Genomic DNA, 288,358 nt, shown 5'->3' on the forward strand with positions numbered 1-288,358 from the left:
CTCTCCTCCTTCCATCCTCTCCTTCCTCCATCCCTCTCCCCTCCCTCCATCCCTTTCTCCTCCCTCCATCCCTCTCCCCTCCCTCCATCCCTCTCCCCTCCCTCCATCCCTCTCTCCTCCCTCCATCCCTCTCCCCTCCCTCCATCCCTCTCTCCTTCCTCCATCCCTCTCTCCTTCCTCCATCCCTCTCCCCTCCCTCCATCCCTCTCTCCTTCCTCCATCCCTCTCTCCTCCTTCCATCCCTCTCTCCTTCCTCCATCCCTCTCCCCTCCCTCCATCCCTCTCTCCTCCCTCCATCCCTCTCCCCTCCCTCCATCCCTCTCTCCTTCCTCCATCCCTCTCTCCTCCCTCCATCCCTCTCCCCTCCCTCCATCCCTCTCTCCTCCCTCCATCCCTCTCCCCTCCCTCCATCCCTCTCTCCTTCCTCCATCCCTCTCTCCTCCTTCCATCCCTCTCTCCTTCCTCCATCCCTCTCCCCTCCCTCCATCCCTCTCCCCTCCCTCCATCCCTCTCTCCTTCCTCCATCCCTCTCTCCTCCTTCCATCCCTCTCCCCTCCCTCCATCCCTCTCCCCTCCCTCCATCACTCTCTCCTGCCACGTTGCCACCATTTTCCTCTCCAAACATTCCCCTTCCTTGATCCATCTCTCCTCTTCCTTCATTTCAAAGGGACCCGAGAGGCAACTTTTTCACGCGGAGGGTGGTGAGTATGTGGAACGAGCTGCCAGAGGAAGTGGGTGAGGCAGGTACACTGTATCATTTAAGAAGCAGTTGGATAGGTACATGGAGGGGAGGGGCTTGGAGGGATATGGGCCAAATGCAGGAGATTGGGACTAGCTGGATGGGCACCGTGGTTCGCATGGATTTGTTGGGCCAAAGGGCCTGTATCCGTGCTGTATTGTTCTGTGATGTGGATGAAAATGTAGATGGGTGGATTAGCAAATTTGTGGATGACGCCAAGATTGGTGAAGCTGTGGACGGTGTAAAGAACTATCAAAGAATACAGCGGGATATAGATCAGTTACAGATATGGGGAGAGAAGTGGCAGATGGCGTTTAATCTGGGCAAGTGTGAGATGTTGCACTTTGGGAGGTCAAATGAAAGGAGTAAGTATATTGGTAACAGTAGGCTCCTTAATAGAGAGGGATCTTGGGGTCCAAGTCCATGGTTCATTGAAAATGGCTATGCAGATGGATAAGGTGGTAAAGAAGGTGTTTGGCATGCCTGCATTAATTGTTAGGAGTGTTGAGTACAAGAGTAAGGAAGTCATGCTGCAGCTTGTATTGTGGAGGGCCGTGGCTGTCACGTGACAGCACTGCCCATTACCTGGTCGAAAGACACGCCACTGCCAATCAAGGTCTGGCTCCACCCAACCCATCAGTGCACACCTGGCCATTGGCCCCTTTAAACACCTTTGTACTTGGCCTCGGGTCATTGGCCTCTTGTGATTGATCAGCCCCTGCTGGGTCCGGGCCATTGGCCTTTTTGAACTACCTGGGCTGGATCCCCCAGCCCTCCAGCACTATAAAGAGTGCCACATGTGCCCATTTTTTTCTCTTTGGTTGCTCCGAGGAACTGCGGAACGGCGCTGGAGTGACCATTGGTTAGGTGTGCACTTCAACAGGGTTAGGAACATTCTAAGTTAGTATCCCCGGTAGCGTACAGCCGTGCCTGCACTGAGTGAAGGGGTGGCAGGTATCGTATTGCTTTTCCTTGATTGTCTGTACCCAGTTCGTTGTGTGTGCGTGTGCGTATTTTACCCTTGTTGCGATTTTCCCACGCTCGCTATCACCGGAACGTGTGCGTGTGTGTGTGTCGCCCCCGTTACCTTGTCCCTGTGTTTGTCTTTGTAAAGAAATCATTTATCTCTAAGACTGTGTTCAGAGTCCTTGTCCTTCAAGATCTTGAATCTGTTTCATGAAAATTGGTGCAGTGAACAGGGTCTCAAAGGTCTTGGCTGAACACAGATACGGAGAGGAATGTTCTGGAATGGGGCAAGAAAGCCAGTGCAGGCACCGAGGATAGGATCCCCAGGTGGACCGATGAGAGCGAGGGATTTGGGAGCTTGGCCAGCATGCTGGCAGACTACAGTAAACCAGTGGACTGGGCCAAGCAGTTAGACCCCCATGGTGAGAAACTGGGGCACCATGTGGTTGCCCTCCTCCAGAGGTCAGGGTTCCCCAAGGCCGAAGGGAGTCAAAGGGGTGCCTTCTGGCTGTTTGTGTCCCTCCTGAGACGCAAGGTCAGGATTACCGGCCAGATACAGGATATGTGTCTCCAGAAGGACAAGAAGATAGAGGTGCTCCAGCAGTGGTGCTGAAGGAGGCAGTCCAGGCTGCCCAGACCCAAGCCAATGACCTTGAGGCCAGAGGTACCAAGGTCACCTGCAGGCTGATCCAAATGCAACAGGTGCAGGCAGCCCACTGGTCTGGCTGGCAGCTGGACCCACTTAAAATTCGAGCCCCGGTCCAGTGCGGCGACAAGCTGGCCGTATGACTGGGGGATAGGGATATATGGATAGACAATGACAAGGAGGGGGTGCCCAAGGAGCCTTGGTCTCATCACACCCACCCTCCCCCCTACGCTCCCGAACCCCTGCATGCTTGAACCGTCATCACGTGGTCCCAGGTCTGCCACGGAAGGGAGGGGAAAGGGGATGCCACCGCAGGGAGAAGTGCCCGTGGTCCCTCTGAAACGACAGAGACCCGGGATTTCTCCGTCAAGGAGCTGACCCAGCTGGCGGATCGGTACTGTCAGTGGCCAGGCGAGCACCTGGCCGCATGGCTGCTCTGACTGTGGGATGAGGGGGCCCCCAACATGAGCCTCTCTCACCAGCAAGCGAGTGCCCTGGGGAGCTTGTCTGACCAAAAGACCGTTAACAATACCCTGCAGGTGCCACTGGGAGAGACCAGTGATTATGCTACCCTGTGGGTTCGGGTAGTAACCGGCATGATGGTCCGGTACCCTACCCTCCTTGAACGGGATTTACACGGGTGACCACAGTGGAGCATGGTCAGTGAGGGCACCAGGGTCATTAGGGAATGGGCGCTGGTGACTGGCATTTATGAGAGGGCCCGCAATTGTGAGTTTTTAGAAGATACCAGGGTTGCCACTGCGTGCCCCGAGTTGAGGCCTGTGGTCCTGCCCCTCATGGGACCAGCTAATGGGAAGACCGTACGGGAAGCCATCACCCTCCTGGAAGGGCTGGAGTACATGCAGCGGGTGAAGCCCACCCAGGTCCTTAGAGCGGAGACAAAGGCTGGAGACACACCCCCTTGTTTCACACGCATTTATACCTGGACCTGCTGCGCGCAGGGGCGGACCACGCCAGCACAGATGGGGCCCCGACCTCCACAGTGGTGGTGTTAGGTACCAGCAACAAAAGAAACACACCGATTCATACATTAGTGTTAGAAACTATTTTATTAATCACTACTTATGATAATAAGAAAAATAAAAGTAAAAATGTTAGATATTAAACATTAACCCCCAAAACTAAACTTGAAGTGTGTGAACTCTTTTGGTGGCACTAGATGGAGCAGGTCACGTCTTGGCTCTTCTCCACCCACCTTTTAATCTCTCGTACACCACCCCTTGATAAGACTCTTATAATACTTTTATAAGATTGATTTTGATTTTTAATTGCCAGAAATGAACACCAGAGCTAAAGCTGCAGCTGACAGCAAGGGGAATGGAGACCCCCAACTTACTTTGGAAGCTATTTGTAAATTGGATAAAAAACTTGGTCAGAGATTTTCCACTTTGGAAACACTGTTGAAGGAGATTGAAGACAGACAAAAAACACTTATACAGGAAAATGTTAAACAACAGCAATTAATTGCTGAATTGGATGAAGCTGGCAAAGAGAGAGATCGTAGACTGAGCTCACTGGAAAAAGATTTAAATGTGACCACCCAAATACCGGAACAGCAAAGACAGAAGATTATTGATTTAGAAAGCCGCAGTTGGAGAAACAATTTGAGGATTATTGGCCTTCCCTAAGACACTGAATCTGGTAATCCTATTGAATTCTTTTCCAAACTTCTGATAGATGTGTTTGGCACCGAATTTTTCTCTGTACCTCCCATACTCGATCGTGCTCATTGAGCGTTAAGAGCAAAACCCCCGGCCGGGCAAAATCCACGGCCAGTAATATTGAGATTTCACTATGTGTTACTAAAGAGCATTTGATTTGAATCACTCATCGTCAAGGAATGATCCAATATAAAGATTGGAAGTTTCGTCTGGTTGAAGATTACAGCCCAGAAGTTATGAGAGAGAGACTGAGTTATAAACCGATTACATTGCGACTTTATCAAGGGAAGTATCAACCTGCATTATTGTTCCCAACTCACCCGAGGATTGTACTCCCTGACAAATCATATAAATGGTTTAATTCAGTGAATGAAGCTGAAGAATTTCTCCAAGATTAACTTTTGACTTCAGATGGTTAAGAAATGTGCTATTCTTTGATTTTTATACCTATTTGGTCTACGAGGTAATAATTAATTTACAGATTTGAATGTTTTTTTGAGTCGAGAGATATTTTTCTGCCCTTTGTTAACACTTTTGTGCCTGGTTCTGGAACATAGATACTTATCATGTTTCTATTTAACAATTCTTTTTTTCTCTCATATCATTTTACTTTATTATTTTTAATTGTTTGTTTTGGTAATAATTAAGAATTAATGACTGAGTGACTGATCGCTTTTTTCTTTTGAAATAATAGTAAGATCGTATTTTTTAAATGTCGACTGTCAGTATTTTTGACTGTGTGGAACCTTCTCAGCAAGCACGTTTACATTTTGAAATCCTGTGCTGGGTACTTGGACTTTCATGTTTTGACTATTGGCGGTGTCTTGCATTCCTTTTAACTGGGAGATTTGCCACCAAAAGAGGTGGGGTTAAGGGATTTAGTGGGTAGCATTCTGGCTGTCTATTGGCCAGTTTTTGGGCTTTTGTGGGCAGGGGTGGGCTGCTTTTAGGTTAGTTTTATTCCTCTTCTGGACTGATAAACTACAAATATGCCTGAACTGTTGTCATATCCGGCTCCTCTTTGAACTCTTTTTCCTCTTCCTGTTAATGAGTCTCCTGTGCAGTAAGGTTAACCCTTTACATACCATATGTTTTTAGTCTATTAAAATGGATAAGATGATTAATTTTGTTACATGGAATACAAACGGCTTGAATAATCCAATTAAGCCGAAGATCTTTAAAGTTTTTCATAGATTGAATGCTCAGATGATTTTTGCACAGGAGACTCATATTAGGAGAGAGGATAATCAGCACTTTTTTAGATTTTGGAGGGGTCAACAGTTTCATTCTAACTCACAAGCAAAGGTGAAAGGAGTCTCTATTTTTATAGACTTCTCGATTTCATTTGTTCATCATGAAACAATTTCAGACCTGAATGGTAGATTTTTATTAATTACTGGCTTACTTCATAACAAAAAAGTTGTTATGGTTAATGTTTATGCACCCAATGTGGATCATCCTGAGTTCTTCAAACATTTATTTGCATCTTTTCCTAATTTAAATGAATATACATTGATTATGGGTGGAGATTTCAATTGTTGTTTAAACCCTTCGATGGATTGATCTGTGCCAAATCACATACTTCCAAACAAATCCGCTGTCTTTATTAATTCCTTCTTAGTTGATTCTGGAATTTTAGAAGTTTGGAGATTTCTACACCCAAGTGATAAAGAGTTTTCATTCTTTTCTCATGTCTATCACAACTACTCTAGGATTGATTATTTTTTATCAATTCTTGATTAGCTCCTTTTGTTACTGACTGTAAGTACGATGCAATTGCTGGTTCTGATCACGCGCCAATGAAACTATCAATTAAATTAGCGGACGTACCCTCTGGTGCCAGACAATGGCGACTCAATCCTTCTTTACTGCAGGATTTAGACTTCGTTCATTTTATTAAAGAACAGATTTCCTTTTTCTTCTCAACTAATTTTACAGAAGAAATATCCAGTGGGACATTATGGGATACTTTTAAAGCTAATATCCGCAGTCAAATTATTTCATACTCTGCTGGATTGAAAAATCAAACTAACAATGAATTACATATATTGGCTGATAAGATTAAATAAATCGATAACAACTACTCTGATGCTCCTAGTTTGGGGCTCTATAAAAGGAGAACAGAACTTCAATTACAACACAGTTTATTATTAACATCTCCAATTGAAAATCAATTACTCAAAACTAGGAGTCAGTTTTATATACATGGTGATAAATTTGGTAAATTGTTGACCAACCAACTGAAAGTTGTTTCAACTAAACGTCAGATTATTAAAGTTTGTAAACGAGATGGTAATTACACGGTGGACCATGATCATATTAATAAATCTTCTCAAGAATTTTATACTTCTTTATATCAATCAGAATTTCCTGAGGATTCTACATTAATGCATGAATTTCTAAGGAATTTGAAGATTCTGAAATTATCACTTAATGAGGAAGAACTAAAGAAAGTAATTTCTTCAATGAATTCGGGTAAAACACCCGGTCCCGATGGGTATACAGTTGAATTTTTAAAATCCTTTTCTGATCTTCTCACTCCCTGGTTAGGTAAAAATTTTAAAGATGACCTATCAGTAGGTAAATTACCACAATCCTTTTATGAAGCAATTATCTCTTTAATTCTTAAAAAGGATAAAGATCCCACTGAATGTGCATCTTACAGACCTATTTCTTTATTGAATGTGGATTCCAAATTTTTTTCCAGAATATTGGCTTCTAGACTGGAAAAGGTACTTCCACAAATTATTTCTGATGACCAGACAGGATTTATTAAGAATCGTTATCTGAATTTTAATATTAGGAGGTTAATGAATATTGTATATACCCCTTCATCTACAATTCCAGAATGTGTTATCTCGCCAGATGCTGAGAAGGTGTTTAATAGAGTCAAATGGGAATATTTATTCAACACACTTGGGAAATTTAATTTTAGCCCAAATTTTATATCCACGATTAAATTGATATACCATACACCTTTGGCTTCAATACCTACTAATAATCAGAGATCCCCCTTTGTCAGGCTTTTACGAGGCACTAGACAGGGCTGCCCTTTAAGTCCTTTATTATTTGATATTGCCTTGGAACCCTTGGCAATTGACTTTCCGGACTCTTTTAACATATTGGGTATCACTCGTGGAAAGAGGACCCATAAGATATCACTATATGCAGATGACCTCTTACTCTATATCTCTAACCTGGTGAAATCTATCCCTGCAGCACTATCACTGCTTCCTCAGTGTAGTGTTTTCTCTGGTTATAGATTAAATCTGAATAAGAGTGAACTTTTCTCATTAAATATGCAAGTCTCAATTTATAGGCAATTACCATTTAGATTAGTGACTGATTATTTTACGTATCTGGGTGTTAAAATTACCAAAAAGCACAAGGACTTATTCAAAGTTAACTTTTTACCTTTAATCGAGCATGTTAAACAATTGTTTACTAAGTGGTCTCCATTGTCTCTGTCATTGATTGGTCAAATTAATGTGGTTAAGATGAATATTTTACCAAAATTCTTGTATTTATTTAAGGTGGTTCTAACTTTCATCTCGAAATCCCAAGGTTAAGTAAGAATTATTTACAAAATTTAAAAAATGGATGGCGGTATGGCTTTGCCTAACTTTAGATTTTACTATTGGGCAATTAATATTAGATATTTAATTTTCTGGGCACAAGATTTAGATGTAATTCAATGTCCCCGATGGGTGCATCTCGAGTATGAGTCTGTGCAAGGATTTTCATTAGCTTCTATTTTAGGAGCCTCACTCCCCTTTGCACTTAATAAACTGAGTAAACAAATGATTAACCCAATAGTTAAACATACGATATGAATATGGTTTCAATTTTGTAAATATTTTGGATTGAATAAATTCATTTTATCAAGCCCTATCCAATCCAATTTTGTCTTTCAACCATCCAGAATTGATTTAGCTTTTTCTTTATGGAGAATGAAGGGAGTAACACGCTTTCATGATTTATTCATTGATAACTGTTTTTTGTCTTTTGAACAGTTGTCTAATAAATACAATTTGCCTGGATCACATTTTTTTTGATATTTACAGATCAGAAATTTTTAAAAAGTTATTTTACCTACTTTTCCAATACCACATAAAATTGAAATTACAGAAAAAAAATTTAGGTCCTAATCCTTATCAGAAGGGCTTGATAGCAATAATTTATGATCTGATTATGAAAGTACATCTAGAGACACTTGATAAAATTAAGAATGAATGGGAAAGAGAACTCCAGATACTTTTACCCACAGAGACATGGAAGAAAATTCTCTAATTAGTTAATACATCTTCAATGTGTGCCAGACACTCTTTGATACCATTTAAGGTGGTTCACAGGACCCATATGTCTAAGGACAAGTTAGCCTGTTTTTATCACCATATAAATCCTGTATGTGACAGATGTAATTCGGAGGTGGCCTCCTTGACACATATGTTTTGGTCCTGCCCTCTTTTGGTAAAATATTGGAAAGACATTTTTAATATTATTCCAATTGTATTGAATATTGATTTACAACCCCATCCTATTACTGCAATTTTTGGGTTACCAATGATGGATTCTGGCCATTTATCCGCTTCTGCTTGTCATATGATTGCTTTTGTTACATTAATGGCCAAGAGATCCATTCTATTTAAATGGAAGGATCCTATACCTCCTACCACATTTCAATGGTTTTCTCAAACTATAACATGTTTAAACTTAGAAAAAATTAGGAGCGGTACTGTTGATCCTTCGCTTAAATTTGAGGCAGTTTGGAGTCCATTTATTCAGTATTTCCAGATGATATAAGCAGACCTTTTTCGAATCCCTTTCAATAACCTTTGAATACAGAGGAGCGGAGCTAATGACATAATAATGTCTTTTTTAACCGAAGAAATATCAGTCCAGTTTTGTTTTGAAGTTTTTGGTTTGCTGGTGTTTTTTTTGATTTGGGGTTCTCTTTTCATATAATTAAATTTCTTTTCAAATTTTTATTTGTATCATGCTCACTTAGTAAGAGATTGGGAGGTCCAGGTTATATATTTTACTCCCTGTGAGGGTATATATTAACTGCTATTACTGTTTCCTGATCTCTTCGCACCATGTATGTATTAATTTGAAATTAATTTGAAATTCAATAAAAGATTGAAAAAGAAAGAAAAGGAAGAAGTGTGTGTGTGTGGCAAATTCCCAACCTCCAAGTCCAGGAATAGTTCAGCAAGCCATAAGGTGAAACGTGAGCAAAGGGTTTTGCAAAACCACCGTTGACTGAAGAGAAAATGTGGAGAGAATAGAGAGAAATTATGAAATCCAAATGTTCCATGATGGAACCCATACGACACCTCCGTCACTGATGATCTCCACTGCTTTGTTCCGAAGTACCTGCCACCCCGAAAAGCATCCGAGACGTGGCCGGTTACACAAATACCTGTTTCCCTCTACAGGTTAACGACAAAGTGGACTCCACTGGATTTTTCCAAAAATCCATACGTGGATTGTAGCGACAGACACGGTTACTGTTTTTCATCCATCAATACAGAGACCAGCAGGCAGTGTCTCTATCTCTCTCTTCCTCTCTCGCCTTTTGACTGAACAAAAACGTCAGCATGTCATTATCTCCTGTTGTTGTCGTAATAACGCCACAGACACGCGCGCACACACGCACGCACGCACACGCACACACACACCACCACACCACTGTACTATGTCTTAAGGGGACATTCACCAAATAGCAACCTAATCCGTAATAATGGAAAGAGCTGTGTGGGGGGAAATCCAGTCAGGGGAAGATCCAGAACCACCCTGGGACCAAGCCTGACACAGGGGGCACCCCCAACTGCCAGACCACGTGGGTTGCCCTCACTGACACTGGCACTGCCTCCGCCTCTCCCCCGCTCGAAACAGTCTCTCCTGCCCTCAAGGCTGAGCTCCGGGACCTGCTGAGACAGGAAATGTCCCATCTCCGCCAGCAGGAACCTTCACCCACAGGGTGGCAGACCTGCACCCCCATTCCACAGGATGAAGGCCAGGGGTCCCGGCACATTTGTTCCAACGCCCTTCCCTGCCCGGGGGACCTGAGGCCACATATACCTGTAGCTGTATGTTGGGGAAAGGGGAATGTACAGAGGTGGATGGCACTCGTCGACACAGATGCCTAACACACCATCATCCCGGGCAACCCTGCTGGATGGAAGGGGGCGCAGATGCAGATAGAGGGGTTGAGGGGGTTCCCTTTTGCCTGCGAGGGAAGTCGCAATCTGCATGGCCATCGGGAACCAACATCCTCGACCCGTAACTGTTTTAATAGCGGCCTCGCCTGAGTGCATCTGAGGGATCAATGTCTTAAAGGGACAGTCCCTTCATACTAACTGGGGCAAGATTACGCTGGGGGTCGCGGGGCTACAGTGGTAGTTGGGGCAGCCAAATGGGAACCAGTTGTTGTTCACCCCCCCACCTCCAAAGTTGTCTGTAGCCGACAGTACAGAGTGCCGGGGGGACACCGAGACATCACTGAGGCTGTCCAAGCCCTGCTGCGGGAGGGCATCGTCAGACCCGCAGCCTCTCCCTTCAACAGTCCCGTCTGGCCCGTCTGCTAAAAGACTGGGATGTGGCGCATGATGGTAGACTACATACACCTTAATAAGATTGCCCCACCCCTCGCTGCCGCTGTGCCCGACATAGTCACTCTAGTCAAGGATATGGCAGGTGCCCAGCCAAGCCTTGGTATGCAGTGGTGGATTTGGCCAGGATCAATTCGCATTCACCTGGGACGGGAGACAACACACATTCTGCCGTCTGCCCCAAGGCTACATTCACAGCCCTACAATTTGTCACGGTTTAATCTCTCGGGATATGCAAGGCATTCAACTCCCCCCCAGAGGTGTCAACTGCCCATTACATTGACCACATCCTCTTATAAGGGCCATCTGAGACCATTGTCTCAGAGGCTCTTTATATGCTAATCTCCTCCCTCAGAGAACGGGGCTGGGCCATTAATATGGCTAAGGCACAGGGCTCCAGCCAGAATGTCCTGTTCCTCGGGATACAATGGCACTCAGGCCAGCGACATATCCCCGAGGCTGCCAGGAATAAAATTTTGAATTTCCCCTAAAATAAAACTGACACCCAGAGCTTCATGGGCCTCCTAGGCCATTGGTGGCATCATATACCCCACCTCACCATGCTCCTTAGACCACTCCATAGGGTCTCTCGGAAGAAAGCCACATTCTCATGGGGACCCAAACAACAGGCTGCCTTTGAAACAGCAAAGCAAGCTGTTGAGGAAGCACTTTGACTTGCTCCCCGCCAGGCAGGGGTCCCTTTTTAGTTACAGGTCTCCGCCAGTGAGACGGTCGCCGAATGGAGCTTCTGGCAGAAGGTCCAAGGGCACAGAGTCCCGCTCGGCTTTTGGACCAAATCTCTGCCTGAAGCCACTGCTCGCTACAGTCCTTTCGCACGCCAGCTGCTCGCCTGCAACCTGGCACTCCTCGCCACTGAACACCAAACTGGCACTGACCCTGTTGTCCTTCGCTCACACCTGCCCATAATTCATTGGGTCAAGTCTCCCGATTCCACCAATCGGGCCGGGCCCACAGGTCCTCTATAGTGAAATGGAAATGGTAGATTGCCGACCGAGCCGAACCCAGTCCAGAAGGGCTCAGCTGCCTCCACAAGCAGGTCACATCCTTCCCACAGTCCCAGGACCCAGACCCAGACAAACCCAAAATCCAGCCCTCCCGTGTCCTGGGGCCAACCCTTCGACTCCCTCGCCCCCGAACAAAAATTGCACGCCTGGTTCACAGACGGCTTCAGCCGCTGGAAAGGGGGAAGCAATATTGGAAAGTGGCGGCACTTCATCCCGCACGGGGAAAACGTTGACCAAAGAGGGAGCGGGTGGGTCCAGTCAACTTGTCCAGCTGGCAGCAGTAGCGCATACCCTACAGGACACCACCGGGCCAGTCCACATTTATCCGATTCTTGGGCAGTGGCCAACGGTTTGGTGGTGTGGATGGCCCGGTAGCATGAAATGGGGTGGGAAATTCATGGACGACCCCTCTGGGGACAGGGGCACTGACATTTTATCTGGGATCAAGCAACCTACAGACAGATTTCAGTCCACCATGTGGATGCTCATACCCACAAAAATACAGAAGAGGCTATACATAATGCCACTGCGGACCAGGCTGCCCAGATATGCTGCGCCACTGCCTCCCCAGGGAAACTTGACCTCAGTGCGTTAGCTGCGTGGGCACACCACAAGAGCGGTCACCTAGGGGCCGACGGTACGCGGCGTTGGGCAGAGCAATTCGGGGTCGCACTGACATTGGACCAATGTAAGACCACTGTTGCTAACTGCCCCATCTGCCAGCAAGTGAGGCCACGAGGCTGGCCAGCAGGGCCGCCGGGTCACATCCACCGCGGCATGGGAGCGGGTCATGTATGGCAGATAGACTATATTGGACCGATCCCGCACCAAAACAAAAAGCAGTACGCCCTGACGATGGTGGACACATACTCCGGTGTCCCGGTGACGGTGCCCTGTGAGAGGGCCGACCAGAACAGCACCATCAAAGGATCGCAGCACCTCTCCTCCAGCTATGGAGTCCCATGGGAGGTGCAATCCGATCAGGGCTCACACTTTGCTGGGGCTAAAGTCCAGAACTGGGCGGTTGAGGCGGGGACCTCGTGGCTGTTCCATATACCCTATCGCCCACAGGTATCAGGCCTGATCGAGAGAATGAACGGCCTGCTTAAAGAGAAAGTACGTACGCTAACACCCTCCCGCACACTGCAGGGGTGGTTGAGTGTGCTGTAGCAGGCCATCGACCAGCTGAATACATGGCCCACTGGCCGAGGGGGGTCCCCGCTGTCCCGTCATCTGGCTCACCCCCCCACCTCCTGACTTGCAAGACACTGGACCCCCCGAGACCGAGGACTCAGGGAGAGTGTGAGTGCCCCTCGGAAGGGAGAAGTTGTCACGCGCAGTCCTGGAGACACCCGTTGGGTCGCGAACCCGGGTCACACTAACCTGGCCTGTCTTCATACCCAACACCTGACCTGACGAGAATGAGCCTGTTCCTCAACAGCTCTCCCCCCTCCCCCCCACCCCCTACTGGACAATGGCACTACAGCAGTCATCCCTTCTGTTCACTGCGATGATCGGCATTGGGACGCCTACCAACACCTTCCTCAGAGTCGCCTACGAATTCGCCAGCACCACTAATAGATCCGACTGCTGGATTTGCGTGTGAACCCCAGCACACGCCGATGAAGCTCTGCCACTCACACGGATCCCGCCGGATGACTTTCAAATGAACTGTTTACATAGACTTTTCGCTCCAGTGGGGTTTGGCAGATTTGTTTGGGGGGGGGGGGGCAGATGGCAGTCCCCCACCACTCCCCTCACCACCACGTAACATCTCTTGCAGCGATCCCCGATGGGGTGGGTGTTTCAGGAACTGGTATTTCTCTCCCTGCAATTTGACCTCCACCCAAGTCCCGACTCTCAGGGACGTTCCACAGCCGGTGAGCAAGCCTAAGGAAGGCTGGTGCAGGCTCCCGAATGAGCATGGTTCCACCCTTTCTGTCAGCCACAGCGACTATGAGCAAAACTTGTATCCGGGTGCCTCAGTGACCACTGCCGATGATGTCTCTAAGCTGGGGGCTCCCTGGACTTTGAATGGGACCCACTGGATTTGCGGCCACTGCGCCTACCCCGGCTCCCCACGAGCTGGTACGGTTGCTGCTTTCCAGTGTTTCTGGTGCACTATATCCACGCCCCAGATGATCTTGCAGAGCACCCGACATACAGCGGCCATCAGGACAAGAGGGCCATCACGGAGGCAGAGAGGTTTTGGATGATAGCCTTTCCCATGTATGGCACAGCCCGATTTTCCTGTCAGCTAATCCAGATGGCCAGTGTGCTCGAGACGCCGGCCAATGAAATGGCAGTGGCACTGAAACATACCGAAGACGCCCTGACTCGAACGGCAGCAACTGAGCTGACGGCTGTCCGGATGGTCGCCCTGCAGAATCGAATGGCCCTGGATTACCTACTCGCTGTGGATGGTGGTACCTGTGCATGTTTATCCCTGATGAGTCACAGAACATCACCCACTTGGCTGCTCACATTCAGGACTCAGTGGCTAAAATTCAAAAAGAGAGGGACCAGCTCCTCCAACATGACATCTCATGGGGAAACTGGTGGCCGTTTGGGTCTCTGGGGGGATGGTGGGCTACTATCGTCCACTGGGCGACTGCTCTCATTCTCATTGCTATCTGTATATTATGCTGTGATTGCTAGGTTATTAAGAGAACGTCTGCCCTTCATTAATACTGTACACTGACACATAGTTCTAGGTTTAGTAATAGTTATCACCATGATTGGCGGGTGGTGTGACTTTCGAGGGGTGGATTGTATTGTGGAGGGCCGTGGCTATCACGTGACAGCACTGCCCATTACCTGGTCGAAAGACACACCACTGTCAATCAATGTCTGGCTCCACCCCACCCATCAGTGCACACCTGACCATTGGCCCCTTTAAGTACCTTTGTACTTGGCTTCAGGTCACTGGCCTCTTGTGATCGATTAGCCCCTGCTGGCACCGGGCCATTGGCCTTTTTGAACTACCTGGGCTGGATCCTCCAGCACTATAAAGAGTGCCACATGCGCCCGGTTTGTTCTCTTTGATTGCTCCGAGGAACGGCGCTGGAGAGACCGTTGGTAAGGTGTGCACTTCTACAGGGTTAGGAGCATTCTAAGTTAGTATCCCCAGTAGCGTACAGCTATGCTTGCACTGATTTAAGGAGTGGCAGGTATCGTATTGCTTTTCCTTGATTGTTTGTACCCAGTTCGTTGTGTGTGCGTGTGTGTATTTTACCCTTGTTGAGATTTTCCCACGCTCGCTATCACCGGTGTGTGTGTGCGTGTGTTGCCCCCGTTACCTTGTCCCTGTGTTTGTCTTTGTCAATAAATCATTTATCTAATAAGACTGTGTTCAGAGTCCTTGTGCTTCGAGATCTCGAATCTGTTTCACAACACAGCTATATAAAACTTCAGTCAGACCACACTTGGAGTATTGTGTGCAGTTCTGGTCACCCCATTATTGGAAGAATGTGGAGACTGTGTATTGGTATTTGTATATTATTGTCACTTGTACCGAGGTACAGTGAAAAACTTGTCTTGCATACCAATCGTACAGATCAATTCATTACACAGTGTAGTTACATTGGATTAGTCCAGAGTGCATTGAGGTAGTACAGGTAAAAACAGTAACAGTGCAGAGTAAAGTGTCACAGCTACAGAGAAAGTGCAGTGCAATAAGGTGCAAGGTCACAACAAGGTAGATCGTGAGGTCAGAGTCCATCTTGTTGTGTAAGGGAACCGTTCAATAGTCTTATCACAGTGGGGTGGAAGCTATCCTGAAGTCTGGTAGTACGTGCCTTCAGGCTCCCGTACCTTCTACCCCATGGAAGAGGAGAGTAGAGAAAATGAGCCAGGTGGGGTCTTTGATTATGCTGGCTGCTTCACCACGACAGCGAGAGGTAAAGACAGAGTCCAAGGAGGGGAGGCTGGTGTCCGTAATGCGCTGGGCTGTGTCCACAATTCTCTGCAGTTTCTTGCGGTCCTGGGCAGAGCAGTTGCCGTACCAAGCTGTGATACATCCAGATAGGATGCTTTCTATGGTGCATCGATAAAAGTTGGTGAGAGTCAAATGGGACAAACCGAATTTCTTTAGCTTCCTGAGGAAGTAGAGGTGCTGGTGAGCTTTCTTGGCCGTGGCATCTCCGTGATTTGACCAGGACAGGCTGTTGGTAATGTTCACTCCCAGGAACTTGAAGCTCTCAACCCTGTCGACCTCAGCACCATTGATGTAGACAGGTGCATGTACACTGCCCCCTTTCCTGAAGTCAATGACCAGCTCTTTCATTTTGTTGACATTGAGGGAAAGGTTGTTGTCATGACACCATTCCACTAAGCTCCCTATCTCCTTCCTGTACTCTGACTCATTGCCGTTTGAAATAAGGCCTACAACAGTGGTATCATCTACTTTACTCCCTGAACACATCTGCAGTACATAGGGAGTAGAAGGCTGAGGACGCAGCCTTGTGGGGCACCAGTGTTGAGAATAATCGTGCTGGAGGTATTGCTGCCTATCCTCACTGATTGCGGTACCCAGTTACAGAGGGAGGTGTTGAGTCCTAGGTCTCGGAGTTTGGTGACAAGTTTGCTTGGGATTATTGTATTGAAGGCAGAGCTGTAGTCAATAAACAATAGTCTAACGTGTCTTTACTGTCCAGAAGCTCCAGAGATGAGTGTGGGGCCAGGGAGATGGTGTCTGCTGTGGACCAGGCTGCTGCCTGGATTAGAGGGTATAAGCTGTAAGGAAAGGATGGACAACCTTGGGTTGTTCTCCCTAGACCATCAGAGGCTAAGGGGAGACCTGATGGAGGTTTTTAAAGTTATGAGAGACATAGGTAGGGTAGACAGGATCTTTTCTCCAGGGTGTTAATGTCAAATACCAGAGGACATGATTTTAAGATTGGAGGGAGGAAGTGTAAAGGCGATGTGGGGGCCAAGTTTTTTTATGCAGAGAGTGGTGGATACCTGGATTGGGTTACCAGGGGTAGTAGTGGAAGCAGGTAGTTTGGTGGAATTTAAGAGGGTTTTAAATATACACATGAGTATGAAGGGAATGGAGGGATATGGATGATACACAAGAAGAGGACATTTAGTATGATTCAGCATCAAGATCAGCACAACATCGTGGGCCAAATGGCCTGTCCTGTACCGTTCGATGGTTTTCCATCCATCATCTCCACCATCTTCCACTCTTGCTTCTCACCTCCCCTCCCTCATCTTTCCAACCTCTCTCCTTTATCCCCCTTGTTCACTACCCTTCCCACTCTCATCCTTCCCCCTTCCCACTCTCATCCTTCCCCCTTCCCACTCTCATCCTTCCCCCTTCCCACTCTCATCCTTCCCCCTTCCCACTCTCTTCTCCAAATACACCTCTTTCCTTAACTCCCACATCTCATCATCTCTACACTCCCCCTTATCACATCCCCCTCCTCCCCATACCCCCTTCCCTCCCTCCCTCCCCCTTTCCTCCCTCTGCATGCCCCACATCTCCCTCATTTGCGTCCCACACCCCCACCTCATGCTTTGCCTCCCCTCCTCCCTTGCACCTCCTTCTCTCTCTCTTCCCATCCCCATTCTCAGAGTGTATAGCAGTACAGCGGAGACAGGTCTTTTGGCCCAACCTGTCCATGCCAATCAAGGTGCCCACCTTAGCTGGTCCCATTTATTCACGTTTTGCCCATATCCCTCTAAACCTTTCCTATCCATATACTTATTCAAATGTCTTTTAAATGTCATTATTGTACCTGCCTCAACCACTTTCTCTGGCCGCTCGTTCCATATACTCACCACCCTTTGTGAAGAAGTTGCTGCTCAGGTCCCTTTTAAGTCTTTCCCCTCTCACTTTAAACCTATGCCCTCTAGTTTATGATTCCCCTTCCCTGGGAAAAAGACTGAGTGCATTCACCCTATCTATGCCCCTCACGCTTTTTTACATCTCTATAAGGTCACCCCTCAGTCTCCTTCCAAGGAATAAAGTCCTAGCCTGCCCAACCTCCCCCTCTAATTCAGGCCCTCGAGTCCTGGCAACGTTCTTGTAAATCTTCTTTGAACTCTTTCCAGCTTAATAACATCCTTCCGATAACAGGGCGACCAAAACTGTACACAATACTCCAAGTGCGGCCTCACCAGTGTCTTGTACAACTGAAACATAATGTTGCAAGTCTTATACTCAATGTGCAGACCAATAAAAGCCAGTGTGCCAAATGCCTCCTTCACCACCCTGTCTACCTGTGATGCCACTTTCAGCAACTATGTATCTGTACTTCTCGGACCTTCTGTTCCGCAATACTCCCCAGACCCCGACCATTCATTATATATCTTACCCTTGTTTGACTTCCCAAAATGCAAAACATTGCACTTATCAGAATTGAAAGCCATTTGCCAATCCTCAGCTCACTTACTTAGCTGATCAAGATCCCCCTGTAATTTTTGATAATTTCACTGTCATCCACAAACTTACTAACCATGCCCTGTACTTTCTTATCCAAATCCTTAATATAGATAATGAACAACAAAGGTCCCAGCACTGATCCATGGCGCAGCACTAATCATAGGCCTCCAGTTCGAGAAACAACCTTCCATCACCACCCTCTGCTTCCTACCATCAAGCCAATTATGAATCCAGTTTGTCAGGTCTCCCTGGATCCCTTGCCATCTAACCTTCCAGACTGTCCTACCACATGGGTCCTTGTCAGAGACCTTCCTGAAGTCCATGTTGACAACATCAACCACTCTGCCCTCATTCATCCTCTTGGCTACCTCTTTGAAAAGCTCTAACAGATTTGTCTGACACAATGTACAAAGCCATGATGACTCTCCCCAGTCCTGACCCGAAATGTTGACTGCCTGTTTTTCTCCACGGATGTTGCCTGGCCTGCCAAGTTCCTCCAGCATCGTAGTGTTTTTCATCTAGATTCCAGCATCTGTAGTCCTTTGTTTCCCATGACTCTCCCTAATCAGTCCTCGTCTATCCAAATGCTGGTAGGTCCTGTCCATCAGAATCCCTTCCAGTAACTTCCCTGGCTTGTCTTGGCTGCTCATTAGCCACCATTCCGTCTTCCGGAACTTCACCAGTCGCTAAAGATGGTGCAAATATCTCTGCAAGGGCATCTGCAATTTCTTCCCTTGCTTCCCACAAGGTCCAAGGATGCACTTGGTCAGGGCCTGGGGGTTCGTTCACATGAATGTGCTCTCAGGCTATCAACACCTCCTCCTGGGTAATTCGTATGTGGTCTAAGACATCACAAATCATTTCGTTCAACTCCTTAGCATCCCTGATCTTTTCCAGGATAAAAACGGATGAGTACTATTCATTAAAAACCTCGCCCATCTCCGGCTCTACACGTGGCTCCATGCTGATGTTTAACGGGACTCATTCTCTCCCTAGCCATCATTTTACTCTTTAACTTTTACCCCCATTACCACCGCCGTCCTCTGCCTCACCCCCCCACCGTTCTGCTCCCATCCTTTCCATTCCCCTCTACTATCCTAACCTCTCCCCCACCACACCCACTCCTCCCCTGACACTACCCCATCCCCCTCACTCCCCCGCTATCCCCACCCACGGACGCTCACTCCCCCCCCCGATCCCCCTCACCCTCCCCCTCACCCTCACTCCCCCCTCACCCCCCCCCACAGACACTCACTCCCCCTCCCCTCATTCGCCTGATCCCTCACCCCCTCCCACCCTGATGGACCCTCACTCCCCCCCGGTGGCCCTCTCTCCTCCCCCCCCCCCGGTGGCCCTCTCTCCTCCCCCCCCCCCCCGGTGGCCCTCTCTCCCCCCCCCCCCCCCCGGTGGCCCTCTCTCTCTCCCCCCCCCCCCCCCCCCCGGTGGCCCTCTCTCTCTCCCCCCCCCCCCCCCGGTGGCCCTCTCTCTCTCCCCCCCCCCCCCCCCGGTGGCCCTCTCTCTCTCCCCCCCCCCCCCCCGGTGGCCCTCTCTCTCTCCCCCCCCCCCCCCCCGGTGGCCCTCTCTCTCTCCCCCCCACCCCCCCGGTGGCCCTCTCTCTCCCCCCCCCCCCCGGTGGCCCTCTCTCCCCCCCCCCCCCGGTGGCCCTCTCTCTCTCCCCCCCCCCGGTGGCCCTCTCTCTCTCCCCCCCGGTGGCCCTCCCTCTCTCTCCGCCCCCGGTGGCCCTCCCTCTCTCCCCCCCCCCCCCCGGTGGCCCTCCCTCTCTCCCCCCCCCCCCGGTGGCCCTCCCTCTCTCCCCCCCCCCCCGGTGGCCCTCCCTCTCTCCCCCCCCCCCCCGGTGGCCCTCCCTCTCTCCCCCCCCCCCCCCGGTGGCCCTCCCTCTCTCCCCCCCCCCCCCCGGTGGCCCTCCCTCTCTCCCCCCCCCCCCGGTGGCCCTCCCTCTCTGCCCCTCTCTCCCTCTCTCCCCCCCCCCCCGGTGGCCCTCCCTCTCTCCCCCCCCCCCCCCCCGGTGGCCCTCCCTCTCTCCCCCCCCCCCCGGTGGCCCGCTCTGAGCCCGCGCGGGGCGGCAGCCAATGGCAGCGCGCGGCGGGCGGGCGGCTTTATGCTAATGCGGGCGGCGCTGCTCCATTCTCCCTTCCGAGGTGAGCACCGACCGCTATTTACCTGGTGCGGGGAGGCTCCTGGGCGGCGGGCGGGGGTCCCGGGTGTGCCGGCGCCGTGCTGTGTGTGCGGTAAGTGCGGGCGGGGCCCCCGGGCGGCCGCCCCCCCGCCCGCTCCCCTCACCGCCGCTCCCGGCTTCTTGTTGTTTTAGTCGCTCCCAAAATGGCGGCGGCTGCGGCCCGTCCGCGCTCCGCCCGCCGGCCCGGGATGGCGGCGGCCCCGGGCTCCCAGCCGCCGCCCGCCCGCCCGGAGGGGGGGGGCGGGGCCGCGGGCACGGCCTGGCGGCGGCGGGCGACCGCCCCCCATCCCGCCGCTGCCCCCGGGCCCGGCCTCGGCCCCGCCGCCCCGTGCTGGTGGTACGGTCCGGCTGGGCTGGAACACTGCACCTCCGGGTCAGCGCGGGGGGAGCCGGCGTCCGCCCGCCCGGCCGGGCCCCCCCCCGTCCCCCGGCCGCCCGGGCCCCCCCCGCCCGCCAGCTGTGCGGCGCCCCGCCACCCGCTGGGGGACGGCCGCCGGCCTCTGCGGCCGGTGCCACCCGGAGCTCGGCTGCTGCCCGAGTCCCCGCCCGCAGCTGGAGGTGGATTGTTCCGCCCTGACCGTTTAACGCGCCTCGTTATTGGGGTTCGGGGGGGGGGGGACAGTGGCTGTGGGGGGGACAGTGGCTATGTGTGGGGGGGGGGGGGGGACAGGGGGGTGGGTCTGGGGGGGACAGTGGCTGTGGGGGGGACAGTGGCTATGTGTGGGGGGGGGTGGGGGACAGGGGGGTGGGTCTGGGGGGGACGGTGGCTGTGGGGGGGACAGTGGCTATGTGTGGGGGGGGGGTGGGGGACAGGGGGGTGGGTCTGGGGGGGACAGTGGCTGTGGGGGGGACAGTGGCTATGTGTGGGGGGGGTGGGGGACAGGGGGGTGGGTCTGGGGGGGACGGTGGCTGTGGGGGGGACAGTGGCTATGTGTGGGGGGGGTGGGGGACGGGGGTGGGTCTGGGGGGGACAGTGGCTGTGGGGGGGACAGTGGCTATGTGTGGGGGGGGGTGGGGGACAGGGGGGTGGGTCTGGGGGGGACGGTGGCTGTGGGGGGGACAGTGGCTATGTGTGGGGGGGGTGGGGGACAGGGGGGTGGGTCTGGGGGGGACAGTGGCTGTGGGGGGGACAGTGGCTATGTGTGGGGGGGGGTGGGGGACAGGGGGGTGGGTCTGGGGGGGATGGTGGCTGTGGGGGGATGCGGGGGACTGGGGTGGGTGTGGGGGATGGTGGGGGACAGTAGGGTGGGTGTGGGGGATGTGGGACTGGGGGCACATGGGGGGATCTGTGATATGTGTGGGGAGCAGTGGGGGGGTGGGTGTAGGGGGGACAGTGGCTGTGGGGGGGATAGTGGCTATGTGTGGGGGGGACAGTGGGGTGGGTCTGGGGGGGACGGTGGGTGGAGGGGGGACAGTGGCTGTGGGGGGGACTGGGGTGGGTCTGGGGGGGACGGTGGCTGTGGGGGGATGCGGGGGACTGGGGTGGGTGTGGGGGATGGTGGGGGACAGTAGGGTGGGTGTGGGGGATGTGGGACTGGGCACATGGGGGGGTGAGGGATGAGTGTGGGGAGCAGTGGGGGGGGTGAGGGATGAGTGTGGGGGGTTGGGGTGAGGGATGAGTGTGGGGGGTTGGGGTGTGGGGAAGTGGGGGTATGTGTGGGGGTAACAATGGGGGGCTGATGGTGGGGGGAGACTGGGGTAGGGGTGTGGGGGGAGTAGGGATGGGGGTGCAGGGGATGGGTGTGGTGGGGTATGGAGATATTGATTGTGCAGGGGGTTGCTGGTGGGGGTTGGGTGGTTACACGCGGGGTAATGGGGCTTGTGTAGGGGGCAGTAGGTGTGGTGGTCGTGGAGCAGAGTTTGGGGGATGCTGGCAATGGGACGGGGCTGTTGATGGTGGAGGTGAGTGTTTGGTGGTCATGGGGTTGCTGGTGGGGTAAGTAGGGGGGGTTGGCGTGAGGGTGTGGGTAGCTCACAGGTGACAGGAAGGGGCAGTCAGGTTGGTGGTGATGGCAGTGGATAGGTGCAGTGGTGTGAGGAGGTGTATGGAGTGGGTGAGGTGGAGAGTTGGGGATTTTAGGTGTCAGGTAGTCTGTGCAGGCGGAGGGGAATGGGGAGGTGGGAGGAGGTGTGAGCTGGGGGGGTGATGGGGGCAAGAAGTGATGGGGTTGTTGGAGGAAAGTTAAACAAATGCACTCTGACTGGCTGATATTCCAGCCTTCACAAACAAGCTTGTTCAAAAGTGCTATCTTCCTCTTGTACCAATCCCTGTTTGCTTATTTGTGGGTGTGTTTGTGTGGAGAATCTGATCGGTTACGTCAAGGAAGGCCATTCAGCCTCTGCGCTGGTTTTGTTTAAGAGCAGTACAGACCCTCTTCCCAAAGCCTTGCAACCTTTCTTTTCAGATACTTATCCATCTCCCTTTTGAATGCTACAGTTGAATCTGGCTCCACTAATAGTGCATTCTCGCCAGCTGCTGTGTGTTAAAGAAACTTATTACTTTTGTTTTTTTTTTGCCATTTGTGCATTCTTTGACCCCTTCTCCTTAACCTCTCTGACAGTGGGTTTCTCTGCTCCTCCTGTCTGCACCCTTCATTTCAAATACCTCTAACGGATCCCCTCACAACCTTCTTTGTGCCAAGGGGAATAATGCCAGTGTTTCCAGCCATTTACATAACTGACCCTGAAATCCTCCACGTTGGCTGAAACAATGTTTCATAAAAGTTCATCAAAACTTCCTTGCTTTTGCATTGTATCCCCCTATTTCTAAAACATAGGCTCCTATGATTGCAGTTCCTCCAACAATCTGCTGGAGAAACTCAATGGGTCAAACAGCATCTGTGGGGGGGGGGGGGGGGGGGGGAGTTGTCAATGGTTTGTTGCTTTGGGATGTTGCTTGACCTGCTGAGTTCCTCTAGCAGATTGTTTGTTGCTATTGGTTCTTGTGTACTTTTTAATCACTTAGTGCCATTTTCAGTGTATAATGCACAGTTGCTTCTTAGAATTGTGTTTTAAAGTTTGTATTGCTTCATTCTTCCCGTTGGAATGTAAGACTTCACATTGCTCAGTATTAAATTTAACTTGCCACTGATCCAGCCTGTTGCTATCTCCTACACTATCCTCAGAATTCAGTTTGCCCCCTAAATTAATTATTTACTGACAATTTGGAACTTGTGCCCTGTACACCTGTGTATTACAAACACAAGTGAGTGGTTCTCATACCAACCCCTGGGGTGTTCCACCGTATACTCCACTTTCCTAAAGCTCGAGAGAATGCTTTTCAGTATACGTGCTGCTATGTCTCCTTTTATTTAGTCTTGATAGCAAGCTTATTATGTGGCATTTTACTAAACACTGCTTTCAACTCCATATATTGCACGTCAACTGTGTCTTCCTCAACAGAATTATGTCATCTTTGTCAAAGATGTGTCCAGCATCTCTCATTTAAGCTTGGACTCCTTCTGTTGCCTTGCATCCATAGATCTTGCACACATTATTTTTGTGTGGAGTCTTTCACTTGTGTTCATTCCTGACCAGTGCAGGTTCATAAATTTCTCCAAATTGCCATTCTGTCCCAGAGTCACAGAGATAGACAGTGCTGAAACAGGGCCTTTGGTCCTACTTGTCCATACTGATCAAGATGCTTTCCTGAGCTAGTCCCATTTGCCTGCATTTGGCCAATATCCCTCTAAACTTTTCCTATACGTGGACCTGTCCAACTGTGTTTTCAATGTTGTAATTGCACCTGCCCCTACTACCTCCTCTGGCAGCTCATTCCATGTAGACACCACACTCTGTGTGGGAAAAACTTGCCCCTCAGGTCCCCTTCAAATCTTTCCACCTCTCTAGAATTCTCTACCCAGGTTGGTCGGAGAGAGAACTGTGACTATCTACCCTATTTGTGCCCTTCATGATTTTATAAACCTCTGAAAGGTCACTCTTCGGCTGCCTTCATTCTGGGGAGATAAATCCCACCTATCCAATCTTTCCTTAAAACTCACGCCCTCCAATCCTGGCAACATCCTTGAGACTTTATTGCACCCTTTCTAGTTTAATCATGTCATTTCTATAGTGTGGAGAGCAGAACTGCACACACTATTCCAGGTATAGTCTCGCCAACGTCTTGTACAGCTGTAACTTTAATGCTTAGTGGTCTGTCAGATGAAGGCAAGCATGCCATGTACCACTTCACCACTTTGGCTTCCTTTGCTCTCACTTTCAGTGAACTATGTAGTTTTACCCATCATTCTTCCTTTTCTACAACACTCCCCAGTGCCCTGTCATTCACTCTTTGTCCTGCCCTTGTTTTACTTCCTAAAATGCATCTCTTCACACTTATCAGAGTTAAGTTCCATCAGCCACTCTTTTGCCCACTTTCCCAGTTGATCTAGATCCCGTTGTGACATTAGACAATCTTTTTCACTACCACGCCATCCATCTTCATGTCAAACTTACTTAACCACGCCATCTACATTCTTAATCAAATTGATAATGTATATGACAATTGACAGTGGACCCAGCACTGATCCCGACAGCACACCACTGGTCACAGGCCTCCAATCTGCAAAAACTACCACCCTGTGACTTCTTCCACCAAGCCAATTTTGGATCCCATTTTATTTGGATCACATATTATTTAACCTTCCAGACCAGCCTACTGTGTGGGACCTTGTCAAAAGTCTTGCTGAAGTCCATGTAGACAACATTTACTGCCCTGCCCTTGTCAATCCTCATGTCACCTCTTCAAAAATAAATGCAATTAAATTTGTGAGATGTGATTTCCCACACACAGGCCCATGCTGACTATCGCTAATCATTCATTGGTGTGACAAATGTTGGTAGATCCTCTCTCTCAGAATCCCCTCCAGTAACTTCCCACCACTGGTATTAGGCTCACCGGCCTGCAGTTCCCTGGCTTGTCCTTTATAAATAAAGGCACAATGTTAGCCATCCTCCTGTCTTCTGATATCTCAGCTGTGGCTGAGGAGAATGCAGAAATCTCTGCCAGGGTCCCTGCGATTTCTTCCCTTTCATCCCACAATGTCGCAGGAAACGTTTGGTCAGGCCCTGGAGATTTTTCCACCTTTGTGTGCCTCAAGACCGCCAACATAGCTTCTTTTGTAATGCCAAAATGTTTCAGGATATCATTGTTCTCTTCCCTGAATTCCCTTGCATCCATGACTTTCTCCGTAATAAATGCAGATGAGAGGTATTTAAGACCTTACCTAAGTCCCATGGTGTCACATGACGACCTCTGATCCTTAAGGGGACCTATTCTCTCCCAAGTTATCCTTTTGCTCTTCATATACTGAGACTCTCTTAAGATTCTCTTACCTTGTCTGCCTGTGTCCCCTTTTTAGCTCTCTTGATATTTCTTAAGTGCACTCTTACGTCCCTTAACTTTCTCATGGGATTTGCTTGATCCCAACTGCCTGTACCTGACATGCGCCTCCTTTTTCCAGACCAGGGCCTCAATATCTCTTGACAGCCAGGGTTCCCCAATTCTGCCAGCCTTGTCCTTCAGTCTAACAGGAACATGTTGACCCCAACCTCTCCCTATCTTGCTTTTAAAAACCTCCCATTTGCCAGACATCCCTCTACTTGCTAGCAGCCTCTCCCAATCAACCTTTGCAAATTCCTGCCTAATGCCATCAAAATTTGACTTGCCCCAATTTAAGACTTTAATTTGTGGACCAGTCCTATCTTTTTCCATGAGTACTGGCCCCAAAAAGCTCCCCTGCTGACCCTTCTGCCACTTGTCCAGCCTCATTTTCCAATAGGAGGCGGAGTGTTGACCCCTGTCAAGCAGGGCTGTCTAAATATTGCTTGAGGAAACTTTGCTGGGCACATTAGACAAATCTTGTCATATCCCTTGGCACTATAGCAATCCCAGTCAAGGTTAGGGAAGTTAAAATCACCCACTGTTACAGACCTTTCATTCTTCCAACTAACTGTGATTTTGCTACAGTTTTGCTCCTCAAATTCCCACTATTGGGGGTGGGTGGGTGGGTTTCTCTGGTATATTCCCATCAGTGTGATTACCCCTTCTTATTTCTGCATTCTACCCATATAGCCTTGCTGGTGTTGCCCCAGGAATATCCTCTAAGTACCACTACGATGTTCTCCCTTAATGAAAACTCAACTCCCCCCTCCTCTCCTACCTCCACCTCTGTCAAGCCAGAAGCATCTGTACCCCAGAACATTGAGCTGCCAGTTCTGCCCATTTCTCAATCATGTTTCTGTAATCGCGATAATATCACAGTCCCATGTGCTGATCTATGCCCTGAGCTCATTTGCCTTGCCTGTCAGGCTTCTTGCATTAAAATAAATGTAGTTTAGCCGATCAAACTCCCACACTCTGTCTTGCCCCTGTCTGTCCTGTCCACTGAACTTGCTTTAATTTTTAAACATCTCCACGTTGAGATGTGAGTGTTGTAGCAATTTTCTCCTTAGATTTTAATTCCACACTGAAGAGAAATCCCTCAAGTACTGCATGTTGGATTTATGGGCAGTGACTGTGGGAACTCCTGCTGCTTCTCTGACTGTTCTGTAGACAAACTGCATGTAATTCTTGCAGTGTAGTTAAAGCAACGTGCCTTCATCAATAGCTTTGCTATGGGCATATGCATTTGCTTGAACTAGATTAGAAATAGATTGCAGATAGCATGACACAATATGTCTGTGATGTACATTTGTTTACCTACTAGCCAGTGAATCTGTTTGTTGTATTTCTTAAGTTGTATGTTCTTTGGAGCGTGATGGAGATCTTTTCATCACAATCACTTTAAGGGTCTGTGATCAGTGTGTATGGCTCTGGGTGTGTATTATTGGTGGTATCTATCAAAGCCAAATGTCACAACCATTAATCTCCAATTTGAGCACAGCATGTCTCGGCATCTGTTAGAACTCTGCTTGATTATGCTATCAGTTGACTGTTGTATGACTTGTGCTGAACTTTTAAATTATACTTTTCTGAATTTGCTTGTATTGTCAACTCTATTCTGTCATCTAAGTAGCTGTTTAGTGTAACCATTTCCTTAGACTTGTTGGATTGCTTGCTCATGCATTGGTGCTCAGCATCTCAATGAGATGGAGCAGGAAATAGTTGACAAATCTTGGGCAACATTGGGCCATAACAACATCTGTCACTCTTGGTTTTGCTGGATCTGGTTTGAGCCCTTCTCCGGTGACGATTTTCATGAACAAAATCTAGAGAAACGAAGGACTGCAGATGCTAGAATCTAGATGAAAAACACGACAATGCTGGAGGAACTCAACGGGCCAGGCAGCATCTGTGGAGAAAAGCAGGTGCAAACTGGAGGGACAGGACCTCGTTTTCTGTCTTGGAACCTTGCAGCTTAACGGCATGAATATTGAATTCTCCTACTTTAGGTAATCCCCACCCCCCCTTCCCCACAAACACCCCCCCCCCCCCCCCAACCATGCTGATTCTCTTCCCTTTCCTAGCCTTTTTTCCTCTCTTCTTACCTTTTACCCATCCCCTGGTGGATCTGCTCTCCCCTCCACCTGCCTATCTCTTTCCAGCATCTACCTATCACCTCCCAGTGCCCACCTCGCCTGCTCCCCCACCCTCCCCCCCCCCCCCCCCCCCCCCTTTTATTCACCTATCACTGCTCTGCTTTTCCCTCCTATATATTGGGTTTCCCCTTTTCCTATCTTCACTCCTGAAGGAGGGTCCTGACCTGAAACATTGACCGCCTGCTTTTCTCCACGGATGCTGCCTTGCGTGCTGAGTTCCTCCAGCATCACCGTGTTTTTCATCATGAACAAAATCCCCTGTTTTATCATTCAGGTTTTGTACGTTGCACTTCAGCTGCTGCTTCTGCATTAAAGCTCTTTTCTGCATTGCATTGGTCTGGTCCTGCCTCTGCACTCGTCTTATCGTTTTTCAGAGACAAGAATATCATCTGCCATGTCTGCATGCCAACAAATTTGATCGCGTCTGCCCTGAAGTTTGCACAATGGCATCCTCAGCAACTTGTATCTTCCGGGATGTTTATTGATGGTTGGTGATGATGAGCTTCCATCTTTTGAGATCTGTGTTCTGCAATTCATTCATATCTTTTAGCACTCTGAAGATTTTTGCACTGTTCAGATTTGTGAGATGTTGTCAGTTGTTTTCATCAGATGATGCTTCCTCTTTTGTACCTATGTGAATTCAAATTGATCTCCTTGTGTATATATACACACACACATATTTGATACCCAAGAAGCTAGAATGTCAACTGACGTGATGATGGGCTTCAGTCTTTCAAACTTGGCTTTCAGCTTCGCTTTCATAGCTACTTGAACATGTCATGTCACGTGTTGCATGATGAGGGAGCAGGTGGACACCATTGTGGTTCTTGGTGACCACATCTGTGGCAAGTATTGGTTGCTTAAGGAACTCTGGCTCAAAGTCAGTGAGCTGGAATCGAAGGTTCAAACACTGCAGCACATCAGGGAGGGGGAAAATTACCTAGATGCTGTGTTTCAAAAGGCAGTTGCGCCCCTGGGATTAACTATATCAAATTTGGTCAGTGGTCAGGGACAGTGAGGCAGGTGGAAGGATCCAGCAGGTAGTATTGAAGGAACCTCAGCCTCTGAGTTTGTTTAACAGGTTTGAGGTTCTGGCTCTCTATGTGGATGGGAGTGGGGGCTGTAGGAAGGACAAGCAACCTAACATGGCACCATGGTTCAGGGAGCTACTTAGGAGGGGAGAGAGAAGAGAAATGTGGTTGTAATTGGAGATGAAATAGGGGAATAGACACTTCTGTATTGGCAAGATCGAGAGTCCCGACAGCTGCCTGCCTGGTCCCTGGGTTCAGTACATCTTGTCCGGCATGCAGAGGAATTTAGAGTGGGAGGGGAAAGATCCAGTTGTCATGGTCCACATGGGTACCGATGACTTAGGTAGAGCAAAGAAAGAGGTTCTGCTGAGGGAATTAAAGCGGAACCAAAAAGGTGGTAACCTCTGGATAACTACCTGAGTCATGCATTACTTGGCACAGGTTCAACAAGATTAGAGTTAAACATGTGGATCAGAGATTGGTGTGGGAGAAATGGGTTTGAATTCATAGGATATTGGCACCAGTACTAGGGAAGGAGGGAGCTGTTTTTGATGAAACTGACTCCACTTGAATCATGCTGGGACCAGAGTCCTGGTGAATCACATAACAAGGGCTTTAAGCTCAATAGTGGGGGAGTGGATTAACTGACATGGAAAATTGAGGAAAAGGTTGAAGGAAAGGAGAGTGCAGGAGAGGACATTGAAGTTTCCAGAAGAAAAAAGGAGAGTTTAGAAAGGGATAACTTCAGGCAACATGGGGACAACTTTGAGAAGGGGGGCAGTGAATACAGGACTGATGGTGTTTTATTTGAATGTGTGCAGTATATGAAACAAGGTAAATGAGTTTATCATGTAGATTGAAATCAGCAGGTACAATGTGGGCATCATGGAGACGTAGCTGAAAGAGGATCAGAGCTGGGAGCTCATCACCCAAGGATACGCATCCTATCGAAAAGACTGGTGGGGGGATGGGTGGCCTTCTTGGTCAAAAAAAAATTAAATCGATAGCAAAAGGCGATTAGAGGATCAGAGAATGTAGAATCTTTGTGGGTAAGGTTAAGGAGCCACAAAGGTTAAAGAAAGTCCCTGATGGGAGTTGTGTACAGGAGATGGAAAAGGCGCATGAGAAAGGCAATGTTACAGTGATCATGGGGGACTTCAATATGCAGGGAGACTGTGAAAATCAGGTTGATAGGGGAGCGCAAGGAAAGGAATTCGTGGAATGTCCACGAGGTGGCTTTTTAGAGCAGCTTGTGGTAGAGCCTACTGGGGAACAGGCAATTCTGGATTTGGTGTTGTGTAATGAGGCAGAGTTGATTAGAGAGAAGGTGAAGGAACCCTTTGAAGGCAGTGAATATAATATGATTGATTAAATTCACCCTGCAATTTGAGAGAGAAGCTGAAATCTGATATAGTGGTTTTACAGTTGAGTAAATGTAATGACGGGTATGAGAGAAGAGCTGCCCAGAGGTGATTGGAAAGAGACCCAGGCAGGGAAGGTGGTGGAGCTGCAATGGCAGGAGTTTCTAGGAGTAATTCAGGAGTCACTGCAGAAGTTTTTTCAAGGAAGGGGAGGACAAGGCAACCCCGGCGAACAAGGGTAGTCGGGGACAGCATAAAAGCAAAAGGGAAGGCATGCAATATGGTGAAGATTAGTTGGAAACCAGAGGATTGGGAAGCCTTCAAAAGCCAAATGAGGACAACTTAAAAACACTAAGGGAGGAGAACATGAAATATGAGAGTAAGCTAGCCAATAATACAAAAGATGATTGCAAGAATATTTTTTTACAGATACATCAAGGGTGAGAGAAAGGTAGAGATGGGCATTGGACTGCTGGGAAATGATGCTGGAGAAGTAGTGATGGGAAACAGGGAAATGGTGGAGGAGGCAAATAAGTATTTTGTCAGTTTTCACAGTAGAAGACACCAGTAATGTGCCAGAAAGTTGAGAGAGTCAGGGGCAGAGGTGAGTGTAGTGGCCACTACTAAGGAGAAGGTGCTGGGGAAGCTGAACGGTCTGAAAGTAGATAAGTCACCTGGACCGGATGGACTACACTCCAGGGTTCTGAAAGAAGTAGCTGAAGAGATTGTGGATGCATCAGTCGTGATCTCTCAAGAATCACCAGAGTCAGGGAGAGTCCCAGAGGACTGGAAAATGACAATTGTGACACCCCTGTTAAAGAAGGGAGGCAGGCAAAAGACAGGAAATTGTCGGCCAGTTAACCTGACCTCTGGTTGGTAGGGTTTTAGAGTCCATTATTAAAGATGAAATTTTGGAATACTCACAAGTATGTAATAAAATAAGGCAAAGTCAGCACAGTTTCTTTACGGGGGAGGTCTTGCCTGACAAATCTGTTGGAATTCTGAGGAAGTAACAAGCAGGTTAGACAAAGAAGAATCAGTGGATGTTATTGACTTGGATTTTCAAAAGGCCTTTGACAAGGTGCTGCACGAGGCTGCTAAACAGAATCCGAGCCCATGGTGTTCGAGGCAAGATACTGGCATGGATTGAAGAATGGCTGACTGGCAGAAGTCAGAGAGTCCTTTTCAGGATCACTGCCGTGGACTGGTGGAGTTCTATGGGGTCAGCTTTGGGACCCCAGCTTTTCACTTCATACATTCATGATCTGGATGAAGGATCCAATCCAATCTGATGGCAATCTGCCATTACAATACCCATCTGATGGCATTGTGGCCAAGTTTGCAGATGACACCAAGATAGGTGGAGGGTTAGGTAGTGTCACGGAGGCAGGGAGTCTGCAGAAGGACTCAGATAGGGTAGGAGAGTAGGTAAAGTAGTGGCAGATGGAACACAGTGTCGGGATGTGTACGGTCATGCACTTTGGTAGGAAGAATGAAGGCGTAGACTATTTTCTAAATGGGGAGAGAATTAAGAAATCAGAAATGCAAAGGGACTTGGGAGTCCTAGTTCAGGATGCCCTGAAGGTTAACTTGCAGGTTGAGTTGATAGTAAAGAAGGCAAATGCAATGTTAACATTCATTTCTAGAATATAAAAGCAAGGATGTAATGCTGAGGCTTCGTAAGGCATTGATCAGATCCAGAGGAGGTTCACGAGGGATTCTGGGAACGAACGGCTTCATCTCTGAGGAGCATTTGATGTCTCTGGGCCTGTACTTGATGATGTTCAGAAGGATGAGGGAGGGGATCTCATTGACACTTACCCAATATTGAAAGGCCTGGATAGTGGATGTGGAGAGGATGTTTCCATTAGTAGGAGAGTCAAGGATCTGAGGGCACGGCCTCAGAATAAAGGGACATCCCTTCAAAACTGAGATGAGGAATTTCTTCAGCCAGAGAGTGGTGACATTTTATTGTGCATTCTGTATTGTTTACCTTGTGCTACCTCAATGCACTGTGCAATGAATTGTGTATGAACGGTATGCAAGACAAGTTTTTCACTGTACCTTGGTGCATGTGACAATAATAAACCAATTCCAATTGTGTTCGGGTCATCATATCTTGCATGTTATACTTTGGACTCTGGCCACTTCTCCCTAACAGTTTCAGGAAAGATGTACTTGCAGTTGAGGGAGTCCAGTGAAGGTTCACCCAAATGAATCCTGAGATGGCACGTTTGTCATATGATGGGAGATTAAGCAGATTGCTGTCTCAAGTTCAGAAGAATGAGAGGTAATCTGATTGAAACAGGAATTCCCTTGGCTGAAAGCCAGGAGGTAACGTCGCAAAAGAAATGCTCAGCCATTCTGGACAGGGGTGAAGTTTTTCCTCACCCTCATGGTAATGGATCCTTTCATTTCTCCACCCAAAAGTACTGTGTGGAGGCTCAGTCACTCAGTAATTTCAGGACAGGTGCAAAGGTAATGTTGTTTGGTTGGAGGAATGAGAAAAGGCATGCTGGAAAATAAATCAATGTGATCAATGAGAGTGCGTGTAGAAATCTTTGAAAGTGACAGGAAAGGTTGAGAAAGCAGTTAATGATGCAAATAATTTTGGGTTTGATCAGTAGGAAGGATGTGAGGGCGTAACGGAGGGTCTGGAAAAGGGAAGAATGGCTCTGGAGATGAGGGACTGCAGTTATAGGGGTAAGTTCTGGAGCCTGATTATTTCATTCAGAGAAAAGAAGGCTGAGGGGAGATTTGAAGGAAGTGCATTAAAAAAAAGAGGTCAGGACAGGAGACAGTGGGAGGTTTTCCTTTTTGGAGGGCAGAGGTCACAGGTGAAAGAATCAGGAGTGACATGAGGAAGAACTGTTTTTGCACAGTGTGGTTGCAGTTGGGGAAAGCATAGCCTGCAGGTGTGGTGGAGGCGGCCTCCATTGTGGCCTTCAAGATGCAACTGGATAAATGCATGATGAAGAAAAAGTTGCAAGGTTTCAGAGCCTGGGTTACCCAGGTTTGATCCTGATCTCCGGTGCTGTCTGTGTGGAGTTTGCACATTCTCCCTGTGACTGTGTGGGTTCTCTCCAGGTGGTCCAGTTTTATCCCACATCTCAGACCTGGGGTAGTAGATTAATTGGGCACTGTAAATTGCAGGTAGTGTGTAAGTGACTAGTAGAATCTGGTGGTGTGGGGGTGGGGAACTTGATGAGAACATGGGGAGAATAATATGGGATCTTGGTGGTTGGCACTGACTTGGTCTGCTGAAGGACCTGTTACATGCTCCAATTACTCTCTAACAGAAAAGGCTGTGATGGGGTTGAATCTCCAGAATTGCTCTGATAGAGAGCTGATGTGGCTACAATAGGCCAAGCGACCTCATGCTGGAACCATTCTTGGATTCTATGATGGATGTTGAGGGACTTGGGTAAGTCCTCTTTCAGGGAAATGTCTTCCAAGAAAGTGAATCACAATTTGTAACTTTTCAGTTATTTGGCGTAACTGTTTCAGTCACTGTTTCTAGTCTGATGAGGAAAGATGCATTGCTTGATTTGATTACTGAAAATAACAGCAGGAAAACAATTGGGAGATGGCAATCAAAACCAAGTTAGAACTGATGTAATGAATAACAAAAGCTCAGCAACAAGAGTGCAGGATTTGAACAAGGCAAAGTTCAAGAAGAAACGAAGGCCTAAAGTATTTGGGCAGAAAATTCAACTGATGGCATTGAGAAATTGAAATGGGAAAGAGGGAGTGCAAGATTATGTCTATTTAAGTGAAACTTTAAGCCAAGATATACAATAGATGTGCATGCCATATGCCTAGATAAATTGGGAAAATTGAGACAAACTGTAATTTAAAAAGGCAGAACATGTTAAACCTAACGGCAGTGCTGAAATGAGACGCCTGTACTGAGACAGTGAAAGCAGATGTGAGATGGTCAAAATGAGAATTTGAAAAATGGTGAGTAGAAGATATAGAAGGAAATGATAGCAACTTGCTGAACATAAAGAGCAAAGCATAAAGATAACTTGCTGTGAGGCAACTGGGGTGAGAATATGGGAGAATGAAAATAAATTTCTCAGAAATGAGAACAGGACACATGGGGTGGAAGCTGGATGAGGTATTAAAATTTGGTTTAAGCCAACAGATTTCAGGGTTAATGGGTGTCAGTTTTTTTTGATTCTGTTGATCTTAAGTACATTCAGACTAAAAGAACATAAAACAGTACAGCACAGGACAGGCTCTTCAGCCCATGATGTTGTACTGAACGAATTAAACTAATGACTCCTAATTTATCTAATCCCTCTTCCCTGCATATTGGCCATATCCCTCACTTCTCTGCATATTTATATGGTTCTATAGGAAGGGGTAAGGTAGTGTGAGGGTGGTTTGATGGACGGCACAACATGGTGGGCCGAAGGGCCTGTTTTGTGCTGTATGGTTCTATAGGAAGGGGTTAAGTAGTGTGAGAGTGGTTTGATGGACAGCACAACATGGTGGGCCGAAGGGCCTGTTTTGTGCTGTATGGTTCTATATTCATGTGTCAAGTCTTGTAAATGCTCCTATGCTGTCTGCCTCCACCACCACCCTGGCAGCACATTCCAGGCTCCCACTACTCTGTGTATATAGAAGTTGGGATGTTGTGACGCAGTTGTACAAGGTGTTGGTGAGGCCGCATTTGTAATATTATGTTCAGTTTTGGTCATCCTGCGATAGGAAAGATGCCATTATGCTGGAAAGAGTGCAGAGGAGATTTACGAGGATGTTGCCGGGATTCGAGGGACTGAGTTATGGAGAGTGGTTGAGCAGATTGGGACTTTTTTCATTGGAGTGCAGGAGAATGAGGGGTGATCTTATAGAGGTGTTTAAAATTATGAGGGGCATAGATAAGGTGAATGAGCACAGTCTTTTTCCCAGGGTTGGGGAATAAAGGACTAGAGGGCACAGGCTTAAGGTGAGAGGGGTGAGGTTTGATAGGAACCTGAGGGCAACCTTTTCACCCAGAGTGTGTTCAGGACATGGAATGAGCTGCTGGAGGAAGTGGTTGAGGCTGGTACATTTCCAATCAGCTACCTTTTAAATGTTGTTAAGGTTGAGAGGGCTATGGGCCAAATGTAGGCAAATGGGGCTAGCTTAGTTGGGAATCTTGGTCGGCATAGACCAGTTGGGCTGAAGGGCCTGTTCCCATGCTCTCTGACTCTGATAATGCACAATGCATCCACATTTTCCATTATCTTGCAGTGTTCCATCGATTCCAGGACTGTATCATAGACGTAGGCGTAGATAGCAAATGTAATCGTACTGTTTTAAAATGGAGCATAATAACATGGAGCTACAGATCTGGTAGCCTGTGATCAGAAGTAGGATCTATTGTTCAGAAAATGGTAACAAACATTCTGATAACAACAATAGGATTGGGCAGAGTCAAAATAGGTTTATGGAAGGGAAATCATGTCTGACAAATCCATTGGAGTTTCTTGAGGTCATATTTAGAAAAATAAATGAAAACCCAGTTGATGTGTATATTTGGCCTTTCAGAAAGTGTTTGGAAAAGGTGCCTCAAAAGATTTTAACCAAATTTAGAGCACATGGGATTGAGGCTAATATTGTGGTGTGGTGGTCTGGGTTGAAGAATGATTAATGGACAGAAAACAATTGGACTAAATGTCAATTTTGGGTTGGAAGGCTGAAACCAATGGGGTGCCATAGGAGTTGGTGGTGGAGCTGCAAGTGTCCACGATCCATATCCAGCATTTGGATGAGAGGACAATGTATTTCCAAATTTTGCTGATGATTCTAAGCTGGGTGGCATTGTGGAGAAGATGTAGAGAGGCATTGGGGAAATGAGTGGGCAGGGACATGGCAGATAAAATGTAATGTAGAAAAAAATGCGAGTTCAGCCACTTTGGTGGAATAAAAATAGAAAGGGCAGAAGCTAGAGCATGTTTTAAATGTGAGAGATTAACAAAGGGACATGCACAGATTGCTGAATATTAATGTGCAGGTACAGCAAGTAATTTGGAAGGCAACAGTATATTACCTTTACTGCAAGGGAATTTGAGTTGTAACCCCTTCCATTGAAAACTTATTCATCATCTTGACTGTCTCTCTCTGCGAAATCTTCAAATGTGTGATGACCTCACAAATTTATAATCATGTTTCATGTTTGGATCCTTCCACCTGATTTTGCCCCCCTATTGAAATCTCCTTTTTAAAAGTTAAGTTCGATGTGACTGCAAGCAGTCAACTGCTGCTCCTCAGCCACCTTGAATTTTGATGGCGAGATTCAGTCAAATATAGAAGTAAAACTAAGTCGGTCCAGTGGGCAGAGCACTCGTGGGCATGATGACTCATATGCGTGGACTGGAAGGATAAATTGCATCTATTTTAATGCAAGGAACCTGATTGGTAAGGCAGCTGAACTTAGAGCTTTGATCAGCATGTGAGAATACAATATTGTTGTAATCATTGAAACATAGTTGAAAGAATGGCAGGACTGGCAGATCAACAGTCCTGGGTACAGAAGTTTCAGGTGTCGTAGGGAGAAATGTAAGTGAGGAGGGGGCATTGCATTATTTATCAAGGAGACCACCACTGCAGTAATGAGGGAGGATGTCTGAGAAGTCTCCTCCAAGAAGGATATACGGAAAGAGCTCAGAAGTGAAGAAGGGGTGATCACTTTGCTGGAATTATACTACGTTGTGGTAGATGACTGTAACATCCCCAATATTGACTGGGATTCCCTTGGAGCGGAATTTGTTAGGTACATCCAGGAGGGTTTCTTGAAACAATATGCAGACAGTCCAAATAGAGATGGGGCCATACTAGACCTTGTATTGGGGAATGGACCTGGCCTATTGATCTAAGTTTCAGTGGGGGACCATTTTGGGAACATTTTTCCTCCATCTGTGGTCTGTAAATTGCTGCTCCATTGGCAACCTTGCTTCAGCTACATCACAAATTCACGGACTCATCGCTGCACCTGGGTAAAGAGGATATTATGGAGATCTTGGAGATGATAATCATGAAGATTATAACCATCTTCAAGAAAGGAGACAAGTCTGATGATGGTAACTCCAGACAAGTCTTCCTGCTGTCCACCATAGGGAAAGTTGTCATCACTGCCTCCTCCCTGTGGATAAAGAGCTGCTCCCCATGACAATGTGGGTTATCTTCATCCACAGACACAAGGAACATGATCTTTATCCTCCAATAATTCCCCAGAAAGATGCAGAGAATAACACCAGCCACCATCCTACACCTTTTCTGACCTCGCCAAAGCCTTTGACACCACCAGTCAAGAGGGGCCCTGGAAATCTTCTTCAAATCAGGTTTCCACAGAAATTTATCTGCATCTTGCACTTGATCCACAATGATTTGCAAGTCAGGAAATGGATCAATTCTCACTGAAGACTGGTGTCAGAACAAGGTTGTGTGGTAGTCCCAACAATTTTCTCAATCTCTTGATGTAGTGTTGAATCTCATCTCCAACAAAATTCTCATGGGAATGGAGCAAATCTTCAGAACCTAATGAGAAGTTGTTCAACCTACAGTGTCCACCCTGCAGCACCAAGGTTGCTAAAACTTCACTAATTGAGCTGAAGTATGAAGATGGCACCTGGGTTGATGCTTGCCCAAAGGCTGAGGTCCACCATCATTGACATTTTCACTGAGAGAAGATGGGCACGACTCCAACCATCTGCAAGACAAAGGCCCGAGTTACCCCATTCTGCTCTTGGACAATAAAGGCTCATGGTGAGATGCTGGAAGGTGTAAACCACTTCCCATATTTCAGGAGCCACCTCTCAGCAAAAGACATTGATTAGAAAATTCACAACCATCTTTAAAGTGCCTACAAAGTTGTCTTCAATGAAGAAGGGTGCTTGAAGATCAAGGCCTGACACTTTCACTGAACTCATGTTCTGTCACACGGTAGTGATCCCTGCCCTGCTGTGCTTCTGAGACCTGGGCTACTTTCAGCAGGCACCTATTGGGGGGAAAAAAGTCAATACTCTCTCACATCTTTTAAATTCACTGGAAAGATGAGCAAGCCAACACGGGTATCCTGTCCTGGAACAATGTTCCCAGCTTTGAGACCCAGTCAGTTATGTTGGATAGACCAAGTTTGATGCCCGACACCAGACTCCTGAAAGAGCCACACCATTTCAAGTTTTGTCATGGAAAAAGATGAACAAGCAGACAGAAAAGATTCAAGGATGTGCTCAAAGCTGCCTTGAAGTGCAACATCCCCAGTGACTCCTGGGAATATCTGGCCCGTGATTGCTCAGGGTGGAGAAGGAGCATTGCAGATGGTATTGAGAGCCTCAAGGCCACGCATTGGGAGCACACAGAAGCTACTGAGTTCTCTTGAAGTGGCTGACAGCCTCTGCTTGGCTCCACATGTAGAAGAGCCACCAGTTGCCACGTTAGCCAACTCAAAACCCACAAAACCATTGGAAGCAGGTCATCCTCAATCCCAAGGGACTGCACAAGAAGAGTCTGAAGCCTCTGGATTTATTTTTTCCAAAAGTTGCTGCAGGTCTTTTCCCCTTTGATCCATCTTTTGCCCAAAGGTTTGGAGCATCTGCCCCAATGCCTTGTTCTGTGGTTTGATGTCAATAGTCCATTGGAGCATCCGATATGTTTAACTTGAGCCGAAGGTGCTAAATAATGGGAGATTTTGTTGCCGTGTTATTTGGGTCTTGCTTGTAATTCTAGCCCACAAATCACCTGAATTTAACTTTGCAGCTTTTCTCAGTGAGGTTTAAAATTGTGACCTGTGTATTACAAGTCCAGTATTTACACGATATAAACACATTATCCATGTGTTTAAAGGAGTCAAGCTGGTATTATCTGAGCCTTATGAGCCTTTCACTACATGTGACAATTTTACCAAGTACTTGCACTGAAACTGGAGCAGGTTTCATGCTTGGGAAAATTGTATTGATGATTGACAGCAGTGATAACAATAATGTGTTCACCAGGAACATGATGTTACAGAATTTAATTCAGCAACTGAAACTGTTTCAATCACATGAAGAGTAATCAATTGTACAGAATACTGTAAATCTGCCAGTAAATAGTATCTTTTGTCCTAGTGTACCATATCGAAGGAAAGGAATAAGAAAACAAGGGAGAAGTGTGCATCTGGTATTACTCGGAAAACTGTCAACAGTGGCATGCTGCAGTCAGCTGATAGTCAAGCTTTAGAATTATCAACTAGAGTGAAGGTGATGTTGATTAGAGATTATTCATTGAGTTAACTACTGACTTGTACAAAAGGACTGTGGACTAGAATTTTCAGAGTAGCCAAGTGGTAACGTGTTCACCTTTTCATGTACGTTGGTGCAGAACCAGAAGGTACAAATCTCTTTTTAAATGTGGAAATATTTCCTGGCACAGAAATTTCATTTATCATAAATTTCAAAATCATTTTGATTTTAAGTGCCATGTGATTAGAAAAATAAGCATGAAATAACTTTCTTCCCTTGGCGAGACGGGATGTGTTGCAAACCTTTGAGTATGTCCATGTGGGTGATGTGTCAGCACAGTCACATGGTCCTGAACAAGCAGAAGTTGGAGTCCAAATCATGCAGTCTTCTTACTTGGAAGGAGGAAATCAATTCCTGTGTTAGCAGAATGCCTATGTTGAGGCACTGCCAATGAATAAAGAAATATAATTCCCACACTAACTGACACTACAGTCACATGTTGACTTCTCCTTATGGGCGACCACTTTAATCTCCCCTTCATCACATGCCATGTGTTTATTCATGAAATCAAAGTATTCATTCTGCAGATATGTAATTAACAGCTTCATCATGCTAATGCTACAAATTCACACTTGTGCTCCCCTTTTGCGTCTGACTTCCCGATTATGTTTGCATGGTCTACTGCTTTTACACAGTGCTCCCCATCTTGGGCTGCAGCTTGGCTGGTGAATGGTTTCATTGACGTCTTGACAATTTACTAAATGGGTGGAAGCCATTTGGCTGATGTGTGCCAATTTGGAGAACGAGTTCTTGAACCGATCCAGTAGTTGGGCTGTTGCCCTGCAGGTCACAGCTCTTCAAGTATATGTCTGCATATTGTTCACATATAATGAGTTTCTTCTACCACCCTTTCAGGCAGTGAGTTCCAGACCCCCATCACCCTGTGTGGGAAAAATATATTTTCATTTCCCTTTTAATCTTTGCATCAGTTGCTTCAAACCTGTGCTCCTCGTTTTTGACCCCTCTGCTAAGGGAAATAACTCCCTTCGTCTTTACTTTGTCTCTGACTTCTTAATTGTGAACACTCAGCTAAATCTTCCCCCATCCTCTTCTGTTCCAAACAGCCTGAGCTTAGTTGGTCTTTCCTCTCTGTAGCTCACTTTTCAGTGTAGCCACAGCTCTCCTATGTGCTGACCAGAACTCTATACAGTACTCCCTGCTCTTGCGTTCTATGCCTTGGCTGATGAAGCATTGCATCCCATACATCCTTCCAGCCACCTTATGTTAAAGGTAGCGAACATAGGCCAATGATATACTCCAAGTTTCCTTTTGTTCCTCCACCTTCACCAGGATGTTGCCAGGGATGGAAGGTTTCAGTTATGGGGTGAGGCTGAATAGGTTCGGGGTGTTTTCTTTGGAGTAAGGAGGTAAAAGGGGGGACCTGACAGATGTATACAAAATTATGGGAGACTTGGATGGGAAGAAACTTCTCCCTGTGGAAGTTTTCTAGGACCGGAGGGCATAGATTTAAGGTGGTGATTAAGGGGGTTAGAGGGGATCCAAGGAAGAGTATTTTCACCCAGAGGGTGATTGCAATCTGGAATGCACTGACTGAGAAAGTGGTGGATGTGGGTACTCTCAGAACATTTAAGTAGCAGGTGGACAAACACTTGAATTGCCAAGGCATTGTAGGTCATGGACTAAGTCCTGATAAATAGGATCAGTAGAGATAGGTACTTCATGGTTGGCATAGACATGACGGGTTGAAGGGCCTGCTTTTGCATGGTGTGACTTCATGACTTGTCACTCAATATCTACCTATTTATTGCAAATTTCCTTGCTTTTTTTCCCCCAAGTACATCATCTTGCACTAATGTGGATGACATTCTATTTGTCATTTTTCTGCCTAACTGTTAAGGCCATATATTCATCTCATCTAAGACTACTTTTGTCAAATCTAGCCCAAAACTCGTGATCTCAGCACCCTTATGTGCATTTGAGACCTGCGCTGCCAATGCCAGGCATCGCAAGGCAGTGAAAAGATAACACCACCGATGTCTGTGTTAAATCCTCCAACTCTGCAGGAAGGATAAGCATATGAATGCCACCATCCCCATCACTGAAGTCTGAATTGCATTCATTCAGCTCCCTTGAAACAGGCCATGTTCTAAATAAGACGCTCTATTCTGAGCTCATTCACGCAAAGAGATTACTATGTGGGCAAAGGAAAAGATTCAAGGATGCTTTTGGAGCCATCTTGGAGAAAAATGCAACAAATGGAAATCCTTGGTTCATTCCCTCAAGTTGGAAAAGGAACATTCCAGATGATGGGGAGTCTATGTGTCACGGCATTGTCAGAACCCAAAGCAAACGGTGGAAGAAGCACATCACCTTAAACTATCCATTTTCCCATTCTTTCGGGCGTCTCCTGCCCCATCTGAGGTACAAGTGCCATGTTAGTGTCATCATTTGCTTTCAAAATCCATAGAAGCAAGTCATCCTTGAGACTGTGGCACCACCAAAGAAGCAACAAGGACTGCACTTCCAATAGTGTGATGTTCCCTCTTTTGTTGTATGATTTAACCCATATAGCTTCATTTGATAATCCTTCAAATATATCATTCTTCCTCACGTCTGTGACTTTTAAGCAACATTGCCACCCTGCTATCCCCATCAAGCCCTGCCCCATCTGGAAACACTGCAGTCAGTAATATTCAGCTGCCACCCTCCGTCATGGCTGCCATCTGTGATTGAGTGGTCAGTTCCTCTAAATGGGATCAATGTCGATGGGCAAAAAGGTCACAGGGACGTGGTGGGCCGAAGGGTCTGTTTCTGTGCTCTACGACTGACTCAACGACACTAGTTTCCATTGTGCAGTGCAAGAGGCACCAAATGATTTACCGACCACAAGGAGCCCTTGTTTCCTAATGTCATGTTCCATTTACTTTTGACACAGGAACCACCCATTTGGCCTAAAACCAATCAGTTCTGGCGCTCAGAACAATCCCATTTCTGCATTTATTTCTCCATAATCTCTTGTACATCTCCATTAACACCCCTTGATTCTCCCACCTACGTCAGGGGTAATTTACAGTATCCAGTTAATCTAATCATCTTTGTAATGTGGGTGGAAACCCAGGTGGTCACAGGGAATGTGCAAACTCCACACAGCACTGGAGTTCAGGATCAAACCTTGGTTAATGGAGCTGGGATATTGCTGCATTACCTGCAATGCCACTGTGTCATTCTCTGACTTGGTATAGTGGCATTCTGGGCTGGCTGGTCAAGGGGCAAGTGAGAGCTTGTTGGTGTAATTGCTGGGAGTGCAAATACTTTAATCTTGTGAGAAAACAGCTGAGCCACTGCTCCTCCTTGGGTCAGGTAATCAGGTGGCCTTGTCTGCTGGAGGACGGACTGAATCACTGCCATCACTGTTTGCAGTGGAATCCACTGATGACTTTGTCAGACTGACTGCTTGCACAGTATTTGTAAAGCTTCAACAGTCATGTGATTGACTGATCAGTTTTTCTTTAAGAACTGGAGCCCTGATGTCATTAGTACTGTTGATTTTCCAGAGATCTGTGTAATTGAAAAAAATTATATAGATTTAATATATGCTGATTGCCAATGCACTCAGGCTGTGGTGTAAGGTGTGTGGTAGTAAACCATGAAATAACAGCACTGAGACAAAGAGCTGCAGGCTCCCTGCTTAGTGTTATTGGCGCTTTTTTTAACACAAGGACAGTAGAATTTCAAGCCCACTGTCTGGTTGTTAATAGGTTTGTCTTTTAGGCCATGAACATCACTTTACAATTTACCTGGTGGTCAATTTTTATGTGATGGCTGGATTTAAAATATGATAGTTATCTGGGCAGCTTGTACATCAGTATGCATTGGTCCTAACCTAAATCCTTGCATAGATTTTTAAAAGTTGAGTTTGCTCTCTGAATTGACAGATATAAACAACAATCCACAATAATAAGGCTGACAGAGCATTCTGATCTTTGGCTTTTGCTATTCAGCGGCAGTAGAACAAGTTTTGCACGTCTGTGAAATTATTAAAACTTCCTCAGGTGGAGAAGTGTCCTGAAGCCTTTGTGACTTGATGACGTAAGCCAAATACCGAAACTTTGCACTTGTCTTAAGCCTATTCAACTTTGCTTACCTCTTTGTTAAAAGTCTGTATATTTGCCTTTTTCCAGGATTGAGTTATATTTATGTTCATGATGTAAATATGTGACTGCAATAAGAGACGTACTGAGGCTGCATGAGGCTTCTCAGGGGATCAGGTATGGAGTCTAAGACTGACAGTCCTCCTGTCTGGGGCACATCATCTGAACAAGATCAGACTCCGACCCAGGTGAGTAGAACCTATGACTGAAATGGGGAATTACTTTGTATATCTGGTGATCAGTGGTGTTCCTTAGGTTAGGCCTCAGGCAGATCACTTGGACAGACCACAAGGGAACCAGTGGTATTGTATGAATAGAGAGAAACGCAAGAACATAAGAAATAGGAGCAGGAGTTGGCCATCTGGCCCGTCACACCTACTCCGCCTTTCAATAAGATCATGGCTGATTTGGTCATGGATAGGTCAACCTAACATTGAGTTGCATAAAAAATGTGAGGAATGGGATTAGAAAGGAAAAATTATGATGACTTACCAAGTTAGCCAGTTGCCTTCCTCTTAGTTCAAGTAGCCCTCTTTGGGATATATATTCACTGCAGCCTATCCAGTGGTCAGGGCCATGCTGTGTCTTATAGAGTATGGAATTTTAGAACTGTAATCTAGTTCCCAAAACTCCAGTTCGAGCAACTGGAAGATGTGCTGGGACTCTGTTGAAGGTTCTCAACTTGACCTTAAGATTGAATCTGGTTCAGACCATGCTTTACAAAAATAAATGTTTCCTCATTCGAGCTGGAGATGCAGCTTCAAACACTGCAGAGCATCAGGGAGGGAGAGAGTTATGTAGATACTGTACATCGGGAGACAGTCACCTCCCCCCCTTAGAGCAGGTACTTCTGGGGTCCAGGAAGTAGATAGAAGGGTGACTGTCAGGGGAGGGAAAAGGAAAAAGAAAACGAACAGGCAGATAGAGCAGAGGACCCCGGAGGCTGTTCCCCTCAGTAACAGGTTTTCGGCTTTGGAAGCTGTTGAGGGGGATGACCTGCAGGGCTCAAGCAGCAGTAGCCAGGTCTCTGGCACTGGGACCGGTCCTGCTGCTCAGAGGGAAGGGAGGAGAAGAGGAGGGCAATAGTGATAGGGGACTCAATAGTCAGGGAAACACATAGGAGGTTCTGTGGCAGTGAGTATGAATCCCAGATGGTATGTTGCCTCCCAGGTGCCAGGGTCCGGGATGTCTCTGATCGGGTCCACAGGATTCTTGAGCGGGAGGGAGAACAGCCAGAAGTCATGGTTCAAGTTGGTACCAACGACATAGGTAGGAAGAGGGATGAGGACCTGAAAAGTGAGTTCAGGGAGCTAGGCAGAAGGCTGAAGAACAGGACCTCAAGGGTAGCAATCTCAGGATTGCTGCCAGTGCCACACGATAGTGAAGGTAGGAATAGGAGGAGATGGCAAAGAAATGCATGGCTGAGAAGTTGGTGCAGGAGGGAAGGCTTTAGATTTTTGGATCTTCGGGATTTCTTCTGAGGAAGGTGGGATGTGTATAGAGAGGACGGGTTACACCTGAACCCGAGGGGGGCCAATATCCTTGCAATCAGGTTTGCTAAGGTGGTTCGGGAGGGTTTAAACTAGATTGCAAGGGGGATGGGAACCAGAGGGGTAGGTCAGAGGAAGAAGGGGATGGGGAAAAGTCGGATCTAACGTAGAGAGGTTTTGAGGAAGGAGAAGCAGAGTACAGGCTATAAAAGTAGTAAGGTGGATGGGCTAAAGTGCATTTGCTTAAATGTGAGAAGCATCAGGAATAAGGGAGATGAACTGAGAGCTTGGATAAGTACGTGGGACTACGATATTGCGGCTTTTGCAGAGAAATGTCTGACACCAGGGCAGGAATGGATATTGAATATTCCTGGATTTCAGTGTTTTAAAAGGGATGGGGGGGGAGAAGAGGAGGAGGGGTGGCGATACTGGTCAGGGATACTATTACAGCTGCAGAAAGGGTGGATAATGTAGAAGGATCCTCTCTAGAGTCAATATGGGTGGAAGTTAGGAACAAGAAAGGAGCAATTAATCTACTGGGAGTATTCTGTAGGCCGCCTGGTCGCAGCAGGGATCCCGAGGAGCAGATTTTGGAAAGATGCGAAAATAACAGGGTTATTATAATGGGAGACTTCAACTTCCCAAATATTGATTGGCACCTGCTTAGTGCCAAAGGCTTAGATGGGGTGGAGTTCAAGTGTGTCCAGGACGGATTCCTGTTACAGTATGTTGACAGGCTGACTAGAGGGAATGCCATATTAGATCTAACTTTAGGTAATGAACTGGGTCAAGTGACAGATCTCTCAGTGGGTGAGCATTTGGGGGACAGGGACCACTGCTCCATAACCTTTGGCATTGTCATGGACAGGGATAGGAGCAAAGAGGATGGGAAGATATTTAATTGGGGAAGGGCAAACTATGAGGCTATAAGGCGAGAACTTGGGAGTGTAAATTGGGATCACATTTTTGGAGGGAAATGTACTATGAAGACGTGGTCAATGTTAAGGGATCTCTTGCAGGATGTTAGGGATAAATTTGTCCCGGTGAGGCAGAGAAGGAATGGCAGGGTGAAGGAACCATCGGTGACAAGGGAGGTAGAACAACTAGTTAGAAAGAAGGTGGCAGCATACATAAGATGTAAGCAGCAAGGATCAGATAGGGCTCGTGAGGAATATAGCGTAGCAAGGAAGGAACTTAAGAAGGGGCTGAGGAGAGCAAGAAGGGGACATGAAAAGGCTTTGGCAAGTAGGGTTAAGGAGAATCCCAAGGCTTTTTTCTTGTGAAGAGCAGAATGATGGCTAGAGTAAAGGTAGGTCTGATTAAAGACAAAGGTGGGAAGATGTGCCTGGAAGATGTGAAAGTGGGTGAGGTTCTCAATGAATACTTCTCTTCAGTATTCACCAAGGAAAGGGGTCTTGATGATGCTGAGGACAGTGTTGGTAAGGGTAATGTTCTAGAGTATGTTGATATCAAGAGAGAGGATGTGTTGGAGCTGTTAGAAATTATTAGAACAAATAAGTCCCCGGGGCCTGACAGAATATTCCTCAGGCTGCTTCGCGAGGCGAGGGAGGAGATTGCTGAACCGTTGGCTAGGATCTTTGAGTCCTCGTTGTCCACGGGAATGGTACCGGAGGATTGGAGGGTGGCGAATGTTGTCCCCTTATTCAAAAAAGGTAGTAGGGATAGTCCAGGGAATTACAGACCAGTGAGCCTTACGTCTGTGGTGGGCAAGCTGTTGGAAAGGATTCTAAGAGATAGGATCTATGAGCATTTAGAGAATCATGGACTGATTAGGGACAGCCAGCATGGCTTTGTGAAGGGAAGATCTTGCCTCACAAGCCTGATAGGGTTCTTTGAGGAGGTGACCAGGAAGATTGATGTGGTCTACATGGATTTTAGTAAGGCGTTTGACAAGGTTCTGCATGGTAGGCTTCTTCAGAAGGTCAGAGGCCAAGGGATCCAGGGAGGCTTGGCTGTGTGGATTCAGAATTGGCTTGCCTGTAGAAAGCAGAGGGTTGTGGTGGAGGGAGTGCATTCGGATTGGAGGGCTGTGACTAGTGGTGTCCCACAGGGATTGGTTCTGGGAGCTCTACTTTTTGTGATATTTATTAATGACAGATGAGGGGGTGGAAGGGTGGGTTAGCAAGTCTGCAGATGACACAAAGGTCGGTGGGGTTGTGGATAGTGTGGAGGGCTGTTGAAGCTTACAGAGGGATATTGATAGGATGCAGAGCTGGGCTGAGAGGTGGCAGATGGAGTTCAATCCAGAGAAGTGTGAGGTGGTACACTTTGGAAGGACAAACTCCAAGGTGGAGTACAAGGTTAATGGCAGGATTCTGGGCAGTGTGGAGGAGCAGAGGGATCTGGGGGTTCATATCCACAGATCCCTGAAAGTTGCCTCACAGGTGGATAGGGTAGTTAAGAAAGCTTATGGGATGTTAGCTTTCATAAGTCGTGGGATCGAGTTTAAGAGTCGCAAAGTAATGATGCAGCTTTACAAAACTCTGGTTAGACCACATTTAGAGTACTGTGTCCAGTTCTGGTCGCCTCATTATAGGAAGGATGTGGAGGCGTTGGAGAGGGTGCAGAGGAGATTTACCAGGATGCTGCCTGGATTAGAGAGTATGGATTATGAGGAGAGACTAAAGGAGCTAGGGCTTTACTCATTGGAGAGGAGGAGGATGAGTGGAGACATGATAGAGGTATACAAAATATTAAGAGGAATAGATAGAGTGGACAGCCAGCATCGCTTCCCCAGGGCACCAATGCTCAATACAAGAGGGCATGGCTTTAAGGTAATGGGTGGGAGGTTCAAGGGAGACGTCAGAGGGAGGTTTTTCACCCACAGAGTGGTTGGTGCATGGAATGTGCTGCCTGGGGTGGTGGTGGAGGCTGATACGTTGGTCAAGCTCAAGAGATTGTTAGATAAGCATATGGAGGAATTTAAGATAGAGGGATATGTGGGAGGAAGGGGTTAGATAGTCTTAGGAGTGGTTTGAAGGTTGGCACAACATGGTGGACTGAAGGGCCTGTATTGTGCTGGATTGTTCTGTGGTTCACCATCCCAATATAAATTTGAGGTGTGCATTGGGGACAGCGGCTGGGGTGGAAATAAAAGATGACAATGATTATTGACTAATTAACAAGTCACAATTCTTTCCACTTCTGTTTAGCAGTGAGCAATCCTATCTGGTTTATGCACTACTCATTTGGTGGAAGGTGAATTTAAAAAAAAATTAGCAAGACAAGCTTTAACCATGAATGAGTAGTAATAATGATGATTGAGGGAACCAGGAGTGAATTACTGCTTTTGTCAGAGCACAGGAATGGGAATAGGTTATTCAGTCTTTAATTGTCCCTTGTGTCTCCAGAGTTTCTGTGAAGCCTGGGTGTTCTTGTGGACCAATTACTGAAACCAAGCGTGTGGCTGCAGTAGCTGGTTAAGAGGTTAAGATGTATGTGGGCCCTTATAACAGGATCTGGAATGTCTGGCAATTGTATCTCGAGTACTGTGTTCAGTTTTGTTTTTTTTATCTGAGGAAAGGTGTTCTTGCTGTGGAGGGAGTTCAGGGACGATTTCTCAGACTGCTCTTCGGGCTAGAGGGGTAAAGGGATATGGGGAGAAAGCTGGAGCAGGGTTCGGAGGATTAGCTGTGATCGCATTGAATGGCAGAGCAGGCTCAAAGAGCTGGATGGCCTGTTCCTGGTCCTATTTTCCTGTTTCTATAAAACACACAAACTAACTTACTGTAGAAAAGCTACAGACACATAGTGACAGATAATTCAGGACGAATTGGGACCAAAGTTCCCAGCACAAGTCAATCTAATTAATGATATTGATGTTATATCCTCCACCCCTTCCCCTCACTTCTATATATTGGCCATCCTCCCCTCTATCTTTCAGTCCAGTGAAGGGTCTCGACCTGAAGCATTGACTGCCCATTTCCCTCCACAGATGCTGCCTGACCCGATGAGTCCCTCCAGCAGTTTGTTTATTGTTGTTATACGTTCTTTCTTTGGCATAAAAAAGATTTTAAAAATAAGATTTTAAAACACAAACATGGCTCAATCAAAAGCTTGAGCAGGTCATCGAGTGTAGGAGTGATGTATATTTAGTTGCTGTGTTTGGTTTATGACGGATTTGGCTTTGAATTGCCTTTTCCAGTGATGCATGATTTCACCGCCGTCTGTCATTCCAGAGAAGGGTTATTGTAAACAGGTTCTTTTGGAGGATGATGTTGAATTTCTATTCCCATGACGCCACACCGCTAACTTCCACGTAACTTTCCTGTCATTTTCCTCTTTGGAAATGCTAATCATTATTGTGGGAATGTGGGAGAAAATGTGAATAAATAATGCATTCAGGTGGTAAAAGCTGAACCAAAAAAGTGAGCTTCAGGATTTTAACTGCTCTCATATTTGGATATCCAAAGTTTATTAAATAATTGTTTCATCTCCCTGCTTTCCATTATCAGAGACAGACAGTATGACAGACAGTATGCTTCCTGCAGCTTCTACTTTCTGGGGATTGTTACACCTAATGATTTTTTTTTCTCTTTTAATGCTAACTTTGTGTTATCACTTTGAAACAAACAGCTTGTAGGTCCTCAAAAGGAGGAGATTTGGGGTGGAGCTTTGAGTAAGTGGTTTTAGTTGTGTGATAATTGAGGGTTTCCTTTGGTGTCTTAAGATTTCTTGACTTGGCATTTTCTTCCTCAGGTACATTTTGTTCCAGAGAGTAGTGCTGTTGCTCAGATTGTTTACACAGATGAACAGGATCGACCATCACAACAAGTGGTTTATGCAGCAGATGGAACGTCTTACACATCTGTGGATGGGGCGGAACATACCCTAGTGTACATTCACCAGGCTGATGGGACACAGGTAAGCTGGGAAATGACAGTCATTTTAGAGCCTGGGGTTCTGTGAATGTTCCTTGAGGCTATAGGACAAAACTGGCTCACAAGGTTGGTACAAACCACATTGAGCCATTGGATGGGGGTGCCCATCAGTGATTGGGATCCTCACCTGGCTGCTCATTTACCTGGACAAAGCATCCACCTTTTGGATTGGTTGTAAAATGGGAAAACTCGAATTGCATCTCTATGGAGGTGCCAGTGATTAGTCATTTTATTGAATTGTGAGGAGATGTAAATATTTGATCCAAATGGACAATGTGTATAAGGCTGTCTCTTCAGTGTGTGATATCTTTAAACTAATGTCTGTGATGGCAGTTAATGGCATTTCTAGAAGGTCTGGGATCACACTTTATTTCCTGCAGCTCATCACATCCTTGTGTGTTGTTGTGTAGCTCTGTGTCAAAAGTTGGGTGATAATGTTCCTGTGAAACATCTTGAAAGTCATTACTACGTTAACAGAGCTCAAGAAATGTGTGGTTTTGTTACCCTGTGACTATTTCCTCTGGGGGTGGGTTCAGGGAACTTTGGGGAGTAAGACTTGTGATCAGTGACAATAAATAGTTTGGTGTAAATCCCTCTCTTTTTTTTTGAAGGCTGTTTTCACTGATCAGTCCCAGGTAGCGTACATCCAACAGGACACAACCACTCAGCAGGTACGAAGGCTATTCTGGTCATTGCTCTGAATTAAAGTAATTGAACCTCTCTTCTGATGGAGAGCTTTTTGTGTACTGTATGTTAAGAAGGGATGGTGGAAGTATCCATCTGCAATTTTGCATTAGCTTGTACAGACATCTTTATGTGTGTTATTTTAGGGTAGACTGGTGAAGAGATCCCTCCATACCGTGTATGAGGGCAGGTCAACAGAGCTGTGTCTCCACTGTACATTAGAACGTGGTGGTAGCTGATGCTTTCGTCTCCACTCTTAGTACAGGATGGTGGAGTGATCTTTCTGTACTGTACATGGTGACAGGCTAGCGAAGGTTTCCTTCAAATCGTCTCCTCATTTGAAATAAAAAAACAAAATATTGGGATTATAGGTCAGTCAATGTGTTCACTGACATTAGTTCAGGACTTAGAAAAATCTACACGTTTTTGATTTCCACAGATTGCTTCAACATTGTCTTGTTTGAATCGCAGCCATGACTTTTATTTTGGCCCCTTCACATTGACATTTGGGAGTCCATGAGAATGTTTGGCATAAAGTGGCATATATGTGAGAACCCAATGTCATCAGCAAATCGAGGAGCAAGCTGCCTTAGTATTTTGATACCACACAACATTGCCAGTTCACAGCCTTTTTATTTTATTCTTATTTTATGTATTGTGCAGCAGTTTACACTTGTCACTGTCAATGTCTTTAAGTAATGTTTATTTATATCCTTCGTTTGGCTGTTCAGTCTAGTTCCAGCCAAAGCAAATTTGAAAATGTACTGATGGTTTCAGAACTTGACTGAGGCCCAAATCCTCAGCACCCACCGCCCCCCACCGCCACTGCTGTCCAACTCCCATCCTTAATATCCAGTCCCACTCTTAACTTTGCCAGAGGAAGATGTTTTAAGTTTTTGGAGGAAAATTCTTTTAGCTCCAGGACATTGCAGTTATTTATGAGGATGAGTTTTTTTTTGAAGAGGTGACTAAGAGGATTGATGAGGGCAGGGAGGGAGATCTTGTCTACATAGACTTCTGTAAGGCTTTTGACAAGGTGCCACATGATAGGCTGGTCCAGAAGGTGATATCACATAGGATCCAGGGTGGGAGTGGAAGGTTGTCACCAGTGGTGTGCCACAGTGCTGTTTGTCATACATATTAATGATGCGGATGAGAATGTGGGTGGTATGATTAGTTAATTAGCAAATGACACCAAAATTAGTCGTGTGGTGGACAGTGAAGAAAGTTGTCCAAGGTTACAACAGGATCTAGGTCAACTGGGAAAGTGGGCAAAGAAATGGCATGTGGAATTGAACATGGACAAGTGTGAAGTGTTGAGAAGTTAAACTGAGGCAGGACTTGCACAGTAAATGACAAGGAGTGTCGTAGAACAGACCTAGGTACAAGTACCTAATTCTCTGAAAGTGGTGACACAGGTTGACAAAGTGGTGAAGGAGGTGTATGGCACACTTCCCATCATCAGATGGGGCACCAAGTACAAGAGTTGGGATGTCATGTTACAGCTGTATAGGACATTGGTAAGACTGTCCCTGGAACATTATGTGTAGTTCTGGTCACCACACTACAGGAAGGATGTTATTAAGCTAGAGAGGGTGCAGAAAAGAATCAGTAATACAGCATGGAAACAGGCCCTTTGGCCCCACTGGTCCATGCCAACCAAGATGCCCATCTGAGGTAGTCCCATTTGTCTGCATTTGGCCCATATCCTTTCTTATTCATTTCCTTATTCAAATATCTTTTAAATGTTGTTGTTGTTGTACCTGCCTCAACCACTTTCTCAGGCAGCACATTCCATGCACACAACACCCTCTGTGTGAAGAAGTTGCCCCTCAGGTCTGTTTTTAAGTCTTTCCCCTTTCACCTTAAACCTATGCCCCCTAGTTTTTGAATCCCTTTCCCTGGGAAAAAGATAGGGTGAATGCACAGTCTATGCCCCTCATTTTGTACACCTCTGTAAGGTCACCCCTCAGTCTCTTGTGCACCAAGAATAAAGTCCTAGCCTGCCCATACCTCTCCTATAACTCAGGTCCTTGAGTCCTGGCAACATTCTTGTAAATCTTCTTTGCACTCTTTCCAGCTTAATGGCATCTTTCCTATAATGGGATGATAAAAACTGAACACAATACTCCAAGTGTGGCCTCTACAACTGTAGCATAACGTCCCAACTCCTATACTTGGTGTCCTGACTGATGAAAGCCAGCATGCCAGACACCGCCTTCACCACCCCGTTTACCTGTGATTGCACAAAGATGTGGCTGGGACTCAAGGGCTTGTGTTACTGGCAGAGACAGGATAAGCTGGGACTGTATATGTGGAGTGAAGGAGGCTGAGGGGTGACCTTATTTGAGGTTTACAAAATCATGAGGGGCATAGATAGGGTGAATGGTCACTATCTTTTTCCCAGGGTAGGGGAGTCTAAAAGAAGAGGACACAGGTTTAAGGTGAGTGGGGAATGATTTAAAGGAGACCTGAGGGGTATGTTTTTTTTACAGGGTGGGTGGTGGATATATGGAACGAGCTGCCAGAGGAAGTGGTAGAGGAGTACAATTACAACATTTAAAAGACATTTAGACAGGTGCATTGATAGGAAAGGTTTTGAAGGATTTGGGTCAAACACAGGCAAATGGGACTGGCTCAGGAAGGTACCTTGGCCGGCATGGACGAGTTGGGCTGAAGGGCCTGTTTCTGTGCTGCAGAGCTCTGAATCTATGTTGTGTTTGGCCCAACCATTTCAGCTACTGTGTCAACAACCCACCCTCGATCCTAAGGTGAGAAGTGGGGATGGTTGCTGATGACTGCAGTGTTCTCGTCCCTTGGGTCTGTATCCCCATGCAGCAAGATTGGAGCAGCAGTCAGCTTGGCTCGATAAATGACAAGTAACAATTGCATAACAATCGCATAACAAGATGCGAGGGAATGAGCATCCCTGAAAAACAGTGTTCCTCCACATTGTCAACCAGCAACACGATCACCCCAGTCCCCCACCAGCATCAGCTTCCTTCTGGGTGGGCTGTGGGGATCACTTTGAACCATAAAACTTAAATGGACTAGCCAGATACATAATAGGGCTTTGAGAGCAGGTTAGACCCTCTTTCTGTGGTGAGTGACTTGCCTTTTGATTCACGAAAGTCCTTCTGCATCTAGAAAGCATATTAAGGGTATGTTGGAATACTTTGTCCTTGTGTTAGTAACTAAAGCTCCAGAAATTCAACACATTCCAGATAAATCCAGTTCATGTGATGGGGACCTGATCCATCAGCCTGAGCGTTCCCTCCCCTGCAGTTGTGGAGTGTGTAACATCCGCAAAGTGCACAGCAGCGGCACAACAGACCTCCTTTTGACAGCGCCATCCAAATGTAGGGGAGGACCACACAATAAGACATATGCCTTTATTGTACGAGGTTACAAATCAAGAGTGGAAGATCACTAGAACTGCTTGAAAGATTAGTGAGACCACAGATAGAGGACTGCATCCCGTTCTGGTCACCACACTGCTGGAGAGGTGTGACAGCACTTGAGCAGGCCGAGGGCACACTTCCAAGGATGCAGCCAGACGTGGAGAGTTACAGTTATGATGCGAGACTCGCTGGGTTGGAGCTATTTTCTTTGGAACAAAGAAGATTGTGAGGAGATTTAATTTAAATAAGTAAAATTGAAGATTAGACATGGTAAGCAGACAAGACCAAGTTCCACTAGCAAGGAGATCAGTAATGAAGGAGCACAGATTTAAATTCATCGTAGATGGATTAGAGGGGAGTTGAGAGAAAGAAAATCACTGAACAAGGGAGTCTGGAATTTGCTGCTTGGAAGGGTGGGGGAAGCAGAAGACCACTGCCATAATTATAAAGTACCTGGATAAGCATGTTGAATTGCCTTCACCTGCAGGACTATAAATGTTTCCTGGTCCATTTTTTGTCATTGCCCGACTGTGACAGTTGAACAGCAGCTTGTGAAGGGCAGGCGGTGTGTGGAGAGAGTGCCACCTGCAGGTTCCCCACCAAATAACACCCCAAAAGCAACACTGCAGCTGCTGGAACACCCAAAAAAAGTGCTGGAGGCAGCCTTTTTGTGCAGAGAGAACCAGGATTCTAGTTTTAGTTTGATGATCTTCAGAATGAAAGATTGTCAACCTAATACTGCACCCCTCTCACCCCCTTCCCCCAACGATGTTCCATCAGTCTGAATAGATTGCCATTCTTTATTTATTGCTGAATTAGAAGTGAATCAAGAAAGTGTATCACCACCACTTCCTCAAGTGCAGTGAGGGATGGCATTACATTTGGTGTTTCTCGTGGCGCCTATATTCCTTGCATGAATTTTCTTTTTTACATCTTTTTCTTGAGATATTTTTTGTAACAGTACAATTACGAATGCATTTATTAACTGTAAAGTACTTTGAGGCAACCTGAAATAGTGAAAGTTTCAGCAGGAGGATCTGAAATTTTAATTTTGTTTTTCTTTGCTGACTGCTAAGTGTTTCCACAACTGTGTTCATTTTGTATTCCCAGCACCTTCAGTTGTTTTGCTTTTCATTGATAAGTATTGACATCTATTTTCTTCTGAAAGGTTGAGTTTTAGTAGCTAAAGCTATTAACATCTACAAGCATTTGGAACTTTATAAATAGGAAAGTGGACTAATAACAAGTAAATAAATTGAGGTAAATTTGTGCTTGTTGGCTGGTCAGAGATGTGTGTGTGATTTGTTGGTAATGGATTGGATGTTAAACCTGAGGAGATGTAACCTATGGCTTAGTCACCAGAGCTAATAGACTATTGTTATGATAGATTTTAAATACTAAAATCTATCTTCACTGGAGCAGGGAATGTTAAAAAGAGATCTTAAACCCTTTTATACAGTGAATTGAAATGTTGGGGAGTCAGATGAAGGGTTAACTATTTAACTATTTCAAATTTTCTATATATCCTGTGAAACTCTGATAATCCACAATCCAATGGAAGCCCTGATGGTTGGGCATCTGGCTCACCAGGAGATGCTTCCTGTGCTTCCCACCCACCCACTAGGGCCCCAGTTCCCACACTCCATCTGTTCACCAGGGTCCTGCTCCCATGTGCCTCACCTGTTCTGTCGGCCATCCTCCCCTGAAACTATCTGGTTCTGTTTCCAGACATCTCTTTAAATTTACCAGCTTCACTGAAATGTTAGTAAGTGTGTTGGAGTATTAATGAAATAACATCCGATAGTCTGGAAGATCTGCTGGTCAGGCACGTGCAAAAACCCCAAGTGTGTCAGATTAATGGAGGTTGTAGCTAACACAGTTTGGTGGGTTGTGGAATGTGGAGGGTGGTGAGGAAGTCATTACTTCTTTCTCGGGAAAATGTAATGATTATTTGGAACCCAGGAGCAAGTTTATCTTAGAAAGGAATGGGAAAAACTGCATATGAAGATGGAGAGAAAGTTGGGTTTGAGGGTGACGTTGCTTCATTAAAGAGCTGAGTTAGGGAAAATACACTTAATGATCTGAAGTAACAAATGAAATGTAATGCAGACACAAGCAAAGTTCTTGATATCGGAAGGAAAAGTCACACTCTTCAGCCTGTCTTGGCTGCCTTTTAATTTATGTTCCTTTTTGTTTTTGTAATTTCTGTCCTGGCTGCAAAAGAAGGAATATCATTGGCTGCCTCAACCACCTTATTTAAATGTCCTGCTTCCTTCTGGAATCAGTAGTGTACCCTCCAAAATCCTCCTGTTCCTCTGCAATTGTCAATGCCATACTGTTCGTAATCTACTCATTTACCTTGTTTTCCTTTTCCCAAATACTTTTCTGTACAGAAGAAACAGATTTGTCTTCTTACTGTACCTTAGACTAAATCGTTGACATTGAACTAACCACAGCCACGCTTTTCAATGGAGTTGGTTGGAATTACCTCTTATGAACTGTTAGCATCTGGTAACAAATATGAAAGGCATATGTGCTGTGGCATGGCGGGTTGAGAGTGTGTCTTTGCAGACACAATGTTTGTGCAAAATTAAGGAGCTTTCTTGCAATAGATACTTTTGTACAGAAGCAAACAATAGTTCATTTCCTGAGATCCTCTGGAAGCACAGTTGGTAAGAGTTGGCAACAGAATACAGAAGCTGTGGTCTGTGCCAAATACTCGGAGCAGACAAAAGCGAACAGTTGGACTTGTGAAACAGTCAAGAAGCTTAAAACATTGATACATTTTGCAACGTAACACTGAGCCTCCAGACACCCAATGCAAACCATATTGCAATCATTAAAATACACTATGCTTCTGCCACTGAGCCAATTTTGGATTCAGCTTGCTATTTACCCTTTTAGTCCAAATGCAATGACTTTTCTGGTCTGTTGGCCACGTGGGAGTGTCTTGCCTGGATCCCTGTCAGCTGTGCTGCCCTCCTCAACCCTCCCTGCTACCTTCTCAAAGGAGTCAACAAGTTCTTGCTGACCCTCCTTGATTAATCATACAATTTCAAATTATTTGCACTTTCTCTCAAAAAACTGTTTACCCATCATCAGTGTGAAGCTAACTGCCCTGTAATTGTGTGGCCCACTCCTTTCTCCCTTTCTCAGCAACTGTTGGTTGCCTTCCAGTCCTTTGGCACCATGCCTGAAGTAAGTGAGGATTGGGAAAGTATGGTCAAACCTCGCAGAACTGTTCACTTGTGCTTTTCTTAATGGCTTGGGGTACACTTCATTTCATCTCAGCGTTTTGTCTCCCATTGAACATACTAAAGCTCTGAATATTTTCTTTACCCCTCTTATAGTCCGACCTGAAACGTAATTCGCTTCGCTCCATAACCACGTCTGTATTGTTGTCCCCCACTTTTTTATCCAATGACACAAAGTCTTTGCTCAAAACTGCTTTCTGCCTTTGCACAGTTATCTTTTTAATCTACATAAAAGGGCAGGATAACAACAGCCGACTTAATTTATTGAAGCCCTGGGATTTTCCTTAGTTTTATTTCATTATACATTTCATGCATTCTGTCTGAATTTTGCATTTTACACTTACTGACATTCTACAGTTTGAGTTCTTGGTATCAAACACAAACTTGCTTATTTTTGTGTTCTCCTGCCCTGATTAAGAATTGGAATAAGGAATGTATGTTTGTTTTGAGCAGGGGAAGTGCTTAAACGGTATTATTTAACTTCCAAGAACAGAAGATGAAAGCAGTCACGAAGTATAAATAAAATCTATTTTGGTTTCAATAAACATGCAGCAGTAAATAAGCAAAGTGCTGAAACTGTTGTGTTACTTCACTCCTTGAGCTTAAGATGTAGAAGAGATGGTCAAGCTGCTTTACTGAGGGTAGGGGATTGAAGCTGATGATTTAAAAAACAGCCTTGAAGGCAAGATGAAGGGTGATTGTTATGGAGAGATTTAAGCTATGTGGGTCAGTTTAATCAGGAACATTAATTACATTAGAACCTTAACTAGGGGCAAAGGTATGGAGGTAAAAACTGGTAAAAGAGCAGATGTTATGAGGTCCTTTCTAACAACAGGCAACACTTGGCCATAGAATGGGCTTCAAAGTATGGCATTGGTAAACCTGACGTTTGGAATTTATAGGTTTCCTTGAAAGTGTGAGCCAAATGGCCTTCACATCTGTCTTGCCTTTTGTGACTTCAAGCATCTATTCTGACTGTTTCTAACTTGTGGTACTTGTACTGCTCTTCTCCTTATTACTGCTTTGTGTTTATTTATTATGCTTGGCTTCCTCATCTTTGTTTTTCTTCATTATCACCCTGCAAGCTCTATATTAAACAACAACTGGAATACTTTCCCTCCCATATCTGGATTGAAGGAGCTCAAATCTCCTAAAACCAGCCTGGTTTCTTTCTAACCAAAGAAAACAGGAAAATGCTGGAAAAAGTTCTGTTGAAGAGTCTTTGATCTGAAATGTTAATTCTATTTATATTTCCTTAGATACTGCCCAGCCTACTCTGTGGTTGCTGCATTTTCTATTTTTATTTCAGATTTCAACATATGCATTTTTTTGATTTTTCTCCTGAGCCAATTCAGATGGTTGATGTGGGTAGCTGTTTTGCCTCCATGAAGAATTTGGAGTAAACCAAAAGAAACATTTACAGATGTTTATATTTCATCTCATTGACAATGGATCCATCCTTCTGAACAGGGAACAATATAGTTTGCAGTTGAGGGCAAACTTCAAAACGGTGATATTTAGTGCTTTCTGAGAGTGATGTCTCATATTTTGAGGGATCTCTTTGAGTTGATGGTGAAGTATTTTCTTAATAATGGGTAAATTGAATAAATTAAGCTCCTTAATCTGACAAGTGAGTTTCTTTACATCCAGGTAACAGTTCTTTTGCCTGCCAGCCAGAACGTGTCTGGTGCCAATTTGGCAGTCCTTGGCAGTGTGACAGAGACCCAGCAGCCAATACCAGTGGAAAACAATTCTCAGGTAAAATCATCTTCAGTTCAGCACAAGTTCAATAATTGTCAGATATAATGATAACCATATTACTGACCATCTATGTGTAGAAAACCTGTATCCCAATACCAAGAGCGTTGGGGAGTAAGAAGTTGAAGTAGTATCCAGAGCAGAGTACTGTGTGGAATTGGATGATGAGCAATAGAGATAATTTTTCAACTGGGACTGAAGATAAACAAGGCGCCAATTAAGGGAAGGACGATGACAGGGAGGGGAAATCTAGAATGGTAGAGAGGAGCAACTAGGAAGCAGAGCAGAAATTATATGAGGAAGGGACAGAATATTCCAGAGGGTGAATTAACAAATAGGGTCCAGGCAAGCTATAGGTGCCAGTTAAACAAATAGGTTTATTAGCACAAAATAAAATTGTTTAGATATCTTAAAAATAATTAAAAAGATAAATCTGAAGGTTTTGTTTCTGAGTTCACAAAGCATTTGTAACAAGATGAACAAATTAACAGCACAAACAGGTGTAATCAGATACAAAGAGGTAACAACTACAGAGACAAAGCTGCAAAGTGATGAAGAATGGAAGTTGTATATCCAATGGTATTTGATATTTTGGAAGATACCAATGTCTGCAGACCTCCAAATAGTAGTGGTAGAGGATGGCGTCAAATTGGTAATTAAAGATACATGTAGCAAAAGAATTGAACTTGGGTGACTTAAATCTAGATACTGACTGGCCAAACCAAACTGGCAATAATATTGTGGGGGAAGAATTCCTGGAGTGTGCACAGGGTGGTTTGTTGGACCATTGTGTGAACAATTAACTTGGGAACAGGTTATGCTGGACTGGATATTGTGTAACGAGAAAGAGTTATTTCATAATCTTGTCATGTTGGGGTCTTTCAGGCAAGAGTGACTGTAAAATGATAGAATTGTTCATTGAGATGCAAAGTCCTTCCTGAAACTAGGGTCCCAAGTCTAAATGAAGGAAACAATGAAAGATGAGGAGTGAATTGGCTATGAAGGATCAAGAAGTTTCCTTAAAAGGAAGGTAGGGAGTAGCTAACATTCAAGGAATGAATGCAGTTCTCCATTCCTGCCTAGATCAAAAATACCAAAGGAAAAGCAATCCAACTGTGGCTAACAGAAGTATTTAAGAGTATTATTAGACTCAAAGGAGAGTTATACAAGTTTGCCCAAGTAACAGACTTGAGGATTGGGAGCAATTTAGATTTCCACTTTGGTGTCCAGAATGAGAGGTTACAGTTTCAAGTTACGGTACGAGATCCAGGACTGAGGTGAGAAATTTGTTTACTAAGTTGGTGAAGCTGAAGCTGTGGAAATGGCTACCTTAGAGGGTCATAAAGGCCAAGCCTCTGAACATATTTAAGAAGCGGATGGGTAAAGTTCTAGATGCAGAAGGCATCATGGGGTATAGAGACGATGGTATTGAGGTAGATGATGAGCCTTGATTGCTCTGCCGTTTAAGACGGGCTTGAAGACTGAATGGCCTACTCTTGCTTCCTAACAAGTATACCATGTTGGATGGGGGGGGGGGGGGGGGGGAGGGTGGTCACCTCCCAGGGGAGAACTCCAGCAGTCATTCAGTTTATGGCACCACAGTGGGTGTTGCTGTGCTTCAGGGGGGGGTGGGTGCAGGGAACAAGACTGGAAGAGCAAAAGTGGTGGGGAATTCTATTGTAAGGGGGGAATCTAGGCATATCTGTGGGCACAAGAGAGACTTAAGGTTAGTATATTCCCTCCCTGGTGGTAGGGTCAGGGATGCCTCGGAGTGGCTACAGGACAGTCTGAAAGGAAAAGGTGAACAGCCAGAGGTCATGGTGTATGTTGGTTCCAATGACGCAGGGAGGAGATGGGACGAGGTCCTGCAACATGTTTAGGGAACTGGGTAACTGTTTAAGGAGCAGGACCTCAAAGGCTGTAATCTGTAGATTGCTTCTGGTGCCCTGAGCTGGTGAGTCTAGGAACAGAAGGATAGGTCAGATAAATGCATTGGCTGAAGGGATGGTCCAGGAGGATGTGCTTTAGGTTCCCTAATCATTGGGATTGTTTCCGGGGAAGGTGGGATCTGTACAAGCAGACACATTGCACCTTTAGTTAAGTGCAACCAACATCCTTGTTGGGAGGTATGCTGACGCTGTTAAGGAAGTTTCCTGTACTCCGACTCATTGTTATTTGAGGTTTGGCCCACTTCGGTGGTGTCATCTGCATACCTGTAGATGGAGTTAGAGCAGAATCTGGCCATGCAGTGTGAGTGAACAGGGAGTAAAGTAGGGACCTGAGGACGTATCCTTGTGAGGAACCAGTGTTGAGGATAATCATGGTGGAGGTGTTGCTGCAAATCTTTACTGGTTGCAGTCTGTTGGTCAGGAAGTCAAGGATCCAATTGCAAAGGGAGGTGTTGAGTCCCAGGTGATAGGGTCTTGGCGAGTATTGAGGAACAGAGGGACCTTGGAGTACGAGGACAAGTCCATAGACACAGGTAGTGAATGAGGTTAGGAAGGCATATGGGATATTGGCCATCATTATTTAGGGCATTGAGTGCAGATGTAAGGAGGTTATGCTCCAACTTCATAAAACCTTGGTCAGACTTCAGCTAGAATCTGGTCACCAAGGTATAGGAAGGATTTGATTGCACTGGAGAGGGTGCAAAGGAGATTCACTGGGACGTTGGCTGGGATGGGCCGTTTCAGTTACGAAGAGAGAATGGAGAGGCTATGTTAGTTCTCCCTGGATCTGAGGAAGTAAAGAGAAGATATGACTGAGGTATAAAGTCACAGTCAAAGTTGAGTTTATTGTCATGTGCACAAGTACGTGTACGCACAGACGCAATGAAAAACTTACTTGCAGCAGCATCACAGGCAAACAGCATTATATTAGCAGCATTCACTAGAAAAACAAATTAAACCTAAATTGTACACATTTTTTACGAGGAAGAACACAAAACAAAAAAAAAATGAAGTCCATTTTAAGGTAAAATAATAATATAATTATGAGGGGTATAGATAGGGTAGAATCCAGGAAACTTTTCCCCATATCAGAGACAGATAACACGAGAGGACATAGATATAGGGTAGGGGACTTCTACAGCCAGAGAGTGGTGAGTACCTGGAATACACTGCCTGAGAGAGTGGTTGAAGCAGGGTCTCTGGCAGCATGTAAGAAGTGTCCAGATGAGCACTTGAATTGCTCAGGCATAGAGGGTTATGGGCCAAGTGCTGGACAATGGGGTTAATATGGATGTATGCCCACTGGTCAGTGTGGATGAATTGGGTCAACTGGCCTGTTTCTCCACCGTATGGTTCTATGCTCCTGTTTTCTATTTCTATGTGATTGATGTACAGCAGAAAGAAGATGTTGGTTTGTTGCTGACATAAAATCTATTAAATTGAACCTGTTTTGTTTTCTTAGTCACATTTGCCCGCACCAAATCATGGTATTCCTCAGATAACTGAGGTCAGCAACTCTGTGCAGCAGGTGCCAGATGCACTGGACACAGCTGAACATGACCTGGACACAGAGGAGGATGAGGATGAAGAGGAGGAAGAGGAGGATGTGGACTCATCTGATATGGATGATTGGGAGCCAGGTCCTCTGAGGCCCTTTAATCCATGTGATTTGTGTAAGTGGAGCCACGTAGTCACGCATTCGTATGGAGATGAAGCACAGAAATGGGCCCTTCGGCCCACTGCGTCTGGACTGACCATCAGTCCCTCCTTCATTTAGACTAATTCTACATTAATTTTTATTCTCCCCACATTCTACCACTCACCTCCCCATTAGGGCAATTTACAGTGGCCTGTTAATCCACCAACCTGCATGTCTTTGGGATGTGGAAGGAAACCAGTGCACCCGGGGGAAACCCAAGTAGACATGGGGTGAATGGGCCAACTCCACCCAGACAGCGCCTGAGGTCAGGATTGAACCCGGATCTTTGGCGCTGTGAGATGGTGAATCTACTAGCTACACCACTGTGGAAGAACATTTGTTGCCCTCTAGAAGTGTAGTGGAAGAAACTCTATCATTAGTATTTTGTTGTTTTTCTAGTGATACAGTTCTTACTGAATGTTATTTATTGGATGGCAGCACCACTGAGAGCAACTTCACTTTTTAAAAGAAAAACATAAATGGACGTGTCTGTTATTTTCTGATGTTCTTTACTGCAGGGTGTGAGGATTGTAACACCGCACATCCCGGTGCATGCCCCAAACATGGAACTCTGCACTGTATTCCCAATCGGCCTGTCCTGAGCAGGGCCAGGGCCAGCCTGCCGCTTATTCTCTACATCAATCGATTTGCTGGTGGAATTTTCTCTAAGAGGCGCATTCCAAAACGCACACAGTTCGGTCCTGTCGAAGGACCATTAATTAAGCAGTCTGAGCTCACAGATGATTACATTCATTTAAAGGTAGGTCTTATGACATTTCCTGCTTCCCTCGGTGGTTGCGTTAAGGTTTTTCTGAGCTGAGATTGTCAAATTGTGTTGAAGTAACAACAGTTGAGGAGTGAAGCACACTGTGGAAACTTAGCAGCACTTTTCACCTTGCTGAGAGTAGTTGGAGATGACTTTGTCATTCTGTCCTGGGTCTGAGATCCCGTCACCAAAGTATGAGGGAGTTTGTAACTGACTGTCACAGCCTGAAAGGCACATACAGGTGTCTGTGCTGTGGTGGTTGCTGAGAGCTTCCTGAAATGGAAAATTCAGCAACTTGTGTTGATAAAGATAGTGGAAGATCAATTCCTGTGCTTTACCTTAGTTGTAGAAGGGAGGAGATTGTGCTTGTAGCATGCACACCTCGTGATCCTACTTCACCTTTACAGGCCTAGGATGGATTTGCACAAAGTGACCAACTCATGAATATAAAACAACACACAAAGGAGTAGGAGGAACTCAGCGGGTCAGGCAGCAAGACAGGACTTCCCCAGCCCTGATGAAGGGTCTCCACCTGAAACATTTCCCTCTATCGATGCTGCCTGACCCATTGAGTTCCTCCAGCTCTTTTGTGTGTTGCTCCAGATTTTGAGCATCTGCAGTCTCTTGTGTTTTCATGAATGTAAGATCATGGTTGCTAAACTGATGATCACTGGATCTTTGATTCAGCTGCTGACTGTCATCTGCAGCTAGTTGTGGGTATGAAGCCTATTCTCTAGTTTTCTGACTGTGGTGCAATTCCCAGTCCCACATTTGTGGCAACAAGGTGCATTATAGTTAATTCTTGAGCTTTCATGAAGTGATTTGGAGAAGAAGGATTTCTGCCTTGGGGCAGCAGTCCACCCCTCAACAAAACCTTGGGTGTTTATCCATATGGGGAACTGCATCAGATTTTTCTAAGCTTTGCCTTTACAGAGCAACCAAAGATATCAATAGCTGAATTGGTCATTCGTCAGAGTGGATGTGGAGTGGAGCTTCTGGAGTATAACTTCAAAACATTAATTGTGTGAAGCAAGTGATGACGAGGTGCTACATGAAAGCATCTTTTTCTTTTAACAGGTCGCTATGGGGGTAGGAAGGGAGGATTTGAAAGACGGAGAGAAACCTGGGGATTTATGGTTTGATTTGTCTGATGAGAACTTGTGCAACTGGATGATGTTTGTCCGTCAAGCTCAGAATCACTTGGAGCAGAACCTGGTGGTATACCAGTACGGCAAAAACATCTACTTTACCACCATCAAACATATTGAACCAAAACAGGAACTCAAGGTAAAAGAGAACATGGGTGAATATTGGATGGATGCTGCTGATCTGTCCCTTATTTAAACTAAAAAGAGATGCTGGAAATACTCAACAGGTCAGACAATATTTTGGGGAGAGAAACAGCTAAAGTTCAGATTGGTGATCTTTACTCAGAACAGGGAAAAGGTGACAATGACAAAAGGTGACAAGCTTTAAATTGCAGAGAAAGGGGGCACTGATATGGAGAAGTGGGTGTTGTAGGATAGAGACTAGAAGAGACGATGACACAAAAGGTAGTGGTGCCAGCTATTGTGGTGGCCAAGATAATCTAGAGCAGTTCTAAGTAGAACCATAGAACACTACAGCACAGAAAACAGGCCATTTGGTCCTTCTAGTCTGTACCAAAACTTTATTCCGCTAGTCCCATTGACCTGCACCCAGTCCATAACCCTCCAGACCTCTCCCATCCATGTATCCATCCAATTAGGAGGAAGCAAATGAAATTTGAAATACCAGAAGAGGAGATGGGGAAAAGCAGCTGAATACTGGAAATAAGCGATAAAAAGACCGGCTGATGATCTGAAATTGTTAAATTCATTGTTGAGGCCTGAAGGCTGTGATGTGCCACGTTGGAAGATGAAGTGCTTTTCCTTGAACCTGCAGTGAACAGGGTGGTGGCAGATGGAAGTTAATCCAGGCAAGTGTGAAGTATGCCTTTTGGGATGTCAAATGCTGGCAGGGCATTTACAGTAAATGGCAGAGACATTGGGAGTGATGATATGCAGAGAGATCTTGGGGTGCGTGTTCATAGTTTCCTGAAAATGGCAAGATGGGTGGATAGTGCAGTGAAGTGCATTTGGTATGCTTGCCTTCATAGGCCAAGGCATTGAGTGTAAGAATTGGGACACGTTGCAGCTGTTCAAAAGGTTTGTTTGGCCACACTTGGAGTATTGTCCTTTGGAGTGCTGATCAGCACGTTACAGGAAGGATGAAACAGCAATAGAGAGAGTGCGGAAGAGATTCACCTACATCTCTGTGATCTTTCACCTGGAGGGCTTCAGTTACAAGGAGAGTTTGGATAGGCTGGGTTTGTTCTCAGTGGAGCACAGGAGGCTGATGGGTGACCTTATAGTGGTTTATAAAATTATGAAGGGCATAGATGGGGTAGATAGAGCTTTTTCCCAGGGTAGCGGAGTCTAGAACTAGAGGTCATAGGTTTAATGTGAGAGGAGAGAAGTTTAAAGGAGATATGAGGGACAAGTTTTTCCACACGGAAGGTGGTGGTAAAATGGAATGAGCTGCCAGAGGATGTGGTAGAAACAGACACAACTGTAGTATTTAAAAGGCATTTGTTCAGGTACTTGGATAGAAAAGGAATAGATGGATACAGGCCTAATGCAGGCAAATGAGGTTAGTGTAGACGGGCATCACAGTCACCATGGGTTGGTCTGTGCTGTACAGCTGTATGACTCTGTAGGAGGCCAAGGACAGAGGTCAGACTGAGACGGAGAATTGCAGAGAGAGCCAATTGGAAATTCAGGGCCAGTCTTGTGGACTAAACAGGAGGTGTTCTGCAAAGCAGTTAGTCAACCTACATTTGGTTTCCCCAGTGTAGGGAAGACTACATTATGAACACTGAAATGCAGCACCCTAACTTGACAGAAGTACAAGCAAGTTAATGCTTCATCAGGAAGGAAAGTTTGGAGGGTGGGGTGGGTGTTCCCTGAGAATGGGAAGAAGTGATATAAAAGGTACCTTGCACCTCCTTCACTTGTATGGCAAGGTGTTGTGGGAAGGCATTAGTGGGTATTGGTGGAGATGCAATCGTAGACTTTGTGAGAGAATGGTCCCTTGTTTCCTCTGGTGCGTCGGAGCCTGAGAGGAGACCAAAGAGAAGTTTGTACAATTGCTGTCTGTAAGGAGTTTGTACGTTCTCCCTGTGTTTGCATGGGTTTCCTCCAGGTGCTCTGGTTTCCTCCCAAATTCCAAAGACATACGGGTAGATTAATTTGGGTTTAAAATGGGTGGCGCGGACTCGTTGGCTGGAAGGGCCTGTTACCACACTGTAAATAAAAAAAAATGAGAGGCATAGATAGGGTAAACAGTCAGAATCTTTTTCCCAGGGTCGAAATGTCAAATACCTAGAGGACGTGCATCCCAAGTGAGGGGGGGTGGAGTTTAAAGGAGATGTCCGGGGCAGGTTTTTTTACACAGAGAGTGGTGGGTACCTGGAACAGGCTGTCAAGGGTGGTGGTGAAGGCAGATATGATGGTGTATTTAAGAGGCTGTTAGACACACGAGTATGCAGAGAATGGAGGGATCTGGATCACGTACAGGCAGAAGTGAATTGGTTTAATTTGACATCATGTTTGGCGCAGACATCGTGGGCCGAAGGGCCTGTTCCTGTGCTGTACTGTTTGATGATACTGCTGAAAGGAGTGGAAAGTGGAAGAAGTGCCTGGTGGTGGCATCACTTTGGATGTGGCAAAGATTTACTAAGTTATTATCACAAAGAAGGTGGCTCTTAGGAACAGATATAGTTAAGGAGCTTGACAGCTGTGGTGGAGGGAAAAGCAAGACAGCTCACAAGTCTGTGTAGATAATGGTACATTCATATCAGATGTGATGGACACCAAGAAACCAGGAGAATCGATTGCTGATAGGAAGTAGAGCAGGCTTAGTGTGGTTAAAGTAGTTGTGGTGGTCTGTAGGATTGTAGTGGACTGGTCAACAACCTATTCTCTGTATTGGAGGCAGAGAAATAGACCCCAGAGAGACCTGCGCTGAGTTTAAATTTTTGGAACTTCAGTTCTGTTACAAAGCTTACTTCACCAAGACCATGTGTCTTTTTTTTAAACAGAAAAGCAAATGGCATTCAGTAAGGTCCCACATAAAAGGCCACTACACAGGATAACTGTGTGGAGGTTCACATGCAGGACTGGTTAAGTTGGGGAAAGCAGAGTTGGGCTATTTTCTGTAATTAGTGGGATGCCAACAGGGATCAGTGCTGTGACCACAACTATTTACAATCAATGTTAATTATTTGAATGAAAGGACTGAGAGTATTGGAGCTGAATCTGATGATAGAAAGATGAGGCGTTTAACATCAGAGGTTTAAGGTGAGGTGTGAGAGAGTTGGAGGGAATCTGAGGAATTTTTTTTCACCCAGCAGGTGGTTGCAATCTGAAACGCACTGCCTGAGAAGGTGCTGGAGGTAGGTACTCACACTGCATTTCTGAAGCATCTGGATGAGCACCTAAACTGCCAAGGCATGAAAGGCTGTGGACCATGTGCTGGTGAACGGGATGAGTAGAGATAGGTACTTGATGACGTGGTAAATGTGGGCTCACTCTTAAGTTTTAAGAATAAATTGGATAGATACATGGATGGGAGAGGTCTGGAGGGTTAGGGACTGGGTGCAGGTCAATGGGACTAGCAGAATAAAGTTTCGGCACAGACTAGAAGGGCCTGTGCTGTAGTGTTCTATGGATGGCCAGAATGGATGCAGTGGGCCGAAGGTCCTGTTTCTGTGCTGTGTGACTCCTTGAATCAATGGGGGAACATACTTTGTGAAAAGGACACAAAGTCCACAGAGTGATTATAGATGTGTTAAATGAGTGGACACAGCTATATATGGCCAGTGGAGTCTCATGTAGGCAAGTGTGAGATTATCCATTTGCTTTAAGAAAATTGCTTAAATAGAGATTACATTCTGCTGCTGTACAGAGCAATTTGGTGTCCTCAGACATGGAACTCAGATTGCTCTGAAGGTGCAACTAATAAGTAAATACTTCCTTACAACACCAAGTTATGCTGTTCCACAGAGCAATCCCATTCCCTGCACAATTTCCCTATAACCTATTCCCATCAACTCCTTCATGCACCCACCCCCCACCAAAGAATCTACTGCTTGTTTACACACTCGGGGCAATTTACAGTGGCTGAGCAAACTGCATGTCTTTGGGATTTGGGAGCAAACAGGAGCACAGGGATAATGTGCCAGCTCTGCACAGGAGATCAGGACTGAACATGTGTAGCTAAGAAGCAGCAGCTTTGCGAGCTGTGCCACCACTGATGAGGGGTAGGAGGAAACTTCTGGAGGATAAACAGCAGCGTGGATCTGTTGGGGTGTTTGTGCGGTTCACAGCTTGTAATTGGCTGATTCACCTTGTGCATTAGTACATCTTAACCTCCTGTGTTCGAGTCTCTGGAGTGGGACTTGAACCCACAACCCTTTGGCTTAAAGGCAAAGGATTACTCATTGAACCACATCCGAAATCACCAAATGGCCTTTGATGAAAGGGGTTTGGCCTTGCTACAGCTGCGCACGGCTCAGATGAGATCACACCTTGAATGTTGTGTATGGTTTAGGTCTCCTTAAATATGTGCTTTCATTGGAGGACGTTCAGGGAGGGTAGACCAGGTTGATTCCTGGGATGAAAGGTGTGCTTTTTGAGGAGTGATTGACCAGGTTGGGCAAACAGTCATTAGAGTTTAGAAGAAGGAAAGGTGGCTTTATTGAAACGTAGACTCTGAGGGATCATCAGGATAGATGCTGAGAGAATGTTTCCCCTTGTGAGAGCTTTAGTTTCAGAATAGAGTCACCCATTCAAGAGAGATAAGAAGGAATTTTTTTCTCTGAGCATCATCAATCTTTGGAACTGAAGTAGAAATGCTGGAGGAACTTGCCAGTCAGGCAGCATCTGTAGAAAGAGAAACCAGTTAATATTTTGGGTTGGAGACCCTTTCTCACAACTGAATCTTTGGAGTTCTCTACCCCAGAGACCTATGGAAATTAAACTTTTGAGCCAAGACAGACATATTTTTGGACTCTAAGGGTGTCCAGGGTTTGGGGAACAGGTAAAGTGAATTGAAGCCAAGATCAAATCAGCCATGATCTTATTTAATGGTAGATCATGTTCAAGGGACACGTGGCCTCTCTTTGATCTCTAGCAGGATTCCTGCTCCTTGAGGAAGTGGGTTAGGGAGTTACTGCCATTTGAAAGTGTTATTCTGCTTGAGAGCCTTGGGTCGCTGTCCCAAGAACATGTAGGGCTGTGACCTTGGGCTGGAAAGGAAAGTGTGTGGGACTGGCTGAGGTGTCCTGCTGTCACTTGTCATCTTGGCTCAGTTATGAGTCGAGGTCACTTTGCTCCCATGGAACTGAACTTCTGCAGAGCTGATACCTTCAGGACAGGAGAACTGGAAGTTGACAAGATAATATTTAGTGATGTTTGTGAAATCCACGACTCTAAAGGTGAAAACAATAGAGGATTTAATCCAAAAACAAAACATGCCATAAAGACTCAGCAGGTCAGACAGCAGCTGTGGAAAGAGAAGCAGAGTGATGTTTCAGGTTGAAGTCAGTTCTGACCTCCTGACTGTTTCCAGCACTTTCAATTTTTGTTTCAGATTTCAGCATCCACAAGTTTTTTGATTTTTTCATTGCATTTATTTCAATGGATTGTCACATAGCTATCGTAATGAAATACTTTTATTTTGGTACCAACAGAAAGATGAATTTGAGAAAGAGACTTGTTTGAAACTCCTCAGGCCATGGTAGCCATTAAGGCAGACAGTGTTTCTCTGAGCATTGCTCTGTGTGTACTTGCAGGTGTGGTATGCAGCATCATATGCAGATTTTGTGGAGCAGAAGATCCATGATATATCAGAAGAGGAACGGAAAGGTGAGTGACTGCTTCTGCATGAGAAGCCTTTGCATTCCGTGCCAGAACATTCATCAGACTGCTGTAGTTGAAGGAAAGAAATGGTAATCCACCTTTATCTACGCAACCAGTAGATTACTTTGGACAAATGTGGCAGTCATTTTGTGCATGGCAACTATGATGTTGATTGAGGGATAAATATTGGCTCCAACCTGGAGAGATGTCTCTGCTCTTTGTACAGAATCAGAGGAGACAGACAAGACTTGAGTTCAATGTATTATCTGCAGAATGGCACACCACATAATGCACTCCTGCTTTCAAGTAACTGCCTAGATTATCAACAGAGAATCTTGAACCTATGATTTGATTTGGGGTATATTGCTTCCGTACCCACTTCACATACACCTGGGTTTCTATTTATCCTTTGTGGGAAGAAAGAAAGACTGGGAAATACTGAACACTTTGTTTCTCCTTTCACTTCGATGATGATGGAGAAGCCAGGGAATCACTGACTAGTCAGGTTTTTCTTAGTTTGTGATAAATTTAGGCTCTCTGATGCAAGAGAAACATGAGCTAATAAGGGCCATATTAGACATGGCCCTTTTTTAGTTTGCAAAAAACAAGCTGCTGACGAACTCAGCGGGTCAGGCAGCATCTGTGGAGGGAAATGGACAGATGACGTTTTGGTTGAGACCCTTCAGGACTGAAAGATAGAGGTGGGCGAAAGGTTGCAGCAAGGGCTGGCTGGCAATAGGTGGATCCAGGTGAGGAGGGATGATGGGCAGATGGAGGAGGGAAGAGTGGAAATATTGGAGGCAACCCTATCCAAACCTCCCAGCCTCCATCACTGATGCCCTATTCATGACATATTAATTGATGGATCAAGTGTTGAAATCTGTTAACAGTGTCAAATTGTGGGGTGAGGTGAATTGTGATTTTGGTTTTTGAAAGATTGCGGGAGACCTTAGAGAAGCTAGTAGCAGATGAAACTGAATATGCGTCTTGAATGTAAGGATATGAAAGGAAATAAAAGAGAATCTGAACTAATATCATTCTGTATTCTGTCCTTCAGATTTCTGACATCTATAGCATTTGCATTTAACATAGCACATCGAACATGTTTTGTTTTAATTCAGTCACAGGTATCAATAGCAAGGTAGAATTTGTTGTTTATCCCTAATTGCCCTTGAATTGCTCAGCCCTCTTTGGTCAAAGACTTTTGAGTCTACCACACGGATGATGTCTGGAGTTGCAAGTTGGCCAGATGAGGATTATAGATTTCAATCTCTAAAGAACAGGGGTTTCATCGTCTCTGTAATTGACACTATTTCTTTTATTCTAAAATACATTTAATTAACTGTATTCTTATTTCCCAGCTGCTGTGATGGAATTTGGATGAATGTTCAAAATATTTGTTCAAGAAGCACAGAAAAAACCTGAACAGGAATGGGACAGTTCAAATTATGCAATGATTTAAGGGCTAATTTTATTGAGCTGGGTAAAATTATATTGGCAGAGTCACGAGGTACCTTCAACCAACTCTCTCCATTGCAAGGGAGATGAGCCCAGCCTGTCAACCACTGCATCCCAGACAACAATGGTGCATCCCTCAAATGCTTTCTTAACCACCTTGTCTATCTGTGCTGCTGCCTTCAGGGATCCATAGATTTGTGCACCACGGTCCCTCTGTACCTCAGAACTATAAAACTTTAATACAGCACTCTCAGGAATTGGTAGTTCCTATCTAGCAAATGTTACTTACTATAAATAATAACTCAACAAACTTTTATTTCATTTTTTGTTTAAATATGCACTTGAAAAGGAGTGAGAAATAGAACCTGGTGACCTCCAACTTGTTAGCCTCACCTTGTCAAAACGAGCTAAAATTTTAAAGCACTCTGGACTTAGGCTTGGTGCAAACCTATGCATGTTCAATTTCTATCAGAGCCCCAGCAACCTCCTCCCTGGCCTACAATAGCAGACTAGGAATATATCTCATCCAGCCCTGGAGATTTATCCACCTTTAAGCCTGTTAAGCATCTAATGTCGCTTCCTGTTTGATGGTAAATTGTTCTGGACTTCCAAAGTCCCTCTGCGTGATCTCTCCGACAACAAGTCCTTTTCCACAGTGAATACGGATTCACATAAGAACTTGCCAATGGCCTCCGGCTCCATGCATAGATTGCCATTTTAGTCCTTTAATATAACCTTTTATAGAGTCATACAGCACAGAAGTAAATCCTTTGTCCCACCATGTCCGTGCCAACTATCAAGTACCCATCTCAACTATTCCCATTTACAGGCACTTGATCTCTAGCCTATGTCTCAAGTGATTGTCCAGATACTTTTTAAATGTTGTAAGAGTTCCTGCCTCCTCCAACCCCTCAGGTAGTGCATTCCCTCTGGTCTGAAAAAATCCTCCTCAGATCCTCTCTAAATCTCTTACCCCTTACCTGAAACCTTTGCCCTCTAGTCTTAGACAGCTGTGCTGTGGGGAAAAGTTTCCTGCTATTTACCCTGTCTATGTCCCTCATAGTTTTGTGCATCTCTAACAGGTACCCCCTCAGCCTGCTGCACTCCAAGGAGAAGAAATCCAGCCTGGTCAGTCTCTTCTTATAGCTGAAACTCTCCATCCCAGGCAACAACCTGCTGAATCTCTTCTGCACCCTCTCCAGTGCAATCATGCCCATTTCATTGTGTAGCAAGCAGACCTGTACGAAGTACTCCAGCTGTGGCGTAATCCATGTTTTATAATGTTGTACCATAACCTCCCTGCTCTTGTGTGCTATAATCCAGTTAACAAATCAGTGTCTACTTTGCCATCTTCACCATCTTATCAACCTGCGCTGCCACCTTCAGGGATCCTTGGACTTGTAACACAAGTGTACCTCTGTTCCTCAATACGTGCTGGGGTTCCAGCATTTGCTGTTTTTGTCCTACCCTTATTAGTTCTCCCAATATGCCTCACCTTGCTCTGATTAAATTCCATCTGCCATTGCTCTACCTATTTTACCGACTAATTAATATCATCCTGCAGCCGAAGGCAATTCTTTTCACAAGCAACAACACCACCAATGGTCACATTATCTACAAATTTACTAATCATAGCTCTTATATTGTCAATTCAGATATGAATGTATCTAACACGAAATGCAAAGGTCCCAGTACTGATTCCTGTGTTACACCGCAGGTCACAGGCTTCCACTCACAAAAACAACCCTCCACCATCATTCTTTGCCTCCTGTTACCAAGTTAATTTTGGATCCAGTTTACCAACATGCCTCACATCTCATGGACTCAAACCTTTTGGACCACTTTCTCACGTGGGACCTTGTCAAAGTCTTAGTGAAGTCCATGGAGTCTACATCAACTGTGCTGCCTTCTTCAGTATATTTTGTTACCTCTTCAAAAAAAAAATCAACCAAATTGGCCTGACTGGATCTCCTGCTCAGAAAATCTTGCTGATAATCTTTGATTAATACTTGCCTTTCTCAATGTAGATTAATTGAGCCCTTCAGATTCTTCTCCCATGACTTCACTACCATTAATGTTATGTAATTACCTGGTTTATCTTTGCTGCCCTTCAAAAATAAGAGTTCCACATTTGCTGTTCTCCAGTCATCTGGAATCTCACTTGTGGCCAGTGAAGATTTAAAAATCTCTTGGGGCTCCAGCAATCTCCTTCCTTGCCTCCCATAGTAGTCTGGGATACATCCCATCTCAACCTGGAGAGTTATCCACCAATACATCTCATACCCTTTTATCGATAATATTCTAGAATTTCACTGTCTCTCCCCCTGAAGTCTTCACCCACAATCCCCTTCTACTTCAGAAGACAGATGAGAAGAATTAATGTAAAACCTCATCTACGCCTTCTGGCTCTATGCACAGATTGACCCTTTGGTCCCGAATGGGCCCTTCTCTATCATTGCTTAGTTTCTTGTCCTAAATATAAAATTCTTTGGTATTTTCCTTGCTCTTGTCTGCCAGTATTATTATGCCTCTCTTTATTTTTTTAAGTAATGTCCCTACTCTTGGAAGGTTTACTCTGTTCAGTTCTCTATTCCTGCTATCCAGTTGTGACGATAGACTGGGTATGCTGGGTTATTTTCCTTGGTGTGGAGGAGGCTGAGAGGTCACCTGATAGAGGTATAGAAAATTACAAGAGACGTAGATGGGGTGAATGGTTGGAAAATTTTTCCTGTAGCATAAAATTTTTCCAGATAACATCCTGGTGAATCTCCTGAGCACTCTCTCCAGCATAAAAGCATCCTACCCATAGTGTGGTGACCAGAACTGCACATAATATTCCAATTGCAGCCGAACTGGTGTTTTGTAAAGTTGCTTCATAATATCCCAACTCTTGTATCCTTTGCCCCGACCTATGAAGCAAGCATGCCACATGCCTCCTTCACCCCACTGTATAGTGTGTTGTCCTTTTCAGGGAAGGGATCATGCTGAGATGAAATCTGACTAGGCTCACCAGCAAACTGGGCTATCTTTGGGTGATTTGGCAACAGCTTTTGATCACCCCCACCCTCTCCAGCTGAACAGATTATAAATCTGGGACATGGCTTTGACAGCTCCTGGTGCATGGATACACTTTTACAGTAGATTTGGTTATGTGTGCTTTTGCTTAGCGGGCTTCACAGATACAGATGGGTCAACGTTCCCAGTGCAGAACACTTTGTCACTTGTTGAGGAGCGGGTACATTTCACTCAGGCATTGTTCCCAACTATAGGAGCTGCTGTTTGATAGGAAAGATACCTGCCGAATAAATTGGGGAACTTGGAGAAGCAGCAACAAAACCTGTCTTTCACACAGCTTACTTCATTAACATATACCTCATCCTGGAGTTTTCAAGCTCATTATACAAGAATAGCTCAGAGGCATGTACTGTGTCATGCAAACTCTCCAAACTTAATGGCACTGACTGCTTGGTTTTTGTTGCTGATTCCCATTTCCTGCAGCTGGACAGCCAAAGCTACATTGAGATTTGTGGCAAGGATTATTGAAAATGCCCAGGATTTCCTTACAGTTTATCAACCTGTCCTGTCCTCATGCAATGTTTGTTTCTTAGTTAGATCAGTATCATATGCATAATTATGTACAACAGCTATGTAAAATTGGATAAATGAAAGTTGGGTGTATTTAACATCCGTAATCCCTTTAGGTAAAACTTCTCCTGAGTGTGTCTGCATCCTGGGTAACTGTCAGGCTTGAATTAGTACAGGTTCCATGTGGAGAAATCCTTCACACTTTTCATTGGACATCTCAAGGTAGATTCTGCAAAAACTTTGAAAAGTCAATTACTCTCTGACCAAGAGATTAATTTGTGGGGTTATGGGTAAAAGGCTAGGGCATAGGAATGAATTTCAAAGCCAGCATCTGACTCTCAAGATTCTCTAATTCTGTTGGAGTCTGCATCTCACAGTTGTACCTTTGCTACATTTTGGTTGAGCCCATGGGCCACTGAACTGTGGAATGAGTTCTGGAGTGATCGGTGAACCTCAGCTGAGGCACTGAATGTCAGTTGTGGGAGAACAAGATTCCCTGGCACTGTTGGAAGAGGAGCAGGGAGTTCTCCCCAGTGTTCTGGCCAATATTTCTCTCTCAACATCACAGAAGTAGATTTACTTCTGCATTATGGCATGTTTGTCTGTTCGAGCAGTGACCAAATGTTGAAATAATTCATAAGCAGTGGAGTACTTTGGGAAATCTTAAAGAACCACATGCAGAGTGAAATAAAGGTATTACTTGAACAAGACACTGGTAACATTATTAGATATCCCACACACTCAGTCAAGACAGTGGGATTGGTTTACAGGGGCCTATATCCATGCCCTCCCAGACCAAATGATCAGCATTCAATCACAGTTGGTTGTTCTGCAAACTGAGAATTGATTGCTTTCAGGAGTTGTAAATGATCTTTCTCCACTACACCCCCAACTCACTCTCCCCACTGCCCCCCCCCACCCCACAACACCCTATGCAGAAGATACTAACCCAGAATTTGTGGCGCAGGCTTGCAGGCTTCTGTTTACTAAATCGGCCCTTTAGAACGCCTGGCTGTGTGTACGTGATTAGTTCTCTGGGAATTTTTTTCCAAAGTGCAATTTTAGATGCATCATTTTGTGCTGGCCACATTCTGGTGTTTTGCTCCTGGCGTTATCATTATTCCATATGCCAGTGTTATCCTTATTCGTCTTTTTTTAAAAGATTACAGAGTCTTTCTAAATAAAATTCTGTTGGTAATTGGTGTATTATTGTCACATGTACCAAAATACAGTGAAAAACTTTTGTTTGTTTCTGTGCATCCAGATAGAACTTCCCATACATAAGTAGACTGAGGAAGCACTAAAGGAAAAATACCAGAATGCAGAGTATAGTGTTGTGGTTACAGAGGCGGTGCAATGTAGGTTGTCAAATAAAGTGCAGGGGCCATGATGAGGCAGATTGAGAGATCAAGAGTTCATCTTTAGAGTTTGAGGTCCTTTCAAGAGTCTTATAATAGTGGGATAGAAGCTGTCCTTGAGCCTGGTGTTGACAAAATGTCATTTTTTTTCTAAAAATAAAAATTGCATCAGATGTCCTTATTCGGCTGGATATCAATGAGCAGTCTGCAATGTATTTTTTCGTACCACTTCTCCACTTCATCCTTGACCATTGACTGTCCATTTCTCGCCATTGATGCTGTCTGACCTGCTGAGTTCCTCCAGCGTTTTGTGTGTTGCTCCAGATCCCAGCATCTGCAGTCTCCTGTCCCTGCAAAATACTTTCTGTTTGTTTCCTCAGTTCTACGTGACCAGGAAAAAAACTGGCCGTGCTATGAGTGTAATCGTCGCTTTACCAGCTCAGAGCAGCTCCAGCAACATCTCAACATGCATGACGAAAAGCTGGACTTCTTCAGCAGGTACAGTGTGAACACGTTTGAACTTACTACCCTTTCTTTTGGCTGTTTTCCAGTTTGCTTGTCAACGTAACAATGTAAGAAAATAGGAGCTGGAGTTGGCACTGAGCTCTTTGTATCTGTTCCCCATTCAGTCTGATCGAAGCTAATCTTCCCCAGGCCTTATCTCCTCTTCTATGACAGTTCCCCATCGCCTGTTCTCATTTCAGTGATATTTCAAAATGTATCAGTTGCGTCTAAATACCTGCAGTGATTGAGCTTCCATAACCCTTGGGGGTTGAGAACCAGAGATTCACCACCCTTTTCGAGATGTTCCTTCACAATGCAGTTTTAAATGTCAGCCACCTAATCTTGTAATTGTCTCCCTGTTTGAGAAACATCTTGACATCTCCCCTGCCATGCCCCCTCAGAATGTTCTCTGAGATCACCCTTCATTTTTCTAAACTCCTTAAAAGAAATAGATCTAATTTCCTGAGCTGCTTATGATAGGACAACCTGTGCATCCCAGGAATTCCGTGCATCCCAGGAATGTGCTCCGGTTTCCTCCCATGTTTCAAAGATGTAGGAAGTTGTAGGCATGCTGTGTTGGCGCCAGAAACGTGGCAACACTTGCAGGCTGCCCTCAGAACATCCTACATAAAGGTGCATTTCACTGTGTGTTTCGATGTACACACGACTAAAAGATATCTTATTTTGGATGGTACAGCGATAATAGTTATTACCTAACCATAGCAATCAATCTTTATCAATTGGTCTACAATGTAGCCAGCCTTGAGGCTAGGATAATCCTCTTTATGAAGCATTATCTAAAATGTCATCTGTTGTGTCATGTTAATCATGGCAGTGATATTGATTTATATTCTGCTTCTAAAATTCCAATTCCTTTGAAGTCAGTAGAAATAAGTGTCAGAGAGAGAGAGTACAGTGAGTGTATTTCCCTTTCTCTTATGTGCTAACGTCAGTTGCGCTGTGAAAATTTATAAAACTGCAAAATGTTTATGGTCTGACTTCTTTGTGCTTCATCTCTCTTAAAAGCTAAAATATCATTTTCTGCGATGTCCATGCTGACTATTTCACTATCTCCTCTCTTGATTCCCAAAGCATCCTGGATGGATGTTTTCCAGATGATTTATCCATCCTTGTGCGCTCCAATATATCTAACACCGCCATCTTCTTAATGCTGATATGCTATCGAATATCAACGTACCCCTCTCTGAACTCGCTACCTTCCACATCCTTCTCCTTGGTGAATTCATGTGAAAAGTATTCATTTTGGACCTTGCACATATCCCCCTGGCTCCACACACAGCTTATCCCGAAGAGGATCCACACTTTTCCTCACTACCCTCTTACTCTTGGAACATGGAACAGTACGGCACAGGAATGGGCCTTCAGTCCACCATGTTGTGCTGAACTAATTAAATTAGTAATCAAATGCCCAACTAGACTAATCCCTTCTGCCTGCAGAAGGTCCACATCCCTCCATTCCCCGCACATTCGTGTGCCTGTCTGAGAGCCTCTTGAACACCTCTATCACATTTGCCTCCACCACCACCCCAGGCAGCAAATTCCAGGCACCCACCACACTCTAAACAAAGAGAAACACTGGCTGTCTACTCTATCTATGCCTCTCATAGTCTTGTAAATCTCTATCACGTCTCTCCTCAGCCTCTGCTGCTCCAGAGAAAACAACCCAAGTTTGTCCAGCCTCTCCTTATAGCACATGCCCTCTAATCTAGGCAGCATCCAGGTAAACCTCTTCTGCACCCTCTCCAAAGCCTCCACATCCTTCCTTTTCACACTTAAAGGAGCTGTTACTAGCTCCTTTTTTAAATGACTCCCACTTGTCAGATGTCATTTTATCTGCAAGCATCTGCTCCCAATCTACTTTCATCAGGTTTTCTCTTATGCTATTGAAATCAGCCTGCCCCCATTTCATGACTTTAGCCTGAGGACCAACATTTATCCCTCTCCATAACTACCTTGAAATTTGCACATTTATGGTCACTGTTCCCAAAGTGTTCCTCCACCACTTGATCATTTCCTGAGAGATGGTCAAATATTGCCCCATCTCTAGTAGGACTTTGTACATACTGACTCAAGTAAAACTCTTGGATGCCTTTAACAAATTCTACCCCTTAAGTCCCTTGCACTGAAGCAATCCTAATTAATATTGTGGAAAGTTTAAAACTCCCACTCTTCCAACCCTAATGCTTTTACACCTTTCCACTGTTTGCTTCCATATTTTTTCTCTTATTTCCACTGATGACTGGAGTCCTATAGTATAACCCGAGCAGAGTGATTGCCCTTCTCTTATTCCAAAGTTCTACTCATGGCCTCATTGGACAATCCCTCCAGAACACCCGCAGCAGGTACTGCAGTGATTAGTCCTAACCGATAGTGCAACTCCCCCTTCTCTTTTGCATCCCCCTCTGACACATTTGAAAATTCTGCACCCCAGAACATTAAGTTGCCAGTCCTGCCCTTCACTCAACTGCCCTCTGCAATAATATCATAATTCCACATGCTGATCAACACTCTCAGCTTGTCCGTTTTCCCTGTTAGGCTCTTTGCATTAATGTAAGTGCCGTTAACCTACCAGCACTCCCATGCTTTTCATCATGCTTCTGTCTGTTGCGTGATTTACCCTCTACATTTGAGTTAATCTCCTCACCTGTTGCACTGCCACTGTGCACACCCTGCCAAATTTAGTTTATGAGCAAACCCTGCTGCAAGGATATTAGTCCTCTTCTAGTTCAGGAGCAACCTGTCATCCTTGTACAGGTCCTGCTGTCCCAGAACTGATGCCTCTGATTTATGTAACTAAAGCCCTCCCTTTGCATCAGCTCTTCAGCTCCGTAGTCATCTGTACCTCCTATCTTTACCCTCACTAGCATGTGGCACAGGGAGTAATCCTGAGATTACAACCGTAGATATCCTGCTTTGTAACCTTCTGCCTAAATTTGCTTTGCAGGACCTCATCCCTCTTTCTACCTACAATGTTGACACCACCGTGCACCACCTCTGGCTGTTCTCTATCTCCTTTTGGAATGTTTTGTAACTGCTCTAAGATGTCTGCGATCCTGGCAACAGACCATACTCAAGTCTTTCTGGCAGATACAGAAGCCCCTGTCTGTTCCCCTCACTCACAGATTCCCCACCACCACTGCTCACCTCGACTTTTCCCTCTCCTGCTGTGTATCAGAGCCAGTCGTGGTGCCACAAACTTTGCTGCTACTCACCCTTTGAGAAGCCATTTCCCCCGAATGGTCTCCAAATGTTCACATGTTTGAGAGCGGAGTGACCACAGGGATCCCTGCATTTACAGCCCTTCCTGGAGGTCACCCATCTCCTATCCGTCTGTACCTGCAGTGTGATCAGCTCGCTGAACGTACTATCTATGGCACTTTCAGCAGTGTGGGTGCTCCACTGAGTCCAGCTGCAGATCCAGATGCTCTATATGGTCAGACAGGAGCCACAACTGGATACTCTTCCTCCAGGCAAAGTCATCAGGGACTTGGCAAATGCCCCTGATTTCCTACATGTTGCAGGAGGAGTATATTAGGACCACTGCCCTAACTCTCATTTACCATATCACCAGTCGCTACTGTCCTCCTCACTAAAGCCTGCACTTCGACCTCACGGTTGTTGCCAAACTGGCTGCTCTCAATATACCTGGCGCTCTTCTTATAGAGTGATCTCCATGCTGGTTCCACTCATCTGCATTTAGTTTTACATTTGGACATTATTTAAAGGGCTTCTTATCACTTCACAATTCAATGTTTGTTACAACTCTTTGTAAAGTCTGTTTAATTTGTCCCAAACCCCTATTGAGTCTCTGCACCTTCTGTCAATCTCTCCCATACCTAATTTTGTTCTGGAAGTTACTATTGCAACAGGCAATGCATTCATATCGCAATTATACGGAGAAACAAAAATCCCCTCATCTCGCCTTTGGTTCTTTTACCTTTCATTAGTGTCCTTCTGTTACTGACCTACTCCATAGCAGAAGCCGGTTCTTCTTGCTTATCCTAACAAAGCCTCTCATTAAATATGAACAAATAAATAATAATCATTCCTGAAAATGACCTTTGGAATTATTTGATGCAGCCTGGGGATAAAAGTTATTAATATTCTCTTTTGTTTGTCCTTTTCTGTCTGTCTCAGTCAGTAAATTTTGTATTCACACTGGCACCTTCATAGGCTTCAATTTTGTTAAAAGGTTTATTTTGTTCCACTTTATCAAACAGTTTCTGAACTTCCATGTACATTATCAACTTCATAGCCGCAGAAAGAACACAAAAGCAATGGGAAAAATGCACCATGGATATTGGGGTTGAGAGGCTCTCAGTATGGCCGGAGAACTGAGAAGCTGGGGCTTTTCTCCCTGGAGCTTTGGCTTGGACACCTATCCATCTCCGGATCATTGTCCTTTTCACACAGGGATACTGTTCCTGGTAATGTTTTGTTTTATCAAATGTCTCTTGACAGGTCAAAGAGCAGAAGTCGAGGCCGAGGCAGGAGGCGCTTCGGTTCAGGCAGGCGACCGGGGCGCCCACCAAAGTTTAACCGGCAGGATTCAACTGTGGATCAGAGTGAGGTGAGTGGTTATTCAGTGAGGAACTCTTGTTAAATGTTCTGAAATAATAAATCTGCATTCAGTAGCAGCTGCAATCTCGCCTATCTCAACAACATTTTTAATTCAGTTATCTATGAAAATGTCCCTTCCTACCTCTGCATCCTTTCATGGTCCATGAGAAATGTAGATCTCTTCCTTCACTGCTGGTTTGCAGTCATGGTGTTGTTCTGAAGCAGGTGTTCAGGTCCTGCTCAACAAAGAGAGTAAGAGCTATGGAAAATTACAGAAATGAATTAATTCAATAGTGAGTTTTCTCAATGTTGTGAATTCCTCAGTAGTGGTGAATGTAATAAGTTTTCTGATGAATGATCTGTGATGAAATGAAATTCTGTTTCGTTTTTGATTGCGAATAAAATAGCATCTTCAGCTCCCATGAATGCGGGAGGAAGAATTTTCCCCTAAGTGTGAGTTATGAAATTGTGTCAAGGGACCACTGGAGCTCTTTCAATATTTGTTGTGAAACAGACTGAGAGATTAAAAATGATGTGAGATTTTAGCAATTCCCTAAGATATACATGTTACAGCAAGTCTCAAGGAATAGAGCATTCGGTTTACAAAGATATGACTGTTACAAAAATTTTCATCGTATTGTACATTGTAGGCATATGGTGCATAACAAGTATTGGTTCACTTGCAATGGATTGAGCAGTCAAGTAGTGATAGAGAAGTGTCTCAGCATTGACTGTGGGCAGCAGTGGTAGTCTTCCTTCCAGCTCTCATCTTCAGTGAATCAAGATGTTAAGCCAAGACCTTGAAGTTAATTGTTTGCTTTTCATTCTGATGTCAAGGTTTGGAAATACAGATGAACTCTGGATTCTGAGCAGGAGTAGGTCACTCAGCCTCAAGCAATGCTATTTATCACACCACAGCTGATCTCATTGTACCTTAATTCCATGTTCCCTGCACCCTGATCCTTTCACCCCCTTGCTGAGCAAATATCTGCCTTAGAAATATTCAATGAATCTGCTTCCACTGCCCTTTGAGGAAGAGAGTTGCAAAGACTTTGAGGAGGGAAAATTTGCCTCACCTATCTTAATAGATTCATCGAGTTATATAGCCTGGAAACAGGCCCTTTGGCCCAACTCGTCCATACTGACCAAGATGCCTATCTACGTTAATCCCATATCAGTCGATACATTTCCTGTCCATGTCCTCAAGGGTAGCAATCTTGGAATTGCTGCTGGTGCCACACGATAGTGAAGGCAGGAACAGGAGGAGGTGGCAGATAAATGCGTGGCTGAGAAGTTGGTGCAGGAGGGAGGGTTTTAGATTTCTGGATCATTGGGATCTCTTCTCGCTAAGGTGGGACCTGTACAGAGAGGACGGGTTACACCCGAACCAGAAGGGGGCCAATATCCTTGCGGCTAGGTTTGCTAGGGTGGGTCGGGAGAGTTTAAACTAGTCTGTGAGGGGGAAGGGAACTGGAGGAGTAGGTCAGAGGAAGAAGGGGATGGGGAAAAGTTAGATCAAACAGGTAGAGAGGCTTTGGGGAAGGAGAAGCAGAATACAGGCTATAAAAGTAGTAAGGTAGATGGACTGAAGTGTGTTTACTTAAATGCAAGAAGTGTCAGGAATAAGGGAGATGAACTGAGGGCTTGGATAAGTATGGGGGACTATGATATTGTGGTTATTACTGAGACGTGGCTGACATCAGGGCAGGAGTGGATATTGAATATCCCTGGTTTTCGGTGTTTTAAGAGGGATAGGGAAGGGGGGAGAAGAGGAGGAAGGGTGGCGATACTGGTCAGGGAGACTGTTACGGCTGCGGAAAGGATGGATGTTGTAGAAGGATCATCTCTAGAGTCCGTATGGGTGGAAGTAAGGAACAAGAAAGGAGCAGTTACTCTACTAGGAGTATTCTATAGGCCCCCCGGTAGCAGTAGAGATATAGAGGAGCAGATTGGCAGGCAGTGTTTGGAGAGAAGCAAAAATAACAGGGTTGTTATAATGGGAGACTTCAACTTCCCAAATATAGATTAGAACCAGCTTAGTGCCAGAGGTTTAGATGGGACGGAATTTGTTAAATGTGTCCAGGAGGGATTCCTGACGCAGTATGTCGACAGGCCAACTTGAGGGAATGCCGTGCTAGATCTAGTTTTAGGAAATGAACCAGGACAGGTGAAGGATCTATTGGTGGGTGAGCATTTGGGGAACAGTGACCATTGCTCCATAACCTTTAAAATTGTCATGGACAGGGACAGGTGCAGAGAGGACAAGAAGATATTTAATTGGGGAAGGGCGAACTACGAGGCTGTGAGGAGAGAACTTGGGAGTGTAAAGTGGGATGTCCTTTTTGAAGGAAAATGTACCATGGGGATGTGGTCGATGTTCAGGGATCTTATGCAGGATGTTAGGGATAAATATGTCCTGGTGAGGCAGAGAAGGAATGGCAGGGTGAAGGAACTGTGGGTGACGAGAGAGGTGGAACGACTTGTTAGGGAGAAGAAGGCAGCATACATAAGGTATAAGCAGCAAGGTTCAGACAGGAATATAGAGTAGCGAGGAAGGAACTTAAGAAAGGGCTGAGGAGAGCTAGAAGGGGACATGAAAAGGCGTTGGCTTGTAGGGTTAAGGAAAATCCCAAGGCCTTTTTCACGTACATGAAGGGTAGGAGGATGGCTAGGGTGCAGAGGAGATTTACCAGGATGCTGCCTGGATTAGAGCGTATGGAATATGAGGAAAGGCTTAGGGTGCTAGGGCTTTATTCACTGGAAAGGAGGAGGATGAGAGGAGACATGATAGAGGTATATAAAATATTGAGAGGAATAGATAGAGTAGACAGTCAGCGCCTCCTTCCCAGGGCACCAATGCTTAGACAAGAGGGCATGGCTTTAAGGTTATGGGTGGGAGGTTCAGGGGAGATGTCAGGGGGAGGTTTTTCACCCAGAGAGTGGTTGGTGCATGGAATGTGCTGCCTGGGGTGGTGGTGGAGGCAGATACATTGGACAGGTTCAAGAGTTTGTTGGATAGGCATATGGAGGAATGTGAGATAGAGGGATACGCGGGAGGAAAGGGTTAGGTAGTGTGAGGGTGGTTTGATGGACGGCACAACATGGTGGGCCGAAGGGCCTGTTTTGTGCTCTATGGTTCTATGGTACCTGTCCAAATGTCTTTTAAGTGTTGTAATTGTACCCATTTCTACCACCTCTTCTGGCACCTTGTTCCGTGTACTCATCACCCTCTGTGTGGAAAAAGTTGCCTCTCAGGTCCCCTTTAAATGTTGCCCCTCACCTTAAATCAATGCCTTCTAGTTTTAGACTCCCCTCCCCAGGAAAAAGGACTCTAATTATCTTCCCTCTGTACGTCCCTCATAATTTAAAAAATCTTTATGAAGTCACCACTCAGCCTCCTTTGCTGCTGAAAAAAACAGTCCCAGCCTATCCAATGTCTCTTTATAACTTGAGCCCTGCAGTCCCAGATCATTCCAGCGAATTTTTTCTGCACCCTCTCGAGCTTAATCACATCCTTCCTACATCTTGGCAACCAGAACTGCACACAGTACTCCGAGTGCAGCCTAACCAAAAATTTGTACAATGGCAATCTACCATCCAACTCTTACTTTCATTGACTTGGCCAATGAAGGCAAGCATATCATGTGCCACCTTCACCACTCTGTCTGTGTCACTGCTTTCAGGAAACCGTGCATTTGTATCCGAAGGTCTCGCTGTTCAACAACACCCCCCAGGTCCCTGCCATTCACTGTGTATGTCCTGGCCTGGTTTAACTTCCCAAGGTGCATCACTTTGCATGCGAGTTAGATTCCATCTCCCATTCCCTTGCTCACTTTCCCATTTGATCTAGATCCTGTTGTAAACTCAGATGACATTTTTCACTGTCATCTGCACCATCAATTTAGGTGTCATCTGCAAACTTACTTATCATGCAACCTACATTCTCTTCCAAATCATTAATGTACATGACGAACAATAAAGAACCCAGCACCGATCCCATCAGCACACTGCTGGTTACAGGTTTCCAATCAGATAAACAACCCTGCACTACCACCCTCTCCTTCCTTCCACCAAGCCTACCATGTGGGATGTGTACGAAAGTCCATGTAGATGCCCACCGCCCTGCTCTGGTCATTCCTCTTGGTCATCTCAAAAAATTCAATCATATTTGTGAGGCGTGATCTCCCATGAACAAAGCCATGCTGACTAACCTGAATCAATTCTTGCCTTTCCAAATGCAAATAAATCCTGTCCCTCAGAATCCCTTCCAGTAACTTTCCCACCACTGATGTGTGGCTCACTGGCCAGTCCTTGCAGCCCTTTTTAGATAAGGCACAACATTAGTCACCTTCCAGTCCTCTGGTACCTCGCCCTTGGCTAACGAAGCTACAGAAATCTCTGCCAGGGCATCACCAATCTCCTCCCTTGCTTCCCAAAATATCTGAGGATGCATCTGGTTATGCCCGGAGCTTATGCATCTTTATTCCCTTTGAGACCACCAACACGATTGTTTATATGAACAATTTGCATGTAAATGGTTAGTAAGTTTCCGGATGATTCTAAAATAGCTGGTGTTGTAGACAGTGTAGAAGGTTATGAAAAATTACAAGAGGATCAATTACAAGATTTCAAGACTACAAAATCAAATTACAAGAGGATCAGTTCAGTATGTGGGCTGAGGATTGGCAAATGGCTCTTAATCCAGATAAGTGTGAGGTATTGTATTTTGGGAGATAAAATCCGGGTCAGACTTGTACAGTGAATGGGAGGGCCCTGGGGAATGTTATAGAACGGAGGGACCTAGGAGTGAATCAGAATCAGGTTTATTATCACTGACAGATGTCGTGAAATTTGTTGTTTTGTGGCAGCAGCACAGTGGCAAGACATAAAAATTACTATAAGTTATCAAAAAATAAATAAATAGTGTAAAAGAGGAATAATGAGGTGTTCATGGACCATTCAGAAATCTGATAACAGAGGGGAAGAAGCTGTTCCTAAAACATTGAGTGTGGGTCTTCAGGCTCCTGAATCTCCTCCCTAATGATAGTAATGAGAAGAGGGCATGTCTCGGATGGTGAAGGTTCTTAATGATAGATGCCGCTTTCTTGAGGCACCACCTCTTGAAGATGTCCTCAGTGGTGGGGAGGGTTGTGCCCGTGATGGAGCCGGCTGAGTCTACAACCCTCTGCAGCCTCTTTCAATCCTGTGCATTGGACCCTCCACTGTACATCTATAGAAATTTGCAAGAGTCATTGGTGAGATACCAAATCTCCTCAAACTCCTAATGAAGTAGAGCCGCTGGCGTGCCTTCTTCGTGATTGCATCATGGTGTTGGGCCCAGGATGTTGACGTCCAGGAACTTGAAGCTGCTCACCCTTTCCACTGCTGACCCCTCAATGAGGACTGGTGTGTGTTCTCCTAACTTCCCCTTCCTGAAGTCCACAATTAATTCCTTGGTCTTGCTGACATTGAGTGTGAGGTTGTTGTTGTGACACCACTCACCCAGCCGATCTATCTCACTCCTGTACGTCGTCTCGTCGCCATCTGAGATCCTGCCAACAACAGTGGTGTCATCAGTGAATTTATAGATGGTGTTTGAGCTGTGCCTAACCACACAGTCGTGAGTGTAGAGAGAGTAGAATAGTGGGCTAAGCATCCTTGAGGTGTTCCTGTGTTGGTAGCGAGGAGGAGATGTTATTATCGATCTGCTTGTGCGCTGAAAGCAGTGTCTCAGGTCGATACAGTGGTGAAGAAGGCTTGGGCATGCTGGCCATTGGTTGGGGCATTGAGTATAGGAGTTGGGAAGTTATTCTGAAGTTATATAAGATGTTGGTGAGGCTGCACTTGGAGTATTGTGTACAGTTTTGGTCACCCTGTTATCAGAAAGATGTTATTAAACTGGAAAGAATGCAGAAACGATTTACCAGGATGTTGCCTGGACTTAGGGGCCTGAGTTACAAGGGGAGGTTGTGTGGAATCAGACTTTATTCCCTGGAATTTATAAGATTATAAGATCATGAGGGGCAGGGACTGGGTGAAAGCACATAGTCTTTTTCTCAGGGAGGGGGTGCTAAAAACAAGAGGGCATAGGTTTAAGATCAGAGGTGAGAGATTTAAGAGGGACATCAGGGGCAGCTTCTTCAAGTAAAGGGTGGTGCGGATTTGGAATGAGCTGCCAGAAATAGTGGTTAATGGAGGCACACTAGCAACGTTTAAAAGTCATCTCGATAGGGACATGGATAAGAGAGATTTAGAGGGCTATGGACCAAACATGGGCAGGTGGGACTAGCTCACTGGGCAACATAGTCAGCATTGACGAGTTGAGCAGAAGAGCCTGTTTCTCTGCTGTAAAGCTCTATAGCACCTCCTCCTTTGTAATGTTGATATGCTTCAGGATATCACAGTTTTCTTCCTTGAACTCGGTTCCATGTCCTTCTCCATGGTAAATACAAATGAGAAGTATTCATTTAAGACCTCTCCTGTCTCCTGTGCCTCCACACATAGATGACCACACTGATCCTAAATGGGATCTGTTCTCTCCCTAGTTACCCTTTTGTCCTTAATGTAGGTATAGAATCTTTTGGGATTCTCTTTTACCTTACTTGTCAGGGATGTCTCATGTCCCCTTTTTGCCTTCCGAATTTCCTCCTCAAGTGTACTCCTACATCTCCTGTACACCAAGGGATTTGCTTGATCCCAGCTGCCTTCTACCTGACATATGCCTCCTTTTTCCTGACCAGAGCCTCAATATCCCTCCTTATCCAGGGTTCTCTAATCCTTCTAGCCTTGCCCTTCGCTCTAACAGGAACATGCTGGCCCTGAACTCTCCCTCTCTCACTCCCACTTGCCAGATGTCCCTTTACCTGCAAACAGCCTCTCCCAGTCAACTTTGCAAGCCCCTGTCTCATGCCATTGAAATTAGCCTTGCCCCAGTTTAGGACTTGTTACAGCCCTGTTATTCCTATTTGCAATTGTGCTACATATTTGCTCCTCTAGTTCACACTGACTGTTGGGGGGCCTAGAGTATAATCCCTTCAAAGTGACCCCTCCTTTTTTTATTTCCAAGTTCTCCCCATATGGCCTCACTGGATGTTCCCCTGGGATATCCTCTGTGGTGCTGTGTGGTGTCCTCTCTAATTAACAGTGCAATTTCCCCTCCTCTCTTAGCTCCATCTCAATCACACCAGAAGCATCTGTACCCTGAAACATTAGAACATAGAACAGTACAGGACAGGAACAGGCCCTTCGGTCCATGCTGTGGTGCCAAACTAATTAAACTAGTAATTAAATGCCTAACTAAACTAATCCCTTCTGCCTACACAATGTCCATATCCCTCCATTCTCTGCACATTCATGTGCCTATCTAACAGCCTCTTGAACACACCTATCGTATCCGTATCCACCATCACCCCTGGCAGCGCATTCCAGGCACCCACCACTCTCTGTGCGTAAAAAAAAACTTGCCCTGCACCTCTCCTTTGAACTTGCCCCCTCTCACCTTAAATGCATGCCCTCTGGTATTAGACATTTCAACCCTAGGAAAAAGATACCAGCTGTCTACTCTACCTACGCCTCTCATAATCTTATAAACCTCTATCCGGTCTCTCCTCAGCCTCTGCTGCTCCAGAGAAAACAACCCTAGTTTGTCCAACATCTCCTTAGAGCAGAAACCCTCTAATCCAGGCAGCATCCTGGTAAACCTCTTCTGCACCCTCTCCAAAGCCTCCACATCCTTCCTATAATGGGGTGACCAGAATTGAATGCAGTTCTCCAAATGTGGCCTAACCAGAGTTTTATAAAGCTGCAATCTAACTTCCTGACTCTTGAACTCAATGCCTCGACTAATAAAGGCAAGCAAGCCATACGCCTTCTTTACCACCCGATCAACCTGTGCAGCCACTTTCAGGGAGCTCTGGACTTGGACTCCAAGACCCCTCTGTACATCAACACTGTTAAGGGTCTTGCCGTTAACAGTGTACTGTCCCTTTACATTTGATCTCCCAAAGTGCAACACCTCACATTTGGCTGGATTAAACTCCCATCTGTCATTTCTCCACCCAAATCTACAACTAATTTATATCCTGCTGTATCCTTTGGCAACCTTCTACACCATCCACAACACCACCAACCTTTGTATCATCTACGAACTTTCTAAATCACCCATCTACATTTTCATTCATATCATTTATATAGATCATGAACAGCTGAGGTCCCAGTACAGACACCATTAGTCATGGACCTCCAGCCAGAATAAGTCCCATCAACCACTACCCTCTGTCTTCCATGGGAAGCTAATTGTGAATCCAAATGGCCAAGTCACTGGATGCCATGCATCTTAATCATGCATTGAGCTGCCAATCCTGTCCATGCCTGAAACCATGTTTCTATAATGGCTATAATGTCACAATCCTATGTGCAGCTCCATACCCTGAGTCACCTGCCCTACCCATCAGGCTTCTTGCATTAAAATAATGGGTGAATTCTATTTTTAAACAATAACCCATAGTTCTAGATTCTCCAACATGAGGAAATATTTACTCCACATCTACCCTGTCAAGAAAACTTCAATTAAGTCATCTCTAACTCTTCAAAGATAACCTGTCCAATCTTATCTCATCTTAAGAACCTGGCCATCAGTGAAATAGTTAAACCTTCTCTCAGCTGCTTCCAGAACATTAACTTTTCCTTAAAGAGCTATTCTGCCTACTTTGCATTTTCTATCAGCATGCGATCTTCTATCCACTCAAGTATGTCATCTTCTACACCACAAGCTTCCATTTTCTACAATCATGCTGAAGGTAGCTGTCTCACAGCTCCTGGGGTCCAGGTTAGATCCTGACTGCTTAAAGTTAGGTTCCAGGGAAATAAAAGGGGGAAGCTGATTGTTCTGAGAGCTGCTTAGAGTGGATAGACACAATGGCCACTTGCTATGTCAAAATAACATGACCTGCAGCACCGTTTTGAATGGGTTGAGAAAATCTACAGTCACCGGTTCCCCTTTATCCACAGCACACATTACTTCAAACAGTTCAATAAATTGGTCAAATGTGATTTTCCTTTTCCAAAACCATGCTGATTTGCCTCATTATCTTACATCTTTTGTAAGTGCCCTGATATGACCTCTTTACTAATAGCATCGTACTTTTTTCCTTGTGATGGATGTTAAACTAACTGACCTGTAGTTTTCTGCATTTTGTCTTCTTTCTTTGAATAAAAGAATTAAATTTGCTATTTTGCAATCCAGTGGAACCTTTCCTGAATGTACGTAATAGAATCAGTGCAACAGCTCACTGGCCACCTTAAAGACCCTGGGATGAAGTCCATTAGGACCCAAATTCTTGTCAGAGCATAGTTCTAATAACCTGCTCAGTACTACTGCCCTGGTGATTGTAATTTTCCTGAGTTCCTCCCAAACTTCCAATTACCTCAATTCATGAATGATACCTCCTACAAGCAAGCAGGTATCTCAGTCCATTTCTCTTTGATTTGCTTAATACAGTTATGCCTCTTTTTCATCTTTGCCTTCACTCAAGTGATCTTGGTATATCCTAGACAACCCCACCTAATACTTCACTGATGGCATCAACTCAATTATCTCAATGGTCTTATCTATCTGAAAGGTACCGACAGGCGGGGTCTCCCTTTTTTCCTTTTATCTACATCCCTGCTTTCATAGCATGTTATTTATTCCTTCAGAGAAAACTGTGGCGCCAGGGCACAAACTTTGCTTTTAACATTCTACTAAAAAAAACATTCGATGATGCTTTAGAGTGAAAGAATGCTGTCTCTTCATCCTTGTCCTTCCTACCTTTATATAATTTCCTCCTCGACCACAATACCTTTACTATATTATTAATATTTTTGTGCAATGAATGCCTCAACCTTTCTAACTGTACTCCTAATTAATCCATGATCTGCCTTTCAACATATTATTGATTTGTAATGAACACTTAATATTCTCCACCTGAGGATAAGATATCCTTAAGCTATGTACAGGTTACATGCTTGCTTTCATAATTTCTCCACTAAATGCTTTAAACAGCATATGCAAGGAAAAACACAATGATGCATTGCAGAAATGGACATAATGTTTTTTTCAGTGCTCCTTTCTAAATGTTTCCATCCTTTTGGCAATCATCATATCACTATCGCTCCTTAGCTTCAACTGTCCCTGCCTAAAATCCATCTACTCCCCTCTTTGAATTGTCTCCATAATATCCATGTTTTAATTCTGCCTGAATGCTTTTGAAATCTGTGTCCCTGAACCACATTAACCATTTCTCAGTATGCTGTTGTTAGACAACTGTTTATGTCTGAGTTCTGTTCTTCAGCACTAATTCATCACGCAGACCGACATGGTTGTTGTCTCACTTGTAGCTAATCATATTTGCACACTCACAGTGGTATTTTAGTATCTTATCTCTTGCATCATCTCATGGATGCCAACCTCCTGCTTCAAAGGAACACAGAAGTCTCTCTCTGTCGTCTCTCCACATACCAGGACGTGGTCAACTTATCAAGGTAGTTCTCTTAAAATATTCATAGACAAGAACACAATCTTATCCAAATTGTTTCACTATTCTTAATCACATTTCTCCTGACTTAAGTTCTGTATTTAACCGAGATCTGTCAGTGGATTATACACAGGTAATTCAAACCTATTCACAAACAGTTTTGGAAATCTTCTCATTTGATGGAGTAATTTTCCTGCTTATGACTGAAGATACTTGATAAAAGTTAGAATTTTTTGTTCAGGACCTCTGGAGAAAATGTTACTGTCAGTACAGTATTCCCGTAACACTTCTAAAACACTAATCAGATAGTGTCACAAGGTCCAAGTTACTGGCACATTTTTGGTTCATTAAAGTCCCAGAAACATTGCAACCTTTGTCCACTTCTTCAGGCTCTGCTTGGTTGCATTAAGTAATGCAAAGCTGTGTCTTTTTCCGAAAATGGTACAAAGACCAAAAGTGGGGAATATATACACAGCCTTCATACAAGCACAGCTAATACCTGTAATACAGCAGCTGAGGGTGCAGAGTACTTGCAGTATTTTTGTAAGTTTGTATGCTGATGATTTGAGAAAAGCAGTGATGACCAATTATGTTGGGAGTGTCTGGTATGAAGCTGTGGTAGCAATCCTTACAACTTGGTGAGTAATGAGGTAAATTTTTCTGTCAATCCTTTCTCCTGCACAACATTTTAGTAGTGCCTTCGGAAGATTTGGACCTATTTGATGCCAACAATGAAAGTCCAATTGCTAAGCGAGCAAGTATTTTATCCAGGATCAAAATTGCAAAACAAAATGTAACTTGGCATTCTGCTTTGATTAATGCCTTTGTGTTGGTTCATTTCCAATTTTATTCAACATTATCAGGCATTGCAGCTCACTGTGAAGCGGCGCTTCGAAGACACAGATGAACCCGTGGCCAATGGAATGGATCAAGAGGAAGAGACTGCAATTAGCTCAGAGCAGCCAGAAAATGATTCGAGTATCGCTAATAACACAACAACCACAAGCCCTGGGGAGGAAATGCGGCGCAACAAACGCATTCGGGTAATCACCAACAGCACTTGCAGATCCTTAATTTTAAGAAAAAAGTTACTTTGTTGTGAATTGTAGATAGAATTTGAACAGGAATGAAATTAAAGATCTCGTTTGCATATGTGATAGTTGGGTAGGGAACCATTGGCAATGGGATTTTGGACCTGAGGAGTAAGGATGATACACTGGAAGTGCCAATAAGAGTTAAAAATGAAGAATGTAGTGATTGGATGACATGGTCTCGATGTCCCTCTTCTTTGCCTGGGTGGTTGTCCTGAGGAAAGGTTACTTGATGTTTCACGGCATTGATATATTGGGCAGGTTGCAGGTGAACCCCTGCACACTATAGCCAAGGCACAAGGAAGAATATATGTCCTTGCAGATCTTCATTTAACTTGATGGTGGATTTCCCAGAGCATGAGCAGTCCTGCTGAAATTTGGTTACCTCTTGAGATTACTAGATAAGCATATGGAGGAATTTAGAATAGAGGGATATGTGGGAGGAAGGGGTTAGATGGTCTTAGGCGAGGTTTAAAGGTCAGCACAACATTGTGGGCCAAAGGGCCTGTATTGTGCTGTACTGTTCTATGATTCTATGAACGTCCCTCCTTCAAATAACTTCTTGGGCAGAGCTACACTCAAAGTTACAAGATTACTCAAATTATATAATGCTTTTGGGCACATTTCAAATTCAAAATCAAATCTGTTCACTTTTAGTTGCTAAAATGTGCATAGCAAAACTTCTCTTTCCAGTTAATTTTAAATGAGATTTGAGAGGCTGTATTCAATAATTACTGGTAGTTCTGTTGGTACTTGTTCAAATTTGGAGTATTGTGTGCAGTTCTGGTCACCTAACTATAGGAAGGATATCAGTAAGATTGAAAGAGTGCAGAGAAGATTTACCAGAATGTTGCTGGGTCTTCAGGAGTTGAGTTACAGGGAAAGATTGAATAGGTTAGGACTTTATTCCTTGGAGCATAGAAGAATGAGGGGAGATTTGATAGAGGTTTACAAAATTATGAGGGGATATAGACAGAGTAAATGCGTGTAGGCTCTTTCCACCTAGCTTAGGAGAGATAAGTACGAGAGGACATGGCTTTAAGGTGAAAGGGCAAAGATTTTGGGGGAACATTAGGGGGAACTTCTTCACTCAGAGAGTGGTGGGAGTGTAGAGCGAGCTGCCATCTGACGTGGTAAATGTGGGCTCACCCTTAAGCTTTAAGAATAAATTGGACAGATACGTGGATGGGAGAGGTCTGCAGGGTCATGGACTGGGTGCAGGACAATGGGACAGCAGAACAGAGTTTCGGCACAGATTAGAAGGCTGAATGGCCTGTTTTTCTATGCTGTAGTTTCTATGGTTTCTAAAATAACTAAACTTTTTAAAATGATTTTATTGTTAGAATTGCTTTTAATGGTAAGTTGGTGGATCAATGGATAATATATAAATATTATCCATTTGATAAATGACAATTTATGCTCTTAAATGAGAGCTCACAATGTTACTTGTGTAAAACTTGCTCAAGGATTTAATACGAAAAAATTGGAAATACTGGAAAGGCTCGGCAGGTCAGGCTGCGTGTATGGGCAGAGAAACACAGCTAACATTTCAGGTTGAAGACCCTTTGTCATTTTCTGTTTATATTTTTGATTTCCAGCATTTGCAGTTTTCCTTATTTTTGATGCCTGAGGAATCTGATTCTGCATCAATCCCAAGTCTGATCTTGCAACAGGTTGTGCTAATGTTAAGGAATTGATATCTCCATTCCCAATTCTAATATCTGCCAAAGACTTATTATGCTCTCTTCGGGTTAAAAGCTGAATACAATGCTTGTGGGATATATGATGTAAAAGTTAGCTAAATATCCCTTCAATATACCTCATCGTGTTGCCATTAATCTTCTTTTGCTTAATTTTCGCAAGGAATCTGCATTTAATTGAAATGCTGTTCGATTGAAGTTGTTTGTTAAGTGAATGAGTGGCAGTTTTGGTTGTGGTATTTAACTTTATCAGTATTTTCTCTTTCCATATGCTTCACAGGTGGATTTCCAGGTGGGTTTTTCCTTAGTCTAAGCATGTTGGGAGCACCATGGTGTAGCTGTTTGCTTGTGAGAACTTGGTGATGTATGCTTGTGTTGTATTCCACTTCCACTTGGTGCCCCAGCATTGAGTGATTCAACTCCCAATTAAAATGGGCTACTGAGTCATGCCTTTACCTGTGTGTGTGTGTGTGTGTGTGTGTGTGTGTGTGTGTTCATAATGCAGATGCTTATTTAAATCATTGGATATTCTTGCATTATCTTGGTTACTACATAAGTAGTATGAACAGTTGGATTGACTTCAGTTCTACCACCCGCAGTATGGGTCTGTTTCGGAATCATTACCTCTTGGTTGCTACCTCCTCCTTTCTCTTCATTTCAGATATTGAAAGCAGAATTCATGCTGTTGATCACCAAAAAAAACTTTCTGATATCTGTCCTAAATTTGTCACTTACTGGTTTCAGTCTGTTACAATTTAATTTTGAATAGGTGTGCTTTTTCTGCACTGCTTATGTCCTTGTGTGTTTGAAGACCATGTTCCCAAACCCACTTAATTAAGACTAACCGGCACCAGATTTTTTTGTATTTCCTCGGAAATCAAACCCTTGGACTGGGGTTTAACCTTGTGGCTCTTCACGTTGTCTGCATTAGTTAATCTTCCTTGTGTTTTGCCATCTTCACTTTTTAGTTTCATGTAATTTTTGAGTAGTTGATGCTTCATTAGAAATGGAATGACAAACAAGGACACATCTACAGAAAACATACAAGTGGGCCACCCACTTTAATGTTAATATATTAAGCTTCACAGATGAGATGTAGTTAAATTGTCCTCCAATTATTTGATATGAATGCTGAAGAAGATGTTTATGTTTCAAAATAAACAAGGAACAGTTGCAGTTAAGAGTTGGGTAAATTGCCGTTGCAGCACTGATGCATTGTACAGTTTATACTGATGCGTGTCCAGTAATAAAGGTCTTAATCTGAGGGAAGGCAATTGTCATTAACATGAGGGAAGGCAATTGTCATTAACATAAGGGAGGACCTGGCAAAGTTAGACTGGGCATGTCTACTTGCAGGTAAGTCTACATCTGCATGGTGGGAAGCATTCAATGGAGAAATAGAAAGAGTTCAAGGCCAACATGTTCCTGTCAGGGTAACAGGTAGGGGTAACTAGTATCGGGAATGCTGAATGTCAAGGACGTTGGAGGGTTGGATAAAGAGAAAAAGGAAGCGTATGACAGGTAAAGGGAACGAATGGTGGGGAGGCCTGTCAAGGGTGTAAAAAGTGTAGGAAGGCTCTTTAAAAAAAAAGAAATTAGGAAGGCTTAGAGGGGTTACAAAATATCACTGGCAGACAGGATTAAGGTAAAGTGTTCTATTTACTAAATAATAGGGGAAAAGAATAAGCAGGGGAAAAAGTAGGGCCCATTAGGGACAATATAGGCAATCTGTGTGTGGAGCCAGAAGGTAAAGGTGGGCTCCTTAATGTATCCTTTTCATAGGTATTCACAAGGGAAACAGACCTTGTTGTTGGAGAGTTCAGTGAAGGGGAAGGGGAAAGGGAAAGTCTCGTGCAGGTCTCCATAAATAAAGAGGAGGTATGTGATGCCTCAGTGGGCTTAAAGGTGGATAAATCCCCAGGACTGAATGGGATTTATCCCGGGCTGCTTTGGGAGACCAGGGAAGAGATTGCTGAGGCTCTGGCTGGAGATTTTTTAATATTTGCAGGACATAAGTGAGGTACCAGATAACTGGAGGGCAGCAAACATGGTCCCCATTTAGAAGAAAAACAGCAGAGAAAAGCCTTGTAGCTATAGATCTGTGAGCCTGACATGAGGATTAGTGATCACTTGGAAAAGCAGATATCAGTGTGTTGGCAAAATGGGCTGAAAAATGGCAGATGGAGTTTAATCCAGACAATGTGGGGTGGTGCATTTGGGAGCAGTAATGAGGCTAAGACATTGACCATCAATGGTTAGATCTTGGCGAGTATTGAGGAACAGAGAGGCTTTGGAGTACAAGTCCATAGATCTTTGAAGGTGACAATGTAGGTAGATAATGTGGTCAGGAAGGCAAACGATACACTGGCCTTCTTTAGTCAGAAGTAAGTAGGTTATGCTCCAACTTTATAAAACCTTGGTCAGACGTGCGCCAGAATACTGTGTGTAGTTCTGGTCACCACACGATAGGAAGGATGTGATAACGTGGAGGAGATTCACCAGGCTGTTGCCTGGGATGGAGCATTTCATTTCTGAGGAGAGACTGGAGATGCTGAGTCTGTTCTCCCTGGAGTAGAGGAGTATACAGGGGGACATGATAGAGTTACTTAGAATTATGAGGGGGGTAGATAGGGTAGACTGTAGGACAAATATCCCCATTTGAGGTAGATAAAACTAGAACACACAGACTTGGGGTAAGGGGGAAGCAATGTAGAGGGGATCTAAGGGTGACCTTCTTCCCCTCAAGAGTAGTGAGTACCTGGAATGCACTGCCGGAGAGAGTGGTGGAAGCTGGGTTGCTGACAGCATTTAAGAAGTGTCCAGATGAGCACTTGAATTTAGGCATAGAGGGTTATGGACCAAGTGCTGGGCAATGGGACTAATATGGATGGGTGCCCACTGGGCAGTGCAGACAAGTTGGGCTGAAAGGCCTTTTTCCTTGCTGTGTGATTCTGTGTCACCACCATAAAAAAAAGACATGTTGAACTTCAAAGGAAATGTCTTTTAAATCCAGTGATTTAACTGTTATTTTCAACTTTCTCTTCATCATATTTCTGTGAGAGATGAGTGAGAAATAAAAGTTGAAATATTCACCAGAGACCAAAATTGTCAGAGATTGTTGAGAGAATTTGTAAAGCTCTTGAATATTTTTATATCTATTGGCACAAATGTTGCTTGGCTCTGATCTTCCTTTTCCAGCTGTATTCTCTTGACGATTGCATTGCAGTATTTTGTTTGTGGAGAAATCTAGAGAATAGGTTTTGGCCTTGATTGTACCCATTCCCATTTCCCCACCTCAAATCATCAATTTTCCTGTTGTATTGTTGGATCACTTGACCTCACAATCTACCTTCTTGTTGTCTTTGCACCTTATTGTTTACCTGCAGTGCACTTTCTCTGTAACTGTGACACTATATTCTGCATTCTGTTATTGCTTTTCCCTTTGTACTACTTCAATGTACTTGTGTTTTGAAATAATCTATGTGGATGTCATGCAAAACATATCATGGTACATGTGACAATAATAAACTAATTGTCAACAATCAAGCTATATCAGTAAGTTTGCAGATAACATGAAATTAGGTGGTGTTGATAGTGAAGAAGGTTATCGTAGATTACAGGGGGATCTTCATCAGTTTACGAAGTGGGCTGAGGAGTGGCAAATGGATTTCAATACAGATAACTGTGAGGTGATGCATTTCGGAAAGTCAAACCAGCGTAGGACTTGTACGCTGTTATGTTGCAGTTGTATAAGCCGCACTTGGAATAGTGTGTGTGTTTTGGTCACCCTGTAATAGGAAGGACGTGGTTCAACTGGAAGGAGTGCAGAAAAGATTTACGAGGATGTTGCCAGGACCAGAGGGCCTGAGTTATGGGGAGGGGTTGGTCAGGCTGGGTCTTTATTCCTTGAAACATAGGAGAATGAGGGACGACCTTATTAGAGGCGTTTAAAATTATGAGGGGCATAGATAAGGTGGATGGTAATAGTCTTCTTCCCAGGGTAGGGGAGTCCAAACTAGGGGGCAGAGGTTTAGGGTGAGAGGGGAAGATTTAAACTGGATCTAAGGGCAACTGTTTCCATGCAGAGGGTGGTGAGTATATGGAACGAGCTGCCAGGGAAAGTGGTTGAGGCAGGTACAATAGTATCATTTAAGGAGCACTTGGACTGGTAAGTATCGGGAGAGGGCTTAGAGGGATGCAGGCTGAACACGAGATTGGGACAAGTTGGGTGAGCACAGTGGTCGGCATGGACAGGTTGGTCCGAAGGGCCTGTATCCGTGCTGTATTGCTCTATGACATTACATTAGAAATTATACATGGAAACCAGGCATATGACCTAACCAGCTCATATTGGGAATTTATCCTCTAGCCTTAATCTTCATTTTTTTGTACCAGCCCTCTTTCCCACATCCCTTTCAAACTGGCCAGTTTCATGATTGAATTGTCAAATGGATTGCTATGCATTTTGGAAAGTCAGACCTATAAATGGTAGGGCACTAGGGAGTATAATGGAACAGAGCGACCTAGGAGTACATAGTTTGTTGAAAGCAGCATCACAGGTAGACAGGGTGGTGAAAAAGGTGTTTAGCACGCTGGCCTTCAGTCAGGGCATTAAGTATAGTAGTTGGGACATTATGTTGCAGTTGTGTAAGTCGTTGGTGAGGTTGCACTTGGAGCACTGTGTGCGGTTTTGGTCACCCTGTTTTTGGAAGGATGTGGTTAAACTGGAAAGGGTGTAACTCAGATGATCTGTTGGAGCTCCCAATCTGTTACAGTGGTAAATGAAGAACAAGCTGCTTGGTATGGGACCTTGAGCCACCTGTATGTCTGGTTCGGCCATATTTCAGACTGGGCTCAGAGAATTCCATCTGAGGGCCATCTTCAGTAGCTACAAGTGGAAGTGCTTGATGTTTTCCTTTAAAAGATACACTGAGAACCACTGTGCATATCACAAATGTCTTAATGGTGTGATTGCTCTGGTTGAATTTTCTGGGATGTAACTCCCTTTTATGGCAAATGTTTCAGTGGTTTTTAGCGCATATTGATAAATTTATCTCTTGCGAAGGATTAGAAAATATGTTAGTTGCTCAAAGAATTGGAGGGCAGAGAAGGTGAATTCGAGGGTTGAAGGGCAATATGTAAAATAGTGCAAGAAAATATTTGCATTTGTAGTATTCCTTTCATGATTTCTGAATATTGCATTGCATTTCGTAATCAATTCTGTCAATCTGAAGTGCGGTCTCTAATGTTTGGAAAAGTAGCCAAAATTCTCATGGGTAAAACCCCTTAAATAGCAATGAGATAAATGACCAATCTCTTTGGATGGTGATAGTTGAAGTTAAATCTTGGCCAAGATACCTGAAGGGTGGGTGGGTGGGGCCTTGGTTTAATGTCTCATTCAGAAGGCGGGTTTCTTGTTATACATTTAAGAATCAGCCAAAAGTACGTGCAGAGTCTGGGTACCCGTGGTTTTCTGATTTAGTGAAGCAAGTATAATCGCTGAGCCAAGTTAAGAACTTGATGGTGTTGTGAGATTACAAAAATGTGATCAAAATTTCAAAGCGTGGAAATACTCAGCAAGTCAAGCAGCATCTGTGGAAACAAACGGCTAATGTTTCAGGTTGATGATCTTTCATCAGAAGTGGTAAAAGATAGACGTGGGCGTATTTTAGGTTGCAGAGAAGGGAGAATGGTGGCAAGATCAGAAGGAATGTCTTTGATAGTGGATACTGAGAGATGGTGCTGGAGAGGGTAATGAAAGCTTAGTGATCATAGCTGATTTGTCCAGAGTACAAGTACAAAGAAAAAAAGAGGATAGTAGAGAGAGAGAGAGAGAGAGAGAGAGAGAGAGTAAGTTCTGCTTTTAATTCAGATTTCCATGATCTGTAGTTTCTTGTTTTAGCCTCAATGTTGATGCACGTGGAATGGGCCACAGCACAGAGGTGAAATGAAATGGCTGTGCTGATGAATGGTATATAGGTTTGAAGTTAAACTTGAAAGCAAACTGGATTGAGGCGGTTACTTGTTGTCTGGTGATACCTAAACAAATAGTTGCAGAGTGTGATGGAGCTTTGATGCAAACTGGTCATGATGGCTTTCATATTTTGTTTGGTTGGAGAACGTTTGGGTTTATCCTTGTCCTACTGTCAAATGGTGCCTGAGTTGTTGAATTTGATTTTGAGTTGTGTGGTTGGAACCTCAGCCTGTCACATCTGTTCTGATTCATTTTTGAACAAACACCGTTTACGTAGCAGTGGGTTATTCCATTAGGTCTACCTCTGGCCACAGTCACTTGCTTCTCAGTCTGGCTGGAATATATCCTGAAAAAAAAATGCCTCAAATGGTTTGTCATTTGGTGCTGGGATAAAGTCGTGTGTGAGATTACCCGACACCTGCATATCTTCATTAATTTGGAAGTTCACCGAGTCTGAGGTCAAATTTATAGTTTCTGAAATTGCAATGATAATGTGTTATTGTCAGGAGTTCCTGTCTGGTGTGTGAAATATAGTTGGGTTTTGGTTCTGGTAAGTTTTGTTCGTTACTGATGATTGAGTTAGGATAAGGACACAGCAACAGCAGCATAAAATCATTCTGGTTTTTGTTTTGTCTAAATTTGTGTTGCATTTTGTTTTAATTGATTAGTAACAACTTTTAAGAGGCATCTAAACAAGTATTCGAAAGAGCAAGCCATAGAGAGCTATGGAATCAATGCTGACAATTGGGATGAGTATAGATGGGCATGGTGGTCGGCATGGACACAGTGGGCCGAAGGGTCTGTTTCTTTACTGTATAGCTTCGTAACTCTGTTTGGGTTCTCTAGTTTTAACTGTGATTGCATTTGTCTTTTCACTGGAAGTACTATTTTATTCAGAGACTCTTATATCAATTCTGAGCATAAACAATGGTCATACAAAGCAGGTACCTCACTCCATGGACGGTCTCTAGACCATGTTTTGCTTCTAGCCTGAATTGTAATCAATATTCTGCTTGCGTTATTCTTACTGATAGTGGGAACAAAAATGAGTCTCGCAGTATTTTCTTTGTTTTGTGAAATGAAATGGTTGTGTGATGTTGAGCTACAAAGGAAGATCAAAGTAAAACATTTTTACTGCTGGCATAGTCATTGTCAATCATTTGATGTTCAGTGATTTATACCTTAATGAAAATAACAGGCTAGAATAAAAACAGAAAATGCAGGGAATACCAAGTTGGTCAGGCAGCTTCTGTGGAAGGAGAAACTTTTGGATAATGTCATCTTACTAGAAACAAAACACTAACTCTGCTTCTCTGTCCACAGATTCTGCCTGAACTGCTGAGTTTTTCCAGCATTTTCCGATTCTTATTTCAGATTTCCAGCACCTGTAGTTTTTTTTTATTTTTCAATAACAGGCATGTCCTTGTAGGATTCTACTGGGTTCTAGCAGGTGATAAGAATTTCATATTTAAAATGAATGTATACATATAAATACCCTTCTCTTTTTTTCTTTAGAATGCTGCTCTACATCATCTCTTTATACGTAAAACTTTTCGACCATTTAAATGTCTTCACTGTGGGAAAGCATTTCGGGAGAAAGAGAAGTTGGATCAGCACCTGCATTTCCATGGGCGGGAGGGCAACTACCCACTGACCTGTGATATCTGTAACAAAGGCTTCATAAACAGTTCAGCTCTCGATTCACACATGAAATTCCACTCTGATCAGAAAACATACTCCTGTATTTTCTGCACAGAATCTTTTGATAGACTGGATCTCCTCAAAGAACATGTCGCAGTTCATGTTACTAATGGCTGTTTCACCTGTCCCTCCTGTAAAAAACAATTTCCAGACTTCATTCAGGTGAGTGTCTGTTTCAGACCTTTTGAAAGTCAATGCAGGTCTTTATGACTTTAATGCCTGTACTTATCAAATCTGTTGGGGTTTCTGATTTTGCAAATGGTTGTGTTGCTTGCTCTATCCTAGAACAATCCAAACTAATCCCACTGCCCTCCTCGTTCTTCCCATAACTCGATATCTTTCAATACATTGAGAGGGTGATTGTGTATATGGAATGATCTGCCAGTGGAAGTGGTAGAGTTGGGATCAATTATGACATTTAAAAGAGACTTGGGCAGGTAAATGCATAGGAAAGGTTGAGAGGGATATGGGCCAAACGCAGGCAAATGAGACTGGCTCAGTTAGGCAACTGAGTTGGTCTGGACAAGTTGGGCTGAAGGGCCTGTTTCAGTGTTGTGCTATGACATTAAGCAAGGCATTTTTTTTTCTTAAATTACTGAATATCCCAACCATTCTCTTTGGCAAAGACTCCTGCGCTACAACAAACTATGCAATGAAATTTTTACACTATATCACTTCGTTCTCGCAATGCTACGAAATCTGAACAGAAGCATCTCCTGAACACACTCGGTGTGGTGTGATGTTACCTCAGGCAGCTATGCCCTTTTGTTGGCATTTGAACTGTGAACTTTCCATTGGAGCTGGAAATCAAAGGATATTTTGTGGTGAAGTGAGAAGTTTCTCTGCAGAGAGAAAAGAGAATTGCAGACTAATTAGAGTGATTGCTGCCTAATGAAAATAGGAAAAAATATGAAATTGTCTCAGGGAGAAGGTGGAAGGACAGACAAAGAACATACATGAATAAACAGTGAAGGTGAATGAAAATGACAAACAAGGAAAAGGTAAGATAAGTTGGTGGGGAGTGGGAATGAAGACAGTGGTGAACCAGGTCAAAAACTGCCTGGTTCATCACCTCTGGTCATCCTGAACACCAACAAATCCAGCTCCGTCTCCCAGCTTCCCTGAGGTTAAGAAAGTAGTTAAAAACTGAATTTTTATGGCACAGGAAGAGCCCATTTGGCCCATCAAATCTCTGCCAGCTTCTAGTCAATCCTATTTCCTCACTTTTTCTCTGTAGCCCCACAAATTATTCTAACTCGATCGCCACTCTAATTCCCTTCCTGAAGAAAATGAATGACTCTGTTTACTCTGACAGGCAGAGAGTGCAATATACCAACTACTCTGAGTCTAATAAAAGCTTTTTCCTGGTATCCCTATGTACCCTTTGTCTCAAATTTTAAATCTGTGCCCCTGATCCCCTGTACCCTACCTGAAGCAGACACGACTGTGTACACCTCCATCATTGCATGACCACTCTGCTCAAACTACCTGCTTCATTCTCTTCTCATGGCTGAAATCCCTCATCCACTCCAAGAAATATTTTCTGCACCTTGCTTGGATCTTTATATTCTTTCTGAAGTGTGGCTCCTAGAATTGGATGCAGTATTCCAGTTATGGTGTAACCAGTGCTTTGGACAGGTTCACCATTATGTCCCTGATTTTGTACTTTAGGCCTGTTTATGAACCCCTGGATCCCATACATTTTACAAATTATTCTCTCGACTTGCTCTGCCACTTTCAAGGTACGTGTACATTTGTATGCAAGTCCCTTTGTTCTGTACACCCTTTAGAACTCTTGCATTGAATCTGTATTGTCTGTATTCTTTCTGTCAAAGGTCTGCACCCCTCTCTGCAATTTACAGTGACGAAAATTGATACAGAGTACTCAGGAGAAAGATGAAATAATGTTCCTGAATCATCTGTTTTGCCTCGTAGGGGGAATGTGGGAGGTAAAAGGCCTTTGGGAGTGGAGTCTTCTACTTTGACTAGAGGAGCAATAATTACCATCACAGTCTTAATGTCAAGTTCCCTAATCAGTTCAGTGTTCTGCCACAGAGAAAATGTAACCCCAGGATGTTTGGCTGAAGTGTCATGGACAGAATATTCCTGCCTGCCCTATAGTTTGTAGTAAGGTGAAATTTTAAGATGCACCTTGTGCATTAGGTAGCAGTTTTGGCTATGACCAGATCTTAAATAACAACACAAAATACTGGAAAAAAAAATCTGCAGTACTTGCGAGAGAGAAATAGAGATAATATTTCAGGTCAGTGGTTAATGTAAACTATTTCTTTCTCCACAGATCCTGTCTGCCCTGCTGAGTACTTCCAGTATTTTCTCTTTATTTTGGATTTTCAGCATTTGCAGCTCTTTATCTCAAGGATCAGACTTTTACCCTGCTTAGAGTTGTCCACTGTGGCAGGTTGAAGCTGAGTGCTTGGATCAGATAGCATGCTTTTATCTTTGTAATCATGTCTTCTGCCCAAGCTTTCCTCCAGGGCTTTTCAGTGTTGTGGGTAAGAGGTAGCAGACTATGGTGGCAAGGGATTTCTAAGTTGCAGACTGATGGAGTCAAAAGCTTGAAGTTTTGGAAAAAAAAAAGTTGATGCTGCTCCTGCATTTCACGTGAAGGATGTCCATTGTGCCTCCAGATGTCAGAATCCACAGTGCGATGTGGAGTGTAGTTCCTCGATCATTGAGAGGAGGGGGTTGAGGAGAATCTGGCAATGATTTTCTCTGTAACTGTTAGCAGGAAACCCCCTCTCTCGATAGCACAATTTTGTCTCTTTTCTTGAAGATGTTCACAATTCTTGGTTTTCTGAGGTCCTGAGGCACGTCCTCTGTTTCCAAGAAGTGGAAGGTAATGCTGCGAATTTGTGATTTCCTCCCTGGAAAGTTTTAGAATGTTATCTTCTGCTTCTGTGGCCTTATTGTTTCTTGGTTTGTGGCCTTCTCAACTTATCAGTCAAGGGTGGTGGTGAGCATGGACTGCATCATTTGCTCTGGATGGGAATCACGGTGGAGAAGTCTGTGATCTTAACCCAAGGCTCCATAGACCTAGTCTCAATGCAGACTGATACCAACCAAGGCTGCTAAATAAGAGCCCATGGTGTTGGAGGCAAGGTACAGGCATGGTTAGAAGATTGGCTGACTGACAAAAGGCAGAGGGTGGGGATGAAGGGGTCCTTTTCAGGATGGCTGACAGTGACCAGTGGAGATCTGCAGGGTCAGTGTTGGGACCACAACATTTCACATGGTATGTTAAGGATCTGGATGAGGGAACTGATGGCTTTGTGGCCAAGTTTGCAGACAATACCAAGGTAGGTGGAGGGACAGGTAGTGTTGCGGAGCCAGGGATTCTGCGGAAGGACTTGGACAGGTTGGGAGAGTGGGCAAAGAAGTGGCAGATGGAATACTGCGTAGGGAAGTGTGGGGTTATGCACCCTTGGTAGGAAGAATAAAGGTGTAGACTATTTTTGAAATGGGGAGAGAATTCAGAAATTGGAGGTAGTGATCTGACAGGAAATGAGTCATTCACCCCAACCTCTGACCTGCTCTTGTAGCCATACTATTTTTCTGACTGGTCTAGTTGAGTTTCCTGTCTATGGTGGCCCAAGCATGTTGATGGTCGGGAATTTGGTGATAGCAGCTCTATTTGATTATCAGAAGAAGGTGGTTGGAAATGGTCATTGCTCACTGCTTCAGTGGCACCAATGTTACTTGACACATCAGTTGAAGAATGTTGTCAAGGTCTTGAGTACTCGCATGCTGGGCCCCACCATATTCCTGGAGCTGCTGCCTCCTGTTGCTATTTAATTGTTCACTATTCATGGTTAGATATGGTAGGACTGCAGAGCTTTGATCTGATCCATTGGCTGTAATGTTGCTTGTTTCTCTCTTTTGCATGCTATTCCTGCTGTTTAGCATGGATGTATTTCTGTATTCCAGCCTCATTAGGCTGGTACTTCATCATTTATAGGTAACCTGGTGCTGCTCCCACCATGCCCCTCTGCACTCATCGAACCAGGTTTGACCCCTTTGCTTGATATTAAAAATAGAATGAGGGACATGCCAGGCCACGAGGTTACACATTGCAGTGGTGTACATTTCTGCTGTTGATGGTCCACTGCACTTCAGGGATACCCAGCTTTAAGCTGCCAGATCTATTCTCAGTCTCTGCACCATTTAAAACGATTTTAGTGTCACAATAACACAATTGAGGTGCTCTCAGTATGAAGATGGGACTTTGTTTCCACAAGGTCTGTGTATTAGTTACTTCTACCAATGCTGTTACAGACAAATGCATTTGCTGTGGGTAGATTGGTGAGAACAAGGCGAGTGGGTTTGTCTGTTGTATTGGTTCACTCACTGTTCGGTGCAGAGCCAGTCCATCTGTATGTTTTTCAAGGTTTGACCACCTCAGTAAGCGGTGATGCCACCATGCCACTCCTGATGACGAACGCTGAAGTCACTCTACTCAGTTGTGCCCTTGCTACTTTCTGCGCTTCTCCCTAATGTTGAGTCATCAGCTGAGGGAGGACGGTAGGTGGTAATCAGGAGATTTCTGTGCCCACGTTTGACTTGATGTCTTAAGACTGGTATCTGATATCAATGTTGAGCACTCCAAGGTTGACCAGACAACATCCTCATAGTGGATGTTGGCCACTATCCTCAATCCTCAATCCAGTACCCTGGGATTGTAAGGGGATAGCTGGCACATTGTCTGTAAGATATGGTGCTGTGAGCACAACAAGGTCAGGACGTTGCTTGAGTGGTCTGTGGGGGCAGTTTATAGATTCAGAGTGAAGCAGCCCAGAACCAGGCCCTTCAACCCATCCTGTCTAAACTAATCCATTTCCAGCATTGGCCCATAGCCTTTTCTGTCATGCTATTTCAAGTGCTCATCTATATATTTAAATATTTTAAGAGTACTTCCTCCACCAGCCTCTCAGTCGGTGCATTCCAGATTCTGATCACCTTGGTGGAAAATTTCCTCCAATTGTCTTCTAAACCTTCACCCCTTTAGCTTAACTTGCACCTGCTGGTTGTAAACACCTCTACTCAGGGCAAAGTTGCTCACTATCCACCCTCTGGACACCCCTCATAATTTTGCATATCCCAGTCAGGTCCGCATTTCAACCTTGTCCACTCTGAGGAAAGCAAACCCAGCCTATCCAGTCTCTCCTCGTAACTGAAGTGCTCCATCCTGGGGAATATTTTGGTGAATCTCTCCTGCATTCACTCCAGTGTAATCACATCCTTAAAATTGTGTGGTGACCAGAACAGCATACAGTACTCCAGCCTTACGATTGTTTTGTATAGTTACATAGAAAAACCTACAGCACAATTCAGGCCCTTCGGCCCACAAAGCCATGCAGAACATGTCCCTGCCCTAGAAAGTACTAGGCTACCTATAGCCCTCTATTTTTCTCATCTCCATGTACCTATCTAACAGTCTCTTAAAAGACCCTATTGTAATCGCCTCCACCACTGTTGCTGGCAGCCCATGCCACACACTCACCACTCTCTGAGTAAAAATCTTACCCCTGACATCTCCTCTATACCTACTCCCCAGCACGTTAAACCTTTGTCCTCTTGTGGCCACCATTTCAGCCCTGGGGAAAAGCCTCTGACTATCCACCTGATCAATATCTCTCATCATCTTGTATACCTCTATCAGGTCCCCCCTCATCCTCAGTCACCTCCAAGGAGAAAAGGCCGAGTTCCCTCAACCTGATTTCATAAGGCATGCTCCGCATACCAGGCAGCATCCTTGTAAATCTCCTCTGCACCCTCTCTACGGCTTCCACATCTTTCCTGTAGTGAGGCAACCAAAACTGAGCACAGTCCTCCAAGTGGGGTCTGACCAGGGTCCTGTATAGCTGCAACAATACCTCCCGGCTCCTAAATTCAATTCCCCGATTGATGAAGGACAATGCACCATATGCCGTCTTAACCACAGAGTCAACCTGCGTAGCCGCTTTGAGCGTCCTATGGACTCGGACCCCAAGATCCCTCTGATCCTCCACACTGCCAAGAGTCCTACCATTAATACTATATTCTGCCATCATATTTGACCTACCAAAATAAACCACTTCACACTTATCTGGGTTGAACTGCATCTGCCACTTCTCAGGCCAACTTTGCATCCTATCTATGTCCCTCTGTAACCTCTGACAACCTTCTATACTATCCACAACACATCTAACCTTTGTGTCATCAGCAAATTTACTAACCCACCCCTCCACTTCCTCATCCAGGTTGTTTATAAAAATCACAAAGAGTAAGGGTCCCAGAACAGATCCCTGATGTACACCACTGGTCACCGACCTCCACGCAGAATACGACCCTTCAACAACCACTCTTTGCCTTCTGTGGGCCAGCCAGTTCTGGATCCACATTGCAATGTCCCCTTGGATCCCGTGCCTCCTTACTTTCTCAATAAGCCTTGTATGGGGTACCTTATCAAACGCCTTGCTGAAATCCATATACACTACATCTACTGCTCTCCCTTCATTGATGTGTTTAGTTACATCCTCAAAAAATTCAGTCAGACTTGTAAGGCAGGACCTGCCCTTGACAAAGCCATGTTGACTATTCCTAATCATATTATACCTCTCCAAGTTTTCATAAATCCTGCCTCTCAGGATCTTCTCCATCAGCTTACCAACCACTGAGGTAAGACTCACTGGTCTATAATTTCCTGGGCTATCTCTACACCCTTTCTTGAATAAGGGAACAACATCCGCAACCCTCCAATCTTCTGGAACCTCTCCCATCTCCATCGATGATGCAAAGATCACTGTCAGAGGCTCTGCAATGTCCTCCCTTGCCTCCCACAGCAGCCTGGGGTACATCTCATCTGGCGACTTATCCAACTTGATTCCTTCCAAAAGTTCCAGCACCTTCTTTCCTAATATCTACATGCTCAAGCTTTTCAGCCTGCTGCAAGTCCTCACTACAATCCCCCAGATCTTTTTCCGTAGTGAATACTGATTAAATACCTCTGCTATTTCTTCCGGATCCATACACACTTTCCCACTGCTGCACTTGATAGACCCTATTCTTTTGCATCTTATCCTCTTGCTCTTCACATACTTGTAGAATGCCTTGGGGTTTTCCTTAATCCTGCTCGCCAAGGCTTTCTCATGTCCCCTCCTGGTTCTCCTAATTTCCTTCTTAAGCTCCTTCCTGTTAGCCTTATACACTTCCAGATCTCTAACATTAACTAGCTCTCTGTACCTTTTGTAAGCTTTTCCTTTTGACTAGATTTATTACAGCCTTTGCACACCGCGGTTCCTGTATCCTCTCGTGACTCCCCTGTCTCATTGGAAAATGCCTATGTAGAATTCCACACAAATATCCCCTGAATTTTTGCCACATTTCTTCCGTACTTTTCCCTGAGAACATCTGTTTCCAATTTAATTTTTCAATTTCCTGCCTGAGAGCCTCAATGATTCCCTTTACTCCAAGTAAACGCCTTCCTAGTCTGTCTGTTCCTATCTCTCTCCAGTGCTATCATAAAAGAGATAGAATTATGATCACTATCACCAATATGTTCACCCACTGAGAGATCTGACACCTGACCAGGTTCATTTCCCAATACCAAATCAAGCACAGCCTCTCTTGTAGGCCTATCTATGTACTGTGTCAAGAATCCTTCTTGAACACACTTAACAAACTCCACCCCATCCAAACCCCTCACTGTCTGGAAATGCCAATCGATGTTTGCGAAATTAAAATCCCCCATCACAACAACTCTGTCATTATCACACCTTTCTGGGATCTGCTTCCTTATCTGCTCCTCCATATCCCTGTTACTATTGGGCGGCCTATAAAAAACACCCAGTAAAGTTATTGACCCTTCCCTGTTCCTAATGTCCACCCACAGAGACTCTGTAGACAGTCCCTCCATGACGTCCACCTTTTCTGCAGCCATGACACTATCTCTGATCAACAGTGCCACTCCCCCATCTCTTTTGCCTCCCTCCCTGTGCTTTCTGAAACATCTAAAACCTGGCACTTGAAGCAACCATTCCAGTCCCTGAGCCATCTAAGTCTCTGTAATGGCCACCACATCGTAGCTCCAAGTATTGATCCAAGTTCTAAGTTCATCCGCCTTGTTCACAATACTCCTTGCATTAAAATAGCCACTCTATCACCTGCCTATCCTCCCTCTCGTACCTACTACTAGCTTTCTCTATTTGAGAGCCAAACACTTCTTCCCCAGTCTCTCCAGTTCGGATCCCACCCCCCAACAAATCTAGTTTAAACTCCCCCCAGTAGCCTTAGCAAACCTCCCTGCCAGGATATTGGTCCCCCTTGGATTCAAGTGCAACCCGTCCTCTTTGTACAGGTCATACTTGCCCCAAAAGAGGCCCCAGTGATCCAGAAATCTGAATCCCTGCTCCATACTCCAATCCCTCAGGCACGCATTTAACCTCCTCCTCATTCTATTCCTATACCCACTGTCACTTGGCACAGGCAGTAATCCTGAAATTACTACCTTTGTTGTACCATAACCTCCCTACTCATACATTATATGCCCAATCTAATGGAGACGGGTATCCTATATGTCTTCCTAACCACTATAGCTAATCATGGATTCTGGGATTTCTACACTAAAGTTCCTTGGAACTTCCTTGGGTCCTACCATTCATTGTGTATATCCTAGCCTTATTATTCCTCACATTTTTCAGGATTAAAGTGCATCTGCCATTGCTCTGCAAACATCAGTATTATTCTGTATCTGAAGACTCCCTCCTTATGACCAATTTTTGTGTGTATTAACCATACCTCCTACATTCATAGACCGTAAAGTACACCACAGGGTTTGAATTGTAAGCACGTCCCTCAGCCATCATCGTCAGCATTCTGTTACCAGATAATTTCAATCCAATTTACCAACTTGCTTTGGATTCCTTGAGCTCTAATCTTTTGGACCAGCGTCTGATGTGGGGTCTTGTCTAAGACTACGTGAACTACACTATACTCATCTGCAAACTTTTTTAAGTTAGTCAGACAGGATCTCCCCTAATAAAGCCAAGCTGACGACCTTTAAGTAACCCTGCCTATTGAAATGCAGATTAATCTTGCCTCTCAGAATCCTCTCCAATAATTTCTCTGCCACCAATATTAGCCCCACAGGCCTGTAATTACCTTCTTTATCCCTGCTGTCTTTCTTGAATAAAGTACCATGTTCACTGTTCTCCAGTCATCTGGCACCTCACCTATGGCCAGAGAGGATTTGAAAATTTCTCCTCGGAGCACCAGGAATCTCCTCCCTTGTCTGGGATGCATCTCTTCAGTCCCTGGGCACTTGGACACCTTTATGCCTGCTAAGTCATCTGGTGCCTTGTCTTTTTCAGTTGTACTTTGTTCTTGGATTCCACCATCCCGCCCTCTCTCAATTCTCCAACTAAAATGCCCTACTCCTTCGTTGACCTCTGGTTCAATCAACAATACAGGCATCAGTACCAAAGTGATGGTGTGGAAGACTTTGCAAGGTCAGCTGGGCTGGGAGCCACTTTGCATTGTAATAATTCACAATGCTTGTGTCATTGTTGAGAGTATGATATTCAGACATTGATTCTTTGCACTTGACATCATGTATGGATGCCCATCTCTTCCCAAGTGAACTTTATCCTCCATGGATTCCAGTCATGGTTTTGAGGGTATAGCACAAAAACAGGCCCTTCAATCCACCACGTCTGCACCGACCATCGACCACACATTTACAATAATCATACATCAGTCCAATGTTTTATTCTCCCCACATTCTCATCAACCTCCGGCCAGATTCAACCACTCGCCTACACACTAGAGACAATTTACAGTGGCCAATTAACCTACTGACCCACACATCTTCGGAATGTGGAGAAAAACCAGAGCACCACTCAGTTACAGGGAGAACGTGCAAACTCCTCCCTTGCTTTCCATAGCAACCTGGGATAGACCTCATCCAGTCTTATGTATTCCATGGTATCTGACACCTCCTCCTTCATACTAACCTGCTCCAGGTTATCCACGAATCCCGCCCTGAACTTGCTATCTTCCACATCCTTCCCCATAGTGAATACAGATGAAGGTCCTCACCATCATTTAAGACCTCTTGCACATTGCCTGGCTCCACACACATTATCTCTTTGTTCCCTAAGGGGCCCTACTCTTTCCCTGCCAACTCTTGCTCCAGTTATACTTGTAGAATGTCTTCAAAATCTCCATAGTCTTACTCGCCATGGATATTTCATGGCCCCTTTTTTGCCTTCCTAATTTTTTTCCTAAGTTCTCTCCTACATGCTCTATACTCCTCAAGAGACTCCTTCAATCATACACCTGCTATATGTTTCTTTTATTCCTGATCAAACAGTCAATATCTTTGGGCAGGCACGGTAGTGTAGCAGTTAGCGAAACGCTATTACAGCGCCAGCGACCCGGGTTCAATTCCGGCCGCTGGCTGTAAGGAGTTTGTACGTCCTCCCCGTGTCTGCGTGGGTTTCCTCCTGGTGCTCCGGTTTCGTCCCACATTCCAAAGACGTACAGGTTAGGAAGTTGTGGGCATGCTATGTTAGCGCCGGAAGCGTGGCGACATTTGCAGGCTGCCCCCAGAACACTCTATGCAAAAGGTGCATTTCACCGTGTGTTTCGATGTACATGTGACTAATAAAGAAAACTTATCCAAAGTTTCTGAATCTTGCTATTTTTGCCTTTCACTCTTACCAGAACATGCTGACCGTGAGCTCTTGCTAACTCCCTTTTCAAAGAATCCCCCTTGTCAGATGCCGCTTTATCTGCGAGCATCTGCTCCACCACGCCCCCCTTTGTGCTATTGAAATTGGCCTTCCCCAATGTACAACCTTAACTTAAGACAAATTTTATCCCTTTCCATAACTACATTGTAACTTACAGAATTATGGTCACTGTTCCCAAAGTGTTTCCTCATCAACACTTTCACCACCTGCTCAGTCGGCACAACATTGTGGGTTGAAGGGCCTGTTCTGTGCTGTACTGTTCTGTTTCCTGAGATAAGTCGAGTAGTACCACGTGTCTGGTCGGACTATCTCCATATTGTCTCAAAAAAACTATGGGGCTCACTTAACAAATTCTGCCCTATCTAAGCCCCTTGTACTCGGGCAATCCCAGCCAATATTGGAAAGTTAAAATCCTCCACTAGTATAACCTATTGCTCTTGTATGTTTCTGGGGTTTGTTTACATTTTCATCCTTGTGTAGAGTGGTAGATGTATTGCGGGAGGTGTTATTGGCAAAGCCGGTATTTATTGTCCATTCTTAGTTTCCTTTGGGGAAAAGTACAAGCAAGTTGCCTTGGATGGTTCCAGGGCTTCTGGTGAAGGTAATCGCATACCTTGGGTATGGAGATTCAGTGATGATGCAAAAAATAAAATGGCAGGACATTACCAGGTCAGGACAGTGTGTGGATCGGGGAACCTGCAGTGGATGGGGTTTTCATGTGATTGCTGCCTGCTTGGTGGTTGAAGTACCAGATTTGGGAGATGTACTTGGAGTAGCCACAGTGAGTAACTGCAGTGAACGTTGCAGATGTACACTGCATCCACATTGTGATGGTGATGAAAGGACTTAACATTCAGCGTGATGGGTAGTGTGCCAATCAAGCAAGCTCTTTCTGCTATTTGGTATCGAAATGTTTGAATGCAGATCAGTAACTCTGACAGAACACCTTTGTCAGTTCGCAAGTGTGACTTATTTCCAGACAATTATTATTTTAATTCTCCATCCCGCTCCCACGTTGGCTTCTTGGTCCTTCAGATCCTCCACTGTCCCAACAAAGTTCGAGAAAAGTTCAAGGAGCAGTAGCGCACCTCCCAACCAGACTATTGCAATGTTCGTAACAGCACTGAATTCATCAGTTTTTGATGATCGGCATTTTTATGTTCGATTTCCTGCATTTACACCTTTCCAAATTCACCATTATTTCTTTCTTGTCGTATGTGTGCTGTACATCTCTTCTAATGCCTCTTTACCTTTCCTTTGTTCTCTCTATCCTACACCTTTTCTCTGCACCTTAGAAGTTGTTTGAACTCCACATTTCCCAGTAATAATTCCAAGGTTAATGAGTTTGAGCATTAACTGTCTTTCCTCTCTCCCGAGATACCACATGGCCTGCTAAGCATTTTATTTTGTATCCTCTGTTCCAACCAATGCTGACTGACCTGCTGAGTATTTCCAGCATTTTCTGTTTCTAGTTTGAGTGCAACTATTTGTGAGGAGATGGAAGCAGTGTTTACTTTGTGTAACTGAATTTAAGCTGTAATTATAGTATGTTAACTGAATATAACGAGATGTAAAAGTGAGTTTCAAAATCCAGCTGGGTGAAAGTGACAGTTACTGCATGTAATCAGGAGCAAGGACACACAAATGATGGTTTCAGACAGTAATTTACTTTAGTCCATGGTCATTCTATGTAACCAAGTGACAGATGTATAAACAGTAGATAGAGTGTAATTGGGTATCATCAATGATTGATGTGCGTAACTGGTTAAAGACATAAGCAATAGAGGGTAACCATGCATAAGGAGATGTATGGTTATAAAATGTGTAACCAGGTCCAAGAGATTGTTGCAGTTTAGACAGGTATTTGTGATAGTTTAAGACTGCATCTACAGTGTGGAAATTGTTTATTATCCATTGTAATATTTAACCAAAGCACGGAAATGAAGGTGGTGTTCAAATAGCTGAGGTTATTTCTGTTTGAAAACAACAAGATGCTGGAAGAACTCATCAGGCCAGGCAGCATCCGTGGAGAAAAGCAGGTGGTCAACATTTTGGGCCAGGACCCATCTTCGAGGTTCCTCTAGCATCTTGTTTTTTCTCATCTAGATTCCAGTGTCTGCAGTCCTTTGTTTCTCTAGGTTACTTCCGGTGTCCTGGGCAATAGGTTATGTGACCATCTTTGTTGTGGATGGTTACTTTCTCCAAAATAGCAACCACATTTCCCACATTGCAGCAGTGACCACACTTTTAAAACAAAATGTTTTATTTGCCTTGGGACATCCCGAGGTCAGGAAAGTAGCACTCGCCATTTACTTAGAAAATTTTGAGTTCAACTCAATGCATTATCTCAGCCGGTACTTAAGGGTAGCACTGAGGGAACTTTGCAATGGCAGAGATGCCTTCTTTTACATGCAAGCAAAGTGTACTGCTATCCAAGTTGGATATAAAAGATTCCCTGGTATTGTTGGAATGGAAGGAGGGAATTTTCCCTGTGTATTGTCTAAACTTGCTCAATCAACAATACCAAAATCAGATTAACTGGTCATTTATTTGAATTCGCAATCTAAGGGAACTAATTATACAACCATTAGAACCATACAGCACAAGACAGGCCCTTCGGCCCACCATGTTGTGCCGTCCATCAAACCACCCTCACACTATAACCCTTTCCTCCTGCATATCCCTCTATCTCACATTCCTCCATGTGCCTATCCAACAAACTCTTGAACCTGTCCAATGTATCTGCCTCCACCACCACCCCAGGCAGTGCATTCCATGCACCAACCACTCTCTGGGTGAAAAACCTCCCCTTGACATCTCCCCTGAACCTCCCACCCATAACCTTAAAGCCATGCCCTCTCGTCTTGAGCATTGGTGCCCTGGGAAGGAGGCGCCGGCTGTCTACTCTATCTATTCCTCTCAATATTTTATATACCTCTATCATGTCTCCTCTCATCCTCCTCCTTTCCAGTGAATAAAGCCCTAGCACCTTAAGCCTCTCCTCATATTCCATACGCTCTAATCCAGGCAGCATCCTGGTAAATCTCCTCTGCACCCTCTCCAACGCCTCCACATCCTTCCTATAATGCAGTGACCAAAACTGAATGCAGTACTCTAAGTGTGGTCTAACTAGAGTTTTGTAAAGCTGCATCATCACTTCGCGGCTCTTAAACTCAATCCCATGATTTATGAAAGCTAACATCCCATAGGCCTTCTTAACTGCTCTATCCACCTATGAGGCAACTTTCAGTGAACTGTGAATATGAACCCCCAGATCCCTCTGCTTCTCTACACTGCCAAGTACCTTGCCATTTACCCTGTACTCTGCCCTGAAGTTTGTCCTTCCAAAGTGTACCACCTCACACTTCTCCAGATTGAACTCCATCTGCCACTTGTCAGCCCAGCTCTGCATCCTATCAATATCCCTCTGTAAGTTCTGACAGCCCTCCACACTATCCACAACACCGTCTATCTTAGTGTCGTCCGCAAACTTACTAACCCAGCCTTCCACCCCCTCATCTAAGTCATCTATAAATATCACAAAAAGTAGAGGTCCCAGAACCGATCCCTGCGGGACACCACTAGTCACTGCCCTCCAATCCGAGGGCACTCCTTCTGCCACAACCCTCTGCTTTCTACAGGCAAGCCAATTCCTAATCCACACAGCCAAGCTTCCCTGGATCCCTTGGCCTCTGACCTTCTGAAGAAGCCTACCATGAGGAACCTTATCAAACGCCTTACTAAAATCCATATAGACCACATTCACCGCACTGCCCTCATCAATCTTCCTCGTCACCTCCTCAAAGAACTCTATCAGTCTTGTGAGGCAAGATTTTCCCTTCACAAAGCCATGCTGGCTGTCCCTAATCAGTCCATGATTCTCCAGGTGTTCATAGATCCTATCCCTTAGAATCCTTTCTGACAGCTTACCCACCACAGATGTAAGGCTCATCGGTCTGTAATTCCCTGGACTATCCCTACTACCTTTTTTGAACAAGGGGACAACATTCGCCACCCTCCAATCCTCCGGCACCATCCCTGTGGACAACGAGGACTCAAAGATCCTTACCAGCGGTTCAACAATCTCCTCCCTCGCCTCTCGAAGCAGCCTGGGGAAAATCCCGTCAGGCCCCGGAGATTTATCTGTCTTAATATTATTTAACAACTTCAACACATCCTCTCTCTTGATATCTACAACCTCGAGAACATTACCCTTACCAGCACTCCCTTCCGCGTCATCAAGACCACTCTCCTTGGTGAATACCGAAGAGAAGTATTCATTGAGAACTTCTCCCACTTCTGCCGCCTCCAGGCACATTCTCCCACCTTTGTCTTTAATCAGACCTACCTTTACCCTAGCCATCCTCCTACCCTTCACGTACGTGAAAAAGGCCTTGGGATTTTCCTTAACCCTACTAGCCAATGCCTTTTCATGTCCCCTTCTAGCTCTCCTCAGCCTTTTCTTAAGTTCCTTCCTCGCTACTCTATATTCCTCACGGGCCCTGTCTGAACCTTGCTGCTTATACCTTATGTATGTTACCTTCTTCTCCCTAACAGGTTGTTCCACCTCTCTCATCACTCACGGCTCCTTCACCCTGCCATTCCTTCTCTGCCTCACCAGGACATATTTATCCCTAACATCCTGCATAAGATTTCTGAACATCGACCACATCTCCATGGTACGTTTCCCTTCAAAAAGGACGTCCCACTTTACACTCCCAAGTTCTCTCCTCATAGTTTGCCCTTCCCCAATTAAATATCTTCTTGTCCTCTCTGCACCTGTCCCTGTCCATCACAATTTTAAAGGTTATGGAGCAATGGTCACTGTCCCCCAAATGCTCACCCACCAATAGATCCTTCACCTGTCCCGGTTCATTTCCTAAAACTAGATCTCGCATGGCATTCCCTCTAGTTGGCCTGTCGACATACTGCGTCAGGAATCCCTCCTGGACACATTTAACAAATTCCGTCCCATCTAAACCTTTGGCACTATGCAAGTTCCAGTCTATATTTGGGAAGTTGAAGTCTCCTATTATAACAACCCTGTTATTTTTGCTTCTCTCCAAACACTGCCTGCCAATCTGCTCCTCTACAGCTCTACTGCTACCGGGGGGCCTATAGAATACTCCTAGTAGAGTAACTGCTCCTTTCTTGTTCCTTACTTCCACCCATACGGACTCTAGAGATGATCCTTCTACAACATCCACCCTTTCCACAGCTGTAACAAGTGTCCCTGACCAGTGTCGCCACCCCTCCTCCTCTTCTCCCCCCTTCCCTATCCCTCTTAAGACACCGAAAACCAGGAATATTCAATATCCACTCCTGCCCTGACATCAGTCACGTCTCAGTAATACCCACAATATCATAGTCCCCCATATTTATCCGAGCCCTCAGTTCATCTCCCTTATTCCTGACACTTCTTGCATTTAAGTAAACACACTTCAGTCCATCTACCTTACTACTTTTATAGCCTGTATTCTGCTTCTCCTTCCCCAAAGCCTCTCTACCTGTTTGATCTAACTTTTCCTCATCCCCTTCTTCCTCTGACCTACTCCTCCGGTTCCTTTCCCCCTCGCAAACTAGTTTAAACCCTCCCGAACCACCCTAGCAAACCTAGCCGCAAGGATATTGGCCCCCTTCTGGTTTGGGTGTAACCCGTCCTCTCTGTACAGGTCCCACCTTAGCGAGAAGAGATCCCAATGATCCAGAAATCTAAAACCCTCCCTCCTGCACCAACTTCTCAGCCCCGCATTTATCTGCCACCTCCTCCTGTTCCTGCCTTCACTGTCGCGTGGCACTGGCAGCGATACCCTTGAGGTCCTGTTCCTCACTCTTCTGTCTAGCTCCCTGAACTCACTCTTCAGGACCTCATCCCCCTTCCTACCTATGTCGTTGGTGCCAACATGGACCACAACTTCTGGCTGCTCTCCCTCCTACTCAAGAATCCTGTGGACCCGATCAGTGACATCCTGGACCCTGGCACCTGGGAGGCAACATACCATCCGGGATTCATGCTCACTGCCACAGAACCTCCTATCTGTTTCCCTGACTATCGAGTCCCCTATCACTACCGCATGTCTCTTTCCCACCCTTCCTTTCTGAGCAGCAGTACCAGTCCCAGTGCTAGAGGCCTGGTTACTGCAGCTAGGCCCCTGCAGGTCATCCCCCTCAACAGCCTCCAAAGCGGAAAACCTGTTACTGAGGAGAACAGCCTCCGGGGTTCCCTGCTCTGTCTGCCTGCCTGACTTCTTCTTCCTCTTCCCTCCCCTGACAGTCACCATTCTATCTGCATCCTGAACCTCAGATGTACCTGCTCTAAGGGGGTGACTGCCTCCTGATGGACCGTGTCTACATAACTCTCTCCCTCCCTTATGCTGCGCAGTGTTTGTAGCTGCGACTCCAGCTCATCAACTCTGAGCCGAAGTTCGTCCAGCCTCAAGCACTTATTGCAGATGTGGCCATCGTGGACCGCAGCAAGGTCCACGAGTTCCCACGGCAAACAGCTGCAGCATATGACCATGTCCTCCATCTGACTACCTTGTTTTTTTACCCCCTAGTTAATCCCACCTACAAATCTATAATACACAAAAGGTAAACCTTACCTTTGCCTACTTACCAGCTACTTACCCTCCTTGCCCCTTCACGCCAAAGCCCCTTGAGCCAAAGCCCAACCACTCTGCTGCCTCTCACTCAGCTGCCCACTCTATAGGCTGTTTGCTTTTTTAAACTGCCCGTGCCGTGCCTGCGCAGTCCAGCCCCCACTCGACTAGTTAGAAAAAAACTTTTAAAACACTTACTAAAGAAAGTTATAAAAATCTAACCCTTACATTTAAACCCTAACAAAAACTAACCCTTACACTTAAAACCCTAATAAAAGTGATAAACAGAAAAAACTTAGCTGCTCCGAAGTCCTCCGAACCGAAGCCCTCGAGTCCTCCGGTTTTTTTGCTCTCTCCTTTTTTAAGCTGCCCGCATCGCACCTGCGCAGTCCAGCCCTCCCTGCATAATTAGTTAGCAGCTCTCCCTGCATAATTATGCTTTGGTACATGTTAGAGAATCTTTGGTGCCAAGTAAATGTAAATTCTCTATTCCTTTTGATTTTTCTCTTTAAATAACTTCAGGATATAGTTTATTGAAAAGTGCAATATTTATATGATTAAAGAATGCACATTAACAAAAGATTTGGTTATTGGCTATTTCCAAAGTCATGGTGAAGCTGGTATGGAGGTTTTATCAAGTACTAGGATACATCTTGAGGATCTACTTTTCAAAATTCCCCAATGACCTGAAATATTAACTCTGCTTCTCACTCCACAGACTCTGTCTGGCCTGCTGAGTTTCCAAGCACTTTCTGTTTTGTTTTCAGATTTCATGCATCTGCATTATTTTGCTTTTGTATTTTGAATGTACTGAGAGAAATTGTTATTGAGGCACTTTTGGGACATTACATTGACTTTTCAACATCAGCCACTCAGAAGGTGATGGAAAATGCATGAAGAGTAATGAGGATAATCTGGTTAGAAGTAGCTCCCCGGTTGGAGTTTCTTTAATAATGAGACAAATGTTTTAAGTTTCAAATTGAGAAAGGCGATACCAGTAGGAGGGATGGTAAGTAATTCAACAGATTATCTCCGAGTTATGCAACGCTTTGATTTTAAAACTTGGTATACAGCAGAAGGACGGAAAGGAAGGGATGTTGAGAGAGTGGGAGGGTGGTTTTAATGTCACCGAATTATGAGATCATCAAAAAGTTGCGGAACACTTGGATTTTAATGCAGTTGTGCAGGGAGGAGGAAGGTTTGGAGTTTGGTATGATCTGGGGAGGAATGCTCAGAGGCTCAGTAACTATTTTAGAACTGGTATACCTGAAATTTTGGGGTGGGAGAAATGTGATGACAAATGAGATGAGAGAATGGAAAGGATGGATTATATGAACATAGGAAGCAGGAGTGGGTTATTTGACCCTCAAGCCTGACCCACCATTTATAAGATCACAGCTCATCAGATTGTAACCTCAAATCTGCATTCTAACCTACCCCTATACTTTCACCCACTCCTATCGAGGATCTATCTCCATTTAAAAAAATATTCAAAGTCTCTGTTTCCACTGCCCTTTGAGCAAGAAGGTTCCAAATACTCATGATGCTCTGGGAGAAAATATATCACTTCATCTGTTTTAAATGGGCAACTCTTTTGTTTTAAAGAGTGACTCCTGGATCTAGATTCTTCCGCAAGAGGAAACATCCCCTCCACATTCACCCTGTCAAGAACGCTGGGGTCTTGGATGTTTCAATCTAATCCTCTCGTGTTCTAACCTTCACAGGATACAAGCCCAGCCTGTCCAACCTTTCTTCATAAGACAACCTGGCCATTCCAGGTACCAGTGTAGAGTTGCGTCCAATATGTCAACATCTTTCCTTAAAGAGACCAAAGACACAGTATTCCAGAAGTGGTTTCAACAATGCCCTTTATGACTGAAGCAACACGTCCCTAACTTTATAATCCATTCCCTCTCAAAAAGCATTAACATTCTTCTAGATTTTCTATTTACTTGCTGTACATGCATACTGGCCTTTTGATAACCCATTGACGGTTGAGGACAGTTTATAAAATTTTTTTTAGGGTAGGTGAATAGTTGAAAGTACGATTATACCAGGCCTGGTGTCAGTGTAGTTTAGCTGGAATGTGGAAAGAGTGGGTGTATTGAAGGGATGGTGAGCGGAAAGTGCGAATATGCTGGGGTATGTGTGCGTGATGCAAGTGCAATATGTTTGGTAGCTGGAGCGTGGGAGGAGTGTGTGAAAGGAGAGTTTAAATGGAGTATAGAAGGTGAGTGTGGATGGATTGGTGTAGATGGAGACTGGTAGGAGGAGGAGAGAAGGTCCCGGTAGTTTTCTTATTTTGTCTTGTTTTATCTTTGCATCAATGAACAGATAAAGAAGCACATTCGAAGCTTCCACTCTGAGAAGATTTACCAGTGTACAGAATGTGACAAAGCCTTCTGCCGGCCGGACAAGCTTCGACTACATATGCTGCGACACTCTGATCGGAAGGACTTTCTCTGCTCCACCTGCGGCAAGCAGTTCAAAGTAAGTGGTTGCCCAGTACTGTAGTCAACAGCTGCTGTTGGTAATTGTACATCTGTGTGGCTATGTGTTTGTGTGATTATGCTGTGGGCTGTTTGAGTTCACATCCTTTGGCTTGCCATAAATTCATTGACAGAAAGAGAGCTTTTTTTAACCATTTAACAGGGTCCTGAGGGAGGAACGGATTAAGAGGAGGGAACGGATTAGGTTAGGGGGAGTGTGGGGAGACAAATGAAGAGCTGTGCACAAGAGCAAATGCGCACTGCATGTCTGAAGTGTCAGATGGTTTTGGCCCGCCTTGGACCACGACCTCACTCTGCCCAGACTGTAGGGAGCAGATATGCTTATCGCTGCCACCGCTCGTGCAAAGAAATCAGATGCAAGCATCTTCTATTCCTCAAAGTGAGGTTCAGGACATGGAAAGTTAAAACCTCAACATCACCTTGAGAACTTCAATGCATTGACATCGACATTGCGCCCTTGAATGAGACATGATGGGCAGAAGGTTGTCAGCTTGATGAATAAGCTGGTGGGTATGCCACCTGGAAAGGCAAACTTGAACACCATCTTCATGGGATTTATGTCATCAAGAATGAGCTAGTCTGGATCTCAGCATCTCGCCTTGTGGGATAAGTGAATATCTCATGACCCTCCAGCTCCTAATGCTCCTAACAGTCATCAGTGCATACACCACCGTCCTGGAAGCAATGTGCGAGGCCAAAGAGGAATTGCAGTTCAATACTGAACATTCACTGGCCCAAGACCCAACAGGAAGCAAACCGGTTTATTGTAGCTATTGCAAATTCCAGAGTTTGAAACAACACATTGCTGGAAAAGGGGTAATATGTAGGGAAGGAATAGAGAAAGCTAATCCCAGTAGAATCCTCCTTCATGAATGCTTCGAATTTATCATAGAGTTATACAGCACAGAAATAGGCCCTTCGGCCCAACTTGTCTCTGCCGAACACGGTGCCTTCCTGAGCTCGTCCCGTTTGCTTGCATTGCACCATATTCCTCTAAACTTTTCCTCTCCATGTACCTGTCCAAATGTCAGAGCCAGCATTCTGCTTCAACAGAGAAACAAAAAAAAACTCCAAAAGAAAGCATTCAAGCAATACCCTGAATCCAAAATAAAAACAGAGACTGCTGGAAATACTTGGCATCTCTGCCTCATTGGGTGCTGCAGCACCGAAGGTCTATTTTCCTTCCTTCCTGATGCTGAAGATTACAAAAAAACATCAGCAGCTCTTGGATTCCAATCCCACTCCTGACCTTTCTTCAACTGCCCTTTCTTCTCTCCCCATGTTTCCCCCTTGACCCCCATCACACTCCCTGCTGCGTTTTCACTATCCTTCTGCCCTTCCTCTCTCTGATTCTGAATGATCATTCCTCAGCAGAGGCCTCGGCTTCATCCTCCTGCGTCCGCATCTTAATGAATTGAGTCTGACATGACGTGAAGCTGTTCTTCTGCTGCCCCTGTCTTGCTTTTTTGGCTAGTAGTCTTCACAACAATCTGTAGACCCTTTCTCCCATCTCTAGAATTCCTAATCCATCTCGAGGCCTCCCTCCCTCTGGCGCCATACCTCCTCTCGATCTGTTCACTGCTGACTGCGCTGCTGTATGACACTGACCATGCTGATCTTTCCATTCTCCTCATTCACAGTAATTTATTGCCTTCTGCCCTTCCAACACCCCGCTCACCAAAACAAAAAGCCCCAATACCAACCTGCCAGTAGTTTGTGCAGAACAGAAACGGGCCCTTCAGCCCACCACATTCATGCCGACTATTTTGCTCATCTACACTAATCCCATTTTCTTACATTAGATCTGTGGCAAGAGAACAGCTGCAGGAAAATAATTCTCAAATGACTCAGAGCTTTTTAGCTAATCTGATGATTTCCAGCCATCAGGAGCCACAGATTCTCCACAGTATCTGGTCTTCCTTGAAGTCCACCTTAATTAGCACTGCTTTCTCTACCAGAAAACCTTGAGGCTAGTTTGACGAGATCCACAAACTAATTAACTGTTAAACATACTGCTGTTCCTCAGACTGGAAGCACTAATATGTCTTAATGCAGGGTTGAGGGATGAATGTTGGGGAGGACACTGGGGAGAACTTCATGGCTCCTCTTGAAAACACTGCAGTGGGATTAACCAAAACCACTTTCTCCCTCACTGATCTTTGAGCCTCATGTTCAACCCAATTTGCAGATGTTCCAGGTAATACCCCAAATTATACAATTCTACTGTTTAGTTTGGAAACTGGATTCTCGTATCCCCTCAGTTCAATGGACCAGAACAACTGGACTTTTCTCCTTCCATTGTCCTGAACCTTCGAAAAGTAACACAGCTTTTGGAAACTTCTGCTCAAGGACTGCAGATACAGCAGTTTCTCCATTATACTGTCCATTTCTGCCCATAGTTTTGGCTCACCTCCTCTTGAATGGACTCCTGTACACTGTTGTCATGATCAGTTCGTCCATCCTCCCAATCATCTCTCTTCATGTCTGTACAGTTAACAAGTACATTGTGGCTGTTGGACAAGGTCTAAGGCTGAAGCTCTGCATCCTTCATTCTGGGTCTTTGTGCCTGCCTGACCCACAGTCATGACTACAGCCCAAAACCAGGCTACTGCTTAATCTGAGAGACACAAGTACCTATTGACTCAAACTACTTCCTGACGGGCAGTAATATGTTGAGCTCTCACTCCAGCCCAACAAATCTAAGCTGAAGTTCTTGAAGACACAGACAATTACTGTGGATCTGGCTCTGGAGATCTCTCCGATCCGACAATCCCACTTGTCGCAGCTACCCTGCTCTCATTGTACCTTGTTTAACATGTTGTCAGTTCAGGTTTCTACTTATTTGATATCTTATTTATTTTAACTCATTATTTATCGATTGAGTACATTATTTTTATCCACGGTTTAGCCTGTTATAAGCACCAAGTGTGGGACAAAATTTAAATATTTCCTGTCAGCTAATACAAACCACCACATATATTGGAGACACCAAACTGCACCCCCTTGCCCATCCTCACTGAGTTTCCATGCTGACCAAGTTCCTGATGTTGCACTCTGATCAATCAGTCCACTGCACAGTGGGACCAAACATTTCTTCAGGGTGGCCTTGTCTTAAATACAGATTCTCAGCATCTGATTGGTGCGTTTTGTTGATGGTACACCCTGCAGAGGTGGTGGAAGTAACAAACATTTGGGATGATGCTTGGGTGCCAGTCAAGCATGCTACTTTTTCCTGCATGATAGTGAGCTTCTTGAATGTTTTTGGAGATGCACTGATCCAGGCAAGTAGTGAGTATTTCAACAGCCTCCTGCCTTGTGCTTTATAGATGGTGGAAAAGCGTTCAAGAGTTGGAAGGCAATCCACTCACTGCAGGAGACTGAGCCTCTGACCTGCTGTAATGGTCGCAGTATTTATGTGGAGGTTCCAGTTAAACTCCTGATCAATAGTGTCCCTATAATCGTCGACAGTAATTGACAAGGATTGGCAACATCCTCAACAATAGTAATGCCATTTAATATCAAGGATAGATTTTTATTTTCTTTCTTGTTGGAGATGGTTATTGCCCGGCACTTGTGTGCTGCAAAAGTTATTTGCCACTTATCAGCCCATGCCTGAATGTTGTCTAGGTCATGCTGTGTGCAGCCATGGACAGCATCATTTTCTGTGGAGTTGCAAATGGATTTGAACATTGTGAGATGATCAGCAAACAACCCATCTTCTGATCTTATGATGGAAGGGTGAGCATTGATGGAGCAGCTGAAGATAGTTGGTTCAAGGACACTTACCTGAGAAGCTCTTGCAGTGATGTCATGGGGCTGAGATGATTGACCTCTCACAACCACAACCATCTTCCTTTATGCGAGGTATGACTTCAGACAGTGGAGAGTTTTCCCTTGATTCCTGTTGAAATCAGTTTTACCAGAGCTCCCTGATATCAAGACCAGTTACTCTCAGCACACCTGAGAATTCAGTTTTTTCACCCAAAAAAGGATGTGATGAACTCTGGAGCTGAGTGGTCCTGGCAAGGTAGGCAAACTAGACAAGTTCAGTAAGTGCTCCTTGGTAGCACTGTTGAGAACACCGCTCGTCACTTTGCTGATGATTGGGGCACAGTAATCACTGATTGGGTCAGTAGGTAGCTGAACTGGATTTGTCCTCCGTGTCCTTGTGAAAATTGCAAATGTGGATAATTTTCCACACTGATAATTTGATGCCAATATTGTAATGACACTGAAGCAGCTTGGGGAGGTGCACAGCCAGTTCTGGAGCACAAGTGTTCAGCACTACAGTGAGGATGTTGTCTGGTGCCAGAACCAGGCTTTGTACAGTGCTCTCAGCTATTTCTTAATATCTAACACAATGAATCAAATTGACTGAAGGCCACCTTCTGTGATGGTGCTGATCTGGGGAGTAGGATCATCCATTTAGTCTTTATGGCAGAAAATGGTACAAATGCCTCCGTCTTTTCCTTTGCACTCATGCCAGGCTGTTTGTCATTGAGGATGGAGATGTTATTGGACCCTTGTCCTCCTGTAGCTGTTTAATTGTTGACCAGCTCTCATGACTGGAAGTGGCAGATTTGAGGTGATTTGTTGGTTGTAGGGTTGCTTTGCTCTGCATTACTGTATACAGCTTTCCATATTACCACAGGTAATCTGGTGTATCACCAACCTAGGACCTCATTTTTGGGTACTCCTGGTGTGCTACTGGTCTGCTTTCATGCACTTCTCATTGCACTCGGGTTGATCCTTGGTTGATTACAATGGTAATGCCAGGCCGAGACAGTGGTGAATACAATCCTGCTGTTGCCAGTAATGGATTCCCAGCGTGAAGCTGCAGATCTATTCTGAATCTCTTCCATTTAACGTGATGGGAGTACAACACAGGACAACAGAGGATTTCATTTTCTTCAGAGGGGCTGTGCTGCAACCACTCCTCCTGTTAGTTTGGAGGGGGGGTTGGGGGGAGCTTCAAGATGTATCTGTGACGGGTGGGCTAGATGGATAAGATTAAGTGGGTTCATCCTTTGTGTTAGTTCACCTCTTGCCATGAACACAGTCTAGTAGTTGTTTTTCAGGACTTGGTCAGCTCAGTGGTTTGTAGCCAAGCCATTTTTGGTGTTGAACATTGAAGACCCCACCCAGACTGCATTCTGTGCCCTTACCACATTGAGTAATTCTTCCAAATGGTGCTGAATGTAGAAGAACACTGATTCATCTGCCCAATGCTGGTTATGAGCAGTAGCTTTCCAGACCAGTGTTTGTTCTGATTTGTATGAGTCTTCATAGTGTCACTGCTGAGAACTTGTTGAGCCACTGCTTCCTTGCCGTTTTCAGCTGTCTCTCCACCTCCAGTGGGTCCATCCTTTGCTGGGACATAACATGTCCAAGGATTGTTATGGTGGGGCCTGGAATATTGTGTTAGGCACAGATTCATATGTTACAATGTCATGCTGTTGTTTTGTGACTTTGTCAGTTTTACCACTTGAGCCACCAATCTCCTGGTGGTTGTGAGGAGGATTTTTTTGGGGTCAATTTAATGGGAGAGTCATTGTCACCTCCAAATCAACTGCTGAGATCAATACTTGGTGGTCTGACCAGTTTTATTCAAATTCATTTTTACTTTAGGGGTTTTTGATGCAACTAGGTGACTTCTTGTGACATTTCAACTTTAATGCTTTTGCTCTGGATTTGGAAATAGGTCAGACTGGGTAAGGCCCACTTTTCTTCCCTGCAGGATGTTACTGAAGCAGCACAATTAAACTGAGTAATGTTTGATGAGGGAATTCCAGTATTTTGATCTAGCAGCAGTGAAGGAATTGCTTTGTATTTCTAAGTTGGGATAATATGCAATTTGGAGGAGCTTTTGTAGGTGGTGATGTTTTTTGTCTACTTCCCTTCCCTTCCCTTTGTCTACTTCTCTCCACGTAGGAGAGATCCATTGATTTGAGTATTGTTGAACAAATCTTTGGGTCTGGTAAACAGTTGTCATGATGTGCCAGTAGTGGAGGGAGAGTATATTCATGGTGGTGGATGACTGGCATTGTCCTGAATGCTGGTCAGCTTCTTGAGCATTGGATTTGCATTCATCCAGGCAAGTGGTGAGTGTTCCATCACACATTCAATTTGTGTCTTGTGGATGGTGGAAATGCTTAGGTAAGTCAGGAGTTGAGTCATTGACTGCAGAATGCCCAACAACGATTTTTTTGCTGCCACAGAATTTACATGACAGGACCAGTTAAGTTTTTGGTCAACAGTGACCCCAGTGTTGATATAAACACAATATCATGAAAATGCTCAGTCGAAGGTGCCATCCGATTTCATGTTTCCTCCACAAGTTCTCATGCTCCAGGACGTTGAAATGGGGTACTCTGTGATGGCTTTGCTTTGAATATCAAGTCGTGTGAACTCACCTTCTTGGTCATGGACAGCATTTCTGCAGCACAAGTATACCTGACACTTAATGCCTTACTGTGTGTAGTCATCCACAGCTTTATTTTCTGCAAAGAAAAGAGCATTACACAATTGTTAGCAAACACCTTCATGCCTGACTTATTGATGAATGAAAGATCAGTGATGAAGCAGGTAAAAATGGTTAGGCCTATGACACTGTTCCAATGAAGTCCTGCAGTTGTGTCTGAGGTAATTGGCCTTCATCAGCCACACCTTCCTTGGTGCTATTTCGGGCTGCAGCAGAAGGAGAGCTTTGCCTCTGATACCTTCGATACAATTTTAGTGGAGCTGCTTGATGTTATGCTCAGTCAAATGCTACCTTGATATCAAAAACACAACTCTCAATCTGTCTTAGAAATTTTATTGAAGATTGCTCCAAGATTGGAATGAATTCCAGAACCATATAGTTCTGGGGAAAAAAATGAATGTGACGTTGCTGGCACAGTAAACTTCTATTTGCCTTTCCTAATTGAGAAGGTGGTGACGGAAGTTCTTGCACTGCTGTTCGGGTGACTTTCAGTATTTGACTCGGGATAGTGTGTGTCTTGGACAGGAACTTGCAGGTAGTGGCTTTCTCACGTTAATTCTGTTCTCATCCTCGCTGGCTGAAGTAATTGGTTTAAGGGGAGTGTGGATCTAGAGGCACAGGTTTAAGGTGAGATGGGAGAAACTTACAGGAGATCTGAGGGGTAAGTTTCACACACAGGGTGGTGGTTATCTCGAACAAGCTGCCAGAGGATGTGGTAGAGGTAGATACAGTTATAATCTTTTAAAAGTGTTTTCACAAGGACATGGATAGGAAAGGCATAGAGGGATATGGGCCTGATACGGGCAAATAGGATTAGTATAGATGGGCATCAGGGTCAGCATGAACAAGGTGGGCCGAGAGGGCCTTTTTCTGTGCTGCATGATTCTATGATGCTTTCATGGCACTGTCGTGCAGCAGTTACAGTTGCTGCCTCCCAGCTCCAGTTTAATCCTGCCTTCTGGTGCTGTTTGTGTGGAGTTTGCATGTTCTACCTGTGGCTGCAGGGGTTTCTCCTGAGCGCTTCAGTGTCCTCCCACATCACAAAGATGTTTTTGTTGATGGGTTAATTGGCATCAGTGAAATTACCCTTGTGTAGGTGGGTGGCAGGAGTTTATAGGCCAGTGAGAGGCAATAGGTTACTGGGAAATAAGCAGGGATTACTGGAATTAATGTATTGCTATTAATTAGTATTAATGGAATCACTTTGAGACCACTCGATGGGCAAAATGGCCACTGCCTTTTATAAGGAAATGTGAGAAATATAATTGAGAAATTACTGCATTTCCTCAATAGTACATATCTATTAACAGTGCACTGGTGATGGAGTGTTGATTGAAAGCATTACCATGGTACTGCCATGAAAACAAATATCGGAGCTACTTATGATGGAAAATATTTTCTGAAAACTGTATGACGTTTAGAAAAAATTACAATGGAGAAATTTGCAATCATGTAACTTGACAATTTAAACATTGAATTGCTTGAATAATCAGTACTTTCACTGGCATATTCCTTAATGTTTTGTTTATTAAATGGGAAGAATATGATGAGCTGATAAGTGATTTAGCACCAAATGGGGAATATCCTGTGTCATTCCCTCACTTGTCTCAAGAAGAAAGAATACAAATTAAAAACACTGAAGACAGTCCTTTAATATCTGAGTAAGTTTTTGTGACTCCACTTTGAACAAAATGCCTACTGATAACTTTGACTTGTTGAGAACAGCATTGGTTACTTTTTTTTTAATGATGCAACACGACTTCCCTACAGAGAGACTTTGGTCAGTAAATGAGACATTCTGCATACACTGAAGATTCTTCATCCAGTACAATGCTCCCAAGTGCTGATCCCTGCTCTCTCTATTTTGTTGACAGAGAAAGGATAAGTTGAAAGAGCACATGCAGCGAATGCACAATCCAGAACGAGAGGCCAAGAACGCTGGGCGCATTCACAAGTCGAAACCTTTCAAACCTAAGATTCCTTCAACGGACTACGAGAGTTTCATGTTCAAGTGTCGTGCCTGCATGATGGGTTTCCGGCGGCGTGGGATGCTGGTCAGTACTGGGACTGTTTAAACAGCAGCCTAGTTATTCTGTATGATAATACACCTGCTTTCACCTGTTGCAGTAGGTTGTCTGGGCACACCCTGTTTTGAATGCAATCAATGAAAAAGCCTCCACAGTCCTCCAGGGTAGAAAATTCCAAAGATTCAACCCTATCTGATTGAAGAAATCTCTTCACATTTCAGTCCTTCATGTTCTGCTCTTTATTTTGAAACTATGACCCCTGGTTCCAGACTCCTCAGCCAGAGGAAGTGACCTCCCTGCATCTGCATTGTTGAGCCCTCTAAGAATTCTACACATCTCAGTGAGGTCACCTCTCATTCTTATAAACTCTCCAGAGAATAGAGGCCTATTACAGACCCTCCATCCCAGGAACCAGTCTAGTGAATCTTCACTACATTAGGTATATCGGTTTTTTGGTAAGGAGACAAAATTGTACATACAGGCTGTCCCCACGTTCAGTTCTTACAGACTCCAATAATTTGATTCTGTCCATAAGTCAGTAAATGCACAAAAATCACTCTGTGGTTACCATTCCTCCACAGTACTGTCATGAATGGCATCAGGAGCACATAAGACTGATAAGAAAGAACAATTACTGAAAGCAGAGAGAGGAAATTAGTTGTGCAGTTTGTAGGAATGAACGTATGTACGTATGTCAGACTTTAGAATTTAATAATAGCTTTAGAATTTAGAGCTATAAAGAATACTGTAGAATTTAAAAGAGCTCATTCTTTGTAGGGGGTGTCCATAAGTTGATTGTTTGTAACCTGGGAATGGTCTGTAATATTCTAAGTGTGATCTCATTAATTAATTGCAGTAAAACATCTTTGCATTAAAATCCTTGCAGTGAAGGCCGACATATCATATCCCAACCTAATTGTTTAGGAGCTGCAATGGAAACAATCCTGGAGGTTTGCAATTGCTGCCAAAATAGAGGTCTGTGAGGAAAAGGCAAAACATATACTTGGGAAATCAATACTGGAAAGATTGGTATAGTTGATGCACTGAGTGAGAAATAGCTGAAATGGAGTCATACAGCACCATGTCCATGCCAACCATCAAGTACCCATCTAAAGTAATCCCATTTACCAGCACTTGGTCCGTAGACTTCTGTGCCTTGCTGATCCAAGCGCTCGTCCAAATATTTTTAAATGTTGTAAAAGACTCATGGAGCCATACAGCAGGGAAACAGGCCCTTCGGCCCACTGAGCCTGCACCAACCATCATGTCCCCATTTACATTGATCCTATATTCATCCTCCCATATTTTGTTCTCCCCACATTCCCATCTCCCCCCTAAATTCTACCACAGCTGCACTCGCTCAGGACAATTGACAGTAGCCAATCAACCTTCATGTCTTTGGGATGTGGGAGGAAGCCAGAGCACCCGAAGGAGACCTGTACGGTCACAGGGAGAACATGAAAACTCCACAAAGACAGGACCTGAGGTCAGGATCGAATCCAGGTCTCTGGTGCAGTGAGGCAGTGGCTCTACTAGCTGTGCCAACTGTGCCACCCAAAAAGAAAGGAAGTACCTTCCTCTACCACCTCAGGCAGTGTCTTACAGATTCTAGCCACTCTCTTAATGAAAAAAAAATTCCTCAGACTTCCTTTAACCCTCTTAGTCCTTGTCTTAAGCCTGTGTCCTCTGGTTTAGCCATCTCTGTTTTGGGGAAAAGTTCTCAATATCCACCCTACGTATGTTCTCATAATTTTGTACACCTCAACTACATCCCCCCTCAGCTGCCTCCACTCCAAGGAAAGCAAACCCAGCCTATTCATTCTCTCTCATAACTGAAACATTACACTGCAAACAACATCCTCTGCACTCCCTCCAGTGCAATCACTGCCTTTCCTATAGTGTGGCAACCAGACAATACATGGCTGTGGCCTAACCAAAGTTTTATGAAGTTGTACCGTGACCTTGTTGCTCTTATATTTGGTGCCCCGGCTAATGAAGGCCAGCATCCTGTATGCTGCCTTCATCACCCTATCTTCCTGTACTGTGCCATTAGGAATCTATGGACTCGTGCCTCAGCTCATCAGAGCTCCTGAGGGCCCTGTCATTCATGGTGTATATTCTATCTTTACTAGACTTCCTTAAATCCATCACCTTGTACCTATGATTAAATTCCATTTGCCATAGCCTTGCCAAATTTACCAGATGATCAGCATCATTCGATAACCTTAGGCCATCCTTCTCATTGTTGACAACACCTATTTTCATGTCATTTGCAAACCAACTAACTATACCTCTTATATTCTTATCCAAATCGTCAATGCAAACAGTAAGGTCCCAACACCAATATCTGTTGGACACCACAAAGTCACAGGCTTCCAAGCACAAAGGCAACCCATCACCATCACCCTCTTGTCTCCTAATACTAAGCCAACATTGGGTCCAAATTGCCAATTTGGACTCCATGGGCCCTAACTTCTTGGACTAGCCTTCCGATCAGACCTTGTCAAAGGGCTTACTGGTCCATGCAGACTACACCGATTGCACCATCTCATCAGTATTTTTTTTACTGCTTCAAAAAAGTCAGTCAAATTAGTTGGACAGGATCTCCCAGCAACTAATGAGGGTAGGAATAGGAGGATAAGCGTATGAATGTGTGGCTGAAAAGCTGGTGCAGGGTGGGAGGTCTTCGGCTGCTCGGACCGTTGGGATCCCTTCGGGGCAGAGGTGACCTCCAGAAGAGGGAGGCCTAAACTGGAAGGGAGGTTTGCTCATGCTGCTTTGGAGGGTTTAAACTATTCTGGCAGGGGTTGGGACCCAAAGTAGTAATGTATCAGAGGAGAAAGTTGAAGCAAATATAAAGCAAGCAAGTTCAGCAGGCAGGCCAGGAAGCTTGGAAGGTCTGACAGGTTAAACTGCATTTACTTTAATGCAAGAAGCCTCACAGGTAAGGCAGATGAATCTGCTGGAATTCTCTGAGGAAATAACAAGCAGGATAGACAAAAGAGAGTCAGTGGAAGTGGTGTATTTGGATTTTCAGAAGGCTTTGAGAAGGTGCCACACATGAGACAGTTAAACAAGATAGGAGTCCATCGTATTACAGGTGTAAGGTACTAGCATGGATAGAAGATTGGCTGACTGGCTCATGTGGGAATAACGGGGGGCCTTTTCTGGTTGGCTGCCGTTGACTTATGGTGTTCCCCAGGGGTCAGTGTTGGGTCCGCAACTTTTCACGTTATATGTTAAGGATGTGGATGATGGACCTGATGGCTTTGTGGCCAAGTTTGTGGATGATACAAAGATACTACCTCCCACACCCCCTACTGCCCCCCGTGGTCACTGTGAATTAGAGGAGCAAATATGTAGGGAGATGCAGGAGGAATAATAGGGTTCTAAAAGTAGGTGATTTAAACTTCCCAAATATAGACTGGAGCTACCTTAGTGCTAAGGGATTAGCTGGGTGAAGATTTGTTAAGTGTGTCCAGGAAGATTTTCTGAAGCAATATGTAGATGACCCTGCTAGAGAGGGGGCTACATTCAATCTCCTCAAGGGCAATGAGGCTGGCATGTGGTTGATGTGTCGTTGGGGGAGCACTTTGGGACCAGTGACCACAGTTCCATTAGTTTTACAACAGGTGAGGTCCTGGAAGACTGGAGAATAGCTAATATTGTGCCTTTATTTAAGAATAGCAGCAGGGATAAGCTAGGGAACTACAGGTCAGTAAGCTGCACCTCAGGGTGGGAAAAGTATTGGAAGGGATTCCAAGGCACGCACGGTAGTGTAGTAGTTAGCGTGACACTTTACAGCACCAGCGACCCAGGTTCAAATCTGGCCACTGTCTGTAAGGAGTTTGTACGTTCTCCCCGTGTCTGTGTGGGTTTCCTCCGGGTGCTCCGGTTTCCTCCCACATTCCAAGGACGTACAGGTTAGGAAGTTGTGGGCATGCTGTGTCGGCGCCGGAAGCGTGGCGACACTTGTGGGCTGCCCCCAGAACACTCTATGCAAACATGTATTTCACTATGTTTCGATGTACATGTGACTAATAAAGATATCTTATTCTTAAGGGATGGGAGATTAATTTGCATTTTGAAAGGCAAAGGCTGATTAGGGATAATCAACATGGCTTTGAGGGTGGAAAATCCTGCACTTGAATTTGATTGAATCTTTTGAAGAGGTGACCAAGAGGATTGATGAGGACAGGGCAGTAGACCTTATCTACATGGACTTTGAAAAGGCCTTGACAAGATCCCACAGGGTAGGCTGATCCAGAAGGTTAGACTCATGGGATTCAGGGTGAGCCAGCTAATTGGATACATCAGTTAGCTTGTTAGTAGGAGCAGAGAGTGGTTATGGAGGTTTCTCAAATAGGAGTCTTGTGACCAGTGGTGTCCCCTTGGGGTCAGTGCTGGTCCTCTGTTGTTTGTCATCTATATTAGTGATTTGGTTGAGAATGTAGGTGACATGGTTGCAGATGACACCAAAATTGATTGTATATTGAACAGTGATGAAGGTTCACTAACCTGACAGGAGGAGCCCTGATAGAAGTTTATAAAATTGAGAGATGGTCAGAATCTTTTTCGCAGGGTAGAAATGTCAGGTACCAGAGGATGTGCGTTTAAGGTGAGAGGGGGAAAGTTTAAAAGAGAAGTGCGGGGCAAGATTTTAACAAAAGTGATGGGTGCCTGGAATGAGCTGCCAGGGGTAGTGGTGGAAGCAGATATGATGGTGGCATTTAAGAGGCATTTAGGTAGACGCATGAATCTGGAGGGATGTGGATCATGTACAGGCAGATTAGAATTCGTTTAATTCAGCATCGTGTTTGGCACTAACATCGTGGGCCAAAGGGCCTATTCCTGCGCTGTACTGTTCTATGCTCTGTTCTACATTCTAAGATTGTCTCAGGCTACAATAGGATGCAAATTGAGTGTGAAGATGGGCAAGGACATGGCAGATGGCATTTAACCCAGGCAAGTGCAAGGTGATGCATTTTGCAAAGTTAAACCAGGGCAGGGCATGCGCAGTTGAATGGCAGGGTCCTGGGGAGTGTGGTTGAACAGAGAGACTTACTGACTTGTACTTAAAAAGTAGCAGAATTTTGGCAGACAAGGTTGTGAATAAGGCAAATGGCATCAGCTGAGGCATCCACTACAAGAGTTGAGACTTGTGTTACAGTTGCCCAACAGATTGGCCAGGCTGCACCTGAAATATTGTGTGCAGTCTGGTCCCTACACTACAGAAAAGATGTGATAAAGCTCGAGGCTGCAGAAAAGATTCACGAGGATGTTGCCTGGATTGGAGGACTTGAGTTATCAGGTGAAATTGCGTCTGTTTTCCCTGGAGCAAAGGAGGCTGGGAGGTGACATGATAGAGGTATATAAAATTGACAGACATGGATAGGCTCGATAGCCAGAGCCTGTTTCCCATGTAGGGGTGTCTAACACTAGAGGTCCTAGGTGTAAGATGAGAGGGAGGAAGTTTAAAGGTTATCTGAGGGGTAAATTTTTCACAGAAGAGTAGTTGGTATCTGGAATGAGCTGCTGGAGGAGGTGGTGGAGGCAGGAACAGTAACAACATTTAAGAGGCATCTGGACAGGTGCTTGAATGAGCAGGGCACAGAGGGAGATGGAATTAATGCAGGGAAGTGGGATTGGTCTCGACGGGCATGATGGTCGGTGCAGGGGTAGTGGGCTGAAGGGCCTGTTTCTGTGCTGTACAACTCAATGACTCTATTCCATACTGACTACCCCTCCAACCCCTGCCTTTTCAAGTGTGAATTAATTTTCCTCTACCTCAGAATTTTTTCCAATAACATCCCTACCCCTGATGTTAGACTCATAGGCCTGTAATTACCTGGCTTATTCCCGCTGCCCTTGAATAAAGGTACCACGTTTGCTGTCCTCCTGTTCTCTGGCGCCTTGCCTGTGGCCAGGGCCGCCAAGATCTCCTCTGCCTCCCGTGGTGCCCTGGGGAGTTATCCACCTTTATGCCCATCAAGGCATCTAAAACATCATCTCTGTCCTCCTCCCTGAAATCTGCAACAACATATCTTTCTCCTTGGTGAGTACCGATGAGAAATATTCATTTAAGAACTCACCCAAGCCCTCTGGCCCCATATTGCCCCTAATGGGCCCCACTCTTTCCTTGGTTACCCTCTTGCTTTTCATATACTTATAAAATGCCTTGGGATTTTCCTTAATCTTGTCTACCAGTGATATTTCTTGGCCCTGAATTGCCCTCCCTAGTTTATTTGAAGTACCCTCCTGCACATTCTGTACCTCTGAAGGGCCTCACCTGTTTTTGGTACTCTGTACCTGCTGTGTGCTTTTTCTTCTTTATCAAACTCTGGATGTTCCTTGACATCCAGGGTTCCTTGGACTTAACTTTCACCCTTACAGGAACACAGTGGCCCTGAATTCCTCCTATTTTACTTGTAAAAGACTCCCAGCTGTAGGATGTAAATATACCTGCAAGTAGCTGCTCTCAGTCAACTTTAACCAGGCCCTGTGTAGTGATATTAAAATTAGCCTCCACCCAATTCAGGATCTTCATTTCTGTTCCGTTCCCAAAGATTAGGTCTAGTACTGTCCCTTTTCTGTTGGGCTATCTACATGCTGGCTCTAAAAGCTCTCTCTGATGCGCTTTAAGAATTCTGCTCTTCAATCTCCCACTGACTAAGGATGTCAAGAAAGCTCTTTGTAGAGCCTTAGGGGACATCCTCCCTCATTATTGCAGTAATGATCTCCTTAACGATGCAATGCCCCCTCCTCTTTTACTACTTCCCCATCGTGACGAAAGCATCAATAACCCTGTGGGATTGAGTTGCCAGTCCTGCCCCTCTGGACTAATGTAATGAAAATGGGTAAATGGAGTAAACAGTGGAATTCTCTGTCAGAGAAATTAGTTTTTTTTAAAGAACATGCATGATGTTGGTGTTCACATGTATTGCTTGTTGGGCAATGAAGGGGAAGATAGAGCAAAATACTGCACATACTAGAATTCTGAAACAAAAACAAAGATCAGCACCTATGGAGAAAGGGGTTTTATGTTGCAGCTCAACAACCTTTTCTCGTAACTCTGATTAGTTGGTGGTTTAAGATGCAGACAAAGGTGGAAGGAGAGGAGAGAATAAAAGGGACTGTCTGACGGAGATTGTGTGACAGATTGTGATGATGCAAGGTAACGAAAGGTGTAAATGCAGAATCATGGTCTGAAATTGTGAAATAAATTTGGAAGGAATGCTGGAAATGTAGAACAAAAACATTGGCAATGCTTACCATCTGAAATTGTTGAACTCGGTGTTGAGGCTTAATTCGTCTCATTAGTAACTAACATTTTGTTTCTTAAGCTTTAAGTACTGTGTAGCAGGGTGAAGATGGGTCAGATTGGGAGCAAGAAGAGTTAACACAAAAGGGAATTGGTAGCTCGGGGTCACATTTGCAGACTGAATAGAGACGCTTTGTAAGTCGGTCGCCCAGTCTGGGTTTACTGTACTCTATTTCAAGAGACACCACTCCGTGAGCAGTGAATTCAGTGCATTAAATGGAGAAATCAGTGCATTAAATGGAAAATTCAAGTCCATCAATCCTTCACAGCTGGAGCATTTGTAATCCTAGATGGTGGAAGGGAAGATGGTAGAAGTGTAGTTGCTGCATTTGGAGTTGGGCATTCTCTGGAATTTCTGACATCTCCAATGCACTGCCACCACCAGCCTCATTTTCCTCTCTCCTCCCCTTTCATCATCCCAAGTGACCATTCCTTCAAGGACAGTGGTCCATTCTTCCATTTGACAAAGCTCATTCTGAGAATGTATAAACAGGTACACCCCAGTGTGTATCTGAGCATGGTATTGATAGGACCACACCTGTCGTATTCTCCAATTCTGGTTTCTCACCCTGCAATGATATTGAAGCATCTGAAACTTAAGACTTCTAGGCTATAAGAAGTACGAGTTGTTTGGAACAATAACTGTGAAGACGAGGATCAGGAAATAAGACTTTATTCATTACCCTTAAAAGAATGGAAAAGTGTAGTTCCAGTAATACCTTTGACATTACTGCACACCAGAGCCAAAGTGCACAAGCTCATGGTTAGAAGTATGTTATCGTTTTTGGCCATTTCATCCTGTTACCCTGAGAAAGCTTCGTTGGTGCAGATGTATACCAGGTTGTTGGACTGGTGCTGTGATGACCTGCACACATTCCTCGAAGGATCTGTCAGGAGGTTGCAGTTTGTTCTTATGACACTTTCTGTTTTTCAGGTGAATCATTTGTCCAAAAGACACCCAGATATCAGGATAGATGATGTGCCAGAGCTAACGTTGCCCATTATTAAACCAAACAGGGACTACTACTGCCAGTACTGTGACAAGGTAAGGTCAGGCTGGATGTAACAAGCTGAAGGCAAGAGATGTATGGCTGCTGTCGGTACTGTGAATAAGAATGGAGCTGCCTTATTTTAGTGTCCCATGCTTTGGTTATTACAGTATACCAATAGTGATTCCATTCTTGTCATCTCAGTTAGTTCTTGGGACGTGTTATTAGATACATTGGTGCTCTTCATCTTCAAAAATGCATCAGTGTGCACCAGGGGTTGTTCTTACGACCATTGCTTTTCTCCTTTATATATAAGTGACCTGCCTGTGAGATTAGGTAGTACAGTTTCAAGGTTTACTGGTGATACGAATCTTGGCAATATTGTGAATATTGAGGCTTCAGGAAAGCATAAGCAATTTGGCAAAATGAGTGTACTTGTGGGTAAATTTAATCTGGGTACTTGTGCAGTAATGCACTTTGGGAGGGATATGGAGAGGTGCTATAATCCAAGCAGGAATGTTCTGACAGTTTGAAAGAACAGTGGGATCTGGGTATGTGTATTCACAAATCCTGGAGGGTGGCAGGGCAGGCTTCAAAGGCAGTTGAGGAAGTCTGTTGGATAACTGGTTCTGTGAATAGGGGTATTGAATATAAAAACAAGGAAGGCATGCTCACCTATTAGAAATTAAAGAACTGAACTGTGGCATCCAGGGTTCCTCTTTGCTATATTCTTCCCTCAATATTCAAGATTCTTAACAAATTCTGTTTTAAATATACTCAACAACCAACTGTCAAGAGCACTGGGAAGTAAAGGAGGTGGTGTATTTTTCTTTGAGTTGCAACATTTTTCTTGATCTTTTTCCCAATTATTCAAAGACAGTAGCTTCTAGTTCCAACTCAGCCAAAGGAAACAACACCTTAGCATCAGTCCCCTTAAGAACTTTGTACATTTCAGTGGAGTCCCCTCACATTCTTTGAAACTGTAGAGAAATACAGGCTTGGTCTAAACTAACTGGACAGTTCTGTCGTTCCTCCACACACACCTACCGCTCCACTCTAATCCAGGAATCAGTCAAGTGTTCCTTTGTTGTACTCCAGTGTTGAACTTTATTAAACCATGATGTTAGCTCATTTTAAAGAACTCTGTAATGAAGTATAGTGTGAGAGACTTCAGTTAGGAAAAGTGTGTGAATGGAACAGGACTGTTGTCTTTCAAGAAAAGAAAGTTGAGTGTTTTCAGTCCAGACAGAAGTGGGAGAGGTAATAAAGGCAGGATTGTGATGCTGTTAGTTAAAGATACAATACAATGACTAGGGATGATTTTCTGGCAAGATCAATAATGAACAACGTAGGTTGGATTAGAAAACAAAGGTGATCACATTGTATAATCCCCATCTTCCCTAATAGTCAGAGGCCAATAGAAAAGAAAATGTGTAAGCAAGAAGCACCAAGTTATTTGACCGAGTATCCAGATCGCTGGACTATTGATCTGGAGATGTGAGTTTGAATCCCACTGGGGAATTTAGATTTAAGTAATGGATGAACATTAAACACCGGTTCATCTGGTAAAGTGCTATCCCCTAAATGAGATGTGTAAAAATAACTGGGCAGTCATAGTAAAGCATTTCAGTTCCCTTAACTGAGCAGTGAATCAAACTTGGTTTCAGTCAAAGGCGCTGCGTCTGAACCAGGAGAGGTTGGGCCTTCGCTGCATTTTGGATACCTCCACTTCCTCTCCCTCTCCCAGTCAGCGTTAAGACCCATCAGGGTTCTGGCCTGGTCAGCGCTGGTCCTGGTTCCTTTCCTCACATGTATCTAAAGATGAAAGTTCTTGGATATACAGTAGGTGTATGTTATGATAGAAATGTTCAGAATATTTTGAATGTACCTGTTGCATTAATTTAGAATTTTTTTAATAGGTGTACAAAAGTGCCAGTAAGCGTAAAGCCCATATCTTGAAGAACCACCCTGGGGCAGAACTTCCCCCGAGTATTCGCAAACTGAGGCCCGCAGGTCCAGGGGAACCGGATCCAATGCTGAGCACACATACACAGCTGAAGGGCACCATTGCCACACTACCTGTCTGCTGTCCACACTGCTGCAAACAATACAGCAGCAAGGTGAGTATTTTCCTTCAGCCAGTTCTGGGGATAGTACAGAATTGCACGCGGCAACACAAATTTACTTTGCCGAGTGTTGCCTATAATCATAGCTTGAAATGAAAGAGAGGCAGATCATCAGTCCAGAAGGTGCTGTAACTCCCTTAGCAGCTATTTATCATATGGTGCAGTGAGCAGAGTAAGACAAGCTGGTTGGAAAATTTATTAATCCATTAATATGGCTTCAAATTAAACCAGTTTATTCCCCGAAGTGAAGTAATCCAAAGCTATCGCTCCTTGAATGATGAAAGATATTTGGATTAAAGTGAAGCAAAATAATGAGGTTTACTATAAATGGCGAAACATTAGGAAATCAAGCTGAAACAATGCCAAGGAGAAATGAGAAAGGAAATTATGTCTGATAAAACAGGATGTGAAATTATTTTATAGAATGAGAATATTGCATAATTGCCTGGGATTTGTTGGTTTTTCCATGTTGCTGATGCCAGCATTTATTGTCCTTCAGAGAGCGGTAGTGAGCCACTTTCTTGAATTGCCGCAGTCCCTCTGATGAAGGTATTCGAGCAATGTTGGTGGGTACAGAATTCCAGAACATGGAGCAGCAATGTATTTCCCAGCAGAGATGGTGAATGATAAGGGGGCAAAGCTGCAGTTGATGATGGTCCCAAGTCCCTGCTGTTCTTGTTCTTATTGGTGGTTGCTATTAGAAAAGTTAAGATGAGTAAATGCAGTGAATTTTGTAGATGGTAAACCTTGCAACAATGCTGTGCTGCTAATGTAGTAAATGTTACGGCTGGTGGATGGAGTGCCAATGAAATGGGCTGCTTTGCTCTGGATAATTGAGTTTGCTTTTGATTGTTGTTGGAGCTATGCTCATCCGAGCAAGTGGAGAGTACTCCATCGTGCTACTTACTTCAGCCTTATAGATGTTGGGAAGGCTTTGGGATGTCAGGCAGTGAAATATTTGCCTTGGGATAGCTAGCCTCTTTCATGCTCTGCAGCCACAGTATTATGGGCCAAGCTTCACCAATGATTATAACCAACCTCATTACCATCTTCGGCTTTGTTCATTGTTATATTAGCTGCTCACTACTTGTGGAAAATGGGTTGTTGATAAAAATTAATTGACCCATGGAAATCATAACTGCCCTCTGCTTCATGTTACTGAACAAATTTTGTTTGTGTATTGAAGTAAGTAGCACGGTGTTCAGTTTTATGAGCATTGCTTCCAAAGAGTACTGTGAGAGGTTGAAGTCAGGGTTACTGTTACTGACACGCCATTTGCAAAGCTGTTTAGCTCCTAGATTAATGAGGGCATCGAGAGCAACAGAAACGATGTAAAAGTTGTGAAATGCAGGTTGTGGAGAGCTGAAGCTGAAGAGAGCCAAGAAGGGAACTGCCCAGCAGATCAGACTGCCTCTGCAACTTAAAGTTAACCTGTTTTCTCACTTTTCCAGTTCTGATGAAACTTTGATCTGAAACCTTCGCCCTGTTTCTCACCCCACTGATGTGACTGGACGTGCTCTGTTTCCAGCATTTTTGATCTTTGTTTTAGATGTAAAGGATCTGCAGTTTTTTTGAATTTCATTTACTAAATTTGGGAAATTTTACTAAATTTGGTGCCGTGAAGGAAGAGGTTCTGACCAGGTAGTTTCCAAAAAAAAATAGAAGGGTTTAGCTTGGTGTTGTGGCCCATGTTGGTATCAGTAACATTGGTGATGAAACAATTAAGGTCCTGCAGGCAGATTTTAAAATGTTGTGGAAGAAATTGAGCATTTCCTCAAAGGGAGTGATCTTTGGATTATTCTGGATGCCATTCACCAGTGAGTCTAGGAGTTTGTGTGGAGAAAAGTAGGGTCATAATGGTGAAGAGTTGCTTTAATATTTTAAGTGGAATGCAGTCAATGCAATAAGTGCAGATGGCGCAAAATTTCTAAAGTAATTTAAGAAGAACTTTTTTTAGATGGTATTTAGCAAACCCAAGAGGCTTTGAACTGGAGGGGTGATTGGAGTGGTGTTCCACTGTTGTGTGTAATTTTAGATTCCATCTGTGGGGATGGAAGCTGGGTAACAGAAAGGATTACCAGTCAGGGAGCACTTCTGTGAAAGTGATCATAAATAAGTTAGATTTATGGAAAGGAACAGAAGCAAAATGGGAATAGAAGTTCTAGCTTGGGTAAAACTAATTTTACAAGACCAAGAAGTGATTCAACACAGATGGTTTGGAAGCAGCAAATTGAAGGTAAATCTGTTGAAGCAATGGAAAGTATCGAAGAAATCGATTCAAGAGGTCAGGGTAAGGGTGTTCCCACAAAGACAAAGGGTGAGACAGCTAAACCCTGGGTGACCTGATATGTAGAGGGTCACGTAAGGAAAAAGATGTTATTTTAGACATGGAGAGCTTAATATTGCTGAAAGTTTAAGAAGTACAGATGTATGGAGTGAAATTCAAAGGGAAATTCAGAAAACAGAGGGCTTGAGAAAATGTTGGCGAGCAAAATAATAATCCAGAGATGTTTTATAAGGAGCAAGAGAACAACAAAAGAGTAGGGCCTAATCAGGACCAAAAGCCTAACCTACATGTGGAGCTGCTGGACGTGGGTAAGGTTCTTCATGAATTCTGTGCCTTCATAAAAAAGGGGGGTCGATGCCAAGTTTAGAGTGTGGAGTATTAGAAGGGATAAACAGAGCAAAAGGGGATATTTTAAGGGCTTGCATCTTTGAGAGTGTGTAAATTGCCAGGCCCGAATGAAATATTTCCCAGGCTGTTAAAAGGAGCAGGGAGGAATTTACAAAGGTTCCGACCATGATTTTCCCATCATACCTGGTTACTGGCATAGTACCAGAGGAGTGGAGAGCTGCTGATATTGTACTTTTGTTTAAAAACAGAAAGGTGGATGAATCAACTAATTGCAGAATACTTGGTGTAATGTGGATGATGGGCAAATTATTAGAATCCATTCTAAGGTGACATTGACCTTCACTTAGAAAGGGATAGATTAATTAGGGCAGTAAATGTGGATTTGTTAAGGGAAGGTCATGTCTGACTAATCTGACAGAATTTATTTATGTGGTAACAAGCAATGTTTTTAGTGTAGTCTACAGGAATTTAAGCAAGACTTCTCATGAGGTCCCTTGTGGAAGGTTGGTCAAAAAAACAAAAGCCCATTTCCAAGGGTGGTGCAAATGGGATCCAAAATTGGCTCAGTGGCAGGAAGCAAAGGGGAATAGTTCATGGGTGTTTTTGCAACTGGAAGGCTGTTACCAGTGGCTTTCTACAGGGCTTTAATATCTGGACCCTTGCTTTTTGCAATATGGATGGCACGGACTTGAATGTAGGTGGCATGATAAAAGGAGGTTGCAGATGATCCTCAAATTAACTGCGTGGTTGACAACGAGGAGAAAAGTTTAAAACTACAGGAAGGCACAGATGGTCAGGTCAGATGGGCAGGAAAAGAGCAAATAGAATTCAGCCCAGTGAAGTGTGAGGTAATGTAGTTGTTGGGTGCAAAAACCAAGGGAACACAGTTTCCAAGAAAATACTTGGAAGTGTGAAGGAACAGAGGGATCTTGGAACTTACTGATCTTTAGTGGCAGCTGGCCAGGTCAGTTCTAGCATAAAGATGCATGTATTCATCTAAGTACATCATTTTGTATCCATAATTTCAGCTGGGACATCCAGATCCCAGTGTCACTGTTGCCTCACAATAACTGGAGTTCAATTTGTGTCATTGATATCTGCAATATTTTCTCTGGAGTTTTGTTTTGTTCTTCCTATATAAAATGAACTTGGATTTGTACAGACGTTTCCTATTTTCAGGATATCTGAGCACAAGAACTGGTTTGAAATGTCATTTTTATTTTGTAGAAAACTTTGCCAGACACAGTTGTGCACACTGAGGTCCCACAAATATCAGGAGTGATTGGCCAGTTCAGGTCTTCAGTTTGGTGGATAAATACTGACTGGGACATCACTGACAACTCTTCTGTTCACAGAGTGCAGCCGGATCTTTCGCAACAAGCTGAACATTCAGACAAGACAACCTGTTAATGTCTCAAATGTCTGCTTGAAAATCCACAATTTGCACTGTTGAGGGAGCAGGAAACAGGGGCAGGAGGTGGTGTGGGAATACGTGTGTACCATTGTACCAGAGCAGATAAACTTGTAGTGTCCCAGGAGTTATGATAATGAGAAGTGGGGAATTTCTCTGAAAAAATATGTTTATTCTGTCTCCAGGCAAAAATGGTGCAACATATCCGGAAAAAGCACACGGATGTTCTGCAGGATAATCCAAATGCACTGCAGGCACTGCCTGCACAGACACCCATCGTAGCCACTGTCATCAGTGCAGCACCAACTGTTGTGAACACAGATGGTACAAGTGGAGATACAATTGTGGTGAGTACAAAGTGATATAAAACTGGGGAGAGACCAGATATGCACAGCATGCCTACCAACATCTAGGAGAGAGGTCAGGCAGCCAGGACCGATGCAGAAAATGAGAGAGATGCACAGACAGGCAGTGAGAGACCAAAAGGAAGGCGCATTCATGAGCTACTTGGAGAAAGAGAGAGGTAACTTAGGGTGGAGATGCTGCTGTGGAGATGCACAGGTAATCCATATCGCATTATCCAGTGAGTGCTGATTCATGGCAGCATTCTTGGTCCTGGAGTCTAAATGTTCATATCCCCTATACTTTGAAGGGGACATCTGCTCAAGCTGTGTTGTTAGTAAAGGGGGAAATTAGTGCACGAGTGAGAAAGGAAACTGGTGCAGAAGATCAGGACATAGAATCGGTCTGGATGGAGCAAAGAAACATCAAAAGGCAGAATACACTTGTGGGAGTTGTCTGAAGGCCTCCAAACAGTCATGATAATGTAGGGCATGGCATCAACCAGGAAATTAGAGATGCGTGTAACCAAGGTAATACAATAATAATGGATGACTTATTTTTATATGTTAGCTGGTCAAACCAAATAAGCACTAGTACCGTGGAGGATAAATCCTTGGAGTGTGTGCTGGGAACCCGGCGCGAAACTGCCTCTGGTTCTCCCGCGGCAATGCCATGGTGATCTCATCGCCACACGGCTTGGTGTGGAGTGAGCCACCTTGGCCAGATGCAGAGTCTGCTTTAAGGACTGGAGTGAGTGGTGCGATGCAAGTGGTCTGGCAGGACACGGAGCAGCCACTGCCAGTCACCAGCAATAGTCTGCACTCACTGTGCTGGCCAGCATGCAGCCCTGAGCTCAGTGTTGAATGTCCGCACTACTTGCCCCTGTCCATCCAGCGACAGCCCTCACCGGTAGCCGTTGCGTGCTGCCTCAGTCCACAGCAAGTCGTGTGGTGACGAGCTCAGTTCAGCCATTTCGTTGGTGAGGGAGCATTAGCAGAGGGCTGAGCCTCTACCAGGTTCCTGGTGCAGCAGTGGGGAGGGCAAGGTTCCAGCATTGTCATGTAATGTAATGACCCCCGTTAGCACTGATATCACCTGGGAGCACATCCTGAATGGTAAGTTCACACTGTGTTGCTGATTCGTGCACCATTTGTCCACCTGTGCTGAGCTGCAAAACTCATCTCTTTTCAACTTTCACACAGACAACTGATCTCCTGACTCAGGCGATGAGTGAGCTGTCGCAGACACTAACAACTGACTATCGGCCAGCTCAGGGAGATTATCAGCGTGTGCAGTACATTCCCGTCTCCCAGCACATCCAACCAGTTCAGGGACAACAGTCTCAGCACATCCAACTCCAGGTGGTGCAAGTGGCACAGGTGGGTGGCATGTTTACGCCAAAGTAAAGCAGAACAAATCTCTGCACTAAACGCTGACGGCAGACTAAACGCTGACGGCAGACTAAACGCTGACTGCAGACTAAACGCTGACGGCAGACTAAACGCTGACGGCAGACTAAACGCTGACTGCAGACTAAACGCTGACGGCAGACTAAACGCTGACTGCAGACTAAACGCTGACGGCAGACTAAACGCTGACGGCAGACTAAACGCTGACGGCAGACTAAACGCTGACGGCAGACTAAACGCTGACGGCAGACTAGACGCTGACGGCAGACTAAACGCTGACGGCAGACTAAACGCTGACGGCAGACTAAACGCTGACGGCAGACTAAACGCTGACTGCAGACTAAACGCTGACGGCAGACTAAACGCTGACTGCAGACTAAACGCTGACGGCAGACTAAACGCTGACGGCAGACTAAACGCTGACTGCAGACTAAACGCTGACGGCAGACTAAACGCTGACTGCAGACTAAACGCTGACGGCAGACTAAACGCTGACGGCAGACTAAACGCTGACTGCAGACTAAACGCTGACGGCAGACTAAACGCTGACTGCAGACTAAACGCTGACGGCAGACTAGACGCTGACGGCAGACTAAACGCTGACTGCAGACTAAACGCTGACGGCAGACTAGACGCTGACGGCAGACTAAACGCTGACTGCAGACTAAACGCTGACGGCAGACTAAACGCTGACTGCAGACTAAACGCTGACGGCAGACTAAACGCTGACGGCAGACTAAACGCTGACTGCAGACTAAACGCTGACGGCAGACTAAACGCTGACTGCAGACTAGACGCTGACGGCAGACTAAACGCTGACTGCAGACTAAACGCTGACGGCAGACTAAACGCTGACTGCAGACTAAACGCTGACGGCAGACTAAACGCTGACGGCAGACTAAACGCTGACTGCAGACTAAACGCTGACGGCAGACTAAACGCTGACGGCAGACTAAACGCTGACGGCAGACTAAACGCTGACTGCAGACTAAACGCTGACGGCAGACTAAACGCTGACGGCAGACTAAACGCTGACGGCAGACTAGACGCTGACGGCAGACTAGACGCTGACGGCAGACTAGACGCTGACGGCAGACTAGACGCTGACGGCAGACTAGACGCTGACGGCAGACTAGACGCTGGCGGCAGACTAGACGCTGACTGCAGACTAGACGCTGACTGCAGACTAAACGCTGACTGCAGAAACACAAGGACTGTCGAGGACTAAAATTTAAAAAAAAATCTGGAGCAGGAACGCAGTCTTCCTTGATCCATCACCCCATGCATTTTGTGGGATGGTGATAGGTTTTAAACAATCGTTGCACAGATGCTGCACTGGTCATGAAGTCAGAGTTGTACAGCACTGAGACAGGCCCTTCGGCCCAACACATCCATGCCTACTTTTTGGCCCATCTACATTAATTTCATTTCCTTGCACAAGGTCTCTAACCTTCCATGCCTTGCCACTTTAAAAGCCTGACTATCTACATCATCTGTGCTTCTCATAATTTAATATACCTCTATCAGATACCCTCTCTGCTACCTTTGCTCTCAGGTCAACCATCCCAGCCTATCTAATCCCTCCCGATAACTAAAGTCCTCCAGTCCTGGCAAAAACCCGGTGAATCTTCTCTGCACTCTCTCCAGTGCAATCTGCAGTGTGTAGCGTGAATGCACACAATACAAGTCGTCCCAGGTTACGAATGCCAACTAATGGACACCCTTACATACAAACGAGCTCCCATAATATTATAACAATTCATGTTTGTTCCTATGAATGGCAGAACTAGTTTCCTCTCTTTGCTTTTAGTAATTGATTTTTCTTATCAGTCTTTAGATCTTCCGATGCTAATCATTACAAAACTGAGGAGGTATAGTTACCATATCGAGTGATTTTTGTGTATTTTCCAACTTATGGACAAAAGCGACTTATGGAGGTCTGTAAAATCAGAGCCCATTCATTATCTGGGGATGGTCTGCACTCCACATGTGGCCTAACCAGTGTTTTATAAAGTTGCACATAACATCCCAACTTTCATCTTCTGTGCTAAGCATATGCCTTCATCACCACCCTATCTACCTATGTCACTACTTTCAAGGAATTATGGGCAGAAGCTCCAAGGTCCCCCTGTTCATTAACACTCCTGAGAGCCCTATCATTTATTGTATATGTTCTATCCTTATTTGACTTCCCAAACTCCTTGTTGGGATTTACCACCTCAAAAAAACTCAGTCAAATTAGTGAGGCAGGATTTCCCTGTACAAAGCATTGCTGATTATCCCTGATCAGCCCTTGCCATTTCAAATGCACATAAATCCTAATCCTTACAATTTTTCCCCAATAATTTTTCTACCACTGGCCTGTCGTTACCTGGCTTATCCCTGCTGCTCGTCTTAAATAAAGGACAACATCAGCTAACCTTCCATCTCCTGGCACCTTACCTGTGGCTAATGAAGGTGCAAAAATCTCTGAGAGGGCCCCAGCAATCTCCTCTCTTGCTTCCCATAGCAAGCTGGGATAGATCTCATCTGGCCCTGGGGATTTAAAAACCCTTATTCATCCCATGACATCTAATACCTCTTTCTACTTGGTGTTGACCTGCTCCAGATTATCCACGTCGTACTCCTTGAACTCCGTTTTCTCTTTCCTTCACATTTAAGTATTTTAATGAAACTGCATGCCTTCATTTTGGCAGTGAGCCAGTTATTAATTTTGGATATCTAGATTTCCCTGACCTTGGAAATTCTGCCATGTGAAGGGAGGTGAGAAGGTAAATGCCTTTTGCAGCAAGTGCCTGAGGATTGCTTCCTGCTCCAACAAGGTTACCTGTTAATTTCTCCTTGACTGTTCATTCCAGAATGGCCTTTAATGCGTGCAGCATAGAACCAGACCCTTGTTCCCAACTAGTCCATAAATAATTACCTGTATATCAAACGACCACTGCCTTGCTTTCGAATCCGCAGAATCGTTTCAAACTCTGCAAGTTTTTTTTGCATTTCCTGTTCTTTACCAACTATTACCTCTGTTAACGCAACAGAAAACTTCATTAAATGATGCACTATCTATTCTGTAAAACAATTATATCAAACAAGCGTGAAATGTTATCTGAATATTGCTGTATGCTAAAAACTCTCCATTAACAACATTTTTGATTGTTGCTCTTAGAAGTTGCATTCTGATACTTTTTAAGTTTCTAACTCCTTGGCCTGGACTTCCCTTCCAGAGGAAATAGTTTCTCTATCTATCCTACTAATCACTTTATTCATAAACACCTCAATTTGATCACCCCTAACTTTCGATACCAAAACCAAACGTAATCCTGGAACAAACCACTGCTGATGCTGGAAAACAGTATAAAAGCAAAAATGTGGGAATGGGAAAAGTTAGAAATTAGACCAGTTGCAGAGAAAGAGGGATGAAAGGGAATGCCTCATGAGACCATGAGATTTCATGCTGGTGCATCTGAAAGTGGGCAGGTAAAGTACGTCTGGAGGTATTTCCAATTAATATGCTCTATTTGGTGATCACTATCTGGTGTTGGGGGAAAAGTAGTGGTTGGGTGGTTGTTTTGTTAAACACGTCCGTTCAGTCCACACAGGTGTCCCTGACACTGTAGTTCTCCATCCCACTCCCACTTTGGCCTCTGTGCCCTTGGCCTCTGACTCTGCTCCACATAGCTTCATCTGTTTGCAGCCTTAAGGCTCAGCAATAAATTCAGTGATTTCAGATAACACAGGATTTTGGTTTTGTACCTCCCAATTCCAGCATTTAGGTTTTTGTCTCCTCTTGTGGATGTTTTAGAGTTCATTGGTCTTCTCCCATATTCACACATGGATATACAAAGCAATCAGCTTCATTCGGACAGTTGTTACTCAGGAAACAGGGTTTGGTGGATGGGTTGGAGATTGTACCTACCAAGGCTCCTGACTGCAGTACTGTCCAGTGAATGCTGCTAAAGGTACGTGCGTCAGGCCTTGGCTAATATTATCTAATGTTACTTGATATCAGCTAATATTATTTTATAGTATCTGGTCTAATCCTACACTGGTGTCTAGCACCTAGTCAGATGTGAGAGTCACAGCCACTGGAATAGGGTGTATCTTTCTATCCATATCTCAAAAGAAGGGGTGAATAAAAAGGTACTAATTTTTGAATCCATTAGTATGATACGTCATGAAGTGATTACGGTGCTGTTGCTGTGGTTCTGAGAAAGTTAATACGTCCACCTCTGTCTGTGTCATTTCAGACTTCCTCCCACCAGAATCAGCATTCCACAGTGGATGTCAGCCAACTGCACGATCCTCACGGCTTTGCACAACATGCCATTCAGGTGCAGCACGTCCAGGTTGCAGAGCAGTCCAGCACCATGCCCCCTTCTGCTTCCCAGGTAACTGTTCAGAACCCTGCAAGACAGATTACTTTCAGCCGAGGTTAACAATGCTGTGAGTGAAAAGGATTTCCTGTTCTCTGCATATTTTCCACAGTGTACTGAATCTAACTCATTCCAAGCCTGTCTCCGAAAATCGCCTGGAAGTTCAGATTTTATGGTGATTTGGCACCTTCTCCCATAAGACCTCCTTTGGTGTTCCTTTTCCCAAAGTTTCATTTTATTCATTCAGGCTAGGCTTTAAAATTAGAATATTTGTTTCTGAAATTTATTTAGGCAATGTGTTGTCTGCTGTCTCTGTTGATTGGAATCTTGAAGCAAAATGTCCATGGATTGCTCTGAGCATGCTTTGCACAGTAAGTGTTAACCTGTCCTTCACAGATAGAGACAGTAAATGTCGCACTGATGTGTGTGGAAGGATTGGGACGGGGTGTTCTCTTGTAATGAGACATCTCACACTGAACTGGGCATCCTAATGATGTGATGAGGCTCTGTATAAATGCAAATTTTTTTGTTGCTTTGCCAGGCCATGCCTTAGAATGAGATCCAAGTTACTTGCAAAGATTGCAGAATTGTCCTTCTCACATTCATGAAGTAGCTATCTATCTTTGTGAGGAGCATACAGGAGACAAAGCTCCTTCTGTAAAGTGGTTCTGTAGTTTTCTATGGTTCTATGGTCACATGCAGGTTCTGCCAGATAGTAGATGGGTGACCGCAAGGAAGGGCAGGCAGGGCAGGAGTCCCTATGGCTATTTCCCCTCTCTAACTGGTGTATCGCTTTGGATACTGCAGGGGTGGGATGGCCTTTCAGAAGAAAGCAGCAGCAGCCAGATCATTGGCATCATGGCTGGCTCTGCTGTACAACAGGGAAGGTCAAAGTCCAGACAAGCAATAGTAATAAAGGACTCGACGGTCAGGAGGACAGACGGTCCTTTCTGTGCCCATGAACAAGCCTTCAGGATGATGTGTTGCCTCCCAGGTGATAAGGTCAAGGATGTCTCGGAATGGGCACAGACCATTCTGAAAGGGGAGGGTGAACAGCCAGAGGTCACAATTCATGTTGGTACTAACGACTTGGGTAAGAGAGAAGGGTCCTGCCCCATCTCTGCAGGGATATCCTGCCCCACTAATTTGATGAAGTTATTTGAGGAGGTAAGTAAGAAAATTGATGAAGGCAGTGCAGTAGGTGTAGTTTGCATGGACTTCAATAAGGCTTTTGATAAGGTCCAGCACAGTACACTGGTCCAGAAGGGTAAGGCACAAGGCGTGTTGGATCCAAAATTGGCTTGGTGATAGAAGACAGGGGGTAGTGGTTGAGGGGTTTTACCTGAATAGAAGTCTGTAATCAGTGGTGTACCACAGGGATCAGTGCTGGGACCATTGTTGTTTGTAATAATAGTTATTGGATCAGAATGTAGGTGGTATGGTTGGGAAGTTTGCAGATGGTACCAAAATTAGTGGTATAGTGGACAGTGAAGAGGGTTGTTTAACAGAGCAGCCGGAACACTGAGCAGAGATGGAATTTAATCCAAACAAGTGTGAGATAATGCATTTTGGGACATGAAATACTTACAGCACATATATAATAAATGGCAGGGACCTTAAAAGTGTTGATGTACAGTGGGACATACAGGTCCAAGTTCATAGCTTCCTGAATACAGACGATCGGGGAGTAACAGAGGTATTCGGCATGCCTGCTTTCGTAGTCAGAGGCATTGAGAATAAGAGTTGGGACGTCATGTTGCAGCTGTACAAAACATTCTTCAGGCTTTACTTGGAGTATTGTGTACAGCTCTGGTTGGCACACTACAGGAAGGATGTGGTAGCGATAGAGTGCAGAAGAGATTCACCGGTTTGTTACCTGGAGTGGAGTGCTATAGTTATTAGGAGAGGTTGGATAGGCTGGGTTTGTTCTCACAGGTACGTAGGAGGTTGTGGGTGACCTTACAGAAGTTCACAGAATTATAAGTGCCGTAGATAGGACAGATCGTCAGAGTCTTTTTCCTCGGGTGGTGGAGCCTAGGACTAAGGCCACAGGTTTAAGTTGAGAGGGGAGAAATGTAAAGATCTGGGGGGTAAGTTTTTCCACACAGAAGGTGGTGGTTATCTGGAACAAGCTGCCAGAGGAGATGGTGGAGGCAGATCCAGTTATAACATTTAAAAGGCATTCAGACAGGTACTTGGATAGGAAGGGTTTAGAGGGACACGAACCTAATGCAGGCAAATGGGATCAGTGTAGGTCGGCGTCATGGTTGGCTGTGTTGTACCATTTTATGATTCTATGAAATGTGATGCCTTCCATTACTAGGAAATCTCAGCTCGAGAACAGACAGGCGATAATTCCATGAGTAGGATTCACGTTTGGATATATGTTCTGAAGTGAATTACACAGTCTCTGGCTTTCCTAAGCGAACAATGTATGCAAACAGGATCTTGAAAGTTTCAGTGTATCAAACTGTAGATGGTCAGTATGGATGTGTTGGGCTGAAGGGCCTGTGTCTGTGTTGTTGGACTCTAACTGTATGATCAAGTTATTAGATGAAGTTTGAAAGCTTCAAATTATTGCAGACTCTACAAGGAAATAAAAATAAATGCATTTCAGTATTCTGTCTTTTATTTAAAATAAAAATGCTGTAAATACTCAGGTCAGGCAGCAGACGTGGAGAGTGAAATAAAATTAATGTTTCAGGTTGATTACCTTTCAGCATTTTCTCTCCCTGCAGCAACTCCCCGCACTGCTGAGCATTTCCGGTGGTTTTGTGTCCGTTTCAGAATTCCAGCATTTGAAGTATTGCAGCATTTTATCTCTGCTGTTTCATTGATGTGTATGTTTCAAAGCTGTTTCCCTAACCTGAAAACATAGCAGCCTACTGGAGACCAGTAATCTAATGAACAGAAAATGAAACTACTGATAACATAAACACTTCTTAAAGTTGTAGCAATATTTACTGACTTATTCTCTCATGTTCTTTGAAATATGTGTTTGATTGTAGAGTGGAAGTGGTCAGCCTCTAAGCCCCGCATCACAGCAGTCACAGGAACTCAGCCCTTCCCAGATACAGAGTGGAACATCAACACAAAACCAGGTCTTACAACAGCAACCAACAGCTACAGTACAGCATACGTACCTTCCCAGCACATGGGGAACCTTCCGCAACTACTGTAAGTCTTTGTTGTATACAGACACTCCTGGAAGCAGAGCCACTCAGGCTATATTCTTTCAATAACCCAGAATTACAATCCTCTCTCTCCACTTCCCCATTCATAAAACTACGTGGTTGTTTGAAAACCTCAAATTCCAAGTTGAATTTCCTGCTATTCTGAGATTATTCCAATTACTTTCTCAGCATCTGCTGTCTGGATCTGAACAAATCGTGCATAAATTTACATTAATATGTCACTCAGAATCAGTTCAGTTCTGAAACTGAGGGAGATCTCATTGAAACCTACCAAATACTGAAGGGCCTGCATAGAGGGGGCATAGAGAGGACATTTCCATCAGTAGAGAGTCTAGGATCTGAGGGCACAGCCTCAGAGTAAAGGGATGTCCCTTTAAAACTGAGATGAGGAATTTCTTCAGCCAGAGGGTGGTGAATGTGTGGAATTCATTGCCGTGGAGGGCTGTGGAAGTCATGTGATTGGGTGTCTTTAAGGCAGAGGTAGTTAGGTTCTTGACTGGTGAGGGGGTTAAGGGTTATGGGGAGAAAGTGAGAGAATGGGGTTGAAAAAAAAAATCAGCCATGATTGAATGGTGGAGCAGACTTGATGGGCTGAATGGCCTAATTCTGCTCCTACATCTTATGGTCTTATAAAAGCAGACAACACTGGAAATTCTCCGCAGATTAAGCAGCATCAAAAGTTGTGATGAAAGTTCAACTGATGGTTAACCTGTTTCTCTTCACAGATGCTGCTTTACTTGCTGAGTACTTGCAGCATTTTTCTACCTTTAGAATTCTAGCAGCTGTAAATTGGATGTGTGATCTGTTGTCCATGGCTTCGTCCATGGGTCATGTAGAGGAGGAAGGATATGTCACTGATGTAAATTTGTAGAAAAATTCCTTCACTAAATGGGTAATGATGAAATGTTGCTCCTTCATTGAAAGAAATATTTAAACCAGCTCAAGTTACCCAGGATTGTGAAAAATATGTTGACCCAAAAACTGCAGTGAGTTCACTCAAGTTTGGTGCCATCATTACTGTAGCTATTACCTGAATGGAGAAAGACTCCACCATTTGTTTCTCATTAATTGTCCTGTAATATATAAATCTAACCTTCCACAAGGACACACTTCACCTCTCTTTCTGAGAGCACTGCCTCATTTTGATACCTGCTCTCGTGCACACCTGGGTCACTCAATTTAAGTTAACGTATCCATTTATTTAATGCAATGTTGTCTGCTCAGGGCTTTCCTGCCTGTGAATTTTGTTTTGAAGTGTAACAACAGCTATTCTGTGGACAGTGAAAGAAATGAATTATCAGCTTATTTGCTTTTGATAGTATTGGAAATGGAAAGAACGTTGGTCAGTACAACAGCACTTAGAATAGTGGTATGTCATCTTCCAGTTTAAATGTACTTGGGACAAGAGTTGCCCTTTCAGTCCCTTAAGCCTGTTCTACCATTCAGTGAGCTCATTGCTGATCAGTCTCTTGGCTTCGTACCTTGTCTAATAAAACTTAATTAACCTTGGTTTTAAAATGTTCAATTCAGTCACAGATTCAAGTTCTCTTTTGTAAAGAGAGTTCCGCTGCCTCTGTGTGGAAAAAGTGTTGACTGACAGCAGTCAGCAGGGCCATCGCTGTGAATGAACAAGCTGTAATTTTAAGGTTCTCCTGGACTCTCCCACCAAAGGAAATAGTTTATTTGTCTCATAATCTACTGTGAATTAATCACCCCTTAATCTTATTCATGGAAATTCAAGACTACATCTAGTAATGCGTTGATGATTATTAAACCCTTTCTGATTCTGCACAGGCATTTTTCTTGTAAATTACATTGCTCTTTCTTGAAGCTTTGCAAGTGCTCACTGTCCTGCAGCGCTCAAACTGAATGCAGTACAATAAATGTAACTACACCTTCACTTAACTGTGATCTGACTTCTATCCCTTTGTGTTCTGGTTCTGATGAACCCCACCTGCCACAGTTCTTTTTATCATAAATGTATGAAATGCTGAGGTTTTGGCACAGATCAACGACGACACTACCTGTCACATTCTTCCACTCCGGGCATCCCTCTTCCCTAAATCTCAACTCCTGACTGTTTCCTAATCCATGTTACCTCTTTGAACAGGCAAGTGGGACCTTCGCTTAATGTTTCATGCAAAATTGATGTCCCAAACAGTGCAGCAATTCCCTAGCATGAGCTGAGTGCCAGTCTAGATTAGCTGTATGGATTTTATCTTTTTACAGAGTTATCAAACCTGTGAAGAGAATTGTGCCCCAAGAAATGTTGGATAGTTTGATCTTCTCCGCAGTTCCCACCGCCTTCAGAGAGATTCTCAGCACGTAGAGTCACACAGCACAGAAATGGGCCCTTCAGTCCAACTGGTCCATGCTGACCAAGATTCCCATCTAAGCCCGTCCCATTTGCCTGCATTGGCCCATATCCCTCAAAACCTTTCCTATCCGTGTACCTGTCCAATTGCCTTTTAAATGTTGTTCATGTCCTTGTCTCAATCACTTCCTCTGGCAGCTCATTCCGTATACTGATCACCCTCTGTGTGAAAATGTTGCCCCTCAGGTTGTTATTTAAATCTCTCCCCTTTCACCTTGAACCAATGCCCTCTCGTTCTTGATTCCCCAACCCTGGGAAAAAGACTGTGCACATTCACCCTTTCTATGCTTCATGAATGATCACCCCTCATTCTCCTATGCTCCAATGAAAAAAGTCCCAACCTGCTCAACCTCTCTTCATAACTCAGTCCCTCAAGTCCCAGCAACATCCTCGTAAATCTCCTCTGCACTCTTTCCAGCTTAATGTCACCTTTCCTATAGCAAGGTGACCAAAACTGAACACAGTATTCCAAATGCAGCCTCACCAACTCCATCTTTCATTTATTCAGTTTGAGTGCAAGCACTGAGCCAATCTGGCCTTGATAGGTGCTGATCAAAATGAATTAAATTTAAATGGTGCAACCTACAAATGAGGGGATCATCTGATTCATAATTTACTCATTTATCAATTAAGCTGCCAGTCTTTTCACATGTGAGATATTTTATTACAGATGTAAACTTTTACAGTTATCACACACCAGAGTACTTTAATATTTCCAGTCGAAACCTCACTTACGCTCTAGAAGCAAGGTCACCCCAGCCTCAGTTGTTGAGATGTAATACACATGATGCCACTTAGCTATATAGACACTTGAGGCATATGTGGATGGGACTCGAACTCAACATCAGCAAGACAAAGATCCCCTACCAACCTGTAGCCTTACTCCAACTCTGCCTTCAAACAATGAAGATCCACAATGTGACTTTGGAAAATGTGGACCACCTCTCAGTGAAGCATGGGTCAGTGATAAAGGTCAGCATCACCTTCAATGGGCCAGCACAGCCTTTGTCCATCTGATGAAAAGAGGGTTTGAAGATCAGGAGCTCAGACTCTCCACAAAGCTCATGAATAACCAGAGTGTCAGTGGTCCCTCCCCTCCTATTGGCCTCAGACACTTTAGAGATGCCACCTCAGAGAGAAATACCAATGTCACCCACTTCCAGGGCAACACCTCCAGCACTGAGGCTCTGATGGCACTCAGCTGGCACCATTGGACTGGCCATATCTTGCCCTACATCGGATTCCCAGAGTAGGCATTCTGTTCTGAACTCGGATACAGGAGCAGAGGACATGATTCAAAGGTACTTTCAAAGCCTCCTTTAAAAAGTGAAACATCCTCACTGATTTATGGGAATCTGTTGCCCATGACTGTTGTAAATAGAGAAAATGCCTTAAGGAAGCTCTTGAGAACTTCAAATCCATTTGTCAGGAGCACACTGAAGCCCAACATGGTGGCAGAGGGAATGCGCCACCTCACAAACTACCAACTTCACCAAACACCACCTGCCCCACCTGCAGCAGAGATCTTAGGGTTCCACACTTGGCTCATCAGTCACCCAATAACCCATGGAAATGGACTGGAAACAAGTCATCTTCAGTACCATGGGCTAGCTTATGAAGACCAGAGCACATTAACCATACACTGTCAACATGTTGTACATGGAAATCAGGCAACAAGAGGCAGCTTTTGAATGAATGTTGCCACTCTTGGCAATTTTTTGCTTGTCCTTCAGGCTGGTTTGCAGCTGCTATGTCCCGTATTGTTTCAATGTTGTGCCTGTTTTGTGGTGGTGGGGATCAGAGGTGTTGTTACTGACTTAATGAAGGAAAAAGATAAGATGGGCAGTAAATTTGATGATGTCAGAAATCACTGATCCCAACTGTAAAAATGGTTAAAATAAATACCCAGGCAAAGATGATAATTATTCCAGAAAAAGACCGAGAGACTTGAGGCACTAGTGATCATTTTAAGGAAGTTAATAGATGTTTGGGAGATGCTGGTAAATAGCAAGCAGACCATCGTTGTATCTATGCCAAAGATGGTGAAAGAGTGGACTTTCATAGTCTATAAATCAGAGAGAACTTTTGTGGTCGACAAATGAGAAAGCCTAATGGCTGAACCATCCCACATCTGGAGCACTGCATCCAGTTCCAGAAGCCAAGAAACAAGCTGAGGCAGTACTGTGCTGCATTCAGTACTGTACTGAGGCAGTACAGAGATGAGCCAAAAGAGGTTGATTGCAGTGAGAGGGATCCCAGATTTGGGGCGGCACAGTGACCAGCCAGCAGAGTTGCTGCACCCGCAGCACCAGAGATCCAGGTCCAATCCTGAACTTGGTCACTGCCTGTGTGGACTTTGCACCTTTTACCTGTGACTGCATGGGTTTCCTCCAGGAGCATCACTTCCCTCCCACATCCCAAAAGTGAGGGTTGGTGGGTTAATTAGCCACTGTAAGTTGCCCCTTGTGTGTGGGGAAGTGGTAGAATCTGGGGTGGGGGGAAGTGGAGAGTTGATGTGAAGAGAATAAAATGGAATTGATGTAGGATGAGTGTAAAATGGGTGGTCGATGGTTGGCACAGACTCAGTGGGCTGCAGGGCCCGTTCCCTCATGGTATCTCTCCGTGATTCTGAGTCTGAGTTAAAAGGTAAGTCTGGGCTGACTGAAGTAAAGGTATCCTTGGGCTTCTCTTGCTCATCCTGCACACATTGCTCCTCAGTGATATCATCTAAATTCTTCAAACATCATTGTGTGAAACCTGCTCTCCACTTAAAAATTGTTCTGTTTTTCTGTTCTTCCTTGTAAATAATTTCACATTATGTCCAACTGCCACCTTGACTAAGAGGGAACATATTTCTCAAATCTGGCTGTCTTCATAAACATTACCATCTTCTCTGCCGGCTACATGATGGCATACAAGCTGTGATCCATCTCAGACCCTTCCCAGTACAGACACAGGTTGGGGTCAAGCACGGCTGCATCATTACAGTAACCCTCTTCCTCGCTGCAAAACTGCACCCTGCCATGATAAGCTTCCTGGTGGAGTAATGTACAGGATGAACTGGGAACTGGAAACTGTCAACCTCTGTCATCTCCACTGCAGTACCTGGATCACCCCAACCTCTGATTTATACTATGCAGCTAACAGAGTATGTGTATTTGGAGACCAAGCTCCAAACCATAGTTAGTTCTTGCACGAAAGCTTACAAAGGGGATGGGCCTAGCATTGAACATCCAGAAGTCTTTCACCAACCTCTACCCACACCCCCCCCCCAACCCAATGCACAATGCCAGCCACTCTCCACCTTCTTTATGATCAAGATCTTGTGACAAGACCCTAGAAAACCAGAAATCAGATATCAAATCTTCAGAGCCACCTCTCAGTGAAGGCAGACGTTGGTGGCAGTTTTCGCCATGTCAACCTTCAGCCAACTGAAGAAATGAGTGCACAAAGAACCAGACCTCAAAAATGGATTGAGTTTATGGTTTCCTGAACAGAGATGAGGACACTGTACAAGAGGTACCTCAAAGTATTGGCAAAGGCCAGCAGGTACGGGATTGAAAACAGCAGGAATAAGAGAGTATTGGTCAAGGGTAATGGGTTGTTGTGAGCTGAGTGAAGGGTGATGCTTCTTCTGCCGAGATGTCATCGTTTCTCTCCCATTGTGTACGGTGAAATGGTCAATTGCTTCAATTCTTTGTGGGAGCTCTTTCCAGGATTTATCATTGCTGAATTTTATTGTGGAATTCAGTGGCTTAACATGTTAAACTCTCAGTGCAATAACCCACCCTTTGCTTTGCCAATCTGATCGCTCAGCTGGGTTAGTGAATCAAAGTGTTGTCTCACAGGCCAACGTCCCCAAATGTGATCAGTTGTCTCCAGTGGGATGGCCACATCATTTGTGGGCCTTCCACCAGACACCTGAAACAAACACTCTTCTCTGCACGTCAGCAGAGCAATGTAATTCCAGGAGTGGAGAGAAAACACTTAAGGAACATTCTTAGAAAAAATGTAACGTCTCATGGAGAATGCAGCCCACAACCGCTCAAAGGGAAGGAGCATCCAGGAAAGCACTGCAACTGTGACAGGCGCATGCAGAATAAATGCACAAACAGTGGTAGGAGTGCACATCCTGCCAAACAACACACCTACCCATTTGGTCCAGCACCTCCTGCCTTGCTTGTGGCAGAATCTGCAGGTCCCATGTTCACCTTGAAACTCGCAGAACTGGAGTGTAAATGTTTCATCAGCCAAAAGGGATTGCTTAAGGAGAATATTTTCCCAGCCAGTTTTGTATTGTCAGCAAATTTGGATGCCTTCACATGAATCCCTTCTTCAGTGAAGATTGTATGTTGCTGAGGTCCTGCCCAGATCCCTGTATCACCTCACCAGTTACATCCTGCCAACCTGAAGATGATCCTTTTATTCCTACTTTCTGTTTCTTCCTGTTAACCAGTTCTACAATATATGCTGATGTTACACCAACCCCAGGAACTTTTTAGTTTATACCAACCTTTTCATTTGTGAATTTATCAAATGCCTTTTTAAAACCTAAATGTACCACATCCATTGGTTCCCCTTTATTTAACCGAGGATGCACATGACCCACCTCTTGAATGGAAGTGCTGCCTGTTAATCAGAAGACCCAGGCCAGTATGATTGATATTGCCTTTACCATGTGATCACTTGTTTACTTTTTCTCACATTAAAGGCAGTGTTTTAACTGGAACGTCTTAGCAGCTTTTGGAAGTTTCCGTTGAGGTGTGTAATCATAGCACAGCACAGAAGGAGGCTGTTTCACCCATTATATCCATGCTGGCTCTTTGGATGCCTGGTTGATTCAACTTAATGTTATTCCAGGAAGTTTTAAACATTTCTGCCTCAGCTCATCTACTGAGACCCTTATCCATGTCTGTCTTACCTCAAGACTGGTCTGTCCCAATGTTCTCCTTGTCATCCTCTCAGTTTCCAACCTTTGAACTCAGCTAGATTCCTGCTGCAATATCCAAACTTCCATCTATTGCTCTTGTGCTCTGTGACCTAAACTGGCTCCTGGTTCAGCAACATCTCAATTTTAAAATTATCACTTTTGTTTTCAAGTCCAAACATTAATTTTCTGTGGTTTCTCCCATAACTTTGCCAGCCCCTATTTCTGCAGCTACTTCTGGCCCTGTGACCCTCTGAAATCTCTGTGTTCTACATTCTGGCCTGTTGTGTCAACTTCCCATTTCTTTTGACTTGCCCTAGGCAGCCCTTCCTTCGGCTGCTTGGGCCCTCATTTAGGGGGAAGTTCTCTCACTAATGTCTCCCTGTCACTCTGCAATGAATGATGTGGAATTAGGGAATATTGAGGAACAGTGGGATCTCCGTGTATAAGGATCACTGAAGGAGGCAGCACAGGTAAATAAGGTCATGAAGAAGGCATATGGGATACTTGCTTTCATTAGGCGGAGCACATAATATAAGAGCAGGGCAGGGGGTACAGCTGGTAGATATTAATAAACTTTTCCCCATTACAGTGGTGTCTATGACCAGAGGGTTTGGGTTTGAGGTGAGGAGCAAGAGGTTTAGAGAGGATCTGAGGAAGATTTTGTTTCACCCAGAGCGGTTTCCATCAGGAACGCACTGCCTGAGGAGGCGGGGGAGGTAGTAACTCTCACAACATGTAAGTAGTATCTGGGTGAGCACTTGAATCACCAAGGCACAATAGGCTTATGGTCCAGCATGCTGGGTAAATGGGATTAGTATAGAGAAGTAGTTGATGGCCAGTATGGTCACGATGGGCCGAAGGGCCTGTTTCTATACTGAATGACTCTACGACCTCTCTTCAAAATATTTCATAAAACCGATCTTTTCAAGCAAACTTTTGGTCACTTGTTCTAATATTTTCTGCTGCAGCTCAATGTCAAATTTTGTCTGGTATCATTTTTAAAAGATGCCTTGGTATGTTTTACTATGCCAAAGGCATTGTATGTTTGTGAGTGTTTGTTACCGTTGCTGGGGCTGCTGGCTATACTGTGGAGCTCTATGTTCACTCACACACTGTTCCAATTCACAATGAAATTCTTTCCGTTTTTCTTTGTGTTGCAGCTTCTGAGATTCAGATGATGACCATTCCTCAAACGCAGTACGTTATTGCAGAGGCTCCTGTAGCCACAGTGAACAGCGGCCAGATGAAGGCAGTGACACAGGTAAGTGTTTATTTTGGCTTGTTGACCATATCAACAGGATATTGCAGCTTCTAGTGTTGACATGTTTTTCCCTGTATTTGAAAACGCCAGAGAGTCTCTCAGCACAGAAAGGGGACCTTCAGCCCAACTGGTCCATGCTGACCAAGATGCCCATCAAAGCTAGTCCCATTTGGCCCATATGCCTCTAAACCTTTCCTATCCATGAACCTATCTAAATGCCTTTTAAATGTTGTTAATTTACCTGCCTCAACTACTTCCTCTGGCAGCTCGTTCTATACACTGACCATCATCTGCATGAAAAAGTAGCCCTCAGGTTCCTATTAAATCTCTCCCCTCTCACCTTAAACCTGTGCCCTCTAGTTCTTGATTCCCAAACCCTAGGAAAAAGACTGTGCCCCTCATGATTTTATATACCTCTAAAAGATCACCCCTCATTCTCCTACGCACAATGATGGAAGTCCCAACCTGGTCAACCTCTCTTCCTAACTCAGTCCCTTGAGTCACAGCAACATAAATCTCCTCCGCACTCTTTCCAGCCTAATGGCATCTCTCCTATAGCAGGGTGACTAAAACGGAACACGATATTCCAAATGCGGCTTCATCAGCGTCTTGTACAACTGCAATATGACATCCTAACTTCTATACTCACTCCTATACATATCCTTTTAGTGTTTTAACTGAAATGTTTAAGCAGCTCTGGGAGCTTTCATTAATATCTTTAATCATAGAATGATGCATCACGGGAGGAGGCTGATCAGCCCGTTGTCAGTGCTGGCTCTTTGGTTGAATTATGTTAGATGCAGACCATGTGCTGTACCCCCACTGCTGCATTGTGTATTGTTTTTCCTCGTGTTTATTCAATTCTTTGAATATCACCTCCACATTCTTCCAACACCTCAGGCAGTGTATATTGCTGTTGGGCACATAAAACACCAGTCGCCTTTAATGTGTGGTTACTGACCCATCTGCCCACAGTCTTTCCTTATGTGCTTTCAGTACTGTACATGGTTTTTCAAATCCTCCCTTAAGTATCTCTGCTCTGAGAACACTGACAGCTTCTCCAGTCTCTCCATGCGACTTAGCAACTGATACCATTTTAAACAATCCCTTCTGTGTCCTCACTAAAGCCTTCACTATGGTGTCTTGCTTGGAACTATACATAATATTCCAGCTGATGTCAACTAATGTTTAACATTTTACATAGGTTTAGCGAGGTTAGTTTGATCGGTTACAAAATTGGGCCACTTAATACTATTGATTGTGCACCACAGGTATTGATTTGCTTCTAACCGTGAGCACACATTTTGAGCACAGTGTGCCACTCAGCAGGTTTACATCTGCCTCAGCTGGCTGCATACGGTGCTGGGTCAGGAATTCAATGTGTCCCTTTTTGCTGTGAAGAATGGTGGTGGTCCGGCTCAGTCTCTAGCCTGACTGGGAGAAAGAGTGAAGGTCCAAAAGAGTAGGGGAGAAGGTAGCTCTGGCTCAGAGGGCTTGCTCTGTGTTTAGTGACCACAGGTCACAGGAGAATTGTCTGTGCACCCCACTTTCTGAGGAGGTGGTCATGGAGATCTGCCAAACAGTGTGTCACAGAGACGTACCTGAACTATCACCTGTGGCAGTCAAGGTCACAGTGGCCCCTAATATTTGTGCTCCTCTCTCCTTCCATGCTGGAGCTGGAGATGTCAATAATGTCTTCTAGTATGCCGCCTGTCACTGCAGGTCAGGGAGATGTACAGGCTGTCTGCTCAAGGTGGAGCAAATTCCTCTCCCAGTAGAGAGTCAGTTGGTCTGTGTCTGAGGGATCCATCATTTCCCTAATTCTCTCCATGTTTCTTCCTCAAACTCCCTTTCTCTGTGAGGTGGAGTGTAGACTCCACCTGTTAGTCTGATGGCTGCATTAGCAATGAACTTCCAGGATCCCCCAGCTTCTGGGAAGACGGTCATTATCGTGCAGTCACGCAGGATGAATTGGGCCCTTCAGCTCTTCCTGGTCCATGCCGAGCATCAAGCATCCACCTGCGGGAAATCTACACCGATCGCATCTTATTCTCCCCACATCCTCATCAGCTCCCCCCAGATTCTACCACTCACCTACATACTAGGGGCAATTTACAGTGGCCAACTAACTGCTGTGTAATGAATTGACCTGTACGATCGGTGTGCAACACAAGTTTTTCACTGTACCTTGGTACAAGTGACAATAATAAACCAATACCAATACGTTCACATCTTTGGGATGTGGGAGGAAACCCAAGCAGTCACAGGGAGAATGTGCACACTCTACTCAGACAGCACCTGAATTGAGGTCAGGATTGAACCTGGTCTCTGGAGCTGTGAGGCAGCAGCTCCTCAAGCTGTGCCACCCTAAATGTAACAACACTTTTGAATAAGAGAGAAAAAATAGGGAACTGCGGACCAGTTTGCCTGACACCAGTGGTTGGGGAAAATGTAGCAATCTATTTTGAAGGACTTGGTAAAGACACTTAGAAAATCAAAAAAGACTGAACATGATCCTAAAGTGAGGAAAATTATGTTTAAATAAACTCCACTGTAGTTCATTTAAGAAATGGTTGATACTGCTATTGGTTTATCATTTTCACTTGTACCGAGGTCCAGTGAAGAACTTGTCTTGCATACCGATCGTACAGGTCAATTCATTACACAGTGCATTGAGGTAGTACAGGGTAAAACACAACAGTACAGAGTAAAGTGTCACAGCTACAGGGAAGTACAGTGCAGGTAGACAATAAGGTGCAAGGCCATAATGAGGTAAATTGTGAGGTCAAGGGTAAACCAATGGATTTACACCTGGAATTTCAAAAGGCATTCAGATTACATGGGAATCATGGCACAGAAGCAGTCCATGCTATCGATTATGCTTCATGAACTTTTTCCCATTTTTCCTCGTCTCAGTCTATCAGTGTGACCCTCTATTCCCCTCTCCCTTATCTCTCAACCCTCCCTTAAGTGCATCTAAAGCAATGGCTTCAATCACTTACTGTGGCAGTGGGTTCCATATTCTCGCCTGCTTTGGGTAAGTTCCCGATAGGATTTCTTGATGATTGTTTTATAACACCAACCTCTAGTTATGCTCTTCCCACAAGTGGAAACTTTCTCTGTACCCACACTGTCAGAACCTTCCACCATTTTAAAGATCTCCACGAGGTCACCCCCCAGCCTCCTTTTTGCTGGAGGACAGGGGTCTAGTCTATTAGTCCTTTCCTGATATGGATATCATTGCATTTTTGGGATCATCTTTGTACATCTTCTCTGCACCCTCTCTGGTGCCTCTACCTTTCTTACAATACACCAGTATCAATTCCAGTACGTTGTCACCGAACCAAGGTCTGATACTGGTTTTAGAGAGCTTACCTATTGTCAAATTCTGCCATCTAAAAATAAACATGAGGACTTGATTTGCTTTATTTAAGGCTTTGCTCACTTGTGGGACAACTTGTAGTGATTGGCATATTTGAATTCCCTTTACAGCACAGGAGGAGGCCATTTGGCCCATCATGTCAATGATAGTAGGACTTCTACAAGTTCCATTCCCCCACTTTCTTCTCTGTAACTGATTTCTCTCACATAGCTATCAATTCCCCCGATTGCAGCAGCCAGTTAATCTCTAGCCTGTCTTTGGAATGTGGGAGGAAACCAGTGCACCTGGGGAAACCCATGTTATGTACTTTAGTGGTGTCTGAATTAATACTAGTGCACAGTGACCCATGTGGGAGAGTGCTATATATTTTATCGAACATTCTTCTTGCATTTCTTCTGTTGTTATCCATGACCTTAAACCAGCACATGGAAGGCACACATGTTGTTGATCGAGTGAATCCCAAATAACAGCATTACTTTCACAAGCCACCTCATTCTCCTTGAAATTGTTCATGCAGAGAGTTCTGTTGCTGCTTCCAGCAAACTCTACCCAGTCTCCCTTCCCACTGACCTGCAACACAGATCACATTCAAACACAAATGTGCATCTTCCAAATAATATGCAACGTCTGTGCAAAAATGGCACTGGTGTGGTGGGCCGAAGAGCCTGTTCCTGTGCTGTATGACTCTCTGGCTTCTGACCAAACTGTAGCACTTCATATTTATGCAATATTCACAGGTCAATTATGTACCTGTTTATCAATGTTCTCATGGCATCATCTGCAGTCCTTCTCAGTATTGTCTACACTCCATAATGTGGCACAATCCATAAATTTAGAAAATCAAACAAACTGCAGATGTTAGAAATCTGAAATATAAACAAAAATGCTGGAAAACTGATTTCTGATGTAAATTGTGCCCAACTCTGTCCCTTTGGAACACCACAACCTTCTCTCTCCCACTGTGACTACTTACATTTTACTCTCTCTCAATGACGCGAAGCCAGCTGGCAGTCCATTCTGCTGCTTGTCCCCTGGCTCGGCAGTTTGTGACCTTTCAGGGACTCTTTCAGTTTGTGGGACTCTTTACTGATAGGCTTGAAAGACTGGATAAAGTAGATATTCTTCATTACCACTGTCTGCTCTCTGTGGTCTCTTCAAAAACTACAGTAAGACTTGTAGGGCAATTTTTTTCCTTTTGAAATTATACTGACAATTCATGGTTCATGTATCTAGATGTTCTGTTCTCTCTTTAGTCAGGAATTTTTTCTGTCACTAATGTTAAGCCGAGTGTTAACCCTATGATATCTTCTCGTCAGGTCACACAGCACAAGAGCAGGCCCTTCAGCCCACCCTGTTCCCCACATTAATCCTATTTTCCAGCACTTGGTCCATAGCCTTAAATGCCTTGGCATTTTGAGTGTTCGTTTTGAAACTTCTTAAATGTTGTGAGCGTTCCTGGCTCCATTATCACCCCAGACTGTGTGTTCTAGATTTCAACCACATTCTGGGTGAAAAAATTCTTCCTCAGTTCCCCTCTAAACCTTCCCTTTACTTTAAAACTGTGCACCCTGCTTTGGGGAGATGTTTCTCACCATTTAGACATAGGAGCAGAATTAGGCCATTTGGCCCATTGAGTCTGCTCCACTATTCGATCGTGGCTGATTTATTTTTCCCTCAACCCCATTCTCCCACCTTCTCCCCGTAATCTTTGAAACTTTACTCATCAAGAACCTATCAACCTCCATTTTAAATACACCCAATGACTGTCTCCACAGCCGTCTGTGGCAATGAATTCCACAGATTCACCATCCTCTGGCTAAAGAAATTCCTCCTCATCTCTGTTCTAAAGGGACGTCCTTCTATTCTGAGGCTGTGCCCTCTGGTCCTAGACTCTCCCACTGCTGGAAACATCCTCTCCACATCCACTCTATCCAGGCCTTTCAATATTCGGTCAGTTTCAATGAGATTCCACCCCCCCCCCCCCCCCCCCCCCCCACCCAACCATCTGTCCTTCTGACCTCCAGCGCCATCAAATGCTGCTCATACATTAACCCTTTCATCCCTGGGATCATTCTCGTAAACCTCCTCTGGTCCCTCTCCAACGCCAGCACATCCTTTGATATGGGGCCCAAAACTGCTCACAATACTCCATATATGGTCTGACCAGCACCACATAAAGCCTCAGCATTACATCCTTGCTTTTATATTCTAGTCCTCTCAAAATGAATGCTAACATTGCATTTGCCTTCCATACTACCAACTCAACCTGCAAGTTAACCTTTAGGGAATCCAGCACTAGGACTCCCAAGTCCCTTTGCACCTCCGATGTCTGAATTCGCTCCCCGTTTAGAAAACAGTCTATGTCTTTTATTCTTCAACCAGAGTGCATGACCATACACTTCCCTACGCTGTATCCATCTGTCAATGTTTGCCCATTCTGCCAAGCCTATTTTATCATGTGCTTCCAAGTACCCCGAAATCTTATCCTCAATAACGAACTCTAACATCTTACCAACCATTGAAGTCAGGCTAACCAGCCTATAATTTCCTTCCTCACAGTCTCTCCGCATAATGCCTCTGTCTACCTTAACACCAGCTGCTCCATCATCTGACCTAACACTCTGGTTCCCATCCCCCTGCCAACCTAGTTTAAACCCTGCCCACAAGGACGTTGGTCCCTCTTGAGTTCAGGTGTAACCTGTCCCTTTTGTACAGGTTGTACTTTCCCCAGAAGAGATCCCAGTGATCCAAAAATCTGAAACCCTGGCTTCTGCACCAACTCTTCAGCCATGCATTCATCTGCCATATTTTCTTATTCTTACCCTCACCGGCACATGGCACAGGCAGCAATCCAGTGATTACCACCCTTGAGGTCCTGCTTTTCAGCTTCTTTCCTAACTCCCGATATTCCCTCTTCAGGACCTAGTCCTTTTCCTATGTTGTTGGTACCAATGAGCACCATGACTTCTGGCTGATCTCCCTCTCCCTTAAGAATGCAGTGGACTCGATCTAAGATGTCTCTGACCCTGGCACCTGGCAGGCAACTTACCATCTGGGAATCTCATTCTCGTCCACAGAATCTCCTATCTGTTCCCCTAACCAATGAATCCCCTATCACCACCACAGTCTCCCCCCTTCCCCCCTGTGCCACAGAGTCAAACTCAATTCTAGAGACCTGGCCGCTGTGGCTTTCCCCTGGTAGGGTGTCCCCCCACCCAACAGTATATAAAATGATATACTTGTCATCGAGGGGAACGGCCACAGGGGTCCCCTGCACAGACCTGTTCCCTTTCCCTCCCCTGACGGTCACCCAGCTACCTGCATCGTGCAACCTAGGTGTGACTGCCTCCCGGTAACTCCTGTCCATCATCTCCTAGTTTCCTGAATGATCCAGAGTTCATCCAGCTCCAGTTCCCTAACAGTCTGTAAGGCGCTGCAGCCTGATGCATTTCTCACAGGTGTAGTCATCAGGGACACTGGAGGTCTCCCTGATTTCCAGCCTCCTGCAAGAGGAGCAAACTACTGCCCTGCCTGCCATTCCCAGTGCTCTGAACTGTGCAATAAGAAAAAGAGACCTTATCTGAGCCTCACCTTGGCCTCCGCTCACATACTCCGCCTCTTCACGCTGAAGCCTCTTGAGCCAAAGTCTCAAGACCCCACTCTTACACTGAGCCTCTCCTACAATGGCTGCTCCGTTTGAGCTTTCCTTTTTATTGGCAGCTGCTGCCCAATTAGTTAAGCAACGAGACTTGCTCTCCAAACTGCTTCCCGCTCTCAATCCTGTAAAATCTACTATATTCTTTATTAGTATGTTATATTCTTCTGTTCCCCCTTATCTATTATACTAATCACATCCTCAAAGAACTCTTAGATTTTCCTTTCCCTTCTTTCTTAAGTTCTAAGGTTACTTTAGTTGCCCCTCAGGAACAGTTCTGTTTCACTCCTTTTCATTTTATCTTCCCAAGTTCAGTCCATCAGAAGCAGATTTTCTGCAATTTATTAACAGATTTTATCTCTTATCATCTCAGAGTTTTATATTGTGGTCACTGTTGCCTTACTTGCTTTTTCTGCTCTGGTTCATTCCCCATTACTGGAACCAAAAGCAAATCCTCTCTTGAATGGCTTTTTGTAAATTCAGATTAGAAAGGAGGCCTTTACGCATTGTATTAATTCCATACTCTTTTCTCCTCAACCTGACTTTTTAGTTAATTAAATTCTTTAATTTGTCAGCACATTTCTTCCCCATCTCCTTCCCCCGTGAGGTGGTCTATAGACCACACCTATTAGGATGATTGCTCTTTTTTCTGCTGCCATTATGTTCCCCCTGTTTTCTAGTTCTGCTATGTCTGCTGTGTTCAGGGGCAACTGGGATATCAAATAGTCTGGGCAGTTGTTTGGAAAAGAGATGTGGTTTGGCAACAGTTAGTGGTGAACACTGTAGATGAGGGGTTTGATGTTCCGAATATCTAAGAGGAGGATATTTTGGTTCACATAGGACTGGATGTCAAACGACCAGTATGCTGATATTTAGAACTTCATGATCAATGCACAATCTTTGACATGTTTTCTCCCCTCAGACTCACTATGTGATATCAGAAGGACAGACTGAGATGGACTTGAAGCAGAACTCGAGACTTGATGTGCCTCAGACACAGACAGACACGTCCCTACAGCAGCAGAATGCGCAATTCATCATTACCTCAACAGCTAATGGGAATGGAACTACTGAGGTGCCAATCACAAAGCCCTAGCAGTCACTTGCTGGACACTGTTCCTCCCCAAATTCATACCAGCTCCACTGGGAGTGGAGCTGCACCTTGTGGCATGCATTTTATAAAAGGAAAGCGAGAGAGCAGAGACTTAGGTTTACAGCTTTTCCCTTCCACACGTCCCTTCCCTCATCACCTACCCTTCAGATGAAGTATTAGAGCAAAGGGCAGGAAAGCAAGAAATTGGGGTTGCTGATGATAGTGTGAGCTCAGTGAGATCGAGCTGATTACGTCATTGCAAAGGAGTTGGACCCTGTTTTTAGAGAAATGATTGAGGAAGCTGAAAGAAATCAGGTGGCAAAGCACTGATGAACTGACCAGCTCTGTTCACAAACCCTCACAACCAATCGTTCCAATTGCCTTTTGACCAAGGAAGCTGCGTGTCTACGACCTGCTGAGAGAGACTGCGCCCCAGATGAACTCTGATGTCATTTGGGAGTATAAAGCTGAGGACATGGTATTATTAATCAAAAGTCCACTAAGGCTGCAGAGCTGGAGACAGTGAGCTGGATTCTCAGTGACTAAAGTTAGGGTGAGTTTGTAAGAGACAAATCAACAGGAAAATTCATTGCTGAACTTGTGCCATTTCTCAGGCTGAGACACTTGCCTCCTCCTGTGGGTCATGTTCTTTTCTGGGTCTGTTCCCCAGACTTGGACTGGGATGAGTGCAGTCTGGTCGGCTTGAACCCGAGGCAAACATAGCAAGCACACACGCAGACCGGAGCATGCTAGGGTCTGGAGATGTATTCTCTTCACTCGTTCTAAACAGACCAAGATGGAAAAGTTTTAATGAATGAGATTTTAATGCTTTATTATTTAAAAGTTTATGTTAATTGCAAACTTCTGTGATTGTATAATTAGAGAAGCTCTGTTCTAAAAGTGTTTAAAGATCAATAAAAATATAAATGTGGATTCTGTGACTCTGCTCTTCTCTCCAGCATGTATCCTACCCCACTGATTGCTGCTTACCTCCAACACCCCTGTGTGTAAGGAGCCAGGATACTGCAAAGAGGAGGGCAGGACCACAGATCCAAAGTCTGGGCTCCTTAAATTGCAACGATTTGGAATGTAATTTCAACTCCTGGGTTATCATCTGATTTTCTTTTTCATTTGCTGACACTGTGATCTCCTGAAAATGAAGGTTGGTGTTCTTCTGATCAGAATATTACGGGATGGGGCAGGAGCCTCTTCACCTGCTGCATTGTCTTTCAGGAAATGTTGACCTTTTTGGCTGAAATTCTACTGATAGAAGTTTACTAAGGACCCAAAACTTAACACTATTTAAATTATTGTAACTCATAATTCAGGCTCATGAATGATTTCCAGTTCCTTGTGCTTCCTGTGGGTCTGTCCCTGCCCTCGTATGTGTGTGAATTGGCAGTGATACACCCACTAAATGTGCGACAGCAACTGGACATTCCAAACCTCAGCACTTCTGCCAGTGTTAATGTGGCAAAGTATTGCTTCAGATCTTTAAATTTTATTCAGTTATCAGAACATTTATTTGGCAAAAGCTGAATATAACAGACATGTTATATAATTGCATATTTATTAACTTGGAAGAGTTACAGGGATTTTGAATACTGCATCACTTCAAAAAAAAATCCAAATAAACTCCGAATGTTGTCTTGACAGAAGGAACTGAACTGCAGCCATGTTTAACATCTCATGCCTTGTCATCGGATTTTGAAGAATAACATAAACCCAAAATTGGCATTGTTTGTTGTTGCTGTTGTGTAAACCTGACAATGAAGTCTGCCCCTTGCATTATCACAAGGCGATGCACATGTTGGATTTCAACAACTTTCACAGGAACAGCCCTTGTAAGAAGAAATGTTTTCGAGGCTGCTTATTGATCCATTAGGCAAAGGTCAAACAAGAAGAGACTGGGAGAGTTGAGCAAAAATTTGACCAAAGGAAGTGCAGGGAAAATGGGTTGAGACCCTTTCTATGGATGGAAAGAGAAGAGGGGAGGTAGCCAGTATAAAGAAGGGAAGGAGTGGGGCATGAGGTGGCAAGTGATGGGTAGACCAGGTGAGGGGGAGTTGGGCAGTTGACTGGCAGATGTAGAAGGGAAGGATGGGGAATAGCAACAGAAGCTGGGGGGGGGGGGGGGGGGGCGGTGACGATGTGTTGCAGATGATGGAATCTGATGGGGAAGGAAGGTGGAGCAATGGAACCAAATAAAGGAGATGGGGTGGGCAGATGTAGTAGGTGTGGGAGGGGAAAGTAACTGCCCACAGACCAGGGCGCTGCCGATAAGGTCTGGTGGACTGGTCACTACCTTGCAGAGGCCAGACGGCAGTTCTCGGACACCTTGTACCTACCTCAAACCATGACCTCATCAACAAGCATCAGGTCACTATCTCCCGTACCACCACGGACCTCATAACTTCTGGAGATCTCCCCTCCACAGCCTCCAACCTGATGGTTCCCCAACCCCGTAATGCCCATTTCTGCCTCTGACCCATGATCCACAAACAGGACTGGCCTGGTAGGTCCATTCTCTTACCTCGACACCAAGTTGTCCACCCTGGTCCAGTCCCTTCCACCTGCTTCCAGGGTACCGTGCATGCTCTCCATCGTCTGCCTCATTTTCACCATTGATGTCCAGTCCCCATCAGGAAGGTCTTGGGGCTCTCCCTTTCTTTCTAGAACATAGATTCAACCAGTTCCCATCTACTAACACTCCCCTCTGCCTGGTAGAATTTATGCTTACCTGCAACAACTTCTCTTGACTCCTCCCACTTTCTCTAAATCAAAGGTGTAGCCATGGGCACGTCCATGAGCCCAGTTACACATGCCATTTTGTTGGCTACATGGAGTAGTTCATGTTCCATCCTTCACCAACTCTTTCTCCGCGACATCAATGACTGCATTGGTGTTGCATCTTGACCCGTACAGAACTCCTCAATTTCATCAACATTGCTCCTAGCCTCCACCCTGCTCTCAAATTCACTTGGTCCATCTCCGATACCTCTCTCACTTTTCTTGAACTCTTGTCTCTATCTCGGGAGACAAACTATCCACTGACATTTAGTACAAACCCACTGGCTCCCACCGTGCCGTCCCTTTCAGTTCCTTCATCTCTGCTGCGTCCGTTATCGAGATGAGGCCTTCTACTTCACGGTATCTCAGATGTCCATTTCCCCCTCTATCCCCTCCCACCTCCCCCCACCCCGGCGTGATTGATGGAGCCCTCACCTGCATCTCCTCCATTTCTCACATGTCTGCTCTCAACCCACCTACCTCCCCCCCCCCCCCACCCCCCTGGCCCGCAGCCCCCAGGCAGGACAGGGATAGAGTTCCCCTGTCCTTGCTTTTTAGCCCACCAGTCTCCACATCCAGCACATCATCCCTTGTCACTTACAGCAACTACAACGTGATCTCACCCCTGTCGCATCTTTCCCTCCCCTCCCCTCTCTGCTTTCCACAGGGGCCTCTCTGTGACTCCCTGGTTCGCTCATCCCTTCCAAAAACCACCACCACCCCCCACCCCCCCGCCCATAACCATAGGAAGGGTAAACTGGTTTATTATTGTCTTATGTACTGAGGTACAGTGAAAAACTTGTCTTGCATATGGTCCATACAGATCAATTTATTACACTGTATTGAGGTAGTACGAAGTAAAACAATACAGAGTACAGAGTAAAGTGTCACAGCTACAGAGAAGGTGCAAGGTCATAACAAGGTAGATTGTGAGGTCAAGAGTCCATCTTATCATACCCAGGATAGCCCTCGGGATCCCAGAAGAGTCCTCTGTTTAAAACATTACTTTTCTATGAGCATTTAGAGAATCATGGACTGATTATAGGGACAGCCAGCATGGCTTTGTGAAGGGAAGATCTTGCCTCACAAGCCTGATAGGGTTCTTTGAGGAAGTAACCAGGAAGATTGATTGAGTGTAGTGTAATGGATGTAGTCTACATGGATTTCAGTAAGGCGTTTGACAAGGTTCCACTTGGAAGGCTTCTTCAGAAGGTCAGAGGCCAGGGATCCAGGGAGGCTTGGCTGTGTGGATTCAGAATTGGCTCGCCTGTAGAAGGCAGAGGGTTGTGGTGGAGGGAGTGCATTCGGACTGGAGGGCTGTGACTAGTGGTGTCCCACAGGGATCGGTTCTGGGACCTCTACTTTTTGTGATATTTATTAATGAATTAGATGATGGGGTGGAAGGGTGGGTTAGCAAGTTTGCAGATGACACAAAGATCGGTGGTGTTGTGGATAGTGTGGGGGGCTGTCGAAGCTTACAAAGGGATGTTGATAGGATGCAGAGCTGGGCTGACAAGTGGCAGATGTTCAATCTAGAGAAGTGTGAGGTGGTACACTTTGGAAGGACTAACTCCTAGACTGAGTACAAGGTTAATGGCAGGATTCTGGGCAGTGTGGAGGAGCAGAGGGATCTGGGGGTTCATATCCACAGATCCCTGAAAGTTGCCTCACAGGTGGATAGGGTAGTTAAGAAAGCTTATGGGATGTTAGCTTTCATAAGTCGTGGGATCGAGCTTAAGAGCCGCAAAGTAATGACGCAGCTTTACAAAACTCTGGTTAGACCACACTTAGAGTACTGTGTCCAGTTCTGGTCACCTCATTATAGGAAGGATGTGGAGGCGTCGGAAAGGGTTGCAGAGGAGATTTACAAGGATGCTGCCTGGATTAGAGAGTATGGATTATGAGGAGAGACTAAAGGAGCTAGGGCTTTACTCATTGGAGAGGAGGAGGAGGAGGATGAGGGGAGACATGATAGAGGTGTACAACATATTAAGAGGAATAGATAGAGTGGACAGCCAGCGCCTCTTTCCCAGGGCACCAATGCTCAATACAAGAGGGCATAGCTTTAAGGTAATGGGTGGGAAGTTCAAGGGAGATGTCAGAAGGAAGTTTTTCACCTAGAGAGTGCATGGAATGAGCTGCTTGGGGTGGTGGTGGAGGCTGATACATTGGTCAAGTTTGAGAGATTGTTAGATAAGCATATGGAGGAATTTATGTGGGAGGAAGGGGTTAGATAGTCTTAGGTGTGATTTGAAGGTTGGCACAACATGGTGGGCCGAAGGGCCTGTATTGTGCTGTATTGTTCTATGGTTTGGGATCCGTTCAATACTTATAGCAGCAGGATAGAAGCTGTCCTTGAGCCTGGTGGTACGTGTTTTCAGGCTTTTGTAATTTTCTGCCCGATGGGAGGGGGAATAGAGAAGGTCCAGAATGGGTGGGGTCTTTAAATTATGCTGTCTGCTTTACTGAGGCAGTGATGTGTAGACAGAGCCCATGGACAGGAGGCTGGTTTCCATGATGCACTGAGCTATATCCACAACTCTCTGCAATTTCTTGCAGTCACAGGCAGAGCAGTTGCCATACCAATCTGTGATGCATCCGGATAGGATGCTTTCTATGGTGCATTGATTAAAAATTAGGGAGGGTCAACACGGACATGCCGAATTTCATTAGCCTCCTGAGGAAGTAAAGGTGCTGGTGAGCTTCCTTGGCCATGGCATCTATGTGGTTGGACCAGGACAGACTATTGGTGATGTTCACTGCTGAAATCTTGAAGCGATCAACCCTCTCTACCTCAGCACCATTGATGCAGACAGGTGCATGTGCACTGCCCTCCCTTCCTGAAGTCAATGACCAGCTCTTTTGTTTTGGGTAATACCTGTCCCTATACCACCCCCTTCACCACCATCCTGGGTCATAAGCAGCCCTTCCAGGTGAGGCAGGCATTCATATGCACCTCCTCCAACCTCGTCTGTTGCACTTGGTCTCACTATGTAGAGGAGGCCACATCGGGAGTACAGACTGGGTGACCACTTTGCCATGAGCCTGTGTTCTGACCTCAATGGCCACCTGGAGCTCCCGGTTGCCAGCCATTTTAATTCTCCCCATTGCCACACCGACATGTCTGTCCTCAGTCTCCTCCGCTGCCAGGGTGCGACCAAATGCAACCTGGAGGAACAGCACCTCCCTCCACCAGGGTACTCTGCAACACAACAGCATGAACACTGAATTCACCATATTCAGGTCACGCACAGCCCCTCTGTCCCATTCTCCTGATCTATCCAGGTACACACACCCACACCACCCCCGCAGCCCCCATCACCCAGTTTATTTCCCCTCCCCATCTGCCCATCGCTCACACACCCCTCCCACTGGGTCCCCTCCCCCACTGTTGCCATCTGCCCTCCCCACCTCCTTTATTTAGCTCCATGCTCTGCCTTCCTTTCCCATCAGACTCCCATCACCTGCAGCCCTTTGCTGCCTCCACCCATCACCCCCCAGCCTCTGTCACTGTTCCCACTCTGCCCTCCTCCGTCTGCCAATCACCCCCCTCACCTGGATCCACCTATCACCTGCCAGCTCTTGCCCTACCCCTTCCCTTCACCTTTTTGTACCAGCCATCCCTCTACCTTTCAGGCCAGATGAAGGATTTTGACCCAAACTGTTGACTGTCCATTTACCTCCACAGATACTGCCTGACCCGAGTTCCTTCAGCAGTTTGTTTTTTGCTCTAAGAGCAGGGATAGGCCATTCAGCCCCTCAAGCCTGCCACCCCATTTCAATATGATCATGGCTGATCTGCCCCAGACCTCAACTCCCCCTCTGTGCCAGTTCCCCACAACCCTCAATTCCCTGATCTTTCAAGTGTTTATGCACCTCCACTTTAAGTATTTCTCATGATCCAGCCTCCACAACTCCCCGGGGAAGAGAGTTCCAGACATTCACCACCCTCTGAGAGGAGAAGCTTATACATGTCCCCTTGTTTGTGACTCTCCCATTTGTGAAAACATTACAATATCCATGCTGTCGTGCCCCCACTGTCAGTATCCAGAGGGGTCACCATTGACCAGTTATTCAACTGAACCAGCCACACAAAGCCATAGCTACTGCAGCAAGCCAGAGGCCAGGTATCTTGTATAATGCACCTCCTGACACCCCGCAGTCTATCAAGGTGTACAAGGTACACACTCTACAAGGAACCTGAAGGAAAACCCTCTGCTTGCTGTGATGAGTGCAGCTTTAACACCTCTAAAGAAGCTCAGTACCATACAGGAATAAACACTGCTTGATCAGCATCCCATCCAGCACCCTAAACACTGGGGCACAATGGCTGAAGTATGTACCATTGTAAATATAAACCATCGGAAAGGACTAGTTTAGTTAGGTATTTAAATACTAATTTAATTAGTTCAGCATGACATGATGGGCCAAAGGGCCTGTTCCTGTGCTGTACTGTTCTATGCTCTAAATGTATTGCAGTTACTCACCGAAACTAATCCAAAGCACCTCCCAAACCCACAATTTCTAGCATCAAAAGAACAAGATAGCAGGCACTGGAATCTGGAGCAACAAACAATCTGCTGGAGGAACTCAGCGGGTTGAGCAGCATCTGTGGGAGGAAAGGAATCGCCAATGTTTCAGATCAAAACCCTACATCAGTTCAGCAGGCGCAATGGGAACATCACCTGCAGATCCTGGCAGAGTCGCTCACTATCCTGATTTGGAAATATATTGCTGCTCCTTTCTCATTGCTTGGGACTAAATCCTGCAAATCTCAACCCAACAGAATTGTGGGAACACCTTCACCAGATGGTCTCCAGTGGTTCAAGAAGGCAGCTCACCAGCACCTGCTCAAGAGCAACTTGTGCTGGACGTGTGGGTGATGCCCGGATTCCAGAAACTGAGTCAAACTAGAATGATTGGAATTGTTGAGATTGAAGGTAAGAAATGCATGGATGTGGATTTCTTTAATAGTGGACAGTCCAAGTAGAGAGAGTATAGGAAGTTAGGAAAGATGCTGAAAAGGACTTTGAAGGTAGAAATTTCTGGATTACTGCTGGTGACACAAGCTCGTCGGGCCAGGAGTAGAAAGACAGAACTGATGAATCCATGGTTGAGGAGCTGGTGCAGGGAGCAGGGTTTCAGGTTCTTAGATCTTTGGAACAACTACTGGGGCAGGGGTGACCTGTACAAGAGGGGCAGGTTGCACCTCAACTGGAGGGGAACCAATATCCTGGCCGGCAGGTTCGCTGGTGCTACTTGGGAGGGTTAAAATAGTCTGGCAGGGGGATGGAACCAGAGCACTGGGTCAGAAAATGGAGGGGTTGAGATGAAGGTAGATGTCAGGGCCAGTAAATCTGTAAGGAGGGACAGACGGGAGCAGGGGAATGGACAGGATGGGGCGGACGGGCTGAAGTGTGTGTGTATTTTAATGCTCGGAGTATTATGGGTAAGGGTGCATGGATCAGTACTTGAAATGATGATGTTGTGGCCGACACAGAGACTTGGTGGAGAGAGGGGCAGGACTGGGTGCTTAATGTTCCAGGGTCTCGATGTTTTAGGAAAGATAGAGAGGGAGGTAAAAGAGTCGGGGGGGGGGGGGTGGAGTTGCACTATTAATCAGGGACAATTTCTACACTCAGAGGGGACATAATGGAGGGCTCATCCCCTGAGTCTACATGGGTGGAACTCAAAATTAAGAAATCACTCTGATGGGATTATGCTACAGATCCCCCCAATAGCCACCGGGACATTGAGGAACAGATATGCAGGCAGATTAGGGAAAGGTGTAAAACCAACAAGGTTGTTGTCATGGGTGACTTCAACTTCCCCAATATAGACTAGGATCTCCTCAGTGCAGGAGGTTTAGATGGGGCAGAATTTGTTAGGTGCATCCAGGAGGGTTTCTTAAATCAGTATGTAGATAATGCAACAAGAGGAGGGGCTGTACTGGACCTGGTGTTGGGAAATGAGCCTGGCCAGGTGACTGACTTTTCAGTGGGAGAACAGTGATCACAACTCCTGAAGTTTTAAAATAGCTACGAATAAGAACCAACAAATACTCTCTCCAACTTTTATCGATGCACCATAGAAAGCATCCTATCTGGATGTATCACGGCTCGGTATGGTAACTGCTCTGCCCGTGACCACAAGAAACTGCAGAGAATTGTAGACACAGCCCAGCGCATCACAGACACCAGCCTCCCCTCCTTGAACTCTGTCTTTACCTCTCGCTGTCTTGGTGAAGCAGCCAGCATAATCAAAGACCCCACCAACCTGGGACATTCTCTCTTCTCTCCTCTTCCATCAGGTAGAAGATACAGGAGCCTGAGGGCACGTACCACCAGACTTAAGGACAGCTTCTACCCCACTGTGATAAGACTATTGAACGGTTCCCTTATATGATGAGATGGACTCTGACCTCACGATCTACCTTGTTGTGACCTTGCACCTTATTGAACTGCACTTTCTCTGTAGCTGTGACACTTTACTCTGTACTGTTATTGTTTTTACCTGTACTACCTCAATGCACTCTGTACTAACCCAATGTAACTGCACTGTGTAATGAATTGATCTGTACGATCGTTTTGTAAGACAAGCTTTTCACTGTACCTCGGTACAAGTGACAATAATAAACCAATACTAATACCAAAGTACAGACCTTGTGGGAAAGTATTAAATTGGAGCAGGGCAAATTACGAGAGCATTCGGCAGGAACGAGGGAGAGTTAATTGGGCAAGTCCACATCTGACATGTGGAGGGTGTTTAAACACCAACTGCACAGAGGACAGGACAGGTATGATCCAGGAAGAAGGAAGGACGAGGATGGCAAGGTGAGGGAACCTTGGATGACGAGAGAGGTGGTGAATTTAGTCAACAAGGAAAAGGAAGTGTATATAAGGTTTAGGAAGCTTGGATCAAACAGAGCCCTTGGGGATTATAAAGAAGCTGGAATAGAACTCAGGAAGGGAATTAGGGGAGCCAGGAGGGGCCATGAAAAGTCCTCAGCAAGTAGGATTAAAGACAATCCCAAGGGATTCTATACATACATCAAGAGCAAGAGGATAACAAGAGAAAAGGTAAGACCACTCAAGGATAAAGGAGGGAACATGTGCTTGGAAGCAGAGAATGTGGGCGAGGTCCTAAATGAGTATTTACTAAGGAGAAGGCCGTGGTGGATGGGGAGATCAGAGCGGATCATGCTAATATGCTCGGGCATTTCAAGACAAAGGAGGAGGTAGTGTTGGGGCTCTTAAGGAGCATTAAAGTGAATAAGTCCCCAGGGCCTGATGGGATATACCGCAGGTTGTTGAGAGAGGCGAGAGATGAGATTGCTGGGGCCTTGACCAAGATCTCCGTGTCCTGTCTGCCCACAGGCGAGGTCCCAGAAGACTGGTGAGTAGTTGAGCGGTGGGAGCCTGGAACGCGCTGCCAGGGGTGGGGGTGGAGGTAGATACGGTAGAGGTGTTCAAGAGGTGCTTAGATAGGCACATGGATGTGCAGAGAACGGAGGGATGTGGACAAGTTTTGTAAGGCATTTAATTACTAGTTTGATCAGCTGGCACAACATGGTGGGCCAAAGGACCTATTCCTGTTCGATGTGGAAAGTAAATGATCAGAGGGATGAAGCAAATCGAGTCAGCAGGTATACACCGTTCCTGAATGGCTTGGTTCACCCTTGGATAATTGCCGGGGAGAGATCTGGAGCCAGTGGGCAGGGAATAGACCTTGTTGAGAGCACCAGAGGCAATGGTTTCAGTCTTATATATTGAAAGAAATTTCTGTTCAGTCATCACTCAGTGTTGGACAAGTACTAATCGGGTTTCAGACAATTGAGAAAGGTGACAGAAAGTTAGAACTAGGTCTCAGCAGCCTACACATGAAAGCTGGTGTGCTTCTGGATGATGTTATTGAGGGGCAGAATGTAGAACTCGGATTGAGCTGAGGATGGATCTCTGGGGGCTCCAAGAGTTACGGTGCAGAAGGAAGAACAAGTCCTTGTTATCCTCTCCTTACAGTGGGAGAGATCATGGGTCCAGTCAAGGTCAGTTCCACCTCCTGGACACCAGAAATACTGCAGAAGGATGACATGGTCAACCACGTCAAAGGTTGCAGACATGTCCACAGGATGAAGGACAATGATAGGCTTAGTCAAGGTCACCTAGGAAGTTATGAGTTAACTGGATGAGACGGTTTCAACACTAAGGCAGGAGGGATTGTCAAAAAAAAACTGCAGATGCTTTAAATCTGAAATAAAACCAGAAAATGCTGGAAACGCTTCACAGGTCAGGCAGCATCTGTGGAAGGAGAAACAGATGGAGGATCCTGGACCTAAATTGTTCACAGTTTTTCTTTCTACATCAGGAGAGATGGGGCACATGGTAAAATGACCAAGACAGAAATTATTTTGAAAGATATAAGGTATCTTTATTAGTCACATGTACATCGAAACACACGGTGAAATGCACCTTTTGCGTAGAGTGTTCTGGGGGCAGCCCGCAAGTGTCACCACGCTTCCGGCACCAACACAGCGTGCCCACAACTTCCTAACTCGTACGTCTTTGGAATGTGGGAGGAAACCGGAGCACCCAGAGGAAACCCACGCAGACACCGGGAGAACGTACAAACTCCTTACAGACAGCGGCGGGAATTGAACCCGGGTCGTTGGCACTGTAAAGTGTTACACTAACCGCTGCACTACTGTAACAAAGATGAAGGTGAGAGTGTCATCAAACAGGTAAGTATTTAGCCAGACAGTTGGAACAAAGAAGGTTGTGGCAAAAGTTTCCAGGTCCAGAAAAAGGAGATGGAGGACTGGGAAAGCTGAGGGGGTGTGAGTGAGCTGTGTTATAGATCAGTGTTCATGAGAACACTGGAAACTGGAGCAGGCCACATGGTTTATCAAACCTGTGCCAATGTTCAACATTATGGTTGAACACCAACAACTCAACCTTTCCACCTATCCCGAGGACCCTAAGATGGAAAGTTATTCCAGTCTGCTGCTCTGGCACCGCCACACTAATACCTTTGACAAACTGTTCCTGCATTGATGAACAAAGGCCTCTGGACAGCAGGTTCACACTCACATATGGAGCAAATATTCTCCTCTTCTCACAGCAATTGACTCCAGATTCTCCAAAGTGAGGATATTATGGTCACAATCACAAAGATGCCTTTGGTGATAAACAGCAACAAGCAACCTGCTGGGGGATCTCAGTGGTTCGAGCAGTCTCTGTGGGAGGAAAAAAATCGTCAATGTTTTGGGTTGAAACCCTGCATCAGGACTGAGGGTGCAGAGGTGAGATGGGCAGCACAGAGAGAAGGGATGTGGCAAGAAAGGATTCCCAGGCAATTGGGGGATTGAGGAGGATGTAAGATGATGGGCGGGTAGTGACAGGCTGGGGACGGGAGCGGGGAGAGACAGGCAGGTAAATGAGCATTGGTGCTCTGCATAACGGTCGCCCAGTCTGCACTTGGTCTCACCGATGTAGAGGCCACACCAGGAGCACCGAACGCAGTGGATGAGGTCGGAGGAGGTGCTCGTGAACCTTTGCCTCACCTGGAAGGGCTGGTGAGGTCCCTGGATGGTGGTGAGGGAGGAGGTGTAGGGACAAGTGTTACACCTACCGCGAGGGCAGGGGAAAGTGCCAGGGGTCAGGGGGGTGGGTGGGGAGGGATGAGTGGACCAGGGATTCACAGAGGGCGTGGTCCCTGCAGAAGGCAGGAAGGGGTGGAAGGCTTCAAACTTGGAGTTGCAAGAAAAGTCGGTGTGGATTTGGGACAACAGGTTGAAGGGGTTGAGAGGAAAGCGAGTGGTCGTCAGCACGAGATTCCAAGGACGGACTGACAAGTTTTTTCAGCACTGAGGGTGGAAACCACAGAGAGGGGAGTTGAGAACCGTTGGTTGTGGAGCTGCAAAGGATCTTTATTTCTGAGTGATCCTGGAACCGTGGAGAATTTTGGCTGAGAAGGAAGCAGGATGGAGTGCGAGGTAAAGGAGCCGAGCAGCAGGAATGAGGCCAGGCTGGCGGAAGGTGAGATGTGAGGGGCTTCACCTGGGGCGGAGGCCGAGCAGCCAGGGAGACTGGAACCAGACCCGGTCACGTTCCACATTACAGACCCCTGACCCACACCCTGACCCCTGACCCAATAACCCTGACCCACACACTGACCCCTGACCCAATAACCCTGACCCACACACTGACCCCTGACCCAATAACCCTGACCCACACACTGACCACTGACCCCTGACCCAATAACCGACCCACACACTGACCACTGACCCAGTGACCCCTGACCCACACACTGACCCCTGACCCAGTAACCCCTGACCCACACTGACCCCTGACCCACACACTGACCCGCGACCCAGTGGCAGTGTCCCCCCCCCCCCGAACGTTCACTGACGGGCGGTGAGGGACCGAGGCCGCCGTCGGAACCAGCCGTCGGAACCAACCGTCGGGACGGGCGGATGTGGAGACACCCGGAGCCCGGCAGCAGCTGCAGTTTCCGGTCCGTCGGTGGCAACTTTCCCCGGGCCGAAAAACAAGAGTCGCTGAAACAGGATAGGTGAGGGGGAGAGAGGGGGGGAGAGAGGGGGAGAGGGGGAGAGAGGGGGGGGGAGGGGGAGGGGGAGAGAGGGGGGGGGAGGGGGAGGGGGAGAGAGGGGGGGGGAGGGGGAGGGGGAGAGAGGGGGGGGGAGGGGGAGGGGGAGAGAGGGGGGGGGAGGGGGAGGGGGAGAGAGGGGGGGGGAGGGGGAGGGGGAGAGAGGGGGAGAGAGGGGGGGAGAGAGGGGGAGAGGGAGGGGGGGTGAGGGGGAGAGGGGGGGGTGAGGGGGAGAGGGAGGGGGGGTGGGGGGGGAGAGGGAGGGGGGGTGGGGGGGAGAGGGGAGGGGGGAGGGAGAGAGGGGAGGGGGGAGGGAGAGGGGGGAGGGGGGGGAGGGGGGAGGAGGGGGGAGGGGGGAGGGAGAGAGGGGAGGGGAGGGGAGGGGGGGAGGGAGAGAGGGGAGGGGAGGGGGGGAGAGAGGGGAGGGGGGAGGGAGAGAGGGGGGAGGGGGAGAGAGGGGGGAGGGGGAGAGAGGGGGGAGGGAGAGGGGAGGGGGGAGAGGGGGGGGAGGGGGGAGAGGGGGGGGAGGGGGGAGAGAGGGGGAGGGAGAGAGGGGAGGGGGAGAGGGGAGGGGGGGAGAGAGAGTGGGGGGAGAGAGGGAGAGAGGGGTAGAGGGAGGGGGGAGAGAGGGAGAGAGGGGGGAGGGGGAGAGGGGAGGGGGAGAGAGGGGGGAGAGGGAGGGAGGGAGAGAGGGGGGAGGGGGAGAGGGAGGGGGGAGAGAGGGAGAGAGGGGGGAGGGGGAGAGGGGAGGGGGGAGAGAGGGGGGAGGAGGGAGGGGGAGAGAGGGGGGAGGAGGGAGGGGGGGAGGGAGAGGGGGGGAGAGGGAGGGGAGGGGGGAGAGGAGGGAGGGAGAGGGAGGGGGAGAGGGGAGGGGGGGAGAGGGGGGGATGGGAGGAGAGAGGAGGGGGAGGAGGGGGGAGAGGGAGGAGGGAGGGGGGAGAGGGAGGAGGGAGGGGGGGAGGAGGGAGGAGGGGGGGAGGAGGGAGGAGGGGGGAGGGGAGGGGGGAGAGGGAGGAGGGAGGGAGGGGGGGGAGAGGGAGGAGGGAGGGAGGGAGGGGGAGGGGGGGAGAGGGGGGAGGAGGAGGGAGGGAGGGAGGGGGAGGGGGGAGAGGGAGGAGGGAGGGGAGGAGAGGGAGGGGGGGAGGGAGAGGGGGGGAGAGGGAGGGGAGGGGGGAGAGGAGGGAGGGGGAGGGAGAGAGGGGGAGGAGGGGAGAGGGAGGGGGGAGGGAGAGGGGGGAGAGGGAGGGGAGGGGGGGAGGGAGAGGGGGGGAGAGGGAGGGGAGGGGGGAGAGGAGGGAGGGAGAGGGAGGGGGGAGGGGGAGGGGGGAGGGAGAGGGGGGAGAGGGAGGGGAGGGGGGAGAGGAGGGAGGGAGAGGGAGGGGGGGAGGGGGAGAGGGGAGGGGGGGAGAGGGGGGGGAGGGGAGGAGAGAGGAGGGGGAGGGGGGGAGAGAGGGGAGGGAGAGAGGGGGAGGAGGGGGGAGAGGGAGGAGGGAGGGGGGGAGGAGGGAGGAGGGGGGAGGGGGAGGGGGGAGAGGGAGGAGGGAGGGAGGGAGGGGGAGGGGGGGAGAGGGAGGGGGGAGGGGGGGAGAGGAGGGGAGGGGGAGAGAGGAGGGAGGGAGAGGGGAGGGGGAGGGGAGAGGGGAGGGGGGGAGGGGGAGAGGGGGGGAGGGGAGGAGAGAGGAGGGGGAGGGGAGGAGAGAGGAGGGGGAGGGGGGGAGAGAGGGGAGGGAGAGAGGGGGAGGAGGGGGGAGAGGGAGGAGGGAGGGGGGGAGGAGGGAGGAGGGGGGGGGGAGAGGGAGGAGGGAGGGGGGGAGGAGGGAGGAGGGGGGGAGAGGGAGGGGGGGAGGGGAGGGGGGAGAGGGAGGGGGGGAGAGGGAGGGGGAGGGGAGGGAGAGAGGGAGGGGGAGGGGGGGAGAGGGAGGGGGGAGGGAGAGGGGGGGAGAGGGGGGGAGGGAGAGGGAGGGGAGGGGGGAGAGGAGGGGGGAGGGGAGGGGGGGGAGGGGGAGAGGGGAGGGGGGCGAGGGGGGGAGAGGGGGGGGAGGGGAGGAGAGAGGAGGGGGAGGGGGGAGAGAGGGGAGGGAGAGAGGGGAGGGGGAGGAGGGGGGGAGGGGAGAGGGAGGGGAGAGGGAGGGGGGGAGGGAGGGGGGGAGGGAGGGAGGGAGGGAGGGAGGGGGGAGGGGGGGGAGGGAGGGAGGGAGGGAGGGGGGAGGGTGGGGGAGAGGGGAGGGAGGGGGGGAGGGAGGGGAGGGGGGGGAGGGAGGGGAGGGGGGGGAGGGAGGGGAGGGAGGGGAGAGGGGGGGAGGGAGGGAGAGGAGGGGGGGAGAGGGAGGGGGGGAGGGGGAGAGGGGAGGGGGGAGGGGGAGAGGGGAGGGGGGCGAGGGGGGGAGAGGGGGGGGAGGGGAGGAGAGAGGGGGGAGGGGAGGAGAGAGGAGGGGGAGGGGGGGAGAGAGGGGAGGGAGAGAGGGGGAGGAGGGAGGAGGGGGGAGAGGGAGGAGGGAGGGGGGAAGAGGGGGGGGAGGGGAGAGGGAGGGGGGGAGGGAGGGGGGGGGAGGGAGGGAGGGGGGAGGGGGGGAGCGAGGGGGGAGGGAGGGAGGGGGGAGGGTGGGGGAGAGGGGAGGGAGGGGGGGAGGGAGGGGAGAGGGGGGGAGGGAGGGGAGAGGGGGGAGGGAGGGGGGGAGAGGGGGGGAGGGAGGTGGGGAGGGTGGGGAGAGGGGGGGAGGGAGGGTGGGGAGAGGGGGGGAGGGAGGGTGGGGAGAGGGGGGGAGGGAGGGGGGAGAGGGGGGGAGAGGGGGGAGGGAGGTGGGGAGGGTGGGGAGAGGGGGGGAGGGAGGGTGGGGAGAGGGGGGGAGGGAGGGTGGGGAGAGGGGGGGAGGGAGGGGGGGAGGGTGGGGAGAGGGGGGGAGGGAGGGTGGGGAGAGGGGGGGGGAGGGAGGGTGGGAGAGGGGGGGGAGGAGGGTGGGGAGGGGGGGGGAGGGAGGGTGGGGAGAGGGGGGGAGGGAGGGGGGGGAGGGAGGGTGGGGAGAGGGGGGGGAGGGAGGGGAGGGAGGGGGGAGGGGAGGGTTGGGGGGAGGGGGAGGAGAGAGAGGAGGAGGGAGGGAAGGAAGGGAGGGAGGGAGGGAAATGGGCTGGGGAGGGATATGGAGGGGTGAGGAAGAAGGGAGTGAGTGGAGGGGGAGAGTGAGGGAGGAGGAGGACGATCTGAGGAACCAAGGGGATCAGAGAGGGGAGGGAGCTGTCACGGGTTAGGTGGAACGAGGGGCTGAGGAAGGAGGGTGGTGGTGGGGAGATGGAGGGGAGAAGGTGTGGGTGGAGGGAGGGTGGGAGAGGAGGGAGAGCAGAGGGATGGAGGAGGGTGTGGGATGGGGAGGGATTGAGGCGCAGAAGGGAATAGGAGGGGGATTGAGAGGGAGGGCATGAGTGAGCAGCGGGAGGGAATGAAGAAAATTGGAGGGGAAGTGGAATGAATGGGTGGGTGAGTGCGAGGGGGGGGCACGGCATCAGGTGGGGAGGGAATAAGGAAAGTGTCAAGGAGGGCAGATGAGGGAGGGGGAGAAAGTGGGTGGGCTGATGGGAGGGAGGAAAGGAATGAGGCAGGGAGGAAGGGGCAATGTGTTCTTGGGAAAGAATGCAGTAATAGTTGTGCATTGCGGGTATTAGATCCACAGAAGGAGAAGCAAACATTAAGATTGGAAAAGATTTTGAATTCAACAAAACCAAGAGCTTAACTAAGCAAAGAAAAATAGAGAGTAGAAGCAAATTTGCAAAGAATGGAAATGGGCTGTAAAATCTTCAGCTGGGTAAACAGAGAGGGGGAAGTGCAGAATTTATAGTGGGCAGCATAGAAAAGGCAGAGCAATTCCACAGATACTTTGGTCACTAATTAGTTTTGGTTTAAAAACATGCTGGAGAAATTATTGGGCCTGAAAGCTGCTGATTTGAATCCCTGAGTACTGAAGGAGATGGCCATTGAAATGGGGAATGTATTTTTTGTCATTTTCTGAAACTCAACAGATTTTGGAATAGTTCCTCTAGATTGAAGGGTGAGGAATGTAAGCCCACTGTTTAAAAAAGATGAAGAGAGTGAATGATCAGCCTATAATTGGTATTAGGAAAAATGCTACAGTCTATTATGAAGTAAGTGTTAACAAGACGCTAGGAAACTGCACCATGATGTAGGGTATACTGCTCAACCCAGTGAGATACCCCAGCGGATTGCTTGTTGTTTCAGATTCCAGCACCTCCAGTCTCCACAACGGGATTAGACAAAGTCAGCAGAGACGTGAAAGATCAATCATGTTTGACAAAATTACTGGAGTTTATTGAGGCTGTTACTGGTCGAACAGAAACAGTGAATAAGTGCTTGTAGTCTATTTGGATTTTCACGCCTTTAGTTGGAATGCAAAATTAAAGTACCTGGCATTGGGCTAATTTACCAACATGGATTAAAAATTGGTTGACAGACAATGAATAAGGAAAAGGAATAAATGGAGTTTTTGTGGGTGGCAGGTGGTGACGTAAGTGGGCCACGAGGACTGGTGCTTGGGCCAACACTATTGGTATCGGCAGTGATTTAGGTGACGGAGAATCGGAGTCACACAGCACGGAAACAGGTCCTCCAGCCCACCATGTCCACGTTGACCATCAAATACTATCTTGACTCATCCCGTTAACCAGCACTTGGTCTGTAGCCACCTATGCAGTGGCAATTTGTGCTCATTTATATCCTTAAATGTTGTGAGACTCTTGCCGGCACCGCCCAGTTGGGCGGTGTGTTCCAAATTCCAACCCCTGTGGGTGAAAAGCTTCTTTCTCAGATCACGTCTAAACTTGTGCCCTCTAGATTTAGGTGTCTCTGCTAAGGGCAACGTTTCTCACTAACTACCTTATCAACGCCCTCATAATTTTGTATTTCTCTGTCACGTTGTCCCTCAGTCTCCTCTGCTCCAAGGAAAGAAAACTCAGCCTCTTCTGCTCTCTCGTCATAAATGGACCACTCCATCTCAGCAAATGTCCCGGTGAATCTCGTCTGCACTCTCTCCAGTGCAATCACATCCTTCCTAGGGTGTGTGGTGATTAGAACTGAACACAGTGCTCCAGCTCTGGCCTAACCATTCTTTTATAAAGTTGTACCATAACCTTCCTGCTCTTTTATTCTGTACCTCAGCTGATGAAGACGAGCATCCGATGTGCCTTTGTCACCACCCTGTCTACCTCTGCTGTCATCCTCAGGAATCCTTGGACTTGTACATTGAGGTTTATCTGTTTAACCCCAAGGGCCCTGCTATTCATTGTTTATGTGCTGTCCTTGTTAGACATCCCAAAATCTGGATTAAATTCCATCGGCCATTGTTTTGCCCACCTTCCCAACTGGTTGATGCCTTCCTGCAGCCAGTGACTTATCCTCACTCTCAACAGCGCCACTGATCTTCGGGTCATCTTCAAACTTGTTAGTCATTCCTCCTGCACTCATATGCAGGTCATTTATATAAATAATGAACAGTAAGAGACCCAGCACTGATCCCTGTGGTACACCGCCGGTCACTAAAACAGCCGTCTCCTCTGCTCCGATTATCAACCTAGTTTTGAATCGGATGGGCTCTGGATCCTATGGGTTCTAACCTCATGCGCTCGTCTCCCATGTGGAACTGGTCAAAGGCTTTACTGTAGTCTATGTGGACTACGTTATGCACATTACCCTCATCAGTACATTTGAAATATTCAGCCAAATTGGTCAGGTAGAATCTCCCCCCCACAAAGCCATGCTGACAATTTTTGATTAGCCCCTGACTTTCCAAGTGTGAATTCATCTCGTCCCTCGGAATATTTTCCAATAACTTCCCTACGACTGATGTTAGACTCAAAGACCTGTAATAACTCAGCTTATTCCTGCTTCCCTTCTTGAATAAAGGTACCACATTTTCTGTCCTCCAGTCATCTGGCACCTCAACTGTGATCAGCAGAGGTTTATAAACCCCTGCCTCGGCCCCAGTGATCTCCTCCGCTCCTCCCACAGCAGCCTGGGATACACCTCATCAGCGGAGACATCCAGTATTTCTCAGCTTGCTGACAACACAAAACTGGGTGAGATTGTGAATTGTGAGGAGGATACAAAAGAGACTTTGTGGCAGTTTGGGCAAGTTCAGTAAGTGAGTAATGCAGCACAGTGTGGATTACTGTGAAACTCCTTTGATCGGAGAAACAGAAAGGCAGAAAAACAGAGGCAGATGATCAGAGGGACCTGGGTGTCTTTGTCCACATTTACTGAAAGCAAACATGCAGGTGAAGCAAGCAGGGAAGGAGGCAAATGATGGACTTTGTTGCAAGTTTTAACTAAAGGAACAAGGTGTCTTGTCACAATTATACGGGGCATTGGTGAGACCATTCCTGCAGTATTGGGTCCAGTTTGGTCTCTTTAGAAAGTATGGAATCACCTTATGAAGTTTCACCTGCTGTCTGAGGAGAGTTTAGAAGAATAAGAGGGAATCTAATTGATTTATACAAAATTCTGACCAGGACAGAGAAAGTAGATGTGTGGAGGATGTTTCCCCTGGACAGGCGGCCAGAACATGATATAGGGCAAGACGTGTAGGGCTGAGGAGAATTTTCTACACCTCACGATGGTGAACCTGTGGAATCCTTCACACCGAAAGCAGTGAAGGTCATGTTGTTGAATATATTTGAAAAGGAGGTAGGTCGATTTCTGGGCAGAAAATGCATCAGGGGTTTGGGGAGAGAGTGGGAATATGGTACTGAGATGGAGGATCAGCCATTATCGTATGAAATGGTGGAGCAGGCTGGAAGGGCTGAATGTCCTCCTCCTGGGCCTATTGTCCATATTTCTGAGGGAGGGGGAATGAGTGGTGGAGAGCATGAGTGAAGGAGTGGAAGGAGACCCTTGGGGGGAGGGAAGATGGGCCCAAGGAGGGAATGAATGAGGGAGTGTGGGGTATTGAGGGAATGAGGTAGAGAGTGGGGAAGGGGTAGAATGAGGAGGGAGAAATGTGGGGGAAGGGAGAAGGTAGCCGGGGCGGATAAATGGGAGGGGGAGTGGGGCAAAGGAAACGACGGGTGTGGGAAATGATGGAGGGGGACTGAGGGGGGGAGATGATGAGTGACAGTGAGGGAGGGGAGGGAGAAATGAGGGAGGAGGTTGGAAGGAGGGAGAGAAACGGTGGGAAGGAGGAGATGGGAACCAGGAATAAGGGGACAGGGAAAATTTGACATTTTCTTTCAACATTTGCCGTGCTGAGCGTGTGTTTGCTAGATCAGAGCTAACAGTTGCTTCTTATCGGAAATGTTGATTGCAAGGCTGCGTACCTATCTAATTTATTCACATATCTGAAGCAGATTCAATTTGGGCTTTCATAAAGGAATTTAGTTAAAAAGGAAAAAACTCAGTGTGGTTAAAGAGCAGGAGGATCAGTGTAAATGAAGTACCTCACAAAGTACGTTGTGGGCTGAAGGGCCTTTCTCAATGCACTCGCGATTCCAAGAAAGCTTCATGTTACAGCACAGGACACGGCAGCAGCTCATGGGGTCCTTCGCTCACCGGGGGACAGTTATTAAGGGATCCCGGAAGAGATGTTTCACTGCAAACACTGCTCAGTTTAACGGCACGTTGCTTCTGCTTTCTTGTCTCTGTTTTCTCAGGTTGTGTAATTGAGGATGGATTGTCTGGATAATATGTTAACAGAACCCTTGGAATTGGGATCAGCCAGGGAGATTAATGGTGCAGGTATCATGGAAGAATGTTTGCTTGGAGGAACCAGGGTCAGCCTTCCAGAGGATCTGTTGGAGGATGTGAGTACTGCACAACCGAAGAATGCTCTGTCCTGGCACTGAAGCGGTTTCCGGCCTTCCTCTAAATTTCTGTGGTCTTCAGACTGCACTTTGTGAGAATCGCTATGGCAGTATGATGGACTCACAAAAGTGAGGTGCAGAATGGCAGGTCGGAGATGGAAGAAGAGATTATAGAGGGGGAAGCACAATCTAGGGCAGCGTTTCAATCAGAACTGAGGAAATCTGCACAACTGGGGGCGATGAAGTAGGCCTGGGAACTCGCTCGGGGAGCAGAAGAACATTGGCTGAGACCATTTGTCCTCAGCTGGAGATTTCCTAGTTGTGGGAGTTCTCATGTTCACCAGTTCTAGAACAATGTCAGGTTGTTATCTTGCTGTGTGTGTGGCCTTGCTGCGTACGTCGGCTGATACATTTCTTGTTTTGTTACAGTCACCACGTGTCACTTCTCTTTCCTCGGTTAACACATAGTCACACTTTCTTTCACTTGACCAAATCCATATTGCTTGGCTCAATAATTGGCCACAAAAAGTAGAGGCTCCTTCTTCAGCCGATGTTTTGGTTTGAAGAAACTGGCTACTAGTAAATCCGAATATCCATTCCTTTTTCCAGAAGATCCTTGTCTCTAGTTTCCTCAGTTTACTCAGTACTCATTTTAGAATTATTTCAATGTCTCCTGTATTACCAAACTCCCAAACCAGTGCCAGTTTACAGCTGGGGAACCGACATGCTTGCAGGACTTTCAGTTACATCTCAGCTGTTTGGTGATAATTAAGTGATTTCCTCATGTCACAGTTCAAGATGGTTTGAAAGTAAGAAGCCTGTTGCTGCCTGCAAAATGTAGAATATGACCTGATGCCCTCTGTGCTTATAGTGTGAAGGTTCAGCATGAGGGAGGGTTCAGTCAATGTCGTACTGACAGCTCTGGGCCACCAGAGCATCAGCATCACAGCACAGAGGGTGGCACTGTGACCCTGCAGGTGGTGCAGCTGTGTCACAGACCCAGCGGCCTGGTTTCGATCCTAGCCCCCTGTGCTCCAGGCTTTGCCGTTCTCCATGTGACTATGATTCATATGATTGCTCTGTGAGCTGGCATAGACGATGGGCTGAACAGCCTCCTGTGTCATTGAGAAAATCATCACTTATTCCACCAAAAACTCCTGTGTCTTTTCCCTAGTGCTACATTATCTCATACTCCACTATTTTTTAACAGTGTTTCATTTCTGACTTGCCAGTACAGATCCTCCCCAGCTTACGAAAGCCTGATTTATGTACAGCCTATACATACGAACAAACAGGATGTTTTTGCCGGCTGTTGCAGGGTCATAGGCATCTTCTGCCGGGTGGGAACTTGGTTCATGGCCACATTTCTGACTTTGAACTGTCTGGGTTATGAACAGTTCACAGGAATGGAACCCTGCTGTAACCTGGGGAAGACCTTCATCCTGGTCTAAACCCATTTGCAGATTATGCAATATGGCTGGCTTAGCAAACAGAAATGAATAAATTTCACTGCTGGAGTGTAAATGGGAGAGTTTTAACGAGCTATCAGTCTGTGCTGTACCTGTTCAATTCACTCTGGAGATTGGCACTCAATATAGAATTCAAAATTAATTTCATTCTGCAGAAATTCACCAACAATATTTTTAAAAATCTGTTTCTCGGGGAACTTGCTGGCATTTCTGACTTTGGGACAAGCTCCAAAATTGACATTTTACCTCTTGTCCCATAGCCCGATATCTTCTTTGAGGTGGTAAGTCGCAGAACCTGGGACGAGGTCCTGTCTCAGGCCCAGCGAGATCACTTGAGGAAGTTTCTTCCACAGTTCGCTGAGGATAATCTGGAGCAGCAGGACAGCATTATCACTAGGCTCTTCAATGGAGATGACTTCCGGTTCGGAAACCCTCTGCACATTGCTCAGAAGTTATTCCGAGGTAAAGAGATAATCACTGTGGCGTCTAATGATCATACAGTTACGTAACGTGGAAGTCGTGCTTTGCTAAATAACACAAATGAAAAATAAAGAATTTGGAACTTTGGAATTCTGTAGTAGGTGGGATTCCTTTCAAGAAGTTCTGCACAATCTTAGTGAATAGGAAATGTATTTATACACTGGTAATATGTAGAATGAGACCGGTCAAGAGGTTTCTTCCATTGATGCTCTCTAGGATGAGACTGAATGGGAAGGTGTTTGATCAGATTCAGTGCGAGGGGACACAGTTGAAAGAATTGCTTTACTGATGGTTCTCTTTCATCCACAGATGGTCACTTCAACCCGGAGGTGGTTAAGTACAGACAACTGTGCACAAAATCTCAGTATAAACGTTACCTGTACTCCCAGCAGCAATATTTTCACAATCTGCTCAAACAGATCCTCGTCTCCCGAAAGGTAGGAGTAATCACACAGTTTGGGTGGGGAAGGTCAGAGCAGGCTCCTGAGGCTTGGATTGATTGTGTTGGTGCCAGGATGAACTGTAAAAGGTGACTGAGCACTTAAGGGATCCGACCATATCGTGAGGGGATAAGAACTCTGGAGCAGTGGAAAATGAAGCTACCAGGATATTTAATGGATGTAAGTTACGAGCAGAGGAGACTGAGGAGTAGAGGGATCCTGATGCGTGGGTTCATGGTGTGGGTGCTGATACCTGGTTTGTCAGACCCAATGTGTTGTTTCTTGGTGTGCATTGGTCCCGAAACGTTAACAGTACCTACTGAAAATTTAGCTCCTAAACCAGTCAGACCAATTGCTGATGTGTGGATAGTTTATTCCCCCACCTCTCAGGCTCTGCGTTAATAAATAATGTGCTGACATTTACATTTGTATATTCCACTGTTTTAACCAAAAAGACACCCGTGTTTAGTGTGGACGGGAGAGATTGGGGCGTCGGGAGAACGGAGTGAGGCATGTTGCTGGATAATGAGAGTGGGGGAGCCACAGTCTGAACCTGTGTACAGCGCTGAAAGCTGGAACCCACTGAGTTCTTGTCTTGCCTTGGGTCGGGCGTTGAGATTGACATCTGAGTCTGAACAGGCCCTCTGTTCATTGATGTTTCAGGAGTTGCTAGAATTGGCAAGAAAGAGTGGCCCTCACCTGCCACTAAAGAGGAAATATCATGCAACTTCCAGCCAAGCAGAGCGAGAAGAGGAGAGGAGAGCACGCAGTCGATATGAGAAGATCCTGCGAGAGGTGAAGGAGGAGTGTGAAGATAACACCATTTCATCCGATGAGGAAGGTTAGAATTTCTGTGGCTGATTCAGTGCAGGACATCTGGTGTGGCCCAGTCAGGCAAGGCACTGTGTGTAAGGATCACAGGATGCCCGAGTCAGCAAAGCTGCCCTCCCCATTCCTTTAGTGACATCTGTATCTGCTTGTGATTTAGTATCTACAACTGCACTCCAGGTGGGGCCAGGCAATGACCAGTGTGGTATTGTACAGACTCTTCAGTCTCTCCACAGTTAGTGTTGTACAGTGCAGAAGCAGGCCCTTCAGCCCACCATGCCCATGCCAGCCTTTTTGCCCATCTACACTAATTCCATTTGCCTGCCCTGGGTTCTTCTGTGCCCTGCCTATTTAAGTGTCTGTCTAAATGTCTCTTAAATGGAATGATTGCATCTGATTCCACCACCCCGGCAGCAAGTCTCAGATATCAACCACTCTTTTTATGTATAAAAAAGAATCCCCTAAGATCCCTTTCAAATCTCCTGCCTTAATCGGAGTGCCTTTTGTTTTTAATACCTCTACAATGGGAAAAAGATTCTGATTATCTATCAAATCTCTGCCTCTTACAATCTTATACACTTCTAACCCTCGGCCTCCTTCGCTCCAGGGAGAACAAACCCAGCCAGTCCACTCTCTCCCCGTGAGGAATACAGAGGGTATAGGACAGAAGAAAGGAATTAGAAAGGCAAAAGGGGCCATGAAAATCCGTGGCAAGTACGGTTAAGAAGAATCCTAAAACATTCTATTGGCACATCAGGAACAAAAGGGTAGCCAGGATAAGGGTGGGTACACTTATGGACCAAAAGGTAATCTATGTGTGGAGCCAGGCAATGTTTGTAAGGTCCTAAATGAATACTCCTCATCTGTATTCACCAAGAAGGAGGATGTTGGAGGATAGTGAGTTCAGGGAGAGGCACGTGGTTCATCTGGAGCATGTCAGATTTAAGAAGGAGGTGTTAGACGTCTTGGAACCCAGGACCAGAAGAGATCTATCCCTGAATGCTATAGAAAGCCAGGGAGGAGGTTGCTGGGGCCCTGATGGAGAATTTTGCATCTTCATTAGCCACAGGTGAGGCATCAGAAGACTGGAGGATAGCGAATGTTTTCCTTTATTTAAGAAGAGCAGGATAAGCCAAGCAACTTTAGGCCAGTAACCCTTGTAAAAAAAAATCTTAAGGGATTGATAGAACTATGTTCATTTGGAAAGGCAGGGACTGATTTATCAGCATGGCCTTGTGTGGGGGAAATCCTGCCTCACTAATTGGATTGAGTTTTTTGAAGGGGTAACTAAGATGCAGGATGGTGGACATTGTGTGTGTGTGGACTCTAGGAAGGCATTTGACAAGGTCCCACATGGTAGCCTGATCCAGAAGGTTGAGACACATGGGATCCAAGGCAAGCTGGCCAATTGGATCCTAAATTGGCTTGGTGACAGGGGGCAGAGGGTAGTGGTGGGAGGAGGCTTTTCTGATTGGAGGTCTGCTATTCAGTGATGTAACAGAGATCGGTGTTTGGACCCTTGTTTCTGATGTACATTAATGACTTAGTTGTGAATATTAGTGGCAGGATTAGTAAGTTTGCTGATGGTGTGGCTGGGAATGTGGGTAGGAATGCCACGGGGAATGGGCCGGCTGTGTAGGCTGATCTGGAGCCAAACCTTGGCCGGGATTGGGAGCTGGAGATCGATAATAGTGGCTTTGGTCTGAGTGAAGGTCAGCTTGAGGAAATCTTCGCTCATTCTGAAGGCATTTTGGGCAAGTCTTACAGTTTTGAGACATTTGCGGGAGGTGATGGTGAGGCAGAGCAGGTTGCCTTCAGTGTGTGGACAGAAATGCTGGGATATTACCACTGAGGGGGAGAATGTAGATAAGAAGTTTGAGGGCGGGGGGGGGCATAGGTGGATTCTTAAGGTTGAGGTGCGAGGGAGGGGACAGGAGCCATTGCAGGTTCTTCTCCAGGGCGGGGAAGAGTGGGACTGAGTAAGTGCAGTGCGACCTGGTGGGGAGCCACTGGGGAATGGTCATCTGAGGGAGAAAAAGGGGGCTCTACCTGACAGATGCTGGCCATTACCAGTTTCAGCTGGCACAGAATTGTGTTGGGGACAGTGGGTCCAATTTCATTAGCTGGTTTTAAAAGGGTATTGGAATTATAGTTGTATATTAAAAGAAAAAAAAAATTGAAGTTTACAGGAAAAGAGCAGGGAGGTGGATGAACTGAATCTCTCCTTGACAGAGCCAGTTCATGCTCAATGGACCTAATCGCTTTGTCTGTGCTGGTTTATCTTGTGACTCCATGCAGATCTCGGGGGAACATTCTTAGCCATGTTCTGCCAATTTGAACACATACCCTTAAACCTTGCTCTCGCTCGTAAAGCAAGTCCCTTTCCACACCCACAGGTTGCCTTCAGTTCACTTGTCTCTTGTTTTGACAATTTAGATGGAACCTTATCAAAACTTTCTTCACGTTCACATCCATCATTCCCTTGTGCAGAATGCTGGTTGAAGTATCAAAACAAAAATTAGGCACATTAGACAAGTGGTTGTCTCTCGGATCAGCTTCATGTTGTTCAAGTACTCGATCACCTTCTTCACTTGGTTGCAAGTAACAGATTCTCACCACCTCCACAGAACATAACAGAACCTCCACAGTAAGTCTCCTGGACTACAGGAAGACTGTGACACTGGCAGGTTATCATTTGGTGGGCATAATACTAGATCGGGATAGTTCTGTTGGATGATGACGGGAGCTAGTAACTCATGAGACCTGCGAGTTGCCAGGAAACTTGCTTTGAATCCCATTGATCATGGAAACAAACCTCTCACTGAAAACTGTTATCTGTTATTCAACCTCACATTGAGCATGTTCGCTCCCTCACACATTCATATTGAACAGTTCTGAAACATTGATTTATGAATTTATGTTAAAATAAGGTTGTAATCTGACAATATTCTTTGATGTATTGACATGTCACCTTTCTTTGCATTGTAGAGATGTGCTCCTGGTTTCCCAGTTCTCCTACACATCCCCCAAGTCCCAGTATAGCTCTGAGAGTTGTACCAACTCTCTCCACACAGGATATGAAGACAATTGGTAAGTGTGACATGGCCCTTTCCTTCTTCCCGTGAACCTGTCAGTCAGTCACGGAGTTCTGCCTCAGGCAACTCTTGCCGCATTAGCACCTGCTGAATGTGTGGATTTCTTGGAATGGAGCTGTTTGTACGTGAGAGAGAGCCAGGTCATTCTTTGTGCTGAGTGTCAGTGCAAGGTGTCAAGTGTTGCTTCAGCTTCATTTTCAGTTATTTGTATTGTTTAAGGACTGTCCTTGGGCTCTTTCAGTGATTTAGTAACTTTACCCAGAGAGTAACCGAATTCTGCCACACCCCAGGCAGGTCTTTGTGCCGTGCTGCTAACTCTGCTCACATGTTAACAACCCAGTCCCTGGAGAAGGTACAAAAACAGTTCCAGCCCCTCAGCCTTCTGTACCAGCCCAGCACTAGCCACACCCTGTGCTCACCCAGCTCCTAGGCACCCTCTATCAGCCCACCAGTTGTTGCCAACTATTGATGCAGACAAGCCCAGTCCCACCTTCACTAACTCAGGAACCTAACCCCTCCCCATTGCCTTCCACAATGTCCACAGCCCAGCGCATCTGCAGCTTGGGCTGATCCCACTGTCCCTCCATGCCCAGGGTGAGCCTGTGTGTGAGGCGATGTTGGTGGGGCCGTAGGTGAAGTGCTGAGGCCGTATTCTGTAATTGGTATGAGTGAGATGGAATCAGTGAGGGTGTCGTACAGTAGTCAAACAGCACAGAAACAGGCCCTTCGCCCACCGTGTCCATGCTGACCACTGCACTTATTTACCCACCGTTGGTCCTCGGCCTTCCCTGCCTTGGCAATTCAAGTACTTGTCTTCTGAAAGGTTGTGCAGGTACCTGTCTCCATTGTCTCCTCAGCCAGTGTGTTCCAGCAAATGCTGTGGGCAGTGTTGGTGCTTTGTTTGATTGTGAAGGGCTCGGTATTACTCAGTACTATTCATTTCTGACATTCCAGGTAAGCTTGAATTGGGGGATGAGGATTTGAAACTGATGTTAAGGAAGCACATGGAAAAGCGAAGACGCCAGCCGGTAAGCTGAATTGGAGATGCTGACAATGCTGTACACTGCTCTGTTGGTTTTATTTAGCTGACCATTGCCCGGATCAGTGGCAATGAACGTATTACGTTGGGATGAGGTTAGCTACTTCCTGTGACAACGCTGTAATCTACACTATCCTATTTTGATCCATGGTGCATGCTGAGCAAGCTGCTCAAAGGCAGGGTAGGCCAACCCGAAGAGAAAGGCACTCTTGGTCCACAGCCTGATGTTATTTGTCAGTTCTAAAGATGTTCCTTTGGCTGTTCAGATGACTCCATAACTTGATGCGGAGAGTAACTGAATCCTTCCATACCCCACACAGATCCTCGCATTCTGCTGTCAACCCCATCTGTACTTCAGCAGCCCAGTCTTTAATTATGGTGCCAACTCCTTGTCAAAATAAGTTTTGAAATTCTGCTTCTGTTATTCTTTTGCCTGTGAATCCTAGAATCCCTCTTTCCTCTTTTTAAAAAAAAATTTCCCCAACTTCCTTCTAATCCTTCCACAATTAGCAGCATCTTTTCTTAAATAGTTACTTTCTCTAAGCCTCTTATAATTTAAACAGCTTGATTAAATTTCCCTCAGCCCCGTTTTAAAGAAAATAATCCCAGCTTTTCTCATGGCTAAAATCCTCTAGTCCTGACAAGATCCTTGCAAACCTCTGCGTCTTCTCCACTGCTGTCGCTTCCTTCCTGTGATGTGGTGAGCAGAACTGTGTGCAGCATTTGAGCTGGCTCCTTGTGACTACTTTATTTCAGGTGAACCTCTCTAACCATAGAACCATAGAACAATACAGCACAATACAGGCCCTTCGGCCCACCATGTTGTGCCGACCTTCAAACCATGCCTAAGACTATCTAACCCCTTCCTCCCACATATCCCCCTATTTTAAATTCCTCCATATGCTTATCTAACAATCTCTTGAACTTGACCAGCGTATCAGTCTCCACTGCCACCCCAGGCAGTGCATTCCATGCACTAACCACTCTCTGGGTGAAAAACCTCCCTCTGATATCTCCCTTGAACTTCCCACCCGTTACTTTAAAGCCATGCCCTCTTGTATTGAGCATTGGTGCCCTGAGGAAGGGGCACTGGCTGTCTACTCTATCTATTCCTCTTAATATTTTGTATACCTCTATCATGTCTCCCCTCATCCTCCTCTCCAATGAGTAAAGCCCTAGCTCCTTTAGTCTCTCCTCATAATCCATACTCTCTAATCCAGGCAGCATCCTGGTAAATCTCCTCTGCACCCTCTCCAACGCCTCCACATCCTTCCTATAATGAGGCGACCAGAATTGGACACAGTATTCTAAGTGTGGTCTAACCAGAGTTTTGTAGAGCTGCATCATTACCTCGCGGTTCTTAAGCTCGTTATAAACTTAACGTTATATTCTACGCTTAAGCCAATGAGGTATCCCTCATGTCGTCACCTGATAGACTCAGAATGAGACAGCACAAATGGGGGCCATTCAGCCCACGCTGTGCTGGCCCTCTACCAGACCAGCTCTCTAGTTCCACCCACTGGCTCTTCCTCCCTCCACTGTATCCTCTTGAACCTCGCAACCTTCAACACGTCAGCAGGTATTGGGTCTAGATTCCAACCACATGCTGCGTTTTTAAAAAAAGTTTTCTACCTGTTGCTCTGAATTCTCTTTGCCTTTTATACCTGTGACCTCGACCCCTCCACCAATTGAAACAGTCTCTCACAATCCACTTTGTCCAGACTGCTCATTGTTTTTTATATTCCATGAAATCTCCCCTTGGTATTCTCTAAAGGAAACAGTCCCAACCTCTCCGATCTAACCCTGTAGTCCCTCATCCCAAGAATCATTCTCATATATTTTTTCTGGAACCATTTTAGTGTATTTTTTTTACTATTTTAATGTATTTTTCCTGCTCTGCTACCTTCATGTTTATGATCCCTCTGTTACTCAAGCTTCTCAGTGTCCTTGTTGTACATTCCCTTAGTGCATTAATTCAGACTTCCCCTTGCTGACTTGTGCATTAATACCTTCCCATAGATCAGTTTCTTTCTTATTATGTCTCTGTCCCTCCTTCATTATCCTGTTGCTAAGGTTCAAACAATGAGCAGTTTAACAAGGGTTCAATGTAGCTGGTAATCTCAATCAGTCATTTTTACTAGCAGAGCTGCAAGAGTTCATTCTATCTGTGGAATTCTCTTCAGTAGTTATGGAGAGTCCCCGTAAAGAAGTATATCTAAAACAGTTGCTAATCCACGCCACCTTGCTCCTCTCTTGTGGTTCCTGCATCACCTTTACCTCCCATTTTCCAATCCATAGGACCATCCGGACTTGGCTACTGGTGACCTGACTCTCAACGACATCATCACCCGGATGAACACTGGACGCAGAGGTTCACTAGCAGGTGGGTGGAAGCAGGAATCTGTCTCTCTTGCTCTTGGCATCTCGGCATGTTGCCCATTGGAGGTGATGGAGAGCCATTGCCACGTGAAATGGAGAACCATTGGAAATAGGAGCGAGAGTCGGTCATTTGGTCCTTTGAACCTGTTCCATCAATCAACGTGATCACAGCCAATCCAAATTCTGTGCTCTGCTCTGCTTTCTCCCAGGTCCCATATCACTCCAATCCTAAGAAAAATATTTAACACTTTTTTGAAAATGTTTTCTGATTAGCCTTCAATTACTTTCCTGGAAGAGACTTCCATAGGTTCGCCACTCTCTGGGAGAAGACACATCTCCTCATCTCATTCTTAGGTGGCTTATCTCTAATCCTTGGACTGTGACCCTGGTTGTGGACTCAACAGCCATTGGGAACAATTTCCCTGTATCTAATCTGTCCAGTCCTGTTAGAACTTTTGTAGTTTTCTGATTTCCTTCTTCATTCCTCTGAATTCTATTGAATATAAGCCTAATTGACCCAATCTCCATCAGTATACTTTGACTGTTATGAATTTGCCTCCGGATCATAATGTGATGTCTGGAGGTGCTGCTGGGGGCGGGGTGGGGGGAGGGAGTTGCGGTTACCCTGCGTCTTTAAAATTGTGGTGTCTGGCACTGCAGTGCATTGTATTAAGTGGCTGTTGTTGTCACTATGTTTGTGGGTGGGAAGGATATAGTGGGGAGGTGATGTTATGAGATGGAGTTGCCAATATCCGGAATAGCTAGGTTATGTAGGCTCTGTGGACGTGCCGCTGTCTGGGCCTGTGGGTACAAGTCAGTGTTTCGGGGAGGTGGTGTTGGTGTTTGGAGATATAGGGTTGTGCTCTGAGGAGGAGCTGGTGTACACATGGTACTAAGTGTCTTAGGGCATTTGTTTTTTGAGCTTTTATGAACAGTTTATAATGCCCCCATGACTTGTATGTTAACACTGTACTGCTCTGAGAAAATGTATTGGACTGGCTTTTGACTACCTACACACGTTCTTAATCAGTTCTAATCTGCGCTGAAAGCCAGTGAGCAGCTGGAGTGCTGGACAGCTGGTTAGTGGGTTTGAAGGCTGGGGAGACTGGCTGGTACGTGGCTGTCTTGAGAAGTACATCGTTTCCTAAAGATTCAATAAAAGTGGAAGGCACTCCCAGCTCGAGGTGACATTCAAATCAGATTCTGAACATAGCAGAACTCGGTGCTTCACTGTGACAAGGTAACAATGGTCACCAGGTTTACATTTCCATTCACTTCTTTCAGGCATCTGAGAATTGTTTTCTCCTGGAGTGAAACATAATCGGAACTGGTTTCACTATCTCCACAACCTCTGCTCTCAAGATGAGGCCTTCCATTCCAGGACACCTGAATTCTCCATGTTCAGGAAATGTGGCTTCCCTTCTACTGAGATAGATGGAGCCCTCATGTTTTTCGGACTTTTGCTCTCACTTCACCTCCCTCCAGACAGAACAGAGATAGAGTTCCCTCGTCACCTCTCACCCCACCAGCCTCCACATCCAGCACATCATCCTTCGTCATTTCCACCAGCTGCAGCAAGATCCCACCACCAGCCACATCATGTCCCCGCCCCCTTCCATGTTCTGCAGAGACCACTTCCTCCCTGACCCCTGGTACTTACCCCTGCAGTCACAGGAGGTGTAACACTTGTCCCTACACCTCCTCCCTCACCACCATCCCGGGACCTAAACAGTCCTTCCAGGTGAGGCAGAGATTCACATGTACCTCCTCCAACCTCATCTACTGCATTCGGTGCTCCCAGTGTAGAGCAGGTGACCATTTCGCAGAGCACCTACGCTCTGTCCGCAGTGGCCATCCCGAGCTCCTGGTTTCATGCCATGTCAACTGCCCTTCCCATTCCCACACTGATCTGTCCACCCTCCTGCCTTCACCACTGCCAGGGTGAGGCCCAACACAACACTTTGCATTCTGCCTGGGTGGGCTACAGCCCAATGGAATGAACACTGGATTTTCCAGTTTCGGGTAAGCCTCACTGCTCTCTCTCCTTCTGAGTCTCCTCTGATCCTCCTATTTTTGCTCCAGCCCCTCATCACCCATTTTTGTCCCCCCCTCCATCCCGGTTCCAACCACCTACTATCCACACAACTCACCCAGAGGCTCCCCCCCCCCCCCCCCCACCCCCCCACAACCCCATCTGGTTCTGGTTTCATCTGCCCTTCACCTCTCCTGTAACAGTCCCCATTATCACCTTCCTTACTTATCAGATTCTAGCACAGGTAGCGCTTTGTGTTCCCGCTTATCACCCTCCTAGATGGCTCCACCTGCCTTTTCTGCCTGCCTCCACCTATCATCCACTTGCCTCCGTCTCCCAGCTCCACCCCTACTGCTGCCCTGCCTGGCTCCATCTGCCCGTCACCCTTCAACCCCTCTCCCCTCGGTCCACCCACTGGCCCCTGTCTCACTGGCTACCTTCCCTCTCTACCCTCAGTCCTGTTGCAGGGTTTCGACCCGAAATGTGCTTTCCCCCCACAGATGCTGCTCGACCCACTGAGTTCCTCCAACAGACTGTTTGTTGCTCCAGATTCCAGCTTCTGCAGTCGCTGGTGTCTCCAGCAGCCATTCCCTGGTCATTTCGTGCCACCTCAGAACATCTCACCACCAGGTTGTGAGGCAGCTCTCCACTTTGACCCTATTTCCATTTCCAGAATTGTGTGAGATCTTAAGACGCGGCACCTGGAGTGGGCCTTCGAGCCTGCTCCACGATTCAAGATAGTGGCAGATCCACCTCCGTGCCATTTTCCAGCACTATCCCCATATCCCTTCATATCCAGCTGCCAGAGGAAGTGGGTGAGGCAGGTACATTAACAACATTTAAAGGACACTTGGACAGGTCCATGGATAGGAAAGGTTTAGAGGGATATGGGCAAGACGCAGGCAAATGGGACCAGCGTAGACGGGCATCTTGATCAGCATGGACAAGTTGGGCTGAAGGGCTTGTTTCTGTTTGTATGACTCTGTGACTCTAAATCTACCAACTAAGCCTCCACAGCCTCCTGGGTGGAGAATTATCCTTTTGATGAAAAAATTTCTCCTGCTATCACTCCTGAACAGCCTGCCCCCTGGTTCTTGACTCCAAAGCCAGGGAAAATATCCCCCTTGCATCTCTCCTGTTGAGACCTGTAAATATTTTGTAAGCTTTAATGAGATCTCCGGTCATAGTTTTAGCCACGTGACAATACAGGCCCAGACTACTCGATCTTTCCTCATGCCATACACTCACCATCCCTGAAACCAGTCCAGTGAATCTTTGCTGCACTCCGTCTGTGGCATGTCCATCCTTTCCTGGGTAAAAAGACTAAAGCCATGCACAATACTCCAGGTGCAATCTCACAAAGGCCCCATACAATTGCAGTGAAAACTTACTGATTAATCAAACTGTAATTAATCTTACTGATTAAACTTACTGATTAATCAAATCAGTAATGAAAGCTAACATAGCATTTACCTTCCTAATCGTTTGTTGCACCTGCATGTTTGGGGGTCACAGAACATAGAACACTACAGCACAGGCAGGCCCTTCGGCCCACAATGTTGTGCCAACACTTTATCCTGCTCTAAGATCTATCTAACCCTTCCCTCCCACATAGCCCCCTATTTTTCTATTATTCATGTGTCTATCTAAGAGTCTCTTAAATGTCCCTAATGTATCTGCCCCCACAACCTTGGCAGGCAGTGTGTTGCACACACCCACCACTCTCTGTGTAAAAAAAAACTTACCCCTGACATCCCCCTTGTACCTTCGTCCAATCACCTTAAAATTATGTCCCCTCGTGTTAGCCATTGTCACGCCAGGAAAATGTCTCTGACTGTTCACTCAATCTATGCCTCTTATCATCTTGTAGATAGAGGTGTACAAGATGATAAGAGGCATAGATTGAGTGAACAGTCAGAGACATTGAGTGATAAAGTCACCTCTCATCCTCCTTATCTCTAAAGAGAAAAGCCCTAACTCACTCAACCTATCCTCATAAGACATGCTCTCCAATTCAGGCAACATCCTGGTAAATCTCCTCTGCACCCTCTCTAAAGCTTCCACATCCTTCCTATAATAAAGTAACCAGAACTGAACGCAATACTCCAAGTGTGTTCTGACCAGAGTTCTACAGGTCCTGACACAAAATGCCCATCATTTCCATGGATCCAAGGTTGGCTTGTGATAGGAGGCAGAAAGTAGTGGTGGATGGGTGTTTATCTGACTGGAAGTCTGTAACAGGTGGTGTACCGCAGGGATCTGTGCTAGGACCTTCGTTGTTTGTAATATGTGTAAGCAACTTGGATGAGAATGTCATTGGGCTAATTAGTAAGTTTGCAGGCAACATGGAAATTAGTGGAGCTGTAGATAGTGAAGAAGGTTGTCGAAGGATGCGGCAGGACATGGATCAGCTGGAAAGTTGGATGGAGCAGTGGCAGATGGAACTTTATCCAAATTAATGTGAGGTAATGCACTTTGGGAGGTCAAATCCTGGTAGGACATGTAAAGTAAATGGCTGGGACATGTGGAGCATGAACGTGGCTAGGGACAAATTTTAAAGATGAGAGAGGAGGGTCCGATCTTTGAGGGGATGGTGTGGGGGAGGTGGGGTTGTCTGCACTAACCCCATCTGAGGGCATCTGCCACCTGTGATACGCAGCAATGATCACATACAGAGGTACCTGCTGCAGAAACAGCAGTTGAAATGCAGCAAACTCTGACAACCTGGGGTTAATACTTTGTTGTTCTCAATCCATGAAGCTTTATTAGATCTTACATTTCCAAAGAAAAGGGTGAAAGATAAAGAAGAGCGGAAGAAAAAGAAAGTAAAAGTGATAAAAATGGAGCCAGATGATTTGGCTGAGTCGTCGGGAGCAGAGGGACCTATTGCAGCACCTCCAGAGCAGCAGGTGACACCTAAACCAGTCACTGTTCCTGAACAGTAAGTGGCTCTTCACTCATTGACTGTTTAAACTCCTACACAAGTGGTGGAGCTCAGAATCCAGCCCACATTATTGACTGCTGATTGGTTATTTGATGCGACTGACTGCACGCAATGTTAGCCCACTTGTGGCATTGAGATTATTCAAGTACCTCTGTCTTTGAGTTGCACACCATACATACTTCAACACCTTGCCATTCTTTAATTTGTCATTGGGTTGAAAACCCAGAACTCCCTACCTAACAGCATCTTTGTCACGTTGACTGCAATGGTCTTGAGCACAATCAGGGACAGGCAGTAAATGTTAGGCTGGAGAGAGATTGCCCCGTCCTAATAATGAAGACCCTACAGACTTCCGGGGTGGGATGGGAACATGGAACTAAGGAAATACTGCATCCAGAACAGGAGACAAAATCCTGTAATGGTTTAAATAACGTCCAATGTCACCACAAATGGGCTTAAGGAAAGGACAAAGAGAGACATGGGCTAGAAGAGGTGAACAAAGGTTTACCCAAATGAACCCAGTGTATTTGGAAATACTGTGCCGATCTAAGTGAAAGAAGGCAGTGGTGAGGAGCGTGTGAGGTTTGAGTAAGAAGATGCAATGACAGATAAATCAGGAGACGAAGGAGGGAAGAGGAGGCATTGCTGGAGGTGATCTGGAGAAGCTCTTAGGAGTGGAACCATGTGAGGGAATTTGTTTAAAAAAGGAAATTTGAAGGGCAAAGAGGGGCACGGAGTACTGGCAGACAAAATTAAGGAAAATCATAAAAATATGGTAAGTATATTGACAAGAGGGTAACCAGGGCCTAATTGGGACCAAAATGGCAATCTGTGTATGGAGTCAGGGGATGTGGGTGAGATTTTAAATGAATACTTGTCATCTGAATTCACTTGGGAGAAGGACATTGTTGCTGGAAAATCCAGGGAAGGAGACAGTGAAATTTTAGAATACTTTATCATTGAAAGTGAGGAGGTGTTAGATGTTTTAGCAGGTTTAAAGGTGGATTTTTAAATCTTCACTGGCTGCAGGTCTGGTGCCAGACGGCTGGAAGACAGCAGATGGGGTACCTTTATTCAAGAAGGGTGGGAGGGATAATTCAGGTAATTACTTCAGTGGTAGGGAAGTTATTGAAAAAATTTCTTGAGGGATGGGATTTATCTGCACTTGGAAAGGCAGGGATTAATAAAGATAGTCAGCATGGCTTTGTTAGGGGAAGATCCTGTCTGATCAGTGTATTGATAAAGGCTGTGTGGCTGAGGTAGTCGATGAGGCCTTTGACAAGGTCCACGTGGGAGCCTGTTCCAAAACATTAGAGTCCATGGGATCCAAAGCAGGTTGGCAAATGAGATCCAAAATTGGCTTGGTTATAGGAGACAGAGGGTGATGGTAAAGGGTTGTTTTTGTGATTTGAAGCCTGTGACCAGTAGGATGCTACAAAGATTGGTGCTGGGACCCTTTCTGTTTGTTATGTACGATTTGGAATCCAGTTGAACGGTCTCAACCTGAAACACTGACTGTTCATTTCCCTGCATAGATGCTGCCTGACCTGCTGAGTTCCTCCAACATTTTGTGTGTTGCTCATGGTTTAGATATGACTGGTTAGCAAGTTTGCAAATAACATGAAAATCAGTAGTGTTGGTGATAGGACATGTTGGTCAGTAAGATGGGTAGAGCAGTGGCAGATGGAAGTTAATTTCGAATGCAAGGTGATATATTTTGGCAGGAGTAATAAAGGTATGACATACACCGTGAATAGTAGGACTTCAGGGAATATTGAGGGACAGAGAGACTTCGGTGTACAAGTCCAAGGATTCCTAAAGGTGGCAGAACAGGTGGGGAAGAAAGCGTTGCGAATAAATAGGTTCTTTGGGACATTGAATGTGAGAGCAGGGAGGATACAGTAGAACTTTATAAAACACTGGTTAGGTCACCTCTGGAGTACCATGTGCACTTTTGCTCACTATGCTATAGGAAAGAAGTGACTGAACCAGAGAGAGTGCAGAGGAGATTCTCCAGGATGCTGCCTGGGATGGAATGTTTCAGTAACAAGCGGAGTAGGTTGAGGGTGGGACCTGATACAGTGGAAGCCGAGGAAGCAGATACGACAACAATGTTTAAGAGGTATTTAGACAGGTAAATGAACTGGAGGGAATGGAGGGATGCAGACCATGTGCAGGATGATGTGATTAGTTTCGATTGGGATAGTGATCGGCTCAGACACCGTGGGCCAAAACTGGAGCGGAGAGGTCTAGGGTAAGGGGTGAGTGGTTTAAGGGTAAGGGGTGAGCGGTTTAAGGGTAAGAGGTGTGAGGTTTTAGGGTAAGGGGTGAGAGGTTTAGATTAAGGGGTGTGAGGTTTAGGGTAAGGGGTGAGAGGTTTTAGGGTAAGGGGTGTGAGGTTTAGGGTAAGAGGTGTGAGGTTTTAGGGTAAGGAGTGAGAGGTTTAGATTAAGGGGTGAGAGGTTTTAGGGTAAGGGGTGTGAGGTTTAGGGTAAGGGGTGAGAGGTTTTAGGGTAAGGGGTGTGAGGTTTAGGGTAAGGGGTGAGAGGTTTTAGGGTAAGGTTTAGGGTAAGGTTTAGGGTAAGGGGTGAGAGGTTTAGAGGAATCTGAAGAACAACTTTTTCACCCAAGGATGGTTGGAATCTGGAACTCACTACCTGGCGAGCTGTTGGAGGCAGGTACTTACTCTCACAACATTTCAGAAGTACCTGGACAGATATCTGAGTCAGCAACAGGTGGAAGGCCATGAATCCAGTGCTGGGACCTGGGATTACTACCGATGGTCAGCATGGACAAGGCGACTGTTCCTGTGCTGTACAGCTAAGTCTCACTGATGGAAGTTAGAGACTTTGTCGATGTTTTATTAAAGGAATGAAAGCTTATTATCTCACCAACAGTTGTCTTCGACTAACAGTTTGTTTAATGATGTTGAAACTCCTATGGTGTTAAATTCATTGGTGCAGTTTTCGCCTTCTGTGATTGAACGATTAGTGTGCATTTTGCAGGACACTTGATACAGTGAAGCTGACAACGGTTCCTGGAATCACGGCTTGTTTCTTCAGTCTGCTGCAGGAGATTTTACTGGCAGAGGGAGAGGCGAGTATGGCCTGGGTAAGTGGTACAACATCGACAGAAGTATAACTAACTTCTGGTGCTGTGATTATGCTGCTTGTGATCTATTGGCCTTCGTGGACCAATAGCTGTAACTGGGTTCACCTCTCATAATCTACTTCAGTGAGCTGGTAATAATTGGTCTGCTTCTTGTTTGTTCCCCACTGGTGAAAGAATAATGTGGGTGGCAAGCGAAGTGGACGTTATAAGGAGCATATGTGCTTCCCACTTTTTTTTGCATTGCTGTAGTTCACATCTTTATATCTACCCTTGGCAACTCAGGTCCTTTCATCCTGCTCCCCACTCACCTGACTACTCACACCACTTGTAACCTTACAGTAAGACATCTTTACTCTCGTACTCAAATGCTTTTGCAATAAAGGCCAATGTGCCATTTGTCTTAATAATTGCCTGCTGCACCTGCACCAGCGTCGGTGACGTGTACAGGGACCCCTTGGTCCCTTTGAGCATCAACGTTTCCCAATTTCTCACCACCTAAAAATACGCGGCGTGTTTTTATGTGGAAGTGATTAACCTCACGTTTTTATACAGTGTGTTCCACCTACCCGTCGTTGTGCACTCAGTTACCTCATCTCTGCCCCCTTTGCACACTCCTCACCACTCACATCCTCATTCAGCTTCATCACAGTGGTAGAATCATAAGGAGATCCAGCACAGAACGTGGTCCTTGGCCCACTGAGTCTGCACCAACCACCAAATTCTCCTGCAGTCACTGGGAAATCTGACACTTCATCCCCACAGGAGCAGAAGTAGGAGGAAGCTACTTGGCCCTTCGAGCCTGTTCTGTCTTCATTGTGATCATGAATGAGCCAGTCTTGGCCTCAGCACCACCCTCCCGCTCTCTCCCTAGATCTCTTAACTTCTTGTAATTCAAGTAACTGCCTTAAATATATTAAATTACTTCATCTCCATTTCCTGAGGTAGGAAATTCCGGAAAGACACAACCCTCTGAGAGAAGAAATTCCTCCTCATCTCCATCGTAAATGGTACCCCTGTGTTCTAAAACTGTGCCCCCATTCTAGATAGCCCCACGAGGAGAAACATTCTCTCAGTTGCCACCCTGTCAATCCCCCCCAGAATGTATGTTTCAGAAAGATCACCTTTCATTCTTCTAAGCATGTCAGTAAAGGCCCAATCTGCTCAACCTCTCTTCATATGGCAACTCCTTTGTCTCAAGAATCAATCCAGTGAACCATCTCCACACTGCCTCCAATGCAAGCACATCCTCCTTAAATATGGGGACCAAAAGTGTGTGCAGTATCCAGGTACAGTCTCACCAGTGCCCTGTGAAGTTGCATTAAAAGATTCCGGCTTTTATACTCCATGCTCTTGCTATAAAAGTTTCCATTTGCCTTCCCAGTGATTGTTCTAAAGCCCACAGATCCCCGTGTAACACAATATTTTGTAGTCTCAGTCCATTTAAGTAATAATTTACTTTTTCATTACCCTTTCCAAAATAGATAATCTCACATGTTCCCACATTATATTCTGTCTGTCAGCTTCTTGCCCCTTACTTAAGCTGTGTATATTTCAGGCACAACACATACAAAATGCTGGAGGAACTCAGCAGGTCAGGCAGCATCTATGGAGGGAAATAAACGGTCGCCGTTTTGGGTGAGACCCTTCACCAGGTCTGGGAAGGAAGAGGGGAAGAGCCGGAATAAGAAGGTGGGGGAGGGGGGGAGATGTAAGAAGCTGAGAGGTGATGGGTAGAAGAGGCAAAGGGCTGAAGAAGAAGGAATCCAGGAGAGGGCAGTGGACCCTGGAATAACCTGGCAGCCTCAACATCGATTTCTCTAACTTCCGGTAACCCCTCTGCCCCCCCCCCCTTTGTCTTCTCTCATTCCTGTGGCCCCCTGACCCTTTTCTCTTTCCCCTTCCCCCACCCCTCGTGACCTGCCACCTATTCCCCACTTCTCTTTATTCCACGGTCCACTGCCCTCTCCTGTGGATTCCTCCTTCAGCCTTTTGTCTCTTCTACCTATCACCTCTCAGCTTCTTGCATCTTTCCCCTCTCACCTGGACTCGTCTATCACCTGCCAGCCTGTGCTCCTCCCCCTACCACCTTATTCTCCCCTCTTCCTTCCCAGACCTGGTGAAGGGTCTCAACCCAAAACGACGACTGTTGATTTCCCTCCATAGATGCTGCCTGACCTGCTGAGTTCCTCCAGCATTTTGAGTGTGTTGCTCCAGATTCTGCAGAATCTCTGTGTCTCTATATTGCAGGCACTTTGTGTCCTTGCTCACAACTTGCTAACCCACCTGGTAGTCTGCTGCTGACCTTTGCTGGGGCAGCAAAATGTGTCTGTTGTTATTATATGGTTATTTTGTTGAGGGGCAGGGCTGAAAGAAGCAGGTACAGTGATCAGTAGTTGCCACAGGATTCTGATGTTGTTACATGCTGTTTTTTCAGATTGAGGAGAAAGTGCTTGACTGGCAGATCTCTGCTCACAGTGCATTAAACTCTTGGTTCCCAGATGCCTCAAACTGGTCAGAACTTGTTCATTCCGCTCTACGCTTCCTTTCTGGAGAAGGTGCGCGTAAGTCTGATTTCTAATCATTTTAATTTTTTTTTTGGGATGAGGGCATCACGGTCACAGTGTTTATGTGGCTGATCCAGTTGCATTTCTGATCATTAGTGACAAGTGAGGTACTTAGTGTGAATAGTTCCACTGAGTGGCTAGGGAAGATGATTCGGCACTTAATTGTTGGAGATGGTACTGTAGATTGTGCTGTAGTTTTTCTATGTTTCTATGTGGAATGGGCTGCCGGCAACGGTGGTGGAGGCGGATACGATCGGGTCTTTTAAGAGACTGTTGGATAGGTACATGGAGCTGAGAAAAATAGAGGGCTCTGGGTAGCCTAGTAATTTCTAGGGTAGGGACATGTTCGGCACAGCTTTGTGGGCTGAAGAGTCTGAATTGTGCTGTAGTTTTTCTATGTTTTCTATGTTCCTATGGTCATTGTTTGCAGTATGAATGATATTTGCCACTTACAGCCTATGCCTGAATGTTGTCTCAGACAGGCATGGACTACTTCATTTACAAGAGGTGTGTAAAATTATGAGGGTTATAAATGGGGTGAATGTACTCAGTCTTTTACCCAGGGATAGGGAATGAAAAACTAGAGGGCACAGGTTTAAGGTGAGAGGGGAGAGATTTAAAAGGAACCTGAGGGGCAGCTTTTTTGTTTACACAGGGTGGTCCATATATGGAATGAGCTGCCAGAGAAAGTGGTTGAGGTAGGTACAGTAACAACATTTAAAGAAACATTTGGACAGGTACATGGATGGGAAAGGTTAAGAGGGAAATGGGCAAATGGGGTTCGTTTAGATGGGCATCCTGGTTGGCATGGACAATTTGGGCCGAAGGGCCTGTGCTGTTTGACTCTAAATAGAACTGAACATTGTGCAGTCATCAGTACACATCCCCATTTCCCACATTATGATGGAAGGAAGGTCCTTTAGTTGGTGAAGGAGCTGTGGATGTTTGGGCCTAGTTCATTGCCCTGAGGATTGGCCTGGCATGATTGACTTGCATCAACCATGCCCATCTTCCTTTGTGAAAGGTGGAGTCCAACCTTGATGCCCTCTGACTTCAGTTTTACCAGGGCCCCTTGATGCCACGCTGCTCAATCAGTGCTGGTTGGTCTGTGCACTGCTTTATCCTCTTTCTGTTTCAACAAAGCAATTTTGCATCAGCCATCAGAGGGCAGTAAGGATGGGAGGCTTCCTTCCACAGGAGAGATGGGCTTTTGGAGCTGAAAAACTACAGATGCTGAAATCTGAAATAAAAATAGAAAAAGCTGGAAACACTCAGCAGGTCGGACAGCATCTGCAGAGAGAGAAACCAAGTTAATGTTTCAGGTCAAAGACCCTTTGTCAGAACTACAAAAGAGAGAAAAAGTTAGTTTTAAGTAGCAGATTGAATGGGGGTGGAATGGATGGAGCAAAGGGAATGTTTCTGACGGGTGATGCAGGCTGTTACTGTGATATGCTGTCTATGGAGCCATCTTGTTGACAGATTGACAGCCATCAGAGAGAGATTGTCAACATTATCCCCTTAGTCTCTATTTTTAAACAACTTTTCACCGCAGCAACCCTAATGTCACCCAATCAGACCCACCTGATCTGCTGTACATGAGAACTCTGAGTCTTAGACCTTGAACGTTGCCTCCTGATGTGTAGAGCTGGTGGTGTGGGTGATTGAAATCTACCACATGAGTTCTCTAAGCTCATTGTCTATCCAGAAGGATTTGCTGTACGGTCCCATTCATTAGGGCGTGTTATCGTGAAGCAAATGTTTCATGTGTGTTATTGACAACATTTTGGAAATACAACTTGTGGCGCTTCCGTGTGAGTTACCCATGCTGCCGTCCTCATTGATCCATTCATATTTCCTACGTTTCCGGAACTTTGCCTTATTCCTCTGCTTCGCAGCTTTTGCAGACCCTCATTCCTTTTGCCTGTTGCATTCAAATTTCATTTCACTTCTTTCTCCTGCACATTTCTCCACTTCTTCTCTCCTCCCACTTTCCATTTCCTTGTCTCTCATCCCTTGCTCCCTTAATCTTCTCTGTCCACCAAAATCTCCCCAGCACCTGCCTCCCTAGCCCTCCTCTTTGACAACCCTGATCCTCCCCTTCCTCCAACTCCAGTCCTTAACCCACGCTCCCCCTCGTCCCTCTCCTGTTCTGCCTTCTGCTGTACTGTGCGGTGAGAGCTGTCAGTGGGGGTGGCAGGTTGACCAGTGATTGGCTGCATTTGTCGTTGGGTGATGGTGGTAAACTCTGCAGCTGACAGGCATGCGCTCTGGTGGATGTGGGTCGTGTGGGGTTCAAATGGAAAAGTCGGCATCTCCTGGTGTTTGAGGCACTTGTTCAAAGGACTTTTCCTTTGCATTGGACGTACACCACATACAAAGCATCAGCTCAGTATTCAGAGTGACTCAGACAAGTTTGGAGAGAGGAAACCGTACATTGTGCATTTTAGCAAATGGTGTCTGATATATAATTTGTTTCACACAGGTGGGGTCGCTGCTCTTCCCTCCAATTTCACTCCATATGTAAACTGCAGAGAGCGAGGCCAGCATTGGAAGTGGATCGGTGAGTCTGGTGCGTGCCATTGCCCGAGGAGAGCGACGCGTCAACTATACGGGGTTGAGTGTATCCTACTTCAGTGCTCCTTTATTAGGATTCTGAGAGTGGATCATTAGTTGGAGCGCTGTGTGAGGTGACAAAAAGTATGTTAGAGGCACACAGTCACAAGAATGACCCTGGGGATGAGAGCTTCTGGTTGGGAGTGGTGTTTTACATGACGTAGAAGTGCAACGTGGCAAGAGCATTCGAATAAAGGTTGTAAATGTTTTAAACCTTTTAAACAGTTAAAGACAATCACTAGGAAGGTGAAATTAGGGAATGGGTGTTGCTGGTAAATGGTGGCAGTTCCAGAGCAGACTGTCATTATTTCCTACTGTAAATGTAAGCAAGTTCAAGAATTTGAATGTGTACTGTCAAGCAGAAGTCACAAACTTCTTGACCAATTTTGATGGGCAACTCTGGAATGTAGTGTTGGAGCACAGACTCTGTAAACTTCCATATGGTGGCTTCTACATTTAAATTGAAGACACTAACTTATACTACAGGAAGCAAGGTATTGAGTACTTGGCCTGTGGAACTTTTCTATCATACCATTAGCCTTTGCTTCCTGCTACAGGGCCAATGCTGGATCTCCCTTGGATCCCAGAGGCATTACCCTTTTAACCAGATTGCAATGTTAAAATCCATGTCGACTACATCAAGCATTCATCTTTGTTATCTGCTCAAAATCCTCAGATAAATTATTCAGGCGAGACTTTTCCTTAATCATTGCTGACTCTCTGGTAAATGTCTGCCTTTCTAAATGACGATTTGTGGTGTCCCTCGGAGTTAATTTCAATAATTTGCCCACCACTGGATTTAAACTAACTGAAGCTGTAGTTGCTTTGTTTATCCCTTCTTCCCTTTTTAAACAAAGGCATGTTAGCAGTCCTCTAATCATGTAGTTGAGGGGGTGATTGAAAAATGACATTAATCGCAGAGGCTCTTTCCTGCCTTACTGTTTTTAACAGCCTAGGCTATATTTCATCCAGTCTTGGCAATTAATCCACTTTCAAAAATGTTAAACCCCTTAGTATTTATTATTATGTTTATCCCATCCCAGGTTTAGTGTGTCCTCCTGAACTATTATGTGGGTCTCATCAACATCTTTTGTTCAAAGTCTTCATTTGGGCCCCTACCTACATTCTCCACCTCCACACACAGGTTGCCTTTTTGGCCCCTAGCAGATCCTTCCCTTTGCTTCGTTATCCTCTTGCTGTTTATTTACTTAAAAAGCATTCTTGAATTTTTCTTATTTTTACTTCCCAATAATTTTTCTGCCCTCTCTCAGCTTTCCTCGTTCCCCCTTCTTTTCACCTCCACACTTACTGCACTCTTTTAGGCTTTCTGCAGTATTAATCTCTGATGCCTCTCTGCATCATCCACTTGTGATCACAACCACAAAAAAGCCCTCCCTCTGATACTCCTTGGACCTGCCCAGCTTCATTCCCTGAAACTGTTCAGAACTGACCCCTTGTCGAACTTCTCATTGGCTAAAAGAATTCTTCTAAAAGTAATTAAAGAATTCTGTGCCCTCTTTGGGTAAACAAAATCCCTGACATTTGCTGCCCTGATATTTTTACAATTTCAGAAATGTGTCTGCAAACTTCCTCTTCTTTCTCTCTTGGACTGTGAGGAGGTCTCCCAGCTGTGTGACAGCCTCTTTTATTTACCTCAACCCATATAGCCTCATTTGATGATCCTAACATTCCATCTCATCTCGCAGCTGTGGTGGTGATTTGTCATCAGTGCTCAACTTCCCATTTCCCTGCCAAACCGGATTAAACCCTTCCAACAGCAGTGATACTGGCCCCAGGCTGTCCCCAGCGACCTGTCCAGCCTGTATGAGTCCCATCAGATCCAGTCCCAGTGCCTCACAAACCTACTGCTCTCCTTCCTGCATCCATTCTCCAGCCACACGTTTATCTGTTCTCTCCTCCTGTTTCTGCACTCACTGACACGTGGCACAGGAAGTAATGCAACAAGCGAGATGCCCTCGTAAGCCTACTGAACCATGTCTGCTCTTTAATGTTTATCTGGTAGTTACCCACTTTTCCCCCTGCCATCTGCACTGTTAGGAGCTGTGGGGTGACCACCTCCTGAAATGTGCTGTCCTCAATTCTCAGCCTTGTGGATGGACCACAGTAACGTCAGCTGTTGCTCGAGCTCCAGAACCCAGAGCTGATGACGGTTCCTGAACCTGTGCAGGTGGAAGTGCCTGGGAGTTTCCATATGGCGCAGGATGTGCATTGCATGTGTATGAACTGCCCTGTCCTGTCTCTATTTACAGGATTAACTCATTATCAGGTTAAAAAAACAGAGCTTAAAACAAGAAGCACTAATCAGCAACCATCGAAGCACCCCCCTTTGCTGCCTCCTCAGTCGAACTCAAGTCACTTCTTATTCTTTCCAAGTACCAGTGCAGCACCTTTGTCCAGCATTCCACCAAAATGGACCCAAGAGGCAATTGCCCCAACATAATGCTGGTGAATCCCAGGAAGACTGGGCCCGGCTGTTGTGTGGCGTCCAGCAGCGGAATGAAGCTCGGCCAGGGGAAGCGAACCTTGGGCTATTGAGATTGGCAGAGCATGGTACAAGTCCAACTCACTGACATTTCGATAGACGGATGCGAGGGGGACCGCTGGCTCCCATCAGCAATGTTTACCCCATTGTGTTGTAGGAGGAGTTTAATGGGTTCTTTGTTGTTGACCTCAGAAGGTGCAGTTGAAGCTGGTGAGTCAGCCAGGCTGGGACAGTGAGTTGCCAAGAATTGGTCACTGAGGCTAGGTTCACCTTTGTGGGTGGCACTATTTCCATTCGGCATTGGTGAGAACTGTGGATCTACCACAGGAAGCAGGAGCGTGGAAAATATTTAAATATCTTGAAAATAACTGGGAAGGAGGATGAATGAGTGAAGACTAAACATTTATTTGTGTCTTGCTGATGTGTGGTCAATTCCAGCTGTAATGTATGTAAGTCTCAGTATCAGTGTAGAATGTAATGTTTTACCTCTCTGATTGACCATGCAGTGAATCCTGTTTTTACAAAGGAAAACAAATAAAACTGTAGATTCTAGAATCTGAAATAAAAGCAGAAAATGCTGGAAGAACTCGGCCAGTCGAGCAGCATCTGTGGAAGGCTCCTTGACCCGAAATGTTGCCTGGTTTCACTTTCCGCAGATGCTGCTTGATTGGCGGTGTTCTCCCTGCACTTTCTGCTTTTGTTGCTGCTTTACAGAGACTGACAGGCATGGCTAGTGAGGTTATAGCAATTTTCACAAGGAGCTCTATACTGTGGAAGACCTCTGAGCAAAGCTAGAGGAAGTTGGTGAGTAATTAAGGACAAAGATTGTGATTGATGACTGTTCGATTATTTTAGTTGTTTCCTCTTCCCAATTCTCCAGGTTCCGGGCGTGACTCCGAGAAGGAAATTACTTCGTTGTGTCAGCTGTGGTTCGAGGTCAAGGATCAAACATTTCCCAAGGTACAGTTATGTCAGTGACATCCCTTTTTTAACATGGGTAGAATGTAAATATGCCAATTTTATACCTATTGTCCGGCACTTCCAAATAATTTATCAGAGGAAGTGAGGCTAATGTGCACTTTGACACTGTGTGCAGTTGTCAACTTTCATTGATCTCATTCATTTATCTTCATGTTTTGAAGGGGCTGCCAGCCACTGCAGTAAATTTTGGTAGGATTCTTGTTCAATGTATTCACAAAGATTCCTGTTTACTACTGGCCCCCAACCTACCTAATATTCCATAGTTTGGGGTCATGGAACACTTCAAAATATTGGCCTTTTTCTAATTGTGGGCCAAATCAAGATTGTAAATAATAAAGGTCTCTGTTTTTCTCTTAATAAAAGAATGCCTTAAAATAGATGTTAATAAGTTAATATTTCACCTTGCAGGGAAGAGCTAAAGGCCATCAATATAAGATTGTTATTCAGAATTCTGCCCGGGAATTCAGAATTAACTTGTTCATTCAGAGTGGGGGTGGTGTGGAATGATTGAGGCAAAGAGTATAGATTCTTTTCAGGTGAGGCTGAACAACTACGTGAGGGAGAGGAGAATAAATGGAGGGTTATACTGATGGATTTAGATAAGGAAAGACTGGAGGGGTTTCAAGTGGAGCATAAATGCTGGTGTGGACTGGTTGTGTTGAATGGCCTGCTTCTGTGCTGTTTATCCTATGGATTGAAAACAAGGATTGGGAACTTAATATTCCCAGCTGCAAGGTATTCTGGAAAGATATGGTAGGATGAGAAGGGAGGGGCATGGCAGCAGTGTTAACCAAAGAAACTAGTGTTGGACTACAACAGATGATGTATTGAAGGTGCCAGAGCAGGATAATTTGATTAGAATTAATAAAGAAAACACTCTGTATGATTTAGTCAGAAGAAGATGGAGGAGAAATTTTGCGGGCAAGTTACGGATGGAGCTGGTGCACAGTGATGATAATGGAAGAATTCAGTGATGCAGATATAGTCTGGGTAGTAGGAGTGTAGATGGCAGAGCGGAGGAGTTCTTGAAAACTTCCTTGATGTATTTCCAGCCCAACGGATTGTACTAGATCTGGTGATGAAGTGGGGATGACAGGGCATGTTTCAGTATGGACTGTGTGGAGATTATTATATCCAACTGAGATTATGACAGCTAGGTAAAGGTACTTCCAGTAACTTAATGGAATTGAAAATGTGGATTGAAATCAAATATTGGTAGGTAAAGTACTGTTTGAACCATCCAAGATCTTTAAATTCTTTTACTGTAAGGGGGCCGTTACGTGCAGACTTGACAGAGAGAATGGTTGGTTCAATGGCAAAGATGTCTAAGGTGAACAGAGTTTCCCTCTTTCTTTCACTTTCCCTCTTTCTGTGTCTGTCTCTCGCTCCCACAGCTCCCTTTAAATTCACCGAGGCCCTGTCTCCCACGCTCACCTTTCCCTTTAAGCTCATCTAGTGTACTGAAAAATCTATTGCTCTGCACTACTGCTTAACATGTCAAAAAAAAAGGTGAATTAAATGTGTGCTGGTGTATTAATAGTAGTTTCCAATTGTCTTGAAAATCTGCCAGTCCATCTCCACTGAGGTCCTGAGGGTGCCAGGTTATCAAGTTTTACTGGACTTGAGTTATGGCCTGACCAATGTTTTATTCAGCTGTGACCTGGGTTTGAGCTCTGTGCCTCCACTCCCCAGACCCTATGTGCTTCATTAATGACTCTGGACATTTCAGATGCACATTTATGCCTAAATCCCTCTTTAACTGGATTCCCTTCAGAACTGTGCCACTTAATCTATGTTATCACTCCACATTCTTTTTGCCAAGGTGTATCACTTCGCACAGCTTGGTGTTAAATTTCATCTGCCACTAACCTGCCCACTCTGCCAACCTATCTATTGGAGTTCGTCACCATCCTCCTTGGTGTTCACCATAATTCCAAGCTTTACGTAATCTGCGGATTTGTAAATTTTATCCTGGGTACCGTGTCTAAGTCAAGAACATTTTAATAAAGCCTTACTGAGTCTGGAGAATGGCATGTCTACCATCGTCCAGTCTGGAAATACAGCTCTAGACCACTACCCTCTGCTTTCTGTCTTGTTTGACCTTCAGATCACATTCAACTTGGATTTCTGACCCAAATAAAATGCAGAGTCCCCTTCAATTAGAGCTTTGATGCCTTTTTCCTGCTTCTAACCTTAACCATATTACTCTCCACCTCTGTACATTTAATTATTGAAGTAAGATAATCGTTTGTCTCTTAGTTTAAATACATAGTTTTTATCTTCAGTTTTGTATGTGTTAGGTTCATATGAGGCTCATTGCACCGAAATTAGTGTTTCTTTGGATTAATTCTGGATATCCTTGCTTCTCTCTCTCACACATGCACAGGAATCTGATGAGCTTCAAGACATCACACCCCCAACCCCCAGGGTGTAAGTACTTTTTAATCCATCATGGATTCTGAAACCTGAAGGGATTCGGCAGTGGGTCTATGGTTGCGATGTTATCACTGCTGTAGAATGTGCTGCTACTTTGGTGTTTATTCATTGTTTATCCTTGTACCTCAGCAACTCATACTGTAAATTATGCAGTATGTAAAATTATGGTCTTATTGTAGGAATATGTTCTTCAATTGAAACAAGTTGGGCAAGATGATTTGATGTATGAACTCTGAAATATTTCTGAAGTGAGGCTGCACCACTTAGAGCCATGAAGCTAGCTGGTGGGCTGCGGACTACAGTCAAACTCCCTCAATCCGGGACGCTCAGGACTGGCAGATGTTGCTAGATTTGGCGTTATGATAATTATTAGCATAACACTCTTTTACATTAACTTTTTTAAGATGTTACACAGTACAGTAGATTTTCCATTGAACTCTAAGTTTCAACAGAGTGTGGAAAACAGAACAAGGTGATTTTCAAGGTAGTGTAGGAAACAGCACCCAGTGAACCAGTTGCCAACTTGTTGGGATTTTTCAACAGTTGTGCAGTGGATTATCAGAGTTTTACTGTATTGGCATCACTTTGCCTTTCTCACACCCCAAGTAATTGGATGAATTCAGGGCAGGTATCTGCATTACCTGCATATGGTTCAAATCAGCAGGGCACCCCTTCCCTTCAGGCTTATTGCCATTCACCAGAGGCAGCTTCTCCAAACGCCATGGAGCTGGAGGACTGCTGTAATTCAGGGAGAGGAGAGATCGTGCACAAGCTCTCTGTGTGGCCATAGTTCTGGGGTGCTGTTCCAGCAACAAGGCGGTTCAGGCTAGTGACTCTGCAATTTGTTTAATTATAGGCGAACAGACTACATTGTGAGACCCAGCACTGGAGATGAAAAGCGTGTGTTTCAGGAACAGGTGAGGATCCCTCTCAGTGCGTCATTACTCTACAATGCCACCCCTCCTCACTGACAGAAACAAGGCTGACAAAATGAATGTTTTATGTACGGGCTCAACAAAACCTCCATGCTTTTGTACTCTGTCTCTATTTTTGAATCTCTGGATCCCATTTGTTGTATTACCCACTCCCTTGTAATGCACCAATTTCAGGGGTGTATGTACACGTATTGTAGGCCCTGTGTTGCCGCACACCCTCCAGAGCTCTGCCGTTTTATTGACATTGTCACTCACTGCTTCTGCCAAAGTCCAGCACTTCGCACTTCTCTGTGCAGCACATTCTCTTGTCTGCCCTTTCTGGCAGCCTATATACCCTTATTCTCCTCACTGTTTGTCATACTGCCAGGCTCTGTGCCCTACAAATCTTTAAATTTTACTCTAAACCCATGGAAATAATCCCAGCATTATGTTTCTATGTTTCAGAGTCATTGAGATAGCCACTTAAATAGACAGGGCAAAGAAGGATACAGATCTAATGCAGGCAAATGGGCAAAAAGGTGGGCGTGGACATGGTGGGCTGAAGGGCCTGTTCCTGTGGTGTACGACTCTGACCCTTTGATCCCTCGGGAACACCACTCTTTGCTGTTGTCTGTTTAGCACAATTCTCTGGTTTCTGCCTTGAAGACAGCTTCTCATCCATGCTGCCATTGCCCATTTAATTCCATTGATCTCCATGTGGCCTCACCTCCATTTTCAACACGTGTGTTACATTTGCCATTCTTTAGTCCTCTGGTATCTCCCCTGTATCATGGGAGGAGTGGAAGCTTGTGACACCCTCCTATAACCTCCACCCCACCTCCCTCAGCTGCCTGATGCATCCCACCAGGATCAACCTCTCTGGCATTTCCAGATCCACTGAGGTGATTGACTCCAAGGTGTTTCTATAGTTTAGAGGCAATGAATGGACAATAATTGTGTGTGTTTTCAATGCAATTCCGTGAACAAATAAATAAGAAAAGATGTCCCTGGGGTCATTGCCAGCAGCCCCACTCAGCCTTCCGTTTCCTTCTCCTATATGTTGTAAACCCAGAATGGGGAGCCTGAGCTTAGTCTATATCATTGAGAATCCGTTTGACAGTCTGTCCTTTTTCCGCAGGAGCGCCAGCGATACAGCCAGCCCCACAAGGCCTTCACCTTCCGCATGCATGGTTTTGACTCGGTTGTAGGCCCTGTGAAAGGAGTGTTTGATAAGGATCCTTCACTCAACAAGGCACGAGAACATTCACTGCTGCGGTCTGACAGGCCGGCCTATGTCACCATTCTGTCGTTGGGTGAGATTCTGACACTAGACTTCAAAACTGGAGATGAGGCAGGAAAGGGTCAGGTCGATTAGTTTTACATAAAGTTGTATGAAAAATCATTCTTTGAAATGAATTTTGTCCAAGTACAAGCTAAATTGAATGGAGGGAAACTTTAGAAATGTTTAAAAGAGTGAAAGTCTGTCCTGTGTGGCCAACCTCTAGTTTACTGCCCCATACTGGCTTTGGATATTTAGTGTGGGTATAAGCCATTTTGACCACAGTTTGACCTAACTCTCTTCCAAAAGTGAGCGAGTTGGTAGCATCTGATATTGTGCTTGATTCCAAGACCCCGATGTGGTTGAATGTGTTTCTCTAGATTGTTTACCCTCTTCTGTAGTTGCTTACTTGTGCCAGGGAATGGGTGAAGGGAAAGGTGAACTTTCTGAGAGTAGCATGCACCTTGTGGGTTGTGGGATTGGAGTATTGTGGCACTGCTGGTAACGTTTGGAGTTAAAGGGGGATTTTGCTATAGATCTGAAAGCAAACTAACCATGTATGAAATGGGTAGTAGGTGCATGTTCAGCCATAAGAAGTGATACTTTATGGGGAATACTTTATACTTTACAGAATACTTTATGACTCCGACCGAGTCTCTAGCCTGCTCAGCCTCCCGCGTAGAAAGCTGAGGGATTTGCGCGTTGGCAGCAGACTTTGTTTCTTGGACTTGGTTTGAAGGAGATCAAAAATTTCATTTGAGTCACTTGATTATGGAAATAACACGGCATTTCTTGAGGGAGAGAGTAGGTCCCCTTAAGGATCAGTAGAGTAATCTATGTGTGGGGAGCCATGAAAGGTGGGCAGGGTCTTGGAGAAGGATATGGAAGCTAATGAGATCAGGGAAGAGAACAGTGATGTATTAAAACATGTCGACATTAGGAAGAAGGAGCTGTTGGCGGTCTTGAAGCACATAAAGGTAAATAAATCCCTGAAGCCTGACCAGGTGTACCCTAGGACGTTGTGGGAAGCAAGGGAGGAGATGTTTGTGTTTTTGTTAGATATGGGTGAGGTACCGAAAGATGGCCAATGGAAATTGGTAATTTTTAATTGGTAATTGGTTTATTATTGTCACATGTACCAAGATACAGTGAAAAGCTTTGTTTTGCATGCCACCCGTACAGATCATTTCACAGCATAAAGACATTGAGGTAGAACAGGGGAAAAGCAATAACAGAATGCAGAATATAGTTTACAATTACAGAGAGAGTGCAGTGCAGGTAGACAATAAGGTGCAAGGGCCATGACGAGGTAGATTGTGAGGTCAAGAGTTCATCTTTATCATACAAGAGCTTTATCAATAGCTGTCAGCAACAGCGAGACAGAAGCTGCCCTTGAGCCTGGTGGTGCATGTTTTCAAGCTTTTGTATCTCCTGCCCGATGGAAGGGGGGAGAAGAGAGAATGTGCAAGGTGGGAAGGGTCTTTGATTATTTTGGCTGCTTTTCCAAAGCAGTGAGAAGTGTAGACAAGGTCCATGGAGGGGAGGCTGGTTCCTGTGATGTGCTGAGCTGTGTCCACAACTCTCTGCAATTTCTAGTGGTCTTGGTAGAGCAGTTGCCATAGCAAGCCGTGACGTATCTGCATAGGATGATGTGCCTTTATTTCAAGAAGGGCTGCAAGGACAAGCCTGGGAACTACAGGCCTGTGAGCCTTACCTCAGTGGTAGTAAAGTTACTGGAAAGGATTCTGAGAAACAGGATTTATTTGAATTTGGAAAGGTAAGGACTGATTAGGGATGGCTTTGTTCATGGGAGATAATGTCTCAAATTCGATTTGAGTTTTTTGAGGAGGTGACAGAAAGGGTTGACGAAGGCAGGGCGGTAGATGTTGTCTGTATGGACCTTAGCAAGGACTTTGACAATGTTCCACGTGGTAGGCTGGTCCAGAGGGTTAGATCACATGGGATCCAGGGTGAGATAGCAAATTGGATACAAAATTGGCTTGATGGTAGTGGAGGGTTGTTTTTCAGACCAGAAACCTGTGACCAGTAGTGTGCCACAGGGATCGGTGCTGGGTCCTCTGCTGTTTGTCATATACTGTATGTTAATGATTTGGACGAGAATGTAGGTGGTGCGATTAGTAAGTTTGAAGTTGACGGTAAAGTGGACAGTGAAGAAGGTGGTCTAAGGTTACAACCGGATCGCGATCAACTAAGAAAGTGGGCAAGGGAATGGCAGATGGGATTTAACTCAGACAAGTGAGAAGTATTACACTTTGGGAAGTTAAATCAGGCCAGGACGTACACAGTGAACGGCAGCCCCGAGGGGAGTATTGTTGAACAGAGAGACATTGGGGTCTGAGTACATAGTTCTCTGAAATGGAGTAGTGAAGGCAGCCTATGGTATGTTTGCCTTCATCGGTTGAGATACAGTATAGGATTGGGATGTCATGTTACAGTTGTACAAATTGTTGGATAGGCCACACAGAGTATTGTGAGCAGTTCTGGTCACCATACTACAGGAAAGATGTGATTAAACTAGAGAGGATGCAGAAAGGATTCACAGGAATGTTGCTGGGACTGGAGGGCTTGAGTTATAAGGAGAGACTGAATAGACTGGGATTGTTTTCCCTGGAGCAAAGGAGGCTGAGGGGTGACCTGAAAGAGGTTTATAAAATTGTGAGGGGCATAGTTCATGTAGATAGTCCCAGACTTTTTCTCAGAGTAGAGGAGTCTAAAAGTATAGGGCAAAGTTTTACGGTGAGAGGGGAAAGATTTAAAGGGGATCCAAGGGGGAAGTTTTTCACATGGAGGGTGGTTGGGTACATGGACCGAGCTGCCAGAGGAAGTTGTAGAGGCTGGTACAATTCCAACATTTGGACAGGTTCATGGATAGAAAAGGTTTAGCGGGATACCAACCAAATGCAGACAAATGGGATTAACGTAGATAGACATCTTGGTCGGCATGGCGAGTTGGGCCAAAGGGCTTGTTTCTGTGCTGTATAAACTTACACAGATTTCGTCAGTCAGTCAGGACAAGGTGTGTCTAACCTACGCAGTCTGCAACACATCTCCTTTGCTTTGTAACTTCTGAAATGTTCTTAATAAGAACTGGCTGTTAGTCCTGATCAATGTGGAAATTCCTCTCCCACAGTGCGAGATGCAGCAGCCCGGCTTCCGAACGGAGAAGGGACACGGGCAGAGATCTGTGAGCTGCTCAAGGACTCTCAGTTCCTGGCTCCTGAGGTCACCAATGCCCAGGTAAAGAGAAGGAGAATGCCTGGGAAACTGAGAAAGTGACTGTGCACGTTGCTCAAGTGAGGAATTGAAATAGTATCACAGAGTCGGGGAAGAGGCTTGTGGTAGTGTGGAGAGAAACACAGTGAATGGAAGAGCTGTGGCAGTGGGGTGGCGAGGGAGGGGCTGTAACAGTGGAGCAAAGAGGGAGGGGGCGTGTTCATGTGGGCAGTGAGGGAGAGGTTGTGGCGGTGAGGGAAGGGCTGCAACAGTGCAGATCTTTGCTGCACTCCCACTAAAGCAACTACATCCTTCTTGGTACATAACGCTGAGGTAGATCAGCCATGGTTTTGATGAATGGTGCAGCAGATCCAAGGGCCCTGATCGCCTACTCTTGCTCCTATTTCTTATGTCAGGACATCAAAACTCTAAACACTCCAGGTGTGGTCTCACCAAAACCCTGTGTACTTTACCGAGCATTCAAATGTTCTTGCATTAAAAGCCCTTGTATCAATTGTCTTCCTAATTGTCTTCTGCACCTGCATTCAGTGGCTAAGTTACAAGAACGTAAGAACCGTTCGAGCCTGCTCTGACATCGTGGCTGATCTCCCTCAGCGGTGTCCCTGTGTTCTTCATTCTTTAACGCCAGAAATCTGTCAGTCTGTGTTTTGGGTGAACTCAAATGGGCCTTGGGGGTTGAGAGTTCCAAAGGTTCACTGCTCTGAATGAAGAAATGTCTCCACCTCTGACCTGAATGGCCTTCCCCTTATTGTGTAAGCCTGGTCCAAGACCCCTCAGCCAGGAGAATCGTCCTTCCTGCAATTAGCCTGTGATGCCCTTTCAGAATTTTGTAAGGTTTGACGTCATTGGTTGTTTGTCTGAACTCTGGAATGTACAGTACCAGTCTACTCAATCTCTCACCGTACAGCAAACCCACCACCCCTGCATTAAGTGGATAACCTTACATTTTCCACATTATATTCCATCTGCCTTGGTCTTACCCACTCAGCGTGAATATATCCCCTTGAAGCCTCCTTACATCCTCCTCTGTATTCACCATCCCACCTAGTTTAGTATTGTTGGCAAAGGTGGAAGTGTGACATTTGGTCCCCTTGGCCAAATTGTTGATGTACGTTTTGATTAGCTCAGGCTCCAGCACCGATCCCTGCGGTACCCCACAAGCCAACCTGAGATGGACTTGTTTATTCCCACTCTTTGCTTTCTGTTTGATAAACAATTCTCAGTCCCCATCAGTGCATTACTAGCACTTCCTTGTGCTCTACCCTTGTGGACCAGTCTCCTGTGTGGTATCTTGTTATCTTCCAAAAATCTATGTACACCAGACCTACTGATTCCCTCTTATCTGTTCTACTAGTCACATCCTCAAAAGACTCCACCAGAGCAGCCAAACATGATTTTCCTTTCACAGCTCGATGTTGACTCCATTCTTTTCAAGATGCACTGTTAAAACATCCTTCATTATGGATTCCATCATTACCCCCACCACAGCAGTTAGGCTAACAGATCCGTAGTTCCCCATTTTCCCTCTCTCTACATTCTTAAGTCGTGGGGTTACATTTACTCCCCTCCAGTCCACAGGGCAGCTGTAGAATCCTCCATCTACGATCTACCCATCCACCACCTTAATCCACTGTCTCAAAAACCACCTCTTTCAAAACTCTGGGCCGCAGATCACTGGGACAGTTTTCACCTTTTAAACTCAACAGTGTCTCTGCTACAATTTTTGAATAATTTTTAATTCCTTTAGTTGCTCACACTCACTAGGTGTTTGATACTCCCATATATCCAACAGACCTTGTATGTCTTCTTCAGATCACTAAAATCCATTGTGAATAGTTGGGGCCCAACACATCCCCCTGCACCTCGTCCTTTGGGCACCAGTCGTCACAGCCCAAATCTGAGAAGCATTTGTATGTTCCTGTTCTGTGTTTGCTATCTGTTTACCAACTCTCAAGCCCTTGGAGAGGGAGGGGCCGTGACAGTGAGGGAGGAGCCATGGTGGTGTGTGACGGCAAGGGAGGGGCCGTGGTGGTGTGTGAGGGTGAGGGAGGGGCCGTGGTGGTGTGTGACGGCGAGGGAGGGGCCGTGGTGTGAGGGTGAGGGAGGGGCCGTGCTGTGGATGGAGACAGAGGGGTTGTGATGGAGAGGGAAGAGCTTTGATGGAGAGTGTGTTGAAGGAGAGGCTGTGATTATGTACAGGGTGAAAGGAAGATCTTGTACCCAGTAAGCAAGGGAACTTTGGTTGTGTGTGTACTGTGGGAGGGGCTATAATCATTCTCCCTGGGGGGCAGAGCTTTGTGTGCAGAGTGAAGGAGGATCTGCAATCGTGTGCACAGTGAGAGGGGCCAGTGATGGGTGTCTGCAGTCCGGGAAGGATTCCAGTGGTGTCCACAGCGAGGGAGGGCTGTGATCATACACAGGATGATAAAGAGGGTTTTTTTTAAATGCATCTTTGGGATGTGTGTGTTGCAGACAAGGTAGTGTTTATCTGATGAAAAACACAATGATGCTGGAGGAACTCAGCAGGCCAGGCAGCATCCGTGGAGAAAAGCAGGCGGTCAACGTTTTGGGTCCGGACCCTTCTTCAGGACGCTGCCTGACCTGCTGAGTTCCTCCAGCATTTTTGTGTATTTCATCTTGATTCCAGCATCTGCAGTCCTTTGTTTCTCCACTAAGGCAGTGTTTATCACCTTTCCCCAATTGCCCTTGAGGAGGTGGTGGTGAACTGCTGCCGTCCTTCTGGTGAAAGGTGCTCCCACACTGTTATTGTTGTGGAGTTCCATCATTTCAACCCAGTGACGATGAAGGACTGGCGATGTATTTCTAAGTCAGGGTCGTGCATGAGTCATAGGGAACCTGCGGGTGGTGGTGTTTCCATGTGCCTGCTGCCTTTGTCCGTGATGGTAAAGGTGGTGTGTATGGGAGATCCCAAGTGTGTAACTGCAGTGCATTTTACAGATGGCGCCCCTTGTAGCTACTGTACACCAGTGTCGGAGGGAGTGCATGTCAAGGTAGTGGGTAGTGTTTCACTCAAACAGGCTGCCTTGTCCTGGATGGTTTCAAGCTTCTGGTGTTGTTGGCACAGCTCTCCTCCTGGCAGATGGGGAGGTATTCCCGCCAATGAAGCATAGAAAACAGGAGCAAACTGTTTGGCCCTTTGAGCCTGTTCTGCCATTCATTGAGTCAAAGTGAGAAATAGCACAGAAACGGTGTATCGGCATGGTCCAGTGTATCGGCACGGTAGCATATCGGATAGCATAACGTTATTACAGTGCCAGCAATCGGGGTTCAATTCCCGCCGCTGTCTGTAAGGAGCTTGTACGTTCTCCCCGTGACTGCGTGGGTTTCCTCCGGGTGCTCCGGTTTCCTCCCACATTCCAAAGACGTACGGGTTAGTAGGTTAACGTGGGTGTAATTGGGTGGTGCGGGCTGGTTGGGCCGGGAGGGCCTGTTACCGTGCTGTATAAATAAAGTTTTAAGGAGTTTAAGCCTCACTAGGTCAGCACCATCAAGCACCCATTTACACTAATCCTACCCTGATCCGTTTTATTCTCCCCACATTCCCATCAGCTCTCCCCTTAGACTGCATCACTCAGCTGCACACGGCAACTTACAGCGGTAAATTAACCTACCAATCGGTATGTCTTCAGGATATGGGAGAAAACTAGAGCACCTGGAGGAAACCCACGTGATCAGAGGGAAGCAGCAGCAGGGGTCTGGATCTTACCCAGGTCACTGGAGCTGTACCACTGTGCTGCCCTCTGAATCTTTAACATTCACTGTGATCGTGGCTGATGGTCCAGAGTGAGTACCCTGTTCCAGCCTCTCCCCATCTCTCGCTCCCTCTAGCCTTCAAAACAACATCCAATTCCTTCTTGAATAAACTTTTATTTGACTGCAGCTGATCATGATGCTGGTCTGTGCCTAACAGGTGGTGGAAGTGCTGGGGGTGTCAGGAAGTGACTGACTTGCCGCAGGATACCCAGCCTCTGACATGCTGCTATGCCATAAGTTTTTGTGTGGTTGGTCCAGTTGAATATCTGTCAGGGATGAACCCCTCCCCCCCACCGGCCCCCGAGGATGTTAACAGTGGAGAACCCAGCTACTCAATGTAAAGAGTCAAGACCTCTGGTGGGTCTGTTCTCCAGTGAAAAGCCATATCCAGGAATTGTGATGGAGTAGCCTGGTATGTTGTGTGTTAGTTGTGAATCTGTGAATACCACTATGTCAAGCTTGACAAACCTGTGGACAGCCCTCCCAATTTAGACACCAGGAGGACTTTGCCGCATCTGAATTTGGTGCCGTTGATTGGTACTGGGTGGTCAGTCAGTTTTATTCTTTGACCACTGTGTTCCAGCTGAGTTATTTCAGAGCCAGTCACATTACTGATTACCTGCAGATACAAGCCAGATTTGTTAAAGGTGGTAGATTTCCTTGCTGTTGAAGCCCAAGTGAACCAAATGGGTTTTTTGCGCAAGCTTTAAGACTTTTCTTTTTAAATTATGGGTTATTAACTAAAACTAAATTCCATATCCATCATTTGAACTTTGGTTTCTAGTTTGTAAATCCAGACTTCTACATAACCAAACCACTTTGCCACCACTGTACCCAAAAATGAAGGAATCATTACAGAGAGGAAGTGGGGAGTTTGTGCATTCTCTAAGCAGGTGAAGATAGTGTGAGTGGTGGGGAATGAACCTGCCTTACGGAAGTGTGAAGACTATTTGCCTCAATTACCTTCTGTTGCATCTTGCATGGCTCCCACACTTGGTAACTCACCTCTTACTCCGTCCATATGACCAACTGTTGTTTTGCAGATTAATACCGTTGTGAGTGGAGCGCTGGACAGGCTACATTATGAGAAAGATCCGTGTGTGAAATATGATATCGGGCGCAAGTTATGGATCTACCTGCACCGGAACCGGAGTGAGGAGGAGTTTGGTGAGTCTTCTCTAGGTATACTGATGATGATGACTCTGCCTTTGATGATGAACAGATTTCACTTTGCCACGTTCAGACCCAGGGAACCCCATCAACTTCCCAGGGCTATTGAATGATGCAAGGATTCTGGGCCGTTTGGCCTCCTGTTGAGGGAGGATTACGCCTGGCCCAGCACAGGTGCCCCTGCGGTCAAATATTGGATCAGTAGCAGACACTTCTTCTAGACTGGTTAAGATATGTGTATACCTAGACCAGTAGTCTTGGAGAAAACTCTGAAAGGAATGGCAAGGCAGCAACAAAACTGGACAGTGGATAAGCCCGCCCTCCCATTTCAAACAAAGCTTTCAAGGTGTCAGCCTCACCAAGGTTATAATGGATTTGAGCGAAGAAGCAGGAGCATGAATAGATCTTTGGGTTACATGGTGACTTCCTTATTCACTGTCCTGTTCAACCCCAGATCCTTCAATTGCCTTGCCTAAAAATTATCAACCTAAGCTTTGAATATAGACAAATTCTGAGCACCCATTGTCCCCGAGAATGAATTACAGAGATTCATAAAGCCGTTTGAAGAAATTTCTCCTTATCTTAGTCCTAAATAGCTGACGCCTCACGCTGAAACTTTTGGCTCTGGACAATCCAATTGAAAGAAAATGTATCTACTGTGTAATTCCCTCTCGAAGCCATGTAAGTGTCTTTGATGCCCTCTTTCATTCTTGCAAACTCCACAGTAGAAGACTGTTCAATCTCCTCAATTCCTCAAGCCTCTCATCCCAGAAATCAATCTGTTTAATCTACCTTGCACTTCTTCAAGTGTATCCTTACACAGGTGAAGAGGTTAAAACTGGACTAGTACTGCAGATGAGACACACTAACACAGAAACCTTACACAGGACCTTAGCAAGTCTTCCTCAGTCTTGTCCTCAATTCTTTTGTAATAAAGACCATCACACCATTTTCTCGCCTGATTGTTTGCTGTACCTGCAAATATGATGGATCAGCACTCACTGTGTACCAACATTTACATATCCCACCATTGAAAAAAAACATTCTTTTATTCCTCCTACCAAAACTAATAACTTTGCATTTCCCGACATGGAGGAGTCATAGACAGCATGGAAACAGATCCTTCAGCCCAACTTGTACATGCTGACCAACATGCCTACCTGAGTTAGTCCCATTTGCCTGCATTTATCCCATATTCCTCCACACTGTTCCTACCCCTGTACCTGTCCAAATGTCTTTTAAATGTTGTGACTGTACCCGTCTCTACCTCTGTACCCACCCTCCTCTGTGTGCAAATATTGGCCCCTCAGGTACCCTTAAAAGCTTTCCACTCTCACCTTAAACCTATGCCCTCTAGTCTTAGACCCTGGAGAAAGTATTTTAGCTATTCACCTTATCTATGCCCCTCATGATTTTATAAACTTCCATAATGTCACCCCTGGAGCGTAGGAGGCTGAAGGGTGACCTTATTAGAGGCCTATCCAGTCTCTCCTTATAACTGAAGCCCTCCAGTCCTGGCAACATCCTTGTGAATCTTTCCGTTCCAGCTGAATGATATCCTTCATATGGCTGGGTGACCAGAACAGCGCACAGTTCTCCAAGTGTGGCCTCACCAGCGTCCATTCTGGTGATTTCCCGAGAGCTGCCGTCAGGTTGACTGGTCTGCAGGCCTCGTTTTCCTTCCCTCTCTTTCTTGAATAGTGGTGTTGCATTTTCTACATTTCAATCCACTGAGTCTGTTCCAGAATCAAAACATCTTGAAAGATTGTTCATTAATGTCCACCAGCTCTTCAGCCACCTCTTTCAGAACACCTAAAAAAGCCATCAGGAAAAGGAAATATGTCAGTTTTAGTCTCACTAGTTCCTTGTGTACGATCCCTTAACTAATACTAATATTAATTTCTTCATGTTTTTCATTATCATTAGAGCCCTATTTTCCTGGTATAAATTGTATTTACAGCAGAAGACTTGCGGAGATCATGAATGGTGCGATTATAAATATAAGTTTTCTATTGAACCACCACCTGGGGGTTCACCAGATGCCACGTGGTGGTGACTATGTTTGCATTCTGATACTGTTTCTTCTTGCCTCTCCACTTGCAGGAAATGGAAGAGTTCCAGTCTTGACTGCACTGTTTTTCTTGTGGATTGAAATAATCAACAGCTCAGTCCACGAGTCTGTCCTTTCACAGCTTCTTACGAGCATTTGTTTAGTGTTCTATCCCATTCATTCAGCACTCCAGTGCTGGCTGCCGATCTGTGCTGGTTCCGGCCTTAAAGATTTAAAACTTCACACCTTTGCCCCAGCCCATCTCTGTAAAGTTCTCTGTTCCTACAACTCTCTGGCATCCCTCGCAAGTCTGGCCTTGGACATGTTATAATCACTTTATCATTGGCCTTTAACCTACTAAAGGGTCGTTCACATGAGGGGAAAAATAAATTCAAAGGGGAAAGTCATAATCAAAGAGCACGGTGGTGATTTGAGCAACAGGAGGACAGATTTGGGAGAGATGCCAAAGAGAAGTAGGGAGGTGAACCTTAGACGGGTGGGGCAAGGAATTCGGCTCCAGGCAGGTTAACTACTTTCACCATGCTGCAAAAAATCACTGATACAAGACAAGGATACTTAATAGAACACCATCTAATTGTCAGAAAGATCTGATCAGTGCAAGTGAGAGGCCAGTCCTTTTTAAAGACAGGCTAACTAAGCCTTTATTCAAAAGTATTGCAATAAATAACCATTTGAGGGAGCTGAGCTTCAGCGATTGCCTATTTACCTGTAACTGCTTTGTTATCTGCTCTGTTTTGGATGATCATCATTAACAGGCTGATTCTCCTTTCTGCTGTCCTGGTTTTCTGTGTATAACCTGTTCAGTGCCTCAGTCTGTGACAAATTTATGTGAAGCAACTGATTGACTCGTCTTCAGAAGTGATTGGGGTATGTGTCGGAAATTCAGAAACATTCAGTGGGTTTAAGTTAACCTGTGCCTGCTGTCCCAGAATACTTTGGGTCAAGTCTTAACTAAATTCTGAAGGTATGGAGACTGATGAAATGTTTTGGTGTTGGGCACAGAAAAAATAACCAGGGGAGTCCAATAGTAATGTGAAGTACTCCATCTCTGCCTTAGTGCGTTTAAACTAATGTTTCAACAGAATAGCTGGTCCAGTTGTGTTCTCAAGCAGTAGAGTTCTGCCCCCAGTGCTCTGGACTCCACCATTGGTTGCTGTGCGCCCTCAACAGCAGGTTTATACCGTACTAGTGTGGACTTCTCATAACTGCACCTCTGGTGTTTTGGGAAGTCCTTGAATGCATCTGCTCCAAAATTTTAAAATATTTAGACAAACTCAGCTTACTTTTTTTTACACATTTGTAGCATGCCTCCTTGGAGTTTGGCAGGACAAACTCCAAGGCAGAGTACAAAGTTAATGGCAGTATTCTGGGCAGTGTGGAGGAGCAGAGGGATCTGGGGGTTCATATCCACAGATCCCTGAAAGTTGCCTCACAGGTGGATGGGGTAGTTAAGAAAGCTTATGGGATGTTAGCTTTCATAAGTCGTGGGATCGAGTTTAAGAGCCGCGAGGTAATGATGCAGCTCTACAAAACTCTGGTTAGACCACACTTAGAGTACTGTGTCCAGTTCTGGTCGCCTCATTATAGGAAGGATGTGGAAGCGTTGGAAAGGGCGCAGAGGAGATTTACCAGGATGCTGCCTGGTTTAGAGAGTATGCATTATGAGGAGAGACTAAGGGAGTTAGGGCTTTACTCATTGGAGAGAAGGAGGATGAGAGGAGACATAATAGAGGTGTACACAATATTAAGAGGAATAGATAGAGTGCACACAGTATTCCAAATGAGGCCTCACTAGTGCCCCGTACAGCCTCATTGACACTTCCTTACTTTTATACACTATACCTCTCGAAATGAATGCCAACATAGCATTCGCTTTCCTTGCCACCGATCTGACCTGGTGGTTAACCTTTAGGGTATCCTGCACGAGTACCCCCAAGTCCCTTTGTACTTCTGTACTTTGAATTTTCTCCCCTTCTAGATAATAATCTGCCCGTTTATTTCTGTTTCCAAAGTGTACAACTGCACATTTCTCAACCTTGAATCTCATCTGCCATTTCCTTGCCCATTCTCCTAAACTATGTAGGTCTCTCTGCAACCTTCCTGTCTCCTCAATACTTTCTACTCCTCCACCTATCTTGGTGTCGTCTGCAAACTTAGCCACAAAACCATTTACTCCATCATCCAAATCATTAATGTACAAAGTAAAAAGAAGTGACCCCAACACCGACCCCTGCAGAACACCACTAGTAACCGGTAGCCAACCAGAACAGGATCCTTTTATTCCCACCCTTTGCTTTCTGCCAACCAGCCAATGCTCCACTACAGGAATTACTACCTGTAATTCCATGAGCTCTCATCTTATTAATCAGTCTCTTGTGCGGCACCTTGTCGAAGGCCTTTTGAAAGTCTAAATACACAATGTCTACAGCCTCTCCCTTATCCACCCTACCTGTGATTTCTTCAAAAAACTCCAATAGGTTGGTCAGGCAGGATCTTCCCTTCACAAAACCATGTTGGCTTGGACCTATCTTGCCTTGCACCTCTAGGTATTGCGTAACCTCATCCTTGAGGATCAATTCTAATAACTTTCCCACCACCGACATCAGACTAATAGGTCTGTAATTTCCTTTATGCTGCCTCCCACCCTTCTTGTACAGCGGAACTACATTTGCGACCCTCCAGTCCTCCGGAACCATGCAGGAGTCTATCGATTCCTGGAAAATTATCACTAGTGCTTCCGCAATCTCTAAAGCCAGAGATTGCACAATCTCTATATCTCTAAAATAGAGGGATATGTGGGAGGAAGGGGTTAGATGGTCTTAGGCGAGGTTTAAAGGTTGCACAACATTGTGGGCTGAAGGGCCTGTATTGTGCTGTACTGTTCTATGATTCCTAGTTTTCATCCCTGTTTGCTTTTTTAAGTCACTAACTGCACTGGGACAAATACAGAAAATGTTGGAAATACTCAGTAGGTCAGGTAGCATCTGTGGAGAGAGAAACAGTCAGCATTTCAGGTCAATGACTGATAAAGGGTCATAACTGATGAAGGTTCATTCACCTGAAGCATTGATTCTTTTTCTCTCTCCTCAGATGCTGCCTGGCCCATTGAGTATTTCCAGCATTTTCTCTATTTGTGCCAGTGCAGTTAGTGACTGTTACAGGTTTTCAGTAACTGTGAGCTTTGCTTCATTGGCTGAATTGGGGCCTTCAGTGAGTGCCAGAAGTTTCCAGCCCTCTGCTGAGAGCATCACTGATGACCAGCAGCATCTGGTCCTGTCTGCTGTGAGGCTCAGTGGGTGCCCACAGCCCTTGCCTGGAAGATTGAGTGAATGCTCAGTGTCCAGCCCCCTTGGATGTGAGAGTCAGTGGGTGCCTGAAGCCTCCAGTCTTCATCACAGAATCGTGTGGCACAGAAGGATCCCCGGATACAGGGTCTGTGCCAGTTCCTGGTCGAACAATCCTGTTAGTCCATTCCCTCACTCTGCTCGTATCCTGCACATTATTCTCTCTTGACCACCTGGCTAATTCTCAGATGCAGTGAGAACCCAGAAAGAAAGCTGCAAATTTCTGCAACTCGGGTAAACTGGCAATTTATTTTTATGAAATGAGCAGGTCACAAAGTGCTGCGTGATTCTCTTTCAGGGCAGCTTTGTTTGTCTCCTTGTCTTAACAACTCGCCCAACACGTGTTCAAGGAATGTATGACCATGCACCCCAGACGCCGGCTCAGAATGGTTCCCTTTAGATCACATTCTCTATTCATACTGATATCTCCATATTTTAGTCATCTCATCTAGCAACATCAGAGGAATTTCTGCCAGCTCCAGGCACCCCCATCTGTGCCATCCCTTTACTTATTTCCCTGCAATCTGTTCTTTCTCCCATGCCCATCACTCCCTCCCCCCGAACGTTCAACCACCCACCTACTCCTACCCAGGGGCAGTCCGCAGAAGTTAGTTCCCGGCTAATTGGCACATTACTAGGAAGTGGGAGGAAACCGGAGCATCCAGGAGACACACACCTGGTCACAGCGAGAGCATTAAAACTCCACAGTGGATTTCACGATCAAACCTGGATTGCTGGAGGTGTGCACTAACCGCGTGCATGGACCATGTGCAGGTGTATGGGATTAATTAGATTGGCATCATGGTCGGCACAGACGAGGTGGGCCAAAGGGCCTGTTCCTGTGCTGTACTGTTCTGTGTTATGTTAACCACTGCACTACTGTGCTACCTCTCCATTCTTAAAATCTATTTCATATCTAGTTGCATTCAAATGCATTTGCCATGTTCATTCTACAGATCTCTCTGTGCCCTCTTGATGTTTGCAACTATCACCCTCATTACTTGCTGCATTACCAAGTGTGTATCATTTTCAAACCCCAAACCCCTGTCCTGAGGTCCAGCCCGACTCTGTGCAGTGAGGAGAGCAATGGGCCCGGTTGCAATCCCTGAATACCTCACTCTTGTCACAAAATCATAGTCACATCACTTAATGCTGGAAGTACTCAGCAGGTCTGAGTAATTCAGCACTTGTTATTTTTATTTCAGATATCTGGTCTGCAGTATTTTGCACATGTGGACACCAATATTCTCTGTAATTGAGTCCTCAAGTCGTGCAGCAGTGGAATGGGCCCTTCGACACACCATGTCCACACCGACCTTCTCGTCATATAAACTACTTCCATTTGTCTGCATTAGGACCATACCTTTCTATGATGTGACTATTTAAGTGTCTGTCTAAGTGTCTCTTAAATGTAGTAATTGTATCTGATTCACCATCTCTGGCAGCACATTTCAGGCACCAACCACCCTCTGTGTAAAACTCCTACCTTTCACTTTAAACCTGTGCCCGCTTGTTTTTGATACCCCTATTGTGGGAAAAAGATTTTCAAAATCTATGCTATCTATACCTCTCATAACCTTTTTACACCTCTATCAGGTCATTCCTCAGCCTCCTTTGCTCCAGGGAAAACAAGGCCAGCCTCTTCAATCTCTCCCCATAAGTCCTCCAATTCAGACAAGACTCTGGTGAACATCCTCTGCACTCTCTCCAACATAATCGTATCTTGCTATAGTGTGGTGACCAGAAATGTGTACACTGCCCCAAGTATGGCCATTTTATAATGTTGCATTGTAATGTTTCAACTCTTATTTTCTTTGCCCCGACCAAAGAAGATAAGCGTGCCTTATGCCTTTTTCACCACCCTATTGATCTGTGTCGCCACTTTCCGGGAACTATGGACGATCCCTCGGTCTCTCTGTTCACCAACCTTCCTACATTCATATCCAAGTCAGTATTGTACATCACAAACAACAAAGTTCCCAGCATCAATCCCTGCGGTACACCATTGCTCACAGACTGCCATTCAGAAAATCATCCCTCAGCCACTACCCTCTGCCTCCTATCGTCAAGACAATTTTGGATCCAGTTAGCCAGCCCACACTGGGTCACATGTACCCTAACCTTCTGGACCAGCCTATCATCTGGGGCCTTGTCAAGTGCCTAGTAAAGTCCACGTAGACGGCGTTTACCATCCTGCCTTCTACAGTCTCCTCAGTTACAGCGACATGCAAAAGTTTGGGCACCCCTGGTCAAAATTTCTGTTCCTGTGAATACCTAAGCGAGTAAAAGATGACCTGATTTCCAAAAGGCATAAAGTTAAAGATGACACTTTTCTTTAATATTTTAAGCAAGATTACTTTTTTATTTCCATCTTTTACAGTTTCAAAATAACAAAAAAGGAAAAGGACCCGAAGCAAAAGTTTGGGCACCCTGCATGGTCAGTACTTAGTAACACCCCCTTTGGCAAGTATCACAGCTTGAAAACATGTTCTGTAGCCAGCTAAGAGTCTTTCAATTCTTGTTTGAGGGATTTTCGCCCATTTTTCTTGCAAAAGGCTTCTAGTTCTGTGAGATTCTTGGGCTGTCTTGCATGCACTGCTCTTTTGAAGTCTGTCCACAGATTTTCGATGATGTTTAGGTCGGGGGACTGTGAGGGCCATGGCAAAACCTTCAGCTTGTGTCTCTTGAGGTAGTCCATTGTGGATTTTGGGGTGTGTTTAGGATCGTTATCCTGTTGTAGAAGCCATCCTCTTTTCATCTTCAGCTTTTTGACAGACGGTATGATGTTTGCTTCCAGAATTTGCTGGTATTTAATTGAATTCATTTTTCCCTCTACCAGTGAAATGTTCCCCATGCCACTGGCTGCAACACAAGCCCAAAGCATGATCGATCCACCCCCGTGCTTAACAGTTGGAGAGGTGTTCTTTTCATGAAGTTCTGCACCCTTTTTTCTCCAAACATACCTTTGCTCATTGCGGTCAAAAAGTTCTATTTTAGCTTCATCAGTCCACAGGACTTGTTTCCAAAATGCATCAGGCTTGTTTCGATGTTCCTTTGCAAACTTCTGACACTGAATTTTGTGGTGAGGACGCAGGAAATTTTGGAGAAAAAAGGGTGCAGAATTTCATGAAAAGAACACCTCTCCAACTGTTAAGCACGGGGGTGGATCGATCATGCTTTGGGCTTGTGTTGCAGCCAGTGACACGGGGAACATTTCACTGGTAGAGGGAAGAATGAATTCAATTAAATGCCAGCAAATTCTGGAAGCAAACATCACACCGTCTGTAAAAAAGCTGAAGATGAAAAGAGGATGGCTTCTACAACAGGATAATGATCCTAAACACACCTCAAAATCCACAATGGACTACCTCAAGAGGCACAAGCTGAAGGTTTTGCCATGGCCTCACAGTCCCCCGACCTAAACATCATCAAAAATCTGTGGATAGACCTCAAAAGAGCAGTGCATGCAAGACGGCCCAAGAATCTCACAGAACTAGAAGCCTTTTGCATGGAAGAATGGGCGAAAATCCCCCAAACAAGAATTGAAAGACTCTTAGCTGGCTGCAGAAAGCGTTTGCAAGCTGTGATACTTGCCAAAGGGGGTGTTACTAAGTACTGACTATGCAGGGTGCCCAAACTTTTGCTTCGGGCCCTTTTCCTTTTTTGTTATTTTGAAACTGTAAAAGATGGAAATAAAAAAGTAATCTTACTTAAAATATTAAAGAAGTGGTCTCATCTTTAACTTTATGCCCTTTGGAAATCAGGTCATCTTTTACTCGCTTAGCTATTCCCAGTAACAGAAATTTTGACCGGGGTGCCCAAACTTTTGCATGCCACTGTACCTCCTTAAAAAACTCAAAACAAATTGAATGAATTGTCATCTATTGTCCTGACTGAGGAGTTCACTTATGGTAATCTCTGGGAGAACGACTTGCTCATCCTCGCAGTTTGTCATCTCAGAGAAGTGATGGGTGAATATGAGCTGACAACAGCCTCACTGTGTGGGGCTCCAGCTCCACCTTCTATCAGGGGCTGGAGCTCAGCCAGGAGCTGTGCAGACCTGGGTCCATGTTTCCAGGCTCCTCCCACAGACCTTTAATGTCAGAGAGCACTGTGGTGCAGCGGGGGGCAGGTGAGGACACCTTTTGCTGTGGATATTGAGTGCAAGGCCCATTGTCACAGATGCTTCACTTAACATGTCAACAGTGACTTGGAGCTCAGCCTCTGAATAGTCACTGTGTAAGTGTTGTTTGCGTACTGCAGCTGAACCATTGAGGTTGAAGTGACCTGTGTCCTGAAGTGGAGATGTTGCATGTTGAACATTCCCTTTAGTTCTGTAGGTTAGAAAAGTTGAGAAAATATAGCTTTGCGTGATTGAGATTGGATCTTTGAGGTTTCCATTCCTTAATATTCAGTCTGTGATGTTCTAGTTGCTCTGTTCCACTCTGCACCCATTGGAGAGCGTCGATGAATACCTGCTTCCCCACCCTTCCCAAATGACTATTACTCTAGTATCTCTTGACACTGTCCCATCCAGGTCAGGCCATGACTTACCAATGCCACGCTGCCATTCTCGCTGGATGCCAATGATAATAGTGATTGGGAACACCGCCTTTAAGTAGTTGCTTCTTTTCATTTCTAAAGTAACTTGGCTTTGTGAGTTTGGACATGCAATGTAGCAGCCAGTTCAGATGTAGATTTAAAACCTGATCCAATGCTGGTCTTGCCCCTCCTCAACGCAAGTGCTTAAGATTTTTTCCAGAGCCAGCCTAAGCTGCTATAAGTGTGCTGTAAATCTTTAACGTAGTCTTCACATGCTTGTATAACTAACCAAGTCATCGCTGAGTTGGATATGGCTCTGGACTGGTCCAGGACTGAGCAGCACATTCCAACCCAGCCTGATCCAGATGTTTCATCAGATTATGCACCCAACACCTATAGTCGGGTCCTATCAAACTGGGCTTGGGGACTGGAGCTGTTCTTGGGAGTCACTGTTGACTAGTCCCTGAGCTATAACTCATTCTCGGTTTGGATATTTCAGAACGCATTCACCAGGCCCAGGCTGCAGCAGCTAAAGCCAAGAAAGCTTTGCAACAGAAACCCAAGATGACAACCAAGATCGTGAGTATTATAGGCTCTTTCAGAAACTGAGTGACTCCCTGATTCTGCCAGATCAGGAGACCTGAACCACTTGTTTTAGTCTGGTTGTCTGTCAGTTGACTTTGCCTCTCAATTTCTCTCTCATCCTCCACTGAGCATTGAGCCCAGCAACAACTCTTGGTTAAATTAACCAGCACAGGAAGCAACCAGAAATCATTGGATAATCTTCTGGAATGTTAATCTCTGTCTTGGGCAGCTGGATTGCAAAGAGGGGAAGTGGTGCTTAAATTGGACAAGGTCCTGGTTAGGCCCCATTGGGAGAACTTCAGTCATCTTTGGTCATTGCAACTGAGGGAAGATATAACAGTGACCAGAATGGTATCAGGGACCAAGAGGACTTAAGTTATGAAGACGGGCTGCATAGTTTTTGCCTTTATTTCCTTCAGTATGAAAGAGTAAAGGGTGATCTAAATGAGATACTTACAATCTTGATCGAAAGGATTTGACAGAATAGTTTGAAACACTTTCCTATGAGGAGAAATCAGGTATGAGGGGAAATAAGAGAAAGAAATTGTTCAGGAGTTAAAAGTGGCAAAAGAGTAGAGAGGTCATGGACCATATCTGGATTCTGGAAAAGGAGGTGCTGACTGTCTTGAGGCAAATTAAGGTGGATAAATCCCCAGGGCCTGACAAGGTGTCTCCTTGGACCTTGTGGGAGGCTAGTGCAGAAATTGCAGGGGCCCTGACAGAGATAATTAAAATGTCCTTAGCCATGGGTGAGGTGCCAGAGAACTGGAGGATAGCTAATGTTGTTCCGTTGTTCAAGAAAGGCTCTAAGAATAAGCCGGGAAATTATAGACCAGTGAGCCTGACGTCAGTCATGGGTAAGTTATTGGAAGGTAATCTGAGGGACAGGATGTATAAGCAGAGAAACAAAGGACTGCAGATGCTGGAATCTAGATGAAAAACATGATGATGCTGGAGGAACTCAACAGGCCAGGCAGCATCTGTGGAGAAAAGCAGGCGGTCAATGTTTTGGGTCAGGACCCTTCTTCAGGACCTGACCCAAAACGTTGACCACCTGCTTTTCTCCACAGATGCTGCCTGGTCTGCTGAGTTCCTCCAGCATCATGGTGTTTTCCAGGATATATGAGTATTTGGATAGACAGGGCCTGATTAGGGATAGTCAGCATGGCTTTGTGCGTGGTAGGTCATGTCTAACCAATCTTATAGAGCTTTTCCAGAGTTTCTCAGGAAGGTCGATGAGGGAAAAGTGGTGGTCGTTGTCTACGTGGACTTTAGCAAGGCCTTTAACAAAATCCCACATGGGAGGCTGGTCCAGAAGGTTGAGTTGCTTGGCATTCAGGATGAAGTAGTCAATTGGATTCAACATTGCCTTAGTGGGAGAAACCAGACAATAATAGTAGATGGTTGTCTCTCTGACTGGAGGCCTGTGTCTGATGGTGTGCCACAGGGATCGGTGCTGGGTCCGTTGTTGTTTATCATCTATATTAATAAGTTAGATGATAATGTGGTAAACTGGATCAGCAAATTTGTGGATGACACCCAGATTGGGGGCATAGTTGACAGCGAGGAAGGCTATCAAAGTTTGCAGCGTGATCTTGACCAGCCTAGTAAATGGGCTGAAAAATGGCAGATGGAATTTAATGCAGATAAGCGTGAGGTGTTGCTCTTTGGGAGGACAAACCAGGGTAAGACTTGCACAGTGAATGGTGGGGCTCTGAGGTGTGCGGTAGAACAAAGGGACCTGGGAATACAGATCCATAGTTTCTTGAAGGTGGCATTGCAGGTAGATAGGGTCGTAAGGATAGCTTTTGGCACTTTGGCCTTCATAAATCAGGGCATTGAGTACAGGAGTTGGGATGTTATGTTGAAGTTGTACAAGACATTGGTGAGGCCGAGTTTGGAGATTTGTGAGCAGTTCTGGTCACCTACCTACAGGAAAGATATCAATAAGTTTGAAAGAGTGCAGAGAAAATTTACAAGGATGTTGCCGGGACTTGAGGACCTGAGTTATAGGGAAAGGTTGAATAGGTTCGGACTTTATTCCCTTGAGCACAGGAGAATGAGGGGAGATCTTCTAGAGGTATACAAAATTATGAGGGGTATAGACAGGGTGAATGCATGCAGGCTTTTTCCCCTCAGGTTGGGTGAGACTAGAATTAGAGGACATAGGTTTAGGGTGAAAGGTGAAATATTTAAGGGGAATCTGAGGGGAAACTTCTTCACTCAGAGGGTGGTGCGAGTGTGGAACGAGCTGCCAGCGGAAGTGGTGGATGTGGGTTCGATAGTAACACTTAAGAGAGGTTTGGATAGGTACATGGATGGGGGGGTTTGGAGGCATATGGTCCAGGTGCAGGTAGATGGGACTGGGCCGAAGATCAGGCAGCGTGGACTAGATGGGACGAAAGGCCTGTTTCAGTGCTGTGGTGCTCTGTGACTTTAAATCAGGAAACACCTTTGCAGAGAAGGGAAAGGATAGTAGAAATCTGGACCTCTCCATAAACATTTGGGAATTGGAATTTTCAAGGCTGAAATCTAGACATTTCTGTTAGGTTTATGTCATGACAACTTGATCTGGAAATTGCACAATTTACAAAAAATGACTGCAACTAATTTGTTTCCAATAGAGTTTCAAGCTGTGGTGATAAAAGGTTAAGTACTTTTATCAGCAAAACATTCAGGGATAATTACTCAGATTTTCATTGGATCGTAAAACTTGCTGGGTGACAACTGTCAAAGGTGAAAATGTCCAAGGTCCATCTGGCTCTTTTACCACTCTTGCACTTGCATGTTGCAATGACAGTGGTTAATAAATGATCATAACAATCAATCTCTGTCAATTAGACTCATACAGACCAAGACATTGAATGATTTGGCAACCATGAGGCCAAAGTCATCTGTTTCTGCCAAGTATGTTAACTTACCACATGTTGTGCCCATTTACTCTCACACTGTATCCCATTATATTGCTGCCTACAGGAACTTTATTTCATTTGAAGGAATCAGTATGTTCTGCTTCCACCATAACCCAATGGAACTTGTCAATCAAATTTATCATCTTTTATAACATTCCCTAGAATCGCCATGCTGGCTTGATTTTTGCAAATTCTTTTCCGCCTCCTTTAGTTTATGATTCCTCTCCGCTTCCCACGACACCCACGAAGCCTGCTCTAATTAGAGTGAGCAGTGTTTCTCTGCAGAGCAAAACATAGTGTAAGAATATCAGTTTTAAAGCTTCAAGCAGAATGTTGCCCATCAATGTCAAAATAAATTAGTGATGATTGCACCAAATTCAGCAAGGTCTCCGTCAGACTGTGAGGAACACCTCATTAGAGGGAGGAGCAACAGGCTTCATTTTTTCTTTTTCCCGTACAGTGGAATGGATTTTAACAATGTGTTTGATTTTTCTAGAAGTCCTCTTGTAAGGAGAGTACAACAAAGCTTCCCCTGTGTGAGCAGTCTCTGGGGCCCCAGGCGTTGACAGACTCCAGCTTGCCCCACACACCTGTGACTCCAGTAACCCCCACATTGCCAGCTACACCCACGTCACCACCAGCAGCCATAGATGGCAATAAAGTCCCGACAACCAGTGCACCAGAACTGGTCAAATCTGGTCAAAGGTCAGTTACTCTAAATGTCCAGTTTCCAAAACAGTCAAAACCTGTTGCTGAGTATTTGCAGAAAACTTTGAGCTTTGCAATAGACGTATGGACAAGGTTTACATGATAACATTGTTCTTTGTATTACAGCAATGCAGTGATTATATAATGCAGTTTTCTCTGTAAAGAAAATGTTTATGTACCATATCCCTTCCAACCTGCTATCTGTACAAAATTCTTCATTCCCTGTTGCCTTTTCTCTTCCTGTCCCTGGTTTCCTCTCTTTCCTGAAGGTGAAGACCGAAGATGCATTCTCTGTGTGTTAATGAATAAACTGCTTGAGAATATCGCAGCTGAGTCTGATCCTGCTCCCACGTGCTCTCCAGCGGAGCTCAGGATTGGAAATAGTTTTGAATCTGGTTCCTTAGAGATGTCTGAGCAGATCGAATGTCCTTTCACCCCTCCTCGTCAACCAATCACTCTCGGCCCCTGTCTCACCACTTCCTTTTCCTCTTTACATTGGCCATCTCCCCTCTCCACTCTCAATCCAGATGCAGGCTTTTGACCTGAAACATTGCTGATTCCTTTCCCCGCCACAGACGCTGCTCGACCTGCTGAGCTCCTCCAGCGGATTGTTTGTTGCTCCAGATTCCAGCATCTGCAGTCCCTGGTGTCCCCCTCCATAATGATGCCTGCAAAATGGTGTATGCTGCATCATACCTCCCTTGAAAATAGTTTGTGTCCAGTAGAACATCCCTGAGGGAGTTTGTATACGGCAGTTCGTCTCCTCTGAAGTAATGTGTATCCAGCTTAATGTCCACTTTGTAATAGTGTATGTACCAGCATGATAGCCTACACTGAAATACCAGATTTAAAGCAGGGTATTGCCTTGCCAAGTTAGTTGTGTACAGTAGGAAATAGTATAATAGTAGGATAACTCCTTCTGAAAGAATGAATAAACCGCAGACTATGTAAGCTGGAATCGAATAACAAAATAACTGCATGTGAAGTTAAGACAGAAATGTCGGTAATGCTCAACAGGTCAGGCAGCATCTACGTGGAGAAACAGAGTTATATTTTAGGTCGATGACCTGATATCAGATGTGTATTTGTGTACACAACATATGCAACGGAATATTCCACTCTGAAGTGATGTCAATATAGAAGATTATATCTGCAGAAATACAGTTGTTTGAAGACAGCAGGATGTCCCACACTGGAATATAATGCGTACGGAAGACCTTGTATTGTGAGGGATATATAGAGGGATATGGGCCAAACGTGGACAAATGAGACTAGTTTAGATGGGAATCGTGGTCTGCATGGACCAGGTGGGCTGAAGGGCCTGTTTCCGTGCTGTATGATGCTAAGTGCAGGATACTCCAGTCCAAAAATAGTTTGGCCACTGCAGAATTTTCCCCCAAATAATATGTATATTCCAAACATTACACCTGGTAACATTCTGTAAGCAGCAGAATGACTTAAAAGGTAGTGAAACATGGAAGATTATCCTCTGCAATACCTGGCGTTTTAAGAGAAGTTAAGCTGAGACCTGGTCTGCTCTCCAAAGGAAATCATGGAACTGCTTTGAAGAAGATGAGGGGAATTCTCCTGGGTGGTTTGGCCTTCAACCAGAATCACTAACACAGACGAATGGTTTACAGGCCCTCCCTGGCTTCCTAACACCCAACTTATGTACAGCCCATACATACGATCAAGCATTTGGGGGACCGGTGGGATGGATGGGGATGGATTTGGCGGCTGCTGCAGGTATTCCCTGCCGGCTGGGAATAGTTACAGTGGGTCATGAACAGTTCTCAGGAATGCTGCTTTAACCTGGGGATGACGTGTATTGTAATCTTGCTGTTTGTGGCATCTTGTTAACTGCTGATTAGTCCTGACCTCGTGGTAGGTGCTACATAAATGCAAGTCTCTATCAGATCATGGGTAGATACTGAAAGATAGGATCCCTGGTGTTTCAGGTTTTATTGGGGTAGGTGTTGAATGGGCTGCCTCAGTGAGAGCCACGGTTTACCTGAATGGTTTAATTCTTGTTTGCAGTGTTTTGTTGATGTCCTCACCTTCAATGCCACAGCTTGGGAATCTTCTATCTGGATCACAACCAGGACTTCATGCTGGACCACAGAGCCAGGCACAGATGCTGTCTCAGTCAGTAGCTGCGACCGTTCCCCAGGTGCGGGTAGTCACTGCTCAGCACGGCTTAGCTTCTAGTTCACACCCGGCCTCTGTGGTACAGCAAGTGCAACAGCACCAGCATCAGATCCGGCTCCCCACCGTCACTGCCTCTGCTCACACTAAAGTGCTACCTCAGGTAAGAATCAAAAAGACCAAGAGCCAGATCAAACTGGACCCAGCCCATCATCAGAAATGGTGGTGCGCAGAAGTCCTGCACTTAGCTCGTCCAGGTGCAGAGAGCTGACCTCCCTGTCTCTGCAGCCAGGTGGAGCGAAGCTTCAGGCAGGGAGACCTTCCCCAGAACACCCAGCCGGGGAAAGCTGGGGTAGAGCCTCACCTCCTGCCATTACACAGGGAACAAGCAGAAGCAGCCCATTCCGCCCCTTGTGCCTGCTCTGCTGTGAGATTACAACTGATCTTGTACCTCAGTTCCACTTTCAAGTACGGACTTCATGTTCAAAACTTCATTGATGTGGGCTGGGAGGGTTTTTTTCTTAGTATTTTGGATGCTTTTAAAAAGGGTTAACATTGCAGAAGACAAAGATTAGTTAAAAACTTACAATTTTGAGAAATAACAAAGCATTAAACCAAAACGAGAACAAGTGTAAATAACCTGTGTTTTCCTCATCCCTGAGCCAGCAATTCCCACCAGACAGGGCTTGGCCTGGAGTCCAGTGACACAGCAGTGGCATCTGTCACTCAGTCAGTCTCGGAGTTCCACACTGCGCTGACATGTGAGGGATTCTGTGACTGACGGAGATTCAAACAGTGGAAAGCCAGCAGTTAAGTTGGAACAATTGTCTCCAAATAGCAAGATTTGCCCTAATCTAAGTACTCCGTGATGTGTGCACTTGAGGACTTTGAGAATGTAAGCATTCAAAAATTAAATTCTTTCCATTTTTTTTGCTGGTATTGCATTATCTACTTACTAAATGCAAGTTTATTTTTATGGACTTCAAAATTCAGCAGAGAAAAGGCCGATTTGGCCTATTAGCCTGCACCAGTTCTCACTGCTCAGCTGCTTTGTCCTGTATCCTTTTATAATGGGTCCCTTGCAATACTTCCTTAAATTCCTTTTTCAGAAGCTGTAGTCTCTGTTCCAGAGCCTCCCTTTTCTCATAAAGCAAAGACTTCCGCTGACTTCTGTCGTTCATTCTTTCCTGTGAATCCTCGTTCCTTGCCCCCATCACCGTTTCGCCAACCAATGCAAACAATAAAATGTAGAGCGAGTTGTCATAGAATCAGAGAACAGTACAGCACAATACAGGACCTTCGGTCCACAATGTTGTGTCGACCTTTAAACCTCACCTAAGACTATCTAAGCCCTTCCTAACACATATCCCACATATTCCTCCACATGCTTATCCAACAATCTCTTAAATTTGACCAACGTATCAGCCTCCACCACCACCTCAGGCAGCACATTCCACACCCCAACCACTCTCTGGGTGAAAATCTTTCCTCTGATATCTCCCTTGAACTTCCCACCCATTACTTTAAAGCCATGCCCTCTTGTATTGAGCATACCAATGGGAAAGAGGCGCTGGCTGTCTACTCTACCTATTCCTCTTAATATTTTGTACACCTCTATCATGTCTCCTCTCATCCTCCTCCTCCTCCAAAGAGTAAAGCCCTAGCTCCCTTAGTCTCTCCTCATAATGCATACTCTCTAAACCAGGCAGCATCCTGGTAAATCCCCTCTGCACCCTTTCCAACACTTCCACATCCTTCCTATAATGAGGCGACTGGAACTGGACACAGTACTCTAAATGTGGCCTAACCAGAGTTTTGTAGAGCTGCATCATTGCCTCACCCTTCAGGCCTGCTCCACCATTCAAAATGATCATGGCTAATAATCCAGTTCAGTTCTCTCTTCTGATTTTTTTCCCATGTCCCTTGATAACTTTCCCATTTAGGAATGTCTTTCTCCTTCCTGAATATATGTAACGATTTGGTCTCCACTGTGCCCTGTGACAGAGAATTCCACAGATTCACCGTGCTCTGGGTGAAGAAATGTCTCCTGATCTTGATTCTCAGTGGCATTCCCACATCACAGTCTGTGAGTCCTAGCGCTGGATTCCCTGGTCGGGAACATCCTCCCTGCTTCAAATCAGTCTTTAGTCCAAACACATTCTCTTTGTCCTTTCAAAGACTTTCATTAATTTGAAAACTTCTGTTATGTCCTTATTATCTCACACTTTCCACTAAACTGAATGTTATGCCTTATCTCCCCCATTTTGTTCTGTCACCAGGGCTCCAGTGCCCTCCTTATAAAGGCCAGAATGTCCAGAATTCTGTCAGAGCTTATCCACTGGCTCCTACAAACTTATCTCCTTTTCTGTGCCTGTATTATTGCCATTATTCAAAGTCCAGACTTCTTATTGTCTCTTATCCACAAAGTACCCTTCAAACTGCAGTGCCATCCGAGGTCTCGGAATTTGTATTCTTGTATCTCTGCACCTCCATTTTCATAGGAATGTTGCTACTAAGGGTGCCTTTCTTTTGATTATGTTTTTCCCAATATGTCATGTGCCGTTCCTCTTGATTTAACCTGCACCTGCTACTTCTGTACCCCCACTGTAAATCTGCAGCTCATTGCAGTCTGATTTGCATTGTAACTTGCTGCCTCTGTCTCGAAGCTTGTGGGAGGGTGTAACTCTTGAATGTACCATTTCTCACACCCTGCCTTCCCAGGAAACATTCATTTTCCTTTTTGTCTTCTTTTCATCTCCTCTCCAAGTGATTATTTTCATACTGGTACCTTGTGCCCAGTTTTCTGTAACAGGGTGAGGATGTGTTGAGAAATGTACTCGGAGAAGGAAAAGCCTCTCTGAATATATTGTACGCACATAGGGAATCAGCACAGGAATGGGCCCTCTCAGCCCACCCTGCCCAGACTGACAGTGATACCTATCTACACTAATCCTATTTGCCTGCATCAGGCCCATATCCCTGTACTCCTTTCCTATCCAACTACCTGTCCAAACGCCTGTTAAACACCGTTATTGTAACTGCCTCTACCACTCCTCTGGGCAGTTCATTCCAGAGAAACCTACCCCTTTAATAAATTTTTTTTCCTCTGACCTTTAACCTGTGCCCTCTAATTCCAGACTCCCCTGCCCTGGGAAAATACCTATGCCCTCAATTTTATAAATCTCCTTGAAGTTACCCCTCAGCTTCCTACGTTCCAGTGAAAATAAACCCAGCCCATTTCCAATCTCTCACCACTCCAGCCCTCCATTGCAGGCTACATCCTGGTGATTCTCTTCTGCACACTCTCTATTGCTACCACATCCTTCCTGCAGTGTGGTGACCAGAACTGTACACAATACTCAGTGTGGCTTAACCAATGTTTTATACAACTGCAACATGACGTCCCACCTCTTGTACTCAATACCTCAGCCTATGAAGGCAAGCATACCAAATGCCTTCTTGTCTACCCTATCCACCTGTGCTGCTACTTTCAGAGATCTGTGGAGCACCCAAAGGTTTATGTGCACACCTGTTTAATTCAACTATACAGTTTAATTCGAGCAAAAACAGAACTGTATGGAAATGGAATTCTGTACATTAGCTGATAAAACCTCTGAATGAACAGACTGGTTAACTATATGAGTGACAATGTCTTTGGGAGCGTGTACCAGTAGAATTTGTGTTGAATGTTATTCATTGAACAGGAGTGAGATTGGTTTCATTGTTGGTGGCCCGAAGCTGGATTTAATTAAAGCTTTAGCTGAGTTTCTTGAAAGAAAACAGTTGACTGATTCTTTAATTGTTTGTTCTTGCAGTCTATTCTGACAGTGCCAGTGAAGGCTCAGTCTGGTGTCAGTACTGTTCACATCCAGCAAAGTTCTACAAAAGCAAATCTAACAATGGCTGGGATCAGCACGGCTTCCAAAACAGTGTCCAGCACGCTCAACAGCGCTGCATCGAGCTCTGCCACCACCATCTTACAGAATGTGGCTGGGCAAAGCATCATGAGGCAGGTGAGCATGGAGCGAACGTGCCTTTCCTTGGCTGGGGCTGGGCGGCGAGCACAGGGGTGGTTGGCCAATGCATTCTGAGAATCATGGCAATCTGTGACACATCATCCATTTACTTGTGCTGTTGGAGTGGATTTAAACTCATTTGGCAGGGGAATGGGTCACAGATTAGACGAGGAATTAAGGGGGTAGAGAAGTCAAATATAGAGGGAGAACTAAGTCAGTCGAATAGGCAGGGCACAAATGGGCATGCTAAGGTCCATGGGTGCAATACAAGGCTAAGTTGTATTTTAATGCATGGAATCTGTCCAGTGAGGAAGATGAATTGAGGACGTTGATCAACACGTGGGAATATGATATTGTTGCTGTCACAGAGATGTGGTTGAAATCTCTCCCCATAACAAAAGTCCTCCAATCCAGGCAACATACAGGTGAATCTCCTCTGCACCTTTTCCAGCACAACCACATCCTTCCTATCATGTGGTGACCAGAACTGCACACAGTACTGTAAGTGTGGCTTAACCAGTGTTTAGTAAAGTTGCAACATAACCTGCCAGCGTTTATATTCTGTGCCCAACTATGAAGGTAAACATACCAAGCGCCTTCGTCACTCCCCCATCTACCTGTGTTGCCACTTTCAGGGAACCATGGACTTGACCTGCAAAATCCCTCTGTTCATCAACATTCCTTATAGCTCAACCATTTATGGTGTATGTCCTTATTCCTTTTTGACTTCCCAAAATGCATCACCTTATGCTTGCTGGGATTAAATTCCATCTGCCAACTCTCTGCCCAACCTTCCATTTACAGTATCTATATCCTTAGATAACCTTCCTCACTGTCCATAACCCCACTAACTTTCATGTCATCTGCACATTTACTAATCATGCCTCCGACATTCACATCAAAGTCACTAATATATATCACAAACAACAAAGGTCCCAGCACTGATCCCTGTGGTCCACCACTGGTCACAGACTGCCAATCAGAAAAGCATCCTTCACCGCTCGCCTCTGCCTCCTATCACCAAGCCAATTTTGGAGCCAATTAGCCAGAATCTTGTGTGCCTTAACATTCTCCACTGGCCTAACATGCAAGACCTTGTCAAATGCCTCAACAAAGTCAGCATAGACAATACATCAACAATCTGACTTGCCTCCTCAAAAAATGCAATCAAATTAGTGAGGCAGGATTTCCCCCACTCAAAGCCATGCTGACTCTCCCTAATCAGTGCCTGCCTTTCCAAGTGTACATGAAGGATTTTCTCAAGTATTTCCCTACCACTGATGTAAGATTCACCAGCCTTATTTACTTGGCTTACGCCTATTGCCCTTCTTAAATAAAGGAACAACATTAACTATCCTTCCATCTTCTGTGGCTAATGAACTTACAAAAAATCCCCATCAGGTCCCCAGCAATCTCCTCGCTTGCCTTCCATAACAACCTGGGATAGATCCCATCCAGCCCTGGGGATTTATCAACATTCCATGACATCTCGTACCTCGTCCTCCTTAGTACTGACCTGCTCCAGATTATCCATGTTCCTCTCTCTGAATTCACTATCTTCCATGCCTTCTCCTTGGTGAATACAGATGGGAAGTGTTCAATTAGGACATTATCCCCATCACCTGGCTCAACACACAGATTACCCCTTTGGTCTGAAAGGAGACCCACTCTCTCTCTGGCTACCTTCTTGCTCTTGATATACTTATAAAATGGCTTAGGAAGTGTCAGCAATTCACAGAGAGATGCAAGTTTAATTGGGTTATAGTTGTTGGGCGTTTCAGTGTCCCTGATATTAACTGGAGTCACCTCGTGTGAAAGGCTTAGATGGAGGGAATCTTTAAAATGCATCCAGGAGAGCCTTGAGAGCCAGAATGTGGATGGTTCTACTAGAAAAAGGGCAGCACTGGGTCAATCTTAGGGAATGTAGTTGGGGACAATGATTGAAGTGTCAGCGGGAGAGCATGTTGGAGAAAGTGAACATAACTTATCCTTTTCTATAAGTTTCAAGCTATTAATGGAAAAGGATAAGGATGGACAGGAAATTAATGTACTTAATTAGGAAGCAAATAGATAATCTGTGCATGGAGCGAGAGGAGGAAGGTGAGGTCTTCAAAGAATATTTCTCATCTATATTCACTAAGGAGAAGAACATTGTAGTTGGATAATTCAGGGAGGGAATGGTGAAATTCTATGATGTAACCATTAAAAAGGAAATATTGGATGTCTTAGCAGTGTGGATAAATCCACAGGGCCTGATGAATTGTTTCTCAGACTGCTCTGGGAGGCAAGGGAGAAGATTGCTGGGGCCCTGACAGAGATGTTTAAATCTTTGCTGACTACTGGTGAGGTGCCAGATGACTGGAGCACAGTAAATGCGGTGCTTTTATTCAAGAAGGGCAGTAGGGATAAGCAAGGTGATTATAGGCCTGTGAATCTAATAAGAGGTTATTGGGAAAAATTCTGAGGGACAGGATTAATCTACACTTGGACAGGTAGGGATTGATCAAAGACCGTAGCTTTGTTAGGGGGAGATCCTGTTTGATCAATTTGAACTTTTCGAAGAGATAATGAAGTGGGCAGTGCGGATGTTGGAGCACAGAGATCATGGTACAGAGACACCATCCTGCTGGAATGTAGTGGGACTGAGCTCAGTTACATTGGATGGTATACAGGTTGTATCCAACTTTAAAGCAATGGAGGGTGATAACATGTTTTATTACTGAGGTGATTAACTTTAACGCTTCTGCTGTTGTAGTTCATTGGGAGATGAGTGCCGCCTTTTCCTGTTTGTCCCTGGTGATACCCCATTCCCCTCCACTTTTATCTTTGCCCCAAAAGCAAGAGCAAAGCTGAGAATTGATCGTCCCCATTTAATGGACACTATCACAGACTGCGTTGTAACAGAAGGGCGATTAAGGCAGTGAGGGTTATCCTGTTGAATCATTCCGGGTACCCATTCCAGACTGGATATAATTGCAGTTCCTATTGTTTTGTTTCTGGTCCTGGCCTCTGAATTTCCAGATCACTCAGTGGATTACTGCTGAAGTGTGAGTGGTTGTTTCATAAACTAATTGAGTCATTAGCTGTGAAGCAGTTTATTGATCCACAGAATCTCATGCTGTTCCGGGTGTGGTTTTCCAGACTTTGACAGACTATGTCCACAGAAACATTCTCAGTTCTGAATATTGGGCTGAGGTTTTTCAATGAATGTTGGCAGTAAGTGGTAAAAGATCTGTTCTGTCTAGGTTGCCATTGCAGGCCAGCTTGGGATGAAGGCACAGTCTGGTACTGGAATCCCATTGACAGCAACCAACATCCGGATCCAAGGGAAAGATGTTCTGCGGCTGGCACCATCCTCCATCACCACTGACTCCAAAGGCCAGACAGTGCTCCGCATCACACAGGATATGATGGCCACCCTGACCAAGGCACCAGTCACCACAGTCAAACTCACACCAGACATGCTCGGGTCCAAGGGCATTTCTGCCACTCTACACGTCACCCCAGCCATGCAGCCGACAGACTCCCTGGTGAAGACATCCACCTGCACAAGTGCATCCACTACCTCCACGGTTGTCAAGGTCACACCAGACTTGAAAGTAACGGAAGCAACAAGTGCTGCTATCCGGTTGATGCCGGCGCTGGCTGTAACAGTAGCTGACCAGATGAGTAAGGCCTGTGCTCCCCTCTCCTCGACTGACACTAAGCCAGCAGCTACCATCCGCATAATGCCTGGACTTGGGGTCATTCCCAAACCCGGACAGGCCATTGCCGTGGCAACTTCCAGCAAACCATTCACAGCTGCTGGTACAATAACTTCCGCTGCTGTCACACTGACAACAGTAAGCACAGCTGGATCGAAGGCAATCACCAAGGTAACGCCAACAGCTGGACTGCCAATCTCTATTGGAACAGGTACAGCTACAGTCAGGCAGGTTCCTGTGAGTGCAACCATGGTGTCCACAACACAGGCGGTAAGTTTAAACACTGTTCTACTTATCCTTACTAATGCCGTTCTTCAGGTACTGCCTGCATCAAGTGCTTGAGAAGTCCCAGCTATGACATTGCCCCAAACCATGGCATCACAACACTCTCCACAACTTAGGTCCTATGTGTCTGTTCCCATTCATCCACCACCGCTGTGTTTGCTGACATAGGGTGACTCCTGGTTCAACAAGCATCAGTTTTAAATTTCTCTCATGCGCTATCACTGTCATTATACCTTTAACAACACAATACTGGCTTTGTAATAATCATGTCTCAGTGCCACACTGACTGTTGCACAGAGTGGGGGAGACGGTTGGAAATTATCATTTCAGGTCAATGAATTTCCTTCAGAATGTTCTCATGAAGGAACTTTGACCTGAAGCATTAACTCTGTTTCGGTCTGTGCAGATGCTGCCTGATCTGCTGAGTGTTTCCAGCATTTTCAGATCTCCAGCAGCTCACTTTTTGATTTCCTTGAACAATCCTTCCCCGATAATTGGAGATTATTTTGTTTAAGTGACCTCTGGGGCACGTCAGGCTCAAACTGAAATTCTCAAACTCAAGATGACAAAAGTATCTCAGCTTCAATGTCATTAACCAGTATCTACTTGGGGTAGAAGGAACAATTTTGAAATTTGCAGATGACATAAATTTGTGAACAATGAGGCATGCAGAACCAGGTGTCCGGAGGATGTAAATCTGACGGATTGAATGGAGAAATGGAAAATAAAATTCAGTGCAGTAAACTGCAAGTTGAAGTGTTTTTAGCAGATGCAGTGAGTCTGAAATAAAGACAAAACACTGGAAATAATCAGCAGGTCAGGAGCATTTGTGGAAAGAGAAACAGAGTTGATGTTTCAGGTCAAATATTTCAGTAGTGGGTGAAGTTGCAAATGAAACAAGTTTTAAGTGAGGAGGGACAGAGAAATAAAAGGGATGCCCTTGATAGGTTGGAGACCAGGAACAATTGAATGCCATGAGTGGTGGTGATGAAGCTGTGAGTGGGTGGTAAAACTGCGTCACGAAAAGATGTGAAAGGGACGGAACAAATGAAACCTGGGAGTACCAAAGGAGGAGAGTGGGAAAGCTGGGAGTCGGGAAAAACAATGACTGACCATGTGCTGAATCCTGAAGGCTGCAATGTGCCAAGCTGCAAGGTGAAGTTGTGTCTCTTGAGCTTGTGTTGATCATTATTGGAACAGTGTGGAAGACCAAGGTCAGAGTGAGAGTGGGATGGACATTTAAAGTGACAGGCGACAGGAAGTTCAGGACCATCTGTGGACTGAACAGAGGGGTTCTGCATTCGGCCAATCATCCCACCGTGGAATATAGTGAGCGCCAAATTCAGTGAACTAAATTGGAAAAAGAACAAAAGTTGTTATTTATATTATATATACAAGCTAATTAAAGGGGGTACATTATAAGAGAGCCAGGGGTGAATTGTACATGAATCATTGATGGTGACAGGACAGCTTTGAGTTCAAAAGTTTTGCAGAACCTGTACAAAGCCCAGTTTAGCCCCTGCTGGTATAACTTTATGTTGCATTTTAGAAAGAACCTGACACTTTGAGGAGATCTGGGAAAGATTGACTAGAATGGTCCCAGGGATGGAGGCTTGCAGTTAAATGGATAGTGTGGAGAACCTGGGATTTGAAGGCGCTATTTAAAATCATGAAGCGTTCAGAAAGGTAAAAAGTATTACCTGTGGTTGTAAGGTCAATGAGCAGCAGAGTTTTAAAGTAATTGGCAAAAGTATCTTTTTTAATGCAACTAATTATTGACATTTGAATTAAAAACTAGGATGAGAACTTTAAAATAAAAGTGGTGCTTTACTTGGAGCCGGTATAGGTCGGCAGTCACGGACATGCTGGTTGATAGGGGCTTGGTAGGGACAGCACACAAGCACTAGTTCTGGATGATCACATTTACTAACAGTAGAATGAGGTTGGCCAGCCTTAAGTCTGTTGGGATTGTCTTGGAAGAGAGCTCCAGTAACACACCCGGGATGGTGCAGTCAAGTGCAACCCCCTCGCTCCCTCTCCCTCTGGGCACCTCAATGGAGGAAGCATTAGTGAGGGGTAGAGTGTGGAGATTTACGAGGGGGTTGCATGGAACTGGTGTCTTAATTATGAGGAAAGGTTGAGTAGGTTGAGGTTATATTTTTCAGACCAGAGGGGACTGATGTGTGCGGCATTCGGATTTAACTGAAGGATATAGAATGGAGAGGCCTGGGTGAAGTGAGCAAGCAGGGCTTGTGTACCTTAGCAAAGAGTCCAATAACCACTGGTAGGGAGAAGTGACAGAAATATTTTCCACCCAAAAGATGGTGGAGGTTTGGAACTTGCTGTCTTGGAAGGGAGACTGGAAGTGGGATTAGGCCGGGATAGTTAATATTCAGCCAGCAAAGGTACGATCAACCTAATGGGATCCTTCTGTGTCATGAACTCCTCTGATCTAGTAATTATCCTGTCCCAGCCACATCAGCCTCCTTTACCAGCACTGGCTTCCAGTGTGTGACCATCAGGGTTGAATCTGGCAGTGTGTAGTGGTGTGGATGTAACTGTTGCCAGGAGGTTGCCTGTTGCAGGGCCCAATTTGATATGTTCTACAGTCTGGAAGGGTTTATGCATTGGCTTTTCTGGGAATGACTCTGTATCGGGGCAAATATACAGTGTGAAATCCAGTAACTGTTTGAAATTAATGTAAATAGCAAGGCTGAAGTGGTTGTGCCATCATATTGCTTGACATATTCCCCCTTCGGATGCTACCCTCCTCGCTGTGTCCAATAGTAACTAACCCAGAGGGTATTATAGCAGGTGATACCATGTTATTAACATTTAAAGAGTGTCTGGGTGAGCACTTGAAGCACAAAGGCAAAGAAGGCTGTGGATCATGTGCTAAATAGGATTAGGGTGGATGGGTACTTGATGGTCGTCATAGACATGGTGGGCTGAAGGGCCTGTTTCCATACTGTATGACACTATGAACTAATAACTTGTCTCTGTTTCCTTTCTACAGACTAAGCTGCCCGCTACCATTACTGTGCCTTTGTCAGTACTGAACCAACCTCTCAAAGGAAAAGGGGTGATGGCAGGGCCAATAATCAAGGGCAATCTTGGGGCAAAGTAAGTGACACTGAGAGTGCATTGGGCAGGGTGAGGAATGCTTTTACACTGAGTGGAATGTACCAGGAATCGGTACTGGGCAATTCTGAACAGTGTACAATGGCAGTTCCCAGAAGGTGGTGAAGGTTTGGAACTTGCTGTCTTGGAAGGGAGACTGGAAGTGGGATTAGGCCAGATAGATAATCTTCAGCCAGCAAAGGTACGATCAACCTAATGGGATTCTTCTGTGTCGTGAACTCCTCTGATCTAGTAATTATCCTGTCCCAGCCACATCAGCCTGCTGGGGGATGTGCTGATTTGGGAATCTCTGGAACAGCACGGGTGGGATGGTGAGGGACTCGGGTGTTGTCTGATGTAACTGTAGAGAAATTAAGCAATATTTGTTACTGGATAGAACTGTGGGATATTACGTTTAATATACGTAAAGGGAAGTTGTTAAATGTTGAAAGAAAAATTAAAGGTCATTCTTGCTAAATGTGTGTAGGAGTGATTCAGCAGAGGTGTGTGAGTGATGGACCCTGCAGAACCAAGCTAAACTACCTTCTGTTCAATCAGCTCGCGTGAAGGGAGCTGCTGTGACAACAAACCTTACAGACTAGAAAGATTTGGTGGCATTACCAGCCTGCAGAGATAGGTAAATCTGAGCTAGCAGGTAAAATTAGAGGTGAGGCTCGTGTTTCCTTCAATGAGGAACGTAAGGTTATTGGAGTGGATAGGGTAGGTAGGGAAAGCCGCTGATAATGGTATCTGAAACAATGGACCATGAAATTTGAGGTGGACTACTGGGATGTGGTGGCAGAAATCCCTCCTTCCCACAGAGGGCAGCACCATCCAGGAACATGCTCCGCCAAGGGGTTCAGGTTGAACGTTTCCAGACTAGATTCATAGTTATACAGCGCAGAAACAGGCCCTTCGGCCCAACTCATCAGTGCCAACCAAGATGTCTGTCTAAGCTAATCCATTTGCCTCCATTTGGCCCACATCCCTCTAAACCTTTCCTATCCATGTACAAACCTCTACCATCTCCTCTGGCAGCTTGTTCCATATACCCACCATCCTCTGTGTGAAAAACTTGTCAATGAGATACTCTTTAAACCTTCTCACTCTCACCTTAAATGTCTGCCCTCTAGTTGTGGACTCCCCTACCCCAGGGAAAAAGACTATGACCACCCACCACATCTACACCCTCATAATTTCATCAATTTGGATAAGGTCACCCCTCAGCTTCCTCGCTCCAGCAAAAGCAGCCCCAGTTTATCCAACCTCTCCGGATAACTCAAGCATTCCAGTCCAGGCAACATCCTTGTGAGTCGCTTCTGCACCCTCTCTCACTTAGTCACACCTTTCCTATAGCCTGTCGACCAGAACAGTACACGATACTCCAAGTGTGATCTAACCAATGTTTTGTACAACTGTAATGTAACATCCCAACTCTAGTAATCAGTGCCATGACTGATGAAGGCAAACATGCTGTACGCTGCCTTCACCACCCTGTCAACCTATGTTGCCAATTTCAGAGAACTATGCACTTGTACCCCGAGGTCTCTCTCTTCAACAGAACTCTCCAGGACCCTGTCATTCACTGTGCATCTCCTGGTTTGGTTTAACTTTGCACTTGTCTGAGTTAAATTTCCTTTGCCCATGTTCCCTGTTGAACCCCAGACAACCTTCTTCACCGTCCACCATACCACCAATTGTGGTGTTATCTGCACACTTACTAACCATGCCACCTACATTCTCATCCAAGTCATTAATATATATGACAAACAACAGTGGACCAGCACCAATCCCTGCGGCACACCATTGGTCACAGGCCTCCAGTCTGAAAAACACCACTCCACTACTGCCTTCTGTCTCCTATCACCAAGCCAGTTGTGTACCCAATTTGCTAGTTTACCCTGGATCCCATGTGTTCTGTCCTTCTGGGCCAGTCTACCTCGTCAAAGGACTTGCTAAAGTCCATGTAAGTGACGTCTGCCGCCCCTGCTCTTGTCAATCCTCTTGGTTGCCTCTTCAAAAAAAACTCAGTCAAGTTTATGAGACACGACTTCCCACACACAACCCACACTGACTCTCCCTATTCAGTCCTTGCCTCTCCAAATGCTGGTAGATCCTGTCTCAGAATCCTCTCAGTAACTTTGCCACCACTGACGTAAGGCTCACCAGCTTGTAGTTCCCTGGCTTGCCCTTGCAGCCCTTCTTTAAAAAAGGACACGACATTAGCCACCCTCATCTTTGATAACTAGGGCTGATGTATTTTTGTTAGATAAGTGTGTCAAGGGTTATTGAGGCAGGAGGGTGATAAAATACAAGTCAGTTGTGGCCTAAATTGGGTGAGAGAATGGGTTTGTTGGGCTGAATGGATTCCATTTGGCCTTCCTCCTGGAGAGGGAAGGGGAATATTCTCCATCCCAGGTGCTGCTAAATAAATGGAGCAAAAAACTGCAGATGCTGGAAATCTGAAACAAAATGCTGGAAGGACCGAGCTGGTCAGGCAGCGTGTGTGGAGCAAAACATCACTGTTTCCATTCACCGACCCTTCAATGGCACAGGAAAATGGAGAAGATGTTCACGTTTTCAGTTGTGGAGATGGGGAGGGGTGAAGGGAAGAAGGGTGTATGTGACAGAGTGCCGACCAAAGTTGTCACAGTAACAATTACTTTGAAAGCTGACAGATACAGGAGGTAAAACAATGTTGAGACAGTGAGGTCCGGCCACAGCTGGGGAGGGAGGGGGCAGAGTGGGGGCTGGGAGCTGCAGCACTGCCTGCCTCTGCTGCTGAGTGGAGGTGTGTGGGCTGGCGGGGGCCACCCCAGCACTTAACGTGGTCACCCAGCCAACCTGGGGGTGGGGAACGAGAGAGGGAGTGAGGTAACCCCAGCACTTCCTGTCATCAGGGGGTATTAATGAGAGAGAGAGAGAGAGCGAGCGCGAGCACAGTGGGACCAGAAGCAGAAACTGCTGTTTGTTTTTTACTCAAAGTTCCAGAAATGCAATGGTTTATGAACGGATTTTCTCTCTCTCCAGTATCAGTGGACTTGGGAGAAACATTATTCTCACGACAATGCCCGCAGGGACAAAACTGATCGCTGGCAGCAAGCCCGTCAGCTTTGTTACAGCCCAACAACTGCAGCAGCTGCAACAACAGGGACAGGCCACACAGGTACCGCAGGAGGGGGGCGGGGTGGGGAGCAGGGGCGAAATGGGGAGGGTGGCAGGAGAGCCACAACTGGGGAGAGCGGGGATGTGTGGGGGCTAGGGGATGATGAAAAGGGAGCGGGGGAGAGTGGAAGATGGAGAAAGGGTGGGGGAGAGGGGGCGAAGTGGGAGATGGTGAGAGAGGTTGCTATGGGGAACAGGGAGCGTGAGAGAGAGGGAACGGGAGATGGGGATACTGGGCAGTGCAGGGAGGTGGGGAGGGAGCAGAAGAGCTGGGAATGGGAGAGTGGCGGGGGCAGTGGCAGTGAGGGGGAGGCAATGGAATGTGGGAGATCGAATGGGAATGTGAAGCGTAGATGAGCTGATAGGTGAAGCAGGAAGTGTAGGGAACGGGAGACAGGGAAAAGGGAAAGTGGGAGCTGGGAACAGGGAGCCAGAGGGCAGGAACAGATTTGGGGTAAAAGGTATCCTGGAGCAGAAAAGTGAGCAGGGTTGGAGGGGGAGGAGATGGGAAAGGGTAGTGGGAGGTGGAGGGGAGTGGGAAATGGGGATAAGGAGTGGGAAGCGGAGGAAAACCGTGCCATTGGCCACAGGCCATGTACTGGGAAAATGGGATTAGTATAGAAAGCAGCAGATGGTCAGCACGGACGCGATGAGCCGAAGGGCCTGTTTCTGTGCTGTATGACTATGAAAGTTGGAGATGGTGGAAGGCGGGAATTTGGGAAGAGTAGGAGATGGGAATAGGAAGTGGGGAAAGCAGGAGTGGGAGAGAGGAAAGGGAGGAACGGGAACAGGTGAGCAGATCAGGAGAGGGAGGAGAGCGGGAGTTACAGCAGGAGATCTGGGAGTGAGAGGTGCCATTGTTGTTGTATCTAACTAACCACTCTGGCCTTGTGACTGGGGTCCTGCTGGACATCCAGGAGTTAATGAGTGAGGAACAAAACAGGAAATGCGAGGAATATTCAGCAGGTCAGAGAGAACTCAGGGAGGAGGTAACAGCGTGGGTGCCTCAGGCTAGTGACCTTTCATCAGATGTGCTTTTAATAAATGCAGGTTGCTGTTCTGAGCCGAATCGTCCAGTGCTGAGTGGCAGTGGGTTGATGAAGGAGGAATCCTCTCCACCATGTGAATACGTTTCTCTCCTGGACCCTTGCACCTCCAGCCCCACCTGACAGCCACTGGCCTGAACTGTGCACTCCCACCCTGATCACCAGATTCGGGGAAGGTGTGAGAGCCACGGGGTTATCCAGCAGGGAAACAGGCCCTTCGGCTCAACTCATCCATGCCGACCAAGATGCCCCATCCAAGCTAATCCCATTTGTTAGCATTTGGCCCAAAACCTTCTGAACCCGGCCAGTCTGTGTGACCGGGAACAATCTTTGGCACTGGACTTCAGGCTAGTTAAACCACTTTGAGTTTAACACCCAACAAAGTCAATGGTAAACAACTGAGGGGCAGTAGGTAACAAAAGGGGCAGGACACTGCCTGTGTTTGCAGTCACTTGGTGTGAAGCTCTGGGCAGTAGGATGTGGATTCATGGGGGTGGAGGGGTGCTGGAGAAAAGCTGATGGGAATAATGGGAATGTGGCTGCAGGATTTGTCTCCCCTGGCAATAGATGGGAAAGGGAAGTGTATCTTTGGAACTTTCTCCCCAACGAATAGCACCAGCCCAGAGTGGGATGTTCCCAGTTCCAGGAGCATTGAATATGGTCCATGGTCAAGCCAGAGGTGTCCAACCAATGCAAGTTAACAAAAAATAGAATAATTCGTGCTGTGTTCTGAGATGGTGAGGTAACACCACGCTCTCCCATATGGCTCTAATGTTCTGTCTGCCTCACCTCCCGTACACAGGTCAGGATCCAACACCTTCCGTCTCAACAGCTTCACCAAGGAACATCTATCAGCTCCACCAAGCCCATCTCTACAGTCGTCGTAACCACTGCACCGTCAGTCAAGCAGCCACAGGACTAGAGGATCCTGGAGTAGCTGTCTCAGACACAGACCACATCATTTTATTTATTATCTATACCTTCAACTGGATGCACATGTCACAGCTCAGTGCCCAGTGTTGGGAGCCCTACCCCTTCTCTCCCATCGTGTGTGGACACAGATTGTATTCTGCTTCAACCTCTGAAAATATATCATTAGAGCCTATGCAGTAAATCCAATAAAACATCTGAGTGATGAATATGTTGCAGCAGGAATCCTTTCTGACTGACAGGGCTACAGTTGGTCCACAGATTGATGCTTCATTACACAAGCCAGAAGGTACCAGTCTCTGCCAGGCACGCCACTTTCTGCTGAACCTCTAATAAGTCTTAATGTTCCTGGCCAAGGGCTCCTCCTGCTTAATGGTGAAGCTGCTGTTGTGAAGACAAATTGTATTGGACAGTCCTGAGGAGTCTTAAGGCAGCTGGTTCCATGTGATGGATCCTCTGTTAGAAGTAGCAGTCTTCTGCGGAACCTCTGAGGTGCTCTGTGAGTATAGTCCTGTATACAGAGTCATGTTTATTGGAGTGTGCTTACGATGCTGAATATATGGATGTTTAAGATGCTGTATGTAAAGGACATTTCATATACTGCTCTAACTAATCAGTTTATAGTGCTGTCTGCAATGATTTTATGCTGCAGTATTTGTGCTTTTTGTTACACTGCATTTAAGGTACTGTATGTGCAATACTGTTTTGGATGCTGTTTACTCCTTTGTGTGTATACAGTGGTACTTAGTGTGCTCGATACACAGTGGTGTTCACTGCACAACAATTTGGTGACATCCAGTATAAATTGGCTTCTACAGTCAGGATATTCCTGCTCTCACAGAGGTTTCAGTTTGCTGGCAGTGAGTAACAAGGAACAGGAGCAGGACTGAGCCTTTAGTTCTGTCAGGATGCTCTGCATTCAGTAAGGCTATGGCTGATCTAAACTCTACCTCCCCAACATATTCCCATATCTCTTAATTCCCTAAGTATCGGAAGATACGTTCTCAGTGACTGAGCATCCACAGTCTTGTGAGAGGGGGAATTCCAGAGTGAAATAATTTCTCCTCGTCCTAAATTCTCACCCGTATTCAGAGACTGATCTCTTAATTCTAGGGAGAGCCAAGGGAAGTACCTTCCTAGTGTCTGTCCTATCAATTTTAAGAGCTTTGTTTCAATTAGCTCACTCTTCAAACCATGACTGTACAATCCAAATAATGTGAGGAGCTTTTTTCTTTAATTCATAAAAACACGATATTGGAAGATTTGCATTATGTGCAATCTGTACTTCACTAATTAAATAGCAAGGCAGACACAGTAATGTGTAATGGTGATGTGGGTACACCCAACGCATACAGGAACAGACAAAAACACATCAAATATGAGTTCAGAGCAATGGAGTAGGGCATTTTCTGAATACCTTGGGTGTTAAGGTTTTCAAGATGGTATATTTTATCAAAGACACTTAATGTGAGATTCTAGAAATGGGTCATTAAATATCCTTCACCTCTTTAATAAAATGAATGAAAGAGTATTTTCTAGATTACTGGTGCACAGTGTTTTTTTATGAGAACTAGATTTACAGCTCAAACCACATGCAGAGACTGCTCATGAGAAGTTCTTTTAGTTTAACTAGATCAGACACTGATCTCAGTTTTTGGTCATGTTTAAGAACACAAAATGCCATGGCTCTCGTCGTTCCGTCCACTGACACTCACTGTTCCAGTCACTCTCCCATCACTGCTCTGCTCACCTTGTCTCCAGCCCTCTCTCCCAGCCTCCCAATGAGCTCAGCCTTTTCTGTAATACACAAACTGCAAAAACAAAGTGCTGGAGGAACTCGGTGGGTCAGGAAACATCCGTGGGGACACAGCTAGTTGATGTTTTGTGTCAAGACCCTGCATCAGGACTGAGGGTGTGGGGAGATGGCTGGTATAAAGAGGTGAGGGGGAGAGGTGAGATGAGCTGGCAGGTGATGGGGGGAGCCAGTGAGGACGGGGAGTTACGGGCAGAGGGAGGGAGGGAATGACGGAGGCGGAGGCTAGGAGGTGCCGTGCAGAAAACAAAGGGCTGCGAATTCTGGAATCTGATCAGTAGGGAAGGTGATAAGTGGGACCCGATAATGAAGGGATGAGGAGCAGATGGAACCAGTGGGAGAGGGGACGGGGGGTGGGTTGGAAAGAAGAGGGTTGAGAAAACCTGGGTGAATCAGGAGAGAGAAACACGGGGAGTGTGGGTTACCTGAAACTGTAAAATTCAACATTCACACCACTGGGGTGCAGGCGACCCAGGTGGAATGAGGTGTTGTTGATCGAGTTTGCGTTGGGCCTCACCCGGGCAGTGGAGGCGGCCACGGTCAGACAGGTGGGAGTGGGAGTGGGAAGGGGAGTTGGACTGCCATGGAACTGGGAGCTCCCCCACAATTTACCCACAGAGTCTCCTACCCTCTCCCCCAATGATACCATCTGCCCCTCATCTAGTTCCACATCACCCTCATCACATCAGATTCCAGCATCTGCACCCTCCTGTGTCTCCACCTGCCCATCATCCCCCTCCTTACCCGGATCCACCTATCCCCTGCCAGCTCCTGCCTCCATCCTCCCCCTCACCTCCCTATACCGACTGTCTCCCCTCTATACTCTCAGTCCTAATGCAGGGTCTCGACCCAAAACATCAGCTGTCCCTTTGCCTCCACAGGAGGCAAACTGCTGCTCGACCTGCAGTTTGATTTTGCTCCAGATTACAGCATCTGCAGTTTCTTCTCTCTCCAGACTCTGTCTTTGACTCCAGTGCCATCTTCTCTCTCCAGCACAGTAATATTTGCTATAATCACTTCTCCAGTTAAAAGCAAGGACAGTAAGGGTGGGGAGAGCCAGCCTTGGATAACGAAGGAAATAAAACAAGGCATCAAGCTAAAGGCTCATGCATACAAAGTTGCCAAAAGTAGCGGGAAACTGGAAGATTGGGAAAACTTTAAAAAGCAGCGAAGAACCACTAAGCAAGCAATAAGGAAAGGGAAGATAGATTATAAAGTAAACTGGCACAAAATATAAAAACAGTAAAAGTTCTAATAATTACATAAAGCAGATAAGGGCGGCTAAAGTGAACGTGGGTCCCTTGGAAGATGAGAAGGGGGAATTAATATTGGGTAATGTAGAAATGGCAGAGGCCTTGAACGACTATTTTGTGTCGGTCTTCACAATGGGGGATGTCTAACATGCCAAAGAGAGATGTTATGGATGCGATGGGAGGTGAGGGCCTCGATACAATCGCTGTCACTAAAGAGGTAGTGATGAGCAAACTAGTGAGCCTAAAGGTAGACAAGTCCCCTGGTCCTGATGGGATGCATCCCAGGGTACTGAAAGAAATGGCGGAAGTTATAGTAGGGACATTTGCAATAATTTACCAAAATTCTCTGGACTCTGGGTAGCTCCCCTGGATTGGAAGACAGCGAATGTCAGCACTGTTTAAAAAAGGATGTAGGCAAAAGGCAGGTAACTATAGGCCAGTTAGCTTAACATCTATAGTTGGGAAAATGCTTGAAGCTATCATTAAGGAAGAAATAGGCAGCTGGATAGAAGTGGTTCCATCAGGCAGACACAGCATGGATTCAGGAAGGGCAGGTCCTGTTTGACAAACTTGCTGGAGCTCTATGAGGATATAATAAGTGCAGTGGATAGAGGGGAACAGGTGGATGTTATGGATACTTGGATTTCCAGAAGGCGTTCGATAAGGTGCTGCATAAAAGACTTATCCATAAGATAAGGATGCATGGAGTTGGGGTAATGTATTAGCATGGATAGAGGATTGGTTAACTAATAGAAGGCAGAAAGTTGGGATAAATGGGTGTTTCTCTGGTTGGCAATCGGTGGTGAGCGGGATGCCACAGGGGTCGGTGCTGGGCCCACAACAGTTCACGATATACATTAACGATTTGGAAGAGGGGACGGAGTGCAGCGTATCTAAGTTTGCTGATGACACTAAATTGAGTGGAAAAGCAAATTGCGCAGAGGATGTGGAGAGTCTGCAGAGAGATATATACAGGTTAAGTGAGTGGGCAAAGGTCTGGCAGATGGAGTACAATGTTGGTAAATGCAAAGTCATCCACTTTGGAAGGAAAAATAGAAGATCACATTATAGTTAAATGGTGAAAGATTGCAGCATGCAGAGGGACTTGGGAGTGCCTGTGCATGAATCACAAAATGTCGGTTTGCGGGTCGAACAGATTATCAAGAAGGCAAATGGAATGCTGGTCTTCATTGCTAGAGGGATTGAATATAAGAGCAGGGAGGTTATGCTGCAACTGTACAGGGTACTGGTGAGGCCACACCTGGAGTACTGCGTGCAGTTCTGGTCTCCTTACTTGAGGAAAGATATACTGGCTTTGGAGGTGGTGCAGAGGAGGTTCACCAGGTTGATTCCAGAGGTGAGAAGGTTAGCCTGTGAGGGGAGATTGAGTCACCTGGGACTATACTCGCTGGAATTCAGAAGAATGAGAGGGGATCTTATAGAAACATATAAAATTATGAAAGGGATAGTTGAGATAGAGGCAGGAAGGTTGTTTCCACTGGTAGGTGAGACTAGAACTAGGGGACATAGCCTCAAGATTCAGGGGAATAGATTTAGGATGGAGATGAGAAACTGCTTTTCCCAGAGAGTAGTGAATCTGTGGAATTCTCTGCCCAGGGAAGCAGTGGAGGCTACCTCATTAAATATATTTAAGACACAGTTCGATAGATTTTTGTACAGTAGGGGAATTAAAGGTTATGGGGAAAAGGCAGGTAGGTGGATCTGAGTCCACGGCCAGATCAGCCATGATCTTATTGAATGGCAGAGCAGGCTCGACGGGCCGACTGGCCTCCTGCTCCTATTTCTTATGTTCTTATGTACCCTTTCTCCTTTCCTTCCCTTTTTGTTTCCAGCAATGTTTAATGTCCTGCCCTCCCCATTTTTGAGTCAAGTCTCTGTTGACACCACCACATTGCATTCCCACACAGCTACCTTTTCCTGTATTGTACCAACCTTATTTACAAAATACTTACAAGGCGTGCAGTGTACTTGCCTTCATTGGTCGCGGTGTTGAGTATAAGAGTTGAGAAGTTATGTTGCAGTTGCTTCAAGACCTGGGCCTCTGCACCTCGCTCTGCAACTGGATCCGTGACTTCCTCATCGGCAGACCTCAGTCAGTGAGGATCGGTAACAACATCTCCTCCTCACTGACCACCAACACAGGTGTACCTCAAGGCTGCGTGACTGTGTGGCTAAGCCCAGCTCCAGTGCGATATACAAATTCCCCAACAACACTACTGTTGTTGGACGAATCATCTTGCGGAGCGAGATGGGACACCTGGTTGAGCGGTGCGGCAACAACACCCTCTCGCTCAACGCCAGCAAAACTAAAGAGATGATTGTTGACTGTGGAAGGGGAAGGAGGGCAAACATGTGCCAGTCTACATTGGTGGATCGGCAGTGGAGAGAGTCAGCAGCTTCAAATTCCTGGGTGTTAGCCTATCGGACGACCTGTCCTGGGCCCAGCACATCGATGCAGTCACAAGGAACCAATTGAGGAGGTTGAGGAGGCTTGGCTTGTCACCAAATACTCTAACAAACTTCTGCAAACTTCACCCAACACATCATTCTCCTCCACTTCCGCCATCTCCAATGGGACCCCACCACCAAGCATATCTTGCCCTCCCCACCCCTTTCTGCCTTTTGCAGGGACCACTCTCTCCACGACTCCCCACTTCACTCCTCCACCCACACCCCACCCCCCCCCACCCCCCACGCCTACCAATCCCGCTCCCACCCTGGGAACTTTCCACTGCCCCTGTCATAGGTGCAACACCTGCCCCTACACCACCTCCATCACCTCCATCCAGGGACCCAAACAGTCCTTTCAGGTGAGACAGAGATTCACCTGCACCTCCCTTAACATCATCTACTGCATTCGGTGCTCCAAGTGTGGCCTCCTCTACACTGGTGAGACCAAACACAGACTAGGTGACCGTTTCGCTGAACACCTGCACACTGTCCGTAACTGCGATCTGCATCTCCCCGTTACCAGTCACTTCAACTCCCCCTCCCACACTATCACTGATATGTCAGTCCTCGGCCTCCGCCACTGCCAGGAGAATTCCAAGTGCAAACTGGAGGAACAGCACCTCATTTTCCGTCTGGGAACCTCGCAGCCTAACGGCATGAATATTAAATTCTCCCACTTTAATCTCCACCCCCCTCCCCCACCACGCTTCTTCTCTTCTTCCCATTCCTAGCATCTTTTTTTAAAACATTTTCCCCCCTCTCTCTCCTTACCTTTGACCCATCCCCCGGTGGATCTGCTCTCCCCTCCTCCCCCACACCTGCCTATCACTATCTCTTACCTGCATCTACCTATCACCTCCCTGTGCCCACCCCACCCCCCCTCTTTTGTCCACCTATCACTGATCTGCTTTTCCCTCCTATATATTGGGCTTCCCCTTTTCCTATCTTCAGTCCTGAAGAAGGGTCCTGACCCGAAATGTTGACCGCCTGCTTTTCTCCACGGATGCTGCCTGGCTTGCTGAGTTCCTCCAGCATCATCGTGTTTTTATTCTACATACAGATGTACTGTTGAAAGTATCCTGACTGGTTGCATCATGGTCTGGTACGGCAATTCCAATGCAGAGGAAAGCTAGAAGTTGCAGAGAGTACTGGACTCTGCCTAATACATCCCGGGCACATCCCTCCCCACCATCTACAGGAGGCACTGCCTCAAAATGGCAACATGTATCATCAAAGGCCCCCACCATCCGGGCCATGCCATCTTCTCACAGCTACCATCAGGCAGGAGGTATAGAAGCCTGAAGTCCCGCACCACCAGGTTCAAGAACAGCTACTTCTCTTCAAACATTAGGTTCTTGAACCAACCAGGACAGCCCGAATTGTTGCTCAGAATAGCAACACTCTCCACTTTGATAACTTTGCACTAAAATGGACATTTTTTTTGTTCTAATTCTGTTCTTTCTTGTAAAAAATGTGATGTTTAATGTATGTTTTTCTTGTGGATGCTGCTTATCTGATGCTATGTGCCTGTGATGCTGCTGCAAGTAAGGTTTTCATTGCACCTGTGCACACGTGGACTTGTGCATCTGACAATAAACTTGACTTTAAGTTGTATAAAACTTTGATTTGGCCACATTTGGAGTATTGTGTCCAGTTCTGGTCACCTCATTGCAGGAAGGCTGTGGAGACAGTACGGAAGAGGTTCACCAGGATGTTGCCTGGATGAGAGAGTATTAGCTGTAAGGAGAAGTTGGGCAAATTTGGATTCTTTTTTCTGAAACGTCGGAGGCTGAGGAGAGACCCAAAAGAAGTATAAAAAATCATGAGAGGCACAGATAACAGTCTTTTTCCGAGTGTGGAAATGTCAAATACTAGGTAAGAGGGCGAAAGTTTAAAGGAGATTTGCCCAACAATTTTTTTTTACACAGAGTGTGGCGGGTATCTGGAGTGCGACACCTCATCCCTTCTGCCTGCACAATGTCCACATCCCTCCATTCTCTGCACATCCACGTGCCTGTCTAAGAGCCTCTGAAACACCCCTATTGTACTTGCCTTCACCCCCATCCCTGGGAGTGCATTCCAGGCACCCGCCACTCTCTGTAAAAAAAAATTGAACTTCCCCCCTCACCTTAAATGTGTGCCTCTGGTATTAGACACTTTGACCCTGGGAAAAAGATACCGGCTGTCTATCTATGGCCTCATATCTCAGCCTCTGCCGCTCCAGAGAAAACAACCCAAGTTTGTCCAACCTCTCCTCATAGTCCTCTGATCCTGGTGAACCTCTTCTGCACCCTCTCCAAAGCCTCCACATCCTTCCTGTAATGGGGCGACCAGAATTGAATGCAATACTCCAGATATGGCCAAACCAGAGATTTATAAAGCTGCAACGTCATTTCCTGACTGTTGAACTCAATGCCTCAACTAATAAAGGCAAGCATGCCGAATGCCTTCTCTCCCACCCTATCAACCTGTGCAGCCACATTTTCATCCAAGGCATTTATACATATAAAACAAACCGCAGAGGTCCTAGTACGGATCCCTGCGGAACACCACGAGTCACCGACCTCCAACCAGAATAAGACCCATCGATCACTACCCTTCTATGAGCAAGCTCTGAGCAGGAGAACTGTTTGTTTTAAATGCAGACTCTTCCCAGGTTACGTAAGGATTCTGAGGACTATCTGTAAACTAAAGTTTCTGTCAGTTGGAAACACTGTCGGCTGAGATTGGAAAAGGTTGGTAGGTTATTTAGCTGCAGGTTACTACAGATATTCAGTAATTTTATTCCATCTGCCATTTCTCTGCCCTGGGATGCAATTAGTTAATTAGTACAGATCTGTACTGCAGATTCAAACCCGTCAGACCACAGGAGCTGCCGGACCATTGAATGGCAGACCGGAGAGTTTCGTGCTGTATAATTACCACCTCCCGAATGGTAACTTCACTGTCACCCTCCCCGAATTCTCCAACTACCGTGTTCTCTTTAGTGAATACAGATGAGGAGAACAGATTGCCCCTTTGATTCCTAATGCCCCCATTCTTAGCCTGTTACCTTCTTGCTCTTCATTCATTTGTAAAAATGCTTTGAGATTTTCCTTAATCTTATCTGCCAGTGACAGTCTGTGACTCCTCTTTGCCCCCCTACTGTGTTTACCAGGACCAGCCCCCCTCACTTTCTCTGCACTTGTTGGGCCTCTCCCACTTACTCTTCCATTTACTGCCTTTTGCTTCCTGGTTTTCTTTCTCCAACCCTTGACTCCGAGGGTACTTGGACTTTGCTGTCATAACCTTTTATCCTTATGGGCCCTGAACTCTCACTGGATCACTTTTGAAGAACTCCCATTTGTCAGATGTAGACCTCTCCAAGGAGCTGTTCCTGGTGTATGCCTGTCAGGTCTTGTCTTGTGATGCTTCCTCTAATTCGGGTCCTTACTTTCCAGACCAACTTTTTCTTTTCCATAACTATCCTGAAGCTTGAAGAGTTACTATCTCCAAAATGTTCTTCACCAACACTGCAACCACATTCCCTCAGATTAGCTCCAATACTGTCCCGTCTCTGGTGGGATGAACAATGCACCGGACACAGTGTGTGAAGGACTTGTCTCTGTGCTGTATGATTCTATGGCTCAATAAGCTCTCCTGGACACACTTTAAAAATTCCACCCCCTCCAAGCCTCTTGCACTAAGGCAATCCCCATTAATGTTGGGGAAGCTGAAGTGCCCTACATCTCTATGATTTTCCTACATATCTGCTCCTCTATCCATGCTGATTGTGAGGAAACCCAGTGTACACCTGCAGCAAAGTAATCACCCCATTTCTCTGTCCAAGCTCTCTCCATATGTCCGCATTGAAAGAGCCTCTTAAGGTATCCTGCTTCATTACTGTGGTAACGGACTCATTCAATATTACAATGGCCTCTCCTCTTTTGCATCTCCAACTACCCCCCCAACCATCAAGTCTGCCAGTCCTGCCCTTCTTTCAACCATGGAGAAGCTTGGGAAATCAGGGAAGGGAACAGTCATGTCTGAAACATATCAATATTATGGAAGTGGTGTTGGTGGTCTTGAGGTGCATAAAGGTGGAGAAATCCCCCGGGCTTGACCAAGTGTATCCTAGGACATTGTAGGAAGAAAGGGAAGAAATTGCTGGGGCCCTGGCAGAGATTTTCTTATCTTCCTTAGCCACAGGTGAGGTACTGGAAGACTGGCCAGTGAGCCATCAGTGGTGAGAAAGTTACTGGAGGGGATTCTGAGAGACAGGATTTATCTGCGTTTGGGAAGATGAGGACCGATAAGGGGATGGCCAGCACAGCTTTGTGTGTAGGAGATCATATCTCACAAATTTGATTGAGTTTTTTGAAGACGTGACCAAGAAAAATGATGAGGGCAGCATGGTAGACGTTGTCTACGTGGACTTTAGGAAAGCATTTAGCAAGGTCCCGCATTGTAGACTGGTCTGGAAGGTTAGAACATGTGGGATCCAGGGTGAGCTAGCAAATTGGATACAACATTGGCTCAGTGGAAGGAGTCAGAGGCTGGCAGTGGAGGGGTGTTTCTCAGGCCGGGGGCCTGTGACCAGTGGTGTGCCACGGGGATCGGTGCTGGGTCCTCTGCTGTTTGTCATCTATATTGATGATTTGGATGTAAGTATAAGTGGCATGGTTAGTAAGTTTGCAGATGACACCAAGATGGGTGTCATGGTGGACAGTGAAGAAGGTGGTCTAAGGTCACAACAGGATCTAGACCAACTGGGAAAGTGGGCAAGGGAGTGGCAGATGGAATTTAACTCAGACAAGTGTGAAGTGCAGCATTTTGGGAAGTTAACCCAGGGCAGGACACACAGTGAATGGCAGGGCCCTGGGGAGTGTTGTAGAATAGGTAGACAGGGTGGTGAAGAAGGCATACGACACGCTTGCCTTCATCGGATGGGGCACTGAGTACAGGAGTGAGACGTCACGTTGCAGGTGTGTAAGACACCGACGGGAGTAGTGTGCGCGGTTTTGGTTGCTGTGCAAGAGGAAGGATGTGATTAAGCTGGAGAGGATGCAGAAAAGATTCACAAGGAGGCCATCAGGACTGGAGGGCTTGAGTTACAAGGAGAGACTGGAGGCTGAGGGGTGACGTTACAGAGATATACAAAATCACGAGGGCACAGATAAGGTGAATGGTCACAGCCTTTTTCCCAGGGAGTCTAAAACTAGGTGGAAGAGGTTTAAGGTGAGAGGGGAAAGATTTAAAGGGGACCTGAGGGGCAAGTATTCACACAGAGGGTGGTGGGTATGTGGAACGAGCTGCCAGAGGAGGTGGTAGAGGCGGGTACAATTACAGTGTCAGAAGACATTTGGACAGGTCCGTGGAACACAGACACGTGGAACTGAGCTCCTCTGCCAATGTATTTTTTATTTAGAAAGAGTCCCTTAAAATGCAATCCAGTCTCTGTTCCCACACCCCTGATTATAAAAATGGGAAAATACCAAGAACCCAGCTGACAGGCATCAACTGTCCTGTACACCTGAACTCACCCCACCCCGTACACAAACCAAGTGAATGTCATGACCTGCCTTTATTGCAAGAAAGTTTGAGTACACAAGTAGGGACATCGGCTGTTGGGACCACACCCTAGAATATTGTGGACAAGTCTGCTCTCCCTATCTGAAGAAGGATGTACATGAAAGAGGGAGTGCAGGAAAGGTTCACCAGATTGATTCCTGGTATGGTGGGCTTGTCCTCTGAGGAGATTCAGCAGACCTGGCCTGTGTCCTTTTAGGTTTAGAAGTAATCTAATTGAAATGTACAGTATCCTAGTGGGGGAGTTTTCTGGTGGGGAGGGTGGGGGGCTTCAGGGTGGAATCAGAGAGGGGACAGCTGAACCAGAACCTGGCGCTAGGGCACCAGGTGAGGGGTGCTCAGGAAGGAGAGACGATGGCAGCCGGAGTGTGCCGACAAGGCATAAGAGCGCCCCAGAAGTAGAGGCAAATAAGGAAAATCTATAACATACAATTCAAGGCAAAAATATGAAAACAAACGGGGAAGGCAATTCACAGCAGATTGGTTCAACGTAAGAACTTTACTGGGGTCAGTGAAAGTGGAACTGATACACAAAATCTGCTTCAGTGTGCATGTATATGAATGCACGAAGTATTAGAAGTACAGGAACAGGCCCTTCGGCCCATTCTGTCTTTGCCGTACAGGATGCCAATGTAAACTGCACATCTGCCTGTCCATGGCCCATATTCCCCCATTCGCCGCCTGTTCATGGGCCTGTCTAAATGCCTCTCAAAACGTTGCTATCGTATCTGCCTCCACCACCTGCCTTGGAAGCACAACGGGGCCGGTGGGATAAGGGGAAACACAGAGGGGAGGGGTTACCGGAGGTTAGAGAAATCGATGTTCATGCCGTCAGGTTGGAGACCGCCAAGGTGGAACACGAGGTGCTGTTCCTCCAGCCCGTGTCTGGCCTCAGCCTGGGGGTGGAGGAGGCCGTGGACAGACACGTCAGTGTGGGAATGGGAAGTGGAATTAAAATGGTGGCCACCGGGAGATCCTGGCTGTTCCGGCCGATGGAGCAAAGTTGTTCGATGAAGTGATTCCCCCGTCTGCGTCAGGTCTCACTGATGTAGAGGAGACCACACCGGACGTAATAAATGACATTGCTCCCCTCTAACCCCCACTTTGTTTTCCTTTATCCTACTGGCCCCATCATCTCACCTTTCCCCTCCCCCACCCTCCCCATCTGCCCACCCCCCCCCCCACACTCCTCCCACCGGTTCCCCTCCCCACCTCCCTCCCTTTATTCCAGGCTCCCCCTTCCTCTCCAATCGGATTGCACCATCTTCAGCCCCTTGTCACTTCCACCTATCACCTCGCAACTTCTGGCATCATTCCCACTCCCGCCTCCCTCACCTGGATCCACCCTCCGACCCGCCAACTCCTGCTCCACCCCCCCCCCTTTTACCGGCTCTCTCCCCTCTTCCTTTCCAGTCCTGAGACCTTGACTGTCCATTTCCCTCCACAAATGCCGCCTGACCCGCTGTTCCTCCAGCATTTTGTGCGTTGCTCCAGATTTCCAGCATCTGCAGTCTCTCTTGTACCTAAAAAGGAAATACTTTCACCCAAAGGGTGACTGGAGTCTGTAACATACAGGCTGAGTGGGTGACATGGAATGATACAGCACAGAAACAGGCCCTTCTGCCCATCGAGTCAGCACCAACCGTCAACCACCCAGTTACACCAATCCTACCTTAATCCCACATTCTCATCAACTCCCTCCAGATTCTAACACTCACCAACACACCAGGGACAATTTACAGCGGCCAATTGAATTACCAACCCGTACGTCTCTGGGATGTGGATGGGAGGAGACAGGAGCGCCGGTGGGAAACCCACGTGGTCACTGGGAGAATTTACAAACTCCACCCAGACAGCACCCTGGTCAGAACTGACCCTGGGTGTTTGGTGCTGTGAGGCAGCAGTTCTGCCAGCTGGGCCACAGTTCCGTGGTGGAGACACAGACTCTCACAACATATGAGAAGTATCTGGATGAGCACTCGAATCACCAAGGCACAGTGGGCTGCAGATCACGTGCTGGAAAGTGGGATGAGTACAGACAGGTGCTCAGTTGTCAGAATAGACATGATTGACAGCAGGGCCTGAGCCGTAAGACCTGATCACTGACCAAAACAAGGGTGGGGTTCCCCTTCTCACCTCCCATCCCACCAGCCTCCACAGCCAATGATCATCCACTGAACTTTCCGCCACCTTTAACAAGATGCCATCACTGGGCACATGCTGAAGGGAATGCTCCCTCTGCGGCTCCCTGGTTCAGTATTCCCAACATCCTGTCCCCTTCTCAAGGCCCTTTCCCATGCAACCACAAGAGTTGTAACATCTGCTCTTTTATGTCTACCCTTCCCATCCAACATCCAAGGATCCAGGTGACTGTGATTCACTTACGCTTCTCCAATGTAATGCATTGCACTTGGTCCTCACACTGTAGTCTCATCTACATTGGAGGAACCACAGATTGGGAGAATATTTTGGAGAGACACTCCATTGGTGCACGATGCCTGTCTCCTTAATTCTCCATCCAGCTCCCATTATGATCTCCCATAATGTTCTAACAAAGCCAATGTAGGTTCAAGGAACAGCATCTCATCTTCAGTCTGGGCACGTTGCTGCTCCTGGGACTTAGCCTTGAATTCAACAGTTCTGGTTTGTGTTGGATCTGGCCAGTTATATCCCTGCTCCTCCAATTCATCCAGCTCTACCTTGGGAAGATGAAAACCAATGTCTTCTGTTCCTGTCACTGACTCCTGCACTGACTCCATTCCTGGCCTTGGCAACTGTCTGAAGCTGAACTGAACTCAATACAACCCAAAATGAGTTTGGATCCATATTATCTGCACTATCACTAAAAATAGGCAATTTTCACCTCTGCAGTGCACCCAACCTTAGCCCTGCTGCAGGTCACCTGCTGGTGAAACCCTGCTGGTGAAATCTCCTACAACAGTGATGGCCAGAACTGGAGGAACACTGATACAACACAAGGTGTCTGGGCAAGAGCGGACAGGGTCGAAGGTGACTGGGCAGGAGGTGACGGGGTCGGAGGTGACTGGGCAGGAGGGGACTGGGCAGGAGGGGATGGGGTCAGAGGTGGTTGGGCAGGAGGGGATTGAGCAGGAGGGGACGGGGTCAGAGGTGACTGGGCAGGAGGTGACGGGGTCGGAGGTGACTGGGCAGGAGGGGACGGGGCAGGAGGTGACGGGGTAGGAGGGGACTGGGCAGGAGGTGACGGGGTCAGAGGTGACTGGGCAGGAGGGGATGGGGCAGGAGGTGACGGGGTCGGAGGTGACTAGGCAGGAGCTGACGGGGTCGGAGGTGACTAGGCAGGAGGGGACAGGACAGGAGGGTACGTGGTAGGAGGAGACAGGGTTGGAGGTGACGGGGTCGGAGGTGACTGGGTAGAGGGGACAGGGTCAGAGGGGATGGGGTCGGAGGGGACGGGGTCGGAGGGGCTGCAGATTTACAGAAGGGGATTTGAAAACAAGTGAGGTTTTTTACCGGAAGCGTTATTTAACATGACCAGGTATTCATTTATGGGCACATGTGGGCCTCTGCCTTCACATCAACTGTCCTTGCACTGCTCAAAGAGGCTGTTCTTTCTTGATTATCCTCTTCTCTTTCATGTATTTATAAAAATTCCTCGATTTTCCCGGCCAATAATTTATCGTACCCTTCTGATATCCAAATTTCCTTTTTAATTCAAGTCTGCACTTCTACACCCACTTTGATTTTCTGCGTTCTCGTGCTTTTGGTAATTATCAGAAGTGTTGTAAACACTCAGCAGGTCAGGCAGCTTCTGTGGAGACAGAAATGTTCAGCATTACAGGTCAATCAACTGGGAAAACTTAAAAACAGAACAAGAAGCTGCCTAATCTGCAGAGTATTTCCAACACCTTTGCGGCATGGAGACCGGCCCTTCAGCCTAACTTTGGTTATATTTCAGATTTCCAGCATCAGCAGAGAAAGAGGAAAGTCTGTGATAGGGTGAGACAGATATGCTGGTGGTGCCAGTTGTCAAATCTAGTGAATGGTGATTTATTTGTACTTCCGATTAGTGAACTGCAGTCAGTCCTCACAACGAGGTGTGCTCTTCTCTGGGGAAACACAACACAAATCGGGTGACTGCTTTGCAAACACTTTCCTTCAGGCCACAGGGACAGTGCTGAGCTTTCAGTGTACTTATTCTGCATCCCAATTCTTCACTGTGCCTGTGTGCGCCTGCACTGGGTCACAAGGAAAATCAGCGCGAGCCTGAGGAACAGCCCCTCATCTATTGACTTGACATGTTCCCGATGACCCAATTCTACAATGAAAACCAAGTCAGACAGCGTTAGTCAGGATAGGGGCAGACTTTAAACTTTGTTTATACAGCACAGTAACAGACCCTTCCGGCCCAATGAGCCTGCACCGCCCAATTACACCCTACTAACCTGCATGTATTGGTATTGGTTTATTATTGTCACTTGTGCTGAGGTACAGTGAAACACTTGTCTTGCATACCGATCGTACAGGTCAATTCATTACACAGTGCAGTTACATTGAGTCAGTACAGAGTGCATTGATGTAGTACAGGTAAAAACAATAACAGTACAGAGTAAAGTGTCACAGCTACAGAGAAAGTGCAGTGCAATAAGGTGCAAGGTCACAACAAGGTAGATCGTGAGGTCAGAGTCCATCTCATCACATAAGGGAACTATTCAATAGTCTTATCACAGTGGGATAGAAGCTGTCCTTGAGCCTGGTGGTACGTGCCCTCAGGCTCCTGTATCTTCTGCCTGATGGGAGAGGAGAGAGTCTTTGGAATGTGGGAGGAAACTGGAACACCTGGAGGAAACCCACACAGTCATGGGGAGAACGTACAAACGACAGCGGCAGGAATTGAACGCCGATCGCTGGCGCTGTAATAGCGTTACGCTAACCGCTACACTACTGTGCCGTTTCAGATTTGTGACCTTTATCTTTGACCTGAAACGTTAACTTCATTTCTTTGTCCGCAGTTGCGGCCTGACCTGCTGAATGCTTCCAGAATTTTCTATTTTTATTTTAGATCTCCAGCGTCTGTGGTTATTTCAGAGAACGAGCAGTGCAAGTTCTGTACTCCACAGATGCTGGAAATCTGCAGCAACACACAGAATGCTGGAGGAAATCAGCAGGTCAGGCAGCATCTACAGAGGGAACTTATCCCACCCTCCCCATCACCCCTTCTCTATCCCCTCCCCCACCCTCCCCATCTGCCCACCCCCCCCCCACACACACTCCTCCCACCGGCTCCCCTCCCCACCTCCCTCCCTTTATTCCAGGCTCCCCCTTCCTCTCCTGTCAGATTCCATCTTCTTCAGCTCTTTGTCACTTCCACCTATCACCTGCCAGCTTCTGACACCATTCCCACTCCCGCCTCCCTCACCGGCCTATCATCTCCCTCAGCTGGATCCACCCATCACCTGCCAGCTCATGCTCCCCCCCCACCCCCCATCTCCCCCATTTCTCTCCAGTCCAGATGAAGGGCCTCAACCTAAAACGTGGACTGTCCATTTCCCTCCATAGAGGCTGCCTGACCCGCTGAGCTCCCCCAGCGCCGTGTGTCGCTCCCCCAGTGCCGTGTGTCGCTCTGTTCTCGACATCCCAGCATTCAACAGTTTTTTCCTCTTCTGGTGTTTAAGGTTTAATTGGCCTCCTCCAGTCTCCGCCCTCCTTCGCCCAGCGTCAATACCACAGATCATCCATGAAGAAAGACATTGTCTTTTGTTCTCTCTACCCCTCCCCCTTCCTTTGCAATTAAAATTAGTTCTGTTGCTAACTATGGAAGGTCATTGATGTGACCTTAACGCGGAAGATAGTGTGCAGCCTGTTCTCCAAAACTGTTATCCTCACCGTGCTTCACCTTGAACACACCCTCTGCTCCAACACCCCGCCATTTAATGCAGGTTGATGTGTACGGCGGTCAGTGGAGTTGGGTAGAAGTACTTCCTTGGATTGTGGTTGGGATGTGCTCACCCTGCATTATCATCGACAGAACTGCCCAGAACTGGTTCTACTGCTCAAACCAGCCAAACAGGACCGTCAGAACACCTCAAGTTCACAGTGGTTCACTGTGAAGGAATGCCAGTGTGAAGTATGTATGAGGCAACCCCTCCCTGAATACAGAACACATACCACGGAAAGGCGAGTGACCTTGAGTCACAGCCACAGGTGGGTGAGAACAACAACAGGCTTCTCACTCCAGCTCGTCACTGCTCTGCATCAGCCTCCTCCCTTTTAAATGATCTCTTCCCACTCTACTGTGTCCCAGAGGGATATGGGTGGGGTACACTGTGTCACAGCTCCAGTCACCTGACTCCAGGCGCTGTCTGTCTGGAGTTTGCATGTTCTTCCTGTGATCTCCCTGGCTGGGCACTGTGGTCGGCGTGGACTCATTGAGCCGAAGGGCCTGTGTCCGTGCTGCATTGCTCTGTGACTCAGTGACAAGTGATCCGGTTTCTCCCAAATCCCAAAGACGTGCAGGTTGGAGGGGTAATTGGACATTGTACACTGCCCCTAGTTGTGACGAGCAGTAGAATTTGGGGGAGAGGGGTTGGGAAGGGGGGTTGGAGTCGTTGTGAATGTAATAAAGTTGTACAGCATAGAAACAGGCCCTTGTCTATGTGTTTACACTAGTACACCTACCTCCACCAATCCCACCTGCCTGCATTAATTCCATATCCCTCCATGCCCTGCTCATTCAACTACCTGTCCAGCTGCCCTTAAATGTTAAGATAAGGGATAAGATGTCTTTATTAGTCACATGTACATCGAAACACACAGTGAAATGTATCTTTTGCGTAGAGTGTTCTGGGGGCAGCCCGCAAGTGTCGCCACGCTTCTGGCGCCAACATAGCATGCCCACAACTTCCTAACCTGTACGTCTTTGGAATGTGGGAGGGAACGGGAGCACCCTGAGTTGTTACCGTTCCTGCCTCCTCTGGCAGTTCATTTCAGATACTAACTACTCTGTATGAAACAGTTACCCCTCGGATCCCCTTTAAACCTTTCCCATTTCATCTTAAACCAATGCTCTAGTTTTAGACATCCCTACTATGGGAAACAGACACTGGCTATGCCTCTCAATTTTATCTACCTCTCTCATCCCCCTACACACCAGGGAAGACAGTTCCAGCCTATCCTTATAACTCAAGCCCTGCACTTCAGGCAACATCCTTATGAACCATTTCTGCCCCCCTCAAGTTTACTCACATCTTTCCTGTAGTGTGTAATGTGGCCTAACCAATGTTTTGTACAACTGTAACGTGACGTCCCAACTCTTGCACTCAATTCCTCAGCCGATGAAGGGAGGCACTTTGTCTACCTGTGTTGCCACCTGTGTGACACCCCTCGGTATCTCTGTTCAACAACAGTCCCCAGGGCCCTGCCATTCACATCCTATCTATACTAATCCTGCTTAACTGCATTAATTCCAGTCTCAGCCCTGATGCAAGGTTTTGACCCAAAACGTTGACGATTCCTCCCACCGATGCCACGCGACCCGCTGAGTTCCCGCAGTTTGTTGCCCCTAATTCCACTTCCTCTACATCCTGGTTTAAGTTCCCAAAATGCATCACTGCAGTTATCTGAGTTAAACTCCATCTGCCGTTCCTTTGCCCACTTTCCCAGTTGACCTTCTTCGTCGTCCACCACACCACCAATTCCGGTGTCATCTGCAAACTTACTAACCACACCACTTGCATCCTCATCCAAATCACTGATATCGATGCCCAAACAACAGACCCAGCACTGACCCCCGCAACACACCACTGATCACAGGTCTCCAACCTGAAAAACAATCCTCCACTTACACCCTCTTGACTCCTGCCGCCAAGTCAAATTTGTATCCAGTTGGCTGGCTCACCCTGTACCCCAGCCTACTATGTGGGACCTTGTCAAAGGTTTTGCTAAGGTCTATGTAGACCATGTCTACTGCCCTGTCCTCATCAATTCTCTTGGTTACCTCTTCAAAAAATTCATGAGACACGATTTCACATGCACAAAGGCATATTGACTATTCGTAATCAGTCTTTGCCTTTCCCAATGCAAATAAATCCTGTCCCCCAGAATCCCTTCCAATAACTTTCCCACTACTGATGTGCGGCTCACCAGCCTGTAGTTCCCTGGCTTGTACCTGCTGCCCTTCCTAAATGAAAGCACAATGTTGGCCATCCTCTCACTCTTCGGGTACCTCACCTGTGGCTAAGGAAGTTGCAGTAATCTCTGCCAGGGCCCCAGCCATCTCCTCCCTCACTTCCCGTAACTTTCTAGGATACACCTGGTCAGGCCCCGGGGAGTTATCCACCTGTGTGTTTCGGGAGCTCCAACACCTCCTCCTGTGTAACGTTGTTGTGCTCCAGGATATCACCCTTCCCTCCCTTGAACTCACTGCTTCCACGTCCTCCTCCACTGTAAATACAGACAGGAAGTATTCATTAGTGGGGGGGATGGAATGTGTTCAGGTAGGATTAATATAGACATAGGTGGCCAATGGTCGCCACAGACTCAGTGGCTGAGGCACCTGTTTCTCTGCCGTACTTCCCTAAGATCCTACCACTGTAAGTACACACCTTCTGTATTAACGATTTTTTGCTCAGGCTACCGCCAACGGTGAGGTGAGGAGTGCTGGCAGTCAGCCTCAGGGTGGATTGAGGGCCTGTTGATTTCAGCCTCAGAGCAAGTTGCTGAGGCTGTCACGCAGCCTGTAGTGTACCCTCAATGCCAGCCTGTGTTTCTAAAGCTGGACCTTTTGCCCTGCAGTTTCCAGGATCACAGTGCAGGGAAGAGGACAGATCTGGGAATGGGAACTCCCTCAGTTGGACCAGGAGTGCATCCTGACTCTGGTGGTGTGTGTGTGGCTCACCTAAGGGTATGGTCCTGGGTACTGGGTCCATTGTGGCTTGGCATGTTGTTGTTGTTGGATGGAGTAGATGCAGGGCCCTGCTCAGGATGATGTTTAAGGATTGTCCACCATGGACCACCGAAGACCCATTTCCCTTCCATCCCACACCCCCCACACATTCTGGCCATGGGAAGTTTGTGGCAGGAATGGAATATGCACTCTTCCTCTGGATATATTGCCCTACAGTAAGAAATTCTCACACAGTCTTTGCCCTACTATTGAGCAGGATCTGGAGTGTGGGCTCCTGCAATGAATCAGATAGTCACTGACTGATAGGAAAGATGTGGGTGCTCTGCACATCGACAAGTTGGAAGAGAGAAGGAAGGATGTTGAAGATCTGAATTGCAATTTGCACATCAACAATTTTCATATTTTGAGTTTGCTTCACCAAGAGAAGACTTTGAAAATGAATAGGAATCAACAACTGCTCTGCATCTGAATCACAGGCTAAGTCGTTACCAGAACTGAAAGACACAGTGAGAAGGACAAACCAGATTCCATGATGTCTTCGAGCCATTGAGGTACATGCGCACCACTGGCGACGTTCTGAAGTGGTCAAAAGAGCTCACAACACAAAGCCAAAGAGCAGGGGTATACCCCCCCACCTCATCCCTAAACATAAACGGTTCAGCACAGGAACAGGACCTTGTGCCCATGATGTGCCAAACTAATTAAACTAGTAGTTAAGCTTCTATCTAAATTAATCCCTTCTACCTACAACGGGGTAGGACCTGCCTACCCCGTCTGCCTTCCTTCAAATCGGTGCAACAGAATAAACCTGAGATGAGAGAGTGGGATCTGCAACAAAGGGACCAACCCAAATCCTATCACTTGTTATTTTGGTTTTGAACTGTGTCCACACGATTCCCCGAACAAAACCTCGTATATTGGTGCTGGTCCAGTCTACTAGCTCATCAATTGTACTCTTAAGAGTTTTGTGAGTTTTAAGCTAAAAATATACATTGTTTTTTGCAAAAAGGGGGATATATCATTGAGGGTGAGAAGCAGATGTGTTAGTGGAGAATGGGCTATTCAAACCCCGGACAGTCTGAGACTGGAGCTGATCTTCAATTCAAGATCTTCAAGATCAGTTGGTATTCAAAGCAGTTGTGAACGATTCATATTTAATACAGAAAATACAGGAAGTGACTGAAGCACGTAGATTGTCAGAAGGAACAAAAAGATCTCAGCATTGCACATTCTGATGTTACTTTCATGTATAAAATTATGCCCTGGTTTCCATCATCAAGAAAGAAGTAGCTCCTATCAACAACCTGCCTATTCCTGCTGGAGTAGTATGAAGAATTTCTGCTTTAGGCATGAACCCGGTCTGTGGGTTCTGGTGGGTTTGAAATGATGGGAGACAACCTCCAGGTTGATTTCAGATCCCCAGGACCAGTGTCATTTCACAACAGATACATCCTGCTGCTCACTCGTGCTCCACCAACACAGACAGTGAAACAACGAGGTGAAAGAAGTAAACAAAAGTTTAAAAGTTCACAATTCAGAAAATGTAGAGAAAAATCATCAACGTCAGTGAGAATGGAGAGAAGTGCAGGAGCTTCTGGTCACTCAGGCTCTTCATGTCATTCCATGTCGGAACCACTCAACAGCGAGTTCTTCTCTGAACTCCCCAGCTGTTCCATCTCTAAAGCACTGGCTCTTTTCGATCGGATCTGCACAAACCTGCAAGGGAAAGGACTTGTTACAGCAAGAGGCCTCTGGTGTGGAGAGGGACACATTCCATTGCCACACTGCACGCACGATTTACCTCACACCGGGGTGGATTTCCTGGACCCGTGCCCAGTGCATGTCCCTGCGGAGGGGGCTGGAATCGATGGCATTTGCTGTCCCTGTCTAGCCGCTGGCCCTTGAAGGAGGAGGTGATGAACCTCTCCTAAAATTTCTCGCGTTAGTGAGAAATTTGGACCCAAAGATGAGGGAGTATCCCAGAGGGGAGAGCACCCGAGTTTCCTGACACCAACACAAGTGTCAAACAATTGTGTTTTCAACTGTATGACAAACATTGAACACGGTTTTTTAGTTTAGTGAAGCCAGTGCAGGCCTAGCTGGATATTCCATATGGAGCAGTAGGAACTCACCAGCACACCAGTGTGTAACTAACTGCCACGATACAAATGGCAACTGCAAAATGCCAGCAGAAACACAGTGTGATGAACATCAAGTTCCCGTGGTCGTTTTCATTCCACTCAGGCCCACCATTGGGAGGGTAAAGGACAAAGCCAATCTGAAAGAGACGAGATCATTCTCTGTAACAATCAACTTTATCAAGTGTTCAGCTCCATTCAAACCCTGAAACTGAAGCTTAACCTTTGGACTAACCAGACACCACCCACTAAACTCACATCTACTGGCTGCCAATTATACTCCACTCACAGTGAACACCCGTTAAACTAAACTCAGTGACCACCCGTTAAACTAAACTCACTCAGTGACTGCTCATTAAACAAAACTCAGTGACCGTCCGTTAAACTAAACTCACGGTGTCCGCCCGTTAAACTAAGCACAGTGTCCGCCCGTTAAACTAAACTCACTCAGTGACTGCCCGTTAAGCTGCACTGTCACCTGGGGCTTGGCGTTAACGTTCACTGACCACTGCTGACATCACAAAACAGCTCACCTGCCAGAACCAGGTTCCCTGCAGGATTGCCAGGCTGGTTCTGAACAGCTCGAGTACGATGTTGTCTCGCAGGAAAACCTCCAGCATTATGACTAAAGAACCTCCAAACACAGCTGTCAGCATAAGTGAGTGGATGTGCAGGTCCAGGGGAGGCCGGTTATGAACATGAAAGTAAAATAGGAAACCTGCAGGGAAGGTAAATGTTCAATGACATATGTGTTGTATCACTCTTGTCCAGTGTATAAACTATTGATCTATGCAGGAGTGCAGCTGCTGGCGTGGCCAAATTTGGCCAAAGCTGTAAGGGCAGGGGAGATTTAAAGGAAGTGGAATCGTCCCAAAGGGAACGTTGTACTGAAGACCCAATGTCTAGGGCAGGCAATGACAGCAAGGACAATACATTAGGAAGTACAAATCATGTTCTGTATGAATTGGTGCCTGGACCACTTCTTTCCCCCAATATATGAGAAAGATTTGGACTCAGGAATCAGAAATCCATCCCAAAATTTATGGATTACATCAAATTGGGGATACGATTAATGCTGAGCAAGTCCATAACATTAATCAATGCAGAATGTGTATATGATTGGCAAATTAATTTAAATAAAGGTGGTGTAATTTGCTCAGAGGGATAAGGGGCCATAAATATAATAGAGAATCAAATGGATCTGCGGGTACAGATGCACACATCGCTTAATTAGTAAAGTCATTTAATAAGGCCACAAAGCAGCAACCCCAGGAATTAGCATTGCAAAGTAGATTACTTTCTGATAAACTTGTACAGAACTTCAAGTAAAAATACTGGAGTATAGTGTACAATATAGACTCCATCTTCTGAAACGAACAGAGAAACACTGGGGAAATTTTAAAATAGATTTGCAT

The 288,358-nt window shown here is 45.8% G+C and overlaps 3 protein-coding genes across 8 annotated transcripts in view; 2 read left to right on the plus strand and 1 right to left on the minus strand.

Annotated features, from left to right (window-relative positions):
• Nucleotides 1-20,172: 20,172 nt before the first annotated feature.
• On the plus strand, nt 20,173-173,471 carry prdm10 (PR domain containing 10). Of its 2 annotated transcripts, none has more exons than XM_052040007.1 (23): nt 20,173-20,219; nt 43,603-43,760; nt 49,782-49,946; nt 50,575-50,634; nt 58,953-59,060; nt 62,472-62,682; nt 63,227-63,468; nt 64,552-64,761; nt 70,349-70,421; nt 77,197-77,314; nt 81,803-81,911; nt 93,279-93,458; nt 102,696-103,043; nt 122,563-122,718; nt 131,094-131,273; nt 139,502-139,612; nt 141,476-141,676; nt 145,914-146,075; nt 147,273-147,449; nt 151,727-151,867; nt 154,861-155,029; nt 163,511-163,611; nt 171,571-173,471. In XM_052040007.1, exons 2-23 carry the CDS (start codon nt 43,668-43,670, stop codon nt 171,742-171,744), a joined length of 3,489 nt encoding a protein of 1,162 aa, XP_051895967.1. In that variant the 5' UTR covers nt 20,173-20,219; nt 43,603-43,667; the 3' UTR covers nt 171,745-173,471. The 2 variants fall into 2 exon arrangements, with proteins under 2 accessions (XP_051895967.1, XP_051895968.1); XM_052040008.1 differs by lacking the exon at nt 20,173-20,219 and adding an exon at nt 20,227-20,309.
• Nucleotides 173,472-185,015: 11,544 nt separating this feature from the next.
• nfrkb (nuclear factor related to kappaB binding protein) lies at nt 185,016-266,357 on the plus strand. Of its 5 annotated transcripts, none has more exons than XM_052039811.1 (26): nt 185,016-185,100; nt 192,787-192,936; nt 194,666-194,867; nt 195,195-195,322; nt 195,989-196,166; nt 199,142-199,243; nt 200,203-200,276; nt 202,586-202,670; nt 207,459-207,639; nt 210,648-210,753; nt 213,188-213,314; nt 215,800-215,877; nt 219,314-219,393; nt 221,801-221,844; nt 222,707-222,767; nt 223,903-224,077; nt 227,195-227,301; nt 232,116-232,239; nt 242,699-242,778; nt 246,193-246,401; nt 248,442-248,712; nt 252,365-252,562; nt 255,811-256,539; nt 259,571-259,677; nt 262,705-262,840; nt 264,688-266,357. In XM_052039811.1, the coding sequence occupies exons 2-26, from the start codon at nt 192,802-192,804 to the stop codon at nt 264,805-264,807; spliced, it is 3,837 nt and encodes a 1,278-aa protein (XP_051895771.1). In that variant the 5' UTR covers nt 185,016-185,100; nt 192,787-192,801; the 3' UTR covers nt 264,808-266,357. The 5 variants fall into 5 exon arrangements, with proteins under 5 accessions (XP_051895771.1, XP_051895768.1, XP_051895769.1 ...); XM_052039808.1 differs by having other exon boundaries at nt 215,800-215,886; nt 264,688-266,336; XM_052039809.1 differs by having other exon boundaries at nt 215,800-215,886; nt 246,196-246,401; nt 264,688-266,336.
• A 19,585-nt stretch (nt 266,358-285,942) lies between these two features.
• Nucleotides 285,943-288,358, minus strand: part of tmem45b (transmembrane protein 45B) — a 14,596-nt gene continuing 12,180 nt past the window's right edge. Inside the window, exons 4-6 of the mRNA XM_052040142.1 lie at nt 287,477-287,661; nt 286,938-287,083; nt 285,943-286,521 (exon numbers count right to left, since the gene is read on the minus strand). Of these exons, the coding sequence (XP_051896102.1) occupies nt 286,422-286,521; nt 286,938-287,083; nt 287,477-287,661 (431 nt within the window). The 3' untranslated portion in view covers nt 285,943-286,421. The remainder of the gene's footprint in view (nt 286,522-286,937; nt 287,084-287,476; nt 287,662-288,358) is intronic.

This window comes from Pristis pectinata, chromosome 27 (assembly GCF_009764475.1).
Source record: "Pristis pectinata isolate sPriPec2 chromosome 27, sPriPec2.1.pri, whole genome shotgun sequence".
Taxonomy (NCBI): Eukaryota; Metazoa; Chordata; class Chondrichthyes; order Rhinopristiformes; family Pristidae; genus Pristis; species Pristis pectinata.

Bases quoted from the DNA above. Each gene is read 5' to 3' on its own strand.
- prdm10 (XM_052040007.1), top strand. From the start codon at position 43,668: ATGAGGCTTCTCAGGGGATCAGGTATGGAGTCTAAGACTGACAGTCCT. The intron at 139,613-141,475 runs GTAAGGTCAGGC...TTTTTTTAATAG, and splicing joins ACTGCCAGTACTGTGACAAG to GTGTACAAAAGTGCCAGTAA. The intron at 141,677-145,913 runs GTGAGTATTTTC...TTCTGTCTCCAG, and splicing joins GCAAACAATACAGCAGCAAG to GCAAAAATGGTGCAACATAT.
- nfrkb (XM_052039808.1), top strand. From the start codon at position 192,802: ATGGATTGTCTGGATAATATGTTAACAGAACCCTTGGAATTGGGATCA. The intron at 199,244-200,202 runs GTAAGTGTGACA...CTGACATTCCAG, and splicing joins ACAGGATATGAAGACAATTG to GTAAGCTTGAATTGGGGGAT. The intron at 221,845-222,706 runs GTAAGTACTTTT...GTTTAATTATAG, and splicing joins ACACCCCCAACCCCCAGGGT to GCGAACAGACTACATTGTGA.